The sequence below is a fragment of the Suillus fuscotomentosus genome, assembly GCF_016647785.1.
Source record: "Suillus fuscotomentosus strain FC203 chromosome Unknown F5891scaffold_5, whole genome shotgun sequence".
Taxonomy (NCBI): Eukaryota; Fungi; Basidiomycota; class Agaricomycetes; order Boletales; family Suillaceae; genus Suillus; species Suillus fuscotomentosus.
In genome coordinates this window covers 94,383-301,918 of record NW_024539517.1, presented here as the reverse complement: position 1 = coordinate 301,918, position 207,536 = coordinate 94,383, and the positions used below count along the sequence as shown (strand labels likewise).

Here is a 207,536-nt window from a genome sequence, read left to right as displayed (position 1 = left end):
CAATTTCAAACTCATGCAGCTGATCAATGATGAACATACAAAACTGGTTAAAGTTGGTATATGGTGATGGCTTCTCAGAAAAGGTGTTCTATATAATACACTAATTAGCTGGTACAATAACAATATGAAAAAGAAACTTACTTGAGTTGGAACCAATTATTTGCTATTGAGTATATTTTTCACATGAGTCCTATCAACTGATGTGCCTGACTGAAAAATAAGGACCTGTGCATCATCAATTTCTCGGTGTAGTATGCTATTATCCTTGCACATGAGTCTGATGCACCATTTCATATTGTGCTTCATTCCTATCAAATAAACTTGGTCCTTCCATGTGAGACAGTACAGACAAAGGCATCACCTGAGATTTTTGATGCTTGTAAGAATGACTCTGTGAAATATTAGCATGCTTCTGTAAGGAAATGAATTAATGTACTCACTTCTCAGGATAGTCCACCAAGTATGTAAAAAAATGAGGTAATACCCTATGAGTAATGTCATCACCATATTCTATCACAATACCATACTCATAAGTATGCATAAACTTCTCATCTAGCAGCAGAGCTCATATTGCTTGCATCAGTTCACATTTACAGTGTATGTACTTGACTAGTAGTAGGGTTACCAAATATATTCATATATTGATCTTGAAGATCTTCTGGTAACTATGATCAGTATAAATTAGCTGTGTGTCAACAAAAAGAGATCAAAAGACTCATCAAGGGAATGTAAGCTACATAGTGCCATGCAGAGGTGGTTGGTTTGCCTCACAAATATTTAAATTGATTACCAAAAAAAAGATACAAAGGCCAAAGTGAGGTGTCCCAAAAACTCACCAAATGGGTGACATCAGTCCAGAACATGAGTGAAGCCATGATACACTTATACCTGTTCCCTAGTTCCTGAGGTAAATTGAGTATATCTGCATAACTCTCTAGCATCTTAGGGCTAGAATAAGCTTCTGAGATGACTTCAATTGAATGGTCCTCAGAACATTGCCAGTACTCACAATAAAGCATCATATTGAATGAAGCCACATATCATCCATTGAAAAGAAGCTCAATAACATTAAAGATCAATCAATGATAGATGCTGTGATCTCAAGTTCTGGAGTGTCAGTCTCTAATGACTACTTCATACACTCTTTTAGTAACCTGATCTTGACAGCCAATTGGTGCCAACCATATTTCTCATGAAATGGATTGGCCTTGTCCTGTAAATAGCTATCAATGTTCTTTGCTTCCCATGTATGGGAAAATAAAAGAGCATTGGTGTGATTAAAAAGTAGATCACGAACAAAAGTCTTTAGTCATTGCAACTCAGTGACAGATTGCTGACCAGTTCAGGAATATTGATAGGCCATTAAAAGGCTAGCAGTAGGATTAGAGAATGTAGCATATAGATTACCATTGCTGATCTCCTTCAATGATAACCCTTTGGTGATATAACTAGATTTAGTTAGTCCAATCACCCCCAGCAAGTATTGGTGCATCGGTGACACTTTCAAGCATGTTATTGTTGGACAACAACATTAGATGTGTGAGATGAATATAAAAGAGATCTGCATCATCTGGAAGTGTTTCAAATGGATCAAGAGTGGGGTGCTTAGGTGTTGGTGTAGAAGGTGTATGAGGCTGGGGGTTAGAAGGTTGATCTGTGTGTTGATCTGTGAAGACATCATGCTAGTATTACTGATGAGCAGTAGGCGGCATATGAGCAAGGTGAGTAGCACTGTCTAGCAGAAAGTCTGCAAACTGAGTGGGCATATGTATTCTGTGTCCAGAGCACTGAAAGACAACAGAGACAGTGGGAGGAGGTGAGGGAGATGATGGGCAATTCATTTCAACCTAGGAAAACAAGTGGTAAGTATAATACAGCTATCAAAAATAATACATACATTGTTGATGTCAAGGTCTCTGTGCTTGATAAACATTGGGTCCTAGAGCTCTGACTGCTCTAGAACATTAGTATCATTAGAAACACACACAGAGGACTTATTACAATGAGCCCTCTTGTCTTGTTTCTTTTTCTTCCTCTCTAATTTTCACTTTTGGTCGAAGATTTGGTTAGTAAAAGAAAGGTTTAGTGCACATTGACCTATGTGTGCTGACAGCTGCTTGCATGAGCCAAACATTGCACTATAGGCTAAGCAGCAGAGATCATTGACTATAGACAAAATGTAGAGAAGGGAAGAGCACATGTCCTTACCAACTGTAGATTTAGGTGGGAGGAAGAAATATTTATTAAGGCAGTTTATCTAAAATACAAGCACTATTACATATATCTATGCAAGGATATGTCAATACCTAAATGAGTAGTGCAAACCATATGAATGCACCTTACAATGAAAGTCTTCAAGGTCTACGGCAAAATGACCTTTCACAAACATTCTTGCCAGAACAGTAATGGTAATCTATGTCATGTTTTAGGCATCTAGGGAAGTGATGTGGTTAGCATAGTCAGACAGCACAATACATGCACCTCTAAGCAGTGGAGACATGAGTCAGACACATGTATATATGTACACATGCTGTCTGGAAAGGCAGTAATATACCTTCTGGAACAACAAGGTTATGTACCTCTACAGCTGAGAAATGTCTAAGAATCAGATTGCAGAGTGAGGTCAGTGTGATAACATCTGAGAGCAGACATACTGTTTGCCATTGCCCAAATATGTTTGAGTTGATTGTTGTTGGTGAAGCAGCTCTGAAGTCAAGGCTACTGTAATAGGCAGGGCAAGGTCACCTGAAGATATGGACCCAATATGGTTGATATTCAATTAAAACTCCACTGGAATCTTGCAGTAATATCAACTGTCCAATCTTAAAGTCTATCAATATTGATATTAATATATATAGTAACATAACTGACAATGTCTGAACCTCCATGCTCAATGAATATTTGAAGATGCATTTGTCTGTATATTTGTTTGTTTCCATTTTTCAAGTTTGTATAGCTAGATGTATTCAGGGGGTGTTAATTGGATAACCAAGTAAATACAAGCAGTATCAATATTAACATCACACACTCTACAACATCTTAGATCCAAACTTTTTCTCCCATCACTATCTTCTGTGTCATCCATAAGCTCTGGATTGGAAGTCAGTACTCCCCCAAGTATGCCACCGCTCTGAATATCCAGGAAATATGGAAGGGACATCTTAGATGCATCTAACATGCGTCAAGCATCTGAGAAGGGTGGGTCTAAGTCCAAAAAGGCCAGGTGAGTCATCAAATGATATTGGTTGTTTTCAAACAGAGCCTACCTGAGGCATATAGGATACATAGCCCAGTTAGAGCTGAAAGGAAGGCTGAGAAAATGAAAAGGTGAAGTATTTAATTTTCATGCAATTAGATGAATCTCATCTTGATGATATTCTAGAAGATCATATCACAAAGAGCTCACTCCATGTGACCAGTGCATATATGTTGCATGATAGATTCCATGTAGCCTGGATATATTATACAATCTTAAGCAAGCAATCTAGGTATGTCTACTTTTAGAGCAAGATGAAGCAGCTGAGGACAAAGATCCAATGGAAGAACATGCCAAGATTTCCTATACAAATATCCTCCATAATATGTAAGTCTGTTTGAGTGTATATATGCATATATATGCATGTTAATTTCATTTTCAGTGATGATCATACATATGCATGCTACAAATTGACATTCAAATACATCATGGAGCATGCCCCTTATCTTAAGAGTTTGATCAGCAAGAAGAAAAAACATGAGGAGCTCAGTTCTTATATACTTGTGTTAAGACCGTACACAAAGGGTATTGATGTTTGTCCTTGCTTCTCTCATTTACCTTTAGAGTTGACATTACCTTCTTGATCTTATCATCTTCGATACCACATGTATTACAATCTCTTCTTGAGATCCTCATAGCACTTCACTTCTCGTCTGCATGGACCTTCCGCTCGACCTTTCTCCAGTAGCCTTACCTAATCTCTTGGACTTGTGTATTTAGTTTCAATCGCTCCGTACATCACCTCAGTATTGTTCTCGAACATACTGAGGTATGCAGACTCTCTTCTCTTGCTCGTCTTGCTCTTACTGATGTAACCTATAGTGTGTCTTCATCCGCTAGTTACACTAGCGCCTTTAGGTTATGAGCCCTGAGCTCAACTAGAGCTCACACCCATACTCACGTTGAAGACACTCGTATCCGTTCTCAAAGCACTTTATTCGCTCATGTGCTAGTATGGGTAAATACAACCATATCATAGAGCTCATTGGAACGGACATCTATCTCAGTTGGTGAAGAGCTGTGGAGCTGGCACTAGCTGGCGACGGACTATTGAACCACTGCAGCGATGGCACGGACCCCAATGACATAGCAGAACATGCCAGCATCATGCCTGTAGTAGCTATGCCAGGACAGCCCACCAGCACAGAACTTACTGCCATCAAGGAATGGGTAAAAGAGGACACCCAAGCTAAAGTTATAATCGGCAGACATCTCTCTCCCATCGTTCAGAACATGCTTGGCAAAAAGCTAACGGCTTGCCAGCAATGGAACACACTGTCAAAACATTTCGGCTGACTCGATGTAACCTCTCAATTCGAGCTACAACCAACTATTCTCAGAATGACTCAAGGATGCTGAAGATGCATCATGATATATCAGTGTCTTCAAAATCGGGTGCCAAAGGTTCGTAGAAATGGGTATTACATTCAGTGACTCTGAGGCAGTATGGATGCTCCTACACGGGCTACCAGAAACTCCAGAGTGGGTTGTCTTTCACAGCCTCACCCTAGGACTATACAAGGCAATTATATACAATTAGTTTACTTATTGGAGCAGAGGTGTTGTAACTATAGACTTAATCATATTTAAAAGGTTCATATACATTGGTGAGGCCAGTACTTGGTAACTCAAGTAAGACATGTGGTGCAATTCCTTCAGTGGGTTTTTTAATCTCTGTTTGGTTCTTACTGTCTCACTAGCACTAAAGGAGGTTGAAACTAAGGAAGTGAGGTTTCAACTGAAGGCACAACAAATAAACACTCAATAATTCATATGTTAAGTGAATTATTATTATTATCTTAATAGTTCTCTAATGAAAGTTTACATTTGCTAATCAAAATGACCTGAATGGCCATTATGATAAGTAGATAGCTAGGCTATCAGTTCTCCATTATTCTTTGATACCTATATTTTCTAAGAAATTAATAAAGTATAAAAAGAATTATAGGCAATAGAGAAGTGTCTGAGTGATAGGTTTAATGAATTGACTGCGTCTTAGGAGACTATTAAAAATCTCTCTAATATATGTACTAGTACAAGAAAATATGAAAATAAGAGTAAAGTGGACTGCTTCCAAAGGTTACTAAGAGACCAAAAGAGATTAAGACTAGAGTCTAGAGTAAGTTGCTGAAGAGGTAGGGAGCACTTGACCTGAGATATGGGTGACATATGATAAACAAATGTAAACAAACAAGTCACAATCCAAAGATAAGTAATAACTTAACAGAAGAATATACTAGAGAGATTAGGCACTTATGTGAATAGGTAGCAAAGTGTAAGCAATGATACTGTAAGTATAATAGTGCATAGAAATGTATATTGTAGAGATAAATAATTATATAACTAATAAAAAAGAAATTTATTTCAGAGTTTGAAATCTATTTCTGTTTTGATCATATAAATGTCATGAATCAGTATACTACAAAATATAGAACTTGCTATATAGTAATATGATATAAGTAAAGTTAACTGCAAAACCTTTCGCTAGAGTCTATGACTTAAGTACATCTTAAAACCTATGAATGAAAAGGGGTAAGTTACATCAGCTGCTGAGTAATACAAGACAAATAAAATAGATACTTACAAATAAATTTACAAGATGCAAATCACTATAATGCCAGAATCATAGATAAGTGAGGAAAAGAAAATAACTATCTTTAAAGTTACTGCTACTATAAAAAATGTCCAAAGTAGAAGACAAATAGTACAAGGATAAGTCAACATACCAGCAGTGGTATGCACCCTAAACTTACATAGCCTCCATCCTATTCTAAAATATGTATGATAGCAGAAAAATAATAGACATAGAACTTATTTATAGGGTGTATTGATAAATACTAATCATATCACTGATAATAAGTTGCTCTGATGGATGACTCGGTTTACAGTAGCTATTGAATATCTATGTATTAGAGTCAACACTAGAGGAGGAGTTACTAAGCATAGTTCTCTAACACTCAGGTCAAACACAATATTTTCATAGCTCTTAGTTGATATTGGAAATATTATTGCTCATTATCTGTCATTATCATTATTATACATATCTCTTTTTTTTCTGCACTTGGACTTTTAATTTCCATGGTTATTATAAGGCTCTATTATAACTATAATCAGGGCATTCATCTATGTTTAATTTATTTCTGATCTTTAGTATACTAATCTTATTAACCATGAATTTATCCTTACTTAAGAGGTCAATATCTTTCATGCTTGCCATTGAACTTAAGGAATAGTTATTACTTGTAAAGCTGATAACTTCTAAGTCAACCTTCTGAGTATAGATTCCTTTTTTCACCTAGCAGTATTTGACCGAGCATATTAGAGCATATTAATACAAACTCCAATAAATGCAAAAAAAATACTTACTGACCCCCTTTTGCTTCTTTGACCAAGGGTCTGCTTCTTTCAACACATCTGATACCTTCTTACATAATACCATCTGTGATATAATCTATTCCTAATCTAACTTATATTTCTTTATTCTCTTCAGAGTAACTCTAAATAGGGACTGCCAAAGAATAATGTTTCTGATATTATGGACTTTATCAAATAAGTCATTGTTATGCCTACAAACATAATCTTCCAATGCTAGCTAAGCTTTAAGCATATTGAATACATTTATAGAGTCTAAGATAGAAAAATTGTCAAAAAGAAAGATCTTTTATAAAATAATATGATAATAAGATATTAGTTGATGAACTCACCAAAGAAAGCATATTTGTTTGGCTTGATAAAATCAGCATTGAAAAATTTGGCTACTGTCTGAATGACCTTAGCATAGATGATGTTAAACTAGTCATAGTATTACCTATTTATTTATTGATTTATTGAGGACCTAAATGGTCTCTTTTCTAGTTTTAGAGGTGTCATGTCTTTAGGAAACAAACTTCTCTACAGCCAGCAATCTAGTGAGCATGTGTAGCATTATCATAGTACTTGTCATATCCCACGTTCCGGACCTGGACCTATCATACACATCATTTCCGAATCCAGCCAACTTCTATCTATTGTCCGGATCCAACCCACATCTATCCTCTGTGCCTTATCCCTTTGTATGTTCCTTCTCCAGTTAGACTATAATTATTTTCCATACCTCATTTCATTTCCGCCTTTATTTTGCTATGTTCTCATTTCCATCTTCATTTACTATTTTCCAATAGACTAGTGTTAGACTTTTCTATATGTTCCATCCACAGCCTCACATAGCTTCGGACTGCACTAGCTGATTCTCTGTTAAGTCCTCAGTAGTATATAAACCCTATAGAATCTTTGTACTTCCTCAGTTTGAATATTATCTTAAACTCCACTTATTCCCTCCTCCATCCGACTTGAGTTCTTCTCTCGTCATCCTCCACTGGTCTTAGGATTGACTCCTATAGACTTGTCACCTCCACCTCTACCTCTGGTAATCCTCCGCTGTTTGCTTTCTAGTTCGGACATCATCCAGATTAGTCTTATCACTTGTTCCCAAACATCTGCTGGAATTCCCACGCATCGGACATTGGACCCTGGACATCGTTCAACAGCCTTCAGAAGTTAGGGCCACATACTCAGATAAGAGGCACAGCGCACAAGCTGAAGCCATGCCCTTCAGATTTGACCCTTGAGCATGTTCTTAACAGTATATTTGAACTCACACCTTACCGAGTATCCTTACATCTGACTTCATGGCACCGACATGGGCACAGATCATTCTCAACATGGCAGGTGTAGTAACCGCCTGACATGATCATACTCCCATAGTGGATGCCTTCCTCAGTTTCTCACAGTGCTGTGCCAGTGCACAAGGCTCTGCCTCCAGCATCTTACAACTCATGAATCGCCTACATCCATCTACCCCCACACCTGCATCCGCCGGAAATCTTCCAAACAATGATTCCAATGATGGAGATTCTCTAGGTGGAAACCCACCCAGAGATGGCGGCAGAGATCCAGATGATGAGCCTCTAAAAGACCTGACCAACAATGAACATGAAGGTCTAGGTCCGCAGGACTTGGTCTTCCTCCATCTATCCCAAGCTATCAATAACCTGGTGCATAACAACCGCCAATCATCCTCCTCCAGCAACTCTAAAGTCAAAGTCTGAGAACCAGATACCTTCGATGACACTGAGCCCCGGAAGCTCTGGGTGTTCTCTATCCAATGTGAGCTTAACTTTCATGCTAAGCCAAAATCCTTCCGTACCAGCAGGATCAAGGTCAATTTTGCACAATCATACCTCAAGGGCACGGCCCTTGAATGGTTTGAGCTGGACATCCTTTCGGATGATCTAGTGGATCGTCTGGACTGGATGGATGACTACTCTGAGTTCATGCTAGAACTCCAAACTAACTTTGGACCTCATGACCCAGTCAGCGATGTGAAAATGCAGCTGGAACAGCTTTACATGCATGATGGACAGCACATCAACAAGTATGTTGTAGAGTCCCAATGGCTAGCTTCCCAAGTCTGAGGTTGGGGCGACAGAGCTTTGTGCTGTCAGTTCTACAATGGACTTCCGGCTTGCATCAAAGATGAAATCAGTCGTCAAGGGAAACCCACTACATTTCCCGAATACAAAACTCTCGCCCAGACTATCGACACTCGATACTGGGAACACAAGGAAGAAGTCTCCATGAAACCAAACCCTCCGCATCCACTCCTCCTACTAAGCAGTCAGCTTCCACCTCTGACTGGAAAAAGTACTCTGGTGGAAAATCCAGAAACACTTTGGCTCCCTCCTCTGCCAAACTTCTGGACTTGATGTCCAAGCTCGGAAAAGATGGTAAACTCACCTCCGAGGAGCGCCAGAGGCGCATGGAGAAGGAGCACTCTGCCTCTTCTGTGGTGGACCTGGTCATACTGCCCAGGACTGCCTAAAGTCCACTTCCTGTGCAGCCAAAGGCCGTGCTAGCACGGTAACTTCGGAAGCCAAACCAGAGGTCTTGGAAGAGACAAAAAATTAGTCCGCAACCCTCTTGACTCTGTGCGGGATGAGGGTTGCATTGACTCAACCCATGCAATGGAGCTACACCTCAATGCTATTTCCTTTTCTGATCCAAACTCTCTGGTACCATCCATTTCTATTTCTACTTTTCCCAATATCTCTCCATTCCCGACTCTAGTAGATTGTGGTTCCTCCCATTGTTTTATAGAAAGCAAACTAATGCAAGAAAATAACATTCTGACCTATGCAATCCCTCCACTTCCACTTCACTTGTTTGATGGTACTTCTAATGCCATGATTACCGAGGCAGTAGATTTATGGATCTGTTTTCCGACTGGTGTGGTTACCTCCAAAACATTTTATGTTACTCCATTGGACTCATTCTGCTCCATTGTTCTAGGATATAGCTGGCTCACCCGACACAATCCATTGATTGACTGGGTAAAGGGCAGCATCAATTTCTGTCCAATTCCTCATGGAGTACCTTCATCCTCTCCAACCTCATTTCAGCTCGCTCTGGCAGAAACCCCTTCCACAACTCTGCTGATAGTGCCATTCCCAATATTTCCCTAATCAATGCAGTTGCCTTTTGCCGGGCCTGTAAGTTAGAGGGATTGGTCCAGTTCAGTATTTTCATTCGTCCTTCCAGTGTCAATCTCCACTCTGCTACACTCTCCTCCAAATCTCCAACCTATTTGGAATTCCTTCAGAATATCACAAGTACATGGATATCTTTGATAAGGGGAAAGCCAGACGGCTCCCTCCCCATCATCCCTATGATCTTAACATCAATTTGGAAGAAGGAGCGGCTCTGCCCCTTGGCACCATCTATTCCCTTTCTCTGGTCGAGCTTGCGGCTCTTCGCAAATTCCTTGATGAGAATATTATGACTGGACTTCTTTGTTCCTCATCCTCTTCGCACAGAGCCCCTGTCCTTTTTGTCAAAAAGAAAGATGGCTCCCTACATCTCTGCGTAGATTTCTGAGGCCTCAATAAAATCACAAAGAAAGACCACTATCCACTTCCCCTCATTTCTGACCTTCTTGATTCTCCGAGCTGCGCTAAAGTTTACACTAAAATCAACCTCTGTTCCACTTATCACTTTGATATTATGTTATTGATTATTCTTAAAAGTGTGAAATATCCTCTTACAGCCATTACTAAGCTTCTGGATATCTTCAGTGATAACTAAGCCATTGGTAGTAATGTTAGTTGTAACTTATCTAAGATGGTTACTGCCAGCTCAATATAAGACAAAGCTGTGAATCACCCATCTTTATTGTCCATCAATGCATTCCATGGACATGCTCACAACCACAAATGTCAGCTGTAATATGATCCCATGTACCTATGTAGCTTTGAACTTGAAGATTTTAAAACTTGTAAACATATTTTTGCAAGTTTGAACACTGTAGCATTAAAGTCTCTATTACACTGTTCATTCACATGTATATGACAAATGACAATATCGACCTCTGAAGCCCTGACTAAGATAGTGCAGGCAGACCAGATCATTCAAACTGATGACCCTTACACCATTGATAAACACATTGAACCTTGGGACTCCTGTAACCATATTGAACCTCAACATGTTGACTTCAACCATGAAAGAATTCAAGCATAAGATTAACCAGCCTCCTATCTTTGATGGAGACAGATTTATCTAGATAATTTTTGCTTTTATACAATGCATACATGGATATTAATGAGAAACTGTCATATCCCGCATTCTGGACCTGGACTTGTCACACACATCATTTCCAGATGTCCAGATCTGGCCGACATCTATCTATGTCCAGATCCGATTTGCGTCTAACTTCCATGCCTTATCCTTTCATACATTCCTACTCCAGTTAGACTATAATCATTTTCCGTACCTCATTTTATTTCTGCCTTTATTTTCCTCTGTTCTCATCTCCAGCTTCATTTACTATTTTCCGATAGACTAGTGTTTGACTTTTCTATACACTCCGTCCACAGCCTCACATAGCTTCAGACTGCGCATCTCATTTCTCCGATAAGTCCTTAGTAGTATATAAACCCTGTAGAGTCTTTGTACTTCCTCAATTCGAATATTATCTTAGACCCTGCTCATTCTCTTCTCCATCTGACTTGAGTTCTCTCTCATCGTCCTCCACTTGTCTTAGGATTGACTCCTATAGACTTGTCACCTCTGCCTCTACCTCTGGTAGTCCTCCACTGTTTCCTTTCTAATTCAGACTTCATCTGGATTAGTCTTATCTCTTGTTCCCGAACATCTGCTGGAATTCCTGTGCATCGGACATCGCCTGACGCCCTTTGGACATTGTCTGGTAACCTTCAGACATCGTTCAACAGCCTTCGGAAGTTAGGGGTACATACTCGGGTAAGGGGTGCAGCGCACGAGCTGAAGCCAAGCCCTTCGGATTCGACCCTTGAGCACATTCTTAACAGAAACTCTACAAGGATGACAAGCAGCATATTATCTTCATCATATCATTTATGGATAAATGAAAGGCTAGACTTTGGACAGAAACATTCTTAGAGGGCACCCAGAGTATCAACTCATCAGGCCAGAAGAAAGGATATGGAATAATGAAGGACTTCCTAGAATCCTTCAATAAGGTGTTTTCACTAATAGATTCTACTGGCACTGTCATGATGAAGATGCATGTACTCAAGCAAGGAAGTGTCAACATGCAAACCTACATTGCTAACTTCCAGCACCTTGCAGTGCAAGCTAAAATCGAAGATAATGCAACCAAGATCCAGTATTTCCAAGACGACTCAAACTTTGGCATTAACTTTGGCATTAACTTTGGCCTCCTATTGAAATTATTTGGCATGGAAAGTGTTCCCAGAGACTTTAATAATCCAATCAAAACAGTTATTGATTTAGGCAACTGCTATCATTGCCTGCAGGCTATAAGGACTGTCATCCTATGCAGCAGAAGAAGAAGAAATATGAAAATCAGTGATATGTCCCCATGTGTGACTGTGATACTATGGTTATAGAATATCTCACTGAAGCTGAACACCAAGAACACATATATATCAGCAAATGTTTGATCTGTCATCAGATGGAACATCTGGTCAGAGAATGCCCTTAGAAGAAGAAGAATGTACCCATTGTACAAAAGACAGAGATGAAAGAAGAAGAAGAAGAAGAAGAAGAAGAAGAAGAAGAAGAAGAAGAAAATAGATGGATGAATGAGGATTTTTGAAAGAGGGACCTGAATCGACATCAGTGTCCCCTTATATGAGCTATTGGTGAATGAAAGGAACTTCACATCTTTCTTACCGTTATCTCTTGAAGTCATCAGAAAATTGTCAAAAAACCACCATCATTAATTCTGGAGCTATAGGAACCTTCATTTACTGCAGGCATTTTCCCATGTTCCTCCACCAAAATCCAAAAAACATTGATTGAGAAGATAGAAATGTCCTCTCATTTTTTCTGTCATAACATTGAAAAAAAGTAATTTGTGTTTCAATGATGTTCTGTGTGTGAGACATAATGCAAAAATTAATTATGTTCCTTCAAGAATAATACTGTATTTTTCATGCATTGTCTTTGAAATAACAGTGTAAAATAATGTTAATTTTCTTCTTTGTGTTTTTTAAAGCAACCACCAATTCCCTTAAGTGTGATATTATTAACAACTCTTGTAAATCTTGCAACTATTTACATGATCCTCTATGTCATTTATAGGAATCTCATTATAAGGCCATCCCTGACCATCATGATAAGAGCCTTATTATGAGGTCCTTTATGCTAACTCTTAAGATATTTTTCATTACAACTCTTGCAATATCTTATATGACCCTTATCAGTCTCTTTATGGCTACTCTCATGAGCCATAGTATGTGTATAATGTTATGCAGTATCATAAAGTCCATTATCCATTTGAAGATACTCTTGGCTTGGTCTGTGTGCTGCCTGATATCCCTATATACCTATATAAGTACTATAGATAGCATTTATATTCCTCACTTTAATCTACTGAGTTTTATCTAAAACATTTGCTCAATCAAAGGTTCCATTTTAGTTGTCTTAGAACTACTATTCTAAGGAAGCTGCCACCACTTGCCTTAGCCAGAATCCTTGATCTTTCATCTGAGAATAGAATACAGTCTATCTCTAGCTTGTCTGTTCAGATACAGACAACTCAACTTATTCCAGTTATAACACAAAAGGCTCTAAATTATGTCAACAATGACAAGAACCATAATAACATGCTAGAGGCTCTAAATTATGTTAGCAGTGACAAGAACTATGATGTGCTAAAGGCTCTTCAGAGTCTTTTGAGAGGATCAAAACCAACTCTCTGATAAGGCCTATGAAAGTACAGTATATTCTGATAACTCTTAAGGAATTAAGGGAGACCCTCCTAGGAGAGAATGTCCCAGAAATATATTGTGTCCTACAGGTTTGATAGACCATAGAAAGCACTAAAAAGTGCTGCCCATGGTAGATGATCTTGCAGTTTTTATATACCACTTCAAGTGCCAGTTTGCAACTGGTTCCAATGGCACACAAGTGAGAGCTAGTAGTGATGAAAAAGTCTAGTTTGGTCTGGTTCTCAGATAACCATGGACCAGACTATTAGTTTAGTTTGATAATGGTCCACTTCTAGTTTAGCAAAGGTTTGAACTAAGAACCAAACTAACAAAAAAATTCTTACAAACATAGCTAGAGACAAAAGTAAGTAAACTAGTACTACATTAGATCAACTCTTTGTCATCTTTGTCATAGAGTGCAATGATCAATAAATCTAGATGTTACTTAGCATCACTAGCAGCTAAGATGTGTCTATTGAAATATGCACTTTTCAGTAGCTGTAAGCTCTCAAATACATTCTTCTTGAGATGATTGCATTATTTCATTCCAGTTAGCCCACCACTTAAGAATACATGCTCCAATATAGTACTACTACCCTGGATAATTAGATAATCTCTGGCTATGTATGAAAGCATTAGATATAATGACTAGTGATACTGTAATAAAGCTAGGTTAGATACAGACTCCTACCCATCGGCAGATGTGTAAGAGAGCCCCCGGCATGTGACAAACACAACCAAGCTCTGTTTCTCCAGTGATTTACTGAAACTTTTGGGACTACTTACACACCCAGCCAACTGGCAAAACTTGCAGGTGGTGCGATGTTTGCCTCTCTTGATTTCGCCTGTTATCACTCAATTTGGACTGACTTTTGTGAGTGACACGCTCAGTGTGACAATACCAAGTTTATGTAGGGTTATTTAATTTTTGTCAGTGCCATTTTCATTTGCCGCAATACACATCAGTGATGGCTTCGCCCCCCCTAAACTATGATATACCATCTATAGCTACCATACACACCGTGGTCCACGAACGGTTTGGCTTCATACCTTGTAATTGGCAAGTGCAGTCTGCCTACGCACAACTGAAGAAGAGAGATGTTGTACTTTATCACCTATAGGCTCTGGCAAGACACTCACATTCTGGATTCCTTTGTTATTCAATGACAGCGGTACACAAAGATGTTGATGTGTGAGTGTCAGGATACTGATAAAGGTGAGTACAAATCTCCGAGCCTTATTGCACTAAAATGTTCTTTGCTGACTCGTGAATCTGGTCCGTGCTTTGGAGCAGTTGTTCTATGAAGTCTGAAATGGTCATCCTGTTGACCTCCAGGCACTGTAGTATGTTGTTGAGCTTCTGTGATATTTGATAGTCCATCAGTCGAGGATTTGGGTGTGAGTATGTAGCATTATATTCCACAGCATGGGTATGTAGACAAGTACTTCTCAATTGACACGCCTTTCGAGCATGGCGAATGTCAACAATGAATTCTCACGAGCATTGATAAAAATTAAATAACTCTACATACACTCGGTATCGTCACACTGAGTATGTCACTTGCAAAAGTCAGTCCGAATTGAGTGATAACAGGCGAAATCAACAGAGACAAACATTGCACCACCTGCAAGTTTTGCCAGTTGGCTGGGTGTGTAAGTAGCCCCAAAAGTTTTGGTAAATTGTTGGAGAAATAGCATTTGGTGGTATTTGGTCTGTGTCAGATGAAAGTCAAGACAAACCTGCTTTACCAGCACAAGAGCTTTATCAATTAAATCACCAACTCCAAAGTTATCATCCTCATCATCTTTGTCCTCACATTCATCTGCTCTCTCATAATAAATCTCCTCTAAGCTGGCATCTAAGGCATCCAAATCTATTGTCTTCTCCTTTAGTTTTGAGTGTTTCAATGCTATCTCAATTTTCTTTAGGAGTTTGCAGCTGGATGTTGGTGAGATGATTGTGAGAAAATGTCCAGCCACAAAATTGATATTGTGTTCCATGCATTTGGCATTAGGTAAATAGTGAACACACAAATGACAAGTATAATCATGTTGTTTGGTATTATACAGTACAAGTAAGCATCCTATTGAGTGGTGGTGGCAGCAGTGTTTGGACACCTGCCTGTCAATCTCCTCTACCTCCTTCCTCAAGATGGTGCTAGCCATCTCTATCATCTGGAGGATGTCAGTGAGGCCATACACTCTACTGGCCAGGTATACATCTTTGTCATCATCCTTGCTTTTGCTCGCTTCTTCCTCAATAGCCGCAACCTTCTACTTGCTACTCAACCAAATCTTCATATAGGCATTGTTCTGCACACTCAATGGGCCTGGCACCAACTATGGTGGTGCTGGTGTATCAGTAGGTGGGTTGCTTGACTTACTCTTAGTCCTAGTAGCCGGGCCTAGCACTTGTGTAGCCTTTGAAGATGCCCTGACAGGATGGATAGTTGTTGCAACTGGCTTTAGCTTCGGTTTGGGCTTGGGAACTAGCACTGGTAGGGGTGGAGGTGGAGGTGGCACAGTCTTCTGCTTTCCTTTGCCTGTCTCTAGATTCAGTGCTGATCTTGCCAGACATATGAGGTACAAACTTACCTTGTATAAGGGAGCACTTAATCTTCCTCTTGTAGCACTCAAAATACGACATGCCCTTAGTGGAGCAGTGGCACAAGCATTCCTGATTCGTACATGTTGCACAAGGCACTAGGTTGAGTTCCATCTTGGTGTTCATGTGCAGGGTATATTTCTGTAAGTGGAGGGTTAGAATATTAGCAGTTCATAACTCTCATCTACCTCCTGAGTTTCCACCTCTGCCTCCTGCTCAGTCTCCTGCTCCTGATTGTCAACTTCTGTCTCACCTGAGACAGGCTCGTGTTCTATTGTGGTGGTTGCTGTCTACTTTGAGGTCAGCTCAACCTGCTTTGCCACGGCATCCTTGAAGGCACTGATTTGGTGTTAAAATGCCACACAAACACTGCAGGCATTTCCTCATTTTCCTCCACCAAACATCCAAAAAACAGATAAATAGTTAGACATTTTCAGACTATAATCAAATTAGTTTGAAATTGTACAACATTGGTGCTTGGGTTTACTGCTATGGCTATTATACCCACTGGTACCTGACATAGATGTAGGGTCTTACCAAATATCTATCAAGTTAAATAAAATGTTGCTGTTAATATAATATATAGTGGTGCTTATATTTACTTTAGTCATAGAACAAGAAGTCCAAATTCCTGCTTAAGTAAAATGACCTATTATTTCAGGTGGTTAGATGTGATGATGAAATTTCTGATATATCATGTATCATGTCATTTCACTGTTAGATTATGACTGTAGAAATTGTATCCCCTAGAATCTCAGTGTGGTGTAAGTCCAAAAAAAATTTATAGTATCTTATGTAGTCCTCCTGATTATAATTGCAATAGACTGAAGTGTTGTTTCATTAGACATATTCTTAGGTCTGATTCTTATTGCCTCTAGAGGCAGAAAAGGGCCAAAACCAAGAATGCTGTGCCAATGCTTATATATGCTATTGTTGAACAATTGAAGAATTACTTCTTAGATAATGTCATAGTGAGTATGGTCCACACCAGTGGAGTGATCCATCAAGCAGAAGGACAAGGCAAAATGATTTTTGAAGACAGGTTCCTCTGATCATAGTCTAAATATCTATTATGTTGGATTAAATGTTTGTATTGACATAGACATTGGGTTCTCTAGTTTGACTAAATATAAAAGAGGACACATATTGCTGTATTTCATACACAATATTAAACATAGTTGTATGACTGAGATGTAACACCTAATCATGAACACAAGTGACACAGCTTAAGATAAAAGGCATTATAAGTGTGTGGAAGTGAATAAATATGAAGGCTTGCTCACTCATGATTATCTGAATGGACTGAATCTATTCCTCATCTTTGTCCATCAGCACCTTAAGAAGAGAGGTAATATTGCAAAGATATTCAAATTTTGTGAAATCTGATATAAGGATGGATGTTGCACAGAAGTTTCCATCTGCATACAGTACTCTGAGCCAGATGACTTGTTTAATTAAGTTTGTCTATTACTTACCCACACACAAATCTGAATTAGTATTGACTAGGAGTCATACCAAATTATGATAGAAAATCATTCTCTTTCATAGGAAGGTATTCTCATTGCCTAGAGCAATCACAAGTTTCTTATGATATAGAGTCTGCACAGCAGATAGCTCGAATGAGAAATGAAATGAGAATCTAAGGTGAATACACATAATCATCCTCATGAATTGAATAATAAAATTTGAATATTTCATGTTTTCATCTGACACAAGCCTTTAATAATTGTTTCTAAACACATCCATAACAGCTAATAATTGTATTATTGTAGCATGATAGAACTGCTCACATTTCTTGCAGTATAGCCTTATCATATAATAAAAGTTTTGACAGGCTTAATCTATAAGAACAACCATCCAATATGGCAGATGTTTTGGCTATATAGTTTTACACTGCAGCAGTGAGACTAGTAAGAATGCTGTCAAATTTATTATGAGTGTGCTTTTTCTTAATCTATTCTACTACTTATTTCTGGGTTGGCTTGGTCCAGAGTTTTACCTGGAAGCTATCTCAACCTATGAAGCACACTGGGGTGTTCTCTTTTATTTGATATTAGCGAGAATGACTAATGAAAACTTAACTGCAGATAAATCTATATAGAAGGTCCACCTGCAGTTGGCAGCTTGATATGCTCTGGATTCTTATAAATATTGACTATATAGAAGATCCATATATCTGATATATATTATGATGCTTTTGTATCTAGAGACTATCCTAAAGGTTAATGCAACCTAGCATGAGTAGCAGATAAGAACTCTTAAATGACTGTAAAGGCACACACTGAGAGCATCTAGAACCTCATTGGACATCAATCAGTCTACTAAAGGCAACAATAAGATGGTGCTGGAGTCCACATTAAAGGAAGGATCTGTGGAATCAAGCTATTTTTGGATAGTTGAATATTTTTTATAAAATAAGCACACACTTCCTTTCCACTAGTTGTGAGTATCTTAGAAGAATTTATCAATAAGTTATTACACCTTATACAACTCATTGCATTAATTCATAGGAAGTCCATACTTGAACATGTTCTTGAGTCAAACAGGTAAGGCAAAATGCTATGCATGAGCTGTCAACTTTGCTGAAAAAAATCAAATAGTGCATTTTAGTGTCTAAGTAAGGTTTCACAAATTAGCAGGCGACCTAGAACATGTAGGCATCTCAGATGTTCTAGATATTTGCACATATTCTTTCATAAACTAATATTTTGTAGCATAAAGGTAATACTAATAAAGTCAATAACCTTAGAATAAGGTTCTATGGTATATCATGATCTAAATTTGCGAGTTAAAGTTACTGGTGATGGTGTATATAAAAAGAGGAAAAAAATCCATGTACTACCTTGATCATTTCTTCAAAGTATCAAAAGCATAAAGAAGGCAAGTTTTAAAATAGTTCTACTTTGCATAGAGGACCACAAATAATTTCCATACTACACTATTAGTTTAAATGCTAGTTACAATAACTATGTATGACATAATGTCAGCTGTATATATTCCTATCTTCCAATATATGTCTTCAGTGATGCCAGAACTTATGATCCTATGCCACCCTAGCTACAATAGCTGAAGTTATATATAGATCTTGATTCTAATATTCTAAACCGGGGAGTGTGTATTGTTCTCACCTGTGTATATTTGTGGGTGAGAAAATACAATAGAGGAATTTCTGAACGGCCACAGTAGACATTAATGTCTCTCAGGCACTATTAAATGCCTATGTTCCATTCTAATACAACTATCTCAATACTCATCCATGTTTCCAGCACTTAAATTGAAGTTGAGAGACCCAGGATGCCAATCCTGTGTAGCTCAAACCCAACAATGCTATTTGTATTCCACTCAATTCATATGTGAGAGATGCAGTGATCGGTGTTTCTTATTGCTAGGTAAGCATTTTCAATACTTCTACATCTTGTATATCAACCATTGTTGTCAATATCAATCCTAGCACCTCCTCCAAGGCATAGCAGCATAATGTGCGTGATTCACCTGATGCACCCATACTGCGACTACTGCAGAGGCATAAAAAATATTTGCTGGGAACGAACAGGAGAAGCATATATAGTATGTTAACAGCTATGCAGCTTTGATAAGTGATTTTGTTTACTTGTTTTTTGGAGGATACTCAAATAAACAAAACATTACCAATGCCTCTAGCACCAAGTCAGAGGCATCTGGCAATGAGTCAGAATCTTCAGACTTCTCTGATGATGTGATCATCTTGAAGCACAAGCTAGCTAATTGGATCAATAAGAATCCAAAGAAGGTAAGAGGAAGAAGAGACAATGATGTAATCCTTTTGCACTGCAGGCATTTTCCCATGTTCCTCTATCAAACATCCAAAAAAAACATTAATTGAGAAGATAGAATTTTCCCCTTATTTTTCCTGTCAAAATATTGAAACAAAGTAATTCATGTTTCAATGATGTTCTGTGTGTGAGACATGATACAAAAAATTAATTATGTTCCTTCAAGAATAATGCTGTATTTTCCATGTCTTGTCTTCGAAATAACAGCTAAAAATAATGTTGTTTTTCTTCTCTGTGTTTTTCAAATATATACAGAACATTTGAAAAACATAGTATATTTGAAGAACACAGAGAAGAAAATTAATATTATTTTTAGCTGTTATTTCAAAGACGATAGATGGAAAATACAGCATTATCCTTGAAGGAACATAATTAATTTTTGTATCATGTCTCACACACAAAACATCATTGAAACATGAATTACTTTGTTTTAATATTTTGAGAGGAAAAATGAGGGGAAAATTCTATCTTCTCAATCAATGTTTTTTGGATGTTTGGTGGAGGAACATGGGAAAATGCCTGCAGTGACATGGCTTTTTTTAACAGAAAAATAAAAAATGTCCATTTACTAGGTTTATTTTCAAGTTTATATTTTGCATATGACATAATATAGGATGTTGCCAGTTAATCATAAGAGAGATCAGCACAGGAGCCTCTTTGGTGACCTACAAGAACTTCTTAGCATAGATTGCCCAAGATTCCACAGATACTAGAAGGTACAATAATTTAGTAGAGGTATTCCTTTGATTTTGCAGTAGAGTTAAGAAAGTCAATCATAAGTTTGTTGACTGATATAGGAGGATGATGACAGGTCTAGATGTGAGTCTGCATTTTGATTTCATTGTTGATCATCTGAAGCTGTTTCAGGCATTTAAAGAATATCACATACATTTTGGTAGATCTATATACCTTTATCTGAGTATACGAGACAGTATATTCAAATGTTCACTATCTGATGTAATATCTACACTGCTATAGCATAAACATATCATATATTCATTAATATAACAAGTAACAGAGGTTGTATACTAAGCTATGAAATACTTTCCAAGCAAATGAGCTAATGATGAGTAATACATTCTGCATCAGGAAACCTTAAAAAATTGGTCAAGTCTGATAAGATAAGCCAAGTCTGGCAGGTCATTAAGTTAATTAAGATTGGCAAATTATCTAGATATCCCACTAAATTACACTAAATTATGCTAAATTGTAATATATTATTATAATGTCTTGATCATCTTAGCTAAGAGCATGATTTCTGATTTACCTTTTACAAGTCCTAAAGGTCACACAAGAGTGCTGAAGCATAATTAGGAAAAGTATAGGTTTCCTGATGTATCAGGTGAAACATGAGAAATTATTTTATCTCCTTCAATTCCTCTTTAATAATGGGCAGACTGGAACTTCTGCAATCCTACATAGTGATAGTGTATGTGTCCAACCTTTCATATATCAGTGAAGTCCACATAATAATTGCCAAAACTTACAATAGAGGATAATGACAATGCATAATCATTGGGTTCCTGCTTAATCACCTCATTACCTCCTTTTTCATAATGAACTGGCTGAAACCAGCATCCTGAATCACTTTATCTGAAAAAGGATGTTACATTAGCATCACCTACACCAAAATTCCAGCAGCTTACCATCACTTTATATGCTTCATTATCTCCTATTCCATTCATGGAAGCTGTCATATTCTATGTTCCAAATCCAGATCTACAATGCAATTTTCTCCTAATCTTCAGATCTAACTAACTTCTCTTTTCTGTAACTTTCCCCTTTTGTATGTCTCTTTTTAGTTAACCTCTATTTCCAGTCATCCAGTTGTGTTTAAATTTGACTGTAATTACTTATCCAGACTCTGTTCATTTCCGACTTCATTTTATTATGTTTTATTATAATATTGATAGGCTTTCTACTTATTTCTGTCTCTGTCTGACTTGAGTGCCTTTCTCTGAAGTCTTAGTATTAATTCCAAGAACTAAACATCTCCACCTCTACCTTTAGTAGTCTATCTCTGATTGTTTCTACTCTAGACTTTATCCATAGTAGTCTTACCTCTAGTTTCTGAATGTCTGCCAGATTTCTCATGCTTCTGAATTCTGGACTTTGTCTATAAGCCCTCAGAAGTTAAAAGCACATACTCAGATAAGGGACATACTGCATGAGCTGAAGTCAAGCCCTTCTTGAGTATGTTTTTAACAGAAGTCTTTATGTAGTGGTACTAACTAAGCTATCTTCTAATTCCAAAGTATTGGAAACTGTGTCTTTATTCTTAGGAATGTCAGTAGTTTACAAATCACACATGTGATCTACTAACTGATTCTTCCATAGGATATTTCATGTATATACCACTCCTTATTGTATGTAAGACAGAGTTGACTAATAGAGGGCATTTGTGAATGTGTATGATATTCAGCCTTCTTGTACCCTGGTCTGTTTGTGTTGTTTTCTATTGATTTATTAGTACTTATCAAAATACAGGGTGTCACTTTTTTTGTGGGCATTAGAATATAAAAGGTGGCTAAATCCATTTTTTCCTTCATCAATTGTAATATCATCACCATGGATAAAGAAGTAATATATAGTGAGAAGAAAGGCATGTGTAATGAACATGTAATGGATAATGAAAGTTTTGGATATGTCAGCCACTCTTCAGATGTGTGCTAGACACTATATCTTCTCTCATCATAAGGATACCTTCTTTTTTGAAGAATGCAAACAGCTTGTTCATCTTCTTGTCAATCTGTGGGTAGTCACTGTATTTGCCAAACAATAGTATATCCTAGATCTTGAGAATATTAATATATGCCACACCCAGCCTGCACTTTGCAAGCTGCCTGTCCATCCTCTGAGTTGCCTAAGCTTTATTAGGTGCTTATTCATCTTTGCATGCAACTTATTTACCTGCATCCATAACCAAGTACCTCAAATGTAGATCAGACATTATATAATAATTACAGAATTCATCTGATCCGGACCTAACGATCACTTAGGTTGTCACATGTCAAGTTTAAAGTAATACTATGGGAAAATCGGTTGTGATAAGGAGACAGTATTACCATTGCCATTCCAAAGCTGCTGAAGTACAGGAAACAAGGAAGCCAATGCAAGAAAATGCATCAAATTCAAGGCAATGGCTATAGAGGGTCCAGGATTGAGTTTATACTGAATGTCTAGTGTCTAGATGGCCATTCAAAGATGACAGAGTACTCCATGTGAAAAGCCAGGCCTCTCACACAAGGCTGGGAGACTGAGTGGGTCTTGTATAGGTAATATGAGAGACTAAAGAGCAAAGTGAAAGAGAAGCTACTTGGGAATCCAGGAATGTCAGTCATGGAGGAGTTTATTTTTGTGTCTGAGGGGGTTTGAGAAGTGAGATTTGAAGAGAAATCAAGAAATAAGCACTTGAGTATCTGGGAACATCATTGTTCCAAAAATCCAATAGAGTCATGCCAGATGAGACTGTGAACAGCTGGTTTGAACCTAGGAACATCATCATTGCAAGATTAATACAAGCAAGTGGGGATAAGATATTAATATGGATGAAGCATTAGTTAGAGCCTCAGATTAACATTGATGTTCTGTGTATGAGGAGGTTTGAGGAGTGAAATCTGAAGAAAAATCGAGAAATAAGCCACTTGGACATCTGGGAACATTGTATATTAAATCTACTCCAGGTGTCTAATTATTAAATTTCAATGTTTTGAAAGTATGGGCTCCTTATTAGTAAAAATAGCAAATATCCATACTAGCTCAAAACTCCAGTCTATTTTAAGCTGGTCCTTGGCATATAAAGCAAGTATACATACTATGATAATGATATACAAACAGGCTGGATTATTTATGTAAGATTAAGAGACTGAAAACAGCCAAAATGTCAAAAGAGGGTTTTTCTATATTTTTGTTCTTGTAGCAGTATCCCATGTATGTTCTCTAGGCCAGCTATATGACAGACCTACTCCAAATATATATAGAAATAGACCCCTCACCTCAATTGAGGTCCAGTCCTACAGGAAAACCTTTCACAGTGGATGAGCCATCAGAAGAGGGAGGACATGTCATGCAATAGGGGATTATCCTATCCTCCTGGGGCTCCTGATACATTATATCTTGTTGAATAGATTGTTTTTTTGCATATGTGCTATATCTATTGAGGTAGGGCACTTTAGGGGGTCAAATAAAGATGGTAATTCATTCATACATGCTCATAAACATGTTCTGAAATAATAGAACACTTACCCACCAAAGGTGCAAAAATGTGAAAATATTCTTTACCCTACCATATGTTAAATGGCCCCTGGAGGAGAAGCAGGCACACAAATACACAAAAAAGCAGTGTATTATACACATATATACTAAACTACTATTTATATAAGAACAGGAACCCATTGTGGTGTAGTGGTGAAGCTAGAGAGACATGTCCACAAAAGACAATTGTTGACAAAAGATTAACAAAAGAAACACAAAAACCAAATACATGGGAGTCAGGGATGTATATTTTCTTGGTAAGACTCACTCTGTGGCGGTTGCCTTGATCGAGGCACAAGGAACTGTCATGCCTGGTTATCATTGTGTGAGAATGTTCTACTCTACTTGTGCCATCATCTCAAGTCATTGCAATGAACTTCTACCTGCTGTCACAAATTCCAATGGAAGATCTACTGCCACTGCATGCTCTAGTAAATGATGAAGAAGACACAAGAATGTTAGCAGCCACACTGCTTGCTGGCATTGAGCTTGCTTGCCTCGATCATATCAAAGCACGGAACCCTGGATGACCTTTGCAAAGGTAAAAAAGCAAGCATGTCAAACTTTGTTTGCACACTTTGTAACAAACTTTTGACAAACTTTGCATATGCATGCAATATTGCGCATGTACATGCATATTGTAGGTGCATAACTTCTTGCATTTGCACATATGTTAACTTTATCGTATCCGAGTGACCGAGTCGGTGCAGTTGAACCACATGCATCTTCTCCTCCGCCCACCATGTCATTCATCCCCGCCGCGACCCCCGCTCAACACAATCACTCCCTTGTGTTTCTAGCACAACTCGACAACCACAAGCCTGAGATTTCTCTACTTTGCTTGAACTAATCTTGTCCCCTGCACTTCCCAATAGCATAGCGCACCGAAAACCTCTTTGTCTTTGTCAAACTAATGTACAGCAGCCTTCTGATCTCTGTACTGCAGGTGCGTTCTACAAATTCATTAATATTCTTCAACTGCTTATCTTCATCAAGCGCATCGTAGCGATTTACAAGCCAAAGGAGGAAAATTGCTTCTCAGACCCGAGCGTAGCTGCCTTTGACTCCGTATCAGAACCAAGTGTTCCACTCATCGCACGAGCACAATCCTGTCGCATCCATTGTGCAAGCTAGTGTGCCCATTCCTGTTGGACTTGACCTGGACACGTGGATTGTGCCGTCAATGCAAGATTGCGTCACAGAAGAGGGTGGCGATGGAGGTGAGCACTGTTCACTACATCCTATCACATGCACTGACCATGTGTCCTATAGCTGGCTACCTCTGGACTGGTTCAAGTAGACGACAACCACGATAGCTAGAGGGTGCATGATGAGATGGATGGTGGGATGGCGGGCGGGATGGCGGACAAAGCGCAGCGAGCAGCGATGGCATACCCTACTCATCTAATGATAGTGATACCACCCTAACCCTAGCAATACCTATAGATAATTCTTATTTGTCTGCATTAGATGTATATTGATGTGTTTTTGGATCAAATCGAGTGATATTTCATATGTAAATGTGTATCAGTAGGTCTAGACAGATCAAGAATCGTATCTGAATGTCTAAATTGTTTCTCGATGTCATTCTTTTTCTGTCTCGAAAAGTCTCATTTGTCTAAATACATCGAAATACATCGATAGATTTCATGGGCCTTTATTTTTTAGATATCTATATACGTATATCTACCCGATTCTTGTCGATTTTCACTGGGCATCAATGCCCATGGTTGTAATAAAAGCACAATTGTTCTGACTTTCATACAATAGTTACCACGGAGTGTTGTGATGTGGATCAGCAAGTAGTTAAGTGTAGCAAAGATAAGGTTCTTTGCATTTTGCACAAAATTAGAGTTTTACCGTCTCGAATTTCTTAGATTTCTATCTATCTCATTCTGTACTTAGACGTCTATTGCTACCTATCTACCTCATTCTTGTCGATTTTCACTGGGATTGATGTCCAAATATTTGAATTCATTCTGACTTCTGGCTTTGCCAGTCAGTTGTATGAGTAGCCCATCACACATCCTGATATCAATTTGCACAGCATTCCTTGCCTGAATCAGTGTTCACTTAACACAGGTGGAGCCCTTGACCTCATACTTCATTATCTCAACTCCACCATGCAAGAGACTAGCCTCCAGCAGATCTTTGTATTGATTCCTGCCATTTTCTCACTATCTCACATTTGGACTTCCATGCTCTTACAAACCCTTCATTCTATGACTGATGCCAGAATTCAATAGTTATAGGGACCCGATTTTGAATGGTGTAGTACATTTATGATTGCAAGTCACCCACGACTGCAAGGAACCTTCGGAAGCATTGACGGGCTCAAATTGCCTGTGCAAACCTCTGAGGATGATAACATTGAAAACACTACCTACAACAGGTGGCTATCTGAGCATTTCATAAGTTCTGTTATAACATTTTTGGCTTAAGGTATGTTGTCTCATCTTTTGCAATTGATTGTGCTTGATTTTTTTCTTTACAAAGGCATCATGATTGCAGCAAGGACCAATGCACCTGGTAGCTGGCATGATTCTCATGTCGCATCCCACATTCATGCTCAACTTCAACTACACACACCTACCAACTATTACATTGTCATGGATACTGCCTTCCCTCATGGGAGATCCTCTATTGATGGGCGCATTTGTGCACCTCTGAACATGACCAGGTTTTATGTGGCTCAGTTGCCGAGATAGCGGAACAAATGGCCTTTAACCACGAACTACTTTCTTACTGACAGACTGCAGAATAGGGTATGTGAGCTATCCAAGGGACCTTTGGAAAGCTACATCTACCACTCAGTATTGCTAATGAAGAAGCTCACAGTGATCTCATCTGAATATATTTTCAGCTGCACAATCTCTGTGCCATACATGTTGGAATCACAAAAGGATGGACAAGAGGACAGTCAATCTCTCACATGGTACATTGGTACCCTAAACACACTGGGAAACTATGTAAATAGCATTGTACAACTTGTAACTGTTCCTTTTGAACAGTCTTGAAAGGTTCATCAGCCAAGTACTCAAAGTTGGGGTGATCAGAATACTTAAGAATCCAGATGGCCCACATCTTTGAAGGTGGGGTAGCTTGGGGGCCTCAGATGCAGTACTTTCTCTCTTGTCAGTCACAGAGCTGCTGGCTTAGGGTAACAGTACAATTTTGACCAGGCAGTATAGGTATTGGACTGCAGTTAAAATCTGTATATTCGAAGATGTTATGATGAAGGAACGACTGTCACTAAGCTGAAGATGAGTGAGGTGGCAACTTGCATTGTGGATTAGTCAAGATTAGTCAGTGGATTGTGTTAATTATGTAGTGACTTCACCATTATTTAGTTCGAAAACATTTAAGACATTTAAGACTTCCAAGACTTTGAGAACTTTGAGGACACTTTGAAGACATACCATATTAGAATATGTTTGTAGTTATTTACATAGACTTGACTATAGTCCAGAGTTCATAGTTCTAAATACTTTGTGCATTAACTTTGAACTCTCAGCTGATTCTAATAGGAGGTGCCACAGCTGCAATTGAAGGATGCATATACTATTGTAGTAGCATCCGGTCAACATCATGGATGAGATCACCTCTATTGAGAAACACCACCACAAGATCAATGAGATAAATAAACCAACAGAGGAGCACATCACCAAGTATAACCGCCTTTGCAGCGAGCTTAGTGAGCTGTAAGGTGCATTAGTTTTAATAGGAAAATGGGGAATCATTACATACAATGAAGGTAAGCAGCAATCAACCTTATTCATGGAATGGATCCGGTAGCATAGCAATCGCACAGTATTGTCAGCATGTAACATTGGAACGGTTCCAGTGGAGGCATATATATCTAGAGTTGATACATTGATGGTTGCCTACAGACACACTCTTGGCAGATGGCAAAGCCTTGGCAAACCACTTGTCATGAAACAAGTCATTGCATGAGCACAAGGAAATGTTGGAAGAGCTGTGGGCAACATCCTGCAATTGGTAAAGGCACCATACAATAATGCACCAGAGGAAGAGTGGGTTGCAGCAGCACAAGGCAAAATACAGCATGTTTTTTCCTGTTAGAACACACCTCAACATGGACTCATGTCTTTCTTGAGAGCTCCATCTTACTGATCTTAGCTAAGTACATGTCGCAACAGAGTCAAAATCTGTGTCTTTCAAACCATGCAGGTTCAAAACCTGCTTGCAAATTGTAGTGCTTGGTGCTTAGTATGGAAAAGCAGCACTTCATATATATCTAGATTGATCAGAAGGATGATGGCCCATGACCAAGCTAGTTATAAGCAAAAGTTGAACACCAACAAACAGCCATACCACCAAACACAGGCCATGCATCAAAGCAATTGTGTAGCTGTGAGTAGTCAAGACACTCAACTCTACATTCATCTTCTGTGATATGATGGAATGCCTAAGGATGAGGTGAGAGAGAATTGATGCCTGCATCATGGAGAATGTACTACAGAATATGTCTTTCACACATGACTAGGAAAATTTATATCATTAGTTGTATATGAATACAAAACCAATGTAATCCCTGAGGTGGCTATGTTACAATCAGCCTCTTGGCTAAGAAAATTGTTCAATTGAATTGAACAACTTCCATTAGCAGGAGATGGTGTCACACCCACCATGCTGCATTCACTGGTAGGTGGGAGACCACAGCCTGAGAGAGGTTGCAAGATAGGAAGAGCCAGAGTTGTTGGGATGATCATCCAACAACCTAGTAGCTTCTGAAAGCAAAGGAAAACATTAGATAGAAAGAACATAATGGAATGCTGATGACTTTTCAGATGACAAGCTGGCTGGTGTAGTAGTTAGCCATCTTAAATGAGCTTTAAAGACACTACTTAGAACTTACTATGTTGTTTGTTCAGCAGCCTCTAGAATATTGCATAAGTACCATTGTATGGATCCAAAGACTTGGGATCACAGATTGTGATTAAGGGTGATTCTGTTGACTCTCTGGACTCTTCCAATTGCAACAAAACTCAGATTTTTGGGGAATTTGAATTTCTGGATCTATCCATAGCACATGCTCCTCTATGCTGTAAATCTGGACTCATACCAGTCCTTAATGATTTCTCGCTTCTTTTTGAACATTCAGATAGTTGAAGTGATAGCATCGCCAACAGCATGCAATGAGGAGAACTGGTAGCCATGATAGGAAAGAACACAAGCTAAAAATGACTGAGCGGAGACACAGAAGGGGGATAACTTCAAAATCATCAAAACAACACAAAGGTCTAGGATATCAGTGTGACAGAATCTGCATCCTGAAACCTGGCCTAATGGTAGTCTGTGCCCATCTGTGTGGTGCGGAATTAGGGATGGTTTCGATGGGTTGACATTGAGGCGCTTCAATTGAACAGTCCAGCTAAGAGAGAAAGCCAAGCCTCTCATACAAGGTTGGAAACCTGGTCTACTGTGCATGTAATTAACTAGGTGACATGAGAAGCCAAAAGCAAGCCTAGAAAGAAGCTGCTTAGGAGTCTGGGAATGTCATCATTTCAAGAATCCAAGTCAGTCATGAAGTTGTTCAAGTGGTTTAAACCTTAGATTAATTTTAATGTTCTGTGTGCAAAGAGATTCAAGGAGCTAGATGTAAAGACCAGTTGAGAGAGAAGCTACTTGGAATCCAGGAATGTCATTGTTCCAAGAATCCAATGGAGCCATAGATACATCACAGTTGCCCTCAAGTGACGGAGTGTGAGTAGGATGAGCCACATGGTGAAGGTATATCAACAATAATCATCCTGGGCGAGGACAGATGGGAACTTCACACAGTGAAATATTTGATCGCTACTGACCAATATCCTTTCCTTGATATACCACAGTGTACTCCTAGCCAAACTGCCTTCCTGCACTCACAATAGTTTCTAGATACCGCTTGTGCAAGGGCATCAATGGTGCCACCAACTAGATGCCCCTCAATAAATATGCTATAGTGTCTGAAGTGCCTTGTGTGATTCTTCACCACAATCAAGGTTCAGGGACAGGTTATTGGAGATCCTGACATGTTTTTAGAATTCTAAGACTCCAGTAGTGATGCAAAGCTGTTCTGGATCTTTGAGGTTACCTTCACACAGACCAATGAAAATTTGGCGACAAAGATCCAACGGTATAAGGAAAGATGCAAGGATCTTGTCTCCATCACTATCATCAACCCCTGGGAAATACCCCATTATCAAAGACTTAAGGACACATTGGCACTGGCAGAGTGGGCCAGGGAGAGAGATATCTTTGAATGTGACAATGATGTTCCAGCTTATGGGCCAGTCATATCCAATGTCTCATATCAGTGGGTGTCACCATTGAAAATCACTAGCATATTCACCGACAATCATGTGTTGAAAATCACTAGCATATTCACCGACAATCATGTGTTGATCTTCTATATCTTGTATGACTGGTATCGTGAGGTCACTCCAATCAAAGCAAAGTCTGATGTTTTTGAAGTGTTTAAATCATTCAAGGCATATCTGAGAACCAGTCAGAGCAAAAAATTAAAATTCTAAGAGACAACAAGGGAGGGGAGTACATGAGCAACACATTTTGCAGTTCACAGCATCTTGTGGCATAGAGCGCCAACAGACTGTTAGAGCGCGACCCCAGCAGAATGGAGCTGCTGAGATAGCTAATAGACTGCTATCGGAGCGCCTCACCACCATGCTGGACGAGTCTGGACTGCCCAAGACTTTCGGGGAGAGGCTCTGTCTGCCCTAGTCCATGTGTGGAACAGATGCCCTACTAATGCTGTCAAAAGCGCTACTCCCTATGAATTGTGGCATGGAAGGAAGCCAGACATCTCCCATCTTTGAGTTTGGGGTTGCACAGCCTATGTGCATGTGCAGAAGGACAAGAGAGCAGGACTGGGATCTCATATGAAAACATGCGCATTTATTGGGTATTCTCAGGGCTACAAGGGCTGGAAGTTCTATAATCCCACTACTAAGAAGACAATCATTTCAGAACGAGCTGACTTTGATGAAAGGTATGCCCTGTTGTTTCCCCAGAACAAAAGTCAGATTGCCACCATGCCTACTCCTGCTGCTGCACCTCTCATCATCCCCTGCTGTTGCCCACATTGTTGCTCCCCCACCTATTAGAATAAGCTGAGGGTTCAAAATCAATGCACAATAATATTAAGTAGCTATTCTAATGTACTGTACCTGAGAGTTCAAAGTCAATGCACGAAGCATGTAGAACTATGAACTCTGGACTATAGTCAAGTCTATGTAAGTAATGGGTCTAATTTATGAACACACTATCATTAGTTGTGATACAATACAAGGGGGACCATTGAACATATGCCCAGGGTACATACCATGAGATCTTCTTCACCAGGGTGGTCATAGGCAGTACAACATGTGAAATAGGGTTTCCCCAATGCACACCACCTATAGAGTGATAGGCATACCATAAGATATATGTTCTGATAGGCACTAAATCTCAGAATCAGTTGGAACTTGGATATATTGAGTGAAGTAAAGCTTATCTGCATCCTTGGCTGATCAATCAAGTCCAGAAACCAGATCGCAATACAGTGATGATCCAGTAGAGTGTGCAGATGAGTGGATAGATGTTGCCTGTAAAATGTGAGGACTCCTACCTAGTACTGTTGTCAGGTGAGTGGTTTGCTTCATCTGTCTTCCATCAATAATTAATCAACATTGATAGGTCAAGTGAGTTAAAGCTTACCTTCATTCCCAAGGTTCATGACCTGATCAATTAAGTTTTGAAATCCAGATCATGATACAGCAAAAGTGGAGGAGCATGTTTGTGAAAGGTCCCCATGCATCATCCAGTAGGCTGGCCATAATGCTGATACTCACTCCATCGCATAAGACTTCAATGATGGTGTTGACTTTGCGCTCGAGTATAGAGATGTTGGTTTTAACAAAATGGGATATGGACTCTGGTTGTGGTGTTCCAGTATTCCTTCACAATACAAAAATTGATAATGAATGCAGTGTGCCTCAGATAGCCAAGACCCATGCCTGAGATGTCTTCTGCAGAAGAATGTCAACGAGTCAGACATTCCCCATTGCACCAAATTCCATGAATTGAGCATGGCATGAGTATTTCCAGGCGTTGAAAAGTGATCTTGCAGTAAGTGTCTGGTTGTCAAGAGCCCCATCAAGTGTCTCATATTCTTACAGAGGGCACAAGGAAAAATATCCTTTACATCTGACCTCTGATCGGATCAGAAACTTTGCCCGTTCATGGCACTCACTGCCTACTGGATTGCCAGGGAAGAGGAGACATCAGTAGTTGTTTGCCTTGATCGCTGCCTAGGCAGTTGATTTATTCTTTGAGTCCACAAATCAACACTCTATATATGATAAAAAATTGAGTCAATGGAATGGCATTTCCTACAGGACTTCAAAGTAATTCTGGAGGTCAGTACTAATGTCTTTGCAACCTATGTTGCATTTAATTATGTAATGTCAGTAGATTGTCTTCTCCTGCTGTTCTAGCTTTGTCTAGTAAAAGGAAGGTGCCAGAAGTCATGAAAGCGATAACGGTACCAGCGGCAGCCATATCATCAACACAGGAATGTGCAAGGCAACCACCACTCCTGCAACTTCATCTTCATCCTCACCTGGTTTAATGCACACTGACCCTGCAGATTTGACAACACCAATGACATCAACTTTGGCAAAAATAGCATCATATTAATTAGTACTCACATGGCCTAGAGGAAAGGATGCTGATAAGTGCATCCTTGAGCACCTACTGGATAACTAGTATAAGCATTTCAACAAGGGAACTATTCGCAATATCACCCAACATCTGCAAGTAATTCTGCGACCTCACCACCACCAAACATGTCACAGTCGGTACAGTATTGGTCAATGAGCTAACAGGACACCCAGTTTCTGATGAATGGATGTGCAACTATGATGCCAAGCACTTGCAAAGCAATGATGGCTGAGTTGTAGCAGACCATTTCGCACCATTGTGCTGCATTCATGCAACCATGGTCGAAGGGCAGGCAGTCACTTGTGTCCTAGATCAAGGCATTGAAGTTGTTGTGATGCCGGCAGCTGTATGGAAATTGCTTGGTGTTGGTTTGCAGTCAGACCATCGCTTAAACATGGAATCAGTAAATACCAACAAGGACATAACACTCAGCATCATCGAGAATGTACCACTTGATTTTGGAGGGAGACCACTGTACTTCCAAGTACAAGTCATACCTTGTGCGAGCTTCAAGATTCTTCTTGGCTGCCTGTTCTTTAAGCTGACTACTTGCCACATGTTTGATCTCCCTGACAGGAGCAGGATATTTTGGTTACTGACCCCAATATGCACAAAGAGCTGCACATTCTGACACTACCTTGAGTAAAGTGCTGTGTGCCAACCACACCTAATAACCTAATATCAAGCGACGCACAGGGAATAATGAAGGGATAGATGTGAAAGGATGCCTGACAAAGACAAGACAAGCACACAGCTTGCATGACTACCATATTTTCCTTATGATTCTATGTTACCTACACGCGCTTACTCACACTACTCTTACTTAATCAGGTCAGTGAACTGATTCAGGCATGGATATGGATATGGATTAGACTGGACTGGACACGACAGGACAGTTACATAAGGCGCTGGAGAGGCTATGTCTTTGCTGCTTTTCTAGTGTAGTCTTTGATCAGCGATCTAAAATAACCAGTTAGTCCGAGGAATTGCATAAGATTATGAATCATGTTGGGTGTGTCCGGTTTTATCCCATCTCATCCAACCCTAGCTCCTATGGAGACAATCTCAGTCATAAACAGCTGTGTTTTGGATGGAGATAACAAGAGGTGTATAGCCCTGACTCATTCGAAAAATCTGCATAAGTGTGTTAGTTTCTCCTCAAATATGTCACCTGCCATTCACATATTATCAACATAGAGTTTGAACAATAAACCTATAAGATCCTTCAACACAATAGTGGCCATATAGTTTGCAGGTGTGCCTGTTAGTCCAAATGGCATTCAACAATAGCAATTGTATTCTCGACCTTCCATATGGAACACTAAGTATGGCTGAGTTTCTTCATCTACCAGAATTGTGTAAAAGCCCACTGTAAAGTCAATCACGCTGATCCACCAGTGTCCACTGAGTCATTAGCGGTAGTCAGAGTGGACAATTTTGACATGATTCAGTGTGTGATTACGAGACGGTTCGGAAATCGAAAATCACGTGAAAATTGCCATCCACTTTGAACACCCCACAACCAGAACAAATTCTCAACGCGATTCTTGTTGGATTCATAAATTATTATATATGTATGCTAAGCTACCTCACAGGTTATACATGCAATTACCAGATACCTCTTTCGAGCACACCAGTGATGCCGACCGCTGCTACACACACTTAAGATGCCATGACAGACACAAAGGCAAGTGCAAGTACAGAATCTAATTATGTTTGCATTGCAGGTAAAGAAAAAACGAGCGCAAATACGCTTGTGTCACCAACTGAGGCTTGAAAGCCTGATAGGACATGAGTTCAACAGCTCAGATGATGTTCTCGAGGATGGAGACTCAGTATTAACATCCTGTTCAGACTCGGACCTTGATACCAGCATGTCCATGAGTTCTGACTGTTCGAGTTCCCTCACTGGCACCACATCCTCATCTTCAGCCTCCAAGTCAGACACCAATGAATTTCTGGACAACTCATCAGTATACTTGGATCCATCCAGCTTCAGTACAGTGTCAGGGCTAGCAAGTACTGACTTGGACACGGGCTCTGAATCTGCAGTATCTCACCCAGACTCAGGCACTGAGGCTGATGACAAGCTCAACGATGACGATGATATTGCTGGTAGTTCACCCACTGTGATGGTGGAGGCACAACTTGGCCAGCTTGTCCATGAGTTCATTTGTGATTCTTATTCACACCGCTACCAGATGGCTTGCAATCAGCTTCCTTGTGGCCCATCACAAATGCGCCATGTGCTAGATGTACTAAAGCCACAACGTCCTGACAAGTTTCACGAGAGTCTTCGAGTATCCCCATGTACCTTCAACAAAATCTGCACCAAACTTGGACCCGATCCTGTGTTCTCCAACAACTCCCAGAACGAACAAATTCCCCTTGCTGACCAACTTGCAGGTTCAATAGTGGTGCGATATCTCTGCTCCGGACTTGTGAGAAAATCACTGATATAGTAAGCGCATGACAGCTCGGCAACAACCACTGTGTCTATTAATAATGATACCGCCTGTTGGCAAAATAGCTCAGGTATTGAGCTCGCTGTGCCCGACGATGAGCAGCATGTTCTCACTCTTTTCTCGACTGTTTGACAGCGCATTTTTTTTGATTGATCTGTGGTAGCTACTAGGAACTGAATAGGATCATTTACATATAGATTAACTCATTCTAATAAGTGCGGGGAACGTCTAGACAGCATAACATAGAGCAAACGCTAACATACTTCCTAGTCCTCTTCGTCATTGTCAGGAGATTGGCTCACATCACTGTCTTTCATGATCTCGCAGCTCTTGGGCTGCCTTTGCGATGCACGCCTCTTCTCTCTGGACCATTTGGTAAGAGATTCGTTCTCTTTGTCCCCTCTCGGTGCAGTCTTGCATTTGCGTGATGTACCCACATCTGAACGTTTCTTATGAGGTTTCCTGATGACTTCACCTTCAACCTGCCGCCTTTCTATGTCCGCCTTGTATTTTTCGAGCTCGGACCACAACATTGTCCTCCATGCACAGGTCCCTCCTTTTAGCGCATCATGGAGTGCTCGCATGTCGGAGATGGTGTGGATATTCCATGGGGATGTGAATGGGATAGTCGTCGGCCAGCCTTCCAAGATGATGCCGTAGGACAACACTATAGCCTTGGTAGACGTTGGTGGTGTGGATGGTGGGGGCTGGTCGTTGATCTTGAAAGTGACGGACTCCTCAATGGTCTTCTTGGTATATGTGACAGAGTCGAAACTGACGTCTGATTTCATTAGTGAGGATCGAAACAAACAAATATTGAAGCTTACCTGATATCTTCATGGCCTGCATGAAGTCCTCTAGACCCCCACTTTTCCTCATACTTGTCGTTGACATTCGGGATGATGTCGATTTTCTGGAGCTCATTTTCACGCTGACAGAGAACAAGCTCAGAGGTCAGTAAACTTAATGTCACGTGCATCCATAAGCTCACCTGAATACATCTCGATGTTGATTGAAAAAATTCCCGCATCCGCTCAATATCATGGCCATGTCGAAAGCTCGCAATCGAATGGGACTGTCTAGTCGAAAGGTTCGTGAGTTAAGCTCGAAGCATGATCAGAGTGGTTACCGTGTGGCCACTAACACAGTGTATGGGCCTAGGGCTCTGTCTCAGTGAGCCACGAGCATACAGGTCTGGAGAAAAGAACGTCTGCAAGGTGCATCACATGCTAATACCTTTATAGAATTGTTATTGACTTTACCTATTATTAGTGTTGACCACGGAACAACGCGAGGCCTTAGAAGCCTTGATTGAGCGCCAAGATAACACAGATGATGTCATGTTCGAGGCCGGAGACATGTCGACTGATGTCAACGAGATCTTGCGAGAACGACACATCGACATAGGAGTTGTCGAGGACCTCGCTCGTGAGATCGTGGGAGATTTCTGGAAACCATAAGTCTATCTAAACTTGTGTCAACTTCAAGTCCTCTTACCTGGGATGGGGCAACAGCATTACATCAAGAAGCAACACATGACGGATCGACCATTGCACGTGGCGTGATCGAATACAGCGATGTGTGGACGCATTCAATATCCAGCTGCCAGCTATCACAAGCGCATTTCTGGAGTAGAGTCTGGACTGTGAACTAAGTGGTAAAAAGGGCTTCTTTGATCAAAGGTGTGTGCCGGAGGAGGCTAACTCAGATCTCTGGACAGGTAAAGTCATTGACGTATTCTGTGAGTTGTGCCCTCTCACACTGTGAGATTGTTCCCTGACGGCATACTACATAATAGACGCTAAGAACACAGCTCTCACAATCAGCGCAAAAGACACATATATTGCATCTGCCCTTGTCCATCACGGCATGATCCCATGTTCACCCATTTCACCATCTGTTGTCATCACCATTGATGCACTCAAGCTATATCGTATTGCTCATTTTCGAAGCCCTCACTTTTCCATGCAGGCATTCAGCAAGACACTTTGCAATCTACATGGGGTAAGTTACTCAATTTTGCAGTTTATTATCATGCTTATGAATAAAACTTTCAAGGTCGAGTATCATCGCTACCTTTCACGCCAACTCACAATCACCTTGGACGTTTACATGCTAATTCGCAGTTCTGTAGATTCTCTGGTAGCTGAGGCCCTCAACCGGGATTCTCTGGATTGGCGGCTCAAACACGCCTGTCCCCTGTGTACCTATACTCTCAAGGACGAGGTACCTCTCATATTCACTCTGCTATTCACTATGGATGGCAACGACTCCCTCAAGCATATCCTTCGTCGAACTCTTGGCATAGATGAGAACGATAGCGGGGAGTCATCTGAACTTCCCACCACGCAGCACGTCCGAGGGGATCATTATCTCTCGTGTGACTATGTTAATCAGTGGAGCAAAGTAGGCATTGAGGACTCAGAGGTACGTCTACTATTTCATTTAACAACAGGTTTTTTTTGACTCATTTGCAGGTTACGCTTGATTCAGACTCGTTGGGAAACCCTTGCACGGAACAGTGGAACAACATGGACGAGGAGAAGACGAAGAGGGCATGGGGGATATATGATGAAACAGGGATCTTCACTGCGGTGTGCCGACATGGATTTAGCCTCTTAATTATTGATATGGTTCAGAGTGGGGAGTTGTATGTCTGAGCTATTTTCATGTTGTCCACTAACATTCATACCTATATCACACAGTGCAAAATACCCACTAGCTGTCATTGCGAAGTTGATGGACGTCTTTGGTGACGGCCTTGGCAGTGGATATGACATTGGGTGTCAGTTCAAGACAACACTGAATAACAGTCCTTTAGGTCCCCACGCGCGTTCCCTCCATTATACATCCCTCATTGGCGCATTCCACAGGCATGCTCATCGCTGACTGTGTCAGCTCGATCATCTTGCAAGATATGTTCCAGGCTTGGGACTTGAAGACTTGGAAATGTGCGAGCGCACATTCTCAAAATCGAATTCTTTGGCACCTACGACGTGTTACTCGAGTATTTTCCACCGTCAGCAGGCTATCACAAGCTACTTCGAGTACAACGATGATTATGAGGTATATGCAAATCTATGTACATTCACTATGTTTGCATCAGTACCTTTTCTAAAGTCTTGATTTGCAGCCGATTTTTTGTACAACAACTACAAACAAACTCTCAACATTATAGCCGACAGTCGCATCACACTCCCAAAATTAATGCACAATCTCAATATCACTCATGAGTCCATCTTCGAGGACTGGCTGACGGAGGAGAAGATTTACTTATAGAGTCTCCGCCCCAAACCCGAGCATGAGACGTTGCAAATGGAGTATTGGCAAAAGCTTGTCAATCTAGTTGCAAGCAAGTGAGTATTTTGTCTGTCTATGTGAGGTATCTGACATTTGATCATGTACAGGGAGGATCTTGATGCTACAAGCTCAGTATGGGCTGTGGCCACACCCGCAAGCCTTGCATCCGACGAAAGTGCTACAAGACGAATCGAAACAGCTCGACGGCATGCCCTAGAGAACTATGAGAAGGACCTATGACTTGTGCAAGAACTCGAATGTAAACTCAGCATCACTTGCTCTGGACACCAGAGGATCCGGACTGGCAAAACACAGGGCGTCTAGTCACCAATCAAAAGTACCAACACGCACTCGACATGTTGGAAGGTTTGGTCGTTGCGTGCATATTTGAACTGACAAAGATGAACAGGTCTGGGACCGGTAAGCATTTCTTTCGACTATGTATTCTACTCAGCTGACAACATTCTATCTATAGGATATAAATTGCGAAAGCATATCGCAAAGGCTTTGCAAGCATGCTCTGCTGCCATCAAGACTGCCCTCGACAGGTTCAATATAGCAGCACGTGCATTGTCCCCCCCTCACCGAATGCTCAAATGGGAGGAGGTAGTCGAGTATGCCTTTCTTGCCAACTTCGACCTTCTTCATGACTCGCATGATGATGTCTCACACCGTCCCTGGGCAATGCCATCAGTACGTCAAGCAACCAACTTATATTTCAAGACGTGCCGTACAAGAGAAGAAATCACGCAGCTGAACATTGAAGTGCGACGTCTAGCTACATACTTGCGTGATGAGGAGCATTACCTCCGTGAGTGTCAACGTCAGGCAGAAGCTTCGCATCTAGTCCTTGCACACCAGATCAATCTCTGGCGCCAAGTTCGCAGTCGGTTCAACTCACACCATCTTCAGCGTCTGCAGGACATAGCCAACCTCCCATAATTCTCGGGGACTATCTCTCCTGGTGTTTGTACCTTCAGCAACACCGGAGACAGCACCAGTACACCCTGTGTTACCATCCCCGCATGCCTCGTTCAGTCTCTCTCTAGTAGTGCCTCTCCGCTAACCAGCCATCAGCCATCAGCCAGTCTATTGTTGCTCCGGAGGCCGAGGAAGATTATGAAGAGAAGGAGGAGGTCAGCAATATGGAGGAGGCATTAGAAGTATTTGACAAGGTGCTGCGCATCACTACAGACTGATAGGTACTACAGAGCAAGGTCATTATGTATAATAGCGCATGTATGTAGGGTATATTGACTACCCAATCCATCATTTACTAGTCTAGTAGCTACTGCAAATTGATCAAAAAAAACGCGCCATCAAACAGCCAAGAAAAGAGTGAGAACGTGCTGCTCATCGTCGGGCACAGCGAGCTTGATACCCAAGCTATTGTTGCTGACAGGCGGTATCATTATTAATAGATATGGCGGATGTTGCCGAGCTGTCATGCGCTTACTATATCAGTGATTTTCTCACAAGTCTGGAGCAGAGGTATTGCACCACTATTGAACCTAGCCTGGAAAGACTGCAACCCCCTCAGCTTGGTGGTGCGGAGGCCTGGGTCTATCACCTCTTATTAGTGGGCTTATGTGGGAGTCACAGGTGCATGCAGGCAGTCGCAGATTAGGCTGGGCTTGGCAAGGGAACTGTCCACCTCATCACCCGCAGAGTCATGACAGCTGTCCTTCGCCCATCTTTCCATGAATCTGCTGTTCAATTTCCCACCATAGATGAAAAAGAACTTGCAAAGTCCTGGGTTGAAGCTCACTCCTGTCATGCATGGAGGAACGGGTGGTGCCTAGTTGATGGCACACTCATTCCTCTTTATGACCAACCCCATTGGTATGGAGAAAGCTACTTTGACCGAAAGTCAAATTATTCATTGAATGTCCAAGTATTTATATTTATATTTTATCTGTGACTCGGTATATTTGAGCTGATGATTTTAATAGATCGTCTCACTCCCAAATCTCCGAATTATTGATTTTAGCTATGGGCATACTGGGAGCACTCACAATGTGAGCGCTTGGCAAGAGACATTCATTGCTCAGAACCATGATGACATACTCGAAGATGGGGAATTTATTTGGGCAGATTCTGCATACCCAGTAAGAGCTTTTATTCGCTGAAGCCTGAGTAGACTAACTCTAAAGCTCCAGATACAAACTTGGGTGGTTGCACCTTATAAGATGCCAGAACGGGAGGAATCTGATAATCAGGTGTTTAACAACCATGTTTCCATGGTTCAGATCCGATCAGAACATGCCATTGGCTACTTGAAGGGGCGTTTTCACTCACTCAAAGGTATTCATATCAAAATATGTGATGAAGCAACTCACCAGATTGCCACATACTGGACTGTGGCCTGCATTACTTTGCATGCCTTTGCAATGATGTGCGAGGCAGATGAGCTGGAGGATGGTGATTACGATGCACCGACATATGATCCATTCATTGAGGAAGGTCTCTCATCATCTTCGGACTCAGAAAACAACTCTTTTGAAGTTGCACAAAACAGATGGCAGCAACATTTAAAATCAGCCAAAAGGTTTCGGGAGCAGCTGAAAGGTGCATTACTCAAATTTAAACAAAAAAGAGCTCAACGTTGGTCACAAGTCTAGTAATTATGATAGCTAGTTGAACTTCCACCATCAGAGTACTCTGGTTGTGGGAGAATTGGAAGTTCGTATGGATCATCATCATTTGATCGATAGTGTGCTTGTGAAGGGCCAGCCTGATCAATGCGAGGCAATTGAGCCATGCGAAATTGATGCTCAAGCTCCAGCTTCCTCAAAGCATACTCAGTCTTCCTCCTCTCCTTCTCCGTCTCGCGTCTCTCCTTCTCCAGCTTGATCTGAGCCTTGGCTTTTGCTTTGACAACAGCAAGTGATGCCTTGGCCATGAGTGCATCCGCCCGTTTCTGCACAGTCAGCTCTTCCTGCTCAGCCACTTCAGCATACCTGTCTAGGAACGATTTTGTCTTGGATGGTTTAGTGCTCGTTGCAACCTTTAACTTCTTTGCAGGCTTGCAATCTTCATCAGCAGGATCTTCGACCTTTGTTAGATGCCGACATTTTGAAGGTTTTGTGTCATCACCACTAGAGTCTTCTCCATCATGCTCTCCATCAGACAATCCTGCAGGCTCGCTCTGTGACTCATAGAACTCTTCACCATCATTCAGTAACAGAATTGAAAGGTCGGCAGCTGAATCTACATTACCAACACCTGTAGGAATCCGACTAGGACGATTAGCCACAAGAGCTCGCATCTCGAAGAACCACAGAAATTCTTCTTTAATTTGCACTGGCAAAGTTGTCTCAGCACGGAAAATGATGACTGAGTTAGTGGCACTTACCTGTCACGAGTTCCAAATACAAACCATTATTCATTCCTTAATTCTAAGTCCTTTAAGCGCCCAGTCACAGCGCCTGTTCCTAAGAATATGTTTACTGTTGAAGAAGTTCCTATTATTGCGTCTATTGTAGAATTACCAGAGTCACATGATCTACCGGACAATGCCGAAGATGTTGACGTCATGCCTCGCGACACTCTTGGAATGTTCCAGAGTCTTACTGCAGCTGTGGCACATGTTATGACATCATAGTTATATATAGAATCGTACGATACCTTTAATTATTCTGATTGGCTAGTTAGTTCATACTCAGTTTCGATCTCAGTTTCAATATGTGTATATAGGTAGCTCATCATAGTCAGTAGTTCTTTAGTTCAAACCTCTTGTATCTCCAAGTGAGCAATACCAAGACGTACCTGCTGCCTACCTCTGTGTGATTATTCTGTTGTTTGAGTCCTAGTCTCTGCCCAGCGTTAATTCGTTATTGGGTTGTGACATTACCCCATCTTGTAGTAAAGCTGTTCACCTGACTCATGTCGATATCTTCCTCATGCTCAATGCCAGCTCCTGTTGTCCCCATCTCCTTGACATATGTGAGTGTTTTTCGTTCTAAACTGCCAAAAGGGTCAGTATTAAAACATCGCAGAACCAAACGACGACATACGTCTGCATTCGGTTTTTGATCTTTCGCACCCATGCTTGTCGCAAGGCTTTTTCTTTTGGGTTGCTGAGTACGATTTCGAATGCACTGCCATACTCCTTGTGGCCATCAAACAGAACCTTACAGAGTGCCCAGTGGTGTTCTGTTTTCTTTGCACCTCCTCCATTTTTAGTTGACACATTTGCACCTGGTTCAGGGTACAAGCCCTTTCGGATGGTGTCATCAGATGTCACGGCGCTGACGAGGGACCAGGTCAAAGTATCTGTCCAACTGACAGCTCAAGGTGAGTTATGTTTCATCTGTTTTCTGATATCTTTCACGCACTCAATGTCAGGGACTTCCTCGTCATTATTTTTCTCGTTCTCGGCCTTCTCGATAGCCTCCGTGGTATCTCTGACTTCAACTTTGGTACCCACTTGTGGCGCTTTTTTGACCTTTTTGACAGACACTTTCTTACGAGCTTTCGGCAAAGATTGGACACCTTTTCCTTTGGGTGCCATGCTGCTCTAGTGCAGAGAGGGTGCTCACAGCTGCTTGCACGCAGGACAAGTATATTTAATTAGATATTTGTATTTTAAATAGAAGAAATACAGCTGTTTACAGTCTGAAATCCGATTCAGAATTGCAAGAAGCACCTCCAGAGACGCTTCGACGATTCAGCACGATTCAACGTGAAATTCGATTCTCAGTGTCCAAAATCATTTTCTGAATCGCACGCTGAATCACGTCAAAATTGTCCACTCTGACTACCACTATTGCTACTTTGTCCTGATGTCACCTTGAGGTACTGGTGGTATTTGGCTGGTGTTGTTGATTTGGGCAAAAATCTGACACACCCTTCATTTGGGTGTTCCGTTTCCCTTCATGTTGACAAATGAGTTTGGTGGTCTTTGAGGCAAGTTATCCCTTGTCAGTAACCCATGTGCTGCACATTGATCATTGACACAATGGAGGAGCTCTTCAATTGGACGGCTTCCCGAGCCATGTGCTTTTTGAGCAAGTACGGTGGGGCTGGCAGCCTTAACATCTTCTGGGGTGATGTGACATATTATCCCAGCATTTTCAAGTTTGTTTAGTCGTTCATATAGGAATGTGCATTGTGGTGTGAAGAAGTAATAGTGACTGGCTAGCAAGTAAGCTAGAGAACTAATAAGATCTACTGAGTGTGGGTGTGCTATATTGACCCAAGAGGATTGCTATGAAGCACTTTCTTCAAATAAAAATGTGAAGGGAGCAAATGCGGAACATGAGAGAACGAGTGTGATCAGGGAAAGTAAAGCCGATGGTGAGAGCGAAGGCAAGACCATGGATCCAGTGAAGGCACGATGAGAAATGAGCGAAAGCGAGAGGTATCTAGGTAAGGAGCAATGGATACTAGGTAAAGTGCGGTTCCATGGGTAGTGGCTAGGTATAGATGAGGTTTATGGCCAAGGTATAACTAGGTATGAAATGCTAAGTCGGAACCTGAGAACGGTTCAGATCTGCGCAGAGCCTAGGTAAGGAAACTTAGAGGTGCATACTTGGAGCAGTCAAGAATGCGCAGGTTCAAAGTGAGAGAAAATTAAAGCTTGTCAATTGATCAAAGATACTAGGAATGTCTAAGTGACTCCACAAAACAAAGGTAGTATCTGAGGGAAGGGAAGTACTGTACTGCTGTAGTGTGCGAGATTATATCCTACTGTGTGAGCATCCAGAACCCATAGGTGAGAACTTTGGCGATGAAGAATGAGGCAGATAAGTAATATGTAACCTGAACACACGCAGAGCAGAATATGCAGATACATGTAATAAGCCATACTACCTATTAGTCAACCTGAAAGAGAAAATGAGCATGCACCAGTGGAGCTCGGTGGACATGGAAAGAACATGGATGGATGGTACAGAGAAGCAGACCCGAGAGCAGGTGATTGTCAGATGAGAGATGGCTGAGGAGAACTCGTTGCTAGATGAAAACGGGAGTGATATGGAACTTGTAACTTCTATAGGTCTTGACACCAGTATCAAAAGACACTTGTTCCCACCCGACGTGAAGTGTCACAGTGGAGGTGTTAGCGGTCTTTGATTTATCTTGGTAGTGAACTTTGTTCCTTCTGGAAATGTGAGTTTGAAGGTTTGGAAGTCTACTGGGAAGACCTTGCTAATGGCTAGAGCAAATTATCAGTGAATTCTGCACATAGGTCACACACCTTGTCTTTCTGTGTTTGGCTCAAGTCATACCCAATCTTAATCTGTTGCAGGATCTCTATTACTCTTATTGGGTTGAACCAGTTGGTGTGTCTTAAATAAACACTGGACATCAACATTAGTGTGGGGAACTCAGGAATTTTTCCTAGATTTTGTTCTTCTGTATCTTCAAGTATTGGCCAGATTGGGATGCTTGGTAATTGGTTATTGGATGGAGGGATTGTTCCTGTGAATAGAATTGGAGAGCAGGGTGTTTTATATGAGGTATCTATCTTTGGGGATAGTTGCAGCTTCCTATCTGCTGTGATTACATGAGCTCCTGCTTGGGATAACGCCTCCATGTAGGCACTTATTTGCTAATTCGTGCATTGTGAGGAAACTATGAAGACAAAGTGTTCATCAGTGATTACTGGTGGACTAAGAGAGGAAAGGTTTTGCTCAGGATCTGCAGGAACTGTAACAGTTAGGTAGATGGTGCCATTATTATGTACTTGATGGCTTGTGGCTTGTGGTTCTGTATTACAGTCTCATGGTTCTGGTGCTTGCAGATTATATACTAATTGAGGGTCATCTGATGGCATGGATTTGGGTTCTGTATGTAAGTTAGTAATATTATGAATTATATATGGTTGAGGTGTGGATGGGATGACTATGGTGTTGTGTGCATAATCATGTGTGGCTTGCAGTTGTTCTAAAAGAGGCTTTCCGATCAAGAGGTTCCAGAGGCCACCCAGGCTCCTACCCACCCACTACTTCGAGGGTGAAGGCGGACCACTAGGGCTTTGGTAGAATATTGAGTAATCTCGTAGTACAAGAAATTTTCAAACCCAGCACAACTTTAATCCTTCATCCTCTCAGCAGCGGCTGGCAGATAACATTTGTAAACATCGCCAGCCACAGCGGCACATCACTGCTGGCGATGTGCGGAGCCTTAAAAATACTATAGTGGAATAGCAATAATGTAAATTATTTTAGCCTATGTCTTGCACATGTCAGAGCAACCTTCCAAAGCCCCTAGTTTCAGCGACATATGACAGGTCACACAAGAGCATTTTGGCAAGTGGCCATGTCTTTGGCAGATGAAAGTTGCCAAGGCTTTCATCCAGAGAGACCGTGATATAGTATGCATTGCTGGCACATCACTGGGGAAGACTATGACCTTTTGGATGCCTCTACTCTTGAAACCAGTGATTCAAATCATTGTTACACCATTAAATCAACTCGGAAAACAAAATGTGAACTCACTTGCAAAGGCTGGCATGCGAAGCATATCCATATCAGCAGAGACAGCAACATTGTGTAATTTTCGCGTGAGTCTAGTGTCTTCATACTTTGTGACAAAGGTTTGGCCTACAGCTTTCATTGTAACAGGACATCAAAAACAAAAAATACCTCGCTGTGATAGTCAGTCCAGAACAGCTGATGAAACCAGGGGGAGAATTTGAGAAACTGCTGCATAAATGAGAGTTCGTGTCAGATATCATGGGCATTGTCTTTGATGAAGTGCACTGCATTACTTCATGGGGGGATTTTTGTCCTGAATACAAGGAATTACAGCACTTGTGTTATATTCTGCCGTGCTATGTACCTTTCATGATGGCGTCCACAACACTTACACCAATTGATTCCTCTCATGGAAAGAGACTTCTTTATCTGCACTCAGAGAATCTTGTTACCATTCAGACATCTATTGATCATTCTAACATCAAACTTTGTGTTTGGAAGATCAAGTACTCACTTTCGTCATACCAAGACTTGGTGTTTCTGATCCCTAATGGCTGGAGCAAACAATGATCCTATACCTCCAAAATTTCTTATATTCTTTGATAATATCCAGGACATGATTGCAGCTGCCAAAATACTGCAGAAATGACTTCCCCTTGACATGTGTCACAAAATCAAATGGTACAATTCAGATATGACAACGGAGTACAAAGAAAATGAAGTTAATCACCTCATTTCGGGTGAGACATGGGGACTCTGTACGACAGAATCTTTTGGAATGGTAGGTGACCTATAATTTTTCACAATGAGCAACACATCTGAACCAGTCAACAAGGGAATGGACATACCTGATATTTTACTGGTTCTGTGATTGGCAATATAATTGTGTGCAAGTTGATCTGCCATGGTTTTCAAGTCATCAAATGAAGGCTCTGATGCAGTGAATGCATCAAGATCTGTGTGCAAGGAGTTGTGCTTTTTGGCCTCGACTCTCCAACAATTGAGTCGTCAGCAGATAACATTGTATGTGATAAGTTGATGCATGTGGCAAAAACCCGGTTTTGATCCATATATTCCAGTCTCCTTAGGTCGAAGCATTCCAATGTCCTGCATCAATACGCTGTCATCATCCCAAGCTGAAATTGGCTGCAGAAAAATGCGCCATATAGCATCTGCGCTGGCCATCTTGAGGTGGAACAAACTTGGAATAAAGATAACATGCTGAAATCGCTTCCATCGTGTGGCCTCGATTGCACCTCGCTGCTGGGCAGCCAGAAGATGTTCCCCGGTGCCAAGATCACCATGGAATAGTATGACATACTCTGACATGTTCAGCATGTCTGTGTCTGGGTCATCAATCTCTACTGGATCCTCGATGCCCCCCTGCTGCAACAGCTCAACTACTGAACATATATTGTCAGATACTGTGGAGTTGCAAACATGCATGACCCGCACAGCAAGAATTGGAGTTTTTATGACAGGAATAGCCTCAACTGTCCCTGGGTTGCAAAGCTGATTCTTGAACTGATGAAAGTATGGGGGACCAAAGTTGACGAGGTCAGAGAGCATTTTCCATGAGTTGAAACAGTCTTGATGAGACAGACCAGTTGCATCCAAGGGATCAGAATGTAGATTCAGTAGGTCTTTCCATCTGTCCTTCAGTGCTGTTGATGCATTGACGTGCGGATTGAGGGGAAAATTTTCCCACAGTGTTGATGAGCACTGCAAGTCCTCGCATGTAACACCATGCTGCAGTGGAAATAGCAGGCTGGATGTAAGGTGTATCAGTGTCTTCAGATTTACCTACAGTGTGGACCGTTTTTTTCAGGTCAACATCGAAATTGTCATATGCGTAGGCTGCAAGGAGTGTTTGGCCAAGGGCTTGAATGGCATGGCGAGACTCTGCGGACAATGATGTTATCGCTGCATTTATTGCATGCACTGATACACTGACACCCATTCTCAATAGCGTCTCAATGACTCTCTGTGGTGTATGCATGGATTGCAGGAATATTCCGAATATGCTTTGCAATGCATTCAAGTTTCAATTGGAGCTTTGCATTAAGATACTGAGAATGACAACTTTTTCTATCAAAATGAGTCAGTGTTTGACACATCTTCTTCATAAGAGCAGCTTGAGGAGTGGGTGCGACTGCATCTACAAAGTGTCGTGCAGCAAGGTTGAGTATGTGTTCCTGGCATCTGATACGGTGTGTGGCAGGCAGCCACTGGATGCCCTCTGGATCAATTTCACAAGTGACTTCCTTCATGGCAGTATCATTGTTGCTTGCATTATCAGAGGTCATCCACCCAACCTATATGATTCATTAGCTTCAGTGCAGGATAGTAGGCCAGACCTTACCTTTGCTTGGAGGTCATACATGTTGATTGAGTTAATAAGCATACACGCAATATCTTGCCCACTGTGATTGCCCTCAATGTGCTCGAAACTAAGCTGCTCGCGATGTAATTCCCATTGCTGGGGTTTGTCGTCTGGCAAATATAATGACCAGTGACAGAGAAAAATGGGTCACCGATGATTGAGGTCCAGGAGTCGAATGTCTAGAGACTTTGTTATCAACCTTTGCGAGACGTTCACATATGATGCTAACTATGGCTTCTGCGCATTTCTTGATGGTCTCACACTGCAGGCATTTTCCCATTTTCCTCCACCAAACATCCAAAAAACACTGATTGAGAAGATAGAATTCTCCCCTCATTTTGCCTGTCAAAACATTGAAAAAAAATAATTCATGTTTCAATTTTTCTGTGTGTGGGACATGATGCAAAAATTGATCATGTTCCTTCAAGGATAATGCTATATTTTCCATCTATTGTCTTTTAAATAACAGTGTAAAATAAAGTTGATTTTTTCTCTGTGTTTTTCAAATATACACAGAACATTTGAAAAACATAGTATATTTGACAAACACAGAGAAGACAATTAACATTATTTTAAGCTATTATTTAAAAGACAATAGATGGAAAATACATCATTATCCTTGAAGGAACATGATCAATTTTTGCATCATGTCCTACACACAGAAAATCATTGAAACACAAATTACTTTTTTTCAATGTTTTGAGAGACAAAATGAGGGGAAAATTCTATCTTCTCAATCAATGTTTTTTGGATGTTTGGTGGAGGAAAATGAGAAAATGCCTGCAGTATCAGTGAGCTTGGTGTGGTGAGGAATGTCACGTTCAGTAAGGCCAGGGCGAACATAGCAAAGTAAGTTTCAGAAGGCTGGTTTGTCGACCAGCTGCAGTGCCTTGTCTTTGGTCACAATGAACTCCATTATGAACTCCAGGAGTCCTGCCTTGGTGAATGTGGGTGCTTTGGTGATGAGAATAGTATCAAGGGTATATTGCCTTGAGCTGGCAATGATTCAGTGCTGCATTATACACAAAACATAAGTTGAAACTCACAGGGCCTGATCTTTGCCAGCTGGAATAGCATGAGGGTGCATTGTGATTCCCGCAGCTTGGCAGCAAGCCTTGTAGAGTTGAAAGTGGTTCTTTTTGCTGATAGATAGATATATGTTAGTAAAAGGTCCAGAGACATCATAGAAAGGACATAAATGTACTGACTAATGTGAGTGCAGAGTGTAGAGATACCTCCTCAAAAGACGTGCCTGCTCTCAGGTTCACCAGCGTCCCTACCAAACATTAGCAGAAAATAATACATTCAGTGCTAACTACATACTTGCAAGGGTTGCATACCCAGTGTGTTTCATGGCAAGTGAAGGTTGTGTAAATGTCAGCGGTATGTTCGCTCTTTCCCAAAGTAGCTTTCTCAGCTACGCCCTTGGGTTCAGTGTTGTCATCAAGTTCAGCTTCTTCTTTGGTGTCAGGGTGGTCAGTGTCAGGCTCCAGAGGATCAGTGTCATTGCCAGCATCACTGTCATCAAGGCTATCGTCTTCATCTGATGATGTGGATGATACTACCTTTTTCCAAGCTGGTTGAAGTTCAGTAGTGCTGGATAATGCATGTTTTCAGCTCATCGAGGAATAAACATTCTCGGCATCCCGCAAGCGAGCAGATGACTTGGAAGTGCAAACAGATCGTCGAGAACCAGCTGTAACTGGCACTGGTTTGTGACCAGCCTTCAGTAACACAGAGAAGGCATCTGAGCCTATGAGAGTAGTAGGCTGGGCAGGGAATAGTGGGACAGTATCTTCAGGATCATGGTAAAACACAATATCTTTCACATCCTTAAGAGAGCCATCAGCATTAAGGGCACATGCATCAGATTCAGACATTGTGTTGAGCAGAAATATCACTCACCTTGTGGGCCTTGCTCCTTTTATGCGTGACCAAAGTAAAAAAACAATCTCCAAAGCTGTATGCATTGGAGGATCCTAGAAAATATATCAGTGTAAATTAGTAATATATCAATCAGTTTATTGAGTTTATTGTGCTTGATTTAAGAGTTGATTTGTACCTTGGGCTTTATTCGACAACCGGAGGTGCAGGATGTGGGCCTCCAGACAGCATTCAAAGTCGGTGCAAATCTCGCGGATCCCAGATGTCAAAGAGACCATTGGGGTAGAAGTTGAAGTGACCATGAGTGTGCCTCACCAATATTGCAAGGAAGGCTTCAGTTTGGGGTTCAGAATGGTTTGGGGAGATCTGAACCTGAATTCGAACCGTTCGGGAGACAGCAAACCACGAACCTCATTTTGGTCCAGTGTAGAAGAGGAATGGGAAGTGGGTAATATGTGTGGTATGAGATGAACTCAAGTAGTCCTTGATGAGCGGAATATATGTTGGCCCAAGGGGATTGCTATTGAGAAGGTTCCTCTAAGTGTATATATGGAGGGAAACACTAGACCGGGCGCTTGGTCAAGCCTAGTAAGGCGTGCGATGATGAGTGAAGCGTTAGTGAGCGAAGGCGACGTGAAGTGCCGATGAGCAACAACGGCCACTGATGAGCAACAATGCATGATTTATATCAGGAGCGCGCGCTGAGCGGAAGTGGTGCACGCGTGCGGGTGGTGGAGCGCAGTGACTCTTAATGAGCCAGAAAACTAATTTGGCAGAGTTTCTAGTAATGTATGGCGGCAGCGCTCATATTGTACTTAGATACTTTAGATTTATGGGAGGGAAACTTAGATTTAGAGTCCAATGATGTGCAGGCAGAAAGATAATCATTATACAGTTTAGACACACATATATATACTAAGAATGTTAGGCGCTGTCAAGCACTAAAGCGAACCGAGAAGTGAAGCAGATATGGAGTAATATGTAATCTAAGGGTCCATGACAGAAAACATATGGAATATGGCCATAAGCACCAGAGATATGTCAGAATAAATGGAAATAAGTCAGGAATATGCACCGACAAACCGAACGGACATGGAATGGATGGACGGAGGATGAGCGATGGAACCGAGCCGATGAAGCATTTGAGCACGCTGAGTGAGATATGAGTCATGCTATATTAGGAAGTGATGGAGACATTGGGATTTTAGATCCCTGCAAGCCCACAGAGATATTAGTCTCTACACTGGTTCGGCCAATATTGGGAACCATGGACCGGACCATGGTTGAACCTGACCAATGGTCCGGTTCAAACCGTAGTTCGGAACCATCCAGCTGCTCACACACAGCACTGAGCAGGACATCAAATTTTCAGGTGTCATCAACCCAAGGTAAGTATTTTTTTTGCCTCCTGTAAGTTCCAGCTAACATATTCACCCTTATCTTACAGGAAATCTATTCTAGTGCTGGTTCCTCACTACCCCCTACACCTTCTATACTCCCCTTCTTGAGGGATTGACTCTGTGCTCATTCCAATCCAGCCAGCTCAAGGCATGCTTAGGTTTACGCGACCCCTTATACCTGATGCAGTCTTTCAACTGCCCCAACCTGTACTATGCTGCAGTACAGCCTAAACCGTTGAAGGTGAGAAATCTTGACTATAGGTAAAAACACTTAAACTAAGGGGCTCTACAGCAAGACCAGGACACGAGAATAAGGCTCAACCCAAAGGACAAATATTGAGAGAAGTTCCTTGTTAATAAGGAGAGGGAGACTCTGTGAACTAGATGGGTGATGACAGGCACGAGAAGATAACATGCATGAAGGTGTACATAAGGCGCTGTCTTCTTAGATAGATGATCTATAGATAAACACCTATAGAACCAAATATCTCCACGGTCAGTGATTCAGACAAATACCAATGACTGATAACGTGGTCATTCATGGGTGGCTTGTCTTTGCTCCTAAGATACAGTCAGCAATGTACAGCTCTGCACAGAAGTCAGTAGTCAACAATCAACAGTCAACAGACAATCCAACAGTATGCATATGAAACACAGTGATAACAGAAACAGAACCCAATCGGTCAGTGATTCAATAACAACAACAACAACAACAACAACAACACAATCAGCAAACTATCAAGAGACACAGTCACTCTAGCAATATAAAGATGACACAAAACAAATAGACACTCCTCCTAACATTTCACACAGCAACAATGATTCGTACACAAGCTTAGTGCAGCAAGTTGTGTGAAGTTACAATGATAATCCCCCTCAATAACAAAACAGGTGAGACTACTGTCAGACCTAGTCAGAGCTACCATAGCACTCTTAGCCTAGTATTGAGCCTGCTTCCAAGGAACTCACAATGAGTATTCAAACAGACTCAGGAACGGGCGACCTTGGACTTCAATACCAAGTCCTCTTTTCAATAGCTAAAGCCTAACTTACAAATGACCACTTTGACCCAGTATAACACGCAGATGTCTGAGGTCAGTGATTTCACTGTCAACACCTAAAGTCCTCCCCACAAGACTATCCTAAGTCTTCAGTAGACAAAGAGACAACACCAAACCTCTGGGTAAGAATGAGACTGAAACTTTGATACTTGAGAGAAAGTTGATAGGAAGAAACAATGACACAATCAGAATGCTACAACAGAAACACCAACACAGTCACTTCACGGAGACTGTTAGCAACAACGATCACAACACACAGAGATAGCGATCAAAAGAGATGGTCAGCACACACAGTCACTAACACACCACAGACAGACTTTGAGAGACAGAGAGAATGAAACAGAGAAACAGAGATGTTAGTTTCACAGTTATAAATCTCAGACATGTTTCCAGAGAGACAGATAAAAAGAAAAACAATCTCAGAGACAAAGACACAGACACAGACACAGACACAGACACAGACACAGACACAGACACAGACACACATAGATAAAATGAAACAGAGAATAACAGAGAAACAATCAGAAGAAACAGAAAAAAAAACTAGTCTTGCTAGTCATCAGACATAGTGAGCTCAAGGTATGTGCTAGATGTTCAACACAGTGAGCTCAGATATGTTGTGCTGGTTGTTGAGCACAGTGAGCTCCAACCTTGATCTGCGCTTGCTGAATGTCGATTCACACTTCACTTACAATTTTATTCTGAGAGGGTAAAGTAGCACTTGGGCATTTACTTGGCAAGAAACAGCTCCTTATATAGACAAATTGGTGGCTGTACTACTAGTTTCTCGTACTTAAAGTTGTAACTTTACTGTGATAGTACCAAGTCACACGATATCTTTGAGTCAAAAAGTAAATATTCATAACTCTTGTTGGTATAATAGTGAGTCAGCAAGAGCTGTGTATAGCCCATGGGTCAGGTGATCTTTGACGACTCAGCTAGTCAAGAGTGAGTAATGATTACATAATGTGTGCATATGTTTGTGCAGCCTGTGGCTGATGAATTGATTGATAGCATAATGACATAAGATGCGTATTTAAGGATTTGTAAGCTTTCCCACAAGGTAACCTTATGCAAACATATTTTTCAAAGTCACCTGATATGTGCGAGAATCTTTCTGAGTCATCCTCATGGCTGACTAAGTAGAACTCATTGCAGAATTAAATGTACAAAAATATTCAGTCCACTCGCATGCAAACTTGAAAAATGAAGAAAAAGATGAAAAATATTCCCTAGCCTCAGTATGACTTCAGTTCAAAGGGAAAATGGTTTCATGGTAAATTCTGGGGTATAGGACTCATGGAAGAGTATTAGTTGTCCATGCACCGAACCAGTTTGGTGCAGGTCAGCATGCATGAGCGAGAGATGCGAGGGGCACGCGCTGTCATGCATGGTATGTGATTCATACCATGTCAGATATATAGAGAGTGATAAGGAAGATATGAGAGACTGTCTAGCCCTTTGTCACTAAGTTACCTCTCTATTTTTCCTTTATTTCATTGTCTTGTATTTTATTTCTCACTTTACAGGCTTATTTTACCTTGTATTTGTATCAAGCATGTGACCTTCTGTTTATTTCTCATTGTTTATTTTTATTTGGCTTCTTTCAGCCACCAAGTTTTGTATCTCTATTTATTTCTGACTGTTTATTTATATTTGGCTTCTTTCAGCCACCAGCTTTTATTTGTCATCACATCATGTGACTGGGAAATATTCTGGTTTGTAACATTATTTAAGCTGACTCAGCATGTTTAGTCATGATTGGCCATGCTTTGTAACAACATTTAACATGACTCAACATGTTTAGTCATGGTTTGTCATGGTTTCTAATTTCTTTGTAAGATTACACTGTATTTGTAATGTACTTAGTAATAAGCTGATTCATCACCTGGTTTGTAAGCCACATTCTTACCAATCCATCTGATTAATCATGCTTAGTAAGGGGGTTCCCAAAAGGTATAAAAGGACCCCATTTTCACCCATGAAATACAATCCTCCCACTTGACTCTTATCTCAAACCGTGTGAGACCACTAAGACTTAAAGTGCAGGCCAATATAAGTGCCTTGAGGTAATCTAAGATATCATTATCTATTCTAAAGTTATATACTACCTTACAGGGGTCGACTATATAACTTTCATTATCGTTATTCTACTCTAGGTTATATACTACCTTACAGGGGTTGATTATATAACCATTGAACAGCTCTCATTCTAAGCTTTACGTGTATTCATAAGACTCTCCCTTTCAACGGAAAGTGAGACACATCTAAGGACGACAAAGTTGAAACAGACTTTCATAGGTTGAAACACGACCTACTAGGCTGAAACAAACCTAACAAATTTATCCAGAACACAGAACATTCCACAACAACTTCGTATAAGACTACACAAGAAGAGGACAACAAACTAAATCCTCCCAAGAACTCACCACGTTACCTCCCACAAAGTAGAAAAGTCGGAGACCGTGGACTTAAGGACTGGCAAGAAGTCTTCACCGTGTATAATTGTGTTGTCATTATACACAACTTTCATATAAGACCCTTAAGTAACAAGACAGCGCTACGAGCGATAAGGGAAGAGCTTTCAAGTAGAGACGAAGCGCGAGCAATAGTCAGTAGAGAAATAAGATCTGCTTTCAAGTACTAAGGTGCTCTATACACTTTTGCAGTAGACAGATATATGGGGGGGTAAGTACCAGAACCAAAAGAACCTTCTCTCTATCTAAGAAGGGAGATTACGGTATGTGGTGCGCTTCCGAGCGCGGTCCTGAACCGAGTAACCATATCAACTCTAAATATATTCTAAGTTCAAATAGACTCTCTGTATGTAAGCGCGGAGGTCGGACAAAAGGTTCATTAATTCAATGAAAGAGATAAGAATAACGCACCAGTAAATCAGCAAGGACATGAGATGGATGGACAAATGGTAAGAGTGTGAAGGCCTAAAGGGATGTGTGCGAAAGGCGCAAGTGCGTGCAAGATGCACAAGTGAGGCGCATATGCAGGGTGCGCTCGAATGACTGGTCCTTCAGATAAGAGCTGGTACATGTAGGGAATTGAGTGGATAATAAGGCCGTATATCCGGCATTTAGAGGTGCAAGTCTCTACACCATCCATGAAAAAGGTGGTTCAAGCCATTGCTGGTTTCATCAAGTCACAGCATGCTACCTATACATTGTGCACGGCTTCTTGAAGTTGGAGTGTGAGCAACTTGCTGAGCAACTGCAAAACGACTATGGCTTATCTGCCAAACATTACCATGCCAGTATGGGCCCACAAGAGCGCAGCACCACTCAAGATCCATTGTTCACTCAACTTGAGGCTTGAGGTGCAGCAGCATCCTGGAAAGCAGCTTGAAGCTAGCCGTACTCTCCACAACTATAATGTCATCTTTCACTTTACCTTATGTCTCTGCAGATTTATGTAGATCTTTTTCATGTGTCCTCCTCCCCTCAGCACTTATTTAGTCCCTCCGGTATTCACTATGTACAGCTGATTTCATTCTCATGCAGACTCCCTTTTTTATGAATGTTAACATTCGAAATATGATGTATATCTACTATGGGTTGCTTTTTTTTTACCTGATGTACAACTTCCCCCTATGAACATACACTTTGAAAATCACAAGTGTTTGAATCTCTGACTTTGTGCCAACATGTGCCAAGCATGTTTTGAGCAAGTTGAAACCAACGTTAACTGAGAGTTCAAAGTGTGTTAAGTGTGTTAAGTGAGTTTTCAAAACCTTCCAAAACCTATTTTGAGTATCACTATTGAATATTAAGCCCATTTCCAAAATTTAGTTACAAATATTAAGATGCATCCAAGGTTACAATTGTTCCTGCATATTTTACATGACATTTTTGAGGGCATATGCAGGATAAAGTTACATATCAGACTTAAGATCTGCCCAATTGACAAGCCCAAAAACAAATTAAAAAATTAATCATCATCTGTCAGTGCAACAAATTTGTTTACAATTTGTAGATATGTCTAAATATATATACAAGTGGCCCTCTGAGAGGTTCACTTGATTTAATAGGTGGACCACCCCTCAATTCAATAGTATAGCCATAGTTAGTGAGTGTTATCTTCTATTCTTTAGTTTGTGTGAGTACTACTATTTTTTGAAAATACCTACAAGACATTTGATACCGCCCAATCCAATCCACTATTCTGTAGTTTGTGTGAGTACTACTATTTTTTAAAGAGACCCGCAAGACATCTGATACCACCCAATCTCCATCATAGCTATGGAGAATTAGATGACATTGCTTGGCCTGGGTAAGTTAGTATCATCTCAAAACAAAGATCAATGCCAGCATTTACCTTCTGAAAAACCAATTTTAAATTTTCAGGTAATTGTGATTTCCAAGTCTTCTTCACACTGAGGTGCTCATGAGCCAGATGTATGACAAAGCTTTGCAGGTTGATATCAGCTGCTCTGAAAAACCCTACAATAGCATATACACACACGAACTTCCTTGTACTCCAATGGAGACCAGCCTAATGTCTCTTGCAAGTTGTAGCCCCCTCATTTAAGATGGCTTACTTCACCTGGAGGTTTCGAGATTTTAAGGGGTAAGGAAGATATAAGAGGATTGGGCAGTAAGTCCAATTGTGCGACAGCAATTGAATTGACCTCTTTCTGAAAAACTTTGTGCTGTGTTAACAGGGGAGGGCTCAGTGCACATTCTGGAGGGAAATTACAAAGCATGGTGAGAGGCGAGAAATGGTGAGTGTATCACCAGTGCAAGTAAACTTTAGGCATGGAATACAAAGTTAGATGAATGCCAGCTCTGCACTCAGTTTGATGGCACTATTTATGTCAGTGGTTCATGTTGATGAAGTCCCTGATCCCAATCTAATCCATTTCACAATAGAAGCAATCACCTTAGGATACAGACAGTGATATAGGGAAGTAAACAATACAAAGTTCAAGAGTGAACAACATAATCACGCCCGCAGAGTACAAGAGCACTGTATACAAGGAATACCAAAGAAGATCTGGCAATACAAGGAATATCAAAGAAAATATGTGTCATATCCCGTGTTCCAGACCTGGACCTATCACACAAACCATTTTCAGATTTCTGGATCCAGCCGACTTCTATCTTCTGTATCTGTTCCCTTCTCAGTTAGCCCCTGTACTTAATTTCCATCTTCATTTAATTGACTTCTAATAGACTAGTGTTAGGCATTCCATATGCTCCATCCATAGCCTCATATAGCCTCGCACTGCACTGACTGATTCTCCATTAAGTCCTCAGTAGTATATAAACCCTGTAGATTCTCTGTAGTTCCTTAGTTCGAATATTATCTTAGACTCTGCTCATTTCCTTCTCCGTCCAACTTGAGTTTCTCCTCTCATCATCCTCTGTTAGTCTTAGGATTGACTCCTATAGACTTCTCACCTCTGCCTCTACCTCTGGTAGTCCTCCGCTATTTGCTTTCTAGTTCGGACATTATCCAGATTAGTCTTATCACTCATTCCTGAATGTCTGCTGGAACACCCGTGCATTGGACATTGGACCCTGGACATTGTCCACTAGCCTTCAGAAGTTAGGGGCACATACTCAGGTAAGGGGTACAGCACATGAGCTGAAGCCAAGCCCTTTGGATCCAACCCTTGAGCATGTTCTTAACAATATGGCAATGTGACAACTGTAGATATACATGAACAACAATCACATTCAAGATTGTTCAGTGTCAGCATTCACTACAAAATAGTATCTGGAAATGATTTGTTTCCTCCCTTCTGCATTGCAGGATAAGAGAGTGGCAAAATTAAGTTCTGACTGGAGCCATGAAATCTACACATCAAAGGTACTAATGGCAGATGACAAAGATCTTGCCAGGGAAATCTTCAGGATAACCTTGGAAGACAAGGTAGCAGTAGAAAATGATGATTATGTGGATTCAAAAAGTATTGCCTTAGGCATGTCACAGATGAGGCTTGCAGATGAGGCCATCAATGATAGAGAGCCTTCAGCTCAGTATGAAGATCAAGCTTGGCAAGACTATTGTATACTCTATCTCCTCGATCATGAAGCCAACTATCATGTCCACATAGTGACAGATGTCATAAATATGCTGGATTCAATTGGGGATGAGCAAGCACTGGTGACGCTCTCAAAAGGACATACATAGTCAAAGAAGTCATTGGGAAAAGTTATGAATATGGATATAGGAACCAACACTTGTAAGGAGAAATATCATCACACATAGCTCCAGTTGTTGCAGGACACCAAAGAGGCAGCAAAGAGTATTATGTGTGTAATTGCTCACAGAATGAAACAGGATCCAAATCTGAAGAACAATGCATCAGAGGCTGTTGAAACAGGTGAGAAGGTACATATACTTATAATAAACACACTAAATCAGTATTCAGACTGCCACTTAAGACGATTTAACAATGCCAGATCTGCCTTACTCCTGGCTATATTCATTGTGCTAGTATTGAATATCTTGGGCCATGTTACCCAGCCATAGTGTAACACAGCTCTTGGACTCTTGAATCTTTTCTTGAAGACTATACTTGGTAACACTCCAGAAGGACATGGGTCAGAGGGATGGATCCCTCATGATATCTGTTCTGTGAGAAAGAATTTTGACCTGGAAGCCATTACCAAGACATTTGCCACCTGTGCCAGATGCTCATCCACATACCCTCCAACCATAAGGAAGACATTGCCAGCCCTAAGAAAGAAGTCATCTTACCCCAAATGCTGTTTCTACAAGAAGTACTAAGGAAGCAAGCCATGTGGGCAATTACTGGTGAAATGTACAAAGGAGGGCAATCAAACATCATACATACCTGTACGATCCTATATTGTGTAAGACTTCAACTTATTCCTAGCCAGTCTACTGAGCTGTCCTAGCATGGAAGAAGCTATGGACCAAGGAATGATGCTAAATGATGATCTACAAATATGGGACATTAAGGATGGTATAGCAATGAGAGAGATACTAAGTCCTGATGGGAAACCATTTATGGATGGTTTGAAGAGAACTGATCTCAGGTTAGCATGGAGTCTCTATAAATTGGTTCAACCCCTATAGGAATGAAACCTCTGGCAAGAAAAAGTCCATTGGGTCAATCATGATGGGACTCCTGAATCTTTCTCCGAACCTCCAGTACAAAGCAAAAAATATGTACCTGGTCGGCATCATCCCAGAGCCTAGAGAACCAGCTCTTGAAGAAATTAATCACTTTCTTCGGCCAGTAGTCAACTTCTTCCTACCATCCTGGAAAGATGAGATCTAGTTCACCAAGATAATAAACCATACAGCTGGTAGGCTCTCCTGATCTGTTATTGTGGTTACAGTCAATGATTTGCCGGCTGCATGCAAACTGGCAGGCCATGCGGGCTGTGTTGGCTCCTGAAGTCAGATATCACAGACTTTGACTGGGAAAAATGGAGGTGATGTACACTCGAGGAACATAAAGTGGCAGCAGAAGAGTGGGTAAATGCAGAATCAAAGGTGGAGCATAACAAGATATTGAAACAACATGGAGTGAGATGGTTAGAGCTTTTGCAGCTATCATACTGGGATCTAATGAGGTTCATTGTGATCAATGACATGCACAACCTATTCTTGGGATCAGTTTAACACCACTTTAGAGGTTTAATTGTAATAGACAAGCAAGCAAGCAAGGAGTTAAGGAAGGGCCAGCAAAGCCATGTTGAGTTGAAGGACTTACAGATGGGCAGAGATACTTTGATTTTGAACCCTACCATGTCTGCTATAACCCATCTCTGTGTAGACATGCTAGAAGCACTAGTTCAAGAATATGGGGTGGTCTTGCTGGATACACCATGCCCTAGGAAAAAAGAAATGGTTGAGGCACTGCTAGTAAGTTTATAGTTCAAGTAGTGAAAAAATTACTCACTGGAGCTTTACAAAGTATGCACTCTCTGAATGTGCCCCTATGGATGTTGATTTTGGAGATGGTCGACTGGGTGGTTATGATCAGGCATTTATTGCTAATGAATTGGTACAGGAATATGCTGCACAAGGAAATCAGCAAAAGATGGACCAAAGGGATCGGAAGTACTGTCAGACAATGAGATAAATGCTATCCAGGAAAAGTTGGGAAACATTCAGAGGCCAACATGGCACCATGGCCCGCCAAAAAACCTAGGAGATACTGTAGACAAGGAATGTGTAGTGTACAAAAATGGGTGGTATGAGATGACTCAAGTAGTCCTTTGTGTGTGAGCTAATGTCAGCCCAAGGGGATTGCTACTGAATAGATTCCTCTAAGTATATAAAAGGAGGGAAACACTGAACTGGGCACTTAGTCAAGCCTGGTAAGGCACACACCAATGAGCGAAGTACAAGTGGGTGAGAGCAATGTGAAGTGCTACTGAGCGATGATGTGTGACGACACATGCTGAGTGGAGGCAATGTGTGCATGCAGGTGGTGAAGCGAAGTGACTCTTAATGAGTCGGAAAACAAACTGACAGAGGTTCTAGTAATGTATGATGGTAGGCACTCATATTGTACTTAGATACTTAATGTTGGTTGGCATATATGACAGAAAAGTTAGACTTAGAGTCCAATGATGTGCAGGAAGAGAGATGTCCATTATGTAGTAAAGTGCGAGTATATATATTCTATTTATGTAGTGTTAAGCACTGTCAGGTGCTAAAGTGAACCGAGAAGCGGAGCAAATATGTGATAACATGTAATATAAGGGTCCATGACAAAACACATGGAATATGAGCATAAGTACCAGAGATGTGTCAGAATAAATAGAAATATGATAGGAATATGTACCGACAAACTGAATGGACATGGAATGGACGGATGGAGGATGAGCGATGAAACCAAAGATGCATGACTGAAGTGCTTGTGCATGCGAGCAGCCAATGAAGTGCTAAGTGTGCTGAGGTGAGATATGAGTTGTGCTATAGTTGGAACATGATTGAGATATTGGGAATTTAGATCTCTACAAGCCAACAGAGATATTAGTCTCTACATCTCATAGGAACTTAGCTTCTGACTGTCCCCAGTCAGTGTATATAGGAGCGGATGGACTTAGCCAATTTTTGACAAGGAAAGTCACGTGATTGTGGGCAGAACACACCAAAAACATATGTGGAATGGTCCACCGAAGTCATGTGAATCGTGGGCAGCAGGCACCATTGTGCTGATATAATGTGGTTCATTTCAGCATAAAAGAACTGGCCTTGTGTCGCACTTCTTCTTCTTCAATTCAATACATCATCATGTCTTTGCGATTATCTTTCTTCATCTCTACCATCATGTCTTTTGTGCCTTTCAATCCATCTACGTATGCTTACTGCATCCCCTTCCTCCTCTCCTGAACCTGAGGAGTGCCCTCAAGATGAAGGCAACACGTCCGTCAATGATGCGACTCCAAAGGAGCTGCAGAAGTCCGCCGCTGATTGGATCTGACGATCCTAGGAGGCAGTGTTGAACCATATGTGCATAAGCATTAAGACATATCCTCCTCCAAAACCAGAGCTCCTCCATATGAGCAACTGACTCTACAGTTTGACACGCGACTGGGGTTCCTGGGAGAAGAGGATCGGCAAAATGCTAAAGGAGTAGATAGGATTTTAGAATATCCTTTAAATTAAATTCGCTTGTTGGCACCAAAGCATCTTGTACTTATAGAGTCTTCAAATAGAGCAGTGTAGAAGAGGAATGGGAGGTGGGTGAATATAAGTGGTATGAGATAACTCAAGTAGTCCTCGGTGAGCGAGATATACGTCGGCCCAAGGGGATTGCTACTGAGAAGGTTCCTCTAGGTGTATAAAACGGAGGGAAACACTGAACCGGGCGCTTGGTCAAGCCTGGTTAGGCGCACGACGATGAGCGATAGCGGCTGACGATAGATATCGACACGCGACTTATAACGGAAGCGTGCGCTTTAAGCAGAAGCGGTGCGCGCGCGGGTGGTGGAGCGCAGCGACTCTTAATGAGTCAGAATACTAATGGACAGAGTTTCTAGTAGTGTACGGCGGCGGCGCTCATATTGTACTTCGATACCTTTTGAGTTTTTAGAGGTTAACTTAGACTTATAGTCCAACGATGTGTGGGCAGAAAAAGATACCTATTACACAATTTATGCGCGTCTATATATACTAAGTAATGATAAGCGCTGTCAAGCGCTAAAGCGAACCGAGAAGCGAAGTGGACGCGAGATAATATGTAATAAAGGGTTCATAACGAAAGACATACCAAATATGGCCATAAGCGCCGGAGATATGTTAGAATCAATGAAAATAGAATCGGAATACGCACCGACGAACCGAACAGACATGGAATGGATGGACGGAGGATGTGCGACGGAACCGAGGATGTGCGCGCCGATGCGCAACTAAGGAGTGACCGGAGCGCTGGCGCTTGCGAGCGGCCGACAAAGCGCGGGGGCGCGCTGCGTGAGGTATGAGTCGCGCTATGTGAGGAAGTGATAGTAACAATGGGATTTTAGATCCCTGCAAGGCCACAGAGATATTAGTCTCTACAGCGGTGCCTAGTGCACTGCGTTAGGATGTTTGGCACCAGGGGCTTCCTAGGGGCATTCCTAGGGGCTATTCTTAATTAGGATTCAGGGTCCTAGGGTCTTGAACCCAGTTGGCAGAGCTTTTAGAGAAGCAGTTTTCCAGGGTAGACACACACTCCAACCATCACCTGTTTGGCACCTAGTGTCAAGGCGTAGCCTCTCCACCTGGTGACTAGAGTGAGTGCATATCATGGTGACCTCTGCTGACTCCATAACATATCCAGATTGTATGACAACAAACCCATGCTCAGACACATAGTATCAGACAGCCAGCTATCACCTCCCAAAGTTCCAAATTCTGTTCATGACTTGACAATTCTCCCATTGCAGACACCTAGTACTAGCATTACAACTACTGACCTATAATGTGTGCAACAGCACCTCATCCTATCGAAAGCCCTGAAATCACTTGTCCCATTCGTTCCAAATTCTTCCACACCCAACATAAGCATGTCAATGACCATCACACCCCAGCTTATCTTTTACAGAGATTATGAAAAGAGTGAGGAACCTACTGACTGGATTTGGAAGTACGAGCTCTCTTTTCCTTCAACATCAACAGACTCTGAGAAAATCAACCAGTTTAAGCTACAATGTGCCACTGCCAGTCCTACTGAAAGTTGGTTCACAATTCTACCAGCATCAGATAAAACATTGTGAGCCACATTTTTAGCAGTGTTCAAACTTTGCTGGCCCCCACCTGCACAAGTAGTACTAACAGTCACACAGGAGAAGGACCGAATCAAAGCATTGGTGCTGAAAGAAGAGGAGATTGGCATGATGATAGAAGAGGATAGAGAAAGAGAATGGGGACATGTGAAGTGGGCAAAAAAGGTCACATGAATGGCCCAAGGCTTCAACAATGCACAATGCCACTTACTAGATGTGGTACTGGAGAACACCCCTGAGGTTTTGTGTGACTTTCTGTCAGACAACTACACCACCTGGACAGAATTTGAGATGGATGTTGCAAAAGTTTCTGCATTGCAATTGCTAAGAGTAAAATAGTGACTTACCATGGAGTGGAAGCTTTATGAAGATGTTGATAAACTCCAGAGCCAAATAATGAACAGTCACAAAGCAATGCCTTCCTCCATGCAAGTTCCATATGTTGCATCACCTCCCTACAGATACGGACAGCGCCATGGCAGAATACCTTCAGCAACCCCACAGTCACAACCAACCCTACCCCCACCTGTATCACAAACACCTTTGTACCACACATTGCCCCAAGTTCCCCAAATACCACAAATCGCTAGCTTATTTATTTCCATGGCACCAGCAACACGAAGCAATCTATTTTTTTGGCTACAGAGGGTATCCACAGATGCCAACCAGATGAGGAGGCTCACCTTTAGAATGATTAAGAACTGCAGCTCAATATGCCACCATTCTGCACCACCCCAACTCAGAAGCAGGGAGACAAGCTTATACTGAGCAAGTTCAGGAATGGCATGCACAGCATGGTTCAGACACCATCTCCAACTCTCAATGACCTTACCATTGGCTCTAGAGAGTGCTTCAGCTGTGGCATGACAATAATGCCATCACACCAAGCCTACAACTGTCCTAACGAAGCACTACCCTCCCAGGAAACCAAATGGCAAGAAACAGTATTGCACCTAGTCTCAAGGACACTGGCATCAATGACCACACCAGGACCAACCATAAACATTCAATCTGTGGCACCTACAGTGAACATGTTACCAATGCAATACCCAACACCTCCACCTCCAACCTCATATTTTCAGCACCCTTACTTCACAGAATGACATCTACAATGTTGTGGGAAATGAGTGCAGATATTGAAGATAAATCCATGTCCCCTGACTCACCAGACATCACATATAGCATCCCACTTTCAGAAACCACATCAGCCTTCACATTGTGTTTTGGTACCTCAGTTCTCAATACCCCAGCCTCCCAGACATAGGACATGTTGAAATGTTGAATGATGAAGAAGCAGTTGACAAATTCATTGTACCAACAATTGAAATCACCTCTCCAAATGTTAAATCACATAACCCTACATCAGACACTCACATACAAAGCTTGTGGATTGCTGTACATGACCCAGTGAATCAAAGCACTTTGATTGATAGTTCTATCCCCATGCTAAGTCCTGTATTTACCTGTGAATTAATTTCACCTTCTGATTGCTATTCATGCGCAAACGATCAAACACTTGTTGATCTTTACGCTGTCCTAGAAAAAACAAACCTGGATCACACATCAGAAAGTACTCCATTCATTGCCAAAGTCATCTTATATAGACCCAGTGCAAAAGTGACATGTTTTCACATGAATGTCGATGATGGTGCAATGGTAAATGTAATGGATTTGAAGGCCTTCAGAAAGGCATCACAAAACCTCAAGAGACTCACACGATCGACACGCATCCTTTGAATGGCAAATGGTGTTGAAGTACCATCACATGGGATAACTACTTCGAGGGTGAAGGCGGACCACTAGGGCCTCGGTAGAATATTGAGTAATCATGTGGTATAAGAAATTTTCAAACCCAGCACAACTTCAATCCTTCACCCTCTCAGCAGTGGCTAGCAGATAACATCTGTAAACATTGCCAGCCACAGCGGCACATCACTGCCGGCGACGTGCAGAGCCTTAAAAATACTACAAAAAATGTGTCATTTATATCTAGGTTTAATAATATTATATTCGCACTCGCTGCTACTGAAATAATGACGACAACAGATCAAGTTGATGCCATCTTGGAAGCATTCAATCTTATTGGCATCTCAGTGTCAGAGTTCCTTGTTGTATTGCTAACTAATCCCAATTACATCACCCACGAGAATACAATCAATCTAAGATCATGCAGTCCGCACATTACCAAGCTCCTTGCGGAACACCCAGAAGCTTCTGCAGGAGATGTGCTGAAGTGGGCCAGTGATATCATCAAACACAGATGTGCACTGGAGATTCAAGAACTATCAGCGAAGAAACCTGGCTACCATTTTTTGGCCTTGCATGCATCTGTAGAACAACTTGAAGAGTTCGATATTGAAGTGTTAGGTGGTGGGATGTAACAACATGCACCATTATTGTGGGATATGCTCGACATCCTTCTTGTGGCGAGGAGAAGTAGCAATAGGAGGGACCTTACCAAAAGTTTGGATGACCAAGACAACAAAGATGATGAAGCTCAGTACTGGGAGGAACTTGGTGATCTGGAGCTGGAGGAAGTGATGGATGGCCTCACAGCTGATGCAATAATAGGATGATAGTGTACACAAATAAATTGATTACAATTGTAAGTCAAGGCAGAACAAACAGATTGAACAAACGCTTGATGCAGGAGATGATGCTGATCTCAATGTTTTGAATAAGGAGCTTGCAGCTATCAAAGTTACTGATGACTGCGAGAAAGATAATGTGTTCAACACTGGCAATTCGCTTGGTAAAGCCCTCACACTCATTGAGCAGGTAAGTACTGCATTACTGCATTATTATTCATGGGATTATGTACTCTTACTGATTGATATTACTAGATTCAAAAATCGCCTCAAGCTCATGCCTTCTTCAAGAAGGCCTGCAAAGAAGAGAACGTCCCCAAGCTCGAGTTATTGCACTGTATCAGGACCCTGTTGGGCATCACTACATAAGTGTCTCGATCGCATGCTACTCTTATGTCAGGTAAGTCTTTTCTCTCTCTCAGTATTCGTCAGTCTGATATTTATGATTGAACAGGCTGTGAACTGCTTCACAAACCTTGCAGATGAGAGTAAAGAAGTGCCGAATCTTCACAACAAGATCTATGACGACTTTAAGCTTGATCGGAGTGACTGGAAACACCTCGGCCTTGTTCATCAAGTCCTGAAGGAACCAGCGACTGCCCAACAATCCTTCTCATCAGCGAAACACCCAACTGCATTGCAAACGATCCCTACATTGGAATGTCTTGCTGACCAGTGGCAAGAGATGGCAAACAACATGCAGTATGCACCGATTGCAGATGCAATCAAGCAAGGCCTCAAGAATGTCGATAAATACTACAAGAAAATGAGTGATTCCGATGTATATTTCATTTGTCTTGGTGAGTGTCAATATCATTTATTATGGCATGTGACGCCTCACATATAATTACAGTTCTTGACCCTAACTACAAGCTTGCCTATGTTGAAGATCAATGGGACACTCAAGACGTTGTGGATGGGAGGGTTCACCTCAAGGCTGTGGTAAGTAGTACTTGTTCCATTATCCTTCTCATACTTACATTTATAGTTTGACGAGTATTATAAACCACCAGCTCTGGCACCTATCAAAGAGTCTGCTCCACCAACAAGACCCTTGCATGAAAACTGTTACGGTGGTGCATGGATGTGTGAGGCCATCAAGGCACGTCAAGCTGTGGACCAACTCACTCATAATCCTCGTCAAGAACTCGCCATGTACCTGTCTTCGCCACTGGAGGAAGCTGATGACATTGTCACATGGTGGGGAGTAAGTAATGTTTTTGATTCGTTTTTTCACTACTAAATCTATTTACTAGCTTCACTCACTACAATACCATACACTCGCACACATAAGGCAGCTCTGTCCTCTCTGAACAGGCTTTCTCGAGCAGAGGAATTACTTCTACTGTGCGACGCAATGGACTTGCAGCATCGATGTTCAGCTTGCTGCAGTTGTTGAAGGCAGCATATAGGAATGGCTGTGTTTCTGCAATGGTTGAGGTGGAAGCAGCTGTGTTGAATGTGTAGCTACAAGCACAAGTACTATATGTTTTTTTTTGCTCACTGTAAAAAAATTTCAGGTTTGGTTCATGTTTGAACCTCAAAATAACTGGACCGGACCTGACTGTACCATTCTCTATAGTCCGGTTCTGGGTTCGGACATTTTGTAGAACTGAACCGATGGTCTGGTTCTTGGCTCTCATCTAAGACCCTCCAAACTGGACCATGGCAGCACTACACCTAATGCTGCCTTGCTGGCCTGCATCATTTGGTGGAATTGAATCTTGAGTTGCAGAGTTTTCGCTTCCTTGTTGAGTACTTCTGAATGTGCTTGGTGGACACGAATGTCTTTCTCATGAAGGCGATGTAGAAACAACAATACAGTGAGGCACGAAAAAATGCTCCAGACTGTATCTATAGATGTTGTAAGGTCGCGCATTGCCTAGTCTGCTAACAAGTGCATTTGACCCTAAAGGGGAAGCAAGTGCAGCAAGGATCTAGAAGTAGGTGCTGAAGGCACTACTGGTTGGCCAATGCAAAGCGTGAGAAATCACAGGTGCACTGCAAGGCACTGAAGGCGTGGGAATGCACGTGCGTGCTGCGCAAAGCGTGGGAATGTGTGTGTGTGTATGCAGAAACGAGAGAGTGTAAGAGTGAGTTTGCTTAAGTGATGATTAGATGCAAGACAAGAGAAGCGAGATGCGAGGTGCATACAAATAGATTTCTACTATGTTCTGCTAGGTAGTAAGTGGTAGGTAAAGTTGGGTAGTCAGAAGTTCTGTAATAGTATGTACTGCTGGCACTTATATATGGTACCTAAGTGCTGTCATGCGGAGCCAAAGTGCTACCGAGTAAGGTATGTAAAGATATATGTATGTAAGTAAGGGTCCATGATAAAAATAAAGGTGGAACAATATGCAAATAAGGGAAATGGAAATATACGCACTAGAGAGCTTGGTGGACAGTGGATGGATGCATCTGGATGGCTGGTGCTATAGGGCGCTCAAGCGCAGGAAAGTGCACACGCATATACATTGTAAAGTGTGGGAAGAGTGTGTGCATGGTGCGGGAAAGCTGCACCTCATATAAGGATAGCTGCGGATAGCACACAGAGTGACACTACAAGTTCATGCCATGTACTCCCTAGGGAAAAGTGCCATATCAGACCATGAGAGGCATGAGTCTCTACAGCAAATCTCAGTGGCTTGGGAGGCTTCATGCTCATGGCTGGAACAAAGCCACTCATACTTTTTAGTGTCGTGACTATGCTCACTTTTAATCTCAAGCTTTGCGAGGAAGCGAAGGTGTTTGCTGTCATGGCATAACATTATGTCCGAGGTGCATACTCTCAATCTCGTCTCTCACCTGCCCCACCTGCTGCAACACGTCCGACTTTGCCTTCTTCTTCTTCAAGCTGCTGGTGCTATTTGGAAGGGAGGTCTCAGGTGTCGGGGACATATGGAAGTCCAACGACGAGGTAGTGTTGTGTGTCAGTCGATGATGGTGTTGACATGCTGCATGACATCTCTGATGGCAGTCTGCATTGGCTCCCATGGCTTGAGGGCTTCTGCGCCCTAAATGCTGAATGGCTGTTGTATGCTGATGCTGGAGTTTTTGCTGGTACCTCAAATGGTTCTGGAACATTTGGAGGAGGAGATGGCGTTGAGGGGAGCTGATGCTTCTTCCTGCAACTGGGGAAGTGTCATTGAGTATCATGTCATTGTCCTTGGCAGGATCCCCGAGGTGCCTATCAAATGAAAAATTATTTTTGGCATCATCATCATCTGATGGAAAGCCAGGAAGATGGACTTCAGGAGGGGGATAGGATGAAGCAGGAGGGGGCTGTTGCAGCACCACTGGTGGATACTGGCCACCAGCAAGTATATTCGTGTTAGGAGGTACAGGGGGGGGTGTAGTGCAGGGGCACAGGATATGATAAGTTTGGGGGATGCAATGGCTGAACATTGGGGGGATGGGATGACTGCTGAGTGGTGCCAAAGTATGTAGAGGAACTGGCCCCACTATTTGACTGAACAAGGGAATACAGGGCACTGACATGATCAAACACCCAGTTTTGACGAGTATGGTCACAGCCATTGAAGGATTGGAGTGCCAGATGGTATCAAGATCCTTGTACCATGGCAGCTCCAAAAGTGCTGTGTCTACAGCAATTGATCAGCCAATAACTAAGTAATCAAGACTGAGGACTCACCCAACAGGTTCTTTGCCTGACTCCTTTCAGTTGGCATCACCCCAGCGCCCATGCTGCCAAATGACACTTTGACCTTCATGTATTTGTTCCTGAGACTGCGTAAAATTTAGTATTTTTATTAGTAGAAAAAAAAAAAAAAGACTTGTGTGGTGATGCGACTGCCAACAGCATCGCAGAATTTTTTGGGATTAGATGAATATGTGGCACCATACTTGGGGTGATCTGTAAAGATGGTCTTGGCGAGACCACCGTAAATTTGCCCCTTGTCTGAGCCCAAGGGGCTATCAGCACCAGTAGCAGCCATCAAATTTTTTCCATCTGAATAAAACAAAATCCTGCAATCGGCAGGGTGAGTACTCAGATAATTCACTAGCACATCAGTAAGTCCATAATTATTGTGCCACTGAACAGTGAACTGGGGTCCAGTTGATTCCCTAGGTGTTGTTGAGTGAGGCAGTCCATCAGATGTTATGTCATTGTTGTCCATTATAGGCAAATGAATAAGAAAGTTCACTCTGAGTCGTACAGAACAACAAGCAGGAGGCATGAAGATTTCAAGCTCCGCTTACCATGCCGGTCTGACCTTCAACAGCTGAACTCTCTGAAACACTTTTAGCTGAGAGTTCAAAGTGTGTTAAGCGTGTTAAGTGAGATTTCAAAACCTATTTTGAGTATCACTAATGTATGCAGATTGTGAAACAAATTCTCTCTGTTTTTGCCAAACTTAATTTGAATTTAATCAATAGAGTTTGACCCTTATGCATATTTGTGATTTTATTCAGAAACTGTCCATCATTTACATAACAGACAAATGGGTTGAAATACAGTGTGTTGCACTCAAAAGCAGCAACTCTCCCTAGGCCGTAATTTTGATCCATATGTGTTTAGATTTAAATTTTGATATGAAACATGGGCAAAAGGAGCATAAATTTAAATTTTCGAAATTCTGCCTGATTATGTAATCATTCTCTTTTTGCTCTGAATGCCTCCCCCTACCAAAAGACAGAAGCAAGCACAACAGCAGTGTGCTGCATCATCAAGGCACTTTGACAATGGGCTGATAGAAGATGTTTTGGAAGTCTTTCTGGACCCAGACTATGTGCTACTCTCAGATGCTGAAAGTGAAGTAGACTCTGAGTCAAACTTTAATGGAGCATTGTCATTCAGTCTCATAGACAGTGATATAGCCAAGGTATCAGATAATGAAAGCGAGTTGGATGATGAAGTAGCTACCGAGATTATTGATGATGAGTTTGGGCATTCTCGTTGAGTGGCTGCACACATCAGGGTTATCGATATTTAGGACGGGTTTATACGGTGTACAAAATGTGAAGAAAATATTTGAAGTTTGAACTGACATAAAGAGGGGCATATAACTTCAAATTTAGTCAACTTTGTGTGCGAAATCCCAAACATGAAATATCCACCGCTATTGTTTCGTTGACTATATGTCAATGCAAATAAGAAATATAGTCAGATTTTTAGTGTCTGCTTGAGTTTTAAATTTAATTATCACATAAAACTTCAGATGAAACTTGAAGTCTAATCTACGGCTATATGCTTGCTAATGCTTCAAGTTTTGTCCAACAATTAGGGAATGCTCAAAATTTGAAGTTTACACCGGCAACAAAATGTGATAGCAAAACTTTAAGTTTCGCCCTTGGATGAAATAAATTGCCCGATCGTCGCCTGCTCATTGCCCACTCATTGCTCTATCATAGTCCACTCACCACCCACAACAAGCATTAATGGCGATCAGACTGAAATGGGCAAAAAATATCTTCATTTATATACAGTAATGTAAAACTATGTCTGACTCCAAACTATGTAAAACTCGTGAGCATGAATATGACAGGAGTAAGGAAACTCTTACCTGGTATTTTTGTCATGAAATCATAAGATGCTGCTGAAGTGTTGCGCATGATCTTATTGGTGGCAGGTTGAAATTTGAGGGAGCGTTTCCATTGCGTGGAGGTCATTGGACCATTGGTGTCCTTGGTGAGCGAATGACGCATGCGGGAAACCCCTTCTTGAAGGTTGCCAAGACATACTTGGAACCAGTCCTCCCACCGAGCGGACCAAAAACCAATGTTCAAGCCTGACACATTCCAAGTGTTGGGCTGAGGCCACCATGAAACTACCTCTGAGCCATCACCTAGAAAGTATGATTATTAGTACTGATGGGACTGAACGGTAGCAAGCTTACGGTGGTCTATGTAGTATGTTCTGCACATAAAATCAATTTCCTCCAACAACAACCCATCGTCATAGTAAGTCTGACCACTATTGCCAACCAATAGTTTGCCAAATGGAACAGCTTCAGTTGATATACCAGTCAAGGACAGATGGAAGATGGTCGACACCCAGGCTGTGCAAAGCCAACCGCCATATGAGTCCCCCGTGCAGAAATGCAGCCCTCGCCTGGGGGCAATTCATAAACTCATGACATAGCTGTTCATACACAATGTAATCAGTGTACGGGGGATTGAAAGGGGGTCGTCGATGTCCCAATGTATAAGTACGAAGTTCTGAGAGGGGGTGTCGCCAGTTAGGCGCAACAGTCATTTGCTGTAAGATCCTGAATGTGATGCCTCTTTTGAGCAAAGCTAACGCAACCTGTTTTATGTCTGAACCCCAATTACGACGCAGGCACATTACAGCAGTAACGGGGTTGAGGACAGCCAAAGTCCAAATGACATGATTGGGGGAGTCGCAGGGCTCGACAATATAATATTGACATGATATGGGCCAGCGGACCATGGGCCCATGATAAAAATATCCTCCCTCGACTATGACGGATGGGCAAATTATTCCCGATGGAGGCGGGTGGGCCCATGCAGGGAATATATAGAGTAGATGAGTGGGCCGATGTACATGAATATTAGGTAGACAGGTGGGCCGAGGTAGTTGGATATTATGCAGATGGGTGTATTAAGGTAGATGTGTATGAGATAGATGGGTAGGTACTTGTTATCACATTCACAGGTGAGCCCAGACACATATTAAATTAGACGGGTGGGCCGAGGGTATTATAAAATATTGTATTAGATGGGTGGGCTGAGGGTGTTGTATGGGATGTTGTATTAGATGGGTGGGCCGAGGGTGGTATAAAATATAGATGGGTGGGCCCATGTGTATCATAATTGTAGACATGATGGAGCTGAGGTAGTTGTACATCAACCAAATCAGAGGAGATAATAAGTCAAAGTTACCAAGTTCCTGGAGCAGCAGGTGATCTCCTGACGTGGCCTTTGATGGTGCACAGATTGTCTTGCAAATTTTGGAATCTGGGGTGTGAAGCTTGTGTTGCCCTATGAGAAGCCAAGTTCCGATTACCAACCTTTGGGTTAACCGTACTCAGAGGAGGTAATAAATTAAAGTTACCGAGTTCCCAGAGCAGCAGGTGATCTCCTGACATGGCCTTTGATGGTGCACAGGTTGTCTTGCAGAATTTGGAATCCGGGGTGTGAAGCTTGTGTTGCCCTATGAGACGCCAAGTTCCGACCACCCAAATTTGGGTCAACCGTACCAACTTCTGAGTTCCAGGACCCAGGAGTCAACAAATGAATATCTGATAACCAGCACACTTCCAATCAGGTAGTATTTCATTGAGCAATGGATCATCCAAGGGGTTCCTTATCAGACTTGGTAGTCAATATAGGCAAATGATAATGAAAACATGAAAGTTGTTATTATGCTATTTTTCAAACCCGCGACCCTGAAACCCATTGTTCAACATGTCCATTTTCACCCACTGCACAAATCACCAAGTTTCGAGTGCTGAAACCCAAAACTCACAACCCAGTGTGCAACACGTCGATTGTTCATTTACATTACACAGATCATCGAGTTCCGAGTGCTGAGTGCTGAAACATGAAGCCCAAAACCCGAAAATATGTATGGAACATGTCCATTTCTTACTCATTGCACATATCACTAAGTTTCGAGTGCCAAAACCCGAAACTTGAAACCCAGTGTGCATCATGTCCATTGTTCAATTATATTACACAAGTCATCGAGAGCTGAGAGCCGAAATACGAACCCCAAACCCCAAAAATGTGTACACAACATGTCCATTTTTCACTCACTGCACAAATCACCGAGTTTTGAGTGCCAAAGCATGAAACTGGAAACCCGGTGTGCAACATGTTGATTTTTCATTTATATCACACAAATCATTGAGTTCTAAGTGCCGAGGGCCGAAACCTGAAGCCCAAGAACCGAAAATATGTATGCAACATTTCCATTTTTCACTTGTTGCACAAATCACTGAGTTTCAAGTGCCGAAACCCGAAACTCAGAATCAGGTGTGCAACATGTCCATTGTTCAATTATATTACACAAGTCATCGAGTTCCGAGGGCCGAACCACGAATCCCGAAAATATGTGCACAACATGTCCATTTTTCACTCACTGCTGCACAAATCACCGAGTTTTGAGTGCTGAAACCTGAAACTCGAAACCTGGCGTGCAACATGTTGATTTTTCATTTACATTACACAAATCATCGAGTTCTGAGGGCCGAGGGCCGAGACCTGAAGCCCAAAACCCAAAATCATGTACACAACATGTCCATTTTTCACTCATTGCACAAATCACCAAGTGTCGAGTGTTGAAACCTGAAACCCGGTACTTCAAATGGACACAAATTGTATTTGTATGTATTATCCATTGGTGTAGGGCTCAAATAACTTGGGAATTGTATTTGTCAGTACTCAGTACTCAGTACTTGGTACTCGGTGATTGGTGATTGGTGGTCAGTGGTCGGTACTTAAGACTTGGTAGTCAATATAGGCAAATGATAATGAAAAATGACAGTTGTAGTCCATGTCAAGGTGAGTGTCTTGGTAGTCTTTCCTTGTCATTCGGCAAAACATCAACAATAATGAAAAAATGAAAGTTGTTATTATGCTTAACTTCCTTACTGAAGGTTGTAGTCCAAGTCCAGGTGAGTGTAGTGGTAGTCTTTTCTTGTCAATTGGTTATCTTGTTACTCATTACGCAGTACTCGGTACATGGTAATTGGTACTCAGTATTTGGTTTTGATACTCGGTATCCAGGAATCAGTAGTCAGCTTAATGAAAGTTGTAGTCCGAGTCTAGGTGAGTTTATTTGTAGTCTTTTCTCGTCCATTGGTTACCATGTGACCAAGATATAAGCTAAAGAAATCCAAAACATCAATAATGACAAATGAAATACATGTGTGCAGTAAGTGAGTCTAGAGATAAAAGAATGAATATTAATAGTGAGACTTGCACATTATGTCGAGATATACAACATAACAAGCCTGTGATGTGATCAGAGACCTGGAATAACACCCATATACATCCATTATAATAGCTTAAAAGCTTAGAAAGATTCATGAAGGATTGATGTAATGATAGGCAAAATGACATATGTGTGGAGAGTGACAATAGACATCTTTTATACAAAGTCACATTTATATATGATTCAGGCCAAAAATATCATTACAAATAACTTTCATTTTTCATTATCGCTGATGTTTCAGATTTCTTTAGCTTATATCTCGGTCAAATGATAACTGATGGACAAGAAAAGACTACCAATACACTCCCATAGACTTGGACTACAACCTTTGGTAAGGAAGTTAAGTGTAATAACAACTTTCATTTTTCATTATCATTTGCCTATATTGACTACCAACCACCAACCACCAACCACCAACCACCAACTACCGAGTACCGAGTACCGAGCACTGACAAATACAATTCCCAAGTTATTTGAACCCTACACCAATGGGTAATACATACAAATATAGAATTCATGTCCATTTGAAGTACCGTGTTTCGGCACTTGACACTTGGTAATTTGTGCAATGAGTAGATGGGCATGTGGCATACATGTTTTCAGGCTTTGGGTTTCAGGATTCAGCCCTCAGCACTCAATGATCTGTGTAATGTAAATGAACAATGAACATGTTGCACACCCGGTTTTGAGTTTCGGGGTTCTGCACTTGAAACTCGGTGATTTGTGCAACAAGTGAAAAATGGGAATGTTGCATACATATTTTCAGGTCTCAGGCTTTCCGGTGAAATTGTGGTCCCAGATGAACCAGGCAACCTCCTGCCAGAATATGATTCTTCTGATGAGGAGATGGATGTTGAGGTGAAGGTTGATCGTCCTGGTGAGGAGGTTGAAATGGCTACATAATTGCTCAGTGATAGATGTACATAAATCTTTTTCAATGCATGTTACCTATGCCACAATTGAATGATTCAATCATTGAGTCCCAATATCCAGAACTCGAAACTGTAGATTGAGGTAGATATCACCTGAAACCCGAACACTCTAACACCCGAATGTCAAATTTTCACAGTGCCGAACCCCAAGTGCTGGGTGCTGGGTGCCAAGTCCCGAAACCCAGAACTCAGGACTTGACATTTGAAATGAAACACATTTTTCAGACATGTTTGAATCAGCCTACATATATCCATAAACATTTTACTAACCCCCAAACCCTGACAGATATCTTTGTCCAGTCCCACATATCGAGTCCTGAGTTCCGGGACCCCCAAACCCGAAACCCAGCAGTCCACAATTTTGGGGTTCGGGGGTTGGTAAAATGTGTATGGATATATGGAAGGTTGATTTACAGCTGTTTTAATATATGATGGCAGTGATGTCATTTTTTTTGTCAACTACACGAATTAGGACTTAGAACAAATTTGACTGATCATATCAGTGCTTGACTCATACTCAATGCACAAACGTCTCATGCTCGCGACACAGAACAGTTTCAACAGTCTCGATGATGATACCAATAGCAACTTGCAAATGACACACCATCACAATACTATTCTTGATGCTCTCGATGAGCTGGAACTCATGGAAGTCAACGACGATCCCAATGCTGATCAAACAGATACCGACAATGACGAATCACAAGAACTTGAAGTACTAGACTCTGCTACAGGCCCTCTTGTACCACCAAAGATTCCTATCCCCTCTCCAACAGTGTCAAAGAAACGAAAACGAGGTAAGTCGACGCATATAGTCAGTGTTTTGTGCTGACTCGGATCCCTAACAGATAAGAATGATGAACCTACTACTCCTGTCACAAGGGATATCTCATACATGGTCTCTATCCTCTCGGCTAGTGAAATGAAGAAGGCCAAGAGCAAATGGGAGCCAGTCAACACATCCATTGACCTTCGCACTAATGAACCATGGGACACTCTCAAAGCACAGATTCTTGTGAAGATCTCAACAGCAATCAATCCCCGCATGCTCCATTTCGACGACTACTCGCTTACCTATCACATCTCTCAGGTTCTACCTAAACCTGGCTTATCTCTCTTGACTGAGGCTGACTACAATGGTATGATGAAACGGGTCGATGGAATGGCTGTGAAGGCTCTGACTGTCAACATCAATGTTATCCAAACACAGCTGGCTAGCAAAAACAACGAAAACCAGGGCGAGGATGAATCAGAGCTTGCAAAGTCCAAGACGAAGAAATGAGTATGTATTCAATAACCTTATAGATAATTATTTCATGATTTTTGCACAGAAAGAGTCAGCTGCGATTCTTCCAGGAAACGAAAAGAAAGTAGCAAACATTCAGCTTTTACGAGATCGCTGGATCTGCAAAAAGACTGATTCTGCCTGTGCATCAACCCATTGTTATGTGATTCCTGGATCTGAAGAACACTTTCCACTCGGACATCAGCAGCTCAACTGCTGGGCTTCTGCAATGGTTGATATTTCCTCTCTGGTGTTTCACGTGTAGTCGTGATACTGATTTTGAGCAGTGTAAGGAGGTGAGCAATGCAACGATTGATAAGCCCCCAAACCACTGACTCTTCAATCTGAAGGCCATCAGCCCAGTCTTACAGCGCTGACTCGATGCACAGGCCAAGACAGTGACAGAACCTGCATCTTCAACTCCTGTTGTCAACGTCACATTCGGCAATGAGTTTGCAAGTCTTTTCAAGTCGAACCACACAGCTCTGAACACAACAACCTCAGAAATTGGGCCAGCGCCAATCTCCACATCTTTGCTCGTTCTCCCATTGCGTAAGCCTGGCAATGACATATCCATTGTGGCCTTCTGTGCCCTGTACCAGCTTGACGACAGCATCGCTACGAAAATTGCTTCTCATTCATTCAAAGAAGCGCGCTTACGTGACCTTTTCAGACCTCAAGGAGATGGAGTTCAAGTTTGGTGAGATAGCTGCATTATGCGATGCTGTTGAGAGGTGGTCTATTCCTACTAGTATGGCATGATTGGACATTGTATTGTACGATAAGAACTGTTACTCGAGTTGCTTTCAATGCTGCAAGTCATTGTTCTGTAACCTAGCATCAAAAGTATCCAGCATGTACAAAATAACCATGGGCATCATCCAGTGTAATGATATCAGCAATCTCGTACATATCGTAAAGGATTCCATCATCTGTGGTTGTACTATAGTATTCGTGGTGACGACAAAGGAAATGCTTGATCTTCGAAAAAGCTTCTTCGATGGGATTGAGACCGGGGGAGTATGGCAAAAGGAATTCAATGCGAACACCTGGTATATGCATCCCATCATGATAATCATTGTAGGAACGAGAGGAAATCACAAATAGACTGACCAAAACGGTCTGCAAGTTCAAGAACATTGGCACCATGGTGAATTGAAGTGTTGTCCATCACAAGGACACTCAATGGGCCTGGATATGCAGAACACTTCGGTAACTAGAAGGTTATCAGACTCGTCAGATGTCCAAGAATGTAGCTTGATAACTCACAACAGTGAATTCCAGCCACTTGAGAAAGAGCTCTTTTGTCATAGAACCCTCGACAGCAGTGCATGCGACAATGCCATCAAGAGTCAACAGTGCTTCCAAGCTGACACGATGCCCACGGACAAAGGGTTGATGTGCATGTGCCCGTTTTCCTCTCGATGAGCGCCCATAATGCCGTCCGAGTGTCCGCTCGTCTTTTGAGACTTTGTCAATGAACCCTATTTCTGTAGCATCATATTGAGACATGTGAGCTACAAATGCAGCACAGAGTTCTTCATTGCGTTCCGAAGCAATACATTTTAGTTTCTTTCGGCTCATACCAGCACATTCAAGTTCATTGAAGACAGTGGTGAAATGAATAGATATGAAGTGGTTGGTTCTCGCGAGGCTGACGAGCTCGTCAAGGAAGTAGTCGGGGTTGTCATGAACAAGTTCTAGGAGATATTCAATGTCTTCGCGTTCCAGACGATGCATGCGGCCACAAACTCCCCTCGGGTGATTGGTGACATCACCAGTGTCTCTCCACAGCCTCAAGACACAGTACCATGTCCTGTTGTGAGAACCTGCAGCAGTCGAGAATGTCCTGGAGGTTCAGTAAGTTGTGTTCATAAAGACGGATGGCTGCTTGTTTGACGTCATCACTTATCTTGCGGAACGCCATGATGCGGCAGAGGCTATTCACTACTAAATCATATTTTGTGTAATTTACAAAAAAAATGATGCCACTGCCATCATATATCAAAACAGCTGTAATCATTTTTGAAAGATGTTGCATATCAAATGTCAAGTCCCAAGTTTCGATTTCCAGGTTTTGGGAGTGCCAAGTGCCGAAGCCCAGAGTCCTGAAACCCAGAGTTGTCAAATTTTCAGTGCTGAACCCCAAGTGCCAGGTGCCAGATGCCAGGTGCTGAATCCCGAAACATGGAACTCAGGATTTGACATTTGAGATGAACGACATTTTTCAGACATGTTTATATGAACCTACCTATATCTATAAACATTTTACTAACCCCCAAGCCCTGAAATATATTTTTGTTGTCTCACATCCCGAGTTCTGAGTTCCGGGACCCCTGAACCCCAAAACCTGGCAGTCCACAATTTCGGGGTTCAGGGGTTGGTAAAATGTGTATGGATATATGGAAGGTTGATTTAATCATTTTTGAAAGATGTTGCATATCAAATGTCAAGTCCCAAGTCTCAATTTCTGGGTTTTGGGAGTGCTGAGTCCCGAAGGCCGGAGTCCCGAAACCCGGAATTCAAAACTTGGGACTTGACATTTGATGAGACATCTTTCAAAAATGATTAAATCAACCTTTCATATATCCATACACAGTTTTACCAACCCCCGAACCCCTAAATTGTGGACTGCCGGGTTTGGGGGTCCTGGAACTCAGAACTTATGTGAGACAACAAAAATATATTTCAACCATGGGTAAGTCAATGTGTTCGTCAATCAACTTGATTGTAAATCAAACTTTATTGATCTCTCCAAATTTCCCAAGTTCCAAGTTCTGGGACCCCCGAACCCCGAAACCCAGCATCCCACAATTTCGGGGTTTGGGGATTGGTAAAATGTGTATGGATATATGAAAGGTTGATTTAAACATTTTTGAAAGATGTCTCATCAAATGTCAAGTCCTGAGTTTCAATTTCTGGGTTTTGGGACTCTGGGTTTTGGGACTTGGCACTCCCAAAACCCTGAGGGCTTTAGATTTGGTGGTTGATGGTAGGTATATGCACTCATAGTGTACATGTATCCTAGGTCTTTGATTTGCTGGTGGCTACATCAGCTGTATGTCTTGATGAAATGTATCTAGGCTCACCCATATATGTACCCATCTATGTACAATTCCCCCACGTCAGCCCACCCGTCTATGTAATACATCCTATGTTGGCCCACCCATCTATATAATACATCCGACATTGGCCCACCCATCTATATAATTATACCCCACCTTGGCCCACCTGTCTATGTAATAAATATTTTATCGCACCCTCAGGCCCACTCGTATATGTAATACTTTCTATGTCGGCCCACCTGTATATGTAATACACCCCACGTCAGCCCACCCATCTATGTAATATTCCCCTACCTCAGGCCCACTCATATATGTAGTACACCCCTGTCGGCCCGCTCATCTATATAACAATATTTGCCTTACATCTCTCTTCAGCGCTGTCTATAATATCCTACTCTACATATCACCCAGATGGGCCCACCCATCTCCATGAATGATCACATTCCCCCAGCCCATCCCTCAACATCAAGGATATATGTATATATCATTGGCATACATGGGCCCACCCATCTCCATCGGAAATAATATGTGTCCTGGCCCATCTGTCATCATCGAGAATATACACAACATGGGCCCATAATCCACTGGCCCATATAATATGGAATGTGTTACTGAAGGGGCTCCTCAACAAATGTGCGAGAGAGTTCCATCACCCATGCGGATAAGATAGGACATTGAGGGTCGTTTGTTAAGAGAGAAGTCCAACTGGAGGAATCATCATGGGGTCGATATCGACGAGCCATAATGAAGTACGTGCAAAGAGCTGAGATGCCTAAAAAAAATGCAATCAGCCATTATCAGTGCATACAGCTGAACACCATACCTAAGAACGCATCGCAAGACCTCAGAGCAACTTTCTTTGCAAGCTTTGCATTGACATGGGACCTCAGGTACCCATAGTCTCTTGGAGGTCTTGGGGCCTGACCATACCAAGGAAAGTGCATATTTATGGCTAACCTTTGCTGGCACCAGAGTAGCTTCTGCTCCAGACTCTCCCATTCTTGCTGGACATTTCTGCACAAGATATAATGGCCATCGGGTGTACACTCTATGGGCAAACAGTAGAGTGAATGGTTTAGGCAGGAAAAAACAGTGCCGTCAAAATGAGGCTTTGCTGCAATAAGGGGAAACCATGGGCGTGTCTCATAAGCCCACTGCATGGTCAGTGCATCTTTGATATTGTCAGAGGAAGAATCAGACTCGAGGTAGGAATTCCAGGGTCAAAGAATAGGAGGGATCGTGGAAGGAAGTCATGCACGAATACATGAAGCTTGGGAGGCACCATATCTGGCATAGTGCCTGGAAACCTGGAGGAGGTGATGGAAGAAAACGTGCAATGATACAAACCATTGCACAAGGACAGGATCAAGAGAATTCAATGAGCAACAGTACAGACTATTGCATGTTATAGAACTCTGCAACAATAGCAGAACCAGTTCAGCAGTACAGACTGCTGAGTAGTTAGGAGGTATGGTACTGTTACTACACAGTCAAGGTTGACTTTGCACGTGACTTTATTTGCAGGTATTTGTACTTCTGACAGATTAACTCACAAGTCTTTCTTGCCCTCATATTGCTTATACCCAACTCTGACGCAATGGTCTGTACTGTTGCATCTGTCCCTTATCCTCTCCTCCTCTAACACAACGGTTTGTACTGTCGTGTTTGCCGGACTCCAACTGGATTTATTGTCCTGGACTTTACATGCTCCAACTTCAATTGATCCCTAACTCGAATTCGGAGCCTCAGTTTGAGACATGACACTGGTATGTACTCACTTTAATCCTATCGCCATCCTGATCTCAATCTCGTCGTGTGTCTGCAAAGACTCAGAACAGATTCATAGGTGATGACAGACCTTGATTCCATTGCCATGCTGGCTTTAATTTCCTCGCACAGCGCTGTTATCTACACACCTTCAACTTTCGTGCTGTTCAATATCTCTAGAAATACAAGCTGTCCAATACTGCACTACACTACTGTGACTCTCATCCACTTGAATCTTCCATCCGAGATTGATAACCCCTCGACTTGATGCTTTGTTAAACCTGCAAGCCAATCCTCATCATACAATGCTTTAGATAATCCATCCACTTCTACCCTGGATGTTGTTGGATTGCTGGCTGATCATATCTGTTTCATAGGCTTTGAACCTTGGGGAGCAAAAATGGCATCATCCACAATTCTTTGGTGATCAATGATATCCAATTCCTGTTCGATTGCACGACGCCAAGTCATATTCTTGACATGAAGAACCATTTCAATATCATTTTCAACATCACTCTCCTCTGAACTGATGCTGTCTTCTCCTAACATCCTGATGAGTTGCTGAAGCCACTGCCAGGCTGGAAGGTCCTCCTCGTTCTCGTCGGCCTTGTGATTGACGAGATGATCCAGAACCATCACTCTACGAAGATATTTCTGACAAGGCATCAGTACCAGAATTATATGGAGCTCGCAAACATACATTTTTCTGACGTGTTGTTTGATGAGTCGCTTTTAATGACTCATCCTTCTTCGTGATCAGCCTCTGCTCTACCTCTGCAAGAGTCTCCAATATGCCCTTTGCTGTAACCTTGGGTTGTGCAGCCATCCAGACCATACACAGGCACTTATATTGAACTTGAAGAACTTCCCTGAAATATACATCTGACCTTCGGAATGGCCAGTTCTCTTCGTCACCCCTTCTCTGCAATTCTTCAAGGAGTAGTCTAATGACTTTATTGTTCCAGGGGCTTTTGGCCCCATGTTTGAGGTCAAAAGCAAGAGCTTTGCAATTGGGACCTGGGCTGTCTTCGTACTCATATGAGTACACATCCTCACGACTAGCTGCCTGATGGAGTATGAAGTCGGTGTCTTGCGAAATGTTGAAAACGTCTTTGAAGAGCCGCCACACTTCCCCTTATATATCATTGTAAGTCCCAGCTTTTATACCACCTTTTGGCTTACCAAAAGGAAGTCTCTTTCATAGCTTTTCTCAGCCACCTTCTCTTGCTGGAGTTCTTTCTCCTCTATATTTCTCCTCCAGGGACTGTGCCTTTTGGTGACTGGCAACTCTTTGTCAATCAGAACACGTCTTAATGCGGCTTCTATGCCTCTCGCAATCGCGCTTTCCATTGTGGTAGCAGAAGGTATGTTGTGTGGTGGTGGCTCTTGTTCAGATGAGTGTTCTTGAGGTACTTCCTCTTCGTCCACCTATTACTGTGTAAGTTTAGATTGCAGTCAACGACATCAGACACTTACCTCCGCTGCTACTGATACAAGGCGAACCTTGTGTGATATTCTGTGATTTTTCTGTATTCTCTTGATCACATCAAGGCATGTGGCACCCGATCGTGGTTTTGCATATGGAGATGATGGTTTTCCCGCATCTCTCGGCATAGTGGGGTTGTTGTCCATCTCTACATCCTCACTCTGAAACCTGTGACGTGTGGAAAATCTCCATTCCATCTTGGCAAGCTTGCTCTCTTTTTCTGCCTGGTGAGCATTTCAGTATATATTTCATCTGTATATGAAACATGTTCTTGCCTTCAACTTGAGCACTTCTTGCTGTAACCTCTGGTCCATCTCAGCGAGTATCGCATTCTCACACTCTCGGAACTGTTTATTGTTATCAACCTCACCTCTTCGTCTGTCTTCCTCTTTAACTCGTCCTCATGCCGGACCAGTTTTTCACACAGCTCCGCTTCTCGCTGCATCTGTTCTTGTGTCAACTGTTCATTGTTATAAACTGTTTTCCCATTGGAACATTTGTCTCACCTCTTCATTTGTTTTCTTCTTCAACTCTTCCTTGCGTTGGACCAGGTTTTGCAATTTTTGATCCAGCTCTGCTTGTTGTCGTGTCTGTTCTTGTACCAAGTGGTTGCAAGTGTCCTCATGGAATTTCTGCATAGTGGCCTCCATTGCTTTGTGATTAACCTGACCGAGTGCTTCCTGAGTTTCTCTGATATGTTCTTCGAATTGCTGCTGCTGGACACGGCTCCTCTGTCATGGTTATGAGTGTATGTCTGGTGGTCACCCTGCAGCAGGAATTACCTCAATTTCCTCCTGGGCCTTTGTTAGCTGCTCCTCCCGCTCTCTCAGAGTTGTTTGCCACTGTCATTTCATCTCGTTTATATTCTGGACATCTTCTACTTGTTGTTTTTCCACTTCCTATAGCAGCCGCATGTCAGATATCGATAATGTATGTCCAGTGATACTACAGACCGTTTTCATATTGCTGATTAGTTCCTTTTGACTGTACACAGTTCTGCATAGTGTTTCTGAGTAGTCGACTTCTTTGATGCGACATTTGTCAGGTAGTACCTGACAAAATTAAGTTCAACATTGGCCTCCAATCAATATCACCTATACTTACTGATTCAGCAACTCGCTTTGCCCTCTTGTCAAGCGGAGCTGTCATTGTTTGGGGCTGGCTTGTGACATTGTTCAAGTCTAGGTTCATCCGAGGGGTCCCACTCTCATCCAACCAAGTCATCGCAGTCGATGGCTGGCATGCAGCCTCATTCGACACAGTCGATGGCTGGCCTGCAGCCTCATTTGAGGGCTCTTCAAGGTCCATCCAACTCTCAGTGTCTTCCATTTCGTCGTCAAACAAGTCCACATCACTTGCTGTCTGTATGTTCTCCATGAGAATATGGCGCTGTGTTTTCGACATGGCAATGGGAGTGGACATTGTCTTTGGGGTTTCTTGGAGTTTGGCATGGATCTAGGCATGGATCTACTTATGTATGCCCGCTATTATTCTTAGACATCGCATGATCCGTACTTTTCAGTCACTGTCATTTCACCCTAATGACGACATTGTATTATCCCTATTTTTAGGCCCTTTCTGTGATAGCGCCATCATTTCGGGTGTTCCACTTTGGTGTTAATCGTGTCGTAAATGCAAAATTAATGTACAAGTCTAAGTACACAAAAGAGTTCAAAAAGCTCTTGCATGTTATTGTTCTGGTCCCATATTCCATGAAACAAATAAAGACAATAGACATGTTAATCGGTATGTTAATCAGTTTATCAATTCTTTGGGATGATCTGCACTCTGTACAGACCACACTCAATTCAAAGGTAAGTACTCAAAAACTACTATAAGATCGCCCACTTTCATTGCCCACTTTCATTGCCTGCTTTCAAATTTCCTGCTCATTCCTTGTCCTCAGCACTGGTCACCTATACTCATCACTTAATTTCATTTATCCTATGCTGCAATGGTCAACACTTGCATTTATATCTTCCCCACATCATCCATAGGCTATATTCTCGCTTCTCTTGATTTTTGCTGACAGTTATACATAGACTGCTGAACTTCATTTGCAGTGTAGGTTATATTCTTCCTTGTGGAGTAAACCTTGCCAGGTTGCTATGTTGACAAGATGCTCTGATCACTCATGCAGCGGGAAGTGCTTTCCTGTTCCCGAAAGCCTCCTTGATTGTGCAACTGTGCAGCCTTGCATGCACAACTGTCTTGTCACCCAGCATGAAGGAAGACACACATATCAGTTTTATGTTTACTTCAAGCAACACTACCATCTAAGAGCCAATCCACTTCTCAGCAGCATTGACCATATATTCCAAGGTGACGCAGTCATTATGAGGGTTGGTGCTACTGACAGCTCTGTTGTGAATATGCGAGGCAGGGACAGTTCACTCACAGACTTCATCATGCATCGGTAAGCATCACCAGATGGTGATTCCAATCCTTGTTGATCAATAATCCATCAGCTTTATACAGAGCATTAAACATCATCCTCAAGCAAAGCTCCCACATACTCTCACCGTCGTGAAGCCCTTGAGCACTCAGGTCAATCACCGGCTGGCTTCTAGGATCATCAGCAGTGAGGTAGTTTAGTTGGGAGTAATATATAATGATTTGTATGTAACACATTATGAAGTTCGCTGTGATGGCATCATTCTTGTCACTGCAATTTGTACCATGAGGATTGAGGATTGAAGATAGAATAGGCTTAATTATCAAGTGAAACTTCGTCAGAAAGCTTAAACAAGTTGTAACAAACAAGGGAACATCATGTATTACCTCACATTCAGCAGAGGTCCAGACCTCCAGTGCCACAGATAAGCGCGCCTGTTACTGCCCAGCTCAAATGCAGAATGAGTTTGGTATGGAATTGATATACTACTAGATTGAAGATACACGAGTTATACGAGTTATTTGAATGGTACCTCTTTCGACGAATCTTGCTTGCTCTTGGACTTTGACTTGCCCGCAGCCATCCTTACTTCCTTCTGCCTAGCACGACCTGATGTGTATTTCAAATGCATCATGATAATATCATTCAGCAGCCAGAAGCCACTGTAATTGTCCAAGTCCAGGAAAGCATCGACAGCCTGACGAATAATGAATTTTAGGACAACTGCCATGTGTAGTTACTCACCTTATCACGCACAATTTTTAGGAGTGTGTGACTTTGGGAAGAAGCGCACTTGGTTGTATCGAGATGTTCCTCAATGAGGTGGTGCATATATTTCTTAGTGCTCATGAGCAAATAACATACTGTGGTGAGAGCATGTCACTCACCCTGAACTTAGCATATGCCTTTGGATTCCAGTCTAAAGCCTCATGGAGTGTGTATCTGCCATGCCCCGGACGACCAGGTTCACCAGGGGGCTTTGGTATTTTTGAATCTTCTGATAGGCTCTCAGTCGAAGATGAGGAGCCACTGTCTGATGCTGAATCTAATGAACCTGAACAATCTGAGGGCATGGGCATCTGAGAGTGGGAACGTGAACACTTGAATAAAACTTTTTTCTGGTATGGCGATGTGTCCTTCCAAGGATTGACAGTGCTGATTCTGGGAGGAAGAATCTCATCGGAAACAAGTGTAGTTGAGTGGTGGTGAGCACTTCCAAATACTTCCAGCTGGTCTGTGAGCATAGGAGGGAAGGGAGGCGGAGCGCCAGGCTCCTGATCATAAAAAGCAGAGACAGTATTAGTTGTGTTGAGCATGATGTGGTTATGGCGATGTGGGTGGGGGACAAGTGCGGGTCAAGATATTGGGTATAAACTGTAATAATCTCTGAGATTTATGACCTATGACACATCCAACGTAACTTACTATATAGAGAATTAAACAATAAGGACAAGAAGGGCTTAGGAGGGATCTAAAATATAATAGATTGTTATGTGAAGTGAAGTGATATGCACACTCACAAAAAGGATGAACACAAAGGTTGGGAACAACTCGAACAAATGGCTAGCAAATTGATTGTCATGAAATCACCAAAAAGTTTGTGAAAACAAATGGGAACCTAATATAAGTAGTGGTGAGCAGGTGAACTGGTGACTACAATCGATCAGATCGCGCATGCAACAATGTCTCTTTTTGCCTCATCACTCTTCACAAAATCAAAGCAACACTTCTGACATCAAACGCACCTTTCTACCTATGGCGGGTCTATTTACACCCTTGCAATATCTAATGATGGTCAAGCTCTTGCATGCAGAGGTAAACTGACACGCACACTTTGTTATGGGAGGGTCCTAACAACAAGCAGGGACTGAGGGCGTCAAACTCTGGGATATCAAATCTCAGAAAGAACTTACATGCTTGACTCATCACCATGAGTCCCGAGGCACAGTCAGCTGCGCTGTCTGGGTCACAACAAGACTGGGCATGACAGAAACCCTTTGTTATGGAACTGGGCTGGGGCTACATTGTATTCTTGCGATGTAGCCATGTAGATGTAGGAGGATCCTGGTCTCATCATCAAACCTTCGGTTAACACCTAACAGATGCAGTTTCAGGAGATTTGTGCCAGGAGGCTTGGATCAGGCTTCGAAATTACATGTATGGCATGAAATTTGACATCCTCTGAAGTGAATACATGGATTGCAGTGGGAATGAGGGACAAAATAGTCCAGGTCCTCATTCTCAATATGAATTCACAGCTGCAGGCTGTGTTTTTGGTGCAACTCAACAATTCAGTGCCCAAGTCTGTAGCATTTGCAGAGAATGGATGTGTCTATGTCTTCGGACTATATGATGGGAACTTCATCAAGGTGAGAGGTGATGACGGCGCAGTGGTAAAGGAATACAGCTGCCAATCAGTTATGTAAGAGTCTATGACATATCATCAAGATGTATTCCTGACCTTCTTTCAGCGGACATGCAGCAGTCAACCAGAAGAGGGGCGTGTATGTAGTGGACAATGCCACTGATGGTTTCACTTTGTATCGACTTGAAGGTGATGAGGAACCAGTTCGAATGTTCATGACTGCTGCTCAAAGTGTATCTGTCCCCAAGCAGGTGGCATTCAGGGCAGAAGGAAGGTTGATTGTCAGGGGGAGTGACCATGGATTAGTGTATGTATTCGAGAGAAAATCAGGGAAGTTATTCGAAACTCTCTGCCACTCCAATACAGACTTGGTGCAGACAATTGCAGTAGGTGTCGAATTCAAAGTGTAGGATAGGTACTGATTATCTCCCAAGATGCATGATCTTAATGGGTGCTGTACAGTCGCCAGTGCTTCATTGGTGCCAGGCTGTGGAAAGGCTATGATCAACATATGGGTCTATGAATATGGCACAGTGAAGGAAACTCTGACCTCTGGAGATTCCTGGCCTATGTCGTGTGTTGTTATGTTTGTGTTCAAAATCCTGGTTCATTTTGGGGCATTGGTGGTTATCATCTGTTTTTTGGTAACAAACTACTTCGTAAGTCAAGCGGTAGCTCAGCAGCAGTCAACAAATTCATACATTCACAGTAAACAGTGGCAACATGGTCAAGAGACCTCGCCCAACACACAACGACTACTCAGGTGTTCGCCTTCTCGGATAAAAACCTCCACCAAAGTAATATGGTATTCAATGATGTACCAGAAGCCCATCAGAACATATTGATGTTACACAAACTGGCAGGAAAACTCATCGAAGCTATTCAAGAGGTAAACAAATATGAGGAAGTAGGTGAGGATATTAATGATATGATAACACATGAAGATATCTCCCCAGGGGCCAGAAGGGTATTTTTTGAGGTGGTGAAGGCAGGAGAGGAGGATATCAGAAGAGCTCAGAGATGACATGATGATACAGGAAAAGATCTCCTTCTCTTGTAATGTAAAATGATGTATCAGTAGCATGTCAATGTTGTCTCATGTTTGTTGTGTAAATCCTTCCACATTACATGTGGAGGGATGACCGAAGACCAAAAAGAATCGCCTGATGGGCGAGATGGCATAGGGTGGGCAATGTGATGTGCAAGATAATGGGGTGGATGACCGAAGACCAAAAAGAATCGCCTGACAGGTGAACATGGTGTTGGTGACATGATCTGTGAATAACAGGGTGAGTGAAGGGATTGCCAAAGACCAAAAATAATTGCCTGATGGGTGAGCATGGTGTTGGCGACATGATCTGCGATATAACAGGGTGAATGAGATGAATCCCTATTCGGGAGGGTGGAAATGTGTAACGGTACAGACCGCTGCACACAACAGGCGGAAAACAAATGATTGATAATGCGACGAGCAATGGTACAGACCATTGCATGTGACAGGATGATAGTTAGAGGTTATGAGTTGAGGAGAGGCCTCAGCAGTACAAACCACTGACCTAGATATTCAAAGGTATGGTACTTGGCTGACTGAGTCGATTGAGGTTGAGCCCCTTGCATGTGATGTTATTTGCAAATGTTTGTACTTTCCGATGAATTGACTCCAAGTCTTTCTATTGCTTAATACTTATTATTAATACTTACAAACCTCTACCTGATGCAACAGTCTGTACTGTGGTGTCTATCTCATATCCTCTCCTCCTTTAGCACGACAGTTTGTACTGTTGTGTATGCTGGATTTCAACTGGTTGATGTGACAGTCTGTACTGTGATATTGCGTCTGCTATACTTTGACTGGCCTCGGACTCCTCGCACTTCAACTTCAACTTCAACTTCAATCAATCTCTAACGCGCATTTGAGGGATAATTTTGAGATGTGGGGCTGGTATGTACTCACTTCAATTCTATCACCATCCTGACTTCAATCTTCCATGTCCTATAGTGTCTCATATCACTCGTCCATGTTTAGTCACCATTGTATTAGGATGACGACCATGTAGGTAAGCCCCTTGTATATTGTTGCTACTGTTTCTTATCGAAGTCAGATCGTGTTGATCATGTTGTTATCTGTTGTTCTAGTCGATTTGTACTTTCGATTATTGTAGTAAGTCACTCTACTTTCCCCTTGTTTTCTTCTTCTATTTAAGTGTTCATCCCAGGTTTTTTCCAGTCTGCAAGACTCAGAACACCTCTATAGACGATGACGGTACATACTGTCATCGCCATAAAACTCCTTATTTGCTCAATGCCCACATCCCGTGCAGCGCTCACATGGTGCATGTGTGAGGAGTGCATTGTAAAGGGTGGATACAATGAGAAAGGTGCACCCAAAGGGGTACTCATAACAGAATGTTCGATCTCGGCTCACATTTGGCGTATCAAGGCAGAGAGCACTGCATCTGCTAATGTCTCCTCCATATCCTCTATTACCAATGACTTTGGCCATTTAACCCTGTCCACGGATAATTCCCAGCCCCCATCAGTTACATCTGCGATGAACAATAATTTGGATTGCCCGGGACTGTGCAACCCACTTGCAGTTCCTGTCTCTGTCTTGTCAGATAACCTCGAGTGGTTGAACTTGTCAGATCATATGCCACCCCCGTTAATGGAAACAGCTATTGGAGAGATGTTGTCAAAGCCGAAATGCAATCAGCGCACAGTGAAGATGTTGGATATCCTCGCCAACATTGAGTCCTGGATTCAGCAGTGCTTTCACTTATTGCTGCATTCTTGTAGCCTAGATGATGTTGGTCATGAGCTATATTTGCTTTGCACAGCTATGGAGAATGTCAGTGGAGGGGCAGATGTTATAATCGCATGAAAGAAGGCAATCACAAGCCAGATAGATGACTTGGCTGCTCAGTTTGGCAGCCACCAGGATGCGCTGCAAGGATCCATTGAGATTAATGCCGGTGAGTAATGAGTTTGCCAACCATGGTTCCCTACTTACTGTTCAATAGACGCTTTACAGCAAGCTTCAGTTGATCGCTCAGATGAGATCAGCCAAGTCATCTTATTCCTTTGTGTGGTATGCAGAGTTGTCATGGGGGTCAGCAGGAGCAGTTGTGATTTAATCATAAAGATCATTTCCGTCATACTATTCCTCACGTTTCGGAGGTCGGACAGCAGTCTTAGCTCCTCACATGAAAGCATCTTTAAGCAAATTCCCCTGACCTCGGAAGGTGCAGAGGCGAAATTTCATCTCACTGGTAAAACCATTGTGTACGCCGTCTGCGCCTGTCATTGCACCTGTCCTCCGACATATGCACCAGGCTCTACGATTGCAAGATACCCTAAATGATGCACACATTGTCCTGCACCCAGGACTGAATGTGGCAAGGCTTTACTTGTCGACAATGAAGGTGAACTTCGTCCAAAGAAGATTTTCCTGTATCACAACTTCAAGGACTATCTTTTTGGTCTCCTCTCTCATAGGGATGTGGAAGCCGTAATGGATGAAGCTTGCGATGATCTCATGGACTCTATTAACTCTCCTCTTCTGTCCTTCATAAAAAATCCATTTGAAGCTCAATTCCTCCATCAGTTTGGTGGTCCACAGCCTGAGATGCTTTTCATCGACAGAGGAGAGGAAGGATGCTATGCCTTTGCCTTTCATGTGGATTTCTTCAATCTGGAAGGAATGAATGTCCAGGGAGCTAGTACATCTTGTGGAATCATCTCCATGGTGTGCTTGAATCTGCCTTTGAATCTCAGATATAGGCCGGAGAATATGCATCTTGCAGGTATCATTCCAGGACCAAAGCAGCCATCTCTAGAGAATCTCAATCACTATATTCAACCGCTGTAGAAACAACAATACAGAGAGGAACAAATAATGCTCCTAGCTGTATCTATAATAGTTGAAGGTCGTGCGTTGCCTAGCCTGCGTTACTTGAGGAGACAAGTGCATTTGACCCTAAAGGGGAAGCGAGTGCAGCCAAGATCTAGAGGTACGCGCTTCAGCGAAGCGCGAGAAAGCGCAGGTGCACGCAAGGCGCGGGAACACGCGCGCGTATTAGCGCGAAGCGCGGGAAAGCGCGCGCGCGTATGCGGAAAATGATAAAGACTAGACTCAAGTGATAATATAATGCAAGAAAAGAGAAGGGAGATGCGAAGTATAGACAAATAGACTTCTACTATATTCTGCTAAGTAGTAAGTAGGTGATAACTAGTAATTGGGAGGTAAAAGTAAGGTAAAGTGTAGTATGTACTGCTGGCGCTTATATAGCGTGCCTAAGCGCGGTCATGTGGAGCCGAAGTGCTACCGAGTAGGTATGTAAAAATATATATGAGTGAGAAACTATGATAAAAATAAAGGTGGAACTATGCTAATAAAGGAAATGGAAATATACGTACTAGGAAGCTTGGTGGACAGTGGATGGATGCATCTGAATGGCTGGCGCTATAGGGCGCGCAAGTGCGGGAACGCGCGCGCACGCGCATACATCGTGAAGCGCAGGAATGGTGCGCGCATGGCGCGCGTTGCACGGGAAAGCTGCGCCTCATATAGAGATAGCTGTGGGTAGCGCACAGAGTGACACTACAAGTTCATGCTATGTACTTCCTAGTGTAAAGCTGTCATATCAGACCATGAGACACACGAGTCTCTACACCGCTCATCAATGATTTGATTGACACATGGGAGCGCGGTATCAGGTTTTCTAAAACTGCATGTTACCCCAATGGTCAGCTAACTCATAGTGCTGTTGCCATCGTTGTTTGCAATCTTCCTGCTGCTCGTCATCTCTCTTCTCTGGCTGGAGTCAGTAGTCATTTCTACTGCAGTGCATGCAATTGCTACCACAAGTCTACGTATAGAAAGGTGGACTACGAGAATTGGGAACCTCACAATAGGAATGAACTTCGGAAATATGCAGAGCAGTGGTGAGATGCTGCTGCATCCTCTGAGTGTGAAAGGTTATTTAAAGCTCATGGTGTACGATATTCTGAACTTTGGCATCTACCATACTGGGACCCTTCACAGCAACTTATTATCGATCTAATGCACTGTTTATTAGAAGGTCTAGTCCTGTACCACACTCGTAATCTCCTCGGTTTGACTTCACAGTCAAATACATCGACTTTGGCCCCACCAGCATTTTCACATGACTTCAGCAATGTACCTCCAGGGGCAATGTCGTCCAAGGACATAACACAAATATCTGCAATTCAAGCCCTCCTTGTTTCCCAAATCCTTTCTAATGATGAGCAGCTGGATGAATGTTTTGACAGTTTGAAGAAATCTCTGTTGCACAAAAATGTGGGTCCATTGAAGTTTTTTTTTTTTTTTGAATACAATTTCTGTCCATTGGGGTAATATACCCTATGTCAGACAGTACTGTCTAGTCTATAAGGCCCCTGCCTTTTACTACATCTCTGGATTCGCGAATGCCCTGGTGTGGGGAGTCCCCCACCAGTCCGCCGTTCCCGCCGGCTGTTTTAGACGCGCGATCCACTCAAAGATAAGGTGACTGCTCTCCTCGTATCGTAACATGTAACTAGCAGTATTTTTGTAGGGTGAGATATACTGAAGCGCGTACTCGGCCACCCCGAAGGGTGGGCTTGTACATGAAGCTATGAAAGAAGTGCGTTAGTGGTGCTGTGGTTCCACCTCCCGGCTGATCTTCTTTTGGCGCACTATGAGCTGGGCCTTTTGTCTTCATATAGGGCGAGTTGGGTGTTATGTGTTTTGTGTAGTTTAGAGGATTAGTTTATGAGGTTATAGGGTGTGTGTGTGTGTCGTTGATGGGTCGTAAGGAGCGTGATGTGCATGTGGGTTCATGTCATGGGGTTCTTGTGATCTGTATCGGGAATGTTATTTTAGTGTTCGGGTGGGGGAGGAAGGGTCACTTCACCGAATGTCGTCTTCAGTCTGCCGGTGCTGTTCACATAACAAAGGAAGTGCTCCATGGCAGCAGGATCTGTTAACAGGAATGGGAGGGAGGTAGCTTTTCGACCAAGTTTCCAGTGAAGGATGAATCATTCACAATCGTATTGAGGGCATTCAAAGAGGAAATGATGGATGGTTTCGGCTGTGTTCTGACATATAGGGCAATTGGGGGTGTCGCTTCGCTGGATACAATGGAGGTAGTGGTTAAGACCAATATGTCATGTATGGAAATATATATATAGGCTGATTAGTCATTTTGGGAGGCCCGCTACTAATTTGATGAATGAGCGTGAAAGGATGTTCGGGTTGATCTGCTGCATGTGCGTGTATCTTGGGGACTTGGCCCAGAGGTGTTTCCATTTGCTCTTGGTGTCCTTTTTGAGAGCTTGCTTGATGGCGGATAAACTGCTGGGTAACTGGCCTAATGATAAGTACAGCGGCAACCGGTTGGGTGCGCTATTGTTCCGTCTGCTTTCTGCTGCCTTCTTGGCTTCCTTGTCTGCCAACTCATTGCCCATCACTTCGCTATGTCCCACTATCCAGCGCACTGTGACATCATAACCTTGTCTATGATTCTTCCGCTTAAGTGTTTTCATCATTCGGCTAAAGTGTTCGACTAAGTAGTGTCCAGCTTTAGGAGTCGTACTCTCACCGAATTTCAGTATGGCTTGGTTGTCTGCCAGTATGGTAGTGGGGAATGTGATATGGTGTTCGGTGGAGAGGAGGTGAGCTGCTAAGGTGAGTCCGACAGCTTCTGCTTTGTAGACAGTGTGTTCTTCCTCAGTGCCTAGGTGGAAACGGAGGACGCAGGGGGCCTTTCCTTCGCATAGTAGCACTGCTGCTGCCCCGATATTGCCATCATGTCCTGATCCATTGCTAAAGATTTGGATGATGTCCATGAGCTGATTATGTTCTTCAATAGATTTTTCCTTGGTTTCGGCAATGTGGACTGAGTATGGCCGTTGGGAAGAGAGGTGTTGGATGGCTCCAGTTAGGGTCTCTATTTCTGCAGGATTAATCTTGAATGATCTGGTCAGTCAATGGAGAGATGTGCAGTGCCTTCTGACGTAGTGTGAGGCTGTGCGCTTGACATGTTCATAGAGAGGGTGAGTTGGAGGGTGGGTGGCTAGGCGAATGATGGCTCAATGACACGTATTCTGTAGGAGGAGGGTAATAGGGAGAAGGTTAGCGTGGGCTTCTAGTAGATCTGTTGCAGTAGTTTTCATTGCCCTGTGATCCCGATGGCTGCAATTCTTTGAACAGAGGTCATTTTCCTCGCGATACCTAGCGAGCCTCTCTGGACTGTGTCCGATCCAGATATGAACACTGGGGTAAACCAGACATCAGCCACGTAGAGCATTTTGGGGATAGCTACCGCTTGGTAGAGCTGTTGTGTCAGTTTCATCGGCATTCCGGAGGTGGTGGATGAGAGGCGGTGTAGTTGGAGAGCATAGGCCAAACCTTTGGCGATAGTGTATGCGATGTGTGCTTTCCATTGTAGCTCTTGATCTACTATTACTCCTAGGAATTTGTGAGTAGCAGATGGGTGAATAATATTACCTCTAATGTTCATTGGGGGGCGGGTCTTGGTTCTGTTCATTGAAAAATCGATTAGTGCGAATTTACTCATTTCAAACTTAGAATTATGTGTTAGTGACCAGTCGTAACCTCCACTGTCACGTTCCAGCATGTCTGTGAGTGTGCGGTGGGTATCATGAAAGGAGGGGCCGATCATGATGAAGGCGGTGTCGTCCACAAAGGCCAGGGTGGACTCCTTCTTGCCGCGGTTCTTGGCCATGTCTACTAAGTCAGTGTTGTATATTATATATAAAATCATAGAAAGAGGGTCCCCTTGACCGATGCCATTTGTTACCGGGAACCATTCAGACTTGTAGTCATCGAATTGCAGGCGTGTTTGTCGTCCCGATAGAACTTGCTGGGTGAAGTCGATCATTGCTCGCGGTAGGCGTCTGACTTTCATATTGTGAAGTAGTCGGTCAGTAACTGCGTTTGGGAAGGCTCCCTCGATATCCAAGAATAAAACTGAAGCTACTTTCTTCGTGCGCCATGCGTTCTTGATGGTTTCTTCTAATAGGTGGAGGGAGTCCGTGATCGATCTTCCTGGTCGGCCGCCAAAGTGATTTGCGGGGAGGAGTTGATGGTGTTCGAGGTAGTAGGTCATCTGATCTGCGATTACTGCGGTTAGTAGTTTACACGTTGTATTAAGGAGGGCGATGGGATGATAGGCTTTGGTTATGGAGTAGTCAGGTTTGCCGGGTTTCCTTAGGACGACAGTAGTGAATTGACCCCAGGGTTGATAATAAGTGCGGAGGTTGATGGTAGCGTTGAAGAGTGGTAGGAGGAAGGGGACTAGTAAGGTGGCACATTGCTTGAAGACAATGTTGCAAATTCCGTCAGGTCCTGGAGCCTTGAAGGGGCTAAGTTTGTTGATGTTCCGATGGATTTCTTCAGCTGTTAGTGGGACCATTGGGGCCACAGGTTCCGGATAGTCATAGTCTAGGGGAACAGAGGATATGTTAGGGTGTTGCAGGAAGAAGGACTTAGCTAGGGCTGTGCTTTTTTCAGCATTGCTGGTGGCTTCGCATGATGAGCCATCGTCTTGGCGGATTGAGAGGGTGGGTATCCAGGTCTTGCTGCCATCCGTTGGTTCTGAAGAAATGTATTTGTTGGCGATCCAAATATCATTACCTGAGATTTCTTCTAGCCACTCAACCCAGTGCAGTTTCTTGGCCTTGAAGATCTCTTCGGCGTAGTGATTGCGGAGCCTCTTGAATTCATTGTGACATGGGTGTAAGGGCATGGCTCTCATTTTGTAAGCAGCATGTGTGGCCTTGTTGACTTGACGGCGCAGGAGTGTGAGTTCATGGGTCCACCAGCGCTTAGAGTGAGGGCTTGGTTTGGACAAAGGGACCGTCTCTGAGATGACCTCATCGAGCATGAGTGCTAAATTGCTGGTGGCTGTCTGGAAGGCTTCATTGGAGAGAAGGGGTGTGGGGGCTGGTCTGGTGTCGAGGCGAGCTTTGAGGACCTTCTTGAAGTTGTCCCAGTTGGTTGCTTGGAAGTTGCGTGAATGTTCCTGCGTGGTTCTAGGGATGGTTAGTTCAATTATACTGAGGATAGGAACATGATCTGTTTTGGGTCCTCTTAATGCTGGGTTAGTTCTGCATGAGATAAAGAGCTCCATAGAGTGGTCCGTGCATAGCACATTGTCGGGATGCGTCCAATTTCCGCTGTTTGATGCTTGGAGGGTGGGTTGTCCTTTCAGCAGTGGCTGGTTCATTCCGAAGTCTGCGATGAGGTCTATGAGTGGTTGTGCCGCATTATAGTCAATTAGGTGCGTGTTTCGCTCTTCCTCCCATAAAGGATGATGGCGGTTGAAGTCCCCAAGCCAGATCATGTGGTCGTTGGCAGTTGGTCGTACTGTAATAATGTTAGCTGTTAAATATGCATCCAGGGCCTGAATGGTATGCTGTCCTCTGCCGTCGTTATATATATTAAATATAGTACATTTACCGAAGGGGCCAGAAAATTGAATGACAACTACGTTGGATGAGGGGAAGGACAGTTGCTTCCAATCGTTAGTGTTGAGTGAAGTGCTGACGAGTGTGATGGCTCTTATTTTCTGTTCCGGGTGGGTGTAGTGTTGCGTGGGGTAGAGAGTGTGCCATTGCCTGTTGGATTTCGTGTTGCGTAGTCGGTCTTCACAGGCTTCTTGAAGTGCTAGGATGTCCCAGTGTTTGGCTGTCAGACCATTGAGGATGGATTCTTGTGCTGTGCATGAGTTATTCAAGTTTTGTTGCCATATGTGTAGTCGAGCGGGTGTTGGGTCCAGTTGTTCAGGCATGGGCTATGTGCTGGGTGGAAGGTTCTTCGGTTGGCAGTGGTGATGTTGATGGAGAGGGCCACCATAGGGGCGTGTATGGTTGAGTCGGTGTAGATGGTGCTGAGATCGTTGATGATGATGAGATCATGTCGTTATCATTGTCGTTGTTGTTACTGTCGTTGTTATCATTATCTTCCAGGAGTGGCGTGAGTCTGTTGATGAGGGTTGGTGCTGTCTGGAGTGGGTCGTGAGAGGGTCTTGAGGTCTGTATTGGGAGTGAGGTACAGTGCTGAGTTCTGTCATTATTGTTGGCGATGGGTAGGAGAGTGGTCTGGCGGAGATGTGGAGGTGCTTTCACGTTGTTTGGAGGGGAGTTTGCGACGGTCTTCACGTATGGTGCTGCTTTGGGGGGGAGTAGAGTGTGAGTCCAAGCTTCACATGTAGGAAAGAAAGGCAGAGAATTTTCAGGATACTTAGTGTTGAGTTCGGCACATCGTCGTTCGAATTCTGGGCATGATCTACTCCAGCTGGTGTGGTGGTCATTGCGGCAGCTGATGCACTGGAAGGTTTTGTATGCGTGGCATTCAGTTGTTCGGTGATTATTGGTGCATGTTCCACATGTGTCTCTGCTCGTGCTGCAATTGCGGGCGATGTGGCCATATCTTTGGCATTTAGCACAACGAATGGGCTCCTTCTTGTCCTTCTTGACTCGGATAAGGTGTTGGTCGATGTATATGCCTTCCATGATTAGTTTTTTGGCGGTGGTTGCATTGTTTACTTGAAGGATGGCGAAGGCCATCATTTGCATGGGCAGGTGTTTGTGTGGGGGTTTGATCCAACACATTGATATGAGTGAGTTATCCTCCAGGTGGTTCTTTCCTTCTACAAGGCGGAGGAGGCCAGGGCGTTCTATGAGTAGGTTGACTGGTACATATTGCGCCACCAGAGTGTAGGTGCGGTCTTTGAACGTTACTGAAAAGTTTAGTGCTTGGAGGAAGTTCTTTCGTGTGCAGCTGTCCTTTAGTCTGGTTACTGTTTCTTCGCTGTCCATTTCCACTATCAAACCTCTGTTCCTTAATTGTATCAAAGCTAGGACGTTGTCTTTCGCATTTGTTGGGCATGAGGGCAGTTTGAGTTACCTCTCGGATCTTGCTTATGGCATCTTCGTGACTGATTGTGGGAGGGAAGGTTAGGTTTCCAGGGATGGGATCTAGGAGGATTTGTCTTGCGCGTGAGGCAGCCCTGGCTAAAGCTATGTCTAGTGGTGGAGTTTGATACTGGGATTTGGTGTTTTGAGTTGAGGGTGGTTGGGGTTGGTGAGTGAAGACTTGGACATTTGGTGGGCTACCACGGGACGTGTGTGGCTTCGTTGTCGAGGTTGGAGTGTGGGATGATACTATTTCGCTGAACAATGATGGTTTTGAGGTGTTGGTGGGTGGGGCGGGGTCGGGCTGAGTTAGAAGTTGCATTGAGAGGGTGTGAAGAGATTCCTGCGTCGATTCGAGTGTTGGGGAGAGGAGGTTGATGGAGGTGTGACAGTCCTCTATGGCGCTGTGTATGGTGTCTGTTGCGTTTGTGATTTGTTCTGCTGCAGCGTTGATGTCTCAGCCTAGGTCTGTGCTTTCATTGATCTTCTGACGTATTTTGGCAGCTTCCTCCAAGGATTGGGTTAGTAGGCAGGATGTTGATGAGAGCTGTTCTAATTGTGGGGTTATGGCGGCCGTGATCTGGTCTATGATTTTTGGGGTTAGTTGAGCTATTTGGTTAGAGGTCACCTCGAGTGGATCTGTTTCTGTCAGTATAGGTTTGGTTGATTCTGTTTTCTGAATGGTGCTTTCTAGGTTTTCTCAGGCCGTCAGTAAGCGAGCTACTTGCGGAGTGATGGCAGCAATGACATGATCAACCAATTTGGTGGCAACCAAGTCCGATATTTGTTGGACTACCGTTTGGGTGATTTTTTGAGCTGCTGCCTCCGATATTTCGTCTATTGCATGTTGCTTGAGGAGGAAGATGACCAATCTGATGGCTGTTAGTACTGGTAGCGGAGTAGAATTGGAAATTTGCGTGATCTGTAAAAGGACTGAGATTAAATGAGTTATAGTGTATGGTTCTGTTGGAAGGCAAAGGCTCTTTTTTTGAGGTGTACTGTAGGTGTGCGCTGGCAGCATTTGTTACGGTGCTGGCCTGTGCTTCGATTTCTTGTGAGGTTAGTGTTACATTTGTAGATCTCGTTATTCTTTTTGTGGAAGGTCCACCTGGAATTGTGGGAGAGGTGTTCCTGGAAACAGGCGATTTGGAGCCGAAGCTCATGCTACGTTGTTTTCCGAGTGACATTTTTGGTTCGGTATCAAGGAGTACGTTTTTCAAATAGATTCTGAGTTTTGTGAGTGACAATAAGCCAAGCTTTGACGCCTTATGGCGTTGTTAACGCCATTGGGCGCTGTGTCAACGAGGATTTTTTCAGGATCCTGATCGGGGTGCCAGTTGGTGTGGGACCAAGAAGTGTTTCCCGTTGAAGTTTGTCTGTAATATGTTGGGTCATATGCCACAGAAAGCTGGTAGAACACTCAAGGTTGATTATGTTAAAGCTCTTCTTGAGTGGGTAAGCTCTTTGTTCATCATGTTCATTGTCGTGAGTTTCTGAACATTTCTGTACAGCGTCGTGAACAGCCTTTAGCTGCCCCTAAAGAAGAACATCAATTTGGCACAGCAGAAGTACTCAAACACACTTGCAATGTCATCCGAGATACAACTGTCCCTACTTGGTTAGGTTCAGTTCCGAGTAATTTTGGTGAGGCCTCTGCTGGGACACTCAAGGCTGATGAATGGCGAATGCTCATCACAGTTTACCTTCCCATTGCCCTTGTGAGCTTGTGGGGAGCCGATACTTCCCACTCTTCTGCCGAGCTTGCTGCCCACCTCAGAACTGTCCTTGATCACACCATGTAACTGGTTTGTGCAGTGTATCTTGCATGTGCACGAACAATGACTGAAAGGAGGGCACAAGCCTATTGTTCGTACATCGTTGGTTATGTCAGAAAGTTGAAAGATGTCCATCCTACCTCTTCTCTGTGTCCAAACCACCATGCATCTTTTCATATATACGACTACTTACTCCTATTCAGCCCCACCCACTTATGGTGGTGTTTTCCTTTTGAGCACCTGATTGGAATGCTCCAATGGCTTCTTGTTAATCACAAATTTGGTGGGTCACTATGTGAAATGGAACGAGCAAGTGTACTAATGGTCTCTAAGGGGAGCTTGAGAACACAATGCTTTGTTCATACATCAAGGCTACAATGCTTCACCGCTGGCTTGCCTGACCGAGACATTTTTAATAGAGTATATGCACCCCAGAGTGCTGAAAATTCCAGCCAAAAGCTAGCTGAGGACCCTATGAATGACGTTGTCCAGGTGCCCGACTCTGCGACGACTAGCACTGTGCCTGAGGACCTATATACCCTCCTCAGATGGCGAACACCAATACTACATGCCACACTCAAATTTGATGGTGTTATATACAGTAGGGCATCCACACACTTGGGGAACAGCCAGATTCTCTTTTACCCCCGAGGAGACCGGACATTGACCCCTGTCCCTGCTAGTATCAAATATATCTATGGTATGCTGACAGGAGATCTGTTGTTTGCTACACAGAGACATCTCCCATTGAATCGCTGTGACCGTACCATTGATCCCTTCTCGATGTATCCTGACTTCCCAGCAAAACTGTACTCAATGGAGCTCAAGAGTCACTTAGAAAATGTGAAGGTATCCTGGGTTGTCAGTCACTTCGCACATTGGGTAGTTTCTGACCGTCATGCAGTGATTCTATCTCTATCTCATGATTAGTCAGTTTATTACTTTGCTTTCTAAAGTTGTATTTTTTTCATGCCCCTACACTTCATGCTCATGAGTTTTACATAGTTTGGAGTCAGACGTAGTTTTACATTACTGTATATAAATGAAGATATTTTTTGCCCATTTCAGTCTGATCACCATTAATGCTTGTTGCGGGTGGTGAGCGGGCGACGATCAGGCGATTTATTTCATCCAAGGGCAAAACTTAAAGTTTTGCTATCACATTTTGTTGCCAGTGTAAACTTCAAATTTTGAGCATTCCCTAATTGTTGGACAAAACTTGAGCATTAGCAAGCATATAGCCATAGATTAAACTTCAAGTTTCGTCCGAAGTTTTATGTGATAATTAAATTTAAAATTCAAGCAGACGCTAAAAATCTGACTATATTTCTTATTTGCATTGACATATAGTCAACGAAACAATAGCGGTGGATATTTCATGTTTGGGATTTCACACACAAAGTTGACTAAATTTGAAGTTATATGCCCCTCTTTATGTCAGTTCAAACTTCAAATATTTTCTTCGCATTTCGTACAATGTATAAACCCGTCCTAAATATCGATAACCCCGATTGGCAGAGTCGGCCATCAGATGCTGCATACCAAATTAGGAAAATCTGTCAAGCTCCGCTCGAAATTCACTTTTGGCTGACGAAATTTTTGAAACTTCAGTTTTTTGAAAAAGTGTTCTGATAGTCTTACTATGTTACTCTAGCATAGCCCATCTATGATATTTTCAAGATAAAAGAAGCCTTTCTAGAGGTGTAGATAGGATCACAAATTTTGATGTTGGTAGTTGCCGCTTTTGAGGGCAACACACTGTATGCACAATTTTTCTCAGCATGTGCATCACATTTGTATACAGGACTTTTTGCCTCACCGGCTGTGTCTCAGGTGTGATGCGCCCTCGCTTACATTAAGATATGTCATAATGTGATGCCGCTAGGGAATTTCCGACATAGTATCAGCTCGTCCGACTCGGAGACTACAGTGTGTTGCAAATGACTTTAGAGTCCCGTTTCCAAAAATTTGCCAATCTTTGTTTGTTCCTTTGTTTTGACGTGTGACTTCTGTCACACTTGGTCAATTTTTATGCCGCTGGGAGCTGGCAATGAGTCGCAATACTATTGTTGGGCCAGAGTTGCAAAATTGTATAGAGTTGCAAAATGCTTCATAGCTCACGCAACAACACATCTTAAGTCCTCTATTCTTGGATCTAGGACCTTCCAACACAGATTCATAGCATTGTATTTTTTTTATAAAAAAATAAGTATGAGGAACATGTACGGCTTCAAATCTATCACTCGAAGTCACCTGTTTCGCATAGAATAGTTAGGGGAAGACGAAGTTTCTAACCAAAAAATTTCATTTTTTTTTCACATACACTTTATACCTACCCTTACCTTCTGAGCATTTTTCCGATGAGAATAGAGCAGAGTTGTGGTTGTTATTGACGATGCAATCACTGGTGTCAAAGAATGCTCAAGCGTGACAGGTTGGGGCGGAGAATCAATTCTGATTGCGGACTCTCTCGCGCTGCAATCATCCTAATGCCAATGTTGCTACTTTCTCGTCTCATACGTACCGGTTGCCGGATCGGGGTTCATATTCATGAAATTGACATTGTGACATAGTGTGACATCTATGCCAACCCGCTCATGGGAAATTTTGCAACTCTCTACTATTTCTAACATCTTGCGTCGGCATCCCTCTGGCAGCATCTTTTAAATACCTTTTGTTCTTCTGTCAACTAGAGCTTTCCTATGACACACGTAGCTATAATTCCATGTAATTATTTTGTCTCAATGTGGGGTAGTTATTGAGATATGAAAATGAGGTCTTCAGATTTTGCAACTCTGGCCCAACGACAGTAGCTGGTGGCAATGAATTGTTGATGTGACCAAAAGTCCCGCATTTGGCTATTACGAACTATTATACAAACACCGAGCTCGCAAAAAAATTCTCGTGCACCTCTAAAGTCATTTGCAACACACTGTATACTGAACAGGGATCTTAAAACGATGCTTGAATGACGATTTTAACTCTAGATTGGCAGATTGTGAGGCCTTGAGCGCTTGAGCCTCAAGGCCTCACTATCCGCACTCCCCTGAAATTAAAAGAGATACGTTGTCATCGTAAGCACCGCGCTTTGAATTGATGATGGGTACCGAGTGACGATATTCGCTTCCCAGCTCTCGCCTCCACTACCAATGGCTCTAGAGGATGTTAGATCCCAGCAGCTGCAGTCAGAAACGAAGGCAGATGACTCACTCAAAGTCGATGTTACCGATGAGGTGGATTTTGTCGCTTATTACGAGCAGGCTACTGGCCGTTTAGTAGTGGACCCCGAGTACGTGGTTGTTGCTCCTACTTATCCCGACTCCATCGTTACTCATTCGTAACTCACTAGACAGGCGAAGGTCGAGTTTGGGGAGGTAATGGCCTCTAGGCTCAAGCTTAGCCCCGATGGGTTGAAGGTTCTCTGGCCTCAACCCGCTGACGACCCGAACGACCCACAAAATGCTCGTCATTTCTCGCTATCGTGTCCCTTTTACTGACACTAAGCTATTTATTCGTAGTGGACCGATTTCCGCAAGACTGTGCATTTGATCATCATTACAATGTCTGCAGTGATACCTGACTTCGACTCTGGAATCGGTATGTATTTCGCCCTCGCTCAATATCCATAATAGTGTCATTGTGAAATACTTTTATTTACAGGAATCGCGTCGATATTTAACCTCGCTCAAACTTATGACACGACCTCCGGTGTCATCAACGATTTGACGTCGAAGTGCGTGATGCATCAATCGTTACTTACATTCAATGACAATTCCCTGAAGCTGGAGCATCTTCCTTCTGGGTGAGATCACACCATTACATGAAAATAACCTCTTCTCATCTGTAGCCCAGGTTGGGGAGGCATCTTCTGGGTCATGCTCATGAGACGGTATGGTCGGTTGCCAGTACTCTTCTGGAGTCAGGTATATATTTCCAGTGATTTGGCCGATATGAACCCTGAAACTTGAGCGCAGCTTTTTGCGCTTGCATTCTTAGTTGGTGCCACACTGGCGCCGAATCTAGCCACCTTTGCAGGTATTCACACAATAATCTGGTATTCATTGGACGATGTTAACTGCTGATGAAGGGATGCGATGTTTGACTGCATTCTTTGGGCAGGTCGTCATTTTTTCATGGCTGCGTTAAACTAACAACGGTTTCAGAACGTGTCCCCAGGTGACAGTACGATTAGTGGCAATCCTGGTGATAACTTTGTCATTCACCAACCTCCAAGGGTCTCTATGTCGTGACAGATATCTTCCCCTTCCATCTCCAAGCACGGAAGCTGAATATCTGGACCTCGGGTTTTGTTATGTCAGAGAATGAATCCTTTTATTGGGAGAAACATTTCTCACTTATCTCATAGATCGCCTTTCTTATCACCGTTTGTATTTGGCTTTCTTGTAGCGCGTGCGAGGTACGTCTTACATATACTGTCCTTGCTTCAGAATACTAATCAATTGTTGGACAGCTGGAGATGGGCCTATGCTATAGGATCTATTTACAGCGCCATCGTATTATTTCTCATTGCGTTTTTTATGGAAGAAACGTACGTTCTGATATACTGTTTCTTCTTATGATAGTGGCGTTGACTTTGCTGAACCAGTATGTATGACCGTCACCTTGCATTGAAGCCACTGCAAATTTCTACGGGACTGCGATATCGATTTGAAACTTTGATAGGTGTCACTGGGTACAAGATGGCAAAATACAGACCGCGATGGCCGGAAGTTCTAGTGGCATCTTTGGATGTCGCTTGGCGTCCTCAGTTTTTCTTCATAGTTCTCTTTGAGGTGAGATAAATTGCACTGCTGACCATACTTAGCACATTTGCTGATCTTTTCGAAAGGCATTGGTTTTCGGGTTCTCGATCGGTGTGAACGTGGGCGTTTCCGTTTCGACCTGCAGTAATAAACTTATCGACTTTTGTAGACGACAAATGTTGTCTTCATGGGATCTTCTCCTCCCGTCGGATTTGGCTTCAGCCAATATGCCGTGGCTGGGGCGTATGCGACTCCAATTGCAAGTTTTTTTCCATCTATGAAGTACTGTTCTCAGCATGGAATTTTTAGGTCGCCGTCCTTCTTGGCGAGTTCATTGGACGTTACGTCAATGAATTCATTATGGATCTGCATATTCGCAGAAACGGTGGTTTCTTTGAGGCCGAGAGCCGCCTGTGGTATGCAAACTCAACTGATGGTCCAAGGTTAGAGCTGAGAATTTGTGTAGGACCTGTTACTTAGCCATGTCGCTTTACATTTGTGGCTTTTTGACGCTGGGTGCTGGGATACAAAATCTCAACGAAGCCGCTCTCATTATGGGCTGGGGCATTGCATTTGTTGCAATCACCCTCAACACCGTTGCAGTGTGTAGGTCTCGGATCCAATACTTCGAGTATCGTGGGAAAACTCAAGGAATATTATTAGACGCATATTGTAATGACTGCTTCCCTCGCAGGGCAGTGAGTGATGCATATATATTTATTTGCATTTCAGTGACACGTTCTTCCCCTCTAGGGCGAAGTCAGTGCCCTGTTAAACTTTGCAAGATCAGTGGGCGGTGAGTTACAATGACGCATGCTTTGTCCAACGTTCACAATTGTGCCCTAGGTTTCGCAGTCGCATATTTCCAAGTCCCATGGGCTACAAAATCTGGAGGACTGATGGTGTTTGGTGTCGAAACAGCGCAAGTGATATCGCTTGACACACTCAAAGAGTCTGACGGTTTCTATAGGCTTGTGATTGGCATGTTTTTCGTCGCCGTTCCTATGACACAACTGAAGGGAAGCTACTTCCGAGTAAGTGCGGTTCTTTTCATTTGTGTTACAGCACTGAACCTGTACGTCAAATATTAGGCACGTTTTGCCTTATAATTGGCACTTGACAGCTTCTCGATTTCAGAACCAGAAGAATTATTTAGAGTTTAGACATATACGCTACTGGTTCCTTTGTTGTACATACATCCAAGTATGTACCTGCGGGCGTCTACAATGTTATGTTTTGGATGCAGTAAATTGACTTACCTAATTTTATTACGTACTGAGGGAGGAATAAGTCCAGCACCCGAACTCTTCAAATTCATCTCTTCAACCTTTTCTTCCGTCATTATACTTGACTATGTTCTTACCGACCCTCGTCTCTCTTTTTTTCATATCTTCGGCAACAGTCCAAGCTTCTCCATGCGTCGCTTTTGATGCCAATTGGAACCTCCTTGCTTTCAACCTCAACGGCAAAGACTGGAACGCGGGCACCCAAGACACCTGGTCCAGCAGTCAGTTTCTTGTCATTATAAGAACTAGAGCCCTAACATTCTGTTTATGCAGGCACTGCAGCCACAGACATCACAGCATCCAACCGACCGTCAGTAATTTTCGGCATACATACACCACTCTTACATTTTTCCCCACAGGCCGTTTGATGCAGCTAACACTACATGCTACCTCTCGCAGGCAAGTCTGAGCATGCGCAATTGTAGCTTTTGAAGGCGGGCTAATTTCCCATTGATAGTATGCCAACGCGATCTATGCCATTAATGCCGATTCCAAGAATCCTTCCTCTCTTTACATCTACGATGCGGCTGCAAAATCATGGTCCATGCAAGCGGTCAATGCTGGTTCTTTCGACTACACGTCTTTCGGCGCTATTCTGGACCACGACACGAACGTCTTCTGTAAGTTTGTGCCGTTACTATGTAACGTGTCTTGTTGACATGCCACCACAGATGCGTTGTCACAGGGAAACCTCTTCTCCCTAGACATGGGTTTACTTAATGCGGCCAATAGTACACCATTAAGCTGGACTAACGATGAACAAGTGCCGTACCCCTCGAATTACGTTCCAGTCATGGCTCTTGCGCAAAATCACATTCACTTCCTAGACGTGCCCAACGTCCCTGCTGGGAGCGCAGACATTTTCGTCATTCATTGTGCGTACTATACGCTTATCATCATGGGGAGAGACACTGATAGTGGCACCAGACTCCTACTTCCAACCGCAGTCTCAAGCCTACCCGCTCCCAGATGGGAGCGCATTCCCTACCACTTACGGCCATGTTGCCTCATTCTTCCAGGCGGACAACACAGTAAGTCCTATACTTTTTTCTACTTGAAATACATTCTCATGTAGTTGATAGGTCCAGCAAGAGTTCGCATTCATTCCCGCAGATTCCTCTGCGACGTACGTTGTCAATGTTGAGGTACGATCCCTCATTTTGACTCATTCTCACTACTAATCAATCTTCAGACAAACACCACTCAGGCCCTAGCGGCGCCCACCACTAAGGACTCCAAAGCGACATACTTTGCCGGTGTCACAGCTCTCGTGCAGCTCACAAGCAATGGCACCGTGTCTTACCTCCCTTACCTTGAGGGTAACACGAGTACGAACATCGCTGCAACATGGGCTACTGTGAGCAACCTCGCGGCAGCTGCTCCACCGTCGTCATCATCCTCTTCGAGCTCCAGCGGGTCGAGTAGCAATACTTCCAGCTCACACAGCACGACCAGTCCAAGCACCACTGCATCTGGAGCCGCTTTGGGCGCAAGCGTGCAATACAGCGTATTCATCACTTGTGTTCTGTGTTTCGCTGCGTTCGTAGTATGAACACTACTATCCTTTTTTTGAACAGTGATGCTACAACTTCATATGGGACCTTTTACACACATAGTTGGAGTACCCGCTGTGATCCAGCATAGGACTGATTTTTTTTGGAAGTTAGACCATTTTGTGACCTCGCAGTTCAGTGTTTATTTCCCAGCATAGTTTAATTCATTCCTTGTGTTGTCTGACATGTTCTTCCTTATTATGGAGAAATTGTGTTTATTAGGTCTGGCGGAGATTCCTTGTAATTGTTTCTTATAGTCTTAAGGTTTCTAATGCTTCCAAGCGGTAAGAAACTTAATGCGACTGGTGCAAACGTCTTCGCAGAATACAATCCTTGCACTTGCCTCATGAAATTAGCAAGATTGCATTACAAGGCGAAGTGCTCCTAAAATGCCAGCGGGAAGTTAGAGGACAACATCAGATAATAATGATATTGTCGCGTACTCGGAAATATCTCCCTCTCAGTTGCACCGTTGGCACAGCAATTAAAAACAATCCTATGACAATCCTGTCATGTGGTTAGAACTGGTTGGAATCTGTTCTGAGCTGCTCTGGCGTGTACATACGCTGCTTCAACACCAAATGTCTGAATTCCACCAGATTTTGTCGCCCATGGGACTTGGAAGTATGCTACGCTGAAGCCTGTGAATAATCATGATGTGTGGGCAAACGCAGAGAAGTATTGCGAATGCCTACCACCGAGCACGCGCGCCAGGTTGAGCAGAGCACTAATTTCTCCCTGATGCCGCGGGAAACAATCACTGCAATATGCGTCTGAAACGAATTAGCAACTAAACCAATAATCGCAGTTGATAGTGCGGCTCACAGACGGCGACTGTATTCACCATGACCGCTATTTCCGCTATCCCCCACCCTATGATAAATGCAGCTTTATTCAAATGCTGAATACCAGCTCCCAGTGTCAAGAAGCCGCAGATGAATAGTGGCATTGCTACATAACATGCCCTGCAATATCATATGCATATCATATCAGTAGCTGCTAGGTGATAACCAACATTCTGCACCCACCATAATCGACTCTCGGCCTCAAACATACCTTTATTCTTCCGGATAGTGAAGTTCATAATTCGTTCATTGAGAAATCGCCCGCCCAACTCTCCTAGAATCACTGCTAGCTAGTACGACATGAACACACTAGCGTCTGCTGCTAACAGTGAGGCTCACGATCGGAGTCGCATAGGCACCAGCAACCACAAATTGGCTGAATCCAAAACCGACTGGAGGAGGGGAGCCCATAAAAACGACATTCGTCACCTAGCGTCCTTAATTATCAAAGATTGCTTCAGCAACAAATAGCAGCTCACATTGATGCCAACTCCGAATCCAAAAACAAAGGCCTTGAAGTGAATACCATTAAGGTTGAGACATTGCCAATTGCTTTATTTACAAACTCACTTCAAAACATACAACCAAGATAAACTGAGGTCTCCATACAACGTTCAAACATGCCCATACAACCTCTGACCAGCGTGATCGATACTTGGCCATCTTGTACCCCGTGATACCAATCAGAGTCTCGAGTCGAAATTGTATGCCTGGCAATATTCGTTGTGGGTTGGGATCCAGATGGCGGTCATACATCCTAATAATGAGATAGCATTATACAAGATTGGTTATGAAACATAAACTTACGTCTCTTCCATAAACAGACCGATTAGGAGTACAACGACGGCGCTGTAGAGCGATCCAATCCCATAGGTCCATCGCCAGCTGCACGCGCATTATTAGCTGTTTATCTCAAAAGGAATGGTAGACTTGCCTCGCACGTGCTACAAGAAAGCCAAAAACAAATGGCGATAAGAATGGGGATCTGTACTAAGTCATGAGTGCAGTTAAATGCCGATGAGCTCATTGACAACATGCATGATGAATCCAAAGGTCCAAATATTCAATTTTCGAGCTTGTAGATGGAATGGGAATATGTCAGTGATAACATACAAGCCCTTGAATCAAGTTCAAACGACGATATCATGGATGAGGGCATTTAGGGCGTACCGTGACCTGAGGACATGTCCTACTTATCCGTAAGTATCATCCTCGCTAATTGAGAAACTAAGATAGGAGCATACCCAAAAAATGCTGTCAAACAGCGCATTGCTTTCAAATGAAAAATGTCGGCATTTGAATTTGTTGACTGCTTATGAAATTTTACCTGTGAAGGTTGCCAGGTCCGGTGAAAATGTAGCGCCAACGAGGAAGGCAAGGGCAAAAATCTAAGCAAAGACTTAGGGATTCCAGCACTACAAAATTATCTCAAAAGATACGTGCCTGTGTCCAAAATAGCACAGGAAGGCGACCGTAACGTCGCATGAGCATGACCCAAAAGATCCCACCCCACCCTTGTGAGAAAAAGAATTAGTCAACCTGTGAGATTTCATCTCTCGAACAGCCGAATCAACCTAGCAGGAAAATGCTCCAACTATTGGCTATTATTAATATTTCCCTTCGCTAAAGAATGTAGGGCTACACACTTGGACGTGAGGTTATTGATAACACCTGTTGTTGTGTGATATGTCTGTGCCAATCCAAAGATTGAAGCAATCCCTAGCGATGTCATCAGATACTACAACAAGCATCGTAACGCGAACGCACCAATTCCCGAATCAAAGTCAGGTATGCTGGCTGCCAGAGTAATAACAAGAAGGTGCAGTGCTTTACGCCGATCACTCCACTATCTCAAGAGTTAGGTCACCTCAGAACAAGATGCCAACCATATTCTCACATTCTGTGGGTCATTCGGATCGTTGGCAGGTTGTGGCCAGAGAATCGTAGAGCCGTCGGGGCTCAATTTAAGCGTCGAAGCCAGTACCTCGCCAAACTCGATCTTAGCCAACCTAGAGTTGAAGGAAGGTGTGACGTTAGTCCTTAGCTCGCTGCTAGAAGCTAAGACTGCAATTGGGTCACATACTGAGGATCAATCACCAAACGACCGGCAGCCTGCTCGTAGTAAGAGGCGGGGTCGAATTTTTCTGCGACCTCGACATCAAATTTATCCGACTGTTCTTCTAGCTGGGGCATCGTGGCTCAGAGTCAGGGAAGTGGGACTGGTAGCATGGTGTCCGCCCGAAGGGTTTATATACCATGTCAAGATTATAATCAAGTTTCACATGTATCAGACAACTATTTTGGATGACTTGTCTGTTTTGCCAAGGCGCGATAGTAGGTCCCCGGCAACCTTCAAATGTTCTGGGGATACCCGTGCCAAGCTGGGGTAAATTCCTGAATTTGCAGCTCCTAGGATCCTGGTAGGTGGTAGTACTAACCTAGTTCGAAAGAAGACAGCCACGCTATTTACAACTCAGGAACGCGTCGATGTCCACGTGACACAATTGCTTCTACTTCCTCCATACCTGAAGAAATCATGGATGATACCTTCGTTGCTCTATCTGCTCGTCTGCGTCGACGCATAGATGATGCATTCGACAGAGCTACTGGAAACACCTCAAGATCATCAAACCCACCTCGAAAGAAGCGTAAGCTTGACTCAGCTCAGTCCGGTGGATTCGCCGCTGTAGAAGACGTATCACCAGGAGGATTCTTGATAGAGGATGCTGGTGGTTTTCTACTTGATGAATACGAAGACCGCACTCAGTCCCCATCTCCGGACCCTATCTCCATATCACTTTCATCTATCCCAGCTGCACTTCAACTTCTTGGACTTCCTCCGGATGACGAAGAAGTTCTTTCTGTGTTTCGAAATGCTACGTCAGGTTGGGGAGCAAGCTTGGAGGGATCGAGCGAAGTCAGCCGGAAGGACTGGCGATCGGTGTGTGCTGCCCTTCTAGAGGGAGAAGATGTGGAAGGGAGTGACGATGGCGGGCCTTCTGCTGCTCATTCCGAAACAACAGCACGCAGTGACCAGGAGGAAGATAGTGGCCCGGAAAATGATGAATATCGCATGTCCGTCGATGGGGACATGAGTGAACCAGAAGCATCTGATGAGGAATATCAAGATGATAAGCCTGCCGCTGTTTCTAGATCGCGCAAACCCCAAAAGGCATCCAAGTCGTTGCCCACCGACGCGGAGCTTCAAGATGCTGGTCAATTGAGCGCAAAACAAAAGGCTGAATGTCGGGAGGACTTCGCAAGGTTCTTCCCTGATGTGCCTGATGCTGAGCTGGACCGTCAGAAAATCATGATCAAGGACGTTACGCGCGTTGCTAATCTGCTTAAGGAGAAGATAAAGGCTGAGGAAGTAAGCAATCGAATTCTCTATCGGCGTTTCTTGTCGACAAAATCGCCCTTCAGATTATTGCAATGCTGGAGGTGTTCTCCACTTCACCAGATAAATCCATGAGTCTTCAAGACTTTGAAAGAATGATGATAGCAACAAAGCTCATAAGGTATGGGCAATAATGAACAAAAGCCTAGTTACAAAGTTCTACAACTGGAGTGGCATATTACAGTCCAAATGTGCTGGATATCATCGCAGTGACAAATCACCTAAGGTCCTGCCGTGCCATAGTTCACAGGAGGAGCAGAACCTTGATTGAGAGCCTGGTAATGCCCGTTGCCGGTGTCTATTACATCATAGTCTCAGCTGCAGTGCACAGGATGGCAAACAATATACGTACAATGGAACCCCCCGTAACCATATTTCTCTTCAGCTTGCATCTTCTTGTAGATGAGCCAAAAGGCATGCTATGATAAGGAGTCAGTGTCTGTCTCTTTCAAGGAGATAGGTAACCGGCGCACAATATGTCCGGGGAAATATCCCAAGCTATGCAGGTGATCAGTCTGTGTCATGGTTACCCCATTGACCATGGGAAGCTCACATGGTCAAACATATGTTGATGAGCAAGTCACAGCTACAGCCGGTGATGAAAGCAGCAGCAGCCGGCGGAAAGATGATAGCAACCTGTTCAGTGATTCAATTCCTTGTGTATGTTAAGCAAATATTGTACGAACAAGAATCAAAAGGACGTCAGAAGCTTTGACCATAGTGGCGCGCAAGCAAGAAGTTATGTTGATGCGGTTGGGAAGAAGCTGGGGCTTATATTTACGTGTGGGGCGCAGCCGCAGCGAACGCGAGGACCCCAGACTGCATGACCTCAGCAGCTTATAATTAGCGACACGAACCGAAAGTTGCCGGAGTGATGTATGTTCTTGAGGCCTGAATCCACTTTGCACCACAAATTTAAACGGGACGGCGTTCGTTGAGTCAACGAGAGAACAAGGGATGAGTTATGCAATTTCTGCCCTATCCAGAGAGCCCAATGATCGCTTAGTTTATAGACGGGATAGCTCGTGTACTAGAACGATAACTGCAGGAAAACTAACAACATTGTATGAAAGCCAGCTAGGGAAATGTGAAGGACGATTGAACGATAATATGATATGCGAGGATGATACTGCCATGAAGAAAACATTACTACTGTGTAAGCATGCATATGAAGCAAATTGTTAGCGATGGAGAATACGAGGACACAAACTAACCACATAAAGAACATAACAAAGAGGTAAAATCAATAACATCACCTGTCCACGAACACACTGAAATGTGCACACGGGTAAGGTCATCAACTTCGTTCGAGGATGCTTTTTGAAGAGTCACTGAGCGCAATACCAGCGATCAAGTGCTTTCCGATGCTGCTGGTCGTCGTTCTGGCGCCCATGAGCCTTCTGCTTCTTCGCCAATGACAAAGACAATGTCTTCGTCGTCGTCATCTTCCCCAAACGTATCAGCTTCTTCTTCTATTTCACCCTCCTGAACCTGGGCATAAGCGACCTGATCGTCCTGAGGCTCTATTCCCTCGGATCCAATCGGATGGCACACAATGCTCCTTGGAGCATTAGGCAAGACGAACTGCTTCCACTGCTCCCTGGCCATTCGAACATATTCACCCTTGACCTCAGTTAAGTTGGACAAGCTGAGTACATCGCGCACGAGATCGACCTCTGTGGTAAGCTTTTTCACTCTGTTGAACGAAGCTATCAGTGAAATGGGTATCCATCCCTGATCATCCATCTGCGTAACATGGCAGTACTTGTCAGAAAGATGAGATTCCCATCGATTATTGAACTCACCCGCTGCCGAAGGAAGAAGTCCTGTGCCATGTTCTCAGAGCTCAGATAATACTCTAACTGGCCAAGAAGACACGACCATGTTGGATCCAGAGGGAGCGGCAATGCCGACTGTGGCAAAGGGATGGGAGGTGCGCCGTTTACAGGTATAGTCACTGGAACGGGAACGGGATGGTATAATTCGTAATCGGGAGGTGTATAAGATGGAATCTGGACGTAACCGTTCATAGGTAGCGGCAAAGGATTGAACTGTGGAGGCGGCGTGACAGAAGATATGGAGGACCGTTGCTGGTGGTGGTAGCCCCCACGGCCAGCATGTCGCCCTTGGTAGCGACCACCAAATCCTCGGGCTCTTCGACCCCCATAAGCGCCCCGTTCGTGCGGCCCATACGAACCAGCCCAAGAGCCTCGACGGGGTCGCCCACGTCCAAACTCTTTGACTTGGTCCCACAGTTCCCGCCCTTCAAATGCCTCCTGCCACGTGTGATGAGTATGGATATCTTGTACTTCAAGCTGTAGCTCCTGTTCCTTCTGCAGCTGTATTTGTGCCTGCTCTCTCTGCCACTCGAACTGTCGTTGCCTCTCCCGAGCCTCTTTGGCGCGGCGAATGACATCAGTGGCATTATCTGTGCCACTCACGTCGCCGAATCCATATCCGTAGTCCTTTACCTCCCAGACGTCGCTCAACGCAGAATCATCCTCAGACTTCATGATTGAGGATCCATTCTGTCTTTTACTGCTCGGCGGCGTGACAGGTTTGTCATTCTTGGATGCCTGCGCCACAGATGTCGCAGCAGGCGGATGCTGGTCAGGTAGAGGAGCGACTGGTTGCACAGGTTGACCGGGTGGAGGTAGGTGCTCAGATGACGTGTTCTGTGAATCCTCCAATGGACTAGCCCCGTTCAGCCTGTCAAACGCTGTCGTTCCAAACACCCACTTCTTACTAGGTGCTGACACATCTTCCCCGACAACAGCATTCGGTTGCTCGTCAGCCGTCTTACACCCTTCCTGTTCCGCTACGGGACTCGCAGGAGGCTTCGAAAGGTTCTTGTTCGAATGTTTTTTATTTCCTTGACGGGATGGCACCGGTTCACCAGGTGGAATGCCGATGTAAAAGCCAGAGAAGTGTTCCGCCATTCGTCCAATGGATTTCTTGCCCTCCTTCTTCGCAGGCTCCTTTTCGTCCGGCGTCTGATGAACGTGATCATGGGTCGCGTCGATACTCCCAAAGACCATATTTCGTGAAATAATAACAGGAGGCAAATGCGAGTCATGCGAGCTCTCACATGAACGCTCGCTCTGCGTTAGACGGGTCTTTGATAATGGCTCCGTTGTGCCTGGAAAGGGTGGATTGAAGAATGACAGATGCATCAGTGGAGGCACAATGTACTCGTCCTGCAGTAACGGTGTAGAAAAGCCCGGAACAGGGCGAGGGTGGATTGGAGGAACGAACCCGTCCCACGGAATGCGCGAATGACAATATCCGCATGTCGCTGTGTATGGAGGATATACTGGGTATGGCGGAGTACCAGCTCCAGAGGGAGGGCGCGAGCCCGCGTACGTAGGAGAGGTGTGTCCTGAAACCGGATTTGCGTAGTACGGGTGTCGAATGCCCGAAAGTAGCGGCGACAGCCGTGCAGAATGCAGTGGCGCGTCAATAGTGGGTGGTATGGGCGGAGATCTGAAATAATGCGATGCAATGTCGGGGGGGTGAGAAAAAGTGTGATGGTGGTATGCAGTTCTCTCTGGGACCCTTGAACTCATGCGCGGCGGATTGTAGGGAACCTTTGGAGCCTCGTGACGAAGGTCGTACACTACAGTGAAATCGTCATCCGGTAGCCGCCTTCCTCGGATTGATAGCCGAGGACTCGAAGAGGAACTCCCAGCTCGACTTTCTACTCGGGAATAGGGCATCGAGTGCGAACCTGTAGAGTTCCCCTCAAATACGTTTCTGCTGTTCAGCCGAGACATTTGAGCTGATGTTGGTCTTGAGTCACTTTGATGTCGGGTAGAATCGATGCTATCTGCCGAACATAAATGTGACGAGCACCATCATCCAGTCAGTACGGTCTAGATATATCGAAAAACCATTGTAAAGAATCGTAAAAGTAGGATGCTTAAGAAAGGCGAAGGGCAGGGAGTCGACAAGGCAAATAACGTACTCTTTCTGGATAGATCAACTGAATTGGAGGAATTATGTGCGCCCGGGTGATTTTCCGATCTTCGGGACTTGTCGCCACCATCATTTCCTCCAAGGTCAACAGATGGAGATTTTGCGGCCTCTTGCCAATTAGAAACATCAATGTCATTAACTAGATGGATAGACTTGGAGGACGAGTGTCGAGAAAGGTGTGAAGGCATGCGCACGATAAAAGGATCATGGTCATCATGGTCTCCATCGAGAGAAATCGTCTGCGATGGACTCGAACGAGATGTGGAAGTCGATGATACAGTATTGGGGACATCAACTGAATGCGGGGAAGTACTCATGACAATGGGCCTTAGCCTGGGTGGGACTAAAGGCGCTCCGACAGAAGATGTGACTATTGCGCGAGGTTGCCTCTGAGGTTGGTGGACATGCAGATGTGCATGGGCCATCTGCTCTTTCAAACGTTCGGTCCATACATTCACAGCAGGCGCCGCCTTTGGCACGTTGTTGGCATTCGAATGCACATGGTTCGTTGATCCGTTGTGGTCCTTAACGGTATGCTGCGAAGATATCTCGGTAGGGAGTTCTGGAAAATCAGAAGCACCGGCCTGAGATCCGCTTGTCGCTTCGACAAAACTGAGCAATTTGGGTAATTGAGATGTAGCGTTCGAAGGTGGTGAAGAACTTGAAGATGAAGATACCCCAGACGCGCCAGAGACGGTTGGAAAGTCTCCAAGAGGGTTCCGAACAGCGTTAGGAGAGCGAGGAGTCTTTTTTACACTTTCAGCGTAAGAAACTGGAGGTTTAATCAATGGTGCAGGCGCTGACGAAACCATCTGCCTGCTTGCAAACGTGCCTGAAGTGACTTGACGCGAAATCGATGGTTAACAGGTAACTAATTGACTGGTTGAAGAAATCAATGGTCTGAGAGATGCTTGACCGGTAACAGGTGGGGGCTAAAACAGGTTGGGCGTGTTTGATGTAAAGTAGGGATATGGAAGATAGTAGGGGGAGGCGATGAAGGGGTTCAAGCACGCGCTCGTCTACATAATAATTTGACAATGGCCCCTACAGCCATACCGGCACTTCCCGTTGAATGGCGTCGGCTACGACCGAGCCTCGACCGAGTACGATCGAGCCTAATAGGTCTAAGCATTAAAGCATCTGATTCATCGATCAACATCTTTTACATAGGCTTCTTATCCAGTTGATAAACTGATAATGTTCCTCATGACCTCCTGGCGATATCCACCTCATGACCATCATTGCCGTATCTTGGACAGCTGATCCCTTTTATTGTATTACGCCCATGGTCAGGCGAATTCGCAAACGTCGGGTCGGATCTTTACGTCCCAGTCTCTTCAATTATGTTTGGCATAGAAAATGAATTCGTATCATGAAGGTCCCGCAATCTGTGTGTATTGCCGACGCTATAATGACTTCTCTATTATTGTAATCGCCTTTGGAACTTCATCAGGATAAATATACTGCGCACATGCCACAAGGCAATCCTTACCAGAGAGGAACGGTCCGTAGAAGCCTAGTTTTCAATCCCACTAGCACGAAAAACTATCTATTCATTCTTGGCGGATGCATATAACAAGCACCCTCGCGCATACACGCTTCACTCATACAGTGCTTCCAAAAATGCTCAAGTAATAGCTTCTTCGAATGTATACTTGTAATGAGGTCAGGATAACCATTGCCTTGTGGTCCTCTTACTACTGCCTACGAATGGCGGGAGTACATGAATTGTTCGAGTTTCAAACGGATGTTTACGGTCGCCTACCCACTTCCACCCAGGCTGCCGGGCATGGTATCCAGAGTCGATCCGATCACGCAAATACATTCAGTTGCTATCGGCACTTCCACCGAAAGTTCGTATGAGATATAGTCAACGCAGATCTGCACGGTCGTGAGCTTCATATCCGTGGTGCACACGAGTCTGATCCACGTCATTAAGAGCGTGTCTTAATGATAGAGGCTAGATGGCCGGCGGGGATCGATCTCGCTTGACATATTAAATACCCAGCTGTTAATTACCTGTGTCTCTCAGGTGATTTGCTATGTTCGGCGCAAGGGGCCACTTAGAAGACAGGACGTCGCGAAGCAAACGCACTACGAAAACACTCCGATGGGCCTACGCAGCCTTAGAGGTTATACTGGCGGGGATCATTGTCCAACCTTTGAGGTGCATAGTTCGCGGAGATTGTGTATTTGAGCATGGATTGACAAGGGACATGAAAGCTGACGGAAAGTTGACGAGCAACATAATAAGCAAAAGTGAATCACAGCGGAGAAAGTCAGCAGGGTGTCGACGTGTCAATGTTGACAATGAATTCGTGTAGAATGGGTATGCAAAGCAAAGTTTGGCTCTGCCCTAATCAGCAGATAGCCTTCGCGGATAACCCCAGGTTGCATATCATTTGTATCGCTGTGACACAAACAACAGGGAACAATTGAGGAAAGATGTCAGACCCATAAGGACAACTGATTTTCGGTAGAAAACCTCCACAGAATAGTCGACAACCAGCTGCATGGAGGACTAGTGCAAATATGTACGTCACCGGTTTCGAACGACGTAATTAGTCCACACTGTAATTAGTCACCAGTGGTGTTTGAGCGCGTTGATCCGGAGGTCCACCTGACGAGTACGAGGCGTTTGAGGGGTCACATCCATGATCCGATAACCAACTTGCGCAGTCATTCCAAGGCACGAGGCATTGCAAGCTTATACTGATTTCTTGGTGTGAGAGCTAATCTTCTCAAGATCTTCGTTCGGGGATTTCAAATCATACTCCCATGGAGTCTGAGCGCAAACCAATCGGCGTTACACAGTACCTGCACATTATCAAATAAAGCTTACTGTCAGATCGATACTCTGGTAGGGGCTAGTGTCTCACCTAGCGGTGACCTCGGTCGCTCTCCCTCTTTTAACAAAAGGTAAGATGGCTGTACTGATGGTTCCGTGAGAGAGCACTGCTAGCGAGCATGATGTCGGAAAAGTCTACTGCATGTTCGTGGCCTTTCAAACTCCGTGACCTTGCTTGAGACACCTCCACTATGCATTGGATATAAATTATAATTGGTCTGCAGTTTTACTGTAAAAGCATTTCTGAGTTGTGACGAGGTGCGAGATACTCAGACTTTTATAATATATATCTTGAAGTATTCTAATTAAATGCTGCTGAAAGTCACCAAATATTTCAACGAGGAACAAAGCTTTGGCTAAAATAGATATATACCGTTATGCTAGCGATTAGAATGACGCTCACATGAGCTCCCAGCCTCCCACTCGATCGCGCGAGAGTCGAGTCACATCCCATCATCCATGCCCTTCTTCCTACCATTCGTACTTGAGCTAATCTGTACTACTCACCGACACTCACCGTGCTGCAAGATATAAGACAATGCTTAGGGCCACCTACATCCGTGGCCCAACCATTTTCCGATCCTTATTCGTCTTACCTTCACTACGCTTCCCACCCCTCCGCAATATGTCCCACAGACCCATCCAAACTTTGCTCAACGCCAACGAGGAGTGGGCACAAAGCGTAGTAAAGGACACACCCGACTTTTTTGCTCGGTCAGCCACCTGCCAGAATCCCAAGGTATGCCCATCGCTCTGTTTTTAGCCACATTTTCGAATTTCATTTCAGATCCTTTGGATTGGCTGCTCTGACTCACGAGTACCGGAATCGATCATCACAGCATCTAAGCCTGGTGATATTTTTGTGCACAGAAACGTTGCCAAGTACGTACGAAAAAAAAATATCAAAATCTGTGTTATACTCATACCCGTCCCTGTAGCCAATTCCACCTCCATGATGACAGCGCCCTCTCAGTCCTCTCATTTGCTGTCAAAGAAATTGGCGTTGAACACGGCGAGTTTCTTACTACTCTTATGATGAGGTCGATCCTCTCTCTAACGAGTACATGCCTCCAACAGTCGTTCTCGTCGGCCACACCAACTGCGGAGGTGCCATGGCTTGCATAGAAGCAGCCAAAGTCGCTGCCACTAACCCCAGCACATCCACCCCACTCACGCGCTGGTTGAGCCCCCTTACCGCACTCGTTCGATCTCTTGATCTTTCCGCGTGCTCTGCGAATGAGGCGCTGAACAAGGTCGTCGAAGCCAATATCATCAAGCAGGTCGACAATATCTGCAAGTCGGAGCCCATTACCACTGCCTGGGCAGACCCGCTTGCGAAGAAAGTTACTGTGCACGGATGGATGTACGATCTTGCTGAGGGACGCATCAAAGAGCTCGTCGTTCGTGACTCTCAGGCGTGACAAAAACAGATCACGACTTGTTTATCTTTGATACCAGCACAATCCCCAAGGCTTTGCGCCAAATTCATGGTTTTCGATGCATTCTTTGCTAGATTTTCTGAAAAATAGCTCTACATGTCGAAGGTGTTTCTAGGATTACGCATATCTCTTGCACCTTCCACACTAGTATTGTAGGTGAGCAATGTGTCAAATCATTTGGATTTTGGAATCGCGCCTTCGGAGCTCAATGATTGCGATCTCATTGCTGAGTATCGTGACCAAATTAAAAGTGCTGCGATGGCCAAACCTCAGGGGTGCTTAAAGTGAGAAGCATCTTGATTGATCTAACGCTCCGGGGCAGTGATGAGTCTAGCATGCAACTTGAGTATTGCATTGAAGCTTTATTGCTAGATAGGCATCCAAGCAATTTCTGAAAGTTTGGCTGCAAAGCCAGAAGGCAATGTCTGGTCCTGCGGAGGATCTTGTCCAGCGCACTTGTCTGACGCTCGAAATTGGTGCGCAGCATCTGAGTGCAGGCATAATGTTGATAGAAATCCCATGATCTGATACAATCCCTTAAAGCTGACATCTGCGCAAATCAACATCCTCATCTCATCTCGATTGCATAGATAGGCTACACTATAGATAGGGCGCGTTGAGGCCCGCATGGCTTGCACTGTCCCGACTCCACAGCGCACTACAAGAAGCCAAGTCTTTTAAGTATAGGAAATCCCCAACAATGGCCCCGCAAGAAGCCAGCCTTTTTGTCAACCTCGACAAAGAGCGTTGAGACTCTTCCATAATTAACATCCAACCTACAAGGACGTTGAAGGTCCCGTCTCCTCTTATTTAACGAGGGCACGTTGAGGCCGTCATGCAATGATCGATACGTTCAGTACCTATTGAAGGGGTTGGTCAATGTAAGACGACAGAGCGCAGTTGTCTAACCTGTAGTGCGAAGCTTTGTATGGACCTTGGACAGGGATGTCAAGATACTCGGACTGCTCGGTGCTGAGCTCAGTCAACTTGACGTTGAGCTGAGCAAGGTGAGCACGAGCAACCTCCTCGTCCAGCTCCTTGGGCAGCATGTGAACGCCGAGGGGGAATTTCTCTGGGGTGGTCCAGAGAGCAATCTGGGCCAACACCTGGTTCGCGAAGGAACAGGACATGACGAAGGACGGGTGGCCGGTGGCACAACTGGTAATTCATCATAGGTTAATTACGGGATAGAAATTGAACTTAAAATCAACCAACCCCAAGTTTACAAGACGACCCTCAGCGAGGAGGATGATGTGACGACCGGAAGCCATTGTGAAGCGGTCAACCTGAGGCTTTACATTGACAGCCTGCTTGGCGTTGGCCTTCAACCATGCAACATCGATTTCAACATCGAAGTGACCGATGCTATCAAAGAGTGAGTCCTCATCACCGACGTAATGGATACTGTACGCACTTGCAAACAATAGCATCCTCGGGCATAACTGAGAAGTGCTTGCCGGTGATGATATCACGGTTACCAGTGGTGGTAACAAAGACATTTGAACGCGGAGCGGCATCATCCATGGTCGTCACCTCGTAACCAGCCATTGCAGCTTGCAGGGCGTTGATGGGGTCGATTTCCGTAACGAGAACACGGGCGCCGTATGAACGAAGTGATTCAGCACACTACACGATCAACTATCAACGACAGCCGGTGGAAAGCGAAAATATTACTACTCACTCCCTTTCCGACATCACCGTAACCAGCAACAACGGCAACTTTGCCGGCAAGCATGACATCAGTGGCACGCTTGATACCATCAACAAGAGATTCCCGGCATCCATAGTAGTTGTCGAACTTGGACTTCGTGACGGAGTCGTTGACGTTGATGGCTGGGACCTTCAACCTGCCTTCACGGAAAGCCTTGTAAAGGTGGTGGACACCCGTAGTAGTCTCCTCAGAAACACCTTTGATGTCTTTATTCCGGCCAAGTCAGCGGTGCGTTACAACATGGATAACAATACTTACCCTTCAGGTATTGGGGGAATTTTTCGTGGACAAGGGTGGTAAGATCACCACCGTCGTCAAGAATCATGTTCAATGACTTGCCACCAGGGAAGGCAGTAAGACTCTGTTCAATACACCATTGGTACTCCTCCTCAGTCTCTCCCTTCCAGGCGAAGACAGGAACTCCAGTTGCAGCGATACTATAAAGTCACGATTAGAATATTGATATCATAGAGTAAGATATACTCACGCAGCGGCAGCATGGTCCTGGGTCGAGAAGATATTCTACCAACGGAAGTGAGTATCTCGCGATGATAACATAACCATAGGCACCTACGCAAGATGACCAGGTGACTTCAGCGCCGAGAGTAGTCAATGTCTCGATCAAAACGGCGGTTTGAATGGTCCTGCAGACCATAAGGACTTCCGCAACGATTAATCGTTGTTCGAACTTACATGTGCAAGCATCCAGCAACACGAGCGCCAGAAAGAGGCTTAGAGGGTCCGTACTAAAGCAAGGAGATCAACAAAAGGAACTCATCTGCGAGCTCGCACAAAGTACCTTTTCCCTGACGAACATCAATCCTGGCATTTCATTCTAAAAGATATGGGATCGGTCGACGATCGATCGCGAAAAGGCGAAACTCATACCTCAGCAATCTCAATCTCCTTGCGACCGAACGCTGCGAGAGAGACATCTACAGGGAATACTCGTTCGGATCGACAAAGTTGACACAAAAATGATCATCGTACCTGCTACTTTGAAGACCATGTTGAAATATTTCTGAGATGATCGATGATGGGAGAAGGAAAATGAGTGAAACCAGATGAGAAACTGATTGCTGCGACTTTTTATCTCGGAAAGCCACGTGCGCTTATCAAGGAGTTGCCATACAAGGTGTGTGGGAGTTTATCGTGACAAGAGTCCCACCCTCGACTCGTGACCAGCGAGCCGTCGACAGACATACATCTAGTCCCACCCTATCTGACGTCCTTCAATTCTTCTCTCACAGTTTCTGTATTGTATGGACATGGCCTTCCCTGAACAATCCGACGATGTGACAGAGACTCAGAGAAAGAAGTGTCGACTATTGGAAATAGGTATGATAAATGTTCTACAGATACGTTCTTGAATAACTAGCGACATGTGTTCTTCAAGTGCAATATACATGTGAACCAGAAGAGCTTCCTAGTGGAGAAGTTCAGCCTCGATGCTTCCCTATCCCTCGTATCTTTAGGATGTTCGTGTGAATGTTACACCCCAGGAAGTTGACATGATTTTGACATGGCTATATTTCCAGATGTCCTAACCGTCCTGCCGTGGAAATCACGAAACTTATCAAGATCGACCTCAAGACAGGAGAGATTGAAATGCCGGACGAGTCTAGGTTTGTCATCGGACAATGTACCGTGACCATCTATTCAGTCCAATACAGTGCCCTTCTTCCCAAGGGTAAACACTGGCGAGATATACGTCGATACGACACTGAAGCCGTAGCTGGATCGAGTGGTTGATCAACTTCAGGCTCTTAAAAACAGGCAAGACCTAACCCATGGGGTTTTGTACAAGGTCCCACCCCCATGGTCCCCCAAGACCCGCCTTTGCGATTCATTTCTGGCACATGTCGCTGAGTGCCGTGCTTAGTCCTTCGGGACTGCAGCTCTCCGAATGAGTTGTATTTTTGCATTCAGTATCATATGGATCTTAGCCGTGGCTATAATTGATTGACTGGGAGCAGCCGGCCTCTTCTTTGCTTCTATGGATACTTGAGGTCATCAATATTCGCCATGTTTCAGCTTCTGGTGTGTATCCAATTGTCTATCATTGTTTCTGTTCACTTTTGGCTACACTCTGACAAACTGGCTATGATGGTTACAGCATGTAAGCACATGGATATCCCAGTTACTGCGTGCAACATTGGCACTGCCTGTGGTGCTTCTTGTGGCATTGTTGGCAGTAATAATACCCTAGATTTATTTTCCCTTTCCAAGTTCCTATCAATTTATGTTGTTGTTGTGTAAATTGCAGTTGGAGGACAAGCGCGTGCCATTCAATTGTTCCAGACGTCAAATCGATATCCGAAGATCGGCGTCGATTAAGGGTTGCCGTGTCTGATGAGCAATCCCATGATCTGCACGACACAGGCACAGCTGAATATGTTGTATTGTGCCGGTCGTCCAGGAAAGCTTGGCCCTGATGTCCGCACTGTCGAACGTTAAGTACATAAATCCAAGTGACATAGCATTCGCGGGTACGTACTACGTGCGTCCCAGTTGTGTTGACTGGGCTTTCAATTTTTAGGAATCAGGACACTAGTTTCGTACCACTTTCCCAGCGAGCAGTTACGATTGCCACTGACTAATTCCAGTGTCCACGCATATAAATAAGTTGTACTTCAAACTTGGCTACCATCCGCTAGCACAATGCAGGACTCCCGACCTATGGCGGGCAGTGCCACTGCAATTCATCGATGATCGCATGCCGTGACCTCCAGCTAAAGTCCGGCGTTTATAACTGGCGATCAAAAAATGTTTTGATAATAGAGCGCTTAGCCTAGCAATGGTAGTCTTCGGAGGTATGATCAATGCTCCCGTACAGCCCGTCGCAGGTGTTGTGATTGAATCATCGAGACGTGTTATGCTGTGAGTTTGCGGTTGTATCAGACATTGCTTCGCAACTACTAACAATTCCGTCGCGACACTCATCCTAAGGTCTTCAACCATCCCCTTGTTCTGGAGGCTCTGTCCGTTGCTCGACTCGCTGAGGCTCTAGTCATCCAATCTTCTCCTTGCCAGCGAAAGGTCGCGTGATTAACACTGCCTAGGCCTTGTAGATATGTTCCATACATTTAATCCGTTCGAAGGCATCCAGGGTGACCATTCCGTGGATATTAAGTGCGAGGTTATAGAAAATACGTCACCGAACCAACGATCCCCCTCAAACTCTACCCGCACTTTCTCAAATACTCAACGTCGCACTGTGTCGTCCTCACCCGTTGCCCTTCGGCTTTATTCCTCTACTGGTTCTCCCTCTAGACGAACGCACTCTCAATCCTCAAGCCTTCGACAGGCTCATTCAAAGAGGGATTCTCGTAAAGTGTTTGATCGACGCACGACCATGACCCATCCTTTTTCTTCGAGGGGAACGCCTAGTCGGATGCTTTACTCTCAATCGGATTCCCCTGAGCGAAGGTCTGTGGACAATGGGCAACGCGTCATGCAGTCACCGCCTCACACACTGCCAAGCCCTTTTGTCCAGGTGAGTCACCTTTCTCCAGCCTCGCTGTCATGCTCACATAATGTACTTCTTGCTCTTCCAGTCTCATGGAAACATGGATATAGGCCCACAAGCGTCCGGTTCCGGCTTGGCTCCGACATCAAGCCTGTCTGGCGCCGTCGGGGACATGAACATTCCCCCACACTTATGGAATGCTGTAACCAGACCTCCTTACTCAAATACACCGACATCTTGGGTGCCTGGTGCTCACAATATGTCCAATATTCCGCCAAACATGCAATCCAGTATTCATTCCACCGTTCCCTACAATACCACTCCTACCATAGGTCTTGATACACCACACCTTAACCATCCATCTGCCACACCAAGGTCTCCACCATTTGCGCAAACCTATCCAAGTCAAATATCATTTCAACAAGACCGTGCTTCTCAAAACTCTCCCGCCGTTATGCTGGGCCGCCCAGGATCTCGGATGTCATTTGATCGGTCTCGCCGCCCTTCACAGGACGCCATGGAAGAAGAAAACAAACACCTTCGAAAGAAGGTGAAAGACCTTGAGCTACAAAATGAAAAAGGCCGTCAGCGTATCAAGGAGCTTGAAGCAGAATTAGCGGGCCGCAGCATCGCTAACACTTCAATGAGACACCCAGGGCCGTCCACGAGTACAGCTACTTCTGCAGCATCTAGTACTCTGCCCACTCTGGCCGTGCAGGCAGCCTGGAAAGCTCGGACAGAAGCTCGCATACGGCTGTTCTGTTCGTTGAATCGCGCTGGAAATGCGTTATGCTCCTGGCACGATTCGCGTCGAGAGCGTCGAATACACCCACCCCGTATGGCTCCTCCCGGTTATTTAAACTGTGGTTGCACATATGAAGAGGCGCTTTTCGAAGAAAGTTTGTCTCGTCATGGTGTTGGCAGCTACCACCCTGGAGAGGCCGTACGTATGGACCCTGCCCTTCGTAACCCTCTCCTCAACTTACTGCAGGAGCGATATGGATACAGGGATGGTGACTTTGAAAGAAATCCGGTAACGGGGGATTGGGAAGACGGAGAGGGAAGCGCCTTTTGGGAGCAGAAACTGCAATCGGGTGCCTCTAACTCTAGGAAAAGAGGCGACGATCGTCGGTAAGCCTTGGGCATTGTGAATATTTATGTTATGTGCATCTTCCCGCATCGACTTCTCTTTCAGATTGCATACTGTATTCCATATTCTTGCGTCTCACCTTTTAGTCTTGTCTACAATTGCTGGTTTGGCACTGACACTTGTTCTTATATTATCAAACGTTGTACCCATAGACAACTTATAATTATGTATTTACATGGACTCACTATCAAAATTGACGAATAATTCATCAGCCGTAAGTGCTGTTAATTGTTACTAGCAGCTAGCTCGTGCCTAAACTCAGAGTCTGCGAGCCCGTTAGCACTCGACCCGTGACGGTATGGTAGATTAGTATGTCATCAAGAGATCATGCGCGCCTACTAATAGCACTATGGTGTGTTCTGGATCCGGACAGAGGCATACCTGCACGATTCAAGTTATATCTTAAACCAAAAGGTGTGTAAGAGTCTTGGGCTAGTAAGCCTTATGTTGATTCTAAACTTCATGTTAGGATAGGTTAGTTACCAGCAGTTCGGTCCACGTCTTTCATCAATGCGACCCTTCAAAGCTTCATTAAGTTTCAGGGACCTTGAATATAGTAATCGAAACACATCATTCTCAGACCGCCTCTGAGGGAATTTTGAACCTGAATTGAATCTTTGATCAAAGGGCCGCCGACGGTAAAATATTTTCTCGTTTCAATTGTATGGGCGGGCCATCACGGTGCTCGGGAGGTTCCCTATCACTTCCCATCAGATGCAATGCAGTTATTAACACGGTACTTTTGCATCCCAATTTGTCGAAGCGGTGCAGACACGTCCCTTGACCTAAATAGGATGGTTATGTAAAGGCTCAAATTTTCGGATTGCAGTTTCACTGTATCTAAAAATAGCAACCGATTAGTTCACTGATGAAAGATCTCTTCCTCCACTTTCAATCATAAAACATGGCTGAAATACATGATCAGTTCGATACCATCCTTATTCTTGACTTCGGTTCGCAGGTTCGGGATATGTCATATTCTCACCCAAATCGCCTCATGTATTGACCATGAATGCTGGTTTAGTACAGTCACCTCATAACAAGGAGATGCCGCGAGTTGAACGTATACGCAGAGCTGATGCCGTGTACATCGAGGCTAGCAGATCTCAAGTTCAAGCCTAAAGGTTCGCTTATGTGGCGCAGCGGGAAACGCGTTTCTGACACAGATTTCAGGGATCATCCTCTCTGGATCTCCGTACTCTGTATACGACGACGACGCACCTCACGCTGACCCCGGTATTTACACTCTGGGCGTCCCTATCCTTGGTATCTGTTATGGCCTCCAGGTCTAGTCTTCTCAAATATCTCAATGGACACCAACTCACGCGAGATCCAGGAGATCTGCTGGAATTACAAGGGACATGTAGCAAAATGCGATCATCGCGAATACGGGCTTGCAGAGGTTCAGATTAGCAGGTTCAACGAATCTGGGAACTCTGTCGATGCCCTGTTTGAAGGCCTCGGCGATCAGATGCAGGTGCGTTTTTTGTTTTGTTTGTCATAAGCTAAGTTGATCTTTGATAAGGTTTGGATGTCGCACGGCGATCAACTGTCTCTCATACCTCCTGACTTCCATGTCATCGGACGGACGAGCACCGCTCCATACGCCGCCATTGCACATAACTCTAAGCCATTATATGGCATTCAGTTCCATCCAGAGGTAACACATTCCCCTCAAGGCAGGCAACTCATCGGTCGATTTGTGCTGAACATATGCCAATGCCAAGCAAATTGGACAATGGTGAGTCAATTGCTGTGTTGCGTTATTGTCATACTCAATGTGATTGCAGGAGGAATTTATTGGCAAGGAGATCGACCGCATCCGCGAGATATGTGGTCAGAAAGGCCGTGTGATTGGTGCAGTCAGCGGGGGCGTCGACAGCACCGTTGCAGCCAAGTTAATGCACGAGGCAATCGGCGACAGGTGTGCCTCCATGTCATTTTGATAACTTATATCTTACTCGCGTATCAGGTTTCACGCCATCATGGTGGACAACGGCGTGCTTCGTCTAAACGAAGCACAACAAGTCAACGATATGTTGAATAAAGATCTGGGGGTCAACCTGACCGTAGTGGATGCTTCTGAGCTCTTCCTCTCCCGACTTGATGGTGTCGAGGATCCGGAGCAGAAACGCAAGATTATCGGGAATACTTTCATCAACGTCTTTGAGACAGAAGCAGCGAAGATCGAGGAAGCTTCCGAGAAGGAAGAGAATGGAGCAAAGGGCAAGATCGAATGGCTATTGCAAGGAACCCTATACCCAGATGTTATCGAGAGCATCAGCTTTAAGGGCCCTAGTGCGACCATAAAAACCCATCACAATGTCGGTGGGCTCCTCAAGGACATGAAATTGAAGTTAATCGAACCCCTACGCGAGCTCTTCAAAGGTCTGGTTAACGGAATCCTATATTGCCGACTGTACTCACCGTTTTGCGTAGATGAAGTTCGTGCGCTCGGGAGGCTCCTGTCGATACCAGCACCTCTGGTTCAACGTCATCCTTTCCCAGGTCCTGGTCTGGCTATTCGGATTTTGGGTCCTGTCACACGCGAACAAGTGAAAATCCTGCAACAAGCCGATCATATCTACATCGAGGAGATTCGCAAGGCGAACCTCTACAATCAAATCAGCCAGGCTATGGCTATCTTACTTCCTGTGAAGGCGGTTGGCGTGATGGGTGACAAGCGCACGTACGAACAGGTTTGGAGAACAGTATTCTCTCTTGTTCGCTGTCTCAACGTATTTCACAGGTAATTGCTCTGAGAGCGGTGACGTCAGAAGACTTCATGACTGCAGATTGGTGGGCTTTATCTTACTTTTGATCCTGTTCAATATTAACTTGATTTCTCAGGTATGCATTCCCTCCCGAGATTTTGCGTCGGATATCGTCCCGCATCACAAACGAAGTGAGTGGGATCAATCGGGTCACTTATGATATATCTTCCAAGCCTCCTGCTGTAAGTCCTGTCGCTTCGTCTCAGCAGAGTCAGGGTTCATTTCATTTTTAGACTGTGGAGTGGCTATGATTGCCGTGTCAATGCGCAAAACAATACACACAATACATATGTTGGAGTTTATCCAGGAATATAGAAGGTACATACTAGAATCGTAGCGGCTCTTGGCTGTGCCAGTCCCCGACTCCGCATGAAGACACTAAGATAAGACTCGCAAATAATTGTACACGATGTTCATATCATGAGCGCGAATATTACCGTCAAAGACTTTTTGTTGCAACGGATTTGACGACTGGAATAAGCGTGTTGACACGGGCGGTGGTACTGTATATCGCGTAGATTTTCTCTTGAACTCTGGCCAGTAAGATCTTCGAAATATCTCAGAAGTTCACTATCAAGATATGACCCTTACACGTACTTAGCCTTTTCATTTTACATACACGAACACTCCTCCTACCATGCGTCATACACGTTTCCTATTGACTCTCCGTCCCAATCAAACGTATTAATTCCTCCTCTCGTCGAACAATCTCCCTCAGTCTTTTTGAACCAAGACTGAGGTGAGCTATCTTATTGACATCCCTACTCTACTCTTACTAACTACTACTCTACTAGTTCTGTTCTCGCCCTTAGGTATGGTCCATAGTTACCCCTTAGTCTTTTTGAACCAAGACTGAGTTCTGTTCTCGCCCTTAGTTTCTCTAGTCCGAGTCTCTTCACCTTTGATAGGTTATGAGCCCTGGCTCAGACTAGGCATACATTCGTTTCTCGCTTCCACTCGCCTTATCTGAGCCTCTCCGACCTTTTCCGAACTGGAACAAGGTCGCCCTCTATCCCCGCTTGACCTGCGGATCTTATCCATTCCCTTGCCGCCATCGCCGCCATTAACGCCTGTCGTACCAACTCGCTCGTTACCACACCCATTGAATCTTCCCATTCTATTGTCGCCATCGCCGACACATCGTTCGACGCCTGTCATGTCCACCATATCGTCGTCCAACATCCGGATTCCAACATCTTTTCCTCACCCTCCTCTGGACGCCAATGGCTCCAACTACACCTCGTGGGTAACGACCATGGACCTTTGGCTCTCGCTCTTCAACCTTTGGCGCCTCCTTTCAGGAGATGAGAAGGGTCCTCCGCGCCCAACCAGAAGCACCACTGAGACTGAGGCTGACTTCAACAAACGCCTCGCGGCACATGATGCGAGCGCGGACGTCATTTCTTTCCGAGAACGCCAAAGCATAACCAAAGGACTCCTTGGTATGACGGTACACTCAAGTGACCTCATCCACTTCATGGGTGTCACTGATCCAGCCGTCATCTGGAAAGCGCTAGAAGACAAGTATCAGGCGTCTGTTGGCATCCGCTTTACGAGCCTCATGGGCCGTATCTTTGACCTTCCCAAAGCATCTGATAGCGACTCTCTTACCAAGACCATTAAGGAGATCACGGACATCAAGGCCCAATTCAAGGTCATTGAATCCATCGAATGGAAGTGCAACGAATATACCCTTGTCCAAGCGCTACTGCGTGCCCTTCCCGACTTCTATGCGCCGCTTTCCCAGCTCATACAGCCGAACAGAATGGTGTTGCCGAACGTGGACACCAGACCATTGCCACCCGAGCATTAAGTGCCCATCACCAGAGTGGTTTTCCTCGTTCGTTCTGGGGCCACGCCATCCTCAACTCAGTATACATCAAGAACTTCCTCCCGTCGTCAGCTACTGACAACAGAACGCCGTTTGAACTCTTCTATGGTGAACTACCAAATGTCTCGCACCTACGTCCGTTTGGCTGCCTCGCATATGCTCACATCCCAGACGACAATCGCCACAAGTACGACTTTGTTTCGAGACGGTGCTTCCTACTGGGGCACGTCAAAGATGCGGGATATCTTCTATGGGATCCAGCGACACGACAGACGGTGCGCTCTCGAAATGTCCTTTTTGATGAAAAATTCTTCTACGGCACACCCAACTCAGTTCTCTCGCCCCTCGTTGAATTACACAACCAGCGCATTGCAATGCAGCAGCCCACCCTCGCATTGCCACATGATTTGCCGATATCAGAAGACGGCTTCAGAACCACACGACCTGGAGAAGATGATTCCGGTATTACACTACCAGGACCCAGTACCGTTTCAGTGGGAGTACTTCCGACTTCTGCTCCTCTCATCCCCGAACCTCCACAGCCATTCCCGCAGTCGAACGACAATGTTCTCCCTGTCCCTGCTGAAGTTCCGGTAGAAACGGTACCATCTCCTGAGCCACGACGTTCGACACGTCAACGCATTGACGCGCGACCAGCAGTCCCGAAAACTGTTGCCATCCCAACAAAACATGTCCCAGTACAGCGGCGTTGGACTTATGTACCGGTCACTGTTGAGGAGGAGGTTGTTGAAGAAGAAAATCTTAGTATTAGTGCTACCCCCGATGTCACCATTGAGCACTCCGCGAAGCATGTATCCTTGGCGGACAGCAACAAGATTGATGGACGGAAGCTTCCCCCCAAAACGATAGCTGCCGCTCGCTTGTCAATGGATTCGGGTCATTGGGAAAGCGCAATGAATGAAGAGTTAGCTTCGTTGGGAGAAAAAGGAGTGGGTGTCTTAACACCACTCCCATCAGGGAGAAAAGCAGTCGGCTCACGGTGGGTGTACTCGCACAAGTATGACGAAAATGGCCAGATTGCCCGCCACAAGGCCCGCCTTGTTGCGCAGGGTTTCACACAGATCGAAGGACTAGATTACACCGACACCTTTGCTCCTGTTGCAAAATACGACACCGTACGTGCACTACTCTCCATGGTCGCTAAGTTTGATCTTGAACTTGATCAAATGGACGTGAAGACCGCCTTTCTCAATGGCGAGCTTGACGAAGAAATCTACATGCGTCAACCTCCAGGCTTCGAAGACCCTGAGCATCCAGATTGGGTCTGGAAACTCCTCAAGGCCATCTACGGACTCAAGCAAGCCGGTCGTCAATGGAACAAGACACTCGATGATTTCCTGCGAAAAGAAGGTTTTAATTTTGTTCGTAGCGAAGCAGACTATAGTCTGTATGTTTTACGAAAAGATGACAAGACCATCTGGCTCCTTGTTTACGTCGATGACATGTTGCTCGCATCGAACTGTCGGGATTTCCTTAACGGTTTCAAATCGGAGATGAGCAAACGTTTTGAAATGAAGGACCTTGGTGAAGCGCGTCATTTCTTAGGAATGCACATTACACGAGATCGCTCTAAGAAGCACCTTACCGTCAACCAATCCTCCTTTCTCGAACAGATTCTCAGTGAAACTCGGATGTCAGATTGTCGACCAGTATCTACCCCCATGGTTCCAGGGATCTCCTTGACGAAGTCATCTGCACCCCTCACTCAAGCCGAAATCCAACAATTTGCGCACATGCCATACGCGCGTGTCGTTGGGGAACTCAACTTCGCCATGCGCGTTAGTCGTCCCGATATTGCATATGCAGTATCGGCGCTGTCAAAATATCTGAGTAACCCTGGCATAGACCACTACCGCCAGCTTCACCATCTCCTTCGTTACCTTCGTGGATCCACACATCATTCCCTAACGTTTGGTTTGTCCAACCAAGGACTCATCGGTTATTCGGATTCTGACTTCGCGTCTGATAAAGACGACAGTCGCTCAATTGGGGGCTATGTCTACTTTCTTTTCGGTTCCCCCATCAGTTGGCGTTCCCAAAAGCAATCCGTCGTTGCGACTTCGTCTACTGAAGCTGAATACATCTCACTCTCTAACGCGGCCCGCGAACAGATCCATCTCAGCCAGCTGCTATGCGATTTTGGTCTTGACCTCTCGCTGATCACCCCCACCACGTTATATGGTGATAACAATGGAAGTCGCGCACTAACGAAAAACCCTCAATTCCACGACCGGGCCAAGCACATTCGCGTCCGCTATCACTTCGTTCGAGATCTGGTCAGCGACGGCACCATCATCATTCCCTATGTACCCACACATGATATGATTGCCGACATCTTCACGAAATCCCTACCACGAAAACTTTTCCGCAACCATCGACACTCGCTTGCTCTTCGTTCATCGTCAAACGAAGACCCAGTTGAATGAGCACGCCCGCGTCTCTAGCGTTTTGCGTTCGAGTGGGAGTATCAAGATATGACCCTTACACGTACTTAGCCTTTTCATTTTACATACACGAACACTCCTCCTACCATGCGTCATACACGTTTCCTATTGACTCTCCGTCCCAATCAAACGTATTAATTCCTCCTCTCGTCGAACAATCTCCCTCAGTCTTTTTGAACCAAGACTGAGGTGAGCTATCTTATTGACATCCCTACTCTACTCTTACTAACTACTACTCTACTAGTTCTGTTCTCGCCCTTAGGTATGGTCCATAGTTACCCCTTAGTCTTTTTGAACCAAGACTGAGTTCTGTTCTCGCCCTTAGTTTCTCTAGTCCGAGTCTCTTCACCTTTGATATTCACGGTACAAGTTATTCGCTAGTGCAAAACGGGGAACATAATTCTCCCATAAAATAGTAAAACAATTGGCACATCCATTGTAGTCGAGTCAGAAGAATTTTCAATGATTCCTGCGTTATCAAGCATCACACCATCGAGAACGTTATTCTTGAAAGTGAAAGCTCCACGTACGCACACAATCCTTGTGGTGTTCCTCGCAAAACAGAAAGACAACAAACACAGACATTATTCAAGAGGGCTGATAAACTGTGTTCTTGAATTTCCTCGCTGTATTAGAACCATCTCGGTTAGTGATCAAAAAATGCAAGATGATATGGTGGATAGCAGAGGGCATGACATGATAACGAGGATATTGCTCCACATCACTGGGCTCATTGCAAAGAGGACATTGTCCTTCATCGAGGATGCAAGCCAAACAGCAGGCAAACTTTGCAAGAAAAACCCCTGAAAACACATGAGCTGACGAACCATCGAGTAGTAGGCTCATAAGGACAGGCGGAGCCAAGAATTTAATGATCCAAGCTTAAGAGCAGTAAGCCGATATGGGTGTTCATCAATGCATCAACAGAATCACCACGCGGAGAGTAATCTGCAAAGAACTATAATAACTGCATTGCGCTGCGACTTGATGATCGTCAACGTTATACATGCTCATTGTGATGACCTGTGCACTAGTCGTTTCTATCTGGACTCAGATCGGGTCAGCAAGATTCAGCATTAATATTGCGGATATAGGCTTTTCACAAATTTAAAAATCTCCAACTGTACAGCCTACAAATTCGATCGAGTTTCACCCAGATCAGCGCACGAGCCCACAGCCAGCCATTTAGTAGTTTTCCAGTGCGGACAATGCGTGCATGCAGTGTACGCACTATATCTTTCCTCGTGCACAACCTCGGCAGCACCGACTTCTAATTATGGAACTCCGCGAGGCATAAATATGGAAGCAATATTACGTAGTTTATATTTATCTATATTTACTACCGGAATTGCAAAATTTGACCATCTCACCGGCGGCGGAGTGTACATGCCATGGTGCCAGTGACCACACATCCTCAATCTCCGGTGAGCCTGTGATGTGTTTTGTCACTCTCTACCATTGAAATTTTGCAACTCTGGCCCAGCGATAGCATGTACGGAAGTCATCGTCACCAACCTGAGACATGAGCATCAGTACTTGGCACTAGTAGGGGCCCTGTGCTCCCTTTTGTCGAGAGTAGGACGCTCAGGTGACTCCGGGGATAGATTTGGATTAGATGACATGCGCAGATTGATGCAGAATCCAGATAATGCTTTGTTTCTGACTGTTGGTCCGTGCTCACTTGGGCGAACTGCTGACTAAGCCCTCTGAACCGATCGCACGCACTTGGGGCAATCTTGTCCGATTCCTAGTGCAACGTTTATGTTACCCACATAAAATTATATACCAATATCCCGATGGCAAAGGTTTCCAGGCTCATGACATTTACATTCCTCATCAGGTGCTGTATCGCCTGGTCATGGTCGCGTCAATCTCCGGATCCCTCTGCTAAGCATGATACTCAAGGTTTTTCATCTCAGATGCACGGTAGTTTTTGTGTCTCTTGTATTATTGTATATATAACGCTCTATTCACTAGCTGAGCTATCCCATGAAGAGATTGACCTGATTTCCAAACACACTGGCATCGGTGATCGCGATCTTTTGCATTCAATGGGGGACAGGAATCTTATGATTTGCAGGTGCATTCGATGGATATATGCGTAAAAATGATTGCTTTCAAGACGCCGCAAGGCATGCACAAAGTCGTTGCGAGGTATCTCACATGAGCGAGGATGAGCGCATACAAGGTTTCTCGTTCTCATGTGCACGATTTGAGACCTTCCTTATATTTTTAGTCGCTATCAGGCTCACCCTCTGCGAACTTGCTACAGCCCGCCACCATACACCACCTCTCGAGTGTTCTCCATTTAATAACAATGTCGGATCACACATTCCACATCATGCAGTAGGTGATTGTGTCGAGTACGTCACTGTTGACATGCTTTAGGCGAACGCTCATCGATACATAGTGCACTCTCTCGGAGCGCTCAATTTTGGTCTAGCTACTCTGGGTATCTGCGAGAAATCCGTGAGGCTGGGTCATTTCTTGGCTGTTCTGCTAATAGTTGGGATCAGCCCAGCTGTGCTTCGCGTTTCGTCGATGGATGGAAATCGGTGCGTTCCAGCATAGATGGTAGCTGTCGATCTCACGTTTCACCCCTTAGACACTGCAAAGGATATCTATAGAAACATAACGATGGAGAAACTTGCTCTGATTCGATTTTTTCTCGAACAGCAAAGGGAATTCACAGCTGCACACCAGAATTGGGAGCGATCATCTACAGTTAATGAAATTCCCCAATAAGCACGATTGACCAGCTGATTCCTTCTCACAGGACCTGCGCGATCTTATCAGCATGTTGAAATCGACTAGCGGTAATATACGCGACGTCGCAGATGTGACATCTACTTCCATAATTCAAAATGCGCAATCAGTAGGCGACCTTCTGATCTCTCAGATACAGCCATTGAAGAAGCCCTTACAGCTGTTCACAAAGATGGAAACTACCCTGTCACTTATCAACCAGCGCAGTTTCGATGATCATATTCATTCATTGGACAAGGTACTAACCTATCTACGGCTTATCGGTGAAAGCTGACATTCCCAGGTTGATCAGAGGATTGATGACCTGACATTAAGCGTATTGTTCTCATTCTCTGGGCCTTCAAATCGTTCCTGAAGGAATATGCAGCATTCAAAATCCTTGTCGTCGCTACTATCACTCGTCGAATCGCGTTTAACCGCTGAAATTGAAGCAATCGCATCATTGATATCAGAGCAGAGCCTTGAATCTCGGGCAGTCGCGGTGCGGTCGTCTGAATACTTTCCTCAACATTCTTCTAATTGAACCCCAGGATCAAGTTCAGCAAAAATGGTCCGCGCTTGACGCGACTTTCTTTGCTATGCAAAACGTGACTGGTTTTTTGTTTCATTTTGATCGCAGGTTGACATCATCTGCAATCTAGTCCTTTTACGACCTGCAGAGTATGATCACAGGGCTTGCATTCTCTTTGGAGACCTCCCTTTCCCAAGCAATGCATATACAAGAGATCCAGCGAGAGGTTGCAGAGTCTGTTTCACTTCTTGACAACAGGATTTCCCAGCTCACGGAAGTGACTCACCGTGAACTTGAAACAATCAATCAGACGGCCCTTGCCCTCATTGACACCTTTCAGCGCAAGTCAAAACACGAAGCTTGGCTAATTAACCTGCAGTGGCTTCTACGTTTTGTCGAACCCAGTTTGTGTTGCTATTAATTGTGCTCTTTTTTCTGACATATTACGTTAGCGTCGTTGCTCGGCCTCAAGACTTTTCAAGCTGTAACCAGTCTCTTGGTATTCCTCTGGCGTCTTCTGGAAGTGGCACTGTCACTTCTCATGGTAACCCGAGGCTTGACACTGTTGTTTTTATTTTTCTGATGTGACTACCGCAGACTAGTGTCGCAGTTTCCAGCATCAGAAGTCAACTGTCACTCAAGTTCTGTGGTTCAAAACAGGTGCAACCGCAAGAAAGTTCATGGCGTCTCGACTCTCACCTGGAGACAAATGTGTCACCTTTCTCGAATGTTAGGCGTCTGCAACGGAATGACTGTCTGGACCCACGGATCATTCGGCGACTTACTGGACCTCGCATATCTCGCATACCCGATAGGATCTGTCGTCGACCCGACCCTTATTAAACATTGTTACAATTCTCTCTTACCACTTTATGTTTCTGTATTCTCTTTGCGTTAATTCAGAAAGCACAATGGTTTTCCATACATTCCTAAGGCCTTGACAGGAAACCTCCATCAAGGGTGTGAACTTTCGTGGATGCTCGTTGATGTCGCCCAATCAATTCAATTTCATGTTTGTTATGTTAAGCTATTCTTATTTTGCTCGGCAGTAGTCCCAACGAGTCATGCTGGTCGTTCGCGTGATACGCCCGATCGGCGAAGCCGAAGTCTGCCAATGATTCTGATAAGCGCATGAAAAATAAATATAATTATTTATCGTACCCCTCTGCCCCAATAGTATTTGTCATTGATAATCCGGAACGTTAACCGGGTCTATCCTGCTTCCAGCGTCTAACTCCTACCAACTTTCAGCCTTTGTCGTATGTTGTGAGCTGTCATGCTTGCGCACGGTGTCCCTAGGGAGTCCCATATATTTCCACCATCCAGACACCATACTGGCCATATTGGCCCACATGACAACACAATGGACACCTATGCATCCAAACATCAAAGACTTCTACAGTCCTGCGGACAAGAACAGCCCTCAATTACATCAATCATCAATGTCTCTGGTCGTGATAGAGGATCCAAATTATATGTAGCGCCAAAAGGTAACAAGGTATATTTTCTGGCATATTCACTGCATTGTACACCACTCACTAGATTCAGGACTCTTGTGGACAACCTCAGGTCAACCCGTCTAGCTATCGTACAGCTATGGCCTATTCTAAAAATGCTCAACCACACCCTCCTGTGATTCCGCCTCGATTTCAGAAACTGTATGCAGCACCGTGAGTCAGGCTGTTACCCCTCTTCGAAAGTGCCTTTATTTGTGTGCCATAGGACGGGTAAGCCAAATCCAAGCCTTGACTATTCAACTTCTCCCAAGCAGCCATGTATTCCTGTATCTTCCACATGCGGACGAATACCCCTCACCAATTCTTCCATTGTTGACTCGCGATTGTCGTCTCAGCAGAAGTCACAGTCACCTGCACCTGTGAGTCCACATTACACGTGCCTATGAGCCGCAGTTTTTCATGGGCGTTAGATTTTTGATATAAAGGCTGCGCTGTTTGCCGAGGGTATTCACATTGGCATCCAATCGAGTGCTTCACATCCGCAACCTCCCACTGAACCTCATCTCCGCATTGATCAGGTACGATTCAAGTATTCCTTTGTATGAACGAACTAATCAATCCTTATTAAGCATACATCACAAACACTACCAACTCCCACAGAACCAATGTCTCATCATGACACCCAACCCCTAGGAGTCAAACTGGGTAGCCATATGCAAACACTGAATACACCATCCGAACCACCCAAGCGACCCCCAGGTTTGCAGTCGCCTGCTGGTCGAGGTGTCGCATTACCCATGCCGTCAATTAACATCAGCCTTCCTCCACCTTCCAAGGCAAAGGTAGTGGTCAATCTCCTTGGGTTGACCGGACAGTTGATTTAGTCAATGATATTGCAGAAATGGGCTCGTAAAGAACGGTCATCTGGACCTGAGTGCTCGGTTGCAGAACTTGAAGCTGTAACAATCAAACCAGAAACCCCCGAACCTTCAATTTCGTCAAGTAGCGTCAAGCTACCATCCGTTCGGGGGAGATCACGATCGTCGAGCCCGAAACCTTCAATCGGAGGATCGACTGCTCCAACATCATCAAATCTGGCTACGGTGGGCAGTGGTTTATCTCTAGCTCTGACAGTCATATTGATCCGCTCGGCCAGCAGGATATGAAAAGTCCGACAACTTCGAGCAAAGATGAGATGTGTAGGAAATGGTTCTTTCGTGTCTGTGACCGGGGCAGGTGGTGCCCCTATGCCCATACAATAATACCGACCAATCTCACTTGCAAGCTTTGGCTGAATGGGGAGTGCAATCGGCGGCAGTGTCCTTTCGCCCACAAGCATCAGGTAAGTTTGACACCGTCACGATTTGAACGTAATGATGACCCACACTCAGAGTTCCAACGGTCCTGTCAGTAATCAACTACCTGCTCAAAACGACGATCCTCAAGATGTTGTGCAAGTTGCCGATGGTCCCATTAAAGATCAACCTCCTGTTCGAAATGGCAACGTTCGAGACAGCGTGCAAGTTCCCGACCATCTTGTTAAATATACACTGCCTATTCAAACCGGTAACACTCAGGACAGCGTGCAAGTTCTCACTGGTCCTGTTAAAGATCAACTACCTGTTCGATATACGGAAATTCCCGACCATCCCGTTAACGACCAACGAAACGGCAAACCTCGAGAGGGTGGTAAAGTTCCTGAAGGTTCTGTTAAGAGTCAAGCACCTGTTCGAAACGGCGGCGCTCGAGGCACAATAGATCAAGGTATTTTATCTGCTTACCTTAGCATAGCTAGCCCTCATCCCGATACCCCCAGACTCAACTCGACCTCCATCTTCTGACACGTCCAGCAGTGTTCAGTGCTCCATGACACAAGTCCCGCCCTCGGGAACAACATCCCGTGGGTCAGAACGACAGTCTCAGGCGGCTTCGACTAATACCACACCAGAAAACACGGGACACAAGCCATCCAGCAACGTATGTGCATTCCTCCTGTCTCATTTCTGGCGCTCATCCCGTGAAGCCCGATGGTCATCAACCGAAGCAAGTTTGTCGTAACTGGTTGCGCGGTCGCTGCCAGCGTCGAGCATGCCTTTATCTGCACGAACGTCCTAACGATGTGAGTGCTTTGAGTTTGGTAATATGCATCACTCCCTAACATATGGTATCAGAACACATCGGGCACTCAACTATCTGTCCGAAACGGCGATCCTCAAGATGTCGTGCAAGTTGCCGACGGTCCCGTTAAAGATCAGCCTCCTGTTCGAAATGGCAACGTTCGAGACAGCGTGCAAGTTCCTGACCGTCTTGTTAAATATAAACCGCCTGTTCAAACCGGCAACACTCGAGACAGCGTGCAAGTTCCCACTGGTGCCGTTAAAGATCAACTACCTGTTCGAAATAATAACCCTTGTACGGAAGTTCCCGACGGTCCCGTTAACGACCAACGAAACGGTAAAACTGGAAAGGGCGGTAAAGTTCCTGAAGGTTCTGTTAAAAGTCAAGCACCTGTTCGAAACGGCAACACTCGAGGCACAATAGATCAAGGTATTTTATCTGCTCACCTTAGCATAGCTAGCCCTCATCCCGATACCCCCAGACTCAACTCGACCTTCATCTTCTGACACGACCAGCAGTGTTCAGTGCTCCCTGACCCAAGTCCTACCCTCAGGAGCAAACTCCCGTGGGTCAGAACGACATTCTCAGGCGGCTTCGACTATTACGACACCAGAAAACACGGGACACAAGGCATCCAGTAACGTATGTGCATTCCTTTCCGGTTTCATTTCTGGCACTCATCCGGTGGTCGCCAGCCGAAAGTTTGTTATGACTGGTTGCAAGGTCGGTGCATGCGTCACTCTTGCTCTTTCCCGCACAAACGCCCCAATGATGTGAGTTCTATGAGCTTGGTAATATACAACTCTCTAACATATACTACTAGAACGTATCGCAAAAGAATGCTTCATCACCAGTTCGGAATACTTGTGCCGATGGCGCACCAGCGTCTGGCAACTCCCCATCACGACACCTACCGCCCAACCTGCCACCCCCTACCATACGTCGCAATGAGGATCTTGTCATGCCCGTGACAATCGCAGATCATATCACAGTGAAACTTCGTAGTGGTTTCGATGTCCAGGACGTGACTACTGGATTTGAAACACGTTGGGTACACCTTGGAGACGTGTCACCGGACGTCAAGGAATCCCAACTCCGTTCCCTTTTGAAAGCATATCAAGTCGACGAATTATGTATTCCGGATGGAAAGGATGTCAAGCGGTTGACCGTCAAAGTGCAGTTTTCAACCGCAGCGCAAGCTATGGAGGCTTCGGTCGCCCTTCATGGACGCCAAATCCAGGGGAGGAGACTCACTGCGAAGCTGACTTTGAACACTACCGCATGTCGTACCACAGTGCTCAAAGACACCGCTGTCCGTATCACCTGGAGTGCGCCCCAGCGCGTCGGGTACGCAGGGTATGCAACCCTTAATGAGGCCAAGGCTGCGATTGCAGCCGCCACTGGATTGGTGATGAGGGACAACGTTCTCACAGCCGCCTTGTACGAAGGATTACCCGCAGTTGGTGTTTACAACGTCATGTTTTCTCATCTTCCTCCCGATGCAGAGAGAAAGGATTTGGAGCAGTTCGGCAACGCAGAGTCTATCTTACTCGAACGCCCCAATTACGAGTCCCTCGAGAACGCTCGCCATGCAGTACTTCGGATATTGCAGCCATGCGGCAATCTGTCCAATTTCGATCTGGTTCTTCCTATCTGGAACGGTACTGTTCTCGTTTGGGCAACCTTTGAGACCCACGCAGATGCCAGCAATGCCAGGGATCATCTTGATGGCCAACGTCCTCGTGCAATTGGAGGAAAAACTTACATATCCGCTCGGCACGTGCAGTCACTCAACTTCTCATTGCCGTTGAGCAAGTTTAAGATGCTGGAAGAACATATTGCTCGCCTTCGGTGGACGTGGCGGACAAGGTTCAACCATGACGTAGCTCTTGTTGACCGCCTGACATCGCCTGATGGGCCTGTTCATATCAGGATATCGGCCGAAAACGTGAGCAATCTTGGGATTGCCAAAGCAGAATTTGAACAACTTCAAAATGGTGAAGTTGTAACTCTCCAGAGGAAACCCATATGGGACAGATTCTTTTCTGAACCATCCGGCCACTCATTCCTTCGTGAGCTAGAGAGCCGATACACTGGAATTGGATTACGAACTCGGATGGGCAAGATCTTACTTTTGGGCCCAATTGAACAGCGTCAGCTTGCTCGAAAAGATATCATGACGCGGTTCCAAGAATTACAGGCGCGAAAATGGTGGCGCATTCCTCTATCAGGCAGGGTAGTTGGTCCATTTATAGGCACAGACCTTGTGACCCTCCAGAAAACCCTTGGTCCTGAGAACTGCTACGTCCATTACATCTCGAATCAGCGCAATCTGGTCGTTCGAGGTAACGAGCAGGCTTACCGTATCGCCTGTGAAGCGGTGGAAAAGGTACAAAGCCGCTATGCATATAGTTCCACGCCATCCCCCGAATCTGTCTGTCCTGTTTGCTTCACTGAAGCATCGGTCCCAGCCATTCTCACCTGCGGACATATTTGGTGCACGTCTTGCCTCGAGAGTTACCTTGTGTCCGCAGTTGAAAACAAGACATTCCCTCTCACCTGCCTCGGCGCTGACGCCTCGTGTACGGAACGCATCTCTACCGCCCTCGCCAAAAAGATCCTTTCTGGTGATGATTTCGCTGCCCTGTGTGAAGCATCATTTTGGTCATATGTTCACGCGCGGGCGGACGAGTTCCACCACTGCCCAACACCAGACTGCTCTCAGGTATATCGTGCAACTTCTGGCGGCGTCGTTCTCCAATGTCCATCTTGTTTGGTTCGCATCTGTTCTGGTTGCCATACGGAGGCTCATGATGGGCTCACCTGTGACGAGCGGGACAAGGCAGAGGACAAGCTGTACCATGAATGGGCAGCCACTCATGATGTCAAAAACTGCCCTACTTGCAGGACTCCAATAGAACGGAGCGAAGGTTGCAACCATATGACTTGCATCAGATGCCAAACCCACATCTGCTGGGAATGTCTGGCAACGTTCCCGAAGGGAGATGGTATCTATGAACACATGCGAGAAAAGCATGGTGGCATTGGGGTAGAATTTCTGTGATCACCCATTGGTTGATATGTTCTTTTGTCTTGTTTCATCTTATTTTATGCCTCTTCTCAAGGCTTGCGTTGCTTTCCATTTGTCCCACCATCTGTGTACCATGAGTTGTACTTGTATCAATATTCTTTGGAGGGTTCTGTCCTGTCTGTGGCATTTATGATTCTATTTATACAATGTAATAGATCTGTTGTATGCTCTGGTACTCCAATAATCGCTCGGAGTAAATTATCCCTCCCATCCTCAATGATAACTGTAGACAACAAACTAAGTCCCATCAGCCACGTTATCGATGAAGAAAAATGCACAACACTCACGCTATCATACGGCTGCGCTGGAGGCCGTCCATGATATGGTAAACTCGCAGGTAACTCTGGCCTCTCCGCCAAATACGGCACAAAGACACCATACTGATCTCTATATCCTTCCGTCTCGCTGGGATAATGCTGCAACTCCGGAGGATACGCCCTGTTCACTGGTGCATACACGACATACGAATTCGCCGTGAGGTAGTCCCCACGTCGGTTCCAGAACCCCTTGCGTGTGCGTCGCGTATAGTGCGCAGGCTCTGGGGACTGAGGAGGCGGTGCAGACGCAACTGGGTTAGGGCGCTCCATCGGCGGTGGGGGGAGAGGATTCGAGGACCGCGAACTATTGTTGTATGGCGTCAGATGATTCGCTCTTTCGTACGATCGGCTTCTTTCTCTGCGTCGCTCGCGGTCTCTCTCCCGTTCACGTTCAATCTCTCGCGTACGGACACGATTACGCAAAGGTGAGGATTCTGGCGATTCCTCGTCTGAATCTGGAGGTGCAGATAGAGGATGAAAGTAGTCTTCTGAGCTCTCATGGCTAGACGACGGCATGGACTCTGGAATGGTCGATAAATGGGCCTGAGGAATTACAGGCTCTGTCCTACTCCGTGACAATGAATGAGGAGCAACAGATCTTTGTACAGAGTTAATGAGGGGGCTCAGTACACTACTCATATCCTCCGTAAACGTGGACAGCGAACCCATAGAGGACGGTGATGTCGTGGTTGGGAGTGAATGATGCCGCGAAAGGGGTTCCGGAACTGAAAGGCCACGGGAAGCAGTGCTCGCACTCGCTTGAGGAGCTGAAAAGGAGCGTGATAGATGGTCGAGAGTCTCATCGGTATGTCTACGTGCTGGATAGCGTGTAGGGGTCCGCACAGCATTGGATGAAGATGTCGTTTGAAAGTCTGACCTAGTCATAAATGACTCTGGCTCTCTCGTGAACACGGGTGCCTGAAGAGGCTGTTGTACGCGGGTTGCTGATGACGACATGGCTGCTGTTGTAGACGAAGATGAAGATGGCGGTGCTGGAAAAGGGGGTACGTATTGTGGTCCGGTCGATGATGACCGACTTGAATAAATCGAATTTATACGACCGTGGGACGATGGTGGTGGCGGGGTTGCTGAAGAGATGGAATGTTGGCTCAAGCCCCCCTGTGAGCGGGACCCGAGGCTGTCTACGGAACCATGTCTCGAAGACGGATGACTGTAAAAATAGTCTCGCATAGGTGTGCTTGTGCTTGTAGTGTTATGGCTGTCCTGCGAACCTCTTTGTGATGGCCCATAACTGGTCGGGGTCAAATTACTCCGAATACTATCTTGCGAGCTGCGACGATTGTTGAAGTCTCTCGTCGGGGTAGCCCGGTCTGTTCCCTCGGTCGACAACAGACTCGGAGGATTCCATATCCACGGAGTTTGTGGTGCGGTATCGCCTTGTACATCCCTTGTAGATTCTCGATCACGATCTGTTCTACAGTGTCCTTCAAGCTGGATCATCTTTGAAGGCCAAATCACGCACGCACCTTGCAGGGACCATATTCTCCAAACCAAGACCATTTTCGGAGAGCTGTGTCCTCCAATAGCTCGGGCTTGCAGGACGGGGGACGCGCTTGTAAGGATTAAAGTTAGCAGGGACATTTTGAGCCCACCCCATGCCGGGTGCCCAGTGAACACCGGGACCTGCACCATTCATGTTGTAGGCAGGGTTATACTGCCAAAAGCCAGCTTTCCAATGTGGGTGAGTGTTGGCGCCAGGCGGCATGGGTGGCGGACCAGGAAAGTTTGGAGGAAGAGCGACGCCAGCTGGTGGGGGCCAGGTGCCTTGCCAACCCTGTGGGATGGGTTGTTGCTGCATGAGTTGTGGATTGGGGTGCCAGTGTCCTCCTGGTTGAGCCATGACGAGCTTTTGGTAGATAGTATGACAGTAAGTTCAGATTTCAGTTACAAGGACGAAGGAGCGTACTAGATCTATGCACACACTTGTGACGGACACTTGAATTAGAAAGCCAGAAGGGTATCGCAAAGAGGGAGTGATCTTGGCTGGTTTCTACAGCTTGACGTCGACTACGACGAGTAGCAGTAGTAGTCGCCGGCGATACAATGAAGAATGAACTTATAACGCAAATTGTACTGGGTATCACTAATTTTATCCGATGGAACGAGGGCAACACCGCCAGATGTTGGCCAACACGGAGGTCAAACGAGCACTAGCACTGGCGAGCCTGCGGCAGAGACTGTGACGCGGCTGCTTAAGATGCAGGACTCGGAACAAGGTTTCAAATTTACACAGCATACATACAAATTTCATGCCACCCGGATCTGTTTCAAGAAGCCTAACGAGTTATCTACCAGTACTAGCTGTTTTGCATTGGAAGCGCCTACTTATTACAATTACTAGGATATGGCAACATCAAAGGACGATGAGCTCTACATGGAAACTGGAAGCGAATTCACCAACGGAAGCAAATCAGGCTCAATCCGGTCATAGCGGACCGTCCACCGGGATACGATCGATCAACGAGACGAGCAAGGTAAGTCGTTGCGGCGCTCCAAGTTTCTCTTCACTCTACCTCTTCCAATGAACTGATCGGAACAGTTCGCTTATACAACTGGCCTTGTAACCGATCTCGGGGCAACCCAATACCGGCACCACGGCTACAAGACTGTCGACCGTTGACGTCCATCAAAAGCCAGCGCCGACTTCATCGTGCCATCCAGCCCTTGGTGTGGTGCCTCGGAAATTTTTCTAACAAAACAATCAATAGATGTTGTTAATTCCAAGTGGGCTGGAGGTGCACCTACTTACAATCGTGGTGGACCCAGAATAATGGAAGTGTGAGGATTGATGCGACCTTTGTATCCGATGGAAACCGCAGGTGCCCTTCCCGTTCGCGAATGCAGTGGGAAGTAGGGAAGTATTATAAAGGTTAGGAGAAAATAGTGCCACAGCATGTAAATCCTTAGCATCGCTCTCATCTCTGCCTGCACTGACCTGCTGCGATTCCGAAACCTGTCATCGATTTGAGAAGCAGGTGGGATCGAAAGAACTCCTTCTAATCGGCGCTGGACAAGTGTGCAGTATTTGCAATGTGAGATACCAAGACGGCGTCCTCTAATATGACATTCGACCAGCCTTTGTCGAGAGTACGACTGGATAGAGGTGCCAGCATCGTGATGGTCCTTATTCAAGCGCTAATAGTGATCAGTAATCCCGACTTGACGCCGATTCAGACGGCATTTCCCGCTCGCTTGCTCTACTAGACTACGATATTCTCAATGCCGCACTTTGAACGCTCGACTTGTACTCGAGTAACTCGACCTACCTGGGTACGAATTACTGGTCTACGAGATCTCACGGACAAGTAAGCAAATAGTTACTGGCTCCTTTTTTTAGCCAACTTCCAAAGACTTTTCGATGGTCCGAAAACCGATGAGCACGGCTTGATGAGTATTTCGCGGACCGTGGCGCTTAACACCTCATCACCATAGCGTCGACAACGCGTGTCTGCGGCACATCGATGACTCAGTATGCTATGTGACTATCCAGGTCATCTTTGTTACTGGAATATGATACACCACGCTAAGTCATACCAACCGAGAATCAGATTACACTGACTCTGCAGAATCGTAATGATATTCTGTGGCTCCGCAGAAGCGATCTGTCTATTGTCTCGGTATCCAAGCGTACACCATGAAACTCTCACGACTGCTGACTCGATCTTTCGGATTACTAGATCTGTCTGAACTTCCCGAGTTTCTGACTCGTTGCAAGAATGTAAAAGGACAAGCCTGGGTGGTGGGCGGGGAGCAATTGGCTCTGTGTCGCCAACCCAAGATCGTACATGGCGATCTTGGCAAGATTGCGTACCGGGTTTCAAAATACACCGTGTCACCACTCCAAGCCCCACCGGCGCCACCGCTCACAACAAATGATCTTGCCTTTCGATTCTCAATCGGACGAATTAGAACGATCACACCTAGGCGATGATGAGAAAGTGGACGAGCTCTAGAATGTTGAGTGACTGTATAACAAAATATACAACACACATAATCCGTCTGAATGATACACAGATGCGCACGAGCTATGAGCTTCATGGCCATAGACATAGGTGTAAGTCATGGATAGCTAACACGGCGATCACATTGTTGAGTTGGAAAGATAGTGCCAGGTCACTCAACTGAAGAGGCGTTCGAAAGAATATGCATACTCGATCCCAAAACCGGGAGCAAATCAACCCACCATCCTAGTGGGCGCTGAATCGTCCTCTCCAGGGTATGCACTTGGCGTTGCATGGGACATCATCTGAATCCTTCCACACTACAAGCGACTGCACGGACGTAGGCAACGCCATGCACTCAAATGGATTCTCAGATAGTCCAACTACCTGGCCAGGAGCGACTGTGCAAATGGCAAGACGGAGATATTGTTGGAAATTCGAACAATCGACGAGAACCATTTGCAGCTGGGGGAGGTCTTGCGAGCGCGAACTGAGGTTTACCCTTCGTGAGTTCAGCGAGGACCCACCGCTCCGAGTTGGACTCTTTTCTTGGAGATCTAAACAAAGGACGGTAAGGACTGAATTCATATTTGCCACCGTATCTACATATTGTAAGGACGGAGCGATTCCTAATTGGTGTCGATGCCGTGTGCGCGCTCCACTTTTAGAGCGGCGGTAGCCCCCCACAGTTTAATGTTTGATCCTGAACCAATTCGCGTTTACCCCACGTGCGCGCTCCACTTGAGGTCATTTGTTTCACCGATTGGAGGCGTTACGCGACAAAGTTCCAGTGATCAGGCGAGTGCGTGCTCTCCCCAACGTTCATGGTTGCGACTCAGCACAAGAAGTTTATCCATGGGTTGTTTGGGAAGTAGTTGAGGGTAGTCGCTATGCGCAATACCTGCCAGATGTCAGTCGTTACGTTGAACAGAGAGCCTAAATACTTGAATATGCTCCTGACCACTGAGTAAGCAGTGCTATACAGGCTGATTGTCAGGAAGATCGCTACCAGAGCATGCATTTAATGGTGGAGAAAAGATGACATATGTACAATATAGCGATGTGACACCATAACCCTGTGATTCCAAGTGCAAACTATGACAGATCCCGCCGTCAGCTGTGAAGAAACAGCGACCACCTTAGTGTGAGATATCATATTCGCACGCTTAATAGTCAACATCCTCCTGAATGAGCGCCACGGCTCTCGCAGAGCGAGGCTTGATAGAACACTTGAAAGGTTTGGGGTAGCTACAAGTGCATCTATCTAGACCTGCGGTGGACTTGATAAGATGTACAACATACCTGACTGTGCCTGATGAGGGGTCGATCTCAGGCGTGATCTCGACGCCGTTCTCGACGGCCTTGGAGATATCAAACACGGCCAATGACATCGCGGCGGATAACCAAACTGAGGCATCGGCGAGGTGGAGACCTAAGCAAGTAACGTCATAGTTTGCCCCGGCGCTTCTATGAATTGAGCATACCTGGACAGATACTGCAAGGTAGAGAGTTACATAGCATTCTACCCAAAACTGATTATGTACTTACCGTCTTCCAAAGCCGAAGCAAATTGTGTAAGGGTCTGTCTCAGGCTTCTTTCCGTCACTGGCCAAAAAGCGTTCAGGGCTGAATTGCGACGGGTTGGGATATCTCAGTGGGTCGTTGAGCATGAACCTGTCATAAATTATGTTAGTATATCGAATACGGAGAAACAAGGTCACTGACCAAATGTTAGCAAGAATCAAGGAACCTTTTGGAATGTAGTACCCGTTATAGATGTTGTCCTCGGTCATACGGTGGGGGAAACCTGCCGTTGAGATACCGCTCGGTGAGTAAAGAATGCGTTAAACGATATGCGCGTACCGGCAGCGCCGACAACATTCCAGCGTTGAATTTCTTTTGCGAGTGCCTCAATGTAGGGGAGGGACTCGCGATCGGCGAAGGATGGAAGACGATCGGATCCAACAACAGCGTCTATTTCGTTCTGAGCTTTTTTCTGCACATCAGGGAAAAGTGTCATAGCTAGGAAAAAAGAGTAAATCGAGGGAATAGGCTAATATTGCTCTTAAACATGTCAATTTAACATATAAAGGGAAGGGCCTACCGTGTCGGAACCACCGCTGTATAAAGATAAAGCAGACCACTTCACAATGTGTTCCTCTTCCGCAGACAAAATACGGCCGTGCAACAGATCAGAGGTGAAAGACTTCGGCGCGATGCCAGCCGCCTGTAAGATTGAAACTTTAACGCACGAGCGCATGGTCATGAATTACTCACCATTTGATCCTTGACAAACTCGTAGGGTGCAGAAGCCATTTCATCGAGGGTCTCACACCACTCACGCGCTTTGCGCTTGAAGCTAGCACCAGGAAACCATTCGGGGACATTTGCCACTAAAAATGATAAGGTGATCAGAGGCAAACATCAGATGCTATTGCTTACAGAATGGCATATAATCAACCATGAAGGTACCAAAAATACTCGAACGCGAGAATTGGTGCGTAGCACGGTCTGCAAGGTCAATGAAGGGATCATTGTTCTCTTTCACTTTGTAACCGTAAGTGATGCGCAGAATGATGGCGCCAGCAGTCCTATAAAGATACAACGTTCAACAGTACGCCAATACAAAAATAAATAATACCAACTGTCGGATATGTTCTTGTAGTTGGTCAGGTTTCGTAAACACACGCTTAAGGAATCGGCGAGTCTCAATCTCTTCGATTGGGTGGTGGGTCTTCACAGCGGCGCGGCTACCAATGACGTGGTGTATGTTCTTGCGGTACTGGCGAAGACGGTCATTGTAAGGGAGAAGAGCCAAAGCGTGCTTCCAGCCACAGAGTTCGCCACACATGGGAAGGACAGGGCGGTCGGAGCACACATTACTCTTCTTGTCCAGCATCTCTATTGCAATCCTGGTAGAGTTCACCACCATCATGTGCTGACCCAGAATCTCGACATGCACGATGTCCCCTGCACGCATGGGGTTAAAAATATGATTTTTTGGAGGAAAAAAGAGTCGCTGACCGTACTTCTTGCCCCACTTGGCAAAGGTGAGCCAGGGCTTGATGCGAGGGATATCTTGGATATTCCCAATGAGGGGCCACCCCGTGGGACCAGGGGGATAAGGTGCAGGATTCTTCTTGTTGAACGCTGGCATCGTCAGATACGCTCCGACACCAGTAAGACCTAGAACCAGCCAAGCGACATTGGTGAGTGTTAACATGGTTTGCAAGTAAAAGGCAAACGACTCGAGAGCAAGGTTATGGAGTAGTGATTGGTCATGATACCCACATCAGGCTGTCACCCTCAGAAATACTTAACTAAAGGTGCTGTTTGGACAGCGAACCTGAGGCATCTCGATCCTGGAATATCCGGGCCATCCGACCCATCCGACCCACTTGCATGGTATAGTAATGCAGATCTCCATACCACGTGATCCACAGCCATTGGTCGCGCCGCCGCACGTGTTGCTGCTGACACCGTGACCATGGCTGCTACTACTACCCAGCTAGCGCTCTAGCACTTGCAGATGGAACTCTATCCTGGCACACTGTTGACCCTCAGGACCCTTTTTAGAATGAGTTGAGGCCCAGGGGATGAGGTGGAGGACCCATTGTAGTATTCATTGAATTCAATTATGTGCACTTACTACGATACTTATTCCCTCACTCTGAACAAGCCTGAGTGCCTGAAGGCTCCTCCATCTATGGGGTTTATCAAAATTTTAGGTACATACTTGGATGTACAACAAAGTAACCATAAAACATACATGTCTGACTCTAAATGATTCTTCTGGTTCTGAAATTGAGATGCTGTCAGTGCCAATTATAAGGCATAACGTGCCTAATATTTAATGCACAGATTCAATATTCAATGCTGCAACACAAATGAAAAGAGCCACACTCACTCGGAAGTAGCTTCCTTTCAGTTGTGTCATAGGAACGGCGATGATAAACAAGGCAATCACGAGCCTATCAAAACCGTCAGACTCTTCGAGTGTGTCAAACGATATCACTTGCGCTGCTTCAACACCAAACACCACCAATCCTCCAGATTTTGTAGCCCATGGGACTTGGAAATATGCGACTGCAAAACCTAGGGCACAATTGTGAACGTTGGACAAATCATGCGTCATTGTAACTCACCGCCCAATGCTCTTGCAAGGTTTAACAGGGCGCTGACTTCGCCCTAGAAGGGGAGGTCATATCACTGAAATACAAATAATTATATATGCGTCACTCACAGCCCTACGAGGGAAGCAGTCATTACAATATGCATCTAACAATACTCCTTGAGTTATCCCACGACACTTGAAATATCGGATCCGAGACTTACACACTGCAACAGTGTTGAGGGTGATTGCAACGATCGCAATGCCCCAGCCCATGATGAGAGCGGCTTTGCTGAGATTTTGTATCCCAGCGCCCAGCGTCAAAAAGCCACAGATATAAAGCGGCATGGCTAAGTAGCAGGTCCTACACAAATCCTCAGCTCTGACCTTGGCCATCGGTTGAGTTTGCATACCACAAGCGGCTCTCGGCCTCAAAGAAACCACCGTTTTTGCGAATATGCAGATCCATAATGAATTCATTGACGTAACGTCCAATGAACTCGCCAATAAGGACGGCGACCTGAAAAAAAAATTATGCTAAGAACATTAATCATGCATGCTTCATAGATGGAAAAAACTTGCGATTGGAGTTGCATACGCTCCAGCCACGGCATATTGACTGAAGCCAAATCCGACGGGAGGAGGAGATCCCATGAAAACAACATTTGTCGTCTACAAAAGTCGATAAGTTTATTACTGCAGGTCGAAACGGAAACGCTCACATTCAAGCCGATCGAGAACCCGAAGACCAATGCCTTTCAAAAAGGTCAGCAAATGTGCCAAGTACGGCCAGCAATGCAATTCATCTCACCTCAAAGAGAACTACGAAGAAAAACTGAGGACGCCAAACGACATCCAAAGATGCCAATAGAACTTCCGGCCATCGTGGTCTGTATTTTGCCATCTTATACCCAGTGACGCCCATCAAAGTTTCAAATCGATATCGCAGTCCCGTAGAAATTTGCAGTGGCTTCGATGCAAGGTGGCGATCATACATACTAGTTCAGCAAAAGTCAACGCCACTGCCCTAAGAAACGGTATAACAGAGCGTACGTTTCTTCCATGAAAAACACAATGAGAAGTAATACGATGGCGCTGTAAATAGATCCTATAGCATAGGCCCATCTCCAGCTATCCAACAATGGATGAGTATTCTAAATCAAGGGCAGTATATGTAAGACGTACCTTGCACGCGCTACAAGAAAGCCAAATACAAATGGTGATAAGAAAGGCGATCTATGAGATAGTGAGAAACGTTTCTTCCAATAAAAGGATTCATTCTCTGACATAACAAAACCCGAGGTCCAGATGTTCAGCTTCCGCGCTTGAAGATGGAAGGGGAAGATATCCGTCACGACATAAAGACCCTTGGAGGTTGGTAAATGTTGAAGTTACCATGAGAATTGCCACTAATCGTACTGTCACCTGGGGACACGTTCTGAAACCGTAGTCAGTTTACCGCAGCATAGATAACATGACGACCTGCCCAAAGAATCCAGTCAAACATCGCATCCCTTCATTAGCAGTTAACATTGTCCAACAAATACCGAATTATTGTGTAAATACCTGCAAAGGTGGCTAGATTCGGCGCCAATGTGCCACCAACCAAGAATGCAAGCGAAAAGAGCTGCGCTCAAGTTTCAGGGTTCATATTAGCCAAATCACTGGAAATATATACCTGACTCCAGAAGAGTACTGGCAACCGACCATACCGTCTCATGAGCATGATCCAGAAGATGCCTCCCCAACCTGGACTACAGATGAGAAGAGGCTATTCTCATGTAATGGTGTGATCTCACCCAGAAGGAATATGCTCCAGCTTCAAGGAATTGTCATTGAATGCGAGTAACGATTGAAGCATCACGCACTTTGATGTCAGATCGTTGATGACACTCGAGGTCGTGTCATAAGTTTGAGCGAGGCCAAATATTGACGCGATTCCTGCCAATAAAAGTATTCCATGATGACACCACTATGGATACTGAGCGAGGGCGAAATACATACCAATTCCAGAGTCGAAGTCAGGTACCACTGCAGACATTGTGATGATGATCAGGTGCACAGTCTTGCGAAAATCGGTCCACTACAAATGAATAGCTTAGTGTTACTGAAAGGGACACGATAGTGAGAAATGACAAGCGTTTTGTGGGTCGTTCGGGTCGTCAGCAGGTTGAGGCCAGAGAACCTTCAACCCATCAGGGCTAAGCTTGAGCCCAGATGCCATTACCTCCCCAAACTCGACCTTCGCCTGTCTAGTGAGTCACGAACGAGTCGGAATGAGTTACGATAGACTTAGGATATATGGGAGCAACAACCACATACTCGGGGTCCACTACTAAACGGCCAGAAGCCCGCTCGTAATAAGCAACAAAATCCACGTCGTCGGTAACATCGACTTTGCTTGGGTCATCTGCCTTCGTTTCTGAATGCAGCCGCTGGGAGCTAACATGCTCTAGAGCCATGATTGGTGGTGGAGGTGAGAGTTGGGAAGCAAATTGTAAGGTATCGTCACTCGATACCCATCATCAATTTAAGGCGCAGTACTTACGATGATGATGTGTTTATTTTAATCTCGGGGGCGAGGGGTGCGCAGATTGTGAGGAACGGACAGCCTGTTAAGGTGTGTTCGAGCGAAAGGTACCCTGGTATTACTCGGATCTTCACTCAATCCGAGCAAACAAGGTATAATAGACAACAGACCCTAACAGACCTCGAAAACAATCTTGAGTTTGGCTCCCTTTTTTCCTTCGCGATACACCGCCCGGATCAGCCATTTCGAGGACTATGACCCACACGCATCGGTGAACCGCTCGTCATATTCATTGACATCTCCGATACTTAGGCCATCCAAAGCTACAACAAAACACTTCAACCCGGTTACTAGATAGACTTATGTTTTCATCCAGAACTGTTCATGACATTTTTCAATTGGCACAATGCATGAATACATCATTCAAGGATTAACTGCCACGGAGTCAGCAATGAACGTAGTAATAAAAACAGTGACGAAGGAGGGACACTGACGAAAGAAAGACAATAACAAAAGAAAACCGAGCAAGACGCGGATTAACACTGCAGTGAAGCAAGAGATGGGGGAAGAAAGACGAAACGTGAATAATCATGCAAGCGTTTGGGTCTTATCGGTGTGAATGATGTGAGAACCGACATCGATACTGGCTCAGCGCTCAGGCCTCAGGGATTGAAAGAAAAGAGGATGAACCAAGGGTGACGAGGTACCAGATGGCAAACCGAGCGTCAGCGCTCGGTGAAAATCGACCACGCCCCCACTAATATGTATATACAAAGGGCATAAACTATGACACCGGGATCTGGGAAATTGGAAATGCAGCTACAGTGTTGACTCACTGTGACATGAACATAATACTCAACTTGACGCCAATAGACATGTGAGACCAGGGAGATTTCAACGTAGCACTGAACACCAGTATCATTGGTTCCCAGTCATTTATCCCAACAGAAAAGGATTGACCTTGACTGAGATTTCAATGAGGCTATAACTTCGCTATAAAGTTGATAGAAAGCCGGACAACTCCGTATCCCACAGGGTCACAGGCTATTATCCCAAAAAGGAATCGAACAATAAAGTTACTCAATAGTCCAATTATAGTCTTATACCAGGGCTTCACCTCTCCTACTTCGTCGACCCTGCCTCCCGGCCGTGCCACTACTAAGAACTGTAATTGGACTATGTCATCAAAGGAGAGTTTCACGACGAGCAGCCTCTCGCTGAATCTGAATGAGGACTGGGACCGCTCAAGTGATATCATCATACCTCAGACGCAAGTACCACGAAATTCTGTACTGGTTCCGGGCGAAGAGGCACAGGACAACTGCAGCACACCTGGGGCGAATAGAAGTAGGAAAAACAGGTCGCTGAGTGAGCTCATGCGGCTCCATGCCGAGAAGGGGACCAATGTGATTTTCAACGTCGAGGAAGCGAGTCGTGTAGCAGATGTTCTCAAGCAGTGGGTGAGTCATGGGGCACCGTCTCCCCCACCTAACGTTTGGCTCATCGAATGTTCTGACACAGATAAATTCGGGCACTTCTCCGTACGAGGGCGAGGATGACTTCTTTTCTCGTGCAAACGATGATCTGTCACTTGGTGCGAAACGTTCGTTGCAATCGGGAGACTCCAGTGGCCGAGCGAGAGGACAGAGCGAAAGTGTTGTCTCGCGATAGTCTTCGCTGAGATCACTTTCAGTTTCGCTCTCCAATGTCCATCCGGTCTTTCATAACCCTTTAGATGATAGTTTACGACCTCTGACGATACTGATGATTTTCATGATGATCATATACTCTACTCTACGACTCGATCAGTCATATTACTTATAAGTTACTTGGCACTTTTCTCAAATTCTTCGATTTACGAAGCCAAGTCTGTATGCATATATTTGGTTAGGTATTACTATTATGACGTAATCAATGAACTTGGTACAGTCACGTGCGATGCAAACCGTGTTCTAGGACAAACCATTTCAAGACCGCGCCGAATGTGAAACTTACTATTAGACGGATGCTGAAGAGTCCGAGAAAGAAGTGTGTGACGGTGAGTGTTTTGAAGTGTAACAAGTACTTGATTGTTTACGAATTAATAGCCATCACGTCCGCCGCGGAGGAATGGATCGAGGCAAACCAGTGTAAAGAGGGAGCCACCGGAGATCAACTTGAGTGCAATGAGACCCCCCAGCCCAACAGAAGACCCGCTTCTGCTGAGTGCAAGACATTTCGGGTCAACAACCAGTTCTAGATCGACCCCTGTTTTCTTAAGCTCGTCACCGCATAGACATGCCGACGTTCGGGACACCCAATCACCCGAGTGGACGGACACCGAATCGGAAGGCGAGGGAGAGTACACAGGGCGTTTCAAGATGTTTCAAGTACCTACGAAGGCGGACCCACCGACTAGTGGGACAAAGGCCCGCATGAAGGAGTGGGGTCGGCCAGTCAGCCCATTTCCGTACGAGGCACGACTAGACAGGAGCTTGCCTGATCCAGAGGATATGGAAATTGCAGATAGTGAGGATGAAGGCATGGAAGGAAATATCTTGGATGCATTGGATATTGAGAGTGTGTTCGAGGATATCGTGGAGGTGCCACCTGGTTCCGACGATCTATCCAGCGATCTGTCAACCAGTGATCTTCATACCAGGGTAGAAGAGAGTGAAGATTCAGATGTGGACGTCGAAAGCGACGTAGTACGCATTACAGGGAGCGATCCAAATGCTGCAGCGAGAGCCGCTGCGATCTTGAAATTAGTAAGTATCTCTCTTCAATCTCTACAAGTTAAAGTTTTTTTGACCAATCCAGCATGACTACGACTGCGTATTGGCGTCTTCCAGGCCCGCTGCTGCACGTAAGTCGCGCACAACGTTCCCTAGCGCAGGCGTCGGGAAACGCCGCAGCTCGATACCATCTCGGCCTTCCAGTGCAACATGCGGCCAACCTCGTTATAAGCCTAAGGCGGGCGAGTGGAGGCGTGAAGACTGGAAACTTTTGGATAAATGTTTTTTTGAGGAGTGCCATGTCAACGGAGTTATCACCTCGCCCAAGGATGTGAACAGAGAGGCGGTGGTGATGCGATTTCAATGTCTTGCTGGAGGTCACGATGTTGTGACGGGGCTGGGTCCCCCATGGAGTTGGTTTGTACTTCCTGACAGTTTTCGCTGTCCCAGCTGAGTTGACACACACTCAGGGAGAACTTGCTAGCAAGAGTAGATGTGCTTATAAAAAAGCGGGCTGCGCGAGCCGATCTCTCAACATTATCTTTTGCCAGTTTCATGTCCCCGGATGTGTCCAGGCTGGCAAATTTCACATCTACACCGGTCTCGCACATACCACGGTACCGTGACCTCTTCGACCAAGCCGGTGCTATTGACCCGACGAATATTACCATATCTACATCATCTTACTCAGTTAGGCCTCAACCGACTATTGTACCACCAAATCATCTAGCAGAAAAGACGGGATTCTTTTCCAGGCTTCCGACATGGGCATCATTTCTTCCTCGCCGTGAATATGTTAAACCTGATGACCACCCCGACTGTCCTCCCTTACCTCCTCCGCCAACAGATCTCATAGACCGTCGCAAGCCCATTACGACACCAGCGCGGAAACTTTCGGAGCGGCAGAAACCGCACAAGGATTTTGTAAATCTTCACCATACCACACCTCCACAGAAGCATGTACAGCTGCGCAGGAACAAGCCTAAACGCCTCGTGGAGCTCCGTCACATATCGCCAGAGCCCGTCTTCACAAGTGATTCCCGGGCAAGACGGAGTAGCGGTGGTAGCGTCAAGGATTTGATCCAATGTTTTGAAGAGGCGAGTGATCTTACTGGTTCTATACAGATTTCTGCAAGTGCCGTGCAAAGTAGGCTTCCTTGGCAACCATAATTATGCATCGAGAGTTATCTATATCATTGTATTCTCAATCATTATTCTAGCAACACGTACATCAATAAGACTTGGTTTCAGGTTTCTGAAATCGGGTTGGTTGAAATCAACCAAATGGAAAAGGCGTTTTTGATGGGCGTGGACTTCAACCTTTACATTTCGAGGAAAACATATGATTCATGGACACACCTATTAAGGGGGTTCGTCCACGCCAAAGACAGTGTCGTAGATGGCAATTGTCATAGTCATACTCGACCGATGTCCGCGGCACCGATTCGATCCTACACATTGTATGTACATTTATTCGGCGTGAAATAATTTGACTTGTTTGCATGACCCTGCCAGCCTGACACGCACATTGTATATACATTTATTCGGTGTGAAATCATTTGAGCCGTTTGCACGATTCTGCCAGTCTGAGATCCACCTTACAATGGGAATGAGAGATTTTTGACCACATGCAAGTCCGGACCCAAGGGTTTGGTAAAATAGAGCATGCTCAACTAGTTTAGTAAATGTCCTCATGACTGATGCGAGGTGGGATGACGACGACCAAAGGAAAATTCAAAGAAAAATCCGCAGCAGCTCAATCCTTGATAAGAAACATCTCCCATCCCACCACCTGCTCCTTGCGTTCCTGTTGTTTGCCCTTGAGACCCTTGTGTCCCTGGCACAGCCTGAGATTGACCTGCTTGCGTGTCCGTCAGGCGTCCTTGAGACGACTGTGCGCCCGACACAGCTTGAGATTGACCTGGTTGTGCGTTCGTCGGGAGTCCTTGAGACACTTGTGTTCCCGACACGGCCTGAGAATGACCTGCTTGCATCGAACTGCCATTTGTATGTTGCGCAGCTAGTGCAGCCGCTTGTGCGCGGGCCAAATCTGCTGCGCTGGGAGGGGAAACATAGATTCTCTGCCGATGTATTAAGTTCCATGATATCAAAAAAGGAGCAATGGAGGTCACTCACATTTTTCTTCCGACCGGCAGCTACTTCAACGGTATGTATGGAGCTTCCCCCTCGAAATAAGTTGAAATTCCAACGTCGGGGCTCGCGTGGTGTTGATTGAGGCGAATTCGGAGGTCGCGTGCCGACACGTGGGGAACGGAACAACCGACGAAGAAGAGACAACGCACTTGCAGGGGGAGCTGGCCCATGGTTTCTATCGCTACCAAAGAAATCATTGCCCTGTATCAAATGAATTTTAGCCAAAGCTAAGAATTGAAAAATAATACTAACATATCTCCCCACGCTTCTATTGTTTGCGAGCTGTCGTGAGGGGAAGGTCTGACAACATAAATCAGCGAAGGATCAGGTTGTTCACAACTGCTTGGCGCACATCTAGCGGTCGGATTGGACGTTTCTAGTAAAAAGGTGACATCAAATGTGAGAGAGATATAAAAGACTGGCTTACCTTGAACTTCGCGTCGGGCCCTGCATTGGCGTCATCCGTACCCTAAACAACAGCAAAAACCTTCAGAATAAAGAAAAGACGTGGAAGTACAATGCAGAAGCGCACACCCTGCTGTTTGAGCGCTGCCTCTACGTTCCATATATAGACCTTTGTGTCTAATCCAGCGCTGGCAATATATTTGCCATCAGAGGACATGGCAACAGTCAAGAGTTCGTCATCATGCAAGAGCGGGTCTCCGACCGGCTGGTTGGTTCTGAGGTCCCAGATGCGCACAGAGCAGTCTTTTGATGCGCTAACAAGATGGATTTGATCAGGGGAAAGACAGAAAGAGTTGATGGCATTGGCATGACCGTGAAAAACAGCGAGCTCCTTCCCACCAATCGACCGCCATTTTCGGATGGTGCCATCATACGACGCGGAGAAAAGGTATGCGCCATCTCTAGACCAACACAACGACGTCACGACGTTTTCATGTCCCTTGATCTCGATAAGTAGCTCGCCATTCTTTGACCACACACGAATTGTCCCGTCCTCCCCGCCGCTCGTGAATTTGTCGCCTTGTGGAGAGTATTTGACAGCATAGACCCAACCGTGACCGGTCTCTATCGGTGGTGCAATTTGTCGGCCGGTATCCGGGTTCCAGCGTCGTATGGTGCCGTCGCTCGATCCACTTGCTATCTCCAGCGCATTGGGAGACCAATCGAGGCACCTCACTTGGCCATTGTGGCCCTCCCACGGATCGCCAACTACACTGCCCTTCTTTATGTTCCACAGCCGTGATCTGCCGTCTATACTTCCGCTCACAACCACAGTTTCATCAGGAGATACAGCCATAGAGCCTATCGGGATCCCATGGTTATCCAAAGGTTTTCCTACTGATTCTCCGTCTATTTTCCACTGGCGAATCAAACAGTCGTTCGACGCGCTCAGCACATTGCAGCTGGCACCCACGCAGGCAAGACTCCATATGGAGCGGGAGTGACCCCCAATGATGCACTCCGGCATCAAGCCCCCTGCTGGTCGTTCTGGTATCGGTTTCTTCCAGGATGTGGTCCGAGTGTTGTGGTTGACGAAGTAGGACCGACCGAGTGGTGAGATGTGCCATTCACATCCACTGACAGCAAGATCTCCAGGATGATCTATGCTTTGTCATGAGTTCCTCGCTCCCAGTGGGATGGTCTTCGCTCAGCTAGACGCACTCCTGGTAAAGGTCGGTTGACTGAAGCTATGGTGATCGCATCGTCTTGATATTGTGTTGTACCATCCAACACCTTAAAATGTTGCCATTCAGAAGGGAGCGCTTCATTCCCGCCTGCATCTTGTTAAGTAAGTCAGTGGCCATCCTGATACTGTTTGCTCACCTTCCCAAATACCATCCTGCCGATGCTGTGCACCATATGGCGGTGGATCTTTCTCTCCCACTAGAGGTCTAATACGTGCTGATGAGCCTAACGGCGCTTCTCTTCCTCTGGCTGAGGTGCTTGACTCAGCCTCTTCGTGGGGCATAATCCTGATTGAGAATGACGTGCTTTACAGAGGGGCGGACAGTAAACCTTGAGACAATGCGCGAAATAAGAATCGAGGAGAAGATATGATGGAGGTGATGAATGGACCTGCTAAGCGCTCAGATTTGGATGCTGTGTTTGCAGGCCCTTGGCGGCCCGAGAATACGTGTTAGTGGCGGTTATGCTGATGTTTTTATTGCGATGCACCTCGGTTTGTTCTGTCTTACATATCACCACTTGTACCAGCGATCAAATCCATCGGCGAGCGCTAAGATATGGAATTCGCTTGAGCTTCATATATCCAAATACCTGGACAAGCAGTGAGAGGTGATTTTAATTGTAAAAATGGACATGCAAACGCAGTCACACGCCCAGTTTGTGCCTCTGGAAAGTGACTAAAGTAGAGAGGAATACGTGGTATGTATACATACATTGTTATCGTGGCATTCAACGCCCGAGCGGAGTCATCCATGGATGGAAAACCATCCTAGTCAATGATCAATATCCTCCAGAGCGTTAACATACTCCCCATGCGTATCTGGCGTCCAGTTCCGCACTCTTTTGTCACGACACTGACTCAGGTCGCCAACCACCTCCCGACTCCCAGATCACGTTCCCATCGAATATCACATTCCCTAAGAAAACCTTGCGCACCACTGAGAGCGGGGTTCCAGAAAGCAGAGCTGACTTCTCTGAGGGTGGTTGCAACGGGTGAATCTGAAGAAATTGATAGAGGGGGAGGATGAGGAGAAAGAGGAGGCTTGAGCCGAGTACACAGGTGAGGGTTGCAGTGGTGAATTTTAACTCTGAAAAGAGGAGTGCTACTGTACCAGTTCAAACACGCGTATGGATGGCGGGCTTGAGCATGTATGTGCCATATGCCTTCCGTTTCACGACTTTGGCGAAACATCTTCTTTTTTGCTTTGCAATGCACGAGGATTTGTGTACGTCTGCGTAGAGGTATGATTGGGGTAGGCTGGGGATCTGAGCCGAGGGGAAGCCACTACCAGCCCAGCACGTCAGAGCCGCCATCAGATTTACCATCGACGGGTGAGTAGCATTGGTAAACGTTAACATTCTTGGAGCGATCATTGCTTCTGTTCCACGCGTGCGCGTGAAGGCTATAGAGCTGTGGCGAAAACAAGGTACCAGCAGTGTGACGTAAAAAGACCTCAAACACTTCGTGCTATTCCGTGGCTCCGCGGAAGCGATCTGTCTAATTTTCAAAATACACCATCCCACCACTCCATGAGCCTCACCGGCACCGCTCATGCAACTGATCAAATGATCTTGTCTTTCGATTCTCAATCGGACGAATTAGAATGATTACATCTAGGCGATGACGAGAAAGTGGACGAGCTCTTGAATTTTCATGTTGAGTGACTTTACTTACGACAAAATATACAAAACACACAATCCGTCTGAATGATACACAGATCCGCATGAGCTATGAGTTTCGTGGCCATAGACATAAGATAGCTAACACGATGATCACATTGTTGAGTTGGAAAGATGTTGGCCGGTTACTCAACTGAAGAGTCGTTCGAAAGAATACGCATACTCACTCCCAAAACTGAGGGTGATGGTAATCCACCCACCATCCCAGCGTGTGCCGAATCGTCCTCTCCAGGATATGCACTTGGCGGTGCGTGGGGCAGTACTCTCATCGTTTGGATCCTTCCACACTACAAGCAACTGCCGGACGTAGTAGGCGACGCCATGTACTCAGACAGTCCAACCACCTGGCCACGAGTGACTGCAAATGGGAAGACAGAGAGATTGTTGGATGATGGAGGAAAGTTTAAGAACATGAACGTCGGGGTGTCGAATGTTTCGCCTAGACGAAGATGGTTGAAAGCGATGGTGGCCAAATGCTTAAGGCCCGTCGAAGGTGTCGGGAAATTCAAACTGACGATAGCCATTTGCAGCTTGGGGAGGTCTTGCGAGTGCGAACTGAGGTTTACCTTCTGTGTGTTCAGCGGGCACCGACCACTCCGAGTTGGACTCTTCTCTTCGAGGTCTGAACAAAGGACGGTAAGGACCGGATAGATGTGAAGTCTCACCCGAAGTGCTCTTAGATCTCGTTCCAGTCGGCCTGCAGTGGAGGGCAGATTTCGAAGCAACTGAACGAGTCAATTAATCGGTCTCACTACGTAGGACTGAGATTGACTTCGTTTGTCGTTTGGACAGGCGCACATGCATGTATTCTGTCAAATTTAAACACTGACCTCCTTAAAGTTCTTTCATCTGACTAGCAAGTCAATGAAGTCTGCTCGTAAAACTATTTCCTTTCGTCCTTCACGCTCTCGGTAACGCTCGAACTTTCAAGACATTTGTGGAGTCTGAGGTATGGGATGTACTGTTAGGCACGCACTCGTTTGAAAACCGTGATAAGAAACTGTATGGCTTTCATCTACACGGACAAGTAAAATACAACGCTCACGAGGTGCATATCTGGGTGCGAAACAGTCTGTAAAGCCCACGAATTCTAGAGAAAAAAACATCCAAACAACTAGTTTAGTAATTGTCCTCATGACTGATGCGAGGTGGGACGACGACGACCAAAAAAAAATCCAAAGAAAAACCCGCAGCAGCTCAGTGCTTGATAAGAAGCATCTCCCATCCCACCACCTGCTCCTTGCGTTCCTGTTGTTTGCCCCTGAGATGCTTGTGTCCCTGGCACAGCCTGAGATTGACCTGCTTGCGTGTCCGTCGGGAGTCCTTGAGACGATTGTGTGCCCGACAGAGCTTGAGATTGCCCTGCTTGTGCGTTCGTCGGGCGTCCTTGAGACACTTGTGTTCCCGACACAACCTGAGATTGACCTGCTTGCATCGAACTGCCAGTCTCGTTGCCATTCGTATGTTGCGCAGCTACTGCAGCCGCTTGTGCGCGGGCCAATTCTGCTGCGCTGGGAGGGGAAACATAAATTCTCTACAAATGTATTATTTTCCATCACATCACGAGGGAGCACTGGAAGCCACTCACACTTTTCTTGCGACCGGCAGCTACATCAACAGTATGTATAGAGCTTCCTCCTTGAAATAAGTTAAAATTCCAATGCCGGGGCTCGCGTGGTGTTGATTGAGGCGAATTTGGAGGTCGTGTGCCAGCACGCAGGGAACCAAACAAACGACGAAGAAGAGATGGCGGGCTTGCAGGCGGAGCTGGCCCATGGTCTGTATCGCTACCAAAGAAATCATTGCCCTGTATCAAATGAATGTTAGCCAAAGCTAAGAATCGAAAAATAATACTAACATATCTCCCCACGCCTCGAGTGTTCGCGAGCTGTTTGGAAACGATTGGATGTCTCTGGAAAGAAGGTGAGATAAAGTGTGAAAGAGATATAAAAGACTGACTCACCTTGAACTTCGCCTCGGACCTTGCATTGGCATCATCCGTACCCTAAACAACAGCAAAAACCTTCAGAATAAGGAAAAGACGTCGAAATACAATGCAGATGCGCACACCCTGCTGTTTGAGCGCTGCTTCCACGCTCCATACGTAAATCTTTGCATCTTTTCCAGCGCTGGCAATGTATTTTCCATCGGAGGACATGACAACAGTTAAGAGTGAGTCGTCATGCAAGAGTGGGTCTCCGACTGGTTTATTGGTCTTGAGGTCCCAGATGCGAACCGAGGAGTCATTTGATGCACTAACAAGATGACTTCCATTAGGGGACAGACAGAGGGATTTGATGGGATGGTCATGACCCTGAAAAACAATGAGCTCCTTCCCATCAATGGACTGCCACTTTCGGATGGTGCCATCATACGACGCGGAGAAAATGTATACGCCGTCCTTGGACCAACACAACGATGTCACGAAGTCATCATGTCCCTTGGTCTCGATAAGTAGCTCCCCGTTCTTTGACCACACACAAATCATCTGGTTCACTCCGCCGCTCGCGAGTTTGTTGCCTTGTGGAGAGTATTTGACAGCATAGACCCAACCGTGACCGGTCTCTAACGGTGGTGCAATTTGTCGGCCAGTATCCGGGTTCCAGCGTCGTATGGTGCCGTCAGTCGATCCACTTGCTATCTCTAGCGCATCGGGAGACCAATCGAGGCACCTCACGTGGCCAGTGTGGCCCTCCCACGGATCGCCAACCATACTGCCCTTCTTTATATTCCACAGTCGTAGTCTGCCGTCCACGTTCCCGCTCAAAACCATAGTTTCATCTGGAGATACAGCCATGGAGCTTGTCGAACAATGGCTATCCAAAAGTTTTCCTGCTGATTCTCCGTCTCTTTTCCACTGGCGAATCGAACAGTCGGTCGACGCGCTCAGTACATTGCAACTGGTGCCCACGCAGGCAAGACTCCATATGCAGCCGGAGTGACCCTCGATGATGCACTCCGGCATCAAGCTCCCAGCTGGTCGTTCTGGCGTCGGTTTCTTCCAGGATGTGGTCCGAGTGTTGTGGTTGACAAAGTAGGACCGACCGAGTGGTGAGATGCGCCATTCGCATCCACTAACAGCAAGATATCCAGGACGATCTATGCTTTGTCATGAGTTCCTCGCTCCCAGTGGGACGTTCTTCGCTCACCTAGACGTACTCCTGGTAAAGGTCGGTCGAATGAAGTCATGGTGAGCGTGTCGTCTTGATATCGCGTTGTACCATCTAACACCTCAAACTGTTGCCATTCAGGAGGGAGCGCTTCATTCCCGCCTGCATCTTGTTAAGTAAGTCAGTGGCCATCCTAATATGATTTGCCCACCTTTCCATAGAGCATCCTGCCGATGCTGTGCACCATATGGCGGTGGATCTTTCTCTCCCACTAGAGGTCTGATACGTGCTGATGAGCCTAACTGCGCTTCTCTTCCTCTGGCTGAGGTGCTTGACTCAGCCTCTTCGTGGGGCATAATCCTGATTGAGAACGGCGTACTTCACAGATAGGTAGACAGTAAACCTTGAGATAATGTGCAAAATCAGAATCGAGGAGATGGTATGATGGAGGTGATGAATGGACCTGCGAATTTACATGCTGTGGGTGCAGGTACCTTGTTTAGAATGCCTATGATGAACCTCGGTTTGTTCCGTCTTACATATCACCACTTGCACCAAATCCGTCGGCGGGCGCTAAAGAAATGAACATGCAAATGCAGTTACACGCCCAGTCGGCACCTTCAAGAAGTGTGACAAAGGTAGAGAGGAATACGCGGTATGCATACATACAATGGCAGCGTGACACTCAACTCCCAAGTCGGGTCATCCATAGACGGACAACCATCCTAGTCACCGATTGATATCCTCGGAAGCGTTAACACACTCCCCATGTGCATCCGGCGTCCAGCTCTGCACTCTTTTGTCACGACACCACAACCCAGGCCGCCCACCACCTCCCGGGTCACGTTCCCATCGAACATCAAGTTCTCCTCGAAGAAGACCCTGCGCACCACCGAGAGCAGGATTCCAGAAAGCAGAGCCAACTTCTCCGAAGGAGGTTTCAACGGGTGAATCTGAAGAAATTGGTGGAGGGGGAGGGAGGTGCACGAGTAGAAAGGGAACGCTGGATCCGAGTACACGAGTGAGGGTTGCGGTGGTAAATTTTGACTCTGAAAGGAGGAGTGCTACTGTACCCAGTTCAGACACGCGTACATTAGATTCGGAAGGGGAGCGGTCTTGAGCGTGCATATGCCATACGCCTTCCATCTCGCGAACGTAATTTGGCGAGAACTTCTTCTTCTCTGCTTTACATTGCGCAAGGACGCGTATGCGTCTACGTGGGGGTGTAATCGGGGTAGGCTGGGAAACTGAGCTAAGGGGAAGCCACCACCAGCCCAGCAAGTCGATGCCGCCATCAGATTTGCCACCGACGCGTTTGAGGGACATGGAGAAACATTCTTGAAGTAATTGAAGCGACCGTTGCTCGAACGCTGTTCCACGCGCGACTGTTGATAGCGTCCTATGCATCACAGCTTTACCTTAGTAGGACCTTTGTCTAAGATATGCCTGACCTAGGGGACTAGTATTTGAAAGTGCAAGTTTTGGGAGCCTGCCGGAGGTTGGGTTAGTCGGCAAAGCCAATCCGGGAAAACCCGGGCTACTTCACTTCTGCTTGAACCTCTTCCTCCACTTCCGAAAATCGATATGTCTTAGTGCGTGTGCATATCTCAATCACTAGCTACTGACCCACTGACTGGAATCTTGTTAGCGTCATCTTTGGCCGCGCCATTAAAACCGAGTACCTCACGTTGGGTACGCTCTTCGCGACCGGTGGTGCCGTGTATGCATCTCTTGGTGGAAAGAAAGATTCTGCATCGTCAGGCAAACCTCTTGCAGAGCGCGTGAAGGAGGCTGTACCCATAAATGCTGGATCCAGGTGCGTTTATTCTCATTCTCACTTGCTTGCAGACACAAGACTAACCGTGCGGTCTACAGTGAAGAGGAACAATTGTATGTGTTCTATAAGGACCAAACAACTCGTGCTGCAGCACGGACTGACCAGGATGAACAGTATCAAGAACTTTATTGCAGAAGCCGAGAAGGAGGGCGGGGTAGCGCATCATTGATTCGGGTTCTCGTATTAATATACAGTGCAAAGCGGCCAACATGTAGTTACCTTGATGAGACATACCAGCCAGTGACCTCTGGAAATAGAGATTTTTCTCGCTCTCATCTCGCTATGTGGAGAGTTTCCTTTTCGGTTGATATATATAATTCCAAAGTGACTGTTGCTTTGCAACTGCTCGATATTTATCTTGTGTGACAACATCGTTCTCTTGTCCATGTCTTCAACCATCAACGCCATCTAAAAAATGAAGTCGTCCAAGACCACGAATATGGACCATGGCAATGGCATTAAACACCTGACTCTCTTGAACACCTCCAGCTCGTCAACAGCGGCGAGTTCTCTCCCTTCCCCGCCCTATTCTCCCCCTCCAAGTTGCAGCACACCACCCTTGAGTGCCCACGCACGAGGCGTATCCCCCAACGACGCGACAAAAGCCCTCAAAGCTACCCGCCGGCAATCTTCCATCTCATACGTATCTTCCCGCGTCGATGTGTTCTCGAGACACGGGACATCCACCTCTCCAACCGTAGCTGATGCTTCGATAGGAACGGATACGGCACACGGAGCGGGAGGTCTATTCGAAGGACGCAAAAGGACCTCGCGCTCGATGAAGAGGCATACTATGGTAGGACTCGAGGAGTTGCGCGGATTAAACACAGTTGGGGAAGCCCGCACGCGTCTGTCCGTTGGGAGTGCCAGTGCCAGTGGGGGTGTAGAGAGAGCTGCGCTGACATTAGCTGAGAAGTACGTCCAGATCCCTGCATGCCTATATTGATGTCAACGGAACCTAAATCTCAGGCACGCCGACCTCCTCCGCGCAATTGCAGCCGCCGAGAGTAGGCGCCTCGAGCTGTCTGGTCAACTGGCTGCTGTTGAAGGGGATCTAGGAGAACGTGAGTCCCTTTTTGATGTTTCATTTCGTCCTTCTTCCTCGGTGCCGTCGTTCCGCACTATATCCGCCATCACATATGCCTCAATTCCTCATCAGAGCGAACTGACCCTCTCTTTTCCTAGTCAAGCGAAAATGGGAGCGTATCGTCAACCGCGAACCACCCCACCCCACCCTTCCCTTGTCCACACCCACCGCTTCAGTCGTAGATGGCCTCAAAGAAGGCGTAAGATTGCTCGCAGCAGGTCTGAGCGACCTAAGTGACCTTTCTTCTCCAATTCCCTCACCAGCTCCCCCAACCGACACAGAAGAAACAGCAGGGGTCCCGAGGCGTCACACGCAGCGTGTGAGCGACTCGTCCACGTCCACGTCAACGCGTTCGGGGATGACACAATTCTCGAGGAGTTCCGTGTCATCTGTCTGGGACGAAGACATTTCCCTTTCTTCTGGTATCGGCGCGGAACGACATTTCACGAATCGAACACGAGAAAGGGAAGCATCAAGAGCGAGACAGGAAAAAGTCTTTCGTCGGAGATCGCGCGATCTTTCGCATCCACCGACTGCATTTATGAGGCATGCCAGTTCCTATAATAGTACGAGTACCAGTGTGGACCTCGGGCGAGGCAGCGTGGAACTCGACTCGACTACAGAGGTCGTTCGGGATACAATCAATCCGGGAATAGACGCGTCCATTACAGCGGTGGCTTCAGAATTCGATGCAGATGGTGCAGGGTCTTCATCAAGCACAAATACACTCCTTAGCAAACGCTCCTCCGTTGTACTGCCTACATCGATGCCTGGCACCGGATCGCTCGCCGTAGCTGGTGGGTGGGGAAATGTCGGTCGCAAGCTTGGAGGTGATGTGTGAGTAATATTCTCTTCCCGCTTTCAGTTTGGTGCATTCACTATCGATGTTCTTCCTCCGATCACATTCACAAACTAACACCCATCACAGATTCTCCAAAAGCCAAAAGCGAGCTTCCATCCTCCTCGCAGACGTCTCTCAATCCATTGTATCAGCATTAACCCCAGGCCCAGTGGCAACCTCACCCGCACCCGTTCCTACATCAATGCAAACATCAACACCTTCCCTTTTCCCATTCCCCTCATCCCTCCGCACACCCTCAAGCGGCACCACCTCCCTACGCGGAACCTTACCAAGCGCTTCCGATTCCGATTCCTCACGCACACCATCATCAAACGCGAGCTCTCCATCGACGCGCTCCACGTTTTTGCACACTCGCACCAAAACTCATGCCCCTATCCCGCGCACAAATAGTTGGCTGGAAGATGAGGAAGATGAGGATACGGTGAATGCTGGGAGGGTTTTGATGCCATCTGTGCTTACGCCTACCTCTGCGTCCGCGTCAGTACACAAAACACCCGATTCACTCGCACCCGCCAAAGGAGGAACGGCGCCGAGTTTCGAAGACGACGATTGGAATTGGTAGCAGCTACTGTTGTCCGCTTTTGACGTCCTCTGGTTGGGTTTGAAAGATGAAGAATAGGCTCTGACTCCAAGTGTGCGAGGTGTAAATGGTATCGTATGTTTCTACTATAGATATTTGCATCTCCTTCATTCGTGCAGGCGGGTACGACAACGAGCTTTGATGATGATGATAGCGGTGGAGGATGAAAATTAAACGTGAGTGCGTGGATAGGGGTACCGTATTGTGAGTATGTTTATGTTTATATTCATTGTATTTTTTGTTCCGTCTTGTGCTCGATGCGTTGTCGCATTGAAATTATAGTAATTGCATGTACGCTTGACGAGTCTGTTAGGTTAGAATTTTTGCTCGCAGTAATCAACAGTGATTGACTCCAAGTGAGAGCGGGTTGCTATGTGGCATTCATGTGGATACAATATATACGCCGGCACAAAGTGTAAGATAATCCTTAGTAAGAACGCAAGAGACAGTTTCGCTACATCAGCCAAGGACGACCGAATCGCAGCAGCCAACTTTGTACGTGGATATCCGAGTCAGTGGTTACGGACAACGGTGTCGGGACCGGCATCGCGGCACGTCTCCCTAATATGATGATAATCCATCCTACTATGTACAAGATAGCTAGAGCGCAAGAATATGTATAAGGGTCATTTGTATAACAGGATGAAAGAGAATCGCAGATCAACAACACATGAATATGTACTAGACGACAGCAATACGACATAGAATTACACACCAATATGAACAAAAACCATCCTCTGCTCAAGCGGCACTTTCGTTTTCACCGAGTGCGTAGCACAGTTGAGTGCCCAGGCTGCCTTCGTGCAGTCCATGACACCACCATCCTTCAAATCTCCGAACATATACTTGTAGAAAGCTTCGACGACGTGTGTTGCGACAGAGTCATCGACCTCCCACAACGTGCCAATGACGCTCTTGAAACCCGAAAACTGGAGACCAGCTGCGAGGTGGATCACTTCGTCGGGCGTCTCCTCATCGCCGACGGCAGTATGACAAGCCGATAAGAACGCGAACTCGGCCTGCGGAACATGTCTCTCCATGATATCGAGCAGCGTCAGATGTTCGTCTCTCATGACAAAATGTGAATCGTAAGGCTGCGTAGGGTCCTGCTTGCCGTGACAAGCAAGGTGCACCCAGGTGTTCTGCTGCAAAGCTGAGAGTGCGCCTGCTCGTGTGGCTGCGTCGCCAGAAACAGTAGTGCGGTTGGCCATCGCGGGGACGAGTGTATGGACAAGCTCGAGCTCGCTTTCGACTGCCAAGAGCGCCTTGCCTTTCCCTGCACCTGGTTGACCCTGTCCGATAGCCACGAAGGAAGGAAGCACGCGTTTCTTCATCAACTGTCTAGATCTAATCAGAGCTGAAAGTGTCGGGGTGTAAGAGCAAATGTAGAGGTCCTCCAGGCATGGCTCCTTCCCAGAACGATCCGCCTTTGTTTGAAACGGATGAGCTGCATGGAGAGGAATGGACGTGAAAGCTGCAGTGGGACACAGCCAGATTCGAGAGCGGCGCTTTAGTTTGAGGACGTGCTCGAGCAAGTTGACGATGGGTAGCATGATTTGGTCCCATATTATCCGTGAGAGCACTATGAGATCCGTCCTCGACTCCCTTGGGTTCATCCGAGATGAATCTCGTATTGCCCTGGCGAAGCGATCCTTGAGATTAGTCAGATCTGCAAGGGTGACAGACGGCAAAGAAACATGATGGGGGTTTCCTGACGTCGGGACGATGATGGCGCTGCACGAGTATTGACTGGCAACGAGGATGATGACCGGTCCCTGGCGCGCTGCCGCTGGCAGATCTTCATACGAGGGTGGAAGCAGGAACCGCGAGAACGCCGGAAGATCGCGTATCTTAGCTATCGCGGCTTCCCATTGCCTTGTAAGTCTCCTATACTCTGTTGCTGCCCGATCAGCAGCAGCTCTGTCGGTGATGGTTGCAGAACTCTGGGCTGCATTGGAAATGAGCTTGCTCAGTTCCAAATAATTGCGCGCCAGTGTCGGATTTGCTGACTCGAGGTCTTCGACTGGAGTCCTGAGTCGAGATGCCAGCGACCACTGCTGACCACGACCCCGCTCTGCGAGTTCAACTGCCTGTCGCAGATCGTCATGACGTATGGCACATGAGGCTGCATCTACAGGCAGCGATTTGACACCATTGAAGGCAGTAGCAGCTTCACGTCGTGAAATTGTCGATGATCGCGTTGCCAAATGACCATCAAGAAGGTCGAAACACGTGCTGTATGCCTCTAATGCAGATCCATGATCATCCTGCTCCGCAGCAACGGTCCATTTGTATGCTGTCAGAATCCGTTGTGGGAATCCTTGAGTGGGGTGCCGCGATGCAAGTCTGAAGTTCTCCACTGCATGCGACAAATCAGCAGGGTTGTGTGAAATCCGGTAATGAGATAAATAGGCATTCTTCAGCTGCATGTAGCTGAAATACCTGCCCGGGTGCAATGAAGATGGAGCCGCCAATGATTCTTGGCAAAGAACAATGGCCTCCTCGACATCTTCATTCTTCTGAGTTTGCGTGAAACGAGAGCAGAGCACCGAGCTCAAATTGCGAAGAGTTTTATGGCGCCCTGGATGGTCAGGCCGCATTAACCGAAGGGATTCACGATATAAATCAATGGCCTCGTTGGAATCCTCGCTAACATGCGTTTTGTCATATCTGGTTTTGAGCGCGAGCGCCAGGTTGTGCAGCGTGGTGTCACGACGTGGATGCCCAAGTGGGCGCAACGTCAGTGCTTCCCGATAGAGGCTGATGGCTTGGGTGATGTCATCAATGTCGCCGCGTTCATTGAAACGTTCGACGAGAACGCCCCCTAGGTTGTTCAATGAGAAAACACGATATTGGTGCCCAACAGGATACAGGCGCAACGCTCCTTCGTGCAAAGAGATGGCCTCATCGAGGTCATTCAGTTTGCCTTGATGATCGAATCGCAATGCAAGTGAAAAGGCCAAGTTGTTCAGGTAGGTACCATGGCTAGCATGTCCCTCGGGGCACAGAGACACGGCTTCACGACCAAGTTGTATGCTTGTGTCAAGATCATCAATGCTGCCGTGCTGATTAAAGCGTTCTTCAACCGCTTGTGCAAGCTTGTCGAGGGCTTTCGGACGGAGTTGATGGCCCAGAGGACAGAGCTCGAGGACGACTCTTCGAAGATGGATGCCTTCATCAGATGCGTCTTTTGGAAGACTGTTGCATCCGCCGATCACATAATTGACACCATTCTTCCCTGCCGCGATGCTACGAAGGTAGGTGCCCTCTGGACAGAGAGGCAGTAGTTCATGATACAGTTGGGCGGCTTCGCGGATGTCGGCAGCAGTACCTTTCTTGTCGTGACGCCAATTCAGCGCTTCGGTGACATTATATAGAGATAAGGGATAATCAGGATGGGGCTGCGGACGCAATGCAAGGGCGTCGCGGAAGAGGGAAGTGGTGGCATCGATGTCATCAACATCATTTCGGATGTAGCCTTCAAGGCAGGCCCGCGCGAGGTTGGTGAGAGCCGTTGCATGGTCTGGATGGCTGACCGGACACTGGTCCAGAACCAACTGAAAATGCTTTACAGCGTCGTTCAGGTGAGAGACTGTCTTGCTCGTCACATATGCGGCAAATTGTGCGTGGCCCGCATCTGTGTCTCGAGCAATCTCGCAGTCTGCGAGGGACTGCAGTTTGCGTTCTGTCAACAAAAGCTAACAGGACAGAAACCAGCGTCACTCACATCAAACAGTGCGTCGTCCTGATCGTCGCAAGCATGCACAATGGCGGCCTTCAGCTTAAGGGAAGGTTTGACACCGAACACGGGTGGGAAGGATATATCTACGAGACGTTAGTGTATGTGCATAAATGAGAAGCGAACCACCCACCAAATGGCTCATCTCCATGATCAAGTAGCTCATCCCACGACATTTGAAGTTCGCCGATGACTTCTCCACCGCCTAGCATTCGACCAAGCTCAAAGGGCGCCCTAATCTCCACTGACAACGCAGGTGAAGAGTGTGATGATCTACAAACTGACGATCAGTTTTCGCATCACGTCAAAAAGTGTCCATGGACTTTACAGAGTGATAGTATCCCCCCAAGCTACAGATTCATCAGATGATAAGACACCGATAGCTGATTTCCAGCGCCTCCGGGAGTCGACATTGATGGATATGTAGATGCCAGCAGGAATGCGGCAGGAGGGGACCTGAAGACTCTTTCCGCTGATGACTGTAGATATTGTGTGAGGATGACAACAGATACGAAGGTGGATCGGAGGGGCTCGCCTTCCAGTCTGATATATCGACTTTCTGAGGTACCAGGCATGATGGTGGATGGAGCAAATTGATGAGGATCGAGGATGGGCTGAATGGGCCACGGAATCAGTAAGAAGGAAGGATGAGGGTAAAGATATGGGGAATGTCAATAGAGTTCAGCTGAGAAGGAGGTTGAGGGCTACACGTGTATTTCCACATTGTCGAGGCTGTTCACGATATAGACGCTGGTATGATTGCACTACGCGCTGGAAATGGAGATCACCGACCAGTCTTCAGTGAAAGTGGCCGGTCGAGGTCGAAGGGGGCATGCGAGTCTCAGAGTGATTGGACTTGCATCGTACTACCCAGTTAGCACACCAAGTCAAGATGTAGAATCAAGTGTATTTCGTATGGTAATGCGAACAATGTTAAAACCACTGAAGACGTCACGCTAAGAACCGAATGATTGTATACGACTCATCGCATCAGTAAACCGGTGAGTTCTTGCTGGGGATTATGCTGATTATGGTGCTTTTACATGGTCATATATTGCTTTATATCACTTTATATTACAATGTGACGAAAACCTTTCCTATATATTACGATATATAACGATATATGACGATATCTTCTTCTCACAGGTTCTCTGATGACTCCAATTGAGCTGATAACGAAAGGAGGATGATCTCGGCTGGATAGAAGAATGAGAACAGAATGTCCACTTGGAAAGCGAGGATGCAACCTACTGTATATAATGCTGCTGTGACCGCTGCCGAATGCATCGACTCAACATCGACTCGTGGTTCGTGCAGGCGGCCACTTAAGGCCTGACATGGGTCGACCCGGGTCATACCCAGGTGCTACCCGCGGGTAAATTGAGAAATAAAGTCATGTGCCAGGATGCCAATTCAAATTTCCATTTCAGTACAGACCGTGTTGCTTACGTGACGCAACTGCCACCCCACTACAGTGTACCACCGACATCAACGACTCGGACTCAACGTTTTGAAACACTTACTACATCATTTCATCATACATGCGCCTGGACGCTGCACCTCGTGGAATTCCAAAGCAAGGCGCGCTTTTGGTGTGTCATTTTTTGTGCGCGTTCTGAATCTTGTCCAAGGGTGTTTGGGCTTGTTTCTGTTGGTTTTCCATGAAACCACATTGCTGATCACCTTCGCGGTGTGTGTATAGCAGGTGTGTAGCGACTTGAAGCTCAAGTCTTTGCTCATTCTAACTGTTGTTCCAGGTATCAATCTTGTTCTTCGTCACTCATAATACTTTCCGTTGCACTGTGCTATCCCTTCTGACATGCTCTCGCAAACCCTCGCTGGTGTTTCCACTTTTTTGCGCGTCCTTTCAGCAGTTTATATTGTCTCTAGTATGAAATACACTGGATTTTACATTTCACATTACTATGTGTATAAGGCAATGGTACGATTCGACGATAAAAATTCCAGGAGTAGCAAGCCTCGCAGGATGCGCATGTTCCCTTTAAACTTGGCATGCTATTTTCACTGATGACTGACCTTGACGTTGCCAACTTTTTTAGCATGTACAACCTCTCCCGCCAACATTCAATCGTCGGCCATCGTTCTCACTACTTTGTAAAATCACACATGCATAATAGAACATCCTCTGTGCGTTCAATTCGCCTCATATTAAAATGTACTCAAATGTACAGATGACCCGTAGGCTCGTGGCCAGGCTGGCGTATACTACCACAAACAAGTTGATTGTGAGACTAGCAGGTACGCATGATTATAGCTAGAAACACAACAGACCTAGTCACAGTGAAAGCGCAGAATCAAACGCAAAACTCAAGCCATTGAAATTCACACATCCGCACAACTGGCGTCGGAATACAGGCTCTCACAGGAGCAATCAGTGCTATTTTGTACAATGAAGTTGCCCACGACGATCACAGACCGAATTCGCTCAAAACAATGCCTGTGGGGGCAATCGGCTGGACACAGGATAGCATCAGCAGTCGTGTATACAATATCACCCTTCAGAGCCAAGTCGAGATTCGAGCTGTGGTCCACGCTGCACTGAACGATTCACGGGGCGCCCTTGCCTACATGAGGGAGCATTTCCCTGATCCCATCCGCGTCTTCGATTCAGGCGCAAATGGAACCCTTTTCCATCGACAACCGTCGGCTTGCGACATACCGCATGGTCGTGCCTTCCAGCACCCAGATCCCAGTCAGGGTGTTGACTCGAGAGCAAGCGGGTCAAGCACTCTTGCGGGATCCAGATACGGCAAACGCTCAAGCCGCGTCCGCTGCCCTGCATAGACGTTACACCACTCGGGATGGAGGTTACTCTATCGTACTCAGGGTCGGTGCTAGGATCTCTGATGGGTGCTTCACGAACTCGCCGTTCATGGTATGTCCTTCCAACTTTCTCATGGATTGGTTCCGCTGACACTAGTCACGGTGTAGACGGCAGATACGGTTTGTCCATGCATGTATCGGGAGTTGTAATATACTGCGCCTCTTCAAGCGCTTGATTGTGCTGTCTTGTGAGTACTGTTAGCTATCTTGAATTGCCCTGTAAAGTCTTTGAAATTCGAGTTCATATCGTTTTCCCACCATGTGCTAAAACGACGTATCTTTGAAGCTATGTGCGGGCTCGACGTGTGTGACAACTGCAGGTCGTGATCGCATTTTGAGGGTTGCGTGCAGCTAGGTCTTCAAATTGACATGGAGCTCCTCACCTTTCGACTCGCCAACAGCTGCTCTGGTCCACCACACGAAATTGACCTTATTCCTTTAGGTGCATGCGTAGTGTTTCTGACCTAGAATTCCATCGAGGTACATCAAAGCTGTGAGAGATACGGGTCTCAGAAATTGTTGCTATCGAGGGAGCCTCGCACTTCCACCTGGTTCTGGTTGAGTCAGTCTGTGGGCATTATCATGGAGTTGGCCACTCTTCTAAGGTGCGTCATGGTGGTACTGCACAGGCGTCCGTTTGGAGGGATGTTGGTGAAATCGTGTAATAGTGATTCTCCTTCTACGTCTCTCCCGCTTTGCTGACGTGCTTGACTTGACCTCGTCGCGCAGTAAGATTGAAGGTCTGAAAGTATTGTGCTTTACGGACGGAGGACAGTACTAGTGATCGAGGCTCGTGAGGCGAGAAGTGTTTATGATAGAGACTCGCTAGAATTATAAACGTCAGTTTTGCATACTGAAGAGCTTTAATTTCATGAAGAGCAGTGTCACGCTGGCATTACGCTTTCGTCTTGATAGATGTATAGGATCTGTCGAGTGCGCTATTGAACCACTGAACCTGATGGATGAACTGCATGCCGAGTTTGAAGCTTTACAAAACCTCCTAGGGAATGTCAGACGCTGTGAAGAACAAAATTTATACCATAAACCGGTGAATGGTGACCATCATACGTGCACACCTGGAGTCTTTGGCTGGCCTATAAAATCACGGGAATACTTTATAAGTAATAATGCAACGAAAATGAGTTGGAGACTCTGTCATTTGCGTGTACAGACGTTCTACTGCCCAACACTGTCAAGCCTGCTTCAGTGGTGATGCATTGATGCATGATGGGAATTATGCATTATGATTGATTTTGAATGAGAACACGTAGGAGATGACCAATCTGTATGAGACAACGCAGAAGTCTGGCGGACAGGTTTGGGCAACGTCTCGGGGATGCCTCGGAGTGCTTGGTCTGGTGGTCAAAGATCTATTTGTCTTGCATCACGGTCACACATCCCAATCACCGTCATGCGAAATTCATCGGCTTCGATAACGAGATTATGATGGTGTTGGAAGGAGTGAGAGAGAAGCTTGAAGATATGGAGGTGACGGTGATGCCATGATAGAAATTTTGGATTATGATTGATGTCACGTCTCGGGGATGCCTCGGAGTGCTTGGTCGGGCAGTCAAATATCTGTTTGTCTTATTACACCACGGTCACACATGTACATCCCAGTCACCGTCATGCGAAATTCATCGGCCTTGCCGTCGCCATTTTAGTCACCTAGAGGGAGCTGGGAGATGCAGATAACGAGATTGCTATCCCTCCTGGCTGAGTCGTTTCGAGCGGCTATCTTGTCGTCGCAGCCCGTCGTGGTATCGGTTTAAAACTCCGCCACGGCAACGTTCGGCTGGCTGTCACCAGCGTGACTTTGATTGCTTTCAAAGAACTTGACCATTTCTTCGTGAAAATGAGTCGTTCAACCTCGCAATGAACGGTACGTATTAGAAGCATTGATTGAAGCTGTAAATTATGTGTGGAAGTAAGAATTGAGTGAGATATTTAGGTCGTGACGACTCAGCCAGATGCTTGAAGGTGATCGGGCAGCTGAGCCGGATCCGAGAGAAGGACCCGATTTGTTTTTCGGATCGACTCGCTTCCTTTGCTCGTCCAATGTACTAATCTAACTTGCTTAAGTCGGTGCGTTTGCAATTCATCCCTTCTCGTGATCAGAAAAGTATTTGATCTACTGCGAGTACCTACGGCTAGCGCTCAAGCGTTCATCTCCGTCCACGCTGATGCATACTGTTGGCATGCCTTTTATCTTCTCAATGAACCGACCTGAGGTAAGTACTTACGACACGCATGAGTGGCGTAGTCGGCCAATGAAAAATCATTTGTCGTTTATCGGTTCATGTTCCGCTAGTAATTAAATAGAACCTCCTGCAAACTTTCGATGGCCAGTTTCCAAACTTTTCTCCGAACTAGATCATAATGGTCGCATTTGCTGACCTCTCACTCTCCTTTCTTTTCGGCCTCTCTGGCCTCACAGCACGCCATGATGATACCTCCTCAGAATCTCACCATGCAGAACATGTCGTTCGAAGTCCAGTTTGCGAGCAGATCGCATCGGAGGTCTCGTCGAGTTCCGTAGTGTATTACCCTGGTGCGTACTTCCAGTCAAGTCTCTTGGTGACGCCTGACCTATATTTCTACAGGCTCGTATCAATATTTCAAGGACAATTATCACTGGTCTGCATCTAGTACTCAGAGCTCTCAATGTACCTTTGAGCCTACAACAGCTGATGATGTTGCAATCGCGGTATGTGCGAGGCGAACAAAGTCACCACTCACCTGCTAACGTGTCTTGCATTTCAGCTTCGAATTTTGGGACAGACACAGACAGAATTTGGAGTGAGTAACAATAGCATTATATGTCGATGATACTGACTGTCATCAAGATCAAAAGTGGAGGACACGCCGCAAATGCAGGTTTCTCTTCAACGCCAGGCGTCCAGATTGCGATGTATTCCTTTTCGGATGTTGTGTATAATTCGACAGCACAGACAGCAACCGTGGGCACAGGTTTACTATGGGACGATGTTTATGTTGCATTGCAGCCGTACAACGTAAGTGTCGTGGGTGCGAAAGTTACTGGCATTGGAGTGGGAGGCGTTGTTTTAGGAGGAGGTATGGTTTTACCAAGGCCCATGATGAAAATAAAGCTCATTTTATTTGTTTACTAGGATATTCGTATCTAACTAATCAACATGGCCTGGGCTTCGACAACGTCGTATCCTTCGAACTCGTTTTGCCCAATGGCACAGTGACTGATGTATCGGATTCCACAAATCCAGATCTGTTCTTTGCCTTGCGGGTGAGTTTTCAGCGGTCTGATCACATCAACTGTCCTAATTTCTGCGAAATTTCAAGGGGGGATTCAATAACTTTGTGCGTAGCGCCAATTGATCTGTTGACGAACGTGCTGACAATAGCAGGGCATCGTGACGAGGGTTACTGTCAAAACGTATCCTCAGTCTCTAGTCTGGGTAAGGACTCAAAATCTTGGTAAGTATACCCTGACAATCATCTTATATGCAGGGCGGACGTATTTCGTATTCGCATGACCAATGGGATGGCGCAACCGCAGCTATTGCCCACTACGCGGCGAATCTCACCGATACAAAGGCATCCATATACAACACCTATAACTATGTCGCTGGAGTGGTGCGTCAGCTTGCCATTCTCTACTTTCTACTCAGCGAGTGACCTGGGTGTTTGCGTTACAGGCTGAAGAATCGACCATCCTCTTTTATGATACTCCAATACGCCCTTATGATATTTTCGAAGACTTCTTGACAGCTCCTCATATCGAAGCAGACATTGGTACCAGATCCTACGTAAATCTCGTGCAGTCTCTTCCCTTGAACGTTACTTCTAACCTCAGGTAAGTCGGTGCGGAACATAGGTCCGTCTACTCCACTCACTTGAAGACAGATCCGTGTTTCATTGGATAGCAATGGAGGAGGTTACAGTGCCCGCGTTGGACATGATTGCAAACGAGACACTGGTAATGATTCCTTCCCTCTGATTTGAATACATCGTTAACGTATAATATTCTTCAGTTCTGGGGCGCAGCATTGGAAGAAGCCAGTGCTAAAATCATCTCATACGACGTGGATATCTACGTGCCCACGCTCTACGACCACGTCGCTTCGCCGACTGCATACCCAGCATCACGAGCCAAAGGCTACTCATTCATCGAAGTATACTATGGTTGGTCAGATGCGCAGTTTGACGACGTGATATTCCAAGCTGTCAACGCCAGCGCCCAGCATATGATTCAGGCCCTCACGGATCTTGGTCAGGACATCGCGGATGTTCCCGTGTACCCGAACAACGCGCCTCCCAACACGACTTTAGAGAGGATGTATGGCGTTAACGTGCCTCGTTTGCAAGAGATCAAGAAGGCTGTTGATCCGGAAAATATCATGGGATTGTCGGGCGGCTGGAAATTCTAGTCCTGATTCGAATATAGAAGACCACTTCAATGTAAATTCACATTCGTTTTCACATATACCTACCTATCTAGATTGGAGCCCTTTATAATGGTGGCCATACAGCACATATTACTACGTATATGCAGCCTTTGTTACCTTTCTCATTGGGTGCAAGCCAGCATCGGTCAAGTAACTGTCGTAGGTCGACGTTGTCAATATAGATCACAAAAAGCGCTGGTACCTCTCCATAAGAAAATTATCACAAATAAAAAACACAACCCGCCAAATACTTTGTAAAAATCTTGGGTGTCAAACGCAATGCTCACGAAGCGTATGGCAAGGTGCGGAATAGTCTGTAAAGCTCACGACTTCAAGAGAAAACACATCGAAGCAACCAGTTTGATTAGTGGATGACCTCATGACGGATACGAGGAAGGACGACCACAACTAAAAAAAGAAATCCGCAGCACCTAACTTGATAAGAACCCCGTCCCCCTGCATTCCCGTTGATCGATGATCCTTCTGCGTGGGCTAATTCTGATGAACATAAAAATAGCATATAGCTTAAGCCACTCTATGGCTTGAACATTTGATCACCGGCACCGCTCAGCCTACGGCCAGAGTAATGATGGTGTTGCCTCTAGCAACAAAGCCCGCCGCTCTATTCCAACATCGCTGGACTTGATCTCAGCCGCGTTGACTGTGCATTCACTTGGGAGAGTAGGGTGCACGCAACAAAAAAATGTGATGTAGATACAAGAAGCATCTACTTACATCAAACTTACATTGACATCACGCGGACTTGTTTGGTCTATATGTTCACCCTACCGTCCATATCGGGTAAGTACTAATCTCTCAGTTGCGTGATGCTGCCACGCTGACTCCAGAACACAGTTCTGCCGGACCCCGGTAGAACTACCTTCTGCCCATAACACTAACTGTGAGTTCCCCTATCAGCAGCAGTAGATTTAAACTGATTTCATGCTGATCTCTTCCTCGCTTGTTGGAATTGTTGTGCCTACATTTTCGGTCTAGTAAATTTATGCTAAATACAGCTCGTCCAACTCGAAGACTATATTGAACAGGGATCGTAAAACGATGGTTTTAACTCTGGCAAGGCCTCACAATCTGCGCTCCCCTGAAATCAAAAGAGATACGGTCTCATCGTAAGTACTGTGCTTTAAATTGATAACGGGCATCAAGTGATGATATTCGCTTCCCAACTCTCACCCAATGGCTCTAGAAGATGTTAGATCCCAGCAGCTGCAGTCAGAAACGAAGGCAGATGACTCAATCAAAGTCGATGTTATCGATGAGGTGGATTTTGTCGCTTATTATGAGCAGACTACTGGCCGTTTAGTAGTTGACCCCGAGTATGTGGTTGTTGCTCCTGAGTCCATCGTTACTCATTCGTCACTCACTAGACAGGCGAAGGTTGAGTTTGGGGAGGTAATGGCCTCTAGGCTCAAGCTTAGTCCTGATGGGTTAAAGGTTCTCTGGCCTCAACCCGCTGACGACCCGAACGACCCGAACGACCCGCAAAATGTTCGTCATCTCACTATCGTGTCCCTTTTACTAACACTAAGCTATTCATTTGTAGTGGACCGATTTTCGTAAGACTGTGCACCTGATAATCATTACAATGTCTGGAGTGGTACCTGACTTCGACGGTGGAATTGGTATGTATCTCGCCTTCGCTCAATAACCATAGTAGTGCCATTGTGAAATACTTTTATTGGCAGGAATCGCGTCGATATTTAGCCTCGCTCAAACTTATGACACGACCTCGGGTGTCATCAACGATCGGACGTCAAAGTGCGTGATGCTTCAATCGCTACTCACTTTCAATGACAATTTCCTGAAGCTGGGGCATCTTCCTTCTGGGTGAGATCACATCATTACATGAGAATAGCCTCTTCTCATCTGTAGTCCAGGTTGGGGAGGCATCTTCTGGGTCATGCTCGTGAGACGGTATGGTCGGTTGCCAGTACTCTTCTGGAGTCAGGTATATATTTCCAGTGATTTGGCCGATATGAACCCTGAAAACTTGAGCGCAGCTTTTTGCACTTGCATTCTTAGTTGGTGCCACACTGGCGCCGAATCTAGCCACCTTCGCAGGTATTTACACAATAATTCGGTATTTTTGGACATTGTTAACCTTTGATGAAGGGATGCGTTGCCTGAGTGGATTTTTTGGGCAGGTCGTCATTTTTTCATGGCTGCGCCAAACTGACTACAGTCTCAGAACGTGTCCCCAGGTGACAGTATGATTAGTAACAATTCTCGTGATAGCTTTGTCATTCACCAACCTCCAAGGGACTTTATGTCGTGACGGATATCTTCCCCTTCCATCTTCAAGCACGGAAGCTGAACATCTGGACCTCGGGTTTTGTGATGTCAGAGAATGAATCCTTTTCAATTTGGGAGAAACATTTCTCACTATCTCATAGATCGCCTTTCTTATCACCATTTGTATTTGGCTTTCTTGTAGCGCGTGCGAGGTACGTCTTACATATACTATCCTTGATTCAGGATACTCATCAATATTTGGATAGCTGGAGATGGGCCTATGCTATAGGATCTATATACAACGCCATCGTATTAGTTCTCATTGCGTTTTTTATGGAAGAAACGTACGTTCTGACATACTGTTTCTTCATAAGATAGTGGCGTTGACTTTTGCTGAACCAGTATGTATGATCGTCACCTTGCATCCAAGCCACTGCAAATTTCTACGGGACTGCGATATCGATTTAAAACTTTGATAGGCGTCACTGGGTACAAGATGGCAAAATACAGACCACGATGGCCGGAAGTTATATTGGCACCTTTGGATGTCGCTTGGCGTCCTCAGTTTTTCTTCGTAGTTCTCTTTGAGGTGAGATAAATTGTATTGCTGACCATACTTGGTACATTTGCTGACCTTTTTTAAAGGCATTGGTTTTCGGGTTCTCAATCGGTGTGAACGTGGGTGTTTTCGTCTCGACCTGCAGTAATAAACTTACCAACTTCTGTAGACGACAAATGTTGTCTTCATGGGATCTCCTCCTCCTGTCGGATTTGGCTTTAGCCAATATGCCGTGGCTGGAGCGTATGCGACTCCAATTGCAAGTTTTTTCCGTCTATGAAGTATGCATGATTACTGTTCTGAGCATGGAATTTTTAGGTCGCCGTCCTTCTTGGCGAGATTATTGGACGTTACGTTAATGAATTCATCATGTATCTGCATATTCGTAAAAACGGTGGTTTCTTCGAGCCCGAGAGCCGCTTGTGGTATGCAAACTCAACTGATGATCTAAGGTTAGAGCTGAGAATTTGTGTAGGACCTGTTACTTAGCCATGCCGCTTTATATTTGTGGCTTTTTGACGCTGGGTGCTGGGATACAACATCTCAACAAAGCCGCTCTCATCATAGGCTGGGGCATTGCATTTGTTGCAATCACCCTCAACACTGTTGCAGTGTGTAAGTCTCGGATCCAATACTTCGAGTGTCATGGGAAAACTCAAGGAATATCATTAGACGCATATTGCAATGACTGCTTCCCTCGCAGGGCAGTGAGTGACGCATATATACATATTTATTTGCATTTCAGTGACACATCCTTCCCCTCTAGGGCGAAGTCAGTGCCCTCTTAAACTTTGCAAGATCAGTGGGCGGTGAGTCACAACGGCGCATGATTTCTTCGACGTTCACGATTGCGGCCTAGGTTTCGCAGTCGCATATTTCCAAGTCCCATGGGCTACAAAATCTGGAGCATTGACGGTGTTTGGTGTTGAAACAGCGCAAGTGATTTCGCTTGACGCACTCGAAGAGTCTGACGGTTTTTATAGGCTTGTGATTGGCCTGTTTTTCATCGCCGTTCCTATGACACAACTGAAGGGAAGCTACTTCCGAGTAAGTGCGGTTCTTTTGATTTGTGTTACAGCACTGAATCTGTACATCAAATATTAGGCACGTTTTGCCTTATAATTGGCACTTGAATGTATATGCAGCCTTTGTTACCTTTCTCATTGGGTGCAAGCCAGCATCAGTCAGGTCAACTGTCGTAGGTTGACACTGTCAATATAGGTTACAAAAAGCGCTGGTGTCTCTTCATGAGAAAATCATCACAAGTAAAAACACAACCTGTCAAATACTTTGTAAAAAGTACAAGAGAGGAAAAAAATCTTGGGTGACTCAAGTCAAACGCAATGTTCACGAAGTGTATGGCAATGTGCGAAATAGTCTGTAAAGCTCACGACTTCAAGAGAAAACACATCGAAGCAACCAGTTTAATTAGTGGATGACCTCATGACTGATGCGAGTAAGGACGACCACAACTAAAAACGAAATCCGCAGCACCTAACTTCACAAGAATCCCGTCCCACCATCTGCGCCCTGCATTCCTGTTTGTTGCCCTCGAGACACTTGTGTGCCTGGGACAATTAGAAATGGACCTAGTTGCATTTCTATCGGGGGTCCTTGAGACACTTGTATCCAGCACAACCCAGAGATCGACCTGCTTGCGTCGAACTGCTAGCCTCATTGCCATTCGTATGTTGTGCTGCTGCTGCTGCCCCTTCTGCGTGGGCCAGTTCTGACGAGCATAGAAATAGCATATAGCTTGAGCCACTCTGTAGGCCTATGGCTTAAACGTTCACCGGCGCCGCTCAGCCTACAGCCTGACATAATGATTGTGTTGCCTCTATCAACAGAGCCTACCGCTCTATTCCAACATCGCTGAACTTTATCTCAGCCGCGTTAACTGTGCATTCACTTGGGAGAGTAGAGTGCATGCAACAAAAACAATACGGTTTCCCCACAGAGACAAGAAGGAGATATCAATGCTCACCAGCGTCGAGAGGATTTGCTTTGAATCCTGACACGATATCCGGCAGGGTAACTTTGATTTCCTTCTTCTTAGCTGCGGCTCTCGACCTCTTCAGGTGACGCGAATAGCATGGGCGCTGCTGTCAAAGAGTTTGCCGCTGGCGGGTCAATACTCCTCTCTGTAGCTCAGGCTGTGTTGGGACTTGGTGCGGGACCCGCATTAGCTGCTGGGCGTTACTGAGAAGCGTGGCTGTTTGGCTGCTGGTTTGGCCACAGGAGCGTCCGGTAGAGGTATGGCTTGAATTGGCCCAGACGCTGCTGGATTCGATGGAAACTAGAGTTGCGCGGTAGTGAAATGAAGATAGAAAACAAAGAACGAAGGTAACGAGATGCTATGCTACTAACGAGGGTAAGCGAATGATAACAACTTGCAATGCGGATCCCTGTATGACAAGCTCGACTCGGAATTTCGAATAAAACGACAAAGCTAAGGGCCCGTTCGGCAACCAGTTGTTTGTGTCCGTTTCGTTTGTTTGCATCCATTTTGTTTTGAAACAAACGGACATTGAGGTGAAACAGCGCTCCCACGGGTGTCACACACTGTCACACTCGCACGAACCTGCAGATACTACATCAGATAATGAATGATAACCATCAGTTTGCTACTCGAGCTCTATAGCTATGACCTCCTCATCATCACAAAAAAGAAAGGCCCTTAAAACCTCTCTTAAGGCAACACACACTCGCAGAAAGAGAGCTGCAGTGCTAGCTGCTGCATTTTCAGCTGCTGCAGTGGCTGTGGCCACCTTGTGGTCCTTGCCCTATATCAACAAGATTCCCCAGCACAACTCTATCTTGATAGGGCAGGGATGGGTTCGGGAGCTCTTATCAGGACATCCCCATCGCTTTCATAATATGATGGGCCTATCTAAGCCAGTATTCCGCCAATTGCTCCATGAGCTCAGTGAATATGCGGTGTTCTCAGGCTCCCTGGTATCAGATGAAAGAGAGTGTTCTATTTTCTTAGGTCACATGGTGGGTAGTAACAGTAGTAAATGGAGTAGGGACAGTGAGATATTCAGTTGATAAGAGAGCAAACAAGTACTAGTGTGACGCTGCATTATGCAGCAGCGTGACAGGCCCTTAACGAAATGAACATGTTGCCGAACACATTTTGCCGTTTCAAATGAAAATGGACACAAATGAACACAAACAAACAAAATGGACGCAAACAACCGGTTGCCGAATGGGCCCTAACTTTTGATATAACTATTGTTCAAGTTGTGCTGATTTCTGCAGATATTTTAAACACCTGCTCATGTTCTTTTCATCGGCTCCCTTCTACACCTCAAACATCCGCTTCCCAGACCAAAACACCCCACTTTCTGTGGCAATTCACGCTGACCCTCGATTCCAATTCTTCGACCACTGTATCAGTGCTGTTGACAGCACCCACATCCACGTTTTTGCACCGCCTGAAGACCATGTTGTCCTGCGCAACAGGAAAGGCTTTTATTGCAGAACTGCTTGTTTATCTGTGACCTCGACTTCTTTTTCATTTACTCGCTCACAGGGTGGGACGGCTCAGTCGCCGATGCTTCCCTTTGGAACGACGCGTGCTCTCATGATTTGTGTGTGCCCGAAGACAAGTATCTTCTAGCCGATGCCGGTGTAGAGACTCGCGTGTCTCAATGCCGAATATACGGCCTTTACCCATACATTCCTATATGTTACAGCTCTACTCCTAAGTACCAGTCTCGCGCGCCTTATCCGAACTCGCGCGCACTTAGGCGCGCCTTACCTACGCACGCGCTATATGCGCGCTTCGCGTGCCTCCTCATAGGTCTTCGCACTATCGTCCGTCCATCCGTCCCATGTCCTTACTGATTCGCTGGTGCGTTATTTCTATCTTATCCATTGAACTAATAAAATCTTCGGTCTGACGTCCGCGCTACTTATAGAAAGTTTATTTAAACCTAGTTATAATTAGAGTTGATATGGTTACTCGGTTCGGGAGCGCGCTCGGAAGCGCGCTCGGAAGCGCGCCATCTCCATTCTTAAATACAGAAGGGTTTCCTTTGGTTCTGGTATTTACTTTCCCCTTATCTTTGTGTACTGGAAAGTGTATAGATCACCTCCTCACTTGTTATAAGATCTTATTCTCCTGTCAATCATCCATCTGGGCATTCACTCCTCAATAGGACCTTTCCCTTAACGCTCAAGGTGCGCCTTCGCTTCGCGCGCGCACATTCTCGAACCTCCCGCTCACGTGCGCGTTATCTTCTCGTGCCTGTTAGCGCCCGCCTAGCTCATAGAGTTTCCCTCCACTTTATTTCGAGGAACTTCTCTCAGTGGTTGTCCCTTGGGTCGAGTCGTTGTCTCGTATCCCGGTCTTGCTGTTGAGCACCCTTTTGTTTTAAGTGTTTTCACGTCTAGTCAAGATTCCTCATCTACAACTGGAGCCCACGGTGAGGGACACTTCTGAGATAGAAGGTCGGCGCCTCAGACCCAACAGTCGCCGCATAGCCAGAGAAGAAGCCATCGCCGCATTCGACAGAGCGGTAGAATCCATTATACCAGGACCCTTATTCATTCAACACACGCGCGGTCGCTCGCGCAATATATCAGAACCTCCGCGACCAGATCTAGCGCTCTTCGCGCACGCGCCTAGACAACTGATATCGCCAGTCATGCCCTCGCCTGAAGAATCCGTCAAGGAAGAGTCGTCAGATGGCTTCGAAGCAATAGATAACCCAAGGAGCCAACTTCCCGGAGCATTCCTCCACACGCCCAATCAACCTCCTTTTAATACTTCTAATCTGTCAGCGCTAAGCGCGCTAACCGAGCTTGACGACTCTAGCGACACTCCACTTAACGCGCCAGTAGTCCCCGCGCGCGAGAACGCGCTTCCTACAACGGGAATACCTAAGATCAAGCAAGAAGCCTTAGAAACACCGCGCATGCCATTTTCAATTCCAGGCGGTACCGTTATATCAAACCTTCCTTTCGCGTATGCGCGCCAAGCACCTGTCAGTCACAAGATCCCCACGCCTGCAATTTCCCAACCGCCCGTCATGTCCACAGTAAGAACCAGAATGCCTGTCCGTGGAACAACGGACGCGCCTAAATTTGATGGCACAACCGACAACCTCGCCGACTTTATCGACCTATACGAGCAGCTCGCTGACGACGTAGGTCTACAAGGTCTCGATCGCATTAAGGGTATCATCCGCTACCTTGAGCGCGATGACCGAGAATTATGGGGCGGAATGCCGGAGGCGCAAGTAAGCGATTACAACGCGTTCATGAAAGAAGTCAAGGTAATGTATCCCGGATGGGATGGCAAAAGGCGCTACACGCTTTCGGATCTACAAGCCATCGCGTGTGAATACGCGAACAAGACGATGCCCTCGTACCAGGAGTTAAGCAACTACCTTCGCGCATTCAAGAAGGTCATGCAACCGCTATTGGCAGAAGATCGCATTGGTAAAGCCGAGCGCGATCACATATTCATGGAAGGGATTCCCAAGGATACTCAGGCGCTAATACGCACACACCTCATGATCAAATTTCCTGATCACTACCCGCAGGATCCATACCTGTTCATGGACGTCTTTACAGCTGGACATTTCGTTTTGCCCGCGAATGCGCCTGCAGCTAGCGCGACGCCTAGTGCGCCTACGGCAATGTCATTCACTAACTTAGTCACAGCTACCACATCAGCGCAATCACCCGCGCAAGGTACAGTAACCAAGCGCGAATATAAGCGCGAAGCGCCAATGTTCAATGACTGTGCCTTTTGTGGCAGTCTCGAACATTACTACCCTCGTTGCGCAGAGAAACAAAGGTATATTGATGCGGGTAAATGTAAGGTTAGCGAAGAGATGCGCAAGCTTGTCTTGCCAAATGGCGACTGGATTCCAGGCCGAGGATTACTCAAGGAACGACTAGATCGACATCACGCAAGTCGCGCGACACCGGATATGACCACCAGTACAGGCGCGACAGCGGGACTATTCTATCGCGCGTCCGACGAGATTGACGTGGTAATTGAAGTAGGCTCATCTGCGTTCGTGCACACAGTCGCGCAAACGGAACTCGATGAGGACGACGAGACGGTGGATCTCATGACTGAAGCGATAGCCTATGTAGCTGTAAGGTGCGACCAGAAGCGCAATGCCAAAGGTAAAAACGTGCGCTTCGATGGTGTAGAAATACCCAGCGAAATGCGCGTGCGCCCGAGACCTGCATCTAAGCAAGCCACAGTAGAGGAGGAGATAATCTCTCCCGAAATACAAGCTTCGTCTGACAAAGGTAAAGGAAAGGAGGTAGCGAAAGTAGCGCCGTTAAGCGCGCCAATAAGCACACCAACAAGCACCAAGGCACCTCCTAAGGGCGCCTCACCCTCATCGTCAACACCATCATCGTCCACGCCAGTATCATCGTCATTGTCATCCCCATCCCAATCTTCAGCATTGCCACCATCGTCGTCATCAACACCAACCCAAGCACCAGCACAGTCACCATCATATCGTTATGCATTCGCGCTCAAAGACAAGGAGGCCGACAAACGCGTTGTCGAGCGCCTCCTCAATTCCAATCTCAATATCCCAGTAAGGGAATTATTAGCTGTATCTCCCGATGTTCACCAACACTTCCGCGAACTTACGACCAAGAAGCACGTCACAGTAGGCGCAGTATCGGTGCACGAATTATCAGGGCATCCCGCGACCGACCAATGGCTAAAGCAATACGAGGATGTGCGCATGCGAAGCGACGACGGTAAAATCATCGCTGATCACTTCGCGCCCCTGCGCTGTATTTGCGCTAAGACATTGGAAGGGCGCACTCTCACCTGTGTCTTAGATCAAGGCGCGGAAGTAGTAGTCATGCCAAGGGAAGTATGGAAAGAGCTCGGCATACCACTCAGGTTGGACCATAGCCTCAATATGGAATCAGTGAACACGTCACGCGACGCGACACTAGGAGTCATAGAGAACGTCCCGCTTGATTTTGGCGCAGGACCCTTATACTTCCAAGTCCAGGTCATCGAGCGCGCGACCTTTGAAGTTTTACTAGGGCGCCCATTCTTTAAGCTTACCTCGTGTCGCACATTTGATCTGCCCGACAGAGAGCAGGATCTCATACTGACTGATCCTAACGCGTGCAAAGAATTGCGCATTCCAACCCTACCTTGGGTCAAGTGACAGCTCGCAAGAGACGCGAAGTGCGTGAGTCATGCGCACTCGCACGCGCTCAAGGAGGAGGAACAGGGTTTTTAAGTATCGATGATCTGCAGCATTCGCAGGGAGAAGCCCATAAGCATTCGTCTTCCCAAGTATTTTCCTTATCGCATCAAGTTTCGCATTCTCGCATCACGCCTAACGCGCCGCGCATAGCGCGTCCCATTCTTCGCTCTTAAGGAGCAACAATGCATCGCCTTTAGTCTCTACGCATCAATTTCCTTCATCTTCTATCCTGCAGTATTCAGCGCGTTATGCGCATCTAACATCCACGCAGACCATTATAGATAAGGTGACTATCGACACCTTTAATTCCTTTTATTATTATGATCCCGTACTTCACGCACTGGTCTATAAACCAGTCGCGAAGAAAGTACGCACGGTACCTACCACTATGCCCGCAGAGTATAGGGTAGTGCGCCAATTGCCAGATGATCCGTTAGCAGGATTACCCGACTTACCCACCCATCCCCCAGAGTTCGCACCAGGCGTGCGCAGATAAACTAGACCTTGACCCAGCAAATTGGCTATGGCCAGAAGAACTCAAGTTAGTGCGCTGGCTCGTGCGCGTACACGAACTTGCATTCGCATGGGACGCCTCAGAGCGCGGGCACCTCAACGAGACCTACTTCCCGCCATACAAGATTCCTACGGTTCCGCACACGCCATGGTCTCAGCGCAATATTCCGATCCCGCCAGCCACCTTAGATAAAGTAGTGCACATCATCAAGGAGAAGATCTCATCGGGAGTATATGAACCATCAACGGCTGCGTATCGCTCGCGCTGGTTTTGCGTAGTAAAGAAAGATGGAAAATCCTTGTGCCTAGTTCACGACTTGCAGCCGCTCAATGCGGTAACAATTTGCGACGCGTCACTTCTGCCTTTTGTTGAACTTCTCGCAGAAGCGTTCGCTGGATACGCGGTGTACGCAATATTGGACTTATATTCAGGTTATGACCAGCGCGCGCTTCACGTAGACTTGCGCGACTTGACGACCTTTGGAACACCTTTGGGTCCTCATCGGCTAACCACTCTTCCTCAAGGACATGCTAATGCTGTACAGGTTTACCAAGGTGATACTGCGTTTATCCTGCAACACGAGATTCCAGAATTCACGTCGCCATTCGTGGATGATGTTCCGATCAAATCAGTGCGAACGCGCTATCAGCGCGAAGACGGTTCATACGAGACAATACCCGAAAACGCAGGAATCCGGCACTTCATCTGGGAGCATTGCATCGTTGTCAATCGCATCCTACAGCGCCTAGAGAACGTAGGCGCAACCGTATCCGCATCAAAGTTTGTTCTAGCCGCGCCTACGGCAATCATTGTTGGACACAAATGCACGTTTGAAGGGCGCGTACCAGAAGAATCCAAGGTACAGAAGATTCGCGACTGGCCAGAACCCACCAATCAGTTGCAAGTGCGTGGATTTTTAGGAACTTGCGGTGTCCTGCGCATATTCATTCGCGATTTCTCGCGCATCGCGCGCCCGCTAGTTAACCTCACCAGGAAAGATGCGCCATTTATATTTGGCCCTGAACAGTGCCAAGCCATGCAGACCCTCAAGGACTCAATTCTAGAATCGCCCGCGCTAAGGCGCATCGACTATGATAGCGAGTGCGAAGTCATTCTAGCAGTCGATACTTCCAATATCGCTGTTGGATTCATATTGCTGCAGATAGGCGAAGACGGAAAGCACTATCCAAATCGATTTGGCTCAATCGCGCTAAACGACGTGGAAAGGCGCTACTCTCAAGTGAAGCTAGAACTCTTTGGACTCTTCCGCGCGTATACATCTTTGGGGTGAAGAATCTGACGGTGGAGGTAGACGCGAAGTATATCAAAGGTATGATCAATAATCCGGACTTGCAGCCTAACGCGACCATCAACCGATGGATCGCGGGTATCCTTTTATTTTCATTCAAACTCGTTCATGTATCCGCGCAAAAGCATAAAGGCGTTGATGGTCTCTCAAGGAGACCAGTCGCCGAGGAAGACCCCATAGAGGACGATAATCATGAGGATTGGATTGATCGCGCATACTCGTTCGCTATCGTGCTTTTGAACGATCGCACGCATCGTATAGCTGGTGGTTCAGGTGACATACGCCACGAAGTGCATCACACATGTTTCATCTCGCAGAGCGCGCGCGTACCAGCGTTGCGCATATACTTTGATGTCGCGCAGACGGAAGAACCAGAACCAGATATCCCACACTCGGATGTGGCGCGAGCGCAAGACGTGCTGATGACCACTATAGAACAGTTTCTTACCACGCGCGAAAGACCCACTGATGTTTCAGATGAAGAATTCGAGAAGTTCGTGAACAACGCGGCGCGTTATTTCGTTCTGGAAGGCAACCTATGGCGCAGAGCATCGCACGGCAAACATCAACTTGTGTTACCTCCAAACAAGCGCTATCGCGTTCTCAAGGAGGCGCATGACGACTTAGGGCACAAGGGTATCTATACCGTCAGCGCGCGCCTACGGCTACGCTTTTGGTGGCCGCGCATCATCGAAGACATCAAATGGTACGGACAAACGTGTCACGAATGCCAAGTTCACCAAACGAGGAGGCTGCATATTCCTCCAATCGTCCCCATACCAGGAGGTCTATTTCGCAAAGCGCACATCGACACAATGAAGATGCCCAGAGCGGGCGGATATGAATACCTCGTGCAAGCGCGATGCGTGCTAACGTCGTATCCGGAATGGCGCATGCTGCGCAAAGAGAATACTAACGCGCTAACCACTTTTATTTTCGAGGAGCTCTTGTGTAGGTGGGGCCCGATCACAGAGATAGTGACAGACAACGCGCCCGCATATAGGCTCGCAGTAGACGAGCTCACGCGCAAATACGGGATTCACCCGATCCGCATCTCGCCATATAATTCTCAGGCAAACGGTATAGTCGAAAGACGACACCGCGATGTCCGGGAGGCCATCATTAAAAGCTGCGACGGAGATGATTCTCGCTGGTATCAGGTAGTTCATTCAGTTTTCTGGGCTGAGCGCATCACCATTCATAAAGCGACGGGTTTATCGCCCTATTTCATGATGCATGGCGTCGAGCCAATATTTCCCTTTGATCTTGCAGAAGCAACGTTCCTCGCGCCCTTACCAAATCGAGGCGCATTCACCACCACTGACCTTATAGCATGGCGCGCGCGCCAATTGCAGAAGCACGTAGAGGATATTAACGCGATTAGGGATAAAGTAGTCGCGGCGTGCTACAAGTCCATACGTGATTTTGAGAGACGCTTCCGTGCGTCTATCAAATCGCACGACTTCGAACCCGGCGCCTTAGTATTGGTACGCAACTCGAAGGTCGAATACAAGCTGAGCAAGAAGACGAAGCCATGCTATTTGGGACCTATGATCGTAGTGCGTCGCATGAAGGGAGGCTCATATATGTTGGCCGAGTTGGACGGCGCAATATCAAAACTTCGGTTCGCCGCATTTCGCGTCATTCCTTACTACCCGCGTAGCGAGGAGCGCGTATCGGTAACCCAAATGACTGGAGTAGACGACGAGAGTATCGACGAACTAGAAGCGTATGAAACTGTAGAACCCAATGAAGATGAGCCCGAGCACGCGCAAGACGATTAGCGCGCGCGACCATATTCCGCGCGCCCGCGCATCACCCAATCATATTCGCGCGAACGTGCATCCCTCAAAAACATAAAAACAAAAACACCAGATAATATGAAGAACACAACAATATTTCATTAAGTACATACTCTCAGTTTTACCCCGGGTTTCGTCCGGTGATATCTCTCATATCATTTGTTCATATAACGCGCATTGCCTGCACATAAACCCCACAGACTCTAGAATATATCAAATGCACCAAGAAACAGGCTAATACCCCGCAAGTACATACTGATCACTATCTTAATTGTATAGCACGCGCATAATCACCTCATTAGACTTTCACTTTCTAACACGTGCGCGGCGCGGCGCACTTTTTTTTCTAACTTTCATTCAAGCGCGCACGCGTCATCGCCTCGGCGCGCACGGCGCAACACAGCAGGAATAGATGATGGAAGGCGCGCGAAGAAGACAAGACGGGCGCGCACCCCGCAGAAAATCAGTAAAGTCCATTGCATTACCTTGATCTCGTCGCGCGCTTGTCATTTACTTACATACTATTCATTTTAATTTCTTAAGCCCAGTGAATCAGATAAGGACATGGACATGGACAAGGCAACACAAGATATATTGTACAGGCGCATTGGCGCTCAGAAGGAGTACACAGGCGCATTGGCGCCTAGGAGACAAGAAAAACAAAAGAGAGTTGCATCTACTTAAGGGAGTCATTGATCTGCCTCTCCAATTCAGCCCACGCGTTGGACATGGCGAAAAACTTGTTGGAATAGTTGAGGAGATCCGCCTGTTGGGCGCGCGCATACTGGCGCATCTGGAGAGTGGAAGTGCGCAAGTGCACATTTTCCTCCTTCAAACACGCGGATTCCGCGCGTGCCTCTTTCAACTCCACCGCTGGATCCTTGAACTTGTCCTTTCCCTTAGGCGCAGAACCAGATGCCAAAGGACCAACAGCGCGCACAGGAATATCACATGAGGCGCACACGACCTTCTCCTCCACAGAGCGCTCTCCAACAATCTCCACATCCATCCCCGACTCCTCGGATTCTTCTTCATCCTCAACCGCAATAGAGGAAGTGGTTTCCTTTGCAGACTCTGCGATAGGGCGCTTGGGCATCGGTTTGCGCGGGTGCGCCTTAGGTGCATCAGTAAGGTTGCGCTTAGCTAATCCACAGCAGTCAGTGGCGCGCGCCAATAATAAGACAAGAGGCGCGACTTACAGAAAGTGCAAGCGCGCTTGGACACATCGCAAGGAGGGCACCGGCGACCAGGCACACCTCCACAGTCAATGTCCTTGGCAATGCAGGCGCCACAGCGCCGTGCCTTGTTCACAGACATGCGCCCGGCGCGCAGCTAGCGCAACCAAACATGTTAATAGAGTGGCGCGCCAACAGGAAACAGAAGGCGCACCTTCTTGCTGGCATCAGTACCAGACGCGTCAGTGGCGCGCGCCTCGATTTCGGACGCGCCAGTGGCGCGCGCAGCTTGCATGGGAGGCGTCTGAGGAACTGACGCAATCGCCTTCGCCTTCACCTTCCAATCCTTCACGACCGCCTCAATCTCCTTACAACTCTTGCGCCCCTGCTTTAACAACTCCGCGCTTTTGTCATCCATCTCCAGTGCCACCGCCAACACACCCGCGCGCGTAGAACAACCGTTCAGAGTAGCCTAGGAGTGTCAGTCCACAACCAAGACCAATACATGTAAGTGCACTCACCAGTACTGAATACCACTCGCGCAACCACATCTCTTGATCCTCGAGGAGTTCCAGCTTGAGTTCAGGCGCGGACATCACGCATCCTTCCAGGGAGACTAGGATGGAGGCCCAAGCAGTGAAGAGGCGGTCGGTATCAGATTCCGCGCTAGCGTCGCCCATAGGCGCGTCCTCAGGAAACCCTTGCGCCACTGGAACAGGCTCAGGGGAAGGAGTAGAGTTCAACATAGCAACAGTGAAAGTAGGCATGGTGAAAGATTGATAACAAAGAAGTCAAGAGATCGCGAGAACGCGTCCATCTTCTTATCAACATCTCCTCCGATTACATCATCGATGCTCGCGATCATCAAAGGACGGCCCTACTCTCGCGATCACCTGATCCCTGTCTATCACCACCTCTCTAAGTCCAAGATCCCGCGCTATAGCACTGAGTGGGGACACTCAGAATGTAAGTCCCCAGGAGATGTAGAGACTTGTGCGTCTCAATGCCGAATATACGGCCTTTACCCATACATTCCTATATGTATGTTACAGCTCTACTCCTAAGTACCAGTCTCGCGCGCGCCTTATCTGAACTCGTGCGCACTTAGGCGCGCCTTACCTACGCACGCGCTATATGCGCGCTTCGCGCGCGCGTTCGCACACCTCCTCATAGGTCTTCACGCTATCGTCCATCCATCCGTCCCATGTCCTTACTGATTCACTGGTGCGTTATTTCTATCTTATCCATTGAACTAATAAAATCTTCGGTCCGACGTCCGCGCTACTTATAGAAAGTTTATTTAAACTTAGTTATAATTAGAGTTGATATGGTTACTCGGTTCGGGAGCGCGCTCGGAAGCGCGCCATCTCCATTCTTAAATACAGAAGGGTTTCCTTTGGTTCTGGTACTTACTTTCCCCTTATCTTTGTGTACTGGAAAGTGTATAGATCACCTCCTCACTTGTTATAAGATCTTATTCTCCTGTCAATCATCCATCTGGGCATTCACTCCTCAATAGGACCTTTCCCTTAACGCTCAAGGTGCGCCTTCGCTTCGCGCGCGCACATTCTCGAACCTCCCGCTCACGTGCGCGTTATCTTCTCGTGCCTGTTAGCGCCCGCCTAGCTCATAGAGTTTCCCTCCACTTTATTTCGAGGAACTTCTCTCAGTGGTTGTCCCTTGGGTCGAGTCGTTGTCTCGTATCCCGGTCTTGCTGTTGAGCACCCTTTTGTTTTAAGTGTTTTCACGTCTAGTCAAGATTCCTCATCTACACCGGCTTTGGTACATGCGACACACTTCTCGTGCCTTATCAAGGTGTCCGCTACCACCTGAAGGAATGGTGTCAAGCTAATCTCATGTGAGTTCCTTTTTTCTTTAGTCTGTCTGTCTATTAATTTTTTTCTAGGCCTAAAGACCTGAAAGAGTTGTTCAACTTGCGACACACTGCACTTCACAACATCATCAAGCGGATATTAGGCATCATGAAACGACAATGGCGCATCTTAATATGCGCGCCTGAATACTCCATGGACATCCAGTCCTGGATCCCAGTGGCACTTTGCGCCATTCACAACTTCATGTGAAGAAACAATGGTGATATGTTTGATCTTGCCCTCGAGTATGGGCACGATCTTGCAGAGGATGATGGTGTTGGTGCACATTCAGAGGGACCGGCGGATGCTGCTGAGCGCAGACATGCAGATGCTCGTAGGGACGGAATCACGCAAGCAATGTGGACTGACTATCTCGCAGAACATGCACGAAGGGGACTCCCATTGCCATAGTTGTAGGTAATACATGAATTTTGTACTACAGAATGATCTGTACGCCGCTATAATACAATCATATATTCTTGCGAGTCAATTGATCACCGTGGTGCACCACCGCAAAGGACTCACTTCTCTTCCAACCACTCGAGCCTCGTCACCTCATCCAACGAGTAGAAAATGATCGCCTGGTTCTTGTGTTCAGCTAGAAAGTTGGCAATGCCCAAGCACTCTTTGCTCATGAGGTCTGTATATTTATTGAGGAGGGAAATGGTGCTTCCAACATGCATGGAAGGCTGAGGCTGTGGCTGCACTGGCGGCAGCGCCAGCACTAATACAAGAGTCTTCTGCATCTCATGTACTACTTCTACGAGGCTTTTCATCATTTCGGTGCCCTCCTGCTGTGCCAATAGCATGGCAGATGGTGGCCAGCCTCGTTTCTGAGAGCCTGCAGCTGACGCAGGTGAAAGCACGCTGCATTTTCACTTTCCCCGGCTTATACTTGTCCATGCTGAGCCACCAACAGAGGTAGACCCTTCCATGGAAGGAGCGAGAAAGGTAGATGGAGGTCCACTGAGGATGGTGGCGGCCCTGGAAGTGCATTATCTGTGGCTGGGGGGATGGAGGATAGTGTGTTGGCATTGATGGCGGTGGTAGGTTGGAAGACGTGGGAGCCTTTCGACTTGCTTGGCATCAACTGCTGCATGATATCAAAGTGGTCGAAGCCCTTCATCATGAAGGGCCTTGTGTGAGGATGCGACTGAAAACAATGTCAGTAGAGGGGTATGCATGCAGTCTATTTGCAATGACGTACCTTTATAAAGTGTGCCCATACATCGTCCTTTTTGTCCGTGATGCCTGCTCCATGATCATCACTCCAAGTAAAACCAGAAGTACACTTAATTTCAACAACACTTTGGTATGCTTTCTTTAACTATAAAGATATATGTCATTGATTTGCTGGTGGCTGAAAGTTCACTGGAAACATACCGATGTCCACTTATTTTTGCAAACTGTGCCAACCTTTTCTGCGCCCCTTTGATGCGGGTGTTTTATCTTGAGGTGTGCATATGCTTGATTGAAGGTGGGCGCCTTGAAGCCCCCATCACCTGATGCAGGAAGGGCCTGCAGAAGGAACTCAAGAAAGGTAGTTTCTTCTGCCTTCATCCACACCACAGGAGCCTTCCTGGTTGTTCCACAAGATGCAGCAGCCAATGTCACGTCTATAGTACCCCGGGAACGTAAGGAATGCGAAGAGCCGCTGCTTGATTTATCAGACATTGTGGTGATACTAGAGTATCTTTTGTTTTATTAGATAATAGATGCTTATTAATGCAGTCAGGTCATCACGTGCGGTTTGAATCAGAAATTTTGAACCCGGAGTCATTGTCCAAACTGAACCTAAGAGCATCTGAGACGCTTAGTCGGACATGCAGTGGTGCTGAGTCACTGAAGCTCCTTGCTCATTCTTACATAAACCTTTGGAACATTCGAATTTCGGACAAACAAATAATCACCATACTTATGTCAACCCATCGCATCTTCCACCAGCTTTAATAATCCGTGGCAAACCGTTTCATCACATACTCTTCCACCTATTCCGTCACCATTGACATTAATATGTAATTTCCATTTGCCACCTGGAAGGCAAACTAACTCACCGACACGGGCTCATACTTCTTGGGATAATCTGCTGTCCACGTACCAGGGACCGAATCAACGACTGTGGAAAAGTCCTGTGCATACCAACCATTAATCGGCAAATCTGGCATAAAAGGGGGAAAGATAGCGCATGGCAGCACAGAACTGATATATATGTCGACTTATCAGCTACAGGACATAGGAATAGTGGGAATAAACTCACGTAGGGGATAGAATATCAATCTGGAAGCATGCCATCCTTCATTACCACATCCGGCGGTGCACAGACGGGATGCAACGTGCTCCGTATCGTGTCATTCGACCCTACAGCAATGAAATCAGCATGGTCCCAGCAAGACCAAAGGAACCCTGACATCGCCGCAAGAAATCTGCAGTGTTTGTCTAGATCAAGGGGGAACTTACATAGGGCATAGAATACCAGGACGGAAGCAGGCCATCCTTTGCTGCCACACCCGGCGGTGCTACAATGCGGTGCATTGTACTCCGTATCGTGTCATTCGACCCTACAATTCACAAGTCAACACAATGGTACCAGTCCAACAGTTGCAGAGCAGAAGGGCCCTACATCACCGCAAAGTCACCCGCATTGAGAACGATCAAGTTGGGGATGGGAGGCACTGGCTACAAATACATATTAGTTATGATATTGGTGTGGAAGTGGGCTCGAACGGGGGTACGGACCACATACTTCCCAGGCTCATTCGGGTCCTCGACTTCAAGTCCTCCTATCTTGCCTTGAAAGAGGAACTGCCTTGGGTTAGCCTCGCTTCTTTGAACAGATGACACGGAGGGGGAAATTGACTGTAAGTGTGTTGAAATCCGTATGAGCCGATATCCTTGTCAGCTTGTTTGTCTCGAGCAATTCAGAGAATATGCTGCATTATACAGCATTATTCAATCTCATACCGGTCGTGAGTGAGTGATAACCCTACCTAGGATAATGATGTAACCTCAGCTGACTATTTGCCGTCTCGTGATACTTCAAGAACCACTCTTCCTCCAAGCCAAAACCCAGTGCAAGGGCGCGGAGGATATTCTGTTCGACCATCAGTGAATTCATGAGTCCTTGATTTTGTAGCCGTGGGAAGTATAAGATGATATCATTTTGCTATGGCTGAATATACCTATGTATACAGCAATAAATATTAGTTATCGGTACATAGCCATGAATCTCTGAAAATTCATTTTACCATGAGGAGTTTGCAACAAGATTACAACATTGCGCTGTTGCAGCAATCAATATGCAATAGCATGGTTAAGTTATATTTGTTGACTCATGCCATGTTCCCTCATTTATGTTTTAAACTACCAAGTGATATAAGACTTTATCGTGGAAAGAACCGTTAGCACTTGTAACCTAATTTATATTCTTATGAGAGCTTCAGCCAGCGAGGTATGATAGTGTAATTAGGTACCGTTTGTTGAGCAACATCATATTACCTCATTTATTTTTGACTTACAAAAATATATAGATCAGTTCAAATATTGCGTGAATTACAATGTCATCCAAAATCATGCACGTGACTATCACCTCAGCCTCAAATTTTACCTTAGAATTTTCGGACAACCTCAAATCATGTGACCAGCGCAAGTGGTTGAAATTGATTTGTCATTGTTTGCGCAGGACGGAAATTTACACGCAAGTTCCTTTCAATCCTTCTTTCACCGCTACTACCACCACCTCTCGACTCAGCATCTTCATTCCTCCCATTTGTGGTGGTCCCTCCCTGGCCTTTTCCTTGTGGTACCTCCTTGGCCGTTCGTGGTGGTTCCTGCCTGGCTGTTCGTGATGGTTCCTGCCTGGCCTTTCCTCATGGTTCCTTCCTGGCTGTTCGTGGTGGCCCTTCCTTTCCTTGTGGCCCTTTCTTTCCTTGTGGTTCCTTCCTGGCCATTCGTGGTGGTCTGTCCTTCCCTCATGGTTCCTTCCTCTGGCCGTTCATGTGTAAGGCTTGATTAGTTCGGTGGGGAACTGTGAACGAGATGGATAGATATTTAGACGTGTCAGCATAAAACACGAAACGAATTTGAACAAGGCTAGAGAGAGGAGATTTTTCTGAGAGGTTTTCAAATGTTCTTGGAGTGGGGAATTCACTGTCTGATTCGCTGTAAGTATGAATCTACGTATGCTGATTATATACGATTTCGAGTTCTTGACTAGACCGGAACGAGAGTAAGTAGCATATGGTGCTTTGAGAGATATCGGTGAAGAAACAGGAATCATGAAATCAGAGCACAAAGTATGATGACAAAAGAGTAAGAGAAACGAAAAGGAATGTATCCTTGTAGTTCGGATGCGAAGAGTTGCACTCTTCGCATCAATGAATCACATGGACTAGCTCGAACGTATGATCCATTCGAGCGTCTCAGTTTTAAGCATGGTCGGCGCGTAGGGAATAGATAATCCTTACACCACCTCCCCACTTTGAATATCGACCGACCTCGGTTGATCTTCTTGACTAAACAAAATGTATCATAGTACTTGAAGAAATGTAACCAATTAGAAGAAAAATGAGACTAGAAAAATGAATAAGTGAAAAAAAAGGAAAGGCGCATCTAATTGTTTTCTGGCTCGTCATCTACGAGCGTTTGAGGATCGATATACTGCGTGACTTCGATGGACGAGGGTGAATGGGGGTGATAAGGTATGAGTCGAAAGGTGGCAAATTTGAGTTTCGACAGAGTTCCATCAACTTCTGCGAGGCGATACAGACCGTTAGGAGAACGCGAGACCACTACCATTGGACCGAAATATCTTGGCTTGCACTTTGCATTAGAGGACGGTTCGATTTTCTTGTTTAGGACTAGGACAAGCATGCCTGGTTTGAAGTCATAGTCGTGAATGGTCCGAGAAAATCGCCACTCGAAGTCTTTGATAGATGCGAAACGACTCTTGAGCACGCGGGTGTGAATATCTGCCAAATCTTCTTCTCGTTTAGCTAATTGACAAGCACGTATAGCGATGAGGTGGCTCATGGAGATTTGGGCAGGAATATCAGGAAGGAGGTATGTGGCTTCGGTGATGTCGAAAGGTAGAATAGGTTCTATGCCGTGTGTCATAAAGAAGGGAGTGTGGCCAGTAGACTTTCGTGTCGTGACACGATCGGCCCAGAAGACATGGTGCGCAAGAGTTGGCCATTGAGTGATGTCGCCGTTGCAGGATTTAACGAGTGAGTCTCGAATGGTTCTGTGAGATCGTTCAACGAGGCCGTTTGCCTTTGAGTTATAGGCGGATATTCGAATGTGCCGGATGTGATATTTGTGCGCAAGCCAATCGAGCGCAGCGACAAAAGGAGACCCGTTATCCATCACAATTTCTTCTACGGCTCCCCACCGGCAGAGAACATCTTCAAACAAAAACGCACCCAATGTCCTTCCAGTTTCTTTCCTCAACATTCTAAACTCTGGCCACGCTGTCAACAAGCATCGTGCTTGTACAATGTAAGCGAATCCGTGAGATGCGGGCATGTACATAGAATCGGTAAAGGTTTTCCAGAAGAGAGTCGCGGGAATTGAGATGGTAGGAGGAAGGACTACTTTCTCGACGGATCGAGTTTGACATTGATGACATGTTTTAATGAACCAGGCGATATCTTTGTCCAACGATGGCCACCAGAACCTATCGGCAATTGTACGACGAGTGGCGTAAGTTCCTTTGTGTCCGAGTTCGTCGTGGGTTTGCTGGAGTGTACGCATACGATCTGCTCCGAACACGACTAGCTGATGTTGTCCTGTAGCTTCTCTTCGCCAGAGTCGGTTTCTTTGGACGAAAAACTGTCGGGTGCGTTTTCGTAGACGAGTGTGATGGGATGAGGAAGTGGTGGAAGGAAATGAAAATGTTTCTAAGTACGTCCGAATGGCTTCTAATTCTTCATCAATTCGTTTTGATGCGTCATCCAAAGGAATCTCTATATCGGTCCCATCTTGCGCCCTTGCGTTCGTAACGATACGCCGATCTTCCGTAGCTTCTTCACGCTGTCCCTTCTCCACTTCTTTAGCCAACCAGAGTCCGCATCCTACTATTTCTTCTACTGATTCATCAATATCCTCCAAGTCTTCTTCGTCTGAATCTTCCTCTGCTCGAGGCCATCGCGACAGTCCGTCCGGTCCAAGGTGCTTCGTGCCAGGTATATGTTTGAGCGTGAAGTCGAAGGTGCATATTCCCGCTATCCATCGGTTCATGGCTGTGTTTGGCTGGATGTCCGGTTTGTTGAGCATGCCACGAATATACTTGGCATCTACTTCGACAGTGAATACTTTCAGACCTATTAACCAGACCTTTGCAGCGCGCAGGGCCCTGAATAGCCCATAGAGCTCTATCTTGGCTTGTGAGTAGCACGATTCGCACTCATTCCAGGTAATGGATCCAAATCTTGATGGACGTCGATGACCTTCAGTGTCGATTTGCGAGAGTATCCATCCACACGCTATGTGAGACGAGTCGACGGCTAATATAACTTCAAGCAGAGAGGAATAATCGATGGGACGGATAGCCGGGGAGTGAATGACCGCATCCTTAAGTGAGTTCATAGCCTGTTGAGCCGCTGCATCCCATGCAAATGGTGTGTTGACTCGAGTGAGATTCGTAAGAGGTCGCGCTATGCGCGCATAATCCTTTATCCAGATGCGAATGGTACCTGTAGTACCCAAAAATGCGCGAACCTCTGTTTTCGACTTGCACGGAGGCCAGTGTTGAATTTTCGACACTTTAGACGAATCCGGACTGCGGCCTTCATATGTGCACATTTGCCCGACGATGAGAACTTCGGGTACGCAAAAGAAATAACTTCTTTGCGGAGACTGTTGCTCCAGCATGTTTGAGCCTGTGAAGGACGTGATTAGCGTCAAGGCAGTGCTCCCATACAAATCTACGAATCCCCATGTTTTCAGGAATGAGCTCAAACGAGCCGTTAGATGTTTCGTAATGCGTCTGAGGACCTAAGACGTTTACGTCATCCTGAAAATTCGGAGCGACCTCAATTTCGGCTTGGAGTATAAAGGCTATGTCATTCTGAAATACTGCGGGGGAGTCGGTCCATCCCTGAGGAAGGACTGTCAAACGATAAGTGCCGAGAGGAGTTTGGAAAGTGGTAATGTCGCGTGATTCTTCTGCAAGCGCTCGATGATCGAACCCTATGAATAAGTCCATCATAGAATATATGGCGCGTCCTGCGCATTGTTCCGCGAACAACTCTACATATGGCATTGATGCGGCGTCCTTGACTGTTACAGAATTTAGCTGTTGAAGGTCATGCACGATTCGGACAGCACCACTCTTCTTTGCGACGCAAAACCAGCGGGACTGGTAGGAGGAGTTGGAGGGTTCGTAGACACCGGACGCAATCTTAGATTTGATGAGCTTGATGACTTCTTCTTTGATACCAGGAGGAATGGGTGGCTGCCGGTGTACCCAAGGTACGTGCTCGATGGTAGGGATGATTACTGGGGGAAAATGGTCGTCTTGAAAGCGTCCTTTTTCCGACTCGTCCCAAGCCAGGGCAAGTTCGTTGTTCTTTAGCACGAGTGCAGCTAACTTTTGCTCTTCCGGCCATAGAAATTGGTTTTTGAACACGCCAAGCTCATCCATCCGTTCTTTGGATAAACGGGAGCTGGGATGGAAGTTGGGCGGATTTGGCGACAGCGGAGGAAGGGAGAGAAGTGGATCCTCTGGGAAACATTGTACGATTCGAGCATGGGATGGCATGGTGGTGGCTACTGGTCTGACTTTATTAGCGACTTTCTTATAGGCAAAGGTGCGGCGGGCAGAGTTGATTTCGAGGTGAGTCTGGAGGAGAAATTCGGCAAAGGAGGAGAAAGTGAGACATGATATGGGAATGGGCGTTCTAGAGAATGGGGGGCTAGATTGTAGATTAGCATGATAAATATCCGTCGAGCTTGTCGGCAGGGTGGCATGGTAGATGTCTGTCGAGTTTGTCGGTGGGGTTTGCGGAGTAGATAGAGGAGTAAGGAGTGCAGTGGTGAGGGCAAGAGAAGGATGCGGCCAAGGGCAAGGGGAGGTTGTTATGGTACAAACATTCGAGCTATCTAGAGGGTCCTGGATGGTTATATATACATTGTCCACATCTTCAGACTTTGATAGATGGACAAGCTTTTGCCAGGGACGTCCCAGGAGGAGTTGATAAGGTGCTTTAGGAACGATGTACGCATGAGCCCAACTCTTAATTCCATCTACTTCGATTTC

At 45.4% G+C, this 207,536-nt stretch overlaps 46 protein-coding genes across 46 annotated transcripts; 24 read left to right on the top strand and 22 right to left on the bottom strand.

Annotated features, from left to right (window-relative positions):
- Positions 1 to 1,454: 1,454 nt before the first annotated feature.
- F5891DRAFT_1182314 (uncharacterized protein) lies at positions 1,455 to 1,933 on the bottom strand (the record flags this gene model as incomplete). The annotated part of the gene is made up of 3 exons (XM_041366146.1): positions 1,455 to 1,666; positions 1,733 to 1,847; positions 1,898 to 1,933. 3 exons carry the CDS (start codon positions 1,931 to 1,933, stop codon positions 1,455 to 1,457), a joined length of 363 nt encoding a protein of 120 aa, XP_041231693.1.
- Positions 1,934 to 14,740: 12,807 nt separating this feature from the next.
- On the bottom strand, positions 14,741 to 16,629 carry F5891DRAFT_975569 (uncharacterized protein; the record flags this gene model as incomplete). The annotated part of the gene is made up of 7 exons (XM_041376533.1): positions 14,741 to 14,842; positions 15,244 to 15,426; positions 15,622 to 15,671; positions 15,888 to 16,052; positions 16,099 to 16,249; positions 16,297 to 16,361; positions 16,617 to 16,629. 7 exons carry the CDS (start codon positions 16,627 to 16,629, stop codon positions 14,741 to 14,743), a joined length of 729 nt encoding a protein of 242 aa, XP_041231692.1.
- An 8,458-nt stretch (positions 16,630 to 25,087) lies between these two features.
- F5891DRAFT_1182310 (uncharacterized protein) lies at positions 25,088 to 25,490 on the top strand (the record flags this gene model as incomplete). Its single annotated transcript, XM_041366145.1, has 4 exons — positions 25,088 to 25,120; positions 25,171 to 25,224; positions 25,250 to 25,394; positions 25,447 to 25,490. The coding sequence occupies 4 exons, from the start codon at positions 25,088 to 25,090 to the stop codon at positions 25,488 to 25,490; spliced, it is 276 nt and encodes a 91-aa protein (XP_041231691.1).
- Positions 25,491 to 34,772: 9,282 nt separating this feature from the next.
- Positions 34,773 to 35,401, top strand: F5891DRAFT_1182309 (uncharacterized protein; the record flags this gene model as incomplete). Its single annotated transcript, XM_041366144.1, has 2 exons — positions 34,773 to 35,315; positions 35,375 to 35,401. 2 exons carry the CDS (start codon positions 34,773 to 34,775, stop codon positions 35,399 to 35,401), a joined length of 570 nt encoding a protein of 189 aa, XP_041231690.1.
- Positions 35,402 to 35,782: 381 nt separating this feature from the next.
- On the bottom strand, positions 35,783 to 36,037 carry F5891DRAFT_911163 (uncharacterized protein; the record flags this gene model as incomplete). The annotated part of the gene is made up of 1 exon (XM_041373625.1): positions 35,783 to 36,037. A coding segment is annotated over one exon (255 nt), but the record flags the coding sequence as incomplete, so codon positions are not given.
- Positions 36,038 to 37,232: 1,195 nt separating this feature from the next.
- F5891DRAFT_1125597 (uncharacterized protein) lies at positions 37,233 to 39,605 on the top strand (the record flags this gene model as incomplete). The annotated part of the gene is made up of 10 exons (XM_041363979.1): positions 37,233 to 37,367; positions 37,422 to 37,790; positions 37,841 to 38,013; positions 38,069 to 38,196; positions 38,290 to 38,445; positions 38,497 to 38,596; positions 38,645 to 38,719; positions 38,771 to 38,838; positions 38,955 to 39,083; positions 39,139 to 39,605. 10 exons carry the CDS (start codon positions 37,233 to 37,235, stop codon positions 39,603 to 39,605), a joined length of 1,800 nt encoding a protein of 599 aa, XP_041231688.1.
- Positions 39,606 to 41,280: 1,675 nt separating this feature from the next.
- Positions 41,281 to 42,052, bottom strand: F5891DRAFT_1182303 (uncharacterized protein; the record flags this gene model as incomplete). The annotated part of the gene is made up of 2 exons (XM_041366143.1): positions 41,281 to 41,966; positions 42,019 to 42,052. 2 exons carry the CDS (start codon positions 42,050 to 42,052, stop codon positions 41,281 to 41,283), a joined length of 720 nt encoding a protein of 239 aa, XP_041231687.1.
- Positions 42,053 to 42,496: 444 nt separating this feature from the next.
- Positions 42,497 to 43,176, bottom strand: F5891DRAFT_1182302 (uncharacterized protein; the record flags this gene model as incomplete). Its single annotated transcript, XM_041366142.1, has 3 exons — positions 42,497 to 42,629; positions 42,665 to 42,946; positions 43,001 to 43,176. The coding sequence occupies 3 exons, from the start codon at positions 43,174 to 43,176 to the stop codon at positions 42,497 to 42,499; spliced, it is 591 nt and encodes a 196-aa protein (XP_041231686.1).
- Positions 43,177 to 45,714: 2,538 nt separating this feature from the next.
- On the bottom strand, positions 45,715 to 48,083 carry F5891DRAFT_975565 (uncharacterized protein; the record flags this gene model as incomplete). The annotated part of the gene is made up of 6 exons (XM_041376532.1): positions 45,715 to 45,800; positions 46,106 to 46,210; positions 46,599 to 46,631; positions 46,933 to 47,073; positions 47,140 to 47,833; positions 47,892 to 48,083. 6 exons carry the CDS (start codon positions 48,081 to 48,083, stop codon positions 45,715 to 45,717), a joined length of 1,251 nt encoding a protein of 416 aa, XP_041231685.1.
- Positions 48,084 to 49,509: 1,426 nt separating this feature from the next.
- Positions 49,510 to 50,653, bottom strand: F5891DRAFT_975564 (uncharacterized protein; the record flags this gene model as incomplete). Its single annotated transcript, XM_041376531.1, has 5 exons — positions 49,510 to 49,609; positions 49,791 to 50,063; positions 50,133 to 50,299; positions 50,373 to 50,446; positions 50,530 to 50,653. The coding sequence occupies 5 exons, from the start codon at positions 50,651 to 50,653 to the stop codon at positions 49,510 to 49,512; spliced, it is 738 nt and encodes a 245-aa protein (XP_041231684.1).
- Positions 50,654 to 66,052: 15,399 nt separating this feature from the next.
- Positions 66,053 to 66,400, top strand: F5891DRAFT_942241 (uncharacterized protein; the record flags this gene model as incomplete). Its single annotated transcript, XM_041374398.1, has 1 exon — positions 66,053 to 66,400. One exon carries the CDS (start codon positions 66,053 to 66,055, stop codon positions 66,398 to 66,400), a length of 348 nt encoding a protein of 115 aa, XP_041231683.1.
- Positions 66,401 to 69,328: 2,928 nt separating this feature from the next.
- On the bottom strand, positions 69,329 to 70,563 carry F5891DRAFT_1182296 (uncharacterized protein; the record flags this gene model as incomplete). The annotated part of the gene is made up of 4 exons (XM_041366141.1): positions 69,329 to 69,358; positions 69,413 to 70,209; positions 70,260 to 70,332; positions 70,402 to 70,563. 4 exons carry the CDS (start codon positions 70,561 to 70,563, stop codon positions 69,329 to 69,331), a joined length of 1,062 nt encoding a protein of 353 aa, XP_041231682.1.
- Positions 70,564 to 72,065: 1,502 nt separating this feature from the next.
- On the bottom strand, positions 72,066 to 72,824 carry F5891DRAFT_1182295 (uncharacterized protein; the record flags this gene model as incomplete). Its single annotated transcript, XM_041366140.1, has 4 exons — positions 72,066 to 72,082; positions 72,133 to 72,414; positions 72,466 to 72,542; positions 72,592 to 72,824. The coding sequence occupies 4 exons, from the start codon at positions 72,822 to 72,824 to the stop codon at positions 72,066 to 72,068; spliced, it is 609 nt and encodes a 202-aa protein (XP_041231681.1).
- Positions 72,825 to 76,994: 4,170 nt separating this feature from the next.
- Positions 76,995 to 77,741, top strand: F5891DRAFT_975559 (uncharacterized protein; the record flags this gene model as incomplete). Its single annotated transcript, XM_041376530.1, has 2 exons — positions 76,995 to 77,256; positions 77,308 to 77,741. 2 exons carry the CDS (start codon positions 76,995 to 76,997, stop codon positions 77,739 to 77,741), a joined length of 696 nt encoding a protein of 231 aa, XP_041231680.1.
- Positions 77,742 to 81,417: 3,676 nt separating this feature from the next.
- On the bottom strand, positions 81,418 to 81,753 carry F5891DRAFT_1182292 (uncharacterized protein; the record flags this gene model as incomplete). The annotated part of the gene is made up of 2 exons (XM_041366139.1): positions 81,418 to 81,581; positions 81,633 to 81,753. 2 exons carry the CDS (start codon positions 81,751 to 81,753, stop codon positions 81,418 to 81,420), a joined length of 285 nt encoding a protein of 94 aa, XP_041231679.1.
- Positions 81,754 to 83,101: 1,348 nt separating this feature from the next.
- F5891DRAFT_907256 (uncharacterized protein) lies at positions 83,102 to 83,711 on the bottom strand (the record flags this gene model as incomplete). The annotated part of the gene is made up of 2 exons (XM_041373565.1): positions 83,102 to 83,230; positions 83,277 to 83,711. Coding segments are annotated over 2 exons (564 nt in total), but the record flags the coding sequence as incomplete, so codon positions are not given.
- Positions 83,712 to 86,119: 2,408 nt separating this feature from the next.
- Positions 86,120 to 86,482, top strand: F5891DRAFT_942328 (uncharacterized protein; the record flags this gene model as incomplete). Its single annotated transcript, XM_041374412.1, has 1 exon — positions 86,120 to 86,482. A coding segment is annotated over one exon (363 nt), but the record flags the coding sequence as incomplete, so codon positions are not given.
- A 492-nt stretch (positions 86,483 to 86,974) lies between these two features.
- Positions 86,975 to 87,773, bottom strand: F5891DRAFT_1182290 (uncharacterized protein; the record flags this gene model as incomplete). Its single annotated transcript, XM_041366138.1, has 3 exons — positions 86,975 to 87,154; positions 87,202 to 87,294; positions 87,345 to 87,773. 3 exons carry the CDS (start codon positions 87,771 to 87,773, stop codon positions 86,975 to 86,977), a joined length of 702 nt encoding a protein of 233 aa, XP_041231676.1.
- An 858-nt stretch (positions 87,774 to 88,631) lies between these two features.
- On the top strand, positions 88,632 to 89,232 carry F5891DRAFT_942424 (uncharacterized protein; the record flags this gene model as incomplete). Its single annotated transcript, XM_041374424.1, has 2 exons — positions 88,632 to 88,879; positions 88,929 to 89,232. Coding segments are annotated over 2 exons (552 nt in total), but the record flags the coding sequence as incomplete, so codon positions are not given.
- Positions 89,233 to 104,401: 15,169 nt separating this feature from the next.
- Positions 104,402 to 107,456, top strand: F5891DRAFT_1161698 (MFS general substrate transporter). Its single transcript, XM_041365264.1, has 21 exons — positions 104,402 to 104,612; positions 104,670 to 104,827; positions 104,888 to 104,999; positions 105,057 to 105,135; positions 105,199 to 105,271; positions 105,321 to 105,340; positions 105,508 to 105,573; positions 105,626 to 105,653; positions 105,702 to 105,720; positions 105,773 to 105,852; positions 105,905 to 105,955; positions 106,010 to 106,087; positions 106,145 to 106,331; positions 106,388 to 106,420; positions 106,471 to 106,560; positions 106,611 to 106,717; positions 106,768 to 106,907; positions 106,965 to 106,999; positions 107,055 to 107,097; positions 107,148 to 107,335; positions 107,393 to 107,456. The coding sequence occupies exons 2-21, from the start codon at positions 104,688 to 104,690 to the stop codon at positions 107,408 to 107,410; spliced, it is 1,587 nt and encodes a 528-aa protein (XP_041231674.1). The 5' UTR covers positions 104,402 to 104,612; positions 104,670 to 104,687; the 3' UTR covers positions 107,411 to 107,456.
- Positions 107,457 to 107,586: 130 nt separating this feature from the next.
- On the top strand, positions 107,587 to 109,516 carry F5891DRAFT_552803 (uncharacterized protein). The gene is made up of 8 exons (XM_041372224.1): positions 107,587 to 107,808; positions 107,861 to 107,897; positions 107,947 to 107,986; positions 108,045 to 108,207; positions 108,259 to 108,462; positions 108,515 to 108,618; positions 108,670 to 108,732; positions 108,780 to 109,516. Exons 1-8 carry the CDS (start codon positions 107,655 to 107,657, stop codon positions 109,137 to 109,139), a joined length of 1,125 nt encoding a protein of 374 aa, XP_041231673.1. The 5' UTR covers positions 107,587 to 107,654; the 3' UTR covers positions 109,140 to 109,516.
- A 40-nt stretch (positions 109,517 to 109,556) lies between these two features.
- On the bottom strand, positions 109,557 to 112,480 carry F5891DRAFT_1244109 (major facilitator superfamily domain-containing protein; the record flags this gene model as incomplete). Its single annotated transcript, XM_041369773.1, has 20 exons — positions 112,069 to 112,480; positions 111,883 to 111,994; positions 111,753 to 111,831; positions 111,632 to 111,704; positions 111,560 to 111,579; positions 111,429 to 111,499; positions 111,313 to 111,373; positions 111,230 to 111,257; positions 111,156 to 111,174; positions 111,020 to 111,103; positions 110,920 to 110,975; positions 110,793 to 110,870; positions 110,556 to 110,742; positions 110,465 to 110,497; positions 110,325 to 110,414; positions 110,169 to 110,275; positions 109,970 to 110,105; positions 109,836 to 109,878; positions 109,706 to 109,781; positions 109,557 to 109,647 (listed from the first exon to the last, which is right to left on the bottom strand). The coding sequence occupies exons 1-20, from the start codon at positions 112,176 to 112,178 to the stop codon at positions 109,557 to 109,559; spliced, it is 1,554 nt and encodes a 517-aa protein (XP_041231672.1). The 5' UTR covers positions 112,179 to 112,480.
- Positions 112,351 to 113,726, top strand: F5891DRAFT_552843 (uncharacterized protein). Its single transcript, XM_041372225.1, has 2 exons — positions 112,351 to 113,355; positions 113,409 to 113,726. Exons 1-2 carry the CDS (start codon positions 112,522 to 112,524, stop codon positions 113,514 to 113,516), a joined length of 942 nt encoding a protein of 313 aa, XP_041231671.1. The 5' UTR covers positions 112,351 to 112,521; the 3' UTR covers positions 113,517 to 113,726.
- F5891DRAFT_552756 (uncharacterized protein) lies at positions 113,561 to 114,174 on the bottom strand. The gene is made up of 5 exons (XM_041372223.1): positions 114,069 to 114,174; positions 113,936 to 114,018; positions 113,856 to 113,880; positions 113,735 to 113,801; positions 113,561 to 113,680 (listed from the first exon to the last, which is right to left on the bottom strand). The coding sequence occupies exons 1-5, from the start codon at positions 114,099 to 114,101 to the stop codon at positions 113,604 to 113,606; spliced, it is 285 nt and encodes a 94-aa protein (XP_041231670.1). The 5' UTR covers positions 114,102 to 114,174; the 3' UTR covers positions 113,561 to 113,603.
- Positions 114,175 to 114,321: 147 nt separating this feature from the next.
- Positions 114,322 to 118,366, bottom strand: F5891DRAFT_1004129 (uncharacterized protein). The gene is made up of 3 exons (XM_041360337.1): positions 117,347 to 118,366; positions 115,188 to 117,208; positions 114,322 to 115,128 (listed from the first exon to the last, which is right to left on the bottom strand). Exons 1-3 carry the CDS (start codon positions 118,167 to 118,169, stop codon positions 114,733 to 114,735), a joined length of 3,240 nt encoding a protein of 1,079 aa, XP_041231669.1. The 5' UTR covers positions 118,170 to 118,366; the 3' UTR covers positions 114,322 to 114,732.
- A 2,151-nt stretch (positions 118,367 to 120,517) lies between these two features.
- On the top strand, positions 120,518 to 122,109 carry F5891DRAFT_1004125 (carbonic anhydrase). Its single transcript, XM_041360336.1, has 4 exons — positions 120,518 to 120,944; positions 120,993 to 121,087; positions 121,144 to 121,217; positions 121,283 to 122,109. The coding sequence occupies exons 1-4, from the start codon at positions 120,744 to 120,746 to the stop codon at positions 121,624 to 121,626; spliced, it is 714 nt and encodes a 237-aa protein (XP_041231668.1). The 5' UTR covers positions 120,518 to 120,743; the 3' UTR covers positions 121,627 to 122,109.
- A 40-nt stretch (positions 122,110 to 122,149) lies between these two features.
- Positions 122,150 to 124,428, bottom strand: F5891DRAFT_1004124 (Adenosylhomocysteinase). Its single transcript, XM_041360335.1, has 12 exons — positions 124,346 to 124,428; positions 124,244 to 124,290; positions 124,155 to 124,190; positions 124,049 to 124,101; positions 123,930 to 123,999; positions 123,843 to 123,877; positions 123,614 to 123,792; positions 123,326 to 123,561; positions 123,059 to 123,270; positions 122,860 to 123,009; positions 122,554 to 122,802; positions 122,150 to 122,504 (listed from the first exon to the last, which is right to left on the bottom strand). Exons 1-12 carry the CDS (start codon positions 124,362 to 124,364, stop codon positions 122,498 to 122,500), a joined length of 1,293 nt encoding a protein of 430 aa, XP_041231667.1. The 5' UTR covers positions 124,365 to 124,428; the 3' UTR covers positions 122,150 to 122,497.
- A 195-nt stretch (positions 124,429 to 124,623) lies between these two features.
- On the top strand, positions 124,624 to 125,107 carry F5891DRAFT_942056 (uncharacterized protein; the record flags this gene model as incomplete). Its single annotated transcript, XM_041374387.1, has 4 exons — positions 124,624 to 124,693; positions 124,752 to 124,833; positions 124,894 to 124,980; positions 125,029 to 125,107. 4 exons carry the CDS (start codon positions 124,624 to 124,626, stop codon positions 125,105 to 125,107), a joined length of 318 nt encoding a protein of 105 aa, XP_041231666.1.
- Positions 125,108 to 126,000: 893 nt separating this feature from the next.
- Positions 126,001 to 128,208, top strand: F5891DRAFT_1004114 (uncharacterized protein). Its single transcript, XM_041360334.1, has 3 exons — positions 126,001 to 126,235; positions 126,305 to 126,851; positions 126,913 to 128,208. The coding sequence occupies exons 2-3, from the start codon at positions 126,429 to 126,431 to the stop codon at positions 127,957 to 127,959; spliced, it is 1,470 nt and encodes a 489-aa protein (XP_041231665.1). The 5' UTR covers positions 126,001 to 126,235; positions 126,305 to 126,428; the 3' UTR covers positions 127,960 to 128,208.
- A 636-nt stretch (positions 128,209 to 128,844) lies between these two features.
- F5891DRAFT_1274585 (uncharacterized protein) lies at positions 128,845 to 131,207 on the top strand. Its single transcript, XM_041370182.1, has 11 exons — positions 128,845 to 128,935; positions 128,999 to 129,098; positions 129,148 to 129,260; positions 129,311 to 129,451; positions 129,500 to 129,715; positions 129,765 to 129,898; positions 129,947 to 130,362; positions 130,414 to 130,673; positions 130,724 to 130,773; positions 130,825 to 130,930; positions 130,982 to 131,207. The coding sequence occupies exons 1-11, from the start codon at positions 128,879 to 128,881 to the stop codon at positions 130,997 to 130,999; spliced, it is 1,611 nt and encodes a 536-aa protein (XP_041231664.1). The 5' UTR covers positions 128,845 to 128,878; the 3' UTR covers positions 131,000 to 131,207.
- A 5,583-nt stretch (positions 131,208 to 136,790) lies between these two features.
- F5891DRAFT_1004101 (uncharacterized protein) lies at positions 136,791 to 139,233 on the top strand. Its single transcript, XM_041360333.1, has 15 exons — positions 136,791 to 136,970; positions 137,022 to 137,072; positions 137,125 to 137,232; positions 137,281 to 137,407; positions 137,455 to 137,513; positions 137,561 to 137,599; positions 137,650 to 137,768; positions 137,821 to 137,919; positions 137,971 to 138,048; positions 138,094 to 138,126; positions 138,178 to 138,291; positions 138,341 to 138,397; positions 138,452 to 138,725; positions 138,774 to 138,865; positions 138,919 to 139,233. The coding sequence occupies exons 1-15, from the start codon at positions 136,841 to 136,843 to the stop codon at positions 139,162 to 139,164; spliced, it is 1,626 nt and encodes a 541-aa protein (XP_041231663.1). The 5' UTR covers positions 136,791 to 136,840; the 3' UTR covers positions 139,165 to 139,233.
- A 2,972-nt stretch (positions 139,234 to 142,205) lies between these two features.
- On the top strand, positions 142,206 to 145,018 carry F5891DRAFT_552497 (uncharacterized protein). The gene is made up of 4 exons (XM_041372222.1): positions 142,206 to 142,325; positions 142,378 to 142,538; positions 142,592 to 142,669; positions 142,720 to 145,018. Exons 3-4 carry the CDS (start codon positions 142,628 to 142,630, stop codon positions 144,958 to 144,960), a joined length of 2,283 nt encoding a protein of 760 aa, XP_041231662.1. The 5' UTR covers positions 142,206 to 142,325; positions 142,378 to 142,538; positions 142,592 to 142,627; the 3' UTR covers positions 144,961 to 145,018.
- Positions 145,019 to 145,200: 182 nt separating this feature from the next.
- Positions 145,201 to 147,165, bottom strand: F5891DRAFT_1182272 (uncharacterized protein; the record flags this gene model as incomplete). Its single annotated transcript, XM_041366137.1, has 3 exons — positions 145,201 to 145,224; positions 145,275 to 146,739; positions 146,792 to 147,165. 3 exons carry the CDS (start codon positions 147,163 to 147,165, stop codon positions 145,201 to 145,203), a joined length of 1,863 nt encoding a protein of 620 aa, XP_041231661.1.
- A 3,095-nt stretch (positions 147,166 to 150,260) lies between these two features.
- F5891DRAFT_1101442 (cytochrome P450) lies at positions 150,261 to 152,908 on the bottom strand. The gene is made up of 11 exons (XM_041363585.1): positions 152,291 to 152,908; positions 151,912 to 152,236; positions 151,709 to 151,857; positions 151,544 to 151,659; positions 151,371 to 151,493; positions 151,130 to 151,319; positions 150,992 to 151,073; positions 150,815 to 150,940; positions 150,751 to 150,761; positions 150,569 to 150,698; positions 150,261 to 150,514 (listed from the first exon to the last, which is right to left on the bottom strand). Exons 1-11 carry the CDS (start codon positions 152,487 to 152,489, stop codon positions 150,433 to 150,435), a joined length of 1,533 nt encoding a protein of 510 aa, XP_041231660.1. The 5' UTR covers positions 152,490 to 152,908; the 3' UTR covers positions 150,261 to 150,432.
- Positions 152,823 to 155,759, bottom strand: F5891DRAFT_552097 (major facilitator superfamily domain-containing protein). Its single transcript, XM_041372220.1, has 21 exons — positions 155,700 to 155,759; positions 155,518 to 155,629; positions 155,382 to 155,460; positions 155,246 to 155,318; positions 155,177 to 155,196; positions 155,056 to 155,126; positions 154,944 to 155,004; positions 154,864 to 154,891; positions 154,797 to 154,815; positions 154,665 to 154,744; positions 154,563 to 154,613; positions 154,431 to 154,508; positions 154,189 to 154,375; positions 154,100 to 154,132; positions 153,960 to 154,049; positions 153,791 to 153,897; positions 153,602 to 153,741; positions 153,510 to 153,544; positions 153,412 to 153,454; positions 153,286 to 153,361; positions 152,823 to 153,237 (listed from the first exon to the last, which is right to left on the bottom strand). The coding sequence occupies exons 2-21, from the start codon at positions 155,599 to 155,601 to the stop codon at positions 153,117 to 153,119; spliced, it is 1,476 nt and encodes a 491-aa protein (XP_041231659.1). The 5' UTR covers positions 155,602 to 155,629; positions 155,700 to 155,759; the 3' UTR covers positions 152,823 to 153,116.
- A 1,262-nt stretch (positions 155,760 to 157,021) lies between these two features.
- F5891DRAFT_1137945 (uncharacterized protein) lies at positions 157,022 to 157,839 on the top strand. Its single transcript, XM_041364842.1, has 2 exons — positions 157,022 to 157,367; positions 157,429 to 157,839. Exons 1-2 carry the CDS (start codon positions 157,086 to 157,088, stop codon positions 157,576 to 157,578), a joined length of 432 nt encoding a protein of 143 aa, XP_041231658.1. The 5' UTR covers positions 157,022 to 157,085; the 3' UTR covers positions 157,579 to 157,839.
- Positions 157,840 to 157,847: 8 nt separating this feature from the next.
- Positions 157,848 to 159,934, top strand: F5891DRAFT_552063 (uncharacterized protein). The gene is made up of 5 exons (XM_041372219.1): positions 157,848 to 157,945; positions 157,995 to 158,654; positions 158,707 to 159,038; positions 159,092 to 159,719; positions 159,773 to 159,934. Exons 1-5 carry the CDS (start codon positions 157,913 to 157,915, stop codon positions 159,839 to 159,841), a joined length of 1,722 nt encoding a protein of 573 aa, XP_041231657.1. The 5' UTR covers positions 157,848 to 157,912; the 3' UTR covers positions 159,842 to 159,934.
- Positions 159,935 to 163,957: 4,023 nt separating this feature from the next.
- On the top strand, positions 163,958 to 164,745 carry F5891DRAFT_1169859 (uncharacterized protein; the record flags this gene model as incomplete). The annotated part of the gene is made up of 3 exons (XM_041365496.1): positions 163,958 to 164,081; positions 164,144 to 164,598; positions 164,687 to 164,745. Exons 2-3 carry the CDS (start codon positions 164,220 to 164,222, stop codon positions 164,743 to 164,745), a joined length of 438 nt encoding a protein of 145 aa, XP_041231656.1. The 5' UTR covers positions 163,958 to 164,081; positions 164,144 to 164,219.
- A 3,362-nt stretch (positions 164,746 to 168,107) lies between these two features.
- Positions 168,108 to 168,725, bottom strand: F5891DRAFT_1101437 (uncharacterized protein; the record flags this gene model as incomplete). Its single annotated transcript, XM_041363584.1, has 1 exon — positions 168,108 to 168,725. A coding segment is annotated over exon 1 (513 nt), but the record flags the coding sequence as incomplete, so codon positions are not given.
- Positions 168,726 to 168,752: 27 nt separating this feature from the next.
- F5891DRAFT_551917 (uncharacterized protein) lies at positions 168,753 to 169,344 on the top strand. The gene is made up of 4 exons (XM_041372218.1): positions 168,753 to 168,807; positions 168,864 to 169,031; positions 169,091 to 169,105; positions 169,158 to 169,344. Exons 1-4 carry the CDS (start codon positions 168,800 to 168,802, stop codon positions 169,219 to 169,221), a joined length of 255 nt encoding a protein of 84 aa, XP_041231654.1. The 5' UTR covers positions 168,753 to 168,799; the 3' UTR covers positions 169,222 to 169,344.
- A 60-nt stretch (positions 169,345 to 169,404) lies between these two features.
- Positions 169,405 to 171,922, top strand: F5891DRAFT_1003997 (uncharacterized protein). Its single transcript, XM_041360332.1, has 4 exons — positions 169,405 to 169,967; positions 170,022 to 170,116; positions 170,238 to 170,976; positions 171,068 to 171,922. The coding sequence occupies exons 1-4, from the start codon at positions 169,468 to 169,470 to the stop codon at positions 171,561 to 171,563; spliced, it is 1,830 nt and encodes a 609-aa protein (XP_041231653.1). The 5' UTR covers positions 169,405 to 169,467; the 3' UTR covers positions 171,564 to 171,922.
- Positions 171,923 to 172,103: 181 nt separating this feature from the next.
- Positions 172,104 to 175,891, bottom strand: F5891DRAFT_551900 (CHAT domain-containing protein). The gene is made up of 4 exons (XM_041372217.1): positions 175,856 to 175,891; positions 175,454 to 175,799; positions 175,309 to 175,406; positions 172,104 to 175,252 (listed from the first exon to the last, which is right to left on the bottom strand). The coding sequence occupies exons 2-4, from the start codon at positions 175,530 to 175,532 to the stop codon at positions 172,289 to 172,291; spliced, it is 3,141 nt and encodes a 1,046-aa protein (XP_041231652.1). The 5' UTR covers positions 175,533 to 175,799; positions 175,856 to 175,891; the 3' UTR covers positions 172,104 to 172,288.
- Positions 175,892 to 180,198: 4,307 nt separating this feature from the next.
- Positions 180,199 to 182,829, top strand: F5891DRAFT_1274572 (uncharacterized protein). Its single transcript, XM_041370181.1, has 12 exons — positions 180,199 to 180,395; positions 180,476 to 180,715; positions 180,768 to 180,871; positions 180,928 to 180,963; positions 181,011 to 181,239; positions 181,296 to 181,426; positions 181,483 to 181,500; positions 181,548 to 181,598; positions 181,651 to 181,776; positions 181,839 to 181,996; positions 182,047 to 182,119; positions 182,175 to 182,829. Exons 2-12 carry the CDS (start codon positions 180,544 to 180,546, stop codon positions 182,568 to 182,570), a joined length of 1,494 nt encoding a protein of 497 aa, XP_041231651.1. The 5' UTR covers positions 180,199 to 180,395; positions 180,476 to 180,543; the 3' UTR covers positions 182,571 to 182,829.
- A 574-nt stretch (positions 182,830 to 183,403) lies between these two features.
- On the top strand, positions 183,404 to 186,806 carry F5891DRAFT_551840 (MFS general substrate transporter). Its single transcript, XM_041372216.1, has 24 exons — positions 183,404 to 183,489; positions 183,585 to 183,715; positions 183,803 to 183,922; positions 183,974 to 184,094; positions 184,150 to 184,228; positions 184,292 to 184,364; positions 184,414 to 184,433; positions 184,484 to 184,554; positions 184,607 to 184,667; positions 184,719 to 184,746; positions 184,795 to 184,813; positions 184,866 to 184,945; positions 185,000 to 185,050; positions 185,105 to 185,182; positions 185,241 to 185,427; positions 185,484 to 185,516; positions 185,567 to 185,656; positions 185,716 to 185,822; positions 185,873 to 186,012; positions 186,070 to 186,104; positions 186,164 to 186,206; positions 186,257 to 186,332; positions 186,381 to 186,444; positions 186,502 to 186,806. Exons 2-24 carry the CDS (start codon positions 183,648 to 183,650, stop codon positions 186,517 to 186,519), a joined length of 1,662 nt encoding a protein of 553 aa, XP_041231650.1. The 5' UTR covers positions 183,404 to 183,489; positions 183,585 to 183,647; the 3' UTR covers positions 186,520 to 186,806.
- Positions 186,807 to 188,124: 1,318 nt separating this feature from the next.
- Positions 188,125 to 188,385, top strand: F5891DRAFT_935397 (uncharacterized protein; the record flags this gene model as incomplete). The annotated part of the gene is made up of 1 exon (XM_041374040.1): positions 188,125 to 188,385. A coding segment is annotated over one exon (261 nt), but the record flags the coding sequence as incomplete, so codon positions are not given.
- Positions 188,386 to 201,327: 12,942 nt separating this feature from the next.
- F5891DRAFT_942066 (uncharacterized protein) lies at positions 201,328 to 202,385 on the bottom strand (the record flags this gene model as incomplete). The annotated part of the gene is made up of 6 exons (XM_041374388.1): positions 201,328 to 201,440; positions 201,736 to 201,840; positions 201,919 to 201,958; positions 202,019 to 202,084; positions 202,140 to 202,212; positions 202,270 to 202,385. 6 exons carry the CDS (start codon positions 202,383 to 202,385, stop codon positions 201,328 to 201,330), a joined length of 513 nt encoding a protein of 170 aa, XP_041231648.1.
- Between the last annotated feature and the right edge of the window lie 5,151 nt (positions 202,386 to 207,536).

What these genes read in the sequence shown, in the direction of transcription:
- F5891DRAFT_1004125 (XM_041360336.1), top strand. Translation starts at nt 120,744, where the DNA reads ATGCTTAGGGCCACCTACATCCGTGGCCCAACCATTTTCCGATCCTTA. An exon ending in CCACCTGCCAGAATCCCAAG is followed by an intron (nt 120,945 to 120,992) that starts GTATGCCCATCG and finishes ATTTCATTTCAG; the next exon opens with ATCCTTTGGATTGGCTGCTC. An exon ending in GTGCACAGAAACGTTGCCAA is followed by an intron (nt 121,088 to 121,143) that starts GTACGTACGAAA and finishes CCGTCCCTGTAG; the next exon opens with CCAATTCCACCTCCATGATG.
- F5891DRAFT_552063 (XM_041372219.1), top strand. Translation starts at nt 157,913, where the DNA reads ATGCTGAAGAGTCCGAGAAAGAAGTGTGTGACG. An exon ending in CTGGGTCCCCCATGGAGTTG is followed by an intron (nt 159,039 to 159,091) that starts GTTTGTACTTCC and finishes ACACACACTCAG; the next exon opens with GGAGAACTTGCTAGCAAGAG. An exon ending in TGATCCAATGTTTTGAAGAG is followed by an intron (nt 159,720 to 159,772) that starts GCGAGTGATCTT and finishes CGTGCAAAGTAG; the next exon opens with GCTTCCTTGGCAACCATAAT.
- F5891DRAFT_1274572 (XM_041370181.1), top strand. Translation starts at nt 180,544, where the DNA reads ATGGTCGCATTTGCTGACCTCTCACTCTCCTTTCTTTTCGGCCTCTCT. An exon ending in TTCCGTAGTGTATTACCCTG is followed by an intron (nt 180,716 to 180,767) that starts GTGCGTACTTCC and finishes ATATTTCTACAG; the next exon opens with GCTCGTATCAATATTTCAAG. An exon ending in AGGCGTTGTTTTAGGAGGAG is followed by an intron (nt 181,240 to 181,295) that starts GTATGGTTTTAC and finishes TTTGTTTACTAG; the next exon opens with GATATTCGTATCTAACTAAT.
- F5891DRAFT_1137945 (XM_041364842.1), top strand. Translation starts at nt 157,086, where the DNA reads ATGTCATCAAAGGAGAGTTTCACGACGAGCAGCCTCTCGCTGAATCTG. An exon ending in CAGATGTTCTCAAGCAGTGG is followed by an intron (nt 157,368 to 157,428) that starts GTGAGTCATGGG and finishes GTTCTGACACAG; the next exon opens with ATAAATTCGGGCACTTCTCC.
- F5891DRAFT_1274585 (XM_041370182.1), top strand. Translation starts at nt 128,879, where the DNA reads ATGGCTGAAATACATGATCAGTTCGATACCATCCTTATTCTTGACTTC. An exon ending in TTCTTGACTTCGGTTCGCAG is followed by an intron (nt 128,936 to 128,998) that starts GTTCGGGATATG and finishes ATGCTGGTTTAG; the next exon opens with TACAGTCACCTCATAACAAG. An exon ending in GCCTCGGCGATCAGATGCAG is followed by an intron (nt 129,452 to 129,499) that starts GTGCGTTTTTTG and finishes ATCTTTGATAAG; the next exon opens with GTTTGGATGTCGCACGGCGA.
- F5891DRAFT_1004129 (XM_041360337.1), bottom strand. Translation starts at nt 118,169, where the DNA reads ATGGTTTCGTCAGCGCCTGCACCATTGATTAAACCTCCAGTTTCTTAC. An exon ending in AGTTGATCTATCCAGAAAGA is followed by an intron (nt 117,209 to 117,346) that starts GTACGTTATTTG and finishes TATGTTCGGCAG; the next exon opens with ATAGCATCGATTCTACCCGA. An exon ending in ACTTCTTCCTTCGGCAGCGG is followed by an intron (nt 115,129 to 115,187) that starts GTGAGTTCAATA and finishes CATGTTACGCAG; the next exon opens with ATGGATGATCAGGGATGGAT.
- F5891DRAFT_1161698 (XM_041365264.1), top strand. Translation starts at nt 104,688, where the DNA reads ATGGCTCTAGAGGATGTTAGATCCCAGCAGCTGCAGTCAGAAACGAAG. An exon ending in GGGCGTATGCGACTCCAATT is followed by an intron (nt 106,561 to 106,610) that starts GCAAGTTTTTTT and finishes TGGAATTTTTAG; the next exon opens with GTCGCCGTCCTTCTTGGCGA. An exon ending in ACTGCTTCCCTCGCAGGGCA is followed by an intron (nt 107,000 to 107,054) that starts GTGAGTGATGCA and finishes CTTCCCCTCTAG; the next exon opens with GGCGAAGTCAGTGCCCTGTT.
- F5891DRAFT_552843 (XM_041372225.1), top strand. Translation starts at nt 112,522, where the DNA reads ATGGATGATACCTTCGTTGCTCTATCTGCTCGTCTGCGTCGACGCATA. An exon ending in AGAAGATAAAGGCTGAGGAA is followed by an intron (nt 113,356 to 113,408) that starts GTAAGCAATCGA and finishes ATCGCCCTTCAG; the next exon opens with ATTATTGCAATGCTGGAGGT.
- F5891DRAFT_1004124 (XM_041360335.1), bottom strand. An exon ending in GTTGCTGGATGCTTGCACAT is followed by an intron (nt 124,000 to 124,048) that starts GTAAGTTCGAAC and finishes TATGGTCTGCAG; the next exon opens with GACCATTCAAACCGCCGTTT. An exon ending in GAGGATGCTATTGTTTGCAA is followed by an intron (nt 123,010 to 123,058) that starts GTGCGTACAGTA and finishes ACTCTTTGATAG; the next exon opens with CATCGGTCACTTCGATGTTG.
- F5891DRAFT_551840 (XM_041372216.1), top strand. Translation starts at nt 183,648, where the DNA reads ATGGTTTTAACTCTGGCAAGGCCTCACAATCTGCGCTCCCCTGAAATC. An exon ending in TTTCTTGTAGCGCGTGCGAG is followed by an intron (nt 185,051 to 185,104) that starts GTACGTCTTACA and finishes ATATTTGGATAG; the next exon opens with CTGGAGATGGGCCTATGCTA. An exon ending in GTGTTTGGTGTTGAAACAGC is followed by an intron (nt 186,333 to 186,380) that starts GCAAGTGATTTC and finishes CGGTTTTTATAG; the next exon opens with GCTTGTGATTGGCCTGTTTT.
- F5891DRAFT_1004114 (XM_041360334.1), top strand. Translation starts at nt 126,429, where the DNA reads ATGTTCCATACATTTAATCCGTTCGAAGGCATCCAGGGTGACCATTCC. An exon ending in TGCCAAGCCCTTTTGTCCAG is followed by an intron (nt 126,852 to 126,912) that starts GTGAGTCACCTT and finishes TTGCTCTTCCAG; the next exon opens with TCTCATGGAAACATGGATAT.
- F5891DRAFT_551900 (XM_041372217.1), bottom strand. Translation starts at nt 175,532, where the DNA reads ATGCTAGGCGGTGGAGAAGTCATCGGCGAACTTCAAATGTCGTGGGAT. An exon ending in TCATGGAGATGAGCCATTTG is followed by an intron (nt 175,407 to 175,453) that starts GTGGGTGGTTCG and finishes AACGTCTCGTAG; the next exon opens with ATATATCCTTCCCACCCGTG. An exon ending in AGGACGACGCACTGTTTGAT is followed by an intron (nt 175,253 to 175,308) that starts GTGAGTGACGCT and finishes CGCAAACTGCAG; the next exon opens with TCCCTCGCAGACTGCGAGAT.
- F5891DRAFT_1003997 (XM_041360332.1), top strand. Translation starts at nt 169,468, where the DNA reads ATGAAGTCGTCCAAGACCACGAATATGGACCATGGCAATGGCATTAAA. An exon ending in GCGCTGACATTAGCTGAGAA is followed by an intron (nt 169,968 to 170,021) that starts GTACGTCCAGAT and finishes CCTAAATCTCAG; the next exon opens with GCACGCCGACCTCCTCCGCG. An exon ending in CGCAAGCTTGGAGGTGATGT is followed by an intron (nt 170,977 to 171,067) that starts GTGAGTAATATT and finishes CACCCATCACAG; the next exon opens with ATTCTCCAAAAGCCAAAAGC.
- F5891DRAFT_552097 (XM_041372220.1), bottom strand. Translation starts at nt 155,601, where the DNA reads ATGGCATCTGGGCTCAAGCTTAGCCCTGATGGGTTGAAGGTTCTCTGG. An exon ending in ATCAACGATCTGACATCAAA is followed by an intron (nt 155,197 to 155,245) that starts GTGCGTGATGCT and finishes AATTCCTTGAAG; the next exon opens with CTGGAGCATATTCCTTCTGG. An exon ending in GGTTCTCGATCGGCTTGAAT is followed by an intron (nt 154,050 to 154,099) that starts GTGAGCGTTTCC and finishes CGACTTTTGTAG; the next exon opens with ACGACAAATGTTGTTTTCAT.
- F5891DRAFT_552803 (XM_041372224.1), top strand. Translation starts at nt 107,655, where the DNA reads ATGTTCTTACCGACCCTCGTCTCTCTTTTTTTCATATCTTCGGCAACA. An exon ending in ATCACAGCATCCAACCGACC is followed by an intron (nt 107,898 to 107,946) that starts GTCAGTAATTTT and finishes TTTTCCCCACAG; the next exon opens with GCCGTTTGATGCAGCTAACA. An exon ending in TCTTCCAGGCGGACAACACA is followed by an intron (nt 108,619 to 108,669) that starts GTAAGTCCTATA and finishes TGTAGTTGATAG; the next exon opens with GTCCAGCAAGAGTTCGCATT.
- F5891DRAFT_1101442 (XM_041363585.1), bottom strand. Translation starts at nt 152,489, where the DNA reads ATGTTAACACTCACCAATGTCGCTTGGCTGGTTCTAGGTCTTACTGGT. An exon ending in GGTTGATTATATGCCATTCT is followed by an intron (nt 151,660 to 151,708) that starts GTAAGCAATAGC and finishes TATCATTTTTAG; the next exon opens with TGGCAAATGTCCCCGAATGG. An exon ending in TTGATTCTTGCTAACATTTG is followed by an intron (nt 150,941 to 150,991) that starts GTCAGTGACCTT and finishes AATTTATGACAG; the next exon opens with GTTCATGCTCAACGACCCAC.
- F5891DRAFT_552756 (XM_041372223.1), bottom strand. Translation starts at nt 114,101, where the DNA reads ATGGTCAAAGCTTCTGACGTCCTTTTGATTCTT. An exon ending in CTGACGTCCTTTTGATTCTT is followed by an intron (nt 114,019 to 114,068) that starts GTTCGTACAATA and finishes ATCACTGAACAG; the next exon opens with GTTGCTATCATCTTTCCGCC. An exon ending in ATCAACATATGTTTGACCAT is followed by an intron (nt 113,881 to 113,935) that starts GTGAGCTTCCCA and finishes TCACCTGCATAG; the next exon opens with CTTGGGATATTTCCCCGGAC.
- F5891DRAFT_1004101 (XM_041360333.1), top strand. Translation starts at nt 136,841, where the DNA reads ATGGCAAAGGTTTCCAGGCTCATGACATTTACATTCCTCATCAGGTGC. An exon ending in TCGTCGATGGATGGAAATCG is followed by an intron (nt 137,600 to 137,649) that starts GTGCGTTCCAGC and finishes TTCACCCCTTAG; the next exon opens with ACACTGCAAAGGATATCTAT. An exon ending in TAATTCAAAATGCGCAATCA is followed by an intron (nt 137,920 to 137,970) that starts GTAGGCGACCTT and finishes AAGCCCTTACAG; the next exon opens with CTGTTCACAAAGATGGAAAC.
- F5891DRAFT_552497 (XM_041372222.1), top strand. Translation starts at nt 142,628, where the DNA reads ATGCGTCACTCTTGCTCTTTCCCGCACAAACGCCCCAATGAT. An exon ending in CGCACAAACGCCCCAATGAT is followed by an intron (nt 142,670 to 142,719) that starts GTGAGTTCTATG and finishes ATATACTACTAG; the next exon opens with AACGTATCGCAAAAGAATGC.